The 275,124-nt window shown below is 32.7% G+C and overlaps 15 protein-coding genes across 23 annotated transcripts; 12 read left to right on the top strand and 3 right to left on the bottom strand.

Annotated features, from left to right (window-relative positions):
- The first annotated feature begins 20,911 nt into the window (after nt 1-20,911).
- On the top strand, nt 20,912-26,664 carry LOC134683720 (putative uncharacterized protein DDB_G0286901). The gene is made up of 2 exons (XM_063543036.1): nt 20,912-21,135; nt 25,491-26,664. The coding sequence occupies exons 1-2, from the start codon at nt 21,072-21,074 to the stop codon at nt 26,267-26,269; spliced, it is 843 nt and encodes a 280-aa protein (XP_063399106.1). The 5' UTR covers nt 20,912-21,071; the 3' UTR covers nt 26,270-26,664.
- Nucleotides 26,665-34,705: 8,041 nt separating this feature from the next.
- Nucleotides 34,706-69,805, top strand: LOC134685340 (uncharacterized). Of its 3 annotated transcripts, none has more exons than XM_063545027.1 (21): nt 34,706-34,834; nt 37,471-37,691; nt 37,946-38,035; nt 38,866-39,181; nt 39,554-39,779; nt 40,546-40,639; nt 41,366-41,443; nt 42,460-42,608; nt 44,179-44,222; nt 44,854-44,959; nt 45,608-45,769; nt 46,893-47,037; nt 47,682-47,801; nt 48,459-48,510; nt 50,913-51,059; nt 51,761-51,886; nt 57,525-57,986; nt 63,343-63,459; nt 64,377-64,718; nt 68,078-68,140; nt 69,573-69,805. In XM_063545027.1, exons 1-21 carry the CDS (start codon nt 34,759-34,761, stop codon nt 69,671-69,673), a joined length of 3,237 nt encoding a protein of 1,078 aa, XP_063401097.1. In that variant the 5' UTR covers nt 34,706-34,758; the 3' UTR covers nt 69,674-69,805. The 3 variants fall into 3 exon arrangements, with proteins under 3 accessions (XP_063401097.1, XP_063401096.1, XP_063401098.1); XM_063545026.1 differs by having other exon boundaries at nt 64,377-64,766; XM_063545028.1 differs by lacking the exon at nt 68,078-68,140.
- Nucleotides 69,806-79,020: 9,215 nt separating this feature from the next.
- Nucleotides 79,021-88,940, top strand: LOC134685338 (uncharacterized). 5 transcript variants are annotated; one of them, XM_063545021.1, is made up of 2 exons: nt 79,021-79,273; nt 87,750-88,940. In XM_063545021.1, exon 2 carries the CDS (start codon nt 87,832-87,834, stop codon nt 88,861-88,863), a length of 1,032 nt encoding a protein of 343 aa, XP_063401091.1. In that variant the 5' UTR covers nt 79,021-79,273; nt 87,750-87,831; the 3' UTR covers nt 88,864-88,940. The 5 variants fall into 5 exon arrangements, with proteins under 5 accessions (XP_063401091.1, XP_063401093.1, XP_063401092.1 ...); XM_063545023.1 differs by having other exon boundaries at nt 79,027-79,131; XM_063545022.1 differs by having other exon boundaries at nt 79,271-79,388.
- Nucleotides 83,352-86,038, top strand: LOC134683718 (uncharacterized). The gene is made up of 2 exons (XM_063543034.1): nt 83,352-84,151; nt 84,729-86,038. Exon 2 carries the CDS (start codon nt 84,788-84,790, stop codon nt 85,814-85,816), a length of 1,029 nt encoding a protein of 342 aa, XP_063399104.1. The 5' UTR covers nt 83,352-84,151; nt 84,729-84,787; the 3' UTR covers nt 85,817-86,038.
- A 6,446-nt stretch (nt 88,941-95,386) lies between the features above and the next one.
- On the bottom strand, nt 95,387-99,174 carry LOC134683717 (perlucin-like protein). Its single transcript, XM_063543032.1, has 5 exons — nt 99,072-99,174; nt 98,009-98,103; nt 96,938-97,019; nt 96,126-96,339; nt 95,387-95,485 (listed from the first exon to the last, which is right to left on the bottom strand). The coding sequence occupies exons 1-5, from the start codon at nt 99,127-99,129 to the stop codon at nt 95,449-95,451; spliced, it is 486 nt and encodes a 161-aa protein (XP_063399102.1). The 5' UTR covers nt 99,130-99,174; the 3' UTR covers nt 95,387-95,448.
- Nucleotides 99,175-99,614: 440 nt separating this feature from the next.
- LOC134685336 (uncharacterized) lies at nt 99,615-110,490 on the top strand. 2 transcript variants are annotated; one of them, XM_063545018.1, is made up of 7 exons: nt 99,615-99,741; nt 102,096-102,837; nt 103,245-103,350; nt 106,776-106,951; nt 108,527-108,679; nt 109,158-109,286; nt 110,011-110,490. In XM_063545018.1, exons 2-7 carry the CDS (start codon nt 102,113-102,115, stop codon nt 110,120-110,122), a joined length of 1,401 nt encoding a protein of 466 aa, XP_063401088.1. In that variant the 5' UTR covers nt 99,615-99,741; nt 102,096-102,112; the 3' UTR covers nt 110,123-110,490. The 2 variants fall into 2 exon arrangements, with proteins under 2 accessions (XP_063401088.1, XP_063401089.1); XM_063545019.1 differs by lacking the exon at nt 99,615-99,741 and adding an exon at nt 99,884-99,984.
- A 2,436-nt stretch (nt 110,491-112,926) lies between these two features.
- LOC134685337 (stabilizer of axonemal microtubules 3-like) lies at nt 112,927-118,511 on the bottom strand. The gene is made up of 6 exons (XM_063545020.1): nt 118,207-118,511; nt 116,933-117,121; nt 116,140-116,316; nt 115,397-115,617; nt 114,435-114,652; nt 112,927-113,796 (listed from the first exon to the last, which is right to left on the bottom strand). Exons 1-6 carry the CDS (start codon nt 118,315-118,317, stop codon nt 113,708-113,710), a joined length of 1,005 nt encoding a protein of 334 aa, XP_063401090.1. The 5' UTR covers nt 118,318-118,511; the 3' UTR covers nt 112,927-113,707.
- A 7,442-nt stretch (nt 118,512-125,953) lies between these two features.
- Nucleotides 125,954-134,757, bottom strand: LOC134685335 (putative ammonium transporter 1). The gene is made up of 11 exons (XM_063545017.1): nt 134,343-134,757; nt 132,219-132,308; nt 131,156-131,392; nt 130,678-130,775; nt 130,219-130,356; nt 129,627-129,857; nt 129,158-129,296; nt 128,239-128,333; nt 127,459-127,585; nt 126,829-126,942; nt 125,954-126,277 (listed from the first exon to the last, which is right to left on the bottom strand). Exons 1-11 carry the CDS (start codon nt 134,422-134,424, stop codon nt 126,084-126,086), a joined length of 1,545 nt encoding a protein of 514 aa, XP_063401087.1. The 5' UTR covers nt 134,425-134,757; the 3' UTR covers nt 125,954-126,083.
- A 7,559-nt stretch (nt 134,758-142,316) lies between these two features.
- Nucleotides 142,317-155,833, top strand: LOC134685334 (lysozyme-like). Of its 2 annotated transcripts, none has more exons than XM_063545015.1 (6): nt 142,317-142,483; nt 148,909-149,027; nt 150,335-150,425; nt 152,351-152,388; nt 153,601-153,712; nt 155,561-155,833. In XM_063545015.1, the coding sequence occupies exons 1-6, from the start codon at nt 142,360-142,362 to the stop codon at nt 155,764-155,766; spliced, it is 690 nt and encodes a 229-aa protein (XP_063401085.1). In that variant the 5' UTR covers nt 142,317-142,359; the 3' UTR covers nt 155,767-155,833. The 2 variants fall into 2 exon arrangements, with proteins under 2 accessions (XP_063401085.1, XP_063401084.1); XM_063545014.1 differs by lacking the exon at nt 142,317-142,483 and adding an exon at nt 147,606-147,824.
- A 6,898-nt stretch (nt 155,834-162,731) lies between these two features.
- Nucleotides 162,732-165,974, top strand: LOC134683715 (gastrotropin-like). The gene is made up of 4 exons (XM_063543030.1): nt 162,732-162,927; nt 163,710-163,885; nt 164,439-164,552; nt 165,723-165,974. The coding sequence occupies exons 1-4, from the start codon at nt 162,852-162,854 to the stop codon at nt 165,774-165,776; spliced, it is 420 nt and encodes a 139-aa protein (XP_063399100.1). The 5' UTR covers nt 162,732-162,851; the 3' UTR covers nt 165,777-165,974.
- A 10,817-nt stretch (nt 165,975-176,791) lies between these two features.
- Nucleotides 176,792-186,109, top strand: LOC134683713 (gastrotropin-like). The gene is made up of 4 exons (XM_063543029.1): nt 176,792-176,998; nt 181,115-181,290; nt 182,656-182,769; nt 185,821-186,109. The coding sequence occupies exons 1-4, from the start codon at nt 176,923-176,925 to the stop codon at nt 185,872-185,874; spliced, it is 420 nt and encodes a 139-aa protein (XP_063399099.1). The 5' UTR covers nt 176,792-176,922; the 3' UTR covers nt 185,875-186,109.
- Nucleotides 186,110-209,414: 23,305 nt separating this feature from the next.
- On the top strand, nt 209,415-220,545 carry LOC134683712 (gastrotropin-like). The gene is made up of 4 exons (XM_063543026.1): nt 209,415-209,662; nt 219,198-219,373; nt 219,678-219,791; nt 220,410-220,545. The coding sequence occupies exons 1-4, from the start codon at nt 209,587-209,589 to the stop codon at nt 220,461-220,463; spliced, it is 420 nt and encodes a 139-aa protein (XP_063399096.1). The 5' UTR covers nt 209,415-209,586; the 3' UTR covers nt 220,464-220,545.
- Nucleotides 220,546-227,635: 7,090 nt separating this feature from the next.
- Nucleotides 227,636-235,639, top strand: LOC134683711 (fatty acid-binding protein 2, liver-like). Its single transcript, XM_063543025.1, has 4 exons — nt 227,636-227,786; nt 231,488-231,663; nt 233,396-233,512; nt 234,698-235,639. The coding sequence occupies exons 1-4, from the start codon at nt 227,711-227,713 to the stop codon at nt 234,752-234,754; spliced, it is 426 nt and encodes a 141-aa protein (XP_063399095.1). The 5' UTR covers nt 227,636-227,710; the 3' UTR covers nt 234,755-235,639.
- Nucleotides 235,640-250,752: 15,113 nt separating this feature from the next.
- LOC134683710 (fatty acid-binding protein 2, liver-like) lies at nt 250,753-255,063 on the top strand. The gene is made up of 4 exons (XM_063543024.1): nt 250,753-250,903; nt 252,205-252,380; nt 253,504-253,620; nt 254,688-255,063. The coding sequence occupies exons 1-3, from the start codon at nt 250,828-250,830 to the stop codon at nt 253,570-253,572; spliced, it is 321 nt and encodes a 106-aa protein (XP_063399094.1). The 5' UTR covers nt 250,753-250,827; the 3' UTR covers nt 253,573-253,620; nt 254,688-255,063.
- Nucleotides 255,064-270,086: 15,023 nt separating this feature from the next.
- Nucleotides 270,087-274,824, top strand: LOC134683709 (fatty acid-binding protein-like). Its single transcript, XM_063543023.1, has 4 exons — nt 270,087-270,203; nt 272,211-272,389; nt 273,735-273,851; nt 274,569-274,824. Exons 1-4 carry the CDS (start codon nt 270,134-270,136, stop codon nt 274,626-274,628), a joined length of 426 nt encoding a protein of 141 aa, XP_063399093.1. The 5' UTR covers nt 270,087-270,133; the 3' UTR covers nt 274,629-274,824.
- Nucleotides 274,825-275,124: the final 300 nt, after the last annotated feature.

The raw sequence follows: 275,124 nt of genomic DNA, 5'->3' as shown, positions 1-275,124 counted from the left end.
ATTCACATTACTATAAGACGTGTCACGGTACTTTTCTATCCCAAATTCATGTATATGCTTTTGATGTTATATTTGTTATTCTCATCGGATTTTGTCTAATGCTTAGTCTGTTTCTGTGTGTGATACATTTAAATGTTGTGTCGTTGTTCTTCTCTTATATTGAATGCGTTTCCCTCAGTTTTAGTTTGTTACCCCATTTTTGTTTTTTGTCCATAGATTTACGAATTTTGAACAGCGATCAATTCCACAAGCATAATCTATGAAACACAGAAAAATGTTAAGGTCCAAGCCTTATGCCGAAGTCCGACCGTATTTTTAAATTCGTGTATTTTGTTTTTACCTTAGTTCCGTTATATAATTCGATCAAACAAAGACTTTCGTAGTTTATGGTGTTACTGTACAAGATTTCATTTTACTTGTCTGTTATATAATGTATAAAACATAAATTTTACATGTATGTGTCAAAAGAATCCGTTATCTTAATGAGAAGACAACAATCTCAAGGCATTTCTAAATATATTTAAGACAGCATGTAATTCCCGTGACAATTTCACAACAACGTTATGGAAAACAAGCACAACATATTTAAAATCTCTCGTAACATAGGACTTTACTTAAATCTTGAATGGCAGAAAACGATCAAAATTTAATCCGAACTATACTAGAACTGAGAAATTTTCAATGAAATGCAGCATTTGCTCCCTCTGACAACTTCATAAGAAAGCATAGAAAATAAAACTCATATATATAAACGTCACGATATCTCAGTAGTGTAACGTGTAACCAGGCGTTTATATCTTAAACGAACGTTCCAGTAAATACTTGGATCCAAGTTGTCCACAAACAATACGCAATACCAAAAACAATAACTATCTATGATATACACAATGAACCAAAATATATACACTAGCTCCTTGCCGATACAAAGTAACAATGCACAATAAAACAATTATATATATATACAAATATAATTATAACACAGCCTGTCCTCCTAATAGAACAATCTGTCCTATATGACAGTGCGGGCTGGTACAGTATGTTACTATCAGACAGTGCGGTCTGGTACAACTTGTCCTCCTAGTAGGACAGTCTGTAACTACCAGACAGTATGGGCTGGAACAACTTGTCCTCCGAGTGGGACAGTATGCCACTAACAACTAATGTGGACTATTGCAGTCTGTCCTCCGAGTGAGACAGTCTGCTCTACCAACTTCCAATGTTAGACCAACTTGTACCCAGTACAAGTTGTCCCCAGTACAAGTTGTCCTCCTTACAATCTTACAGCTATGTAGCGTATTCTCTATTGTAAGCCAGTCTTCTTCTGTAAGAACATCGACAGAACCCGATTTGTATTCCTCACCCACTTATATACTCTAGGGCGAATTCACTATTTCCTCGATAGGGGTGTTCTCCAAATGTCCCCGATACCGAACACAATAGTACCTCTCAAACACCCCTACGCCGATAGACCCAACCACTGAATCTCGCGCCAAACGTCCAAATCTACCAAACGCTTCCTTCTACATGAAATAAGCATATACACAGCAAGATTCTTTATGTTTGTTATCTTAACAACCAATAAACATTACATAACCCACGCCTCAATCTACATGCGTCCCGCATGATTAATTTACAATACAAAATAAAATTCAACAACATATTTTTTTTTTTTTTTTTTTACACACAAACTAAAATTCACTCCATTACGTAATCAGCCATCCAGGCTGGTCGCCTTCTTTCTCGACGACCACTTTCTTCTTCTATTTCCATTCCGTCATTCTGATCTATGACATCATCAAATATATCAGCTTCACGTGGTTCTGTTACTTGGGGATTAGCAATGTCTTCATGCATTTCCCCTCTCAACACTTGCTTGTGCTTGAGTTTTATCCTATCCACATGAATGATCTGTGGGGTCCCTCGGATACCACAGTTAACCTTATAAGTAAGGTCACCAGTTTTCTCTGAAATCGTGAAAGGCCCTCTCCAAAAACTAGTCAGTTTTGGAGATTTTCCAGTTTTCCTTACAGGGAAGTAGACATATACCTGATCTCCAGATCTAAAACTTTCATATGATAATTTGAGATCATGATACCTCTTTTGTCTCCTCATTTCTCCTGGCATTCTTTGCCTAACAAAAGAATGTGCATCTTCTAACCTTTCTTTTAGTTCCCATGCCCATTTATGTTGTGGTATACCTTTAATAGATGGCGGCATTTCGTACAAGATATCCAACGGGGTTGTACTTTCCCTACCAAACATAAGACGGTTTGGAGTCTGCCCAGTTGTGTCGTGTTCGGAAGCCCTATACGCCATCATTACAAAGGGGATATACTTATCCCAATCTCTTTGATGCTCTTGGACATATGCACTAAGCATCGTCACTAATGTCTTGTTGAATCTTTCTACCATACCATCCGATTGCGGATGATATGGTGTAGTCCTGGTTTTCTTGATATCAAGTACTTTACAGACCTCTTGAAATAACCTACTTTCATATTGTCCTCCCTGGTCAGAGTGAATCCAGGACGGGACACCAAATCGAGCTATTACCTCCTCTACAATTATTTTGACAACAGTACTTGCTTCCATATTGGGCATAGGGAACGATTCTGTCCATTTAGTATAGTAGTCTGATACAACTAAGATATACCGATTGCCATTTTCAGTTTCCGGAAGTTCCCCAAGAATATCAGTAGCTAACCTTTCCATAGGACTACTTGTCTCTACTATGGCCATTGGAGCACGTTTCTTTTTCGTTGGGGTTTTCCTCATAGCACACTTGTCGCAACCAGCGACATATGCTCTAACATCAGCTTGCAAACCTGGCCAATAGTAAGACTGGCGTATTTTCTCTAAAGTCTTACGCATACCCAAGTGACCTGCATACTTTGCATCATGACAGTAGTGTAAAACTTGTTTTCTTTCAGACAAAGGAATTATAGCTTGCAATTTCACAACTTTCCGTTCATTGTCATAAAAATGTCTGAATACCAAATCATCTTGAAGTTCTAGACTATTAAACTGACTCCATAATGACCTTATAAAGAAACCTTTACCAGATACCTCATTGTATAGTGGCCTTTGACCATCTGTCAGCCACTGCTTAACAAATTTAAGGTCTGGGTCGTTTGATTGTTTATCTGTCAACGTCCAATCTGTATGGTCAGGCATCTGACTAGTTACTATTTTAACCTGACTTTCTTCAGTCTTGTGACAATCACTGCTCGTTTTTGACTGCCAGTCTAACGTATAGCCACATTGTTTACAGGGAATACGACTCAGTGCGTCAGCATTCCTGTGTTGGGTACCTGGTCTGTGTTGAATGTGCATATCATAAGCACTCAGTGTCTCAATCCATCTAGCTACTTGGCCTTCTGGATTTTTGAAATTCAACAACCACCGAAGTGAGCTATGATCCGTTCTTATCGTAAATTTTCTCCCATATAAATATGGTTTAAAATACTTCACAAAGTATACCACAGCTAGCAACTCTTTGCGAGTCACGCAATACCTACGCTCGGATTTAGACATTGAGCGACTGGCATATGCTATAACTTTTTCCTTGCCGTCTTCATGACGTTGTGATAAGACACCCCCTAATGCGACATTACTAGCATCTGTGTCTAAGATGAACTCTTTATTAAAATCAGGATGTGTTAATATTGGGGCATTTGTCAACTTTATTTTAAGTAGATCAAATGCATGCTGACAATCAGATATCCATTCAAACCTTTTGCCTTTTTCAGTCAAAACATGCAGACATTTAGCAATTGAGGCAAAGTTTTTAATGAACTTTCTATAATAGCTGCACAGACCTAAAAATGAACGAACTTCAGTAGGGTTTGTTGGAACAGGCCAATTTTGTACAACTTTAATTTTCTCGGGATCAGTGGCTATGCCATTTTCTGAAATTATATGCCCTAAATAACGAACCATGGTAACACATAAGTTACACTTTTTAGCCTTTAGCTTCAAGCCTGCTGATTTTAATCTGTCAAAAACTGTCCTTAAATTAACCAACATATCATCTAATGTCTTGCCAAAAACAATAATGTCATCTAGATATACTAGACATACCTCCCATTGGAGCCCTGCTAGAACAGTTTCCATTAAACGCTCAAACGTTTGTGCAGCACAGCACAACCCGAACGGCATTACCTTGAACTGAAACAACCCTTTTCTAGTCGCAAATGCCGTCTTATGTCTATCTTTCTCGGCCAGTTCAACTTGCCAATATCCAGAACAACAGTCTAGGGTACTAAACCAGCTGTTGCCTGCAAGATGGTCAAGTGATTCATCTATTCTAGGCAGTGGATATGCGTCTTTATTGATAGTCACGCTATTCAGTTTTCTGTAATCCACACAAAAACGGTACGTGTCATCCTTTTTCTTTACCAAAACTATACCTGCAGCCCATGGGCTGTGTGAAGGCTCAATAACCTTATTTTCCAACATTTTATCTATATTGTCATTAACAACTTTTGATAAATGAAAAGGCGTGCGGCGAGGAGGTTCTTTGAAAGGCCTAGCATTACCAGTTTCTATTTCATGTTTGACTAAACTAGTCTTACCCAGGTCTGAATCTGTTTCAGCAAACAGACTTTCATATTCCTGCACTAAACTTTTGACCTTCTGTTTTTCTGACCTTGATAGTTTGTCAGATGTTCTATTCAAAAGATCATGCAAATCTGATCTCAACCCCTTTTTATTTTGTCTGCCATTCTGAGAGGGCAAAGATTTTGCTACGTGGCTAATCTCACACATCTGTGCAATAGTTGTGCCCGGAAATATAGTCTTAGCCTCGTCCTCTACATTCATGAGTCTGACTGGTATACTGTCACTTGATTTGACCAAAGAACGTGCCGTCAAAATGTAATCTTTCCCTTTATTTTCACTAGCTTCCACTAAAACATCATTATTTGGCAATGTCTGACCTTCCGACAAGCAAACTTTCCCAGAAACTACTACCTCTGATCGAGCTGGTATCGTAACAGATTCTGTAGAAACCACCCTGAAACATCCTAATGTACCTTGAAAAATTAAAGGAACACTAATGTTATCGATGTGAAACATGTTTTCAGACACATCAACCAGACACTTGTTTTTCTTCATGAAGTCTAGCCCCAGAATGCCATCAACTTGTAGCTCAGTTACTACGGCCTCTGAAGTAAACCTTTCTGTACCAAAATCTAATTTGAAATTGCCTTTACCTCTAAGGTTTAAATAGTTTCCACATGCGGACTTAATTTGTGACTGAGTAGCATTCAGATGTGGCCTATACAAGTCAGGAATAAGATCGTACACTTTGTTAGAAACTAGAGTTAACGTAGCTCCAGTATCTACTACAAACTTGACAAATATATCTTGAATAAGTAACTCGATATACATTCCTGCATCCTCTGATGCTGAAATAACAGCGCCTTTATCTTTATTTGCCACCTTTTCTCCAGACTTCAGTGTCCTGACCGATCCGTCCGTATCAGGTCCTTTCGTATATCCTCTATTATTTTGTTTCATAACCTTATTGGGACAATTTCTTGCAAAGTGTCCTATTTCACCACAACTAAAACAAGGGCCACCCCTTTTTCTGTTGTTTTGAGTATTATAGGTCTCCCCACGTGGCTGGAACTTCTTTTGATAATTTAAATCTTTAAGCGTCATCATGTCTTTCGTTAAAGATTGTAAATTATTCTCCATTGTCTGCATCCATGTTGCCATATTCTCCATTGATACAACAGTATCCGGACTATTAGATGCCTCTGTCCGTTCGTCACTCGTAGTCTGTCGTAAGTGACCCATGCTTTTCATTGTTCTACTCTCAGCTTTGTTGTAAGCCTCAAGTTCAACTGCCAACCGTATAGTATCATTGAGACCTTTAGGACGAGACTGTTTAATTCTAAGTCTCATTTCAGAGTCTACTAATGCGTCCAAAAATTGTTCCTTGGCAAGCGTGTCTCTCAATTCTAATGGGGCAGTAGGGTATGCCAGATTAGACAGTCGTCTAACTGACTGACCTAACTCCGGTAGAGTTTCACTTGCTTTCTGGCGTCGTTCTTTGAATTGAACGCGATAAAGTTCCGTTTGACTGGATGGAGCAAAGCGTTCCTCCAGTGCAAATACTAGGTCTGTAAATATTTGCCTCTTTTCCTTTGGTAAATCACCAAGGACTGCTTGGGCCTGTCCGATCAGTGAAACGGCCAAGTATAAACCTTTTTGATGTTCAGACCACATATTAACAAGGGCGCACATCTCAAAGTGAGATAAATAATCCATCCAAGGAGTAAGACCATCATATTTTGAAGGTTTGATTTTAACGTCATTTGATCCAGAGCTTACAGGATGAGCAGTGCTTTGATTTTTTATTAATTCCTGCTTAGGACTTATATCTTGAATTTTGTCTTGCCCTATAGATTTTCTATTATTTACCTGAGGATTTGTCATGAAATGCCTATCTGGCAAAGGTAGTGTATCACCAACAGCTAATCCTACAGGTGTTGATAGAGACGGCCCTGTCGTCACTACGCCTGAATCATGTTCTTTGTTTTCCACAACTTTTGGACGTACACCCTGAACTCTAGGTGTAGAAGATATAAAACCTTGTCCATGTTGTATTGTGCTTTCGCTAAGAGACTGTATTTGTCTACTTATTTCAGCAATCTGATCGTCAATATTTGACATATTTATTACAGTACAGTGTAATCAAAAAGAAACAATTTTTATTAAATAACACACTCGTGTTACAACTCAGCCGTGACTTACAACTTTGCCTCACGGTTGATTCACTCTAATCTTTTAAGTAAACATTGATGTTAACCGACAATAAATTGAATGACGATCAATCAATCAAATAGTATTTGATAGACAACTTGAATCCCAACCGCTAGCCACCAAATATGTAACGTGTAACCAGGCGTTTATATCTTAAACGAACGTTCCAGTAAATACTTGGATCCAAGTTGTCCACAAACAATACGCAATACCAAAAACAATAACTATCTATGATATACACAATGAACCAAAATATATACACTAGCTCCTTGCCGATACAAAGTAACAATGCACAATAAAACAATTATATATATATACAAATATAATTATAACACAGCCTGTCCTCCTAATAGAACAATCTGTCCTATATGACAGTGCGGGCTGGTACAGTATGTTACTATCAGACAGTGCGGTCTGGTACAACTTGTCCTCCTAGTAGGACAGTCTGTAACTACCAGACAGTATGGGCTGGAACAACTTGTCCTCCGAGTGGGACAGTATGCCACTAACAACTAATGTGGACTATTGCAGTCTGTCCTCCGAGTGAGACAGTCTGCTCTACCAACTTCCAATGTTAGACCAACTTGTACCCAGTACAAGTTGTCCCCAGTACAAGTTGTCCTCCTTACAATCTTACAGCTATGTAGCGTATTCTCTATTGTAAGCCAGTCTTCTTCTGTAAGAACATCGACAGAACCCGATTTGTATTCCTCACCCACTTATATACTCTAGGGCGAATTCACTATTTCCTCGATAGGGGTGTTCTCCAAATGTCCCCGATACCGAACACAATAGTACCTCTCAAACACCCCTACGCCGATAGACCCAACCACTGAATCTCGCGCCAAACGTCCAAATCTACCAAACGCTTCCTTCTACATGAAATAAGCATATACACAGCAAGATTCTTTATGTTTGTTATCTTAACAACCAATAAACATTACAGTAGCATGGATATGGGCGTCAAGTTGGTTACCTATTCCCTATTCCCTATTCGTGACCTATTCGTTACCTATTCCCTATTCCCTATTCGTTACCTATTCGTTACCTATTCCCTATTCCCTATTCGTTACCTATTCGTTACCTATTCCCTATTCCCTATTCGTTGCCTATTCGTTACCTATTCCCTATTCCCTATTCGTTGCCTATTCGTTACCTATTCCCTATTCCCTATTCGTTACCTATTCGTTACCTATTCCCTATTCCCTATTCGTTACCTATTCGTTACTTATTTGATTTTTAATATCCTTCCCCCTTTTTAATTATGGCATTGAAAAGTTTAATATGGCTGCCATGGAAACGGCACAATTGTGAAAAAAAATCTGTTTTTGGTTTTTGGTGAACTGTTTGGATATGCTTCAACTCAGAATCATCATATTTTAAAACAATGTAGGTGCCCACTATATACAGGTGTTGGATGACTTTGGCGATCATTGGAACTACAATGTTGCCATGGAAACTACACCAAAATTTTCAAAATTCTCAAAATGCTCAAAACTTCATGAAACTTCACAGTAATGATGAGCAACAATGGTAGATGTGGCATTTGGAGTTGGAATTTCCAAAATAGGTCTTGTTACCATGGAAACAATGCAAAAAGGTCAAAAATTTCAAAAATAAGAATTTTGAGTAAACTGGATGAATCTTTACAGGATGGTAACTGGCATAGGCAGAGTCGGATTTTGAAGTTAGAATTTTCAAAATGGCAGCCGTAACCATGGAAACAGCAAAAATATCAAACATTTCAAAATGTTCAAACTTAATGAAACTTTGCAAAAATGTTACTAGACATCTGTAGATGCTCTCTTTCACTTTGGAATTGTCAAAATGGCTGCCGCTCACCTGGTAATAGGGGGAAGGGTGCCATCCGTTATTGCTAGCAATTACAAATCTAGTTGTTAATACTCTTACATATGGTAATAGTTCTAAATTTGTTGAGGTAAAATGATCTTTTTATGACCTATTTATATGTGTTTGTGCTCAACCGATCCTTTTACTTCATGTTCGATGCGCATTTGTTCCTTACTTGTTTTTTTTTATACGTTCTACTTTTTAACTGCTTTATGTCCGTATGTTTGAAGATGGATCTCGGTTCGACGGGATGAAATCACCGTGTTAGCACTTGCATAAAAAAGAAGATGTGCTATGATTGCCAATGAGACAACACTCCACATTAGACCAAAATGACACAGAAATTATCAACTATAGTTTACTGTACGGCCTTCAACAATGAGCATAGCCCAAACCGTGTAGTCACCTATAAAAGGCCCAGGCATGATAACCTCATACAATTCAAACAACAAAATTGACCGCCGTATTTCATATACAAAAAAAAACGGAAATATGTAACACAAAAACAAACAATAACTACTTACTTTCAGGCTTATAATACGAGTATCTTACGTTGCACCTTTTAAAACATCATTTTCAATTGTTTTGTTGTCACTGGTGGAAGATTTGGGCTCTTAGAGGTGATATAACTCTATAAGTGCATTTGTATCCGTTCCAGCGCTCGGAAAATACCCTGTTACCTATTCGTTACTTATTCGCATTTCAAAAGTTTTTTGTACGTTGCATCTTTTAGAAAAGAATTTTCAATTAAGTTCATATCTCTGGTGGTAATAATGTGTTCTTATAGATAAAATACCCCTATTAGAACATATGTACTCGTTCTAGCGCTCGGATAATACCCTGTTACTTATTCGTTCCTTATTTGCCTTTAATGCACGAGGTATACGTTGCACCTTGAAATAAATCGTTTTTTAATTGTGTTCATGTCTCTGGTGGTAACAATGTGTTCTTAGAGATGAGATGACCCTATTAGAGCGCATGAACCCGTTCCAGCGCTCGGTAAATAACTTGTTACCTATTCGTTACCTATTCGTTACCTATTCACTTATGATACTTTTGTTGTACGTTGCACCTTTGAGAACAGGATTTTCTATTAAATTCATATCTCTAGTGGTAATAATGTGTTCTTATAGATGAAATACCCCTATTACCGCGTATGTACCCGTTCCAGCGCTCAGTAAATACCCTGTTACCTATTCGTTACCTATTCGTTACCTATTCACTTATAATACGTTTCTTGTACGTTGCATCTTTTAGAAAAGAATTTTCAATTGTGTCAGTGTCTCTGGTGGTAGAAATGTGTTCTTAGAGATGAAAATACCCTATTGGCGTGCATGTACCCGTCCCAGTGCTCCGTTAATAACCTGTTACCTATTCGTTACCTATTCACTTTTAATATATTTGTTGTACGTTGCACCTTTTAGAAAGGGATTTTCAATTGTGCCCATAAGTCTGGTGGTAACAATGTGTTCTTAGAGATGAAATGACCCTATTAGCGCGCATGTACCCGTTCCAGCGCACGGTAAATACCCTGTTACCTATTCGTTACCTATTCGTAACCTATTCGTTACCTATTTACTTATAATTCATTTGTTGTACGTTGTACCTGTTAGAAAAGGAGTTTTAATTGTCTTTATGTCTCTTGTGATAACAATGTGTTCTTAGAGATGACATAACCCTATTACCGCGCATGTACCCGTTCCAGCGCTCGGTTAATACCCTGTTACCTATTCGTTACCTATTCGTAACCTATTCGTTACCTATTCACTTATAATTCATTTGTTGTACGTTGTACCTGTTAGAAAAGGATTTTTAATTGTCTTTATGTCTCTTGTGATAACAATTTGTTCTTAGAGATGACATTACCCTATTACCGCGCATGTACCCGTTCCAGCGCTCGGTTAATACCCTGTTACCTATTCACTTATAATACGTTTGTTGTACGTTGCACCTTTTAGAAAAGGATTTTTAATTGTCTCCATGTCTCTTGTGATAACAATGTGTTCTTAGAGATGAAATTATCCTATTAGCGCGCATGTACCCGTTTCAGCGCTAGGTAAATACCCTGTTACCTATTCGTTACCTTTTCGTTACCTATTCACTTATAGAACGTTTGTTGTACGCTGCACCTTTTAGCAAAGGATTTTCAATTAAATTCATATCTCTGGTGTTAAAAATGTGTTCTTAGAGATGAAAGGCCCCTATTGGCGCGTATGTACCCGTTCCAGCGCTCAGTTAATACCCTGTTTCTTATTCGTTCCTTATTTGCTTTTTATGCACGAGGTATACGTTGCACCTTAAAATAAATCGTTTTTTAATTGTGTTCATGACTCTGGTGGTAACAATGTGTTCTTAGAGATGAAATGACCCTATTAGAGCGCATGTACCCATTCCAGCGCTCGGTAAATAACCTGTTACCTATTCGTTACTAATTCGCTTTTAATACGCGGGGTATACGGTGCACCTTGAAATGAATCGTTTTTTAATTGTTTTCAAGTCTCTGGTGGTAAGAATGTGTTCTTAGAGATGACATTACCCTATTAGCGCGCATGTACCCGTTTCAGCGTTCGGTTAATGCCCTGTTACCTATTCGTTACCTATTCGTGACCTATTCACTTATAATACGTTTGTTGTACATTGCACCTTTTAGAAAAGGATTTTCAATTGTGTTCATGTCTCTGGTGGTAACAATGTGTTCTTAGAGATGAAATGACTCTATTAAAGCGCATGTATCCGTTCCAGCGCTCGGTAAATACCCTGTTACCTATTCGTTACTTATTCGCTTTTAATGCGCGGGGTATACGGTGCACCTTCAAATACATCTTTTTATAATTGTGTTTATGTCTCTAATGGTAACAATGTGTTCTTAGAGATGAAATGACCCTATAAGAGCGCATGAACCCGTTCCAGCGCTCGGTTAATACCCTGTTACCTATTCGTTACCTATTCGTTACCTATTCACTTATAATACGTGTGTTGTACGTTGCACCTTTTAGAAAAGGATTTTTAATTGTCTCCATGACTCTTGTGGTAACAATGTGTTCTTAGAGATGAAATACCCCTATTAGCGCCCATGTACCCGTTCCAGCGCTCAGTAAATACCCTGTTACCTATTCGTTACCTATTCACTTATAATACGTTTGTTGTACGTTGCACCTTTACGGACACAATTTTCAATTGTGTCCGTGGTCTGGTGGTAACAATGTGTTCTTAGAGATGACATGACCCTATTAGCCCGCATGTACCCGTTCAAGCGCTCGGTTATTACCCTGTTTCTTATTCGTTAACTATTCGTTACTTATTCGCTTTCAATATGTTTGTTGTACGTTGCACCTTTTAAAAAAGGATTTTCAATTGTGCACATGTCTCTGGTGGTAACAATGGTTTCTTAGAGATGAAATGACACTATTAGAGCAAATGTACCCGTTCCAGCGCTTGGTAAATAACCTGTTACCTATTCGTTACCTATTCGCTTTTGATGCGCGGGTTATACGGTGCACCTTCAAATACATCTTTTTATAATTGTGTTCATGTCTCTTATAGTAACAATGTGTTCTTAGAGATGAAACCCAGAGACATGAACACAATTAAAAAACGATTTATTTCAAGGTGCAACGTATACCTCGTGCATAAAAAGCAAATAAGGAACGAAAAAGAAACAGGGTATAGACTGAGCGCTGGAACGGGTACATACGCGCTAATAGGGGTATTTCATCTACAAGAACACATTATTACCACCAGAGATATGAATTTAATTGAAAATCCTTTTCTACAAGGTGCAACGTACAAAAAACGTACTATAAGTGAATAGGTAACGAATAGGTAACAGGGTATTAACCGAGCGCTGGAATGGGTACATGCAATCTTATAGGGGTAATACATCTATAAGACATTATTACCACCAGAGATATGAATTTAATTGAAAATCCTTTTCTTAAAGGTGCAACGTACAACAAACGTACTATTAGTGAATAGGTAAGGAATAGGTAACGAATAGGTAACAGGGTATTAACCGATTGCTGGAACGGGTACATGCGAGCTAATAGGGTTATTTCATCTCTAAGAACACATTGTTACCACCAGAGACTTAAAAACAATTAAAAAACGATTTATTTCAAGGTGCACCGTATACCCCGCGCATTAAAAGCGAATAAGTAACGAATAGGTAACAGGGTATTTACCGAGCGCTGGAACGGGTACATGCGCTTTAATAGAGTCATTTCATCTCTAAGAACACATTGTTACCACCAGAGACATGGGCACAATTGAAAATCCTTTTCTATAAGGTGCAATGTACAACAAACGTATTATAAGTGAATAGGTAACGAATAGGTAACGAATAGGTAACAGGGTATTAACCGAACGCTGGAACGGGTACATGCGCGCTAATAGGGTCATTTCATCTCTAAGAACACATTGTTACCACCAGAGACTTGAAAACAATTAAAAAACGATTCATTTCAAGGTGCACCGTACACCCCGCGCATTAAAAGCGAATAAGTAACGAATAGGTAACAAGTTATTTACCGAGCGCTGGAACGGGTACATGCGCTCTAATAGAGTCATTTCACCTCTAAGAACATATTGTTACTACAAGAGACATGGGCACAATTGAAAATCCTTTTCTAAAAGGTGCAACGTACAACAAACGTATTATAAGTGAAGAGGTAACGAATAGGTATCAGGGTATTTTCTGAGCGCTAGAACGGGTACATGGGCGCTTATAGGGTAATTTCATCTCTAAGAACACATTGTTACCACAAGAGACATGGAGACAATTGAAAATCCTTTTCTTAAAGGTGCAACGTACAACAAACGTACTATTAGTGAAAAGGTAACGAATAGGTAACGAATAGGTAACAGGGTATTAACCGATTGCTGGAACGGGTACATGCGAGCTAATAGGATTATTTCATCTCTAAGAACACATTGTTACCACCAGAGACTTAAAAACAATTAAAAAACGATTTATTTCAAGGTGCACCTTATACCCCGCGCATTAAAAGCGAATAAGTAACGAATAGGTAACAGGGTATTTACCGAGCGCTGGAACGGGTACATGCGCTTTAATAGAGTCATTTCATCTCTAAGAACACATTGTTACCACCAGAGACATGGGCACAATTGAAAATCCTTTTCTATAAGGTGCAATGTACAACAAACGTATTATAAGTGAATAGGTAACGAATAGGTAACAGGGTATTAACCGAACGCTGGAACGGCTACATGCGCGCTAATAGGGTCATTTCATCTCTAAGAACACATTGTTACCACCAGAGACTTGAAAACAATTAAAAAACGATTCATTTCAAGGTGCACCGTACACCCCGCGCATTAAAAGCGAATAAGTAACGAATAGGTAACAAGTTATTTACCGAGCGCTGGAACGGGTACATGCGCTCTAATAGAGTCATTTCACCTCTAAGAACATATTGTTACTACCAGAGACATGGGCACAATTGAAAATCCTTTTCTAAAAGGTGCAACGTACAACAAACGTATTATAAGTGAATAGGTAACGAATAGGTATCAGGGTATTTACTGAGCGCTAGAACAGGTACATGGGCGCTTATAGGGTAATTTCATCTCTAAGAACACATTGTTAACACAAGAGACATGGAGACAATTGAAAATCCTTTTCTTAAAGGTGCAACGTACAACAAACGTACTATTAGTGAATAGGTAACGAATAGGTAACGAATAGGTAACAGGGTATTAACCGATTGCTGGAACGGGTACATGCGAGCTAATAGGGTTATTTCATCTCTAAGAACACATTGTTACCATTAGAGACATGAACACAATTATAAAAAGATGTATTTGAAGGTGCACCGTATACCCCGCGCATCAAAAGCGAATAGGTAACGAATAGGTAACAGGTTATTTACCGAGCGCTGGAATGGGTACATGCGCTCTAATAGGGTCATTTCATCTCTAAGAACACATTGTTACCACCAGAGACATGAACACAATTAAAAAACGATTTATTTCAAGGTGCAACGTATACCTCGTGCATAAAAAGCAAATAAGGAACGAATAAGAAACAGGGTATTAACTGAGCGCTGGAACGGGTACATACGCGCCAATAGGGGTCTTTCATCTCTAAGAACACATTTTTACCACCAGAGACACGGACACAATTGAAAATTCTTTTCTAAAAGATGCAACGTACAAGAAACGTATTATAAGTGAATAGGTAACGAATAGGTAACGAATAGGTAACAGGGTATTTACTGAGCGCTGGAACGGGTACATACGCGGTAATAGGGGTATTTCATCTATAAGAACACATTATTACCACTAGAGATATGAATTTAATAGAAAATCCTTTTCTCAAAGGTGCAACGTACAACAAACGTATCATAAGTGAATAGGTAACGAATAGGTAACGAATAGGTAACAAGTTATTTACCGAGCGCTGGAACGGGTTCATGCGCTCTAATAGGGTCATTTAATCTCTAAGAACACATTGTTACCACCAAGACATGAACACAATTGAAAATCCTTTTCTAAAAGGTGCAATATACAACAAACGTATTATAAGTGAATAGGTAACGAATAGGTAACGAATAGGTAACAGGGCATTAACCGAACGCTGGAACGGGCACATGCGCGCTAATAGGGTAATGTCATCTCTAAGAACACATTCTTACCACCAGAGACTTGAAAACAATTAAAAAACGATTAATTTCAAGGTGCACCGTATACCCCGCGCATTAAAAGCGAATAAGTAACGAATAGGTAACAGGGTATTTACCGAGCGCTGGAACGGGTACATGCGCTTTAATAGAGTCATTTCATCTCTAAGAACACATTGTTACCACCAGAGACATGAACACAATTGAAAATCCTTTTGTAAAAGGTGCAATGTACAACAAACGTATTATAAGTGAATAGGTAACGAATATGTAACGAATAGGTAACAGGGCATTAACTGAACGCAGGAACGGGTACATGCGCGCTAATAGGGTAATGTCATCTCTAAGAACACATTCTTACCACCAGAGACTTGAAAACAATTAAAAAACGATTCATTTCAAGGTGCACCGTATACCCCGCGCATTAAAAGCGAATTAGTAACGAATAGGTAACAGGTTATTTACCGAGCGCTGGAATGGGTACATGCGCTCTAATAGGGTCATTTCATCTCTAAGAACACATTGTTACCACCAGAGACATGAACACAATTAAAAAACGATTTATTTCAAGGTGCAACGTATACCTCGTGCATTAAAAGCAAATAAGGAACGAATAAGTAACAGGGTATTATCCGAGCGCTAGAACGAGTACATATGTGCTAATAGGGGTATTTTATCTATAAGAACACATTATTACCACCAGAGATATCAACTTAATTGAAAATTCTTTTCTAAAAGATGCAACGTACAAAAAACTTTTGAAAAGCGAATAAGTAACGAATAGGTAACAGGGTATTTTCCGAGCGCTGGAACGGATACAAATGCACTTATAGAGTTATATCACCTCTAAGAGCCCAAATCTTCCACCAGTGACAACAAAACAATTGAAAATGATGTTTTAAAAGGTGCAACGTAAGATACTCGTATTATAAGCCTGAAATTAAGTAGTTATTGTTTGTTTTTGTGTTACATATTTCCGTTTTTTTTTTGTATATGAAATACGGCGGTCAATTTTGTTGTTTGAATTGTATGAGGTTATCATGCCTGGGCCTTTTATAGGTGACTACACGGTTTGGGCTATGCTCATTGTTGAAGGCCGTACAGTAAACTATAGTCGATAATTTCTGTGTCATTTTGGTCTAATGTGGAGTGTTGTCTCATTGGCAATCATAGCACATCTTCTTTTTTATGCAAGTGCTAACACGGTGATTTCATCCCGTCGAACCAAGATCCATCTTCAGACATACGGACATAAAGCAGTTAAAAAGTAGAACGTATAAAAAAAACAAGTAAGGAACAAATGCGCATCGAACAAGAAGTAAAAGGATCGGTTGAGCACAAACACATATAAATAGGTCATAAAAAGATCATTTTACCTCAACAAATTTAGAACTATTACCATATGTAAGAGTATTAACAACTAGATTTGTAATTGCTAGCAATAACGGATGGCACCCTTCCCCCTATTACCAGGTGAGCGGCAGCCATTTTGACAATTCCAAAGTGAAAGAGAGCATCTACAGATGTCTAGTAACATTTTTGCAAAGTTTCATTAAGTTTGAACATTTTGAAATGTTTGATATTTTTGCTGTTTCCATGGTTACGGCTGCCATTTTGAAAATTCTAACTTCAAAATCCGACTCTGCCTATGCCAGTTACCATCCTGTAAAGATTCATCCAGTTTACTCAAAATTCTTATTTTTGAAATTTTTGACCTTTTTGCATTGTTTCCATGGTAACAAGACCTATTTTGGAAATTCCAACTCCAAATGCCACATCTACCATTGTTGCTCATCATTACTGTGAAGTTTCATGAAGTTTTGAGCATTTTGAGAATTTTGAAAATTTTGGTGTAGTTTCCATGGCAACATTGTAGTTCCAATGATCGCCAAAGTCATCCAACACATGTATATAGTGGGCACCTACATTGTTTTAAAATATGATGATTCTGAGTTGAAGCATATCCAAACAGTTCACCAAAAACCAAAAACAGATTTTTTTTCACAATTGTGCCGTTTCCAGGGCAGCCATATTAAACTTTTCAATGCCATAATTAAAAAGGGGGAAGGATATTAAAAATCAAATAAGTAACGAATATGTAACGAATAGGGAATAGGGAATAGGTAACGAATAGGTAACGAATAGGGAATAGGGAATAGGTAACGAATAGGCAACGAATAGGGAATAGGGAATAGGTAACGAATAGGCAACGAATAGGGAATAGGGAATAGGTAACGAATAGGTAACGAATAGGGAATAGGGAATAGGTAACGAATAGGTAACGAATAGGGAATAGGGAATAGGTAACGAATAGGTAACGAATAGGGAATAGGGAATAGGTAACGAATAGGGAATAGGGAATAGGTAACCAACTTGACGCCCATAGCATGGATTCGAATCCCGACGAAGAAAGAACAAACAAAACATTTGGGTTGATGTTTAGACGAGTTGAATATATATAATTAACAGATCTAACATTGTTGGGTTGATGTTGAGACAAATAGTATACATATATCAACCCAACAATGTTAGATCTGTAAATTTGCTTTGGCAATTTTTTTTCCCTCGCCGGGATTCGAATCCATGCTACTGAGATATCGTGACACAAATCACCGGCACTGTTACCGGCGCGCTAGACCACACGACCACCTGGGCTGCATAAAAATGAAGCTTTCGAATGCCGGTTGTTACCTTTCCACGTCAATTTTAATCTAGCGTCGTACATCAGTACATGATATATTAGGCATGAAGATGTTATTTGTACAGTTCAGCTAAATTATCTATAGTAAAAGATCCCACAAATTAATGTAAGATACAGTCACATAAATAACTATATATATAAGTACGTCTGAACCAGTGACAACTCCACAACAGATTTATGGGGATACATGGCTGTGTACATTCCGTATATATACTCGTCTTAACATCAACCCAACAATGTTCATCCCTTACCGGGATACGAACCCATTCTACTGAGATATCGTGACACTAAATTGCCTGCACTGTAACCGACGCGAATAAATATATAGACCTGAATTTGTTGTTGTGCATTTATAGCTAGCAATGCTTTCTTTTTGTAATTTCAAAGGTTTTAAAGTGTTGTTCGTGTGCACATTTTTTCATCTTTTGTAAGAAGAGCACTGCCCTATACGAGATCTGCTTGTGTGACCGCTCTTTTAATCCACAGAAATTACAAAAGAAAGTATTTAAACAAATCATAAATATAGACTAATCAACTTATATATTCCAATTAGGATTGGTTCTTACGAAAATATACAATGTATGCGTATATCGAAAAACACGGACCTGTAGAGCTATTTAAAAAATAGTATTTTCCAAAATAGAAAAAAATAGGTATATAACAACTTCTGAACAATATAAGGAATTGTCTTAACAGTATTGAATTGACCACAATGATTATGTTTAACTTTTACCGAACTTCCTGCAACGGATAGTCTAAAAATTGACAGAACGTTTGAAATGGACTGAACTATCTATTGATCAGTCATTTAAGACCTGCTCAGATCTAAATAATAGTTTCATATTGCTACGATCTGTTTTGGGAGAAAATTATGTTATGGTCTGCTTAAAAAGCTCACATATCTTATGATAATGTATGACTATATGTTGAAATTCGATGATATGTTTTACCCTAGACTTAAAATAATCCGCCAGTAATTTGATGGAAGAGAGATTTCGTGGTTTATGGTGTTACTGTATATGTTGTCTTTGACATTGTTTGTTACATAATGTATACAACATTAATATTACATGTAGGTGTCACAGCAATCCGTTTTCTTAATGACCAGACAGCAATCTCTAGGCATTCCTAAAATAGATTAAAGACAGCATATGCTTCCCGTGACAACTTCACAACAACGTAAAATAAAATGAAAAGCATATATATCATTCGTAGCATAAGACCGAATTATACTAATTAAATGCTTCATTTTATTTTTTTATTTGCGTGTAAATGCGATGACCGAGGGAAATTTTTTATGAAGCGGAAGCACTACAAATAAAAAATGTGATTACGATAAACACTTGCACAGCCCTATAAGAATAACATTTTAATGATAGAATAGTGAAAATAAATGTTCAATCAAAATTACGGATTCTAATGAAATATACACGTAATGTTTTTTTATGGTGGTAAAAGCGTTGATCGTGTACAAATTGATCTTAGAAATGGCGAACCAACTAAACACGTGCATGTACTTTATGCGGGGTTCACACATTGCCGATTATTGCTCCCGATTGAGATCAGACAGCAATACGACACGAAAAGTGAAAAAGTCGGATTAGTATCCTCAATTATCTGGAATGTCCTATCATTGTCTGAACGCATTTGTTTTAGTTCGTAACAGATTCCTACGGATCGGGAAGGGTCCGAATAGTTCGGCAAAGCATCCCGACAGTTAGGTTCGTCCCGTAACATTCGGGGCAACTCAGCCGATTTTGTCTAGTCGGATTACAATCGTGGCTATGTCGTGACAGATTCTGCTGTATCGGATCGAATTCCGAACAATGTCTTGTGTATTCTGGACGGTTTCCTGTGGAACGGGAATGATCCGGAGTAATTTTTCATAGTTGTTTTTCTGCGGATTGAGTCCAGATTGCATCCAGATCTTGTCGATTGCGAACCGTTTTTTGCCGAAACCGTTCCGAAACAGTCCCGTTATTAATACGAAATTCGTCAATGATACCCACGTCAGAGTCCCGACAATTACAGAATACAATACGACTGAGACCAGACAAAGCCGTTTGCAATGCGATGGAGCGGACTATGATAGGATTACGTTCCGACAGTACCTGATCATCCCGAATATGCCGACAGTTTTCGAACGGATAACTTCCGTCAGAGTCGGTTCACTGTCCGGTCACTGTCTGATCTCAGTCGGATAACATTCGGTAGAGTCGGGACGCAGTCGTGACAGACTCGGTCGAATTTTACCTGGCGAAATATACAAATCGGACTAGAAGCGGATTCAGAACGGTATTATCGGGACTAATTCGCTTATAAACGGTTGAATATCGGTGCTTCCTGAATACTATCTGATTGTTGTCGTGATCAAATTATTTTTTTTACAAATTTTAATTTAAGTTTGAATTTCCATCCACGATTCACAGGATCTTGATCAGACTTTTAATAAATTTTAATCGGGAATGTTACTATCAAGAACGGTAGTAAAATCGTGAATGTGTGACCCCAGCTTTACGGGGGTATGTAAAAGAATAGGGACTAAAAAACATTAAAGTAAATTTTCATTTGAAAATATCTGGAATAATTACATGTGTGTTTTCAACGACGTGTTTATAAATGTCAACATTAAGCTCGCACATTTATGACATATTTACTGTTATAACTTGTCCCTTGTTTACTGTCACGATTACTTATTAAAAATAAGTTAATTAAAGCAAACTTATGGTTAATCTGCATGCTTTGAATTTTAAAATGCTTAACGTTTTACGTTAAGCATCTCATTATAAAAAAATGTCATAACAACACCCTTATTTTCAAAAAATCTGTTTTCCCATTACATATGTTCACATTTTAACATCATAACTATCGGTTTTTAAACATATTTAACAATTTTGCTATTTCTGGCATGCTACGTTTTCATTATTTATTGAAAACAATGAATGAAGTTATCAGCTTATATTTCACCTTTACATTGTCCTAATTTGCATATTTTGTGGTAATTAATTATTATTATCCAAATTAGAATTTTTGGAGATATTTCAAGCTGCTACGCATTCAGGCGTTTTTAATTTTCTTAAATGGACTGAACGTTAAATTTATGAATTAATATGAATAATTCTTTTGGATTGTGGATATCTTTCTTAGTTTTGATACAAATATCATGCATATATGGTGAGTAAAAATGAAAAATACAATTAAAAAAAGTTTATTAAAAAAAATATTTATATAAAACTTTAAAAACATTTTTTTTAACCGTGTGTCGCACGGCACCATGCTTTTTTGAGAATGCGACACCACAGATTTCAAGTTCCATAAATTTTTAACATTCATATATGATTTTAGATATACCGGTATTGGTCGATTCTTAATATAAAAGTTGGAATAACTGACATAACAAAATAGAGATAAACGAAATTTATATATGTCAGGAGTAATTCAAAGGCACATATGTCAATAGAGTAAAGACTTTACTTGGAGATAACACGTCATTTTGGAAAAAAGGAGTTTGAAATAACTAGAGTTGAAGATATATGTATATTTATATTTTGACAAGAGTCAAGGGAGCTTGAAAGAATACAGGGTCTGTCACCGTTGATTTCTTAAAAGTTGTAATGTGTAATTATATTGTAATTGTGGGAATTATATAAATTTGCAAGTGTAAAACACTAACATGCTTCATGTACAGTGCAATTAAAATTGAGAATGGAAATCGGGAATGTCGAGCACATGCTGCTGCTGCCAGAACAAATATCGTCAAATCATTGATTGTTTTCAATTTAGTAACGTAACACACAAACAAGATAAAGTATTGCTGGTTAAGTGCAGGAAGTTTTCCATCAATGCAAAATTTAAGAAGTACATGAACATTGTATACTTTGTAATTCCATTCGATTTTTTGTTTGAGATACATTGAACTTAAAGTTTGTAAAACAATCAATAATGCATAAAATATATAAGTAAAAGCCGTAGAAAAAATACCAAATAAAACAGAAGGAAGAGGGAAAGGATGACTGTGAGTCTCGGTTGACTGTGTGGTTATGTTTCAATTTGACCTGTTAAAACCTATGTTGGTGGCAGATCTTTCTTATCTATTCATCTTTGTTAAAGACTGTATATTGACCTCTATATGTCTTTTTTTTTTAGACTGACCTCTAAATATCTTTATTTGTCAACTGTTGTTATGGGTTGCTTTCACATTGGTGCAAATCTTACTTTACAATGGAATGTATTCATTAAAATAAAAAGTAAAATCTCAAACAATACTGAATTCCTAGTAAAATTCACAAGGAAATTCCTTAATCAAATGGCAAAATTAAAAGCTCAAACACATCAAACGAACGAATAACAACTGTAATATTCCATACTTGGTTACAACAGGCATTTTACCCTGTAAAAAATGGTAGATTACAAATGGTTTCATAGCTAGCTAAACCTGTAACTTGAATGATGGTCGCGAAATATTCCCTCACATATACAGAAACAAACAAAAAATGGCTTTCAATCTTAGATTAAAGGATTATGCACAGTCATAGTATAAACTGCAGTTTTATGTAACTTGTGAGTTGAGTTTTAAATGTATATTATACATTTCTGCAGTACATTTCCTTTAAAATACAAGATATTAGTTCAATGTTTCCTTAATGTTTTTGATGTTCTTCAACTGTATATTGAATTGAGTTTTGGACTTGCTTAGACCATGAGGATGTCGACACTTTCAGTTCATGCATAACACTATTATAGACGAATATGGCATGCTATGTTGAAACGGAATAAAGTTCTTACTTTTGTTAGATTTATTCGTAAGAAAATAATGGGTAAATATATCAAACATATTCATGTAGTAATTGCATCTTGTATTGCTTATATGTTGGAAATGCTCGCGATTGTTAGGGAAAAAATATTTAACTTCAATATGGAACAGCTAATTTACATTAACGGCCCGTAATACGTTGCGTTACACCAATCAGTCAAACAGGAGTCCTAATCTTTGACTAGATCATAAATATTTAAACGAAACTGCCAATGACACCTCTTTTCTTATTTGAGGGACAAACAAGTCTCGTTCCATGTTACCTTTAAATTCAAATCGTGGTAGAGACAACTATTATTATAAACAAACTAGTTAGATATTATCAAAATTCATTGAAATATATTTAGATTATACTAGGATACATATTTCTGTAATACATGTAATATCTGAATATTTTGTTAGTATTTCAGACTTTGTTTATAACTACATATATACTACAGGTTAGAAACACAACTTCTGACTGAAAACAAAGTAGAATATCGATTGACCTCTCACGTTTGTGTTTAATTTCTATATTTTCAATCATTTGTTCATTCCAAAGTGTAACAGTTTACTGTTATTTTGGTTAAATTTACGACAACTACACTATGCGCATTATTTGAAAAAAGGTGTCAAGATTGAAAGTCGCAACCTTAACACCTTTTTGTACATAGATATAAAAAGATGTGATATGATGAGTTCCAATGAGACAACTCTCCATCCAAATAACAATTTTTAAAACGTTGTAATGGTACCAAACCTTCTCCCTTTAGTTTTCTGAAACAATAGTATACAATCACAACATGAAAAACACACTATAAAATAACTCAATCAAATACGCAAATTAGCACACAATGAACTCCGCGCTCTATATTTAGGAAGTGGTAATCTCCCTTGCCAAAAAGTGTACATTTTGTCATTGCACTGATCAAGATCAAAAAGAGACTACTCTCATAACTAGTATACTTTCACCACATGTTGATTTACCTGTACTTCAAAATGTAAGTCAGCGACCTCGTTAGTATTTTTTTGTTGTAATATCATATGCCAAGGGCAAATTAATTACATGGAGTCACTTCTTGCTTTAATTTTTTTTAAACTACTGGTATTTTTATTTATAAAAGATTAACATATTTATATGGACATAATTATCTATGAATATTACATGATAATAAAAAAAACAATGTATAGTGCTTTTAAATTACTTCACTAGCAAACTGTGTAACTAATGATATATGTAGATAAGTACAGGAGATAGGCGCGAATAGGTCTTTCATATACAAAAGAATAGGTATGGGTGATGTGCTAGCCCAGTTTTAGTAACCCCCATTATCGTATACCATTGCAAGTCAATAAATAACAAATGCAGCCTAATTACTTTCAAATTGCCCTGACATGTTGAAAACTTTTGCTGATAATTGGGCAACTATTGTTACTTTTTCTGACATTTTATTCGGACTTCTTTTTAACTGACTTTAACTCTGTGTATTGTGGTGTGTTTGTTCATTCTTCAAGACTAGGCTAGAAGTATAGAAGAGGGTTGAGATCTCATACAAAATGACAAAATCCGTCGCATTTTTGCGCCGTTCCTCTTGGCTTTGCTAGTCTTGTGTGTTGTTTTTTTTTGTTAAATCTAGTTCATTTATATGTTATGAAGTTACAAATATACATTGACCTTCATTTTCATTACATTTGTACACATTTTGTTGAGGAGCCAGCTGAAGTTTGCCTCCAGGTTCGGGATTTTCTCGCTGTATTGAAGACCCATAGTGGCATTTGACTATTTTCTTCTCTATGTTCGGGTTGTTATCTATTTGACACATTTCCTATTTCCATTCTCAATTTGTTTCATCAGTAAAACGTTTTTGACGATTGAAGATCCTTACAGTTATTAATCTTTTGACATCCGAGTCGATACAGTTTCATATAGTATTGTATTATTTTAAAATTAAGTTATTGTTCTATATATTAACATTTGTGCATACTTTGAACGACAAAATTATTGTTATATCTACTTGTGTAACGTTGACGTTGTATATTTGTTTGCAGTTTTTGTTCTGATTGAGATTGGGACACGGTGATGACTGCTGTACCCCTATTTTTACAAATGCACCTTGTATTGCTGTTGTGTTCACGCATCGTTGTCAATATAATGAAATTTGATGCGACTGTTAAACAAGTGACAGGTTTAGAGCTATAAAACCAGGTTCGATTCACCATTTTCTACATTTAAAAAAGTCCGTACCAATTTAGGAATATGATAGTTGTTGTCCATTCGTTTGATGTGTTTTATATTTTGGTTTTGACATTTGAATGGCAACTTCCTGTTTCGTCGGAGTTCAGTACTTGTATGAATTTACTTGGGATATTTAAAGTCATACGAATTGATTGAGTCGTTAATGTTTGCTTTATTTCTTTGAAATCTTCTGACATGTTTAAGATAGTATGAAACTGGTATATTTTGCAGTAAAAACACAAATTAGTTTTATTCAAAAGCTCTGAACATAGTGCATTAAGGAAAGGAATCCATGAAAGTATATGTCAAGAGTTTTCATTTATCTAGCTAAATTACGGGTTGACCCTTTTTGTGCATTTTTTTTTTTTTTTTTTTTTTTTTTTGGTTTTATACTAGTTGGCATGCACACATTTTAATCTGGTAATTAAACTTAATTATCCTGTTAACATCTGTCTGTAGTAAACTTTATTAATTAAATTTCATCTCTCATTTTTATTGCAGGACAACCGCGGAGAGCAGATGGACTTGGATTCATACCAAGGACACCACAAAACGCAAAACGTAATGAACAGCGTTTATCTGCCATTCAAAAAATCAAATACATGAAACAAACAGCTTTATGGAACAACAACAACAATAATAATATGAATAATGGCCAGACTGGAATGAATATGTTGCAAAACAATATGAAAGCCAATTATAACATGAAGAATGGTCAGACGGGAATGAATTCTTATTACAACATGCAAAATGGTCATTCGGGAATGAATTCTAATTATAACAACATGAATAATGGACAGACAGGTATGAATTCTAATTACAACGACATGAATAATGGTCAGGCAGGAATGAATTCAAATGGTGGACAAATGAATCTAAATTACTTGAATCCAGAATATGTTGAATCCATGATGGATATGCCGGGTGGTTTGCGGATGCTGATGAATGCGAGAATGGGAAACAATGGAAACAACGGGGTAACTATTATAAACACAGAGATGGCTGAAATGGGAATGATGCAGAATGGCATGATGGGTAACAATGGCGGACGTAGAGGCAGAAGAGGACAACAGAAAATGAGGTTGCCAATGTGTCAACCTTTATCAGAATGTGCTGAAAGATTTATACCCCCTCAATGCCGGGCCTGGAGATATGATACTATGAACAGCGTGATGTGCCGCGCATGCCCAACAAATAGATGTGAAGGTGGAGCCAAGGAGTATTTCCATACGATGTACAAATACCATCCGTCAAGACTAATGTTAAAAATGTTACAGTAAATCATATATATATATATATATATACATATGTATGTATAAGAATCAGCTGTTATATTTTAAACGAACAAATAACGTATGAATCTTTCAATCAATCAGTCAGTACTCTGGTCACAACCTTCGATGAATTTTGATTTTCTTTTTTCGTTTTAATTAGTTTGCTCTAACATTTCATGTTATCGGCATCTTCAAGATCTAATCATAACGGGTCAAGTACGTCAACTGCTGTACCTCTTTACTTTTCCGCCTATATCAGAGTTAAGATACATAACCAATGAGTATATTGCATTTATAATCCATCGAGTACTTTAAACAGTTGTCCTTCGTACTAATGTCTACAAAATGAATTCATATACTTGTGAATGATTACATTTCGGAGCATATGAAGTGCCAGTGTTTCACAAGATGCTATATATGTTAGATTATTTAAATTACAAGTTTTCTTCATATTTTCGTAGTTCTTCATATATTCCGAAGAAATAAATCATCGTACAAAATAAACCTGAGAATAGTATCTTCTTTTTAGGCAACATTCTTTTTTAAAACTTGCAATATGTTGTCAATGTCATGCTATCCTCCGCTTTGATTAAGGACTTTCAAGCCCATATATAATAGATAAATAAAATTTTCATTATCTTAATCGTTGAAAACATTATGTTACAAGCATCTTTATCCTATAAATTTCCTGAACATAGTTACCTCAGCGTACTCGTCTAAGATGTAACGTTACTGTGTGTAGTCAAAAGAATGAGTTTGTTCAAGCCATTGAAATATAATAATGATACAGGATCGCGGTGTTTGTTTTCGATGTATTATTCAGTATTATATATTTACCAGCCTATGGTTTACAATAGTGTCCATCCTCATCTAGAGTTAAAGAGGTTGCTGGTAAAATGTAAAATGTCAAAGTACTGAACTCCGATTATAACTAAAAAAAGAAAGTCCCTTATCAAATGGCAAAATCAAAAGCTTAAACACATCAAACCTAGTTGAATGGCTAGCTTAACCTCTCACTTTTATGACAGTCTTATACAATTCCATACATTGACAACGATATGTGAAGAAAACAAACAGGCATATGATAGGTAAACATGCATAAGATAGGAGTACAGCAAACAACGTTGTGTTATTCTCTTAATCACAGTAAAATCAAACAGATATATATGTATTTACTATGACATAATAACATAACGACGGGATTTGAAAGTATGTATAGCCACGTCACATGCTGGAAAGAAACACAAAAACGGGGCACACAGACAAAGCACAATGCCAGAATACGGAAATAATCATACAACAAAAACACAAGTTACGAAGTACAGAGCCCCGTCATATGTACCACAGAGACACAAAAAGGCAGGTAGACAAAGCATAGTGATCCATATTATCAACAATGAAAAACAGAAATAGAAAAAAATACCATAAAACAATAACACAGTGACGGGGTGTATAATTATAAGTAGAGAGCCACGTCCAATGGATACCACCATAAGAACAGAAACTTAACGTTACGGTAATCATAAAGACAAATAAAAGAATACTGTAACACGTTATTAGTATGATAAACAACGTCAGTACCAAGCATATATACTTCAAAACCATCGTGTATTGTTTGTGAAGTTGATATTAAATATTATTCAAAAAGGTCTTGGTACCTTCCGATGAATCTTTTTAAGAAAAGGGACGATACATTCTTTGACATAGTGTAAAAGAGGGACGAAAGATACCAAAGGGACAGTCAAACTCGTAAATCTAAAACAAACTGATAACGCCATGGCTAAAAATGAAAAAGACAAACAGAAAAATAATAGTACACATGACACAACATAGAAAACTAAAGAATAAACAACACGAACCCCACCAAAAACTAGGGGTGATCTAAGGTGCTCCGGAAGGGTAAGCAGATCCTGCTCCACATGCGGCACCCGTCGTGTTGCTTATGTGATTACAACTCCGGTTAAAAGTCGTAATTCGGTAGGTCAAATTCATGAAAGGGAAGGGGATTGTAGTTACGAAGTAAGGAACATATCCGATATCATATGTAAACGGTTATTCCATAACGGTCAACCAACTCGTGATTGCGTCCGTAAAATTTACGAAGGGATGATTTTCAACTTCACCATTTGGAACTCTTGGTTTAATAGCTTCCTTGTGAGCAGTAACCCTCTATCAAGAAAATCATGATAGGGAATGCAAGCACGGGAATATCGTATCAATTGGGAGATATATAACCCGTATGCAGGTGCTGCTGGAATGTTGCTACTTAGAAATGGAAAGTTCACAATTGGAAAGCTGAATAGTCTTGTTTTACGGGGTATCCATAAAACGAAAAATCTATGGTTTTTCAACTTCACTTTATTAAGTAAATATAGGAAATAAATAACCCTGCAATAACAATAGCATATTTTTATCACATTTATCAGTATCACAGTCTTATTAAAGTCATATACTATGAACATTTATATATATAGTATACTGGCGTAATAACAATGTTACAAGATCGCATATAATATTCTATTCCATATACAATAAACTATACTGAGTATCAAGAATGCGGTGACATTCATAATATGCAAAAAGACTTGCAATTATATCTTTCTGAATGCAAATCCATGCTTTTGATTAGACGATCAAATAGTATATCTTCATAATCAACCAAGCGTATTATAAACAAGTCGAATGTATCGTACTTCATAAACAAGTGTCACTCATAAAATCTTTATCATACAAAGGTTATTATATGTTCACTATAGTATTCTATCAAGTTCGTATGCATTACTGTAATGCGTAATATCTATGTAGGTACAATATAATATAATATCACCCTTACCAGTCTGTGGAACAAGGTAATATATCTAAAATCTACAGTACAACCAGTATGTTACAGGGACAACATAATCTATGTGTCCTGAAAATAATACGCAATAGTAAATACTAGGATCAAGGAAAAAGGTGATCCCTTATATTAAATACAACATATAAAAGACTGATATAATAAAATCAAGCTATAACACAGAATAACCATATATGGCAATATGAATGCAATTGTCAATGTGACGTCATATATCCATAACTGAAAGGTCAAGGTCACTTTCAAAATCATTCGTAAATCTCACTTGATACATTCAAAAGAGAGACGAAAGATACCAAAGGGACAGTCAAACTTATAAATCTAAAACAAACTGACAACGCCATGGCTAAAAATGAAAAACAACAAACAGAGAAATAATAGTACACATGACACAACATAGAAAACTAAAGAATAAACAACACGAACCCCACCAAAAAATAAGGGTGATCTCAGGTGCTCCGGAAGGGTTAGCAGATCCTGATCCACATGTGGTTCAAAGTACAGATTCAATTCATATATTCTGAGATTAATACATCAACTGTCTTACTCCTATCATATCTAAGATCAATGGGCATACTTACCTATAAACGGGCAGAATTGAATGCCGCGCACTGCATACGCCTTTCATACACCATAAAGAACATAAAATCTACTTACCAGATATAAAGAATGTAATTTGCAATAACTACAGTTGCTCCAAAGTATGGAAACTTCAGTGAGAAATAACGAGCACTAAATATAATGTTTCTATATAAGTTTCATCACTTTATACGGTATAAATAAGAAGTATATATTAAATATATATGTCTCCAATTTTCAATAGTTAATCACCATTACTTCTTTTCCAAAATCTGAGGTGTGTCCAGAATGACCAATAAGAACTGACCATAAAGGTAAGCAAGGTGTGACAAATAATTTAATAATGAGTTTGACATGTAGATACTATTACAACTATGCTCAATGAAGAATGACTGACTAAAGTCCTATATATTTATATAGTTATATAAACAGTATATAGGAAAACAAATTTTGAGACGAGTACCTGTGGAAGGGGGTTATAGTCGTGAATTTCATAATGACCTTTAAACTTACAACATGCTTGGGAAATTGTTGGGAGCAGGTAGATTGAACGCCTTTTTTGTTTTGTTTTTAAGGAGTATGATTTTCATCTGTCTTCCCTATAATTACTTTTTGGCTTCATAAAAGACTGTAATAATAATATAAATTTATTTGCCCGAAAACATAAATCTTTACATACATGTTTTTACAATAATATAAAGAACAATTACCAATACATATACAATACTAATACTTATTCAGTTAAAATAGGATAAAACACATAATGGCGGGCCACAAAAATTAAATATCCGCCACATAAGTTACTGATGCAAAATATGCAAAAATAAAATAAAATAAATAAAATAGAAATTGTAAACAAAATAAAAAGGGAGGGAGGGTGGGTAAATTTTCGATCTGATTACTCTAAAGAATTCTAATTTAATGACTAGGAAAAGGAATTCAATTTAAAACTCAAGGTGGAGTGAGGACAAATCAAAATCAGTAAAGCGAGAATATCTAATGATCGGCAAAAGGGGAGTAACTAGAACATATTTCGCATCGTTAGACGAAACGCGCGTCTGGCGTACTAAATTATAATCCTGGTACCTTTGATAACTATTTACACCACTGGTTCGATGCCACTGCTGGTGGAGGTTTCGTGCCCGAGAGTATCACCAGCCCAGTAGCAACATTTCGGTGTTGACATGAATATCAATAATGTGGTCATTTTTACAAATTTCCTGTTTACATAATTTTGAATTTTTCGAAGTCTAAGGAGTTTCTTATCCCAGGAATATATTACCTTAGCCGTATTCGGCACAACATTTTGGAAATTTTGTGCCCTTAATGCTTTTCAACTTTGAAATTATTTGGCTTTACAGTAATTTTGATATAAGCGTCACTGATGTATCTTATGTAGACGAAACGCGCGTCTGGCGTTCAATTATAATCCTGGTACCTTTAATAACTAGCAAATACTAGATTTTTAGAAAAAAAAAACCATTAAGTATATTTTGTAGTGTTATCTCCTTTCACCTGGTGGTATTATATTTTTACCTAGTGTACGTCCAAAATCCTATATCTCACGAAAAATATAATTCAATAAGTGTCGTTGCATGTAGTGTAATGGTCCTTAGTATGCTAACATTAAGCTCTAGTGGTACATAATTGTCCTGTACGGTTAACTTCATACTTGACAAAATACAGTTGAACAAGTCTAAAGAACAGTCACTAACCTTGTTCTTTGTTGCATTACATCATGAATGCAATTCGATATATTAGAGAATATTGGGAGAGGACGTCTCTAATGTTGTTATAACTTGTGTCCAATCCTTTTTGCCTCTTTTGCAAATAAAATATGTTTAAACTAAACTAGAGAATATTAACAGGCACCAACCTGTTCTTTATTACACTTACTAACAGATTTATATAAGAGACAATGATCTCAAATATCCTTTCTCTAATTATCACATACCGTCCGTATCGTATCATGGCCATCGTCTTCGTAACATCAGCCGAAAGACAAAGAGATAGAATTCGCTCCTGCTTATATATCCCAATGATAGCCGTACTATTCTTGAATGAAATCTAAGTTAGTGATGATGACTTGATAGGGGTTTCAACAATTGGAATATATTCACATGTTAAACAGATATTAAAAAACAACCGACTCGTGGAGGCGTCCGTTGAATAGTCGAAGGGATGACTCCAACTTCATCACTAGATCTCTTGGATTGATCATAAAAAGCAGCAACCCTCCATCAAAGCAAAAGTGAAAGGAAATGCAAGCTGTGAAAGCATTTTTTTTTATTTTGGGATTTGTCTCCCTTGTATGAGGTTCTTATAACTTGTCAAGATTTTGTTAAACTTAATTTAGAGACTATTAAGCTCTTCAACGGTTGTGTAAGGTTTAGGATTTGAAAACTTTCAGCTGAAAAATGAGGGACGAAAGACACCAAAGGGACAGTCAAACTCATAAATCGATAAATAAACTGACAAAACCATGGCTAAAAATGAAAAGTACAAACAGACAAACAATAGTACACATGACACAACATAGAAAACTAAGAACAAACAACACGAACCCCACCAAAAACTTGGGGTGATCTCAGGTGCTCCGGAAGGGTACACAGTTCCTGCTCCATATGTGGCACCCGTCGTGTTGCTAATGAGGCTGAATGGATATAGCTGTTAAAGCGTTCGTAAATTTTTCGAAGGGATGAGTGTACCGTAACCACTTAGTTTGATAACTTCTCTGTAAACAATAACCCTGTATAAAGAAAATTTTGCTATGAAATGCAAGTTTTGCAATGAGGTAGATTTAAAGGTAACTGTTGTATTCTTTATTACAAAATCGATTGGTTGGATGTGTTTAAGATAATCACCAAATTTGCGTTATTGAATTAAATGTCATCATCTTTATAGTGGAACGTTAGGTTAAAAAATAATGCTAGTTTCTTATCATTTGCATACGAGGCTCCTGTAAGAAGATTTAGTATGCATCTTCTAAATGAATAGAAAAGTCAACAAAAAGCGTGTAAATTTTAATTGTTTGTTGAAAACATGTCATTTAAACGTATCAAATGTGTTGTCGATCAAGACATAAAGCATCTTGATAATGTCAGTTTCGTAGAATTTGATGTTTGAATCATTAGAGTTTTACAACATTTGATTTGTCTCTCCCTATAGTCAGATATGTGTATCTACGTTGGCCATTCTTTTTTAAGAATTAGGACCAAACAATTCAAATAATCTTTTAGTCTGGAATAGGGAATACTTGTCAAGGGTTGAAAGTCAAATGTGTCAATACTGATTGTATGTTTCCTTAAGGGCATACGATACAGTTTTGATCCTGTATTTACAAGTTCGTGAAAATTTGCATATAGGCTATTTTTTACCTGAATAGATGAAATATGTAATAAAAAATATACCTTCATGCGCTACTTTTTGGGTAAAATGAGGTCGAAAATTTGTATATTTGCTCAAAATTCAGATTTGTGGGCGTAATTTCTTTTTCAAAAGAAAGACATAACTTTTTTGTTATAAAAGATAAACACAAATTGTTTTTTGTTAAATAATCGGTAATTTCTGTATTTTATAGGTATTCTAAAAAATTATGCATGTTTTATTCAAAAATAACTCATATTTATAAAATGTTCATGAATTGAGGAAAATACGTCATTTTTTGCCACATGTTTATCAAAATTAAAAAAAATCCTCTATTTACAGTTTTATAAAATTTGGGTCACTTAATCTCCCTGCAAAATGAAACAAATTTCTGTTTTGAAAAATAGGGGTCCATGAACTCGTTTTCAAATTAAATCAGTTTGAATGATAAAAATCAGTCGAAAACTGCATCTTTTCCCGATATGTCACAGTTTGACGTCGCGAAAATAACAAATTACGTTAGCAACGTCATTACCTTTCCTGTAACTGTATCGTATGCCCTTAAGGATCGTTGATGTTGTTCAAGTATTCAGATCTGATTTACAGAGTAGGATTTTTCACAATTGATCTGGAACTTGACATTAATTGCTCATCAAGTAGATGTTCATAGTTTAGAAAGATGTTTTGTGGAGCACTGGGAAGACGTTGCAATATACCGTTGTTTGGTGGTACACGTGTATCATTTTAAAAGTACAACTAGCCATTCAAAAACCTGTTCAATTGTATGCAAATGTGAAAATTCAGAATAAGTTTTTCTCATTTGAACATAAAAATGTATGTAAAGGAAATAACTTATCGGTATCTCGTTTAATCATTGACATATGTTGCATTCGTGTGTGGTTCTTTTTTTTGTTTGTGTTGTTGTTTCGGTTGCGTTGTTGCTGCTGCTTGAGTATGAAGCATAATCTAAACATGGGAAATTTCTCTTCTTGTGACAACTACTTCAGCTGTTGCTGATGGGTTTTTTTTAATTGTATGTTGTATTACAGGGGATAGGGGTTTAAATTCTCTGTAAGCGTTTTATATCCCCTGTGCAGTTAAACTGATGGGATATATACCATATTAAACTGGAATATATTGATATAAACATTAATTAGCATTCTGATCTTCGTTTTAACACACTGTGCATATAGAGCATATTAACTTTTTTATGATCAACAAATTATTAGCATTGTACACTTGATCTTTCTATATTGGGAACCAGTATAGCATGTAATGAACTACCCTGACCTATATTACATAGCTGACGTTAAAAAGGGACTTTTGAACGCATCAGGATTTTACAACACCAAACGTCCCCCAATATTGTCATCCGGACTTGTCCTTCATATACTATGACATTGAAATAAACAGCCAAACCTTAACGACCGAACAATGGGTTGATTGATGTATTCTTTAGTACAATTGTACTTTAAAATTAAATTAATTATCAGGATATATTTTAATGTTTTTAGACCTAGGAAAATAAACCTATAAATACAGTCATTTGTAGTAGTGGGACATTCGGTGTTTTTGTGACGCGAAAGTTGTAGGTGGGCGTGTCGTAAGAACATCGTCATTCTGAATCATGACAATGATTGAAGTGTATATAAATAATATACAATAAAACATCTTTATCTTTTGTTTTAACTATACAATGGTGATTTGGGATTATTTTATTCTATCTGCAATATGTATTTTTTACTCTCTAGCTCAGGGGATAGACAACGAAGGTAAAAACTCACTTCAATTTCATTACCTATTTTCAAGTATTGTTTTGGCATGTGGTTGTGAGGTCAATAAGCTTAAGCGTGTAGTTATAATTCATTTTCTGATATATTTTTGATTCTAAATTTACGTTTTGGTTTATCTTTTGATTTAAGTCTTTCTCATTTATTTTACTTAATATTAAGTTTTTTGTATATGTTATTTGTTGTTATATGTCTCAGTAGTTAAAGCAAGGTATTATAACCAATCCATCTTTTAAATTAATTTGAAAAAGAAGATGTGGTATGTTTGCCAAAGAGACTAATCTCCACAAGAGAACAAAATGTCACAGAAATTGTCAGCTATAATTGGTCACCGTATGGCCTTCGACAGTGAGCAAAGCCCATACCGCATAGTGACAGCTATAAAAGGTTCAGAAATTATAATGTAAAACAATTCAAAAGAAAACAAACAGCTAGTGGCATAAAAGTACAGGAACATCAGAACAAACTATAACCTCATATCTGAAAAGAAATATTGGTACATAAGTTATTTTTTTGTTTTTGTCTCCTCTGTTTATTTGATTGAGTCATACATACCCTTCTTTCACATGCATTTTCAAAGAATTAATTTTACCATTGGATTGATATTTTTCACTTTAACGCAAAATTATGTAACTGAGGAGATCGATTGGCGTTTACTTTTATTTAAAAGATACATATACGTTTGTTTCTTCAATTTTAATTTTCCTAACTTATAACTGTTATGAAATTGAAGTATTGGTGCCAAAACCAAAGTTTAGATTGTTTGGTTACACTGTCATGGTCCTTTTTGTTCCAATTCTCAAAAAGTTTAATTTATTAGTCATCTGATCATAGTAGTTATCAAAGGAACAGGATTATAATTTAGTACGCCAGACGCGCGTTTCGTCTACATAATACTCTTCAGTGACGCTCATATCAAAATAAAATGTGATGTCTCGAAAGTGCCCGGTGAAGGTTATTCCAGAATGGCATGAGCATATTTAATGAAAATAACAATTCTATAATTCTGTTCGTCCAAAGCGCTATTAACCGTCATCAGAAACGTTCAACTCAAAACATCTGAAAACCAAGATGGTATAAGACCAAAACATATGACGAGCTATATACTATGACCAGAAGGGATTTAAAAATAGCAAAATTTATCTACGTCATGTTTGTCCAAAGAAGTAGGAACTTAAGTTTATATATATTTATAAGTTTTGATCAGATAACGGAAGTTGAATTCTATGCAGGAGGGTTTTTTTTTGGGGAAAAGAGGGGGGGGATATAATATATTACAAATATTTTTAGAAAAACATATGACAAAAATAAAGCATGTTTGAGCCATTATGCAGTATCTAATCAGTATTAATTCTTCATATGTACATATGTCAATAAAGTTTTTTTTGGTTAAACGTTGTCACATTAAGTCATTATAAACGTCATCAATGACAGATGATAATAGCACCTTGACTAAGACTTTACTTGCTGTGTAATACTTGTATGTCAAATATATGATAGTGTATATCAAAATAAACAACAAATATAAATATATATAGAAAAGGTCCCTTTTTTAAGGTAGATATACGGGCACAGGACTAACATTTTAGTAAAATATTTAAGACTACTACATGTAGGGGATGTTTTAGCGCAAACATTATAACCAATTTAACCATGTTTACCGCATGATTTATCCGTTCACCTGTATTTTCAATAGTCAGTTTTAACGAGAATTTTTCGGTTTTAATAAAAATGAAAACAACGCTTTATCAATGGAATACACACCTCAATCTAGACAAGATTATGATAAGGAAAATTTCTTATCACAAATTTTATAAAAAGTGTTTTCATAGGTGCAAATCACTGATAAGTCCATTACGTACGTTCTATATAAACTCATCATAGATTCCAGGATTGAAATTATGTATATGCGCCAGACGCGCGTTTCGTCTACAAAAGACTAATCAGTGAAGCTCGAATAAAAAAAGTTATCAAGGCCAAACAAAGTATAAAGTTGCAGAGCTTTAAGGTCCAATAATTCCTAAAAGTCTTGCTAAATGCAATGGGACATTAATTGATTTTTGATACTGAGTTTTGTATACGTTTGTTTGTCTGTTGATCTTTTTGATCATGGTATTTTCAGTTTAATTCAACTGACAAGTTTAAATGTCCCTTTGGTATCTTTTGCATGTCTTTTCAACGGTTTGTAACAAAGACACAAACAAATGATAAGCAACAATACAAAAACATTTTGTTTGTTTTTGTAACGAAACATCGTACAATAACATTAACAAAAGAAATAAAACATCTCTAACTATTGCTTTTTGTGTAATTTGGTATGCACATGACCTTTTTATATTCAATGTTTTTCTTGACTTATTTGAATACAATAAAGATAACAATAAACTCGTACAGATGCCAGAAATAAAATTGACAGACGTGCGCATTTCGTCAACAAAAGACTCATTAGTGACGCTCGAATAAAAAAAGTTAGAAAGGTCAAATAAAGCACGAAATGGAAAACAATATAGTTCTTCTTTTGGTGTGATTTCTTAGTTTGTCTGTTTTATTTATATTAATCTTTATATTTAATTGTGTAACAAAGTTCACTAAAATTATGTCTGTTTTAACATTTGTAGAAATGGTAGATATTGCTGCAATGGACACCAATAATACGGAACTTATCAAAGGAATGCCTGAAACATTGCGCTTTACGCTAAATACTATGACCAATAGAACACCCATTGTTCTGAATTTGAAACGTAAGAAATCGGTTAAAGAAAACAGTTTTGTGTTCGTTGTACGTCGGGATAAGAACGGAAAAATGGTACTTGTGAAGGAAAATATTCCAGTCAAACGAGTAAGTTTGCTTAAACTTGGTATGCTTGATGTCTTTAAGACGATCTATCTTTTTTAGTTATTCAAATGGCAATTTAAGATTCTTTAATTTATATTGATCCTTTACATACATTATTTAGGTACACGTATTTGTGATAATTTTGAAAAAATAGATAAATTATACATATGTTGTGTTAGTAACACTGTTTCACATTCGTCAGCTTCATACCGAACTTTTAATGATGAAACTCTACTTTACTGGTCTCTTTGTAACAGAATGTTGGACTTTATCAAGATAAGAAAACTGGTGCAGCTTTCACAGTGCAATGTGAGGGATTAGAACATGGACGTTGCAATCCAGTATTGGTAAGTTGATAAAAAAGATATTGTTAACGAAAACAAATCAATTTTCTTTTAGGTTGTCCATGCTTTTTAATATTTATACAGTACATAAAACGTCTTTTTTCTGCCCATCTGATGAGTTAAGCCTTTTTCAACTGATTTTTATAGTTCGTTCTTATGTTGTACTGTTATACCACTGTTCCAGGTTAGGGGGAGGGTTGGGATACCGCTAACATGTTTAACACATTAAAATAGCTAAAAGTATCATCACAAAATTGTACAGATTTTATTGGGGCGATTTCTGGGTACTTTTAATAAATGACATTTTGTTCAAAGAGTTCAAAAAGGGCATGGACATTCTTAAACTGATAGAGAGGTTTATTTATCCCACAAAGCAAAAAATGCTGTTATCGTGATAACCAGTTGACATTTAATGCTTAATTAGCTGCGTCGATTCGTTCGAAAAAATATTCACTCACCACTATACAGTTGTTTTACTTCAGGCATGATAGATTACCTTAGCTGTATTTGGCAAAACTTTAAGGACTTTTTAGTCCTCAATGCTCTTCAACTTCGTACTTTATTTGGCCTTTTTAAGATTTTTGGATTCGAGCGTCACTAATGAGTCTTTTGTAGACGAAACGCGCGTCTGGCGTATATACTAAATTTGGTCCTGGTATCTATGATGAGTTCATTTACTAGTATATTCAAAATCACAATTTATTGTATTGTTTTGTTCTTTTAGTTCAATTTGTTTTTTGTTCTTTTAGTCGTTTTTTTTCATATTAATTTGTTTTGTTTTGTTTTGTTTTGTTTAATTCTTTTTCTATTTTGTTATATTTCCTCATTGATAGTTTGGCAGTATACATATTGACAATGTTGAATACGATTTATCGGAGATATCGACAGCCGATATGTCATCCACTAGCCCAACTACCAGTCCAGTAGCCAGACGAAAGAGGCGAGCAAATAAAAAAGAGGACAAACATAAAGAGAAACAAGAAAAGAAACAAGCAAAGAAACTAGCAAAGAAAGAGAGAAAAGAACAAAAATGGAACGAAAAACAAACGAAAAAGGCAGAAAAAAAGCAACACAAAATGAAAAGAAGAGTATACAAACTGACAAAACGAAGAAATAACAAATGGTTTGATGACGATTTAAAAATATTTGGTAGGATTTTTTATCTTATATATACATTTATTTAAGGTTCCTTATTTACTATTTTATCACTTACTACTTAGTAAGTAATATTGTTCTTACCTATAGAACAGTAAGTACACCGTACGTACTCTTTAGTCTTTCAGAATTTGACTGATTTATCCTCAAATGATATAGGGAAAAGACTATCTAAAAACGTTAAAGATGCAAAGCCACTGCAATTTGATATACAATTAAATTCTCTTATATTTACCTGAAAAGAATAGTTAAAAGCATGCAAACACATTTCAATATAAGTCACTATGATACTTATTTTCAAAAACAACATTTGTATGATGTTGACTCTAAACATTGATGAGCTAGTGAGATCTTTTTTATTCACAGACAACTCTTTAAACAATAACAACCTCATCAAACAAGAGACCAGTAGACCACTTGGTAGAGCTATGCCATTAAGGATGACTGAAAACATCGTTGATATTTCGAAAGAAAAACTTCCGGTACTGGGACGTACAGTTGTATCTTCAAGTCGATCACGTGTAAATGTTGCAGCAGACGACACTTACAATGTAGAGCTTCTTTTAGTGATTGATCATTCCATTTATATGAGGTAAACTTGATATAGAACTAAAATTCTGGGACCAGTATTTTAAAGTAACTTTCTGAAAATACAAGCTAATATTTGATAACGACAACACTTTCTAATTTTCGTGCGTCCAAAAAGTACTTTTCAGGATTTGCCTCCATTAGTAACGCCTAAATCGAAATCTTTGAAAGCCAGGGATATGAAATTAGATACATGTATGTAAAAAATTGTAGTTATCTGCGGATTTGTCTAGTAAAATGTTTTCGTAACAAATCCTTTCAATTTATATTATTCCCCGTTATATTGCGAGGAAACTGGTGATGGCTTCACCTTTCTTGTTTGTTTTTATACACGTTTATTGATTACATCTTTTGAAATATTCGCAAATGATATAACACTTAAATTACCATCTGTTTAATGTAAGTTATTATGCAATTGGGTTCAGTATTCAACGTTCCTTTAGACTTTTTGAAGCTCAAATTGCACCCATAACTGCATAAGAAGGTCAAAGGCAAAACAATTATCATTTAAAGGAAATGGCACAACATTGGACTCGATGTCTACTGTTTTTTCTCCTCATATTTTAGCAGCATAGATTTAACTTCTTTTAATGCAGCGTGGATTTGAATCCTTTATTTGGTTTTAGCAAATAATATGCAACATGATCGGTAGAGGGAAATCGTTTAAAGGTCTTGTAAATGTTTTACAATTACTATCACTAGTTCTGTTTCGTCTCTGCTAAATTTTTGTTTTACATTGGCATAGAATTATGTTCAAACTATAATTTCAGAGAGTATAATGCGATCAACGACCCTAGTGTGTTTAATAAAGATATGGAAGCAAAATCGAGAATTCGACAATATTTTGGTCACACTGTAAATGGAGTGAGTCACTTATCTATGTTATGATATTTCAGTAGTAAAATAGAGGTAGAATAAATCAAATTGATATTCATAAGACGACGAAAAAACAGACAAACAACATTCTACAAAACACAATATATAGCACCTCAGAGATATTCAAACTGATAAATCGAAAACAAAACTCACGACACCATGTAAAAAATGAAAGACGACGGAGATACATCAACAGTCAACAACAACATAACAAACAAACAAAACAAAAAACTGAGCTCCACGATCTCAAAAACTTTGGTGATCGCAGGTACTCCGGAAGAATGAACAGGGCATACACCACAATCGTGTTATCATAACTTGATGTATATTTGCTGCAAAGTATATACGAACCATTTGCTTTTTTTTTCTAATTTATAAAACCTGAAGGTGTTTTTACTGTTTAGTTCGCTAATCCTATGATCTTGGTTTCCTAATTAGGCAAACTTGAAAGCAATGGTTCAGTTCTTGCTTACTTTCACGGTGTAACTCTTTATCTAAAAGAAACTGAGGATTCTAGTGTTTTCTGACGCATTTAAATAATTAACCTTAAAATACATAGGAAAAACCCTCTTCTTTCGCCTAAAACATTTAAGACATTTCAACCATACGACAAACATAAGTCATTAGGTTCATTTGTATGTAGTGTACATAGTGTAACGAATACATCAATGCAGTATATAAATTACCTTTTAATGACATTCATTTTCATTGTAGATGAATTTACGATATGACAACATAGAAACAAACAAGTTTCACATCAATGTGGCAGTGTCCGGATATATCATTGCTGATGTAAGAATAATTAAATGTGGTGGTGTATACGGAGGTGTTTTTTAAAAAGATAAATTTCACTTGCACACAAAGTACTTCTTGTAATTAAAAAAAAAGTCAAATTTATCAAATTACTCTGCACACACCTTTGTCTTGATGATTTACAGCCGGTTGCATTACATTAGTTTTTTCTCTCTACTGTACACCATTTGGTGTTGATGATTACTGCACAAGCCTCTTTTGCTGAGATTACAAAGACTCGAGGGCTACTTAATATATACACCGTTTGTTTAGAAGGTCAAATTGTAATTTCTATAAATCAATCAAATTAAAGTCATCACTCAAGAATTTTTACGGTCGCCATCATGAGCGGATTGGCCATTATGACAAAAGTGTGTCAGAATTCATATCTGATATTCTTCCTCAGTCATAATAACTTTCCCTTCCATCATTACCGAATTGAACAAAGAAATAACACGACGGGTGCCGTATACGGTGCCTGAAATGCGTACCCTTCCGGAGCATCTGATTTCACCGTCCCGGTTTTTAGTGGAGTTCGTGTTGTTTCTTATTTATTATATATAACTGCTGATGTAAATGTCCTTCGGTTTTGTGAGTCTTTATTTACTCCTTAGTTTTGATTGTTATTGTCTTTGTTTTATTTTGGTACCCCTGTGTTACATTGAGAGTTTTTTTTTCTGATTTTCGTTAACTTAACTAGAATGAAGACAGAATGTGTATCTGATAGTTTGAACATACAAATACCATTACTTTGCGGTCCTGGTATATCGAGCTGAACTAATGTTAATTTAGTTTCGTGTTATTATGGTGAGAAATATAAAAGTGAAAATTCATGTTATCAATATGTAATTTACAAAACCATAAGTAAAATCCATTTTGATTAGTAAATAGCTTAATGGTTAAATTTATTCAATAAAATAACTTAGAAAAACGTTTTAACCTTAAGTGTGCAACCACGAATGATCTTAAGAGAAGTTAGATTATTATTGCACTATAATTGTTTATTCTATTCACAGAAACCGGACATTGCTGTCTGGACAGCTAAACGAACAGCCGGTAATCCTAGAGATTTGGTCGACTCGGACGACGCGCTCGATCTATTACGTTCTTGGAGAATGGAGGTGTCACAGCTACCAGAGCATGACCATCTGATGTTGTTCACTGCGTATGTGTGGTCTAGTTTTACCATTAGTAAAGAAGGGTCTAGATGGGGTCTTCATTTCTATAATCAAAGTTAATTCTTTAACCTTAGTTTTCTCTGTTTTTCAATTATTATGATCTTTCTTTTATATCCCCCTTCTATTTTCTTTTTTTTTCATTTGTTTATTTTTATCTATTATAATTCTTGGCCAAGTTTTTTAGTTGTTGTTTTTAGCTCACCTGGCCCAAAGGGCAACAATCTCAAAAACAAAAGCATTTAGAGCAAATCTGACATGGTGTAAATTTGTTTATCCGGTCAAGATCTATCTGCCCTGAAATTTTCAGATGAATCGGACAACCCGTTGTTGGGTTGCTGCCCCTGAATTGGTAATTTTAAGGAAATTTTGCTGTTTTTGGTTATTATCTTGAATATTATTATAGATAGAAATAAACTGTAAACAGCAATAATGTTCAGCAAAGTAAGATTTACAAATAAGTCGTCAGTTGACCCCTTTAGGAGTTATTGCCCTTTATAGTCAATTTTTAACCATTTTTCGTAAATCTTAGTAATCTTTTACAAAAATCTTCTCCTCTGAAACAACTGGGCCAAATTAAACCAAACTTGGCCACAATCATCTGTGGGGTATCTTGTTTATAAAATGTGTGGCGTGACCCGGCAAACCAACCAAGATGGCCGCCACGGCTAAAAATAGAACATAGGGGTAAAATGCAGTTTTTGGCTTATAACTCAAAAACCAAAGCATTGAGAGCAAATCTGACATGGGGTAAAAATTGTTTATCAGGTCAAGATCTATCTGCCCTGAAATTTTCAGATGGATCGGTCAACCCGTTGTTAGGTTGCTGCCCCTGAATTGGTAATTTTAAGGAAATTTTGCCGTTTTTTGTTATTATTTTGAATATTATTATAGATAGAGATAAACTGTAAACAGCAATAATGTACAACAAAGTAAGACCTTAAAATAAGTCAACATGATCCAATTTGTCAATTGACCCCCTAAGGAGTTATTGTCCTTTATAGTCAATTTTTAACAATTTTCATAAAATTTGTAAATTTGTACTATTAACATTTTCCACTGAAACTACTGGACCAAGTTCATTATAGATAGAGATAATTGTAAGCAGCAAGAATGTTCAGTAAAGTAAGATGTACAAACACATCACCATCACCAAAACACAATTTTGTCATGAATCCATCTGCGTCCTTTGTTTAATATTCACATAGACCAAGGTGAGCGACACAGGCTCTTTAGAGCCTCTAGTTTTATGTTCCATTCCAGACCTTCGCAAATTAATATAGCGTACAATTAATGGTTTATTTTGTATTACAAATTATTATCAACTAAATTTAAAATAAATATACATTGATATTTTAGATGACAGTAAGCAACAAAATATAAAGTAGTGCGGTAATGAAATATAGCTATCAGGACATTCACAATTGCCATTGATGATTATTGTTAGTTTATCCTTTGGTGTTATCCCAATGTGCTATGTTTTTGTAAAGTATCTACCTTAACTAAAGAATGACTATCAAAATTATTTCATTAATAAATAATTACTTATTTCCATTTTAGGTATGATCTATACCGTTACAGAACCACTGACAATAAAGTTACAGGTGTGTGTTAGTTATAAATAATTGTTTTGTTTTCTTTTTTTTCTCAAAAATACCAGATATAAATAAACTCATCATAGATACCAGGACTAAAATTTGTATATACGCCAGACGCGCGTTCGTCTACAAAAGACTCATCAGTGACGCTCGAATCCAAAAAAGTTAAAAAGGCCAAAAAAGTACGAAGTTGAAGAGCTTTCAGGATCAAAATTCCTAAAAGTGTTGGCAAATACAGCTAAGGTAATCTATGCCTGTATAATGGGGCAAATCATACCAAACGAAACTTAAAAAGTTAACCCTTTCGCATTCAAAAGAGAATATACTTTTAGCTGATATATTCAAACTCATAAGTCGGAGACAAACTTACCATGGGCAAAAAAAGAAAACATTACCGAAAGCTAATCGATAATCTTCAAAACTCAATAAGAAAAGAAAACACTGCAAATGTTTTGTTGTACATTGTTTTGTAAAAGTTCCGTCATTAACGCTCCTTCTGATTGTTAATCTCGAAATGTCCATCTATTCTAATTGCAAAAATTTCTGTACGTTTTTCTTTTTCGAACATCAAATAATTATTCCATCACTTTGTCAATTAAGATCGTGCTTTCTCAAAAATAATACATTTCCATTGAAGGTCTGGCATCTTTTAGAGCTATGTGTTCCGCGAGTAGTGTCTCCATAGTGGAGGATAATGGTGTGCATGGCAGCATTAGTACTGGTACCCATGAGTTAGCACACAGGTACGGGATCTTGTTAATTTAAGATGTAGTTATAAACTAATGTTGTCATTCAATATGCAATATACTTTTTTTTTAATCTTCCGTGTACACTTGTGTCATCAAATCGAATTTTATAATTAATCGCATGTTTCAAAACACCATAATAACTCTTTTAACGAGCCTTTAAGATTCATATACAATAACAACTGATTTGGAGAGAAACGAAATACCCATTTTATTTAACTATCACACAAAGGGTAATGCGGGATGCAAATATTGTCACTTTGGTCGTCTGACCTGCAGTAAAACCATTGCAAAAGTTGGGTGTCCGCTTGGTTGTGCGGGATGTATAGTTAAACTTCACCCTACGGTCACAATAGGGACGTTAAATCCGATGTCTCGAGATGAAAGAGTGTAATGCTATCTGCATACTAAGAATCTTTGCAACACTCCTTTGAGGGTTCATGGCGGGAGGCCTTTCACAATGAAAATGTTTGTCATTAACCTAAGTTTCCTCAATTTTCTAACGTTGTCTAAATTTCTCCGACCGTAATCTCGGATGTATTTATTGTAAATTTGTTTTCTGAAAATGCATGAAATATTTTCTACTGGGCGTTTAAGCAATCATAATATTCCAATCAATAAATCAATTAAACAATCTTTTTACAGTCTCGGAGCCCGACACGACGGAAGTGGAACAAATATTTGTTCATCTAGTTCCCAATACATCATGGCCGGAACTGGAGGAGTAACAGGGAATGGAAATGAACTGAATCCATGGAAGTTTTCTCCATGTTCAATTGACGAGCTTTACTCGTTCCTCTCTGGGCTGTAAGTAAATCCATGGAAGTTTCTCCTTGTTCTATTGACGAGCTTTACTCGTTCCTCTCTGGGCTGTAAGTAAATCCATGGAAGTTTCTCCTTGTTCTATTGACGAGCTTTACTCGTTCCTCTCTGGTCTATAAGTAAATACTCAACAAAAGGGACTAACATTTCTGTGATTATGTTTCAGGTTGGTTTTTTTTCTATTATCATTAAAAATTTTATAACCTATTATCTTATTGACCGCCACATGCATATGCCTTTTCAGTCCTTTTTCCAATCGTTTATCAATACATTTAATGACAATCATTTATGTGTTTTTCAAATTATATTTGTTAGGATGACGTATCTGTGTCATGGTGCAGTCAACAGGATATTGTTTAAAAAAAATAAGTTAACTGTTTGCACATTTTTGTATATTTTTCTTTATGTAAGAATGACATAAATGTCGAAGTATCTGAAATCGAATATCTTTCAAAGTGAACATATGGCTTATGTAAGTATGAAAGAAAGAAAAAACAATAAATAGGTCACAAGTTAAAAAAAACGTAGATTGAAATAGGTAATTGTCATAAACAAACATCTGACGTAAATCTACGTCTGTTTTTCATGTACATTTGTGTCAACCTTTTTTCATGAACGATTATTGCCAGACGCTCATTTTATCTATTAAGACTACCGATGAAACTTTGTAAAATTGGAAATTCATAACTAACAATAGACAAAAGAAATAATTTATGTAATATAGGACTTGAATATATAACACACGAAATTATTCATTTTTAGAATATGCATTTCAAAATAATTACAGAAAATCGATATCAATTGGTTTGTGTTCGCTCTTAGAGATGAATCTGATTTGAAATTTGATTTGAAATTTGATAAAACATAAGCCTGTTGTCCAGTGGTTGTTGTTTGTCCAAATTGTTTCCGCTTAATGCTATTCGCTTATTATAGTAAGTAAGACTTTTCAAGCTTAGCTATATACGGTATGAACTTCGTTTATTGTTGAAACCATGCATTGACCTGTAGTTGCTTGCGTTCTTGTCTGTTTATTCTTTTAGTGGTTAGCTGTCTCTTTCAAATATAAATCATACTACATCTTCTTATTCATATAATATTTTCATTTTAGTGGACCAGGCAGTTGTTTATCCGATGAAGCACTGATTTATGATATGGACGAGTTTAATGAAGTTACTCGTAATGAAATAGGTCAGATTTATGATGCAAACGAACAATGTAGACAACGTGCTGGAAAGAACTCCTTTTATGGTTGGGTAAGTTATATTGTATGTGCATTCATACAGAAACATTCAGAGGCTAACCGCATTCCGACTCTGGGTGCGGGACTTTCTCCCTGTGTTGATGACACATTGGTGACCTTGAGTTGATCGGATTTTTGTATCTTTTACAAATTCCTAGTTTACATTCTCAATTTTATTCAGCTACAAGTTGTATTTGCAAACTGTTTTTCAAAGTTAATATTTTCGGGAATGTCGTCTAAATATCTTTATTTAAAATAAAACATTAATTGGGAATGAGTCAGTGATAAAACAAACATTCGCCATAGAAAAACTAACTGATCTTGATGCACCTACAACTTTCGACTAGGCGTCAGTAAACGCAATTTCCATGAATTACTGGTTTAAATAATTTAAAATGTAAAACATGTTTTGTGAGACCTCAACCCTCTCCTATACCTTTATCCAATATAGAATAAACCAACACACAACAATACGAACACTAAAAAGTCACTTTACAGGCATTCCGAGTTCGATCTTAGATAACGTAACAGAACAAACAGCACACATGACAATGAAGCCACAATATGTAACATCTCTATTCATATGAACTTCCAGAAATACAAATGCTAGCTATGATTGCATCTTTTATAATTTATACATTATGAACTATGTTTTAGGGTGGTGGTCTTGGGGAGTTCACAGATATTTGTACATCAATGGCGTGTAAAAGTGAAACGTCAAAGAATAGTTATCTTATATATACAGCAGCTAGAGGAACTTCTTGTGGAAATCAGAAGGTATGTTTCAACACGAGAATTGCAGAAACCATATTATTCAAATATTGCACATATTGGATATAATGATAAAATAGTATATTATACTTGTGTACATTTCCACTCTTAATTTTATTTAATTTATAGTACTACATACAAATTCTAAATACAGCTTGTTATTAAATTTTAACTTGTCTTAAGCAACACGACTTGTGCCACTTGTGGCGCAAAACAAGTGGCGCAAGAAACATTGAAGCTTTATGTAGAAGAGCACACTTGCAGATTTTAGTGGGAGGAGCGTAGACCATTTTTCTTTTCCAATGAAGTATTTTGTGACTTTACAGTGTGTTTTTTTTTTTGTTGGTTTGGGCTTTATTTGTCTTTCTATACCTTGTGCATATGGTTTAATTGTCTACTGAAATCTTCCCACTATTTACATCTTGACCTACTTTTGGTCCTTTGTTGGTTTCAACTCTTCAACGTTTTAATAAGACTTTCTGATTTTCAATATTTTGACCGATATCTCTTAATAGTATTTTATAATTGCACATCTGGTGTATTATACCGTGTACAATCTACGAACATCTTGTACAAATGTCGGATTTTTATATGAAATATTAACTTTATAGACGTTGTAAAAAGATAAATATACATCTAATTATTTATATTTTGTCTTTTTAGTGGTGTTTAAATGGTTTATGTTCAAATGACCGGGATGCTCCAGAAAAGGATGGTAATACTTTTCTCCACAATTACATATGTATATCATTTTAGCAATTATAAAAACTCATTCAACTATTTCAATCCTTACTGTCACAAAGACAACTTACGGTTATGTACATTGAATTTACATTCTCAATGTTTACATGTGCAAATTGTGTCTACATGCCGCTAACAACTTTAGAGCTAAATTGTTGAGAAAAAACGCAAAGATACATTGGTGAGATAGAAGTTTTGCAGAAAACTTTCTACGCGCGTTTTGTCTACATAAGACACATCAGTGACGCTCATATCAAAATATTTATAAAACCAATTGCAAACAAGTATAAAATTGAAGAGCATTGATGATCCAAATTCCAAAAAGTTGAAATCAGTGAAAATTCAAAGTCTCAAAAAAAAATAAAATATATACGATATTCTCCCATTTGTACATACCCTGGCAAATGGGAATTGGTGTATTATTGTTTGCCCTTAGCATGCAACGATGGACTGCTTAGCGTTATTGTACATCGGGTGTTTTATAACAAAATGTGTTTAAATGAAATTTGAAAAAAACACGAAAAACACAACGATAAAAGTAGTCATCAAAACACAATTAAAATAACATAGACAATAACTGTTGAGTGTCTTTTAGTATTAGCTGTATTTGTACGAGGCTAGGACACAAGGTGTAGGCGAGCTTTGAGTGAGCTACTACACCTGGTTCGAGCCGACTACAAATACAGATGATATTTAAAGACACTAAACAGTTATTGTCTTTATACTGTAATTAATTCTGTATATTATTTGTGTTTTGAAATGTTTTGCATTTATTTTTGATGTGAAATCCCTTGAGGCCGTGTAGTAATACGATACAGTAACCACACATTCAGCTGAAGACGAGTTCGCAAAAAAAAAATCTCAAATGGTTAACAATAATACATCGCTCTAGGTGAATAATTATCTATTTTTTAAACATAACAACTAATTTCAACAGTAGAAACAAATAACAAAATATCGTCTAATTTGAAACGAGAGTGTACGAGTTGTCCTACGCTTCAGACTCGACATTCAATAAGCATGCATGCTGAAATTGACATGGTTGTTTATGTTACACAATCATACACATCCAAGTTTTGTAATCGATAGTTGTCATCGTAGAAAAGACTGCTGTTTATGTGTGTATGTTATCAGAACATTTGTGTGATTCTTACTGCTCTAAAGAAATGTTTGAAAACAAACAGAAGGTATAAAAGTAATGGTTTATTTGCGATTGATACGTCCTTGGAATGCGACTGCAATACACATTCTGAGGTCATAAAGGTTCATACAATACTAAATCCATCACTGGACAGAGCTTTAAAGCGATATCTGTATAGTATACAGAGACAGCATAGCGATATCTGTAGGGCTGTTTCTGTATAGTAGAACTCCCAATTGCAGGATATTATATATATATCTATAGATTATCGGTGATCAACTCAACGAGATTGATTTTCTCGCTTGAGCCGGGACGACGAAAGCGAGAAAGGCAATCGAGTTGAGATAAACAATGATAAAATTTTTATCTCTATTTTACCTATGGCGACGTTGTCAATTTCAGGTCAATTTCGTTAGCAACGCCACGTGCATGCTTAGTTTCTAGCGATAATTGTCCATCTCAAGCGAGTAGCAAGATATGAAAATTTTCACAAAAAAGATCAAAGGAAAAATCCACAAAATAGCGATAAATATATATATATGTGTGCATGTTCATTGAGTGAATAGATAACATATGTTATGTTTATTTTTGGAAGCCATAAATGTATATAAGCCATTCCAAGTAAAAATGCCGTAGCGGATATGCATAAAACACTTAATATAGGAAAATCTGTCCGTTCGGAACAAATCTTAAGTAGTTTTATACATATCAGCCAAACCTTTATTGTCAAAAATGTCTACGCATGCAGGTGATTTCCCCTGAAGGATTTAATTAAATTCGTTTTTTTTAATGTGAATCACGTCGTTGTTTTGCTTCAAATTCCTTCAAGAATGCATGTACAGATTAAGTCTACATGATATTTCCGATGTAAAACTATGTAAATAAAGTTTAAATTGTAATTATCTAATAACTGTAAATATATCTCCATCGTTGACAAATATTATTTTCATGAAAAAATAACTTTTTTGGTAATTACATGCATTACGTCATATAGGAAATGAGGCACCTGAACTTTCATGTTCACCAATACTGTTTAGAAATATTGAAGTTGACGATTATCGTACTGAGATTGAGAACTCAACCAATCAAAATACGGGATTTGGTGTTACAAGCAACAAAAATAAAACCGTCACAAAATTTTCCTAAATATTATTATGTGTGTGAATGTAATCAGATCATTTATATTTCATAAATTGACAAATTGATATGTATATAAATATTGTTATTTTTTCTAGAAAAATGTGTTCACGGAGACTCACAAAAGTTATTTGATGGACAAACATGTCCACAGCTGATAAGTGATGATCCCAGTAAATGTTACGAGAAATATTACAGAGAATTCTGTTGTCAGACATGTAAAAATATTGCAAAGCCGACACGAGGTTTGTTTAAATTATGTATAAGGATCAGCAAAAAAAGATAGAAGAAAAATACTGCCTTCAAACGCTTTTCTGGTCTTAACCTTCACCAGGAACTTTCAAAGCAAAATGATTGATATGTATAATTTGATGTCAACAATTGAAACAGATGGAGAGCTATTTATGATATAAAAAAACCAAACAATAAAAGCCAAATTCAGCTACGACCACATGTGCATTATGATAGTGGAAATAAAACTTTAGTTTCTTGATTATTTCCAAATTCAATATTCAAATTAATATCTTTATACATTGACGAGAAGTTTGTTTTATGTCATGTCAGCACCACAGTACTGTATTCACTCTCATTTTTTTTTTATTGTGCACAACACACTCAATATAAATTTTTCAATTTGCATTACATTCCTTGTATCATTTTTCCATGGTTTAATTCCTTTTATTGTTAAGTCTATATCATGGCATTTGTTATTCTAATCACGATCATAACTTTCCAGTCATGAATTTTTGTGAATCGATTTTTTACTAAATTATTTTAATGAAAAATAAAACCCAAATTGAATTTTGATTCCTAACTTTGTGTGACTGGTAAATGTTTAATATAATGGTACACAGAATGAGTTTGGTAAAGGATTGTTCGTTCATGCAATTATATGGAATCACTGCATTATATTCATATCATTCATAATCACGTCTGTTGTTTTCAGGTTGTGAGTTTGGAGATAAGAATAGCTTTTGTTCGACTACAACTAAGAGGCCACATCTATGCTACAGTCAAAGGAATTCTGAGATTTGCTGTGATAGCTGTCAGGCATTAAACACCGGTTATCAAGGTACAATGTAATACGGTGTATTTTATATATTTACAAATAAAATTGAGAATGGAAATGGGGAATGTGTCAAAGAGACAACAACCCGACCAAATAAAAACCAACAGCAGAAGGTCACCAAAATTGTACACAAGAAACTAATATATAAAACCGGAAATTCGGAAAATAATCATTGTTTCCACATAATAAGTGCACGTATGGACAATAATGAATCTACCTCGTGTTAATTAGTGGAAAAAGTATGATTATTAAGTGTGTCATTTTGTCTCATTACCAGAAGAAACTGATAAATTAAAATTGAACAGAGAACTTAAATTTGTACTTCCAATTCACTATTACTTTCACGTTATGTAGCTCATCATCTTGGCCATAGACTTATGATGTATAAAAAAGAAAATGTGGTATGATTGCCAATGAGACAACTATCCACAGAAGACCAAAATGACACAAACATTATCAACTATAGGTCACCGTACGGCCTTCAAAAATTAGCAAAGCCCATACCGCATAGTCAGCTATAAAAGGCTCCGATTAGATAATGAAAATAATTCAAACGAGAAAACAAACGGCCTTATTTATGTTAAAAAAAAACCGAACGAAAAACAAATATGTAACACATAAACAAACGGCAACCACCGAATAACAGGCTCCTGACTTGGGACAGGCACATACATGAATAATGTGGCGGGGTTAAACATGTTAATGGGATCCCAACCCTCCCCTAACCTGGGACAGTGGTATAACAGTACAAGTCACATGTGAAAATCTTTAAACTTACAATATTATCAACGACCCTTGAAAACAACTTATATAATAATCTAACATTTATTATCATGCTTTAAACGCAATTGAACAAACCTTTTAACGATCGGGTGTGAGATTTATAGTACTGCAACCAGAGGTCATTTTTTACAACTTTAATGGTCCGGAAGAACACACACCTAAATTATATATCGATGGAAAGAGGAAAACGTGTACAATAAGAAAAGTTGGGTCGTAAAAATCCAGAGTGGTCACAATTTTGTGAAATTGAGGTCAAAGGTCAGAGCTAAAAATATTAATATTTCAACTACAAGGACAAAAAGGAGAAATATTCTGATATTTATTCAATAGAATGCTACAAAAACAATTCGATCATAAGCACATGCTATAAACAATGTTAAAACGACAAATTTGACTACTTATATGAAGAGCTGCCATTTCAATATGGCGTTGATTTGGAACCTTCCGATTTTTTCCATTTAAGACATAGCAAAAGAAGAAGTGACCTTGTCCTTATCACATCCATAAACTTTCATTTTGTGTATAGTGTTTAACTAAAGTATATTACAGAATTATTTTCTAAACTATAAAACACCAGTTTATCAAATTATTTCAATATTTTTTCTATCTTTGAAAAAAACAAAATTCAAGCGCTGAAACAGTGTTTTTAATTTTGCATCTTAAAGTTTGTGTATTTTGTGAAAATTAGTATCTACTTATAGATAAATACATATTGTGTATTTGCAAAGTCAAAACAGAGCAGTTATAACACAAAATATACTATAGTCACCCGAGGCGAATGCGAGGTTTATAAAAAAAAATGAGTGTAAAACAAAATCAGTTTGGTGCATGAACATTTTTTAGTGGGATTATCCTGGTAAAAAAAGTTAACTGTTACCCATTAATTTGGTTAAGGAAAAATCAAACAACGCAACGCCAATTTTCTAATGTTGTAATTCAAAATCAGTCATGATCCTTATATAACTTTTAAAAGCGTCACACAATAGCTCAAGTATTCATTAAATAGGGACATGAATAAATTTCTTAGTCATCATATGCGGATTCAGTACGCGTGTAAGCATTTATTTATTTACAAGACACTTCCCTTTTCTTATAAGAACAAGTTCGGCGCAGGACATGCAGATTTTGTTCAAAGCAAACACAGTTTTTGAGTACAAATGCTATCTGGAGCGTAAATACCGTCATGATTCTGTCAAACTCGTCAGATATAGTCTAACTTTTGCATAGGAAACACAAAAGCAATGTGAGTACAAAGTTTCGATCAATATTCGTGACCCATATTCCCTTATGCATATGCATGATATATCTGCACTGCCAATCCCAAATGCAATCGGGCGAATGTTGCTACAGAAACGATTGATTTTGTAATAGCCATACATTTTCGAATTTTTGTTAATATCTTTAGGGACATATACGGTTCAGAAGCGCCTTTGTGTTATTTTTCATCAGTTAACTAACAAAATGAACTTTTGAGCATCTATATAGGCTCCGTGTTGAAAACCGGACCGTGACCTATAAGGATTTACTTTTATAAATTGTGACTTGGATGGTGTGTTGTATCATTGCCACTCATACCACATCTTCCTATATATATTAAGAAGCTATGCGGGCATCATTTCTATAGAAATACCAAATCGGGGACATACATGTAGCTCATAAGAGCACTGGTGGCAGGGTGAAGTAGTTGTTCTTCTTTTAATGTATCCTTAATATTTTCAGACACATCTTGGTGTAATTCTGAAAGTCTTAACATAGACTTTGATTTTCCTGCAGCAGATATGGCATCCCCTATATTGAGTTCAGAGCTAAACTCTATATTTCATATCCCTTGGCCCCACTGTGTCTGAATTGTAAGGTGTCACAATATCTAGCTAGTTCTAGAGTTTGGCAGTTTGACAAGTATCAGATGCAATCTTGGGTAAAAGTGATCGGTATATGTATTAGGTCGTGCTACATGAGAAATTAAATTGAGAATGGAAATGGGGAATGTGTCAAAGAGACAACAACCCGACCAAATAAAAAACAACAGCAGAAGGTCACCAACAGGTCTTCAATGTAGCGAGAAATTCCCGCACCCGGAGGCGTCCTTCAGCTGGCCCCTAAACAAATATATACTAGTTCAGTGATAATGAACGCCATACTCATTTCCAAATTGTACACAAGAAACTAATATAAAAATAATACAAGACTAACAAAGGCCAGAGGCTCCTGACTTGGGACAGGCGCAAAAATGCGGCGGGGTTAAACATGTTTGTGAGATCTCAACCCTCCCCCTATACCTCTAACCAATGTAGAAAAATAAACGCATAACAATACGCACATTAAAATTCAGTTCAAGTGAAGTCCGAGTCTGATGTCAGAAGATGTAACCAAAGAAAATAAACAGAATGACAATAATACATAAATAACAACAGACTACTAGCAGTTAACTGACATGCCAGCTCCAGACTTCAATCAAACTGACTGAAAGATTATGATTTCATCATATGAACATCAGGCACAATCTTTCCCGTTAGGGGTTTAGTATCATACCATCATAACATATATGAGAAGAACATAACCCGTGTCATGCCAACAACTGTTTTTAGAATAAATGTCTTTAGTTCCGACGCAAAGACCTTATCAGTGACTCAATATTAACGCCAAAATATGCAATCTTTAATGACTTGACAACAGTATCGTAATTATATCCCTTCTTAATCAGTCTATTTAAAGGTTTTATAAGTTTCTGAGGTGAATACTGACACCTTTGTGCTTTATAAAGAATATTAGGCTTTTTCTTATGGAAAAACAAATCACATTACTAACAATTGTTATTAATTAACTGACAGCAAGTTCAAATTCTAATTTTTCAGTAACTGTTTTACTTAATTGCACGGGTGTTGACTACAATAAGTACTTGGTTATGCATGGATAAATGATTACTCACATTAATAAGCACAACTTAAAAGACTGTCAACATGTTTGGAGGACTCAGTGTTGTGTAGTTTTCTGGTTTTTTTTAAAGGTTTTTCTTTTACACAAAAACCCTGTTTTCATATCCAAACTACAAGGAAGAAACTGAGCGCGAGATCGTATAAAAGTGTCAGGTTGTGAGGATACATGTCGATCAGTTTGATCACACATATGGATTTCTGTTGTTTCTAATTTAAAGTTCCTAAAGTGTGACTGGGAAAACGAAATATGGTGACTTGGACTTCTCCCGACCGGCAGTAAAACGAAGTGGGACGTACGTTTGGCTGTGCGGGATGTACTAGTATCAAGTTCGCAGTCACGTCCAGTCACAATGGGGACGTTAAATACGATGCCTCGTGTAAAAGGAGTGCCACGTTCTTTGCACGTTAAAAACCCTTGCAACAACTCTTTGAGGGGTCCGTAGGTGGCCTGTTGCAATGGTAAATTATGTTCCAATCCAATATACCATCATTTTCCAGTGGCAGTCTAAATTTTCCCGACCATCATCCCGAATGACCTCTATTATGACAAAACCTACCTATTGTTTTTATTGTTAACTTGTTCTCGTCCTGAAGATCCAGAAATATTTGCCACTGGACGTTAATCAACCAACAATCAATCAATTAATCTAATTTAAAGACGCACCAAGGAAAGCAGAATATCAAGAGAAGTTGGTTTTAGCATCACCTTGTCACACACCAAATCTCTGCGAAACTTCCATAGTTCTTTTCCCCCGACCACTTGCATGCATATTAATTGCCCTGAGGCTAAACATTGACATACAATGTATTTTCAAACAATATCAACTATAGTCATTTCCGGAAAAAAACTCTTATCCGCAGGATTTGGTTAACTTTTATGAAAAGTCAAAATTTTATTGACAAAAATATAACTTATTTACAGAAAATACAGGAAAGAACTACTATATATATTCAAATCACTCAAAAATAAATTAACTTCTCCTACAAAATCTACATACTCACACCGAAACTATCAAATTGATTTTTAAGGAAAAATTAAGTGTTGGAGCTGATTGACGGATAGGAAATTTCCGTATTTGAAAAAGGTACAAATGATGTTTTTATTTTTTATTTTTTGACAAAATTGTTAGGAATTTGCACAACAAAATTTGCATGCAGTATCGCAATAATATGTTATGTCCTCTCAAATGTCACATACTATTTTTGAATCATATGTTTTCTCGTTTTCAAAGAAAAAAGCGTTAAATTTCTATCTAAAAAAACAGCCAACTTTAAGTTTGAAAGTTTTACTTGGAGATGGTATTATATTTATGTCTTCATCATTCCGATGATCCTTGATGATATGTGCATAGAAAATATTTACGAAAATAGCGGGAAATTTAACCAAAAAATATATTTTGAATTTGAAGGTAACTACCCAAAACCGTAAATTGAGGGGTACCCCCATTAAAGGGATAAAATACAAAAATGTGACCATAGAAACTTTTTACGACCCGACGAAAATTAAAATATAGATATGATTCTATCATTTAAAACAATTTGTAGCCGTGTTTTATTCCGGACCATTAAACTCGTTAACTAAGCGTCTTTTTCGATGTCAGTTGCAGTACTATTAAGGAAGGAATATGAACTGAATGAAACAAATATTTCCAAGATGTTGGAAAACAAAAAAACGTCAACCATAAAAACTAAAAGACTATAGGAGTTCAAGCTAATTTCAAGGTTAGGCTTAGGATAGGTGAGTTTAGTACACATGTATTAAATAAGTTGTGACCACTAAAGTGAAAGTTGGTCAAATTTCTGCAATTTGCAATTCATCTAACTATTATGTTCTCTAATCTCTTTTCTTTATACAAATCTCCATCCCTATTGCTAGGGGAAAAACATGAAAACCACTGAAAATCAAACATATTTGTTTTCAGGATGTGAATATGGAGATAAGGTTCACGAAGTAGTAGGAGGTACATGTTACAAATGGAGATGTTCAGGAAATCCAGACTACCAGAAGTCCTGTTGTCAAACATGTGGTATTATCCCAGACACCCCAATAGTTCCTAGAACAACACAGAAACCAAAAATTGTTCCAGCAACAACAAAACAGACTATACAACCTACTCGACCTCCACCGCCGCCCGTACAGACCAGACCGCCACCGCCACCTGTACAGACCAGACCGCCACCACCACCTGTACAGACCAGACCTCCAATAAAAACACGACCTTCACCTCCACCTCCACCTACGCAATCCGGGGAGATGTGTGTAAGAGCTGATGGCAAATTTAGAACTATGGCATGTAGTGTGGTTGCTGACTGGATTTCCGATATATGTCGGGTTTCTGTATTACAAGATGCTTGCTGCGAACCATGTGCAACTAGAACTATAGGTTAGTTTGGATATGATTATATTTCATATTTTTCGTCTTGTCCCAATCAAACAGTGATGTGATAGTTATATCTCAAATTAACATTTCTAACCATAATGAAAATAAGAAGAGATGGTATGATTGCCAATGTGATAACTATGCACAAAAGTTCAAACTAATTAGATGTATTGACTCCTTAGTAAATAGTTATGTTCACGGTGTATATTCATAACGCTTCCTTTCCGATAAAATCGGCGTTTTTGCTTCCTTTCCGAGTCAGAAAACGCACCCTTTCCGATACTGTACACAGGAAATGGTTACATCGATTGAATGGTAGTGTCCTTTTATGCCAATTTACCAATGAAATACTAATATTCTTGAAAGAATTGATAGGTGACGGAACAAAGTACATAAACAAGAACCCAAAATAAGATTTGCTAATGTCTACAATCGATTACAGAAAGCATACGGGTTTACACAACAACAGCGTCGACGAGAACAACAAGTTTATTCAAAATAAAAGTCATGAATGCAAGAGCAATTGACCGTTTAACACAATATACCATTAATTAGATTATAAAATAAATTCGGAGTTTTCATTTTGTATATATTGTAAGATTCCTAACCTTTCAATGCATGCAATAACTGAGTTTTTTTCTGAACATCGACCAAAACGCCTCCTTTCAGAGTTTGGAAACGCTTCCTTTAAGATTAAAGTTTACTAGGAAACGCATCCTTTCAGATAAATTAAAAATGTTTATACCAACGGTCAGACTGTGGATAGATGCAACTATGTCTAAACATTTTGATGTTCCGGGGCGTATTATTTAAAGTGAAAACGATAGATCTCACACAAGCATTGATCAGCATTGATTTTTCAGCTTTATGATGTTGTAAAAAATATTTTAAAATAAACATCTTAAGATTGTGGTAAAGGGCGGTACTGAACACGGAAACACGTGAAATAAAAATCGCAAAAACGTTGCACGAAAAATAAATTGGTTAAACGAAGCACGAGAAATAAAATCGTAAATATCAGGGAAAAAGTACCAGAACCGTAATTGGAGATTATGCAGCTATTATAAATGGACATGAAGACCTTGCGGTCTTCTAGCTCTTAGTGCCCCTTATACTTGATCATACTTGCATCTTATTTAAAAAAAAACAAATATTATTCATAGTGATTTGATGGACTTCATTTATACCCTACATATTGCAAAAGTAGAATGGTAACAAGATACATCACTTTCTTTTAGATAACATCAGTTACGTAAAGTATTATAACACACTGACCTTTTATCAAATGCGGTACATGCACGATAATAAATAAAGAGAAACACGAAGCACGCATATTGAGGCAAACACGAGAAAACGATAAATAAAACGTCAAAACACGAAAATACGTGAAATATATATTTTTTTTCAAATTTGAGCTCTAGTTTCAGATTTTTTAACAAAGCGTCCTTCGTTACCTTGCGCAAAAGAAGCGCTTGTTTCTCCTCTTGAAGACCTAGTATATAGTAATCTCCGTGACACCCCTCATTATTTTTCTGTAGAAGCCCTGAAATAGGCCAACCCCCCTGTTTTTAACATTTTTTTTCAAATTTTGAGATCTAGTTTCAGATTTTTGAACATAGCTATGGCCATCGATACCTTGCGCAAAAGAAGCGTCTGTTTCTTCTCTATAAGACCTTTAGTCAAAGCCCGTGACACCCCTCATTATTTTTCTCTAGAAGCCCTGGAATAGGCCGACCCAGTTTCTGCATATGTGTATGTTAGATTAATCAAAAAATGACATCAAAAGTGCTGTATTTCACAGAGTAGTACTACTTTCACATACGTTCTTAATTGAATTGGTGCATTAATTGGTAGTCCTACACCTACAAATAATCCGAATATTAAACCAAGATCTTCAAGCATGACAAAAATGTGTGGAAAGCGGACTGACTGACAGGCAGACATACGGACGGACGGACAGAGTGCAAGCCTTAAGCCCCCTTCAACTTCGTTGGTAGGGAACTAAAAATATAAAGTAACAGTATTCTGAAACACGTCTTAGAAATTCTACTTGCCTCTACTAGTCTGACTGAAATTTCGTGTATTAAATCTATGAGAATTTCTATAAAAAACAAAAACCAAGATTATTTTCCTCTCCTGTTTCTTTCTCACTTCGTGGAGTCGGATGGTTCTCATATTAAGTTTAAAATACCGATTTAAGTAGTGCTTGGCGGGAAATAATGCATAGTGGTGTCCGTTGTCCATATTTTTTACACTTCTCTGAAGCGCCTGGACCAAATGAATTTATTAAATCAATGATATAAAGGCATCAAACTTTTCAAGATGAAACACAACAATTTTAGCGTTGTTGTTGCATTTTTGTTGCTTCCCCGGCTAGCCGAAAGAACAGCTATTCCGTATATTGTATACAAGAATAATGAATACAATCTACAAGTTGTAGTAACCATTTATTGTCCTCATATAAAAAACATGGAAAGTCCGAAAGACTACATTGTGAGAATACATTTGATAATTGTAGATAAATTCAGATATGTTTTCTTTTAAAATGTCTGATACAATGTACAGTTGATCTCTCAAATGATATAGTCTCTACACTGACAAGTTTATAAATTACTTATCATGTGAGAGTGAAAAAAACCAGATATATATATATAAAATAAAATAAAATAAAATATAGGTCCACCTCTCATCCTATGTCCGAATATGAAAACTATATGAGTAAGCCTTTTTCAACTTATTTTTATAACTTCGTTCGTATGATGTATACTGTTACACGACTGTCCCAGGTTAGGGGTGATCCCGCTAAAATGTTTAACATCGCCACATTATTTATGTTTGTGCCTGTCTCAAGTCAGGAGCCTGTAATTCAGTGGTTGTTCTTTGTTTTTGTGTAACATATGTTTTTTCGTTCCTTATTTATTTTAATAATGCCGGTTTTTTCTCGTTTGAATTTTTTCTCGGGGACTTTTATATCTGACTATGCGGTATGGGCTTTGATCATTGTTGAAGGCCGTACGGTGACCTATAGTTGTTAATGTCTGTGTGACTGTCAATTTGGTCTCTTGTGGAGAGTTGTCTCATTGGCAATCATACAACATCTTCTTTTTTATATATACCTGTTGTTCAGGGAGAAAAAATATCCTATATGCAGAAGTCACCAAGGGTAGATACTATGGGTTCTAGAGTTTGCGTATTAAATACACGGCTTTTCAATGTATTAGTACTTTCACATTGTTGTATGATCTGCATAAATTTAGAAATTATAGAAATTAATTGTTATTCTGTATACAAAGTGTCCATTAGAAAGCTGTCTTCTCTTTATACCACAATCACCATTTCTAAAAATTGTGTTCTAACTGAACAAATTATTTAATAGGGGAGGGTTTGTTTTTGTCTAATTTCCCCTTTTCGTTCTTTTCTATTTTGTAGTAATAGCATCCATCTAATTCTTGTTTATAATATGCTTGGGTACCGGAATTTTTTTTCAAAGAGAACCACACAAGTCTAGTTGTGGGAAGAATTTTACTCTCATCACATTTATGATACACGAGTCACTTCTTGAGGCTTTGAAATATCCGATTTTTTAGCCTGTCTTTGTGTCTTTCGTTTCCACAATAAAACTGTCGAAAATATGGTTCCTGTAAAAAAATATATATTGTTTTATTCAGTTTAAAAACAGGGCATACCAAAAGTTGTTGTAATTACCTATTGTAATAATCCCAGCTTAGGTAAAAAAAAACGGAATGAGAAATCTTTCTTTTTTTCCTATTTTGAAACTACGATGTTTTGTACAAAGTTCAACTTTGTCCTTATTTCAAGGCCGATGGCGAATTCGGGGGTAGGGGCGAATAGGTGGTTCACCCTTGGATTGGACAATGTATCGTGTTTAGCAAAAATCGTCAATATTGTTTTAAGTCTCGCTACACTCGGCGATATTATTTTAATTCTATAGAAAAACGCCCCTTTCACTGAAATCAAGGAACTGCTCCTAATGGTAAAAATAGATTTGAACTGTGCAGTATATCTGATGTAGCTAAGGTGCATATTCAGGAAGAAAACATGATAATGAGAAATGAATATGAACCCCGCTTTGAACTAGGCCGTAATTTCAACGTGCTATCTCACAAGGTAACAGTTCGAATAATAGACATGTCAACTTACGTCAAACACATTATTCAGACCCCGGGGGTCGACTAGTCTTTTACTCTCAGAAGCGGATTCAGGGGGGGGGGGCAGGGGGCCCGGACCCCCTTTTTTAGGATTTTTTGTTTTGCTTATATAGGAAATCTCGAAGTGTGACTCGAGCGGGCCCTCTCTTAGGTCAGTTAGTAGGCCCCCACTTATGAAAACTTCTGGATCCGCCACTGACTCTTAACTAGTAAATGCCACGTGATAGGTTTCATTGATAATCTGCCCTTGTTCTTTAAATAATGCCAAAATACAAAGTTGTGCCTAACAATGTTGCTTATGTAAAAGAAAGGATATGGGAGGTGCAGTCCTCACTGAAAATATGATCATTTACGGTGACATTTTATCATGTTCAATATTAATGAAATGTTGTCTCAATGTTACAAATTCTATATCTTATACTTTTTATATCGTAAAACAATAAGCTAAAGTCGTGCTTATTTCCTAGCCTGTGCGCACAGCTACATTTTATTTGAAAATAACATTACTTTTACGTGAATCTGAAAGGAGTAGTTTCCTTAGACTCCGAAAGTAAGCGTTTCCAAAATTGACGCTGGGACTGATTTATCGGAAAGGAAGTGTTTCCTTGATTTTAAAGAAAAAAGAGTTATACGGATGTTTCAGGTTAGCGAGACAAGGTAAAACCATTTGATAAGTTAAAATATACTGAAAAGCTTGCGAATCTATATGCTGTATGCTTTTTAAAATAGTTTCTGAGCAAACAAATGTATTTTTTATCTGTCATCGTCAACGACGCTGAGATTGTGGAACTGTTTGAACTGGTTTATATTATTTTTTTAATGAAATCAACTTGGTATAAATTAAGACAAAACATTCAAATATTCCGTGAGCTATACATTTTTATTTAACTTACCTCTTGACGGCAGCATTATTCATTTTAATATCGTGATACTGTGCGATGTCGTCATCGAAACTCCGAAAGGAAGCGTTAAAGTATCGGAAAGGAAGCAAAAACGCCGATTTTATCGGAAAGGAAGCGTTATGAATATACACCGTGTATGTTGGTATTGCTTTCATTAATCTTATGCTTTGCATTGCTGTGCATAAATTTGATTATGCAGATTTCTGAATATAGACGGCAAACCATTTTTCTTTTTTTTATGAGTAAGTGAAGGCAATGATAAATGGCAATATGTCTTGTATATTTCAGCTAATGCTTGTCAGGACTCCAATACTTGTTCTAATGTGAAACCTATAAACTGCTACGATACTTTTGTCAGGGACAAATGTTGTGCCACATGTAAATCGTTTGAAACTGGAGACCAAGGTAAATATATTTTTTTTTATGAAAGGATGAAAAAAATGAACACTTACACTTATGTGTGTATAATATTTAATATACTTTTAACACTGTAATTGTTTAATCAGTCTCATTAATTGATTTACTTGGCAATAAGTTATTAGAAAATGTTTTTAATATTTACCTTTCAAACGTGCAATGCACATCCTGAATTAACGTTCATTAAGAGATCTAGATGTATAAAGTTTGAATTGCTAAATATGAATTCCTGAATGTGTCTGTAAGCTCATGTTTATGGTAACTGACAGTGCTTATTTTTTTAATCACTCCTAGTATTCATTATTGATGGGGTTCATGTTGCCTTATCTTTGGGTTTAATGCCCCACCTAGATATTAGAGGGGCATTATGCTTTCTGGTCAGTGCGTCCGTCCGTTCGTTTGTTCGTTCGTTCGTCCCTCTTCAGGTTCAAGTTTATGGTCAAGGTAGTTTTGTAATTTGTTCACGGTCCACTGAACATAGCAGATGAAAGTGCGAGTTTCAGGTTTAAGCTGTTGGTCAATGTAGTTTTTTGCTGAAGTTGAAGTCCTATCAACTTGAAACTTAGTACACATTTTGTTCCCTATGATCTTTCTAATTTTAATACCAAATTAGATTTTTTTTAAATAAATTTCACGGTCCATTGAACACGGAAAATGATACTGCTAGTGAGGCATCTGTGTACTTTGAACACATTCTTGTTCATGTTGTTTTGTACTGTTTTAGATTGTCTTTTACTTTTGTACCCTTGAGGTTGTCAGTTTTATTTTCGACTTATGAGTTTGAATGTCTCTTTGGTACCCTTCGCCTCTTTTCCAGTAAAACATCAAACCAAACACTTGTTCAATATTTAAATCTACATTTCATAATTGCTTAGCCTGGTACCTATTCTACATTCTATTTACAGGCTGTATGTATGGTGATAAATCTAGTAGCTGTACCAGATATGTGATGTTATGGCCAGACTATATATGTTCTAGACATCCAGACAAGTGCTGTAGTTCGTGTAAAAATAGATCTAGTCGAAGGTCAACAATTACTATATTGTCCAGGAGAATGGAAAACAACATTGCAAACGTCTTGGAAACTCCTCCAACCAAAACTCCATTTGTTACATCACTTGACAGTATTACTAACATTGATACTTCAGTAGCTTCAATGGATTCAATAGACCAACCTACAAGAGGTGATCAAATACCTATCAAAAAGGACAAAAAGAAGAAAGACAAAGGAAAAAAGCAAAAGAAAGGTAAAAAGAAACACGAAAAAAAGCATAAAAAAAGAAAAGATAAAAAAGGTAAAAATATAGTGTGAAAAGATGCCAAAGTTCTCCATTTTTCCGATTTAGTAGTATTTCACATAGACAGCTTATCATGCAGGCATTACAAACATATCATTTACATTATTTATAACAGTATTTTTTTATGTTTTATATAAAATAAAATCATTATGCTTTTCATGCTAGTTTTGTTTAGTGAAGCCTTGTTACTTTTTTTTTTACATTTTGTACCATGATGTAGTCGTACATTTGCATTTCCATTAAATGCTTTGCTACGCATATCATTATAAAATACCAAGAAAACTCACACCCTACATCAGCCTGGAACGAAGTCATTTATATCGTATCAATATAAAAAAATATATTTGCATTGTTTAGCTATATGGATACATAAATGTTATTTACATTGTTTTAATCTCTTAAAAACACCAAACCTTATGTACTTGGATGGTTTGAAAAATACTGACCCAATTTCATCCTGGCATATTTAAAAAAATAATGTTTTTCAATATTAACTGTAGCAGCATTATAGCAGCGCCTAAATATGGTTAATATATCCACCAGTTGATAAAATATTCCCGAGCTTATATTTCCTATCATAAGTTGAGGGTTTATGCTTAAAAGGAAGTTCTTGTTCTCAATGCTCTTCAACCCCGTGTTTTATTTGACCTTTTTAATTTTTTGGATTCGAGCGTCACTGGTGAGTCTCTTGTAGACGAAACGCGCCTCTGGCGAATATATAAAATTTAGTCCTGGTATCTATGATGAGTGTATTTACATCAAGGGTTCGAAAGGGCGAAGTCGAACAGACTCAATAGCGAGATGGTTCACTGTGTTCTGAAATGTTTGTTTCACAAAATTGATAAGGATGGATATGTTCCACTTATCGAAACTACTCCCAGTTCTTTTTTTCCTGGAATGTGACTTAGTCAAAGGAGAAGGTTCTCGAAAGCTAAACTTGGCCATGAATGGTTTCTTTTTTTTTTTATTAAGGCCAAAACATTTACAAATTTCCCAAAAATAGTTGCAATATTACCATTGAGTATGCACTATTTGTGTTGTAACGTCAGTTTGGGTCAAACTTTCAATAATTTTTAACAGTTTTTGCATAATTTACTTTGGCTGCCACCCACGATCCACATGGTGTATTTGACTATGAATTCAACATCATAATTAGCAATTTTTGATTACAGAACATTTTGGATCATAGGTTTCCACCAAGGAAGTCCTCAAGCTTTTACATCCTGAAAATCCACATAATCATCGTGTTTTGACAATATATTCAAAATGTGATGATTCTGAAAGCACGAATGAACTCTTATGCAGAGGTTAAGAAGTAATGTTTCTGAATGTATTTAAGAACTAAATTATAGTTGACATCATCCCTTCGTAAATTTTACGGACGCCATCACGAGTTGGTTGACCGTTATGGAATAACCGTTTCACAAATGATATCGGATATGTTCCTTACGTCGTAACTACAATCCCCTTACCTTTCATGAATGTGACCTACATAATTAGACTATTAACCGGATTTGTAATCACATAAGCAGCATGACGGGTGCCACATGTGGAGCAGGATCTGCTTACCCTTCCGGAGCACCTGAGATCACCCCTAGTTTTCGGTGGGGTTCGTGTTGTTTATTCTTTAGTTTTCTATGTTGTATTATGTATACTATTGTTTTTCTGTTTGTCTTTTTCATTTTTAGCGTTGTCAGATTTATGAGTTTGACTGTCCCTTTGGTATCTTTCGTCCCTCTTTTATAGATGTTTTGACATTTTATGATAAAGTTGAAATTCAAGGCCGTATTTGGCCGAAAGTAACGAACAACCTGGAATGATAGCCACGACTTATGAGGAGTAATTTATACTGGCTTATTGGGGTCTGCTTCTAATTCACAGCATAGTCTCATTTTATTAACGTCTCATTCCTTTCAACTCTTATTTGCTGTGGTCAAGTGTTGCATATCTCTGCACAGAAGACGAATGATACAAATAGTAGCCATATAATTCAATCTGAAATAATGTCAAGGTCAATTGTCGATGAATTTATGGTATAAATACCTGCTTGTTATAACTATACTCTAACCTCAATTCTGATACACTTAACAAGTGTAAAGTGAGCAAAAACTATTAACAATGCATTTGCAAAGCAAAAAACTATTTACTATAAATCATTTTAAACAACAGTTTTAGTTTGTGTTTATTTAATCTACGGTATCTGTCAAAATGAAAATTGACAGATGCAAATATAATTTAAAGAGTTCTGTTTATATTGGTTGAAGGTTGATACGGTTTATTATATTGGAAAATCCATTGGCTGTATTATAGGGAATGAAACATGGCAAAAGCCGTATCATATGCCGTATCATCACGAGAAACCAATATCAGCCTGAAGGCCTTTAGGCCCGAGGGATAATATTGGTCGAGGGTGATACGGCATGTGATACGGATTTTGTCATGTTTTATACTTTTTATCATATATTTCAACAGTCGAGTATATATATGAACTGCTTTCTGATCCCAAGCACATGAATTACCATCAGTTCTTCCTTTGTCTTGTTTTAAAAGGTTTAATCGAACTGCTCAATTACTCATCCGAAGCACCTGGGATACCTTACAATTTGCGTACTGTTGTTTTAAAAATATATTGTTTATTAATTTGTTTGTGTGTTTTGTATAGTATTTCATTGAATTATTTTTTTATAGTTGTATTTCGTGTGTCAGAAATATGAAAACTCGACGTTTGTGACGTCACATTCCAAACAATGCCATTAATCAATAAATTGCGTCACGCCCGGATGACCGTTGATTTAGGACCCATTTTGAGGGGATAGACATTATGAAGAAGCTTGCATAAAATAGAACGGAGTAGATGTAAAAAAAAGTAGGGGTGTGATAAAAGAGGGACGAAAGATACCAAAGGGACAGTCAAACTTATAAATCCAAAACAAACTGACAACGCCATGGCTAAAAATGAAAAAGACAAACAGAAAAACAATAGTACACGTGACACAACATAAAAAACTAAAGAATAAACAACACGAACCCCACCAAAAACTAGGAAAAATTTCAGGTGCTCCGGAAAGGTGTGCGATAAAGGGTGTGATAAAGGGTGTGAGACAGGGTGCGCATTTAAGTTGCGCGATATGGATTAAACAGCGGGCTATTAATCAAATATCCAAAACTACTGTATGTACTACTAAATGTATGATAAATACATATATCTTACCTTTTTTTACTACATTTACGAAGAAAATGATAAATATGATTTACATTATTGTCATATCATAAAGACTATTTGTTATAATGATAATATTTTTATACAGAGAAAGAAATTGACAATTTCAAAGACAAGCATCATAAGAAGAAAGGAAAAGGGAAAGGAAAAGGTAAAGGTAGATATAGAAAACATTGGCATAGAAAAGGCGGGAAATGGAGACGCCACTATCATGGTTGATGTGATATTAGTGTTTAGTGTGGACGATCACAAAATAACAATGTCATTGAAAAGTGATGATATTAACGTTTGATAGTTACTACTGCTAGTTGTGTGTTGCATGGGGATATTGGTTGTATACTAATGTAGATTATTTTAGTATTCTTAAAACGTGTGCCATAAATAAAAAACGTATTAATTGTTTTGTTTGTTCCATTATAATATGACCCAGTGCATGTCTTTCTCTCTTTAGTTGTCCTATGTTCTTTAACATTTTAATTATTGTTTTATGCTCTAGTCATTGTTATGTCAAACCTGCAATTTGTATGTTATTGGTCTAGGTCTCTTTCGCGAAAAAGATAACCATTGTTTCAACAGAAATGCTGATTAAATACACAAAATTGCAATAAAACACACAAAAAGCACTGTTATAACGCGAAACAACACACAGAAGTACTAATAAAACACACAGAAGTACTGATCAAATAAAAAATAGAAGGTACTGATAAAACACTGAATTGCTTTTAAAACAAATAGCAGAGGAACTGATTAAACACAAAAATCCGAATTAATCTAAAGTGTAACACTTTTAAATTTCAATATGTATATATTAATCAATCCATACATTTATGTATAAAAAATTGCACGTTTTAAATAAGTCTATAATATAAACAATTTTACAACTATTTACTCAGATCTAAACACAAATACTCTGTACCTAAAGGATTATGAGTATTTCGATTAGCTTGGGCAATATTGGTTAGTTCTTCGATATAAAAGAGGGGCGAAAGATACCAAAGGGACAGTAAAACTCATAAATCTAAAATAAACTGACAACGCCATGGCTAAAAATGAAAAAGACAAACAGAAAAACAATAAAACACACGAAACAACATAGAAAACTAAAGAATAAACAACACAAACCCCACCAAAAACTAGGGGTGATATCAGGTGCTCCGAAAGGGTAAGCAGATCTTGCTCCACATGTGGCACCCATCGTGTAGCTTATGTGATTACAAATCCGGTAAATATTCTAATTCGGTAGGTCACATTCATTAAAGATAAGGGGATTGTAGTTACGACGTGAGGAACATATCCGATATCATTTGTGAAACGGTTATTCCATAACGGTCAAGAATCCATATAAATCTCCCTATTCTCAACGCAGCTCAAGTGAAATTAGTCTCTAACATTATGTATTTAATTATCAGCTGCAAAGATGATTTAACTTTGTTGTGAGTCCAGACTTTAAACGTTACTTTTTGCAAATTTTATTCTGCTGAGTGTTTTGCATATATAATTGGTTTTTTTTTAAACTGTTTCATTTTTGGCCTGTTCAGAGTAAAATAAGGCTTTATAACTTAATTGTCATTTCTTTTTTGCAGATACTAAAAAGTCAATTGTGTGGCATATAAAAGTGTTCAGAAGACCCAGAGTTCAACGCATATATTTAAACCCAAAACCTTTTATTTTTAGACTTATCTGAAATTACAAATTGTACTTTGCTTATAATATTTCTTAACTTGGATTTAAATGATAAATATTAACGTTTTGTTTATACAGCATATTGAATCACTTTTTCGAAACGATCATATCCATTAAATTTTGCAGAATGGTATTCAGCCCTAAACCCTTCAGTGTTTTCATGTTTTCTTAAGATAGGTTGACTTGTCAATTTAATGCACCATGCATGTTGTCTATGATTTTATGCCCCACCTACGATATAAGAGGGGCATTATGTTTTCTGGTATGTGCGTCCGTTCGTCCGTCTGTCTGTCTGTTCGTCCGTCTATCCCGCTTCAGGTTAAAGTTTTTGGTCAAGGTAGTTTTTGATGAAGTTGAAATCCAATCAATTTGAAACTTAGTACACATGTTCCCTATGATATTATCTTTCTAATGTTAATGCCTAATTATATTTTTTATCCAATTTCACGGTCCATTGAACATGGAAAAAGATAGTGCGAGTGGGGCATCCGTGTACTTTGGACACATTCTTGTTTAACGTGTGTTGCTATTTTGCTGTCTTTATTGATTTAACTTCACATTTTTCCATTATGAAAAACAAGTCGTCAAGGTATATGTATATTTCTACACATTGACAATCATCACTATCATAAAAATATCAAGATGATGTATGATTGCCTATGAGATAACTATCCGCTAAAACAGTTCAAATGAGGTGGAAGAAAGAATTTATAGTCATCATGATCAGTTATGCAGTCATTAACTTGAAAAGCCCATTACGTATAGTTGGATATAAAATGCCACGACATGAAACAATATGAAAAAATACAATTAAGAAACTAGCGGCCTAATGTATCCAAAAACCATTTACAAAAAGAAAATATGATAGACATGAACCAACGACAACTACAGTCTCCTGACTTGGGTCATGCACATACAGAACTTGGCGGGGATTAAACATATGTAAAGGTGCCAAACCTTCATTAGAGTTCGGTATTTCCACTACAGTTTATAACAGGACTGTGATATTACTCCTTTCTATATTGGAGTTCACAACGTGTTTACACGACATTTAACGATTCTTGTTATATTAATGTTATACCAAACTGTGATGCACAATTAACAACATAAATAGTACTATTTGTTCTGCACCAGATACGCATTTCGAAAATAAATGTTTTCAGTGATGCTCTAGGACAAATCATTTGAAAACCGAAAGCATATTTACAAGATGAAGAGCTATACTATAAACCAAATATGACAATAAGTATAGTCAAAGAAGTGTTCTGTCCATCATTTTCCATAAATGACCTAACATATATTTTATTTATTTTTCGTGCTAGTCTATCCTTTTTTAACGATCAATGCTTGACCTACGTTAGTTTATTCTTTCCCGAGCATTTTGTTCTATATATATCGAATGATTCCGCATAACAGGCCTTACCCCCTATGGATTTTACTAACACTCTATGAATACGTAGAGGGTCAGTAGCGAACCATATAACTTATATTAAGGTTAATAGGCTTTGTGCAATTGACAAAAAAGGGTATCGACGGTATTTAACAATAGTTTTCAATGTAATTTTGATCTACTGATAAAAACAATCATCATTTTTATAAATTTCTTGTTTACAAAAGTATGATTTTTTCTAAATACGAAGGATTTTCCTATCTCATGTATAGATTACCTTACCCGTATTTAGCGCAACTTTTTGGAATTTTGGTTCTCTATGCTCTTCGACTTTGTACTTGTTTGGCTTTATAATCATTTGATCTGTGATCTGAAAGTCACGGATGAGTATTATGTAGACGAAACGCACGTCTGGCATAAAAAGTTATAAGCCTGGTACATTTGATCACTATTTTCACCACTGGGTCGATACCACTACTGCTGGACGTTTCGTCCCCGAGGACAGCACCAGTTCAGAAGTCATGGTAGTCAGCACTTCGGTGTTGACATGAATATCAATTATATGGTCATCTTTATTAATTTAATGTTTACAAAAGTATGATTATTTTTTAAATAAATTAGATTTTATTATCCCAGGCATAAATTACCTTAGCCGTATTGGGCACAACTTTTTTTTTAGTTTTGGGTTCTCAATGATCTTGATTTGTTTCCGTGTTTGGCTTTATATTCATTTTTATCTGAGCGTCACTAATGAGTCTTATGTAGACGAAACGCGCGTCTGGAGTATAAGTTACGAGCCTGGTACCTTTGATAACTAAATAAACCAATGAAATCAATATTTTAAATATTCTTTAAATGACAATGCTGAATGTATATACTTTTAGAATAAGTTTTTTTAAAGGATTGAAAAGTTTACACGGATCTTTTCTGAATTCCCGGGCTCAGTTAACAACATCACCGTAAAATTTCGGATGTGCTATATAAAATAAAGTGCAGTCAACTTACAAACCACATCTTTGTATCTATGGAAGAATTTAATAGTAAAGATGTTAAGAAATTACTGGTAATAAAAAAATGACGGGTAATAAAATCCCTTACTTAATCATTTATCAATAGCAAATAGTTTATTACTCTAAATGAAATCCAAAACGTCACAAAAGACACGGACGTATCGAAAAGTAAAATTACGAATACAGAATTCCGGGAGGAAATCAAAAGCACAAAAACTTCAAACGAATGGCGAACGAGAACAAAATGTTATTGTCGGGTCTCTGCAATAAATTTGAAAACACTACCATTGATAATACGGTGATAATTTGTCATGACTTTTTGTAGTGTAATTGAAAGTTATAAATGTCATAAAAGTTAGGAGGTAAGAACAATTTCAAATTATCATGTCAATGACCTCATCTGTCAAGCTTTAATTTATGATATAATATTTACTTGAAACAGCTACTTTGCAAGAACTTAAACTCGATAAAGCATGTTTAAGTCTTAATAAAACGCTTGGAAATTGAACAATTTTGAAATGACAACAAATTATGCAATCGTGAAGGTTATTGTTAAACACTGCATTACTAAAAGCGCTGTGCAGTTCCGTATTTATATCTTGGGAAATAGTTTTATTCCAGCAGTTGATTATTATTTGGTTGATGTAATTTAGTATAGAATTGACCTCTAACTTTATAAAAAAAAATAGTTCTTGAAAAAATGAAATATAGAGATAAAATCTTGCCCTAATCAATCTTTAAATTGCAACATAATATGTTCTTGTTTCATTTGACACATTAACGTCCATGGTAAATGTAAATCCAGCAAATCACTATGGACACATGCAACTTGTGAAGTGAATAAATAAGGAAATGTGATATGATTGCCGCTAAGACAACTATCTGCCAACGTTCATATCAAGTGGGTGTTATCAATTATATGCAATTATCGCAAGGCCTTCACAAAGGAAAAAAAACATATCGTATAGTCGAAAATTAATTTCATAATTTATAACATAACAATATACAAAAAACAAATATGACAGACAACGACAACCACTAAACTGTAGAAAACTGACTAGGGAAAGGCATTTGAATAATGTTGCCGAGTTAAACATGTGTTTGAGAGCTACTTCCACCCATCACCCTCAATCTTGGACAGTGGTGTAACTGCACAGCATATATATATATATGAACAAGCTGAAAATATCAGTTGAAAAAAGCTTAACTCGTCACATTGACAAAACGCAGAAAACATCAAACAAAAAGTACAGACCGGACGTTGCAGTGTGTTTAATAATCCATTATCTCTAACAACACAAAAGACATCTAGTACAGATCTGAAAGAAAAATCGATCAGTACACATCCAACATCGAATTGATCTGGTGTAAAGACGTCGTTAACAGTCAAGAAAAACATGACCTTGTGCAATATCGAAATATAGGTGTCGACAGATTTTAGTATAATAATAATGTTTAAGTGAAATTAATTTAATGATAACAAAATCAATATTTATACCAAAAATACAAAATTGAAAGATTACATCCTTTGGAATAAGTTTATTTAAAGGATTGATTAGTTTACCCAGCTCGTGTCTGAATTTCTGTGCTCAGTTAACAACATTGTCGAAAAATTCAGGATGTGCTATGCCGTTTGAAATAAGTTTTCTACAGGTTCAAATAGACAAACTTGAAAACCAAATCTTTGTGTTAATAGAGGAATTTAGTAAAGGTTTTAAGTAATGTATGGTAACGAAATTCCTGATTTAATTATTTTCTATTAGACATGTTCACCATAAGCCGATACCGAAACCGAAACCGAAACCGCTACCGATACCGAAACCAAAACCAAAAATAGTAGTGAGGAAGATTATAAATGTTTATAATGTTAATTTACTCAATGGTATTGGTTGAGCTTTGAATACACTAGATGGAGTTTTACTTCAAATGAATGAATTATTCGTAATACTAAGGATTTTCTTAATCCACGCATAGTTTACTTTTATCTGGTATAACTTTTTGGAATTTTTGGTCATCAATGCTCTTCAACTTTATAGTTGTTTGCCTTTCTTACTATTTTAATCTGAGCGTCGCTGGTGAGTCTTATGAAGACGAGACGCGGGTCTGGGAGTATATAATTATAATCATGGTACATTTGAAAAACTGTGTACTTCAATTCATCAATGCACATGAATGTATCAAAAAAGAAAACTTTTTAACCATTTTTTAATACAGTAATGTAAGGATTATACAACTTTAGATGTTGATGCAAATCATTTATGATGTATATAAATTATGAAGCAGGTGTAGCCGTAGGGAAACAGCTACACATAATTCTACAATAGGTACAATATCGTTCCGACCATGTTTATAAGGAGAACCTAATATTTTATAAATTTTCATTCGTCTGATGAAATGTTCTACTCTTCTTGCACGAATCATTTCATTGAACATTTGTGTTGATCGCGGATTTTTGCATTTTAATTGTGTAGCTGCCTTTTAGTATATGCTGTTGCAATATGATGTTCAGATGGATATATGGTATCGGAGAGTAAATAACAATCATGGGGAAACGAAAATATCTTGTGTGCACCGATTGCATCCATCAATGTGTCAGTCATTGCGTCATTGTTATGACATAGGAAACCAGATATGATGTATGTTATTTTCTTTCCTTTGTCTTTGACTTGCGTAGGAATACAGTATGTATGACAATGTCTACTATAAAATAATGCCTGTTATGCTGTTATAGTTGGTCGATTTATTCTTTGGAGGGAGCCATCAATATATCCAAATACCTATCCCAATTCTGGCCAATTCTCCTTTAGCTGAAGGCCATGTTATCATTTAATATATGAATGCTTGATGAAAGATTTGATGAATGGCTTTGTGAACTAAAGTTTTTCTAACACCAAATATCAGCACCATTTGTTCAAATGTAGGGTAACATCTTACCTAAATCAAAACCATTTAAGTTTATTTTACTAGCTTATACGTACCGCTCCTTTAGTCCTCTGTTTTATTCTTTTAATTTTTATGTTGTTTTTTTTAAATTTATATCTAAATCCTAATTATTTATAACTTGCGTTAGTTCAGTTAATATTTTATACTCGTTGTATTTCAGTTCGCTGTTTTGATAGATTCATGTAAATTGTTGAATTGAAGTAATACGCCATCTAGTGTATTCAAATTTCACACAATAAAATGGAGTAACAGGGTTGAATTATGTAAACATTATAAACATTTACCCCTAGTTTGGTGGGGTTCCTAATATTTTTGCTTTAGTTTTCTATGTTGTGACATGTTATGTCTGTTTGTCCTTTTCATTTTTCGCCATGGCGATGTCAGTTTATTTTCGATTTATGAGTTTGACTGTCCATCTGGTACCTTTCGTCCCGCTTTTATCATTTACCTCACTACGATTTTTGGTTTCTGTATCGGTTTCGGTTTCGGTATCGGCTTATGGTGAACATGTCTATTAAAACTAATATTAGTTGACTGGGTTGGTATATCAGCCTACAAAGATCCGCGCATTGGGTGGATTCTTACAACATGTCTTGAAGACCTAGAATTTGCTGATGACATTTGAACACTACCCTATTGCTTCTGATATGTACAACATCAGACCAAAAGTCTTGAAACAGTAGCAAAACAAACAGGTCATTACATCAACGCACAGAAAACTAAATTAATGAGGTTAAATACAAACCAGCAAGATTATCTTAATATCGACGACTCTACTGTTGAAGGTGTACAACAATTCACTTAATTTGGGCGTATTGTCTGTACATCAGGAGGCACAGACGAAGACATATCGGCGAGAAAAAAGAAAGCACAACAGGTATTTTCCATGATTAAACCTGTTTGGATGAGTACTGCTTTAAGAAGAAGTACAAAGTTAAGGATATTTACCACGAATGCCAAATCTGTACTCTTATACTGATCAGAATCCTAGAAAGAAACAGCTGCATCTATCAAATCAATCCAAACTTTTGTCAATAAATGTTTATGAAACATCCCCAACATCAGATGGCCAAACAAAATATCCAACAATGACTTATGGAGAAGAACCAAACGACATGCAGTCAACAACTCAGATAATAAGAACAAGAAAGTGTAATTGCATCGGGCATACCCTAAAAAAAAATAGACACAAACATCACCAAGCGAGTCCTTGAATGGAACCTCCAAGGACATCGCAAAAGGAGGAGTAAAAAAAAAACACCTGGCACAGCAAAATGGATGACCTGGAAAGAAACAAAACGAACAGCCATTGACAGGAAGGAATGGAGAGAAACTAAAGTCCTATGTCCCCCTTTTAATGAAGTGGATTAAGTCAAGTAGGTCATAAATACATAGGTTATGCTCATTTAAATCTACAAAACTACAGACACAAGCATAGTAAACGAGTTGGGATATATAAATACCGTATTAGACATAACATAGATATAAGAAGAGATGGTATGAATGCCAATGAGAGAACTCTCCATCGAAGTCACAACTTATAAAAGTAAACCATTATAGGTCAAAGTGCGTTTTGTTTGTAATGTTTAAAGTTATGAATGTGCTAAAAGTTAATAGCACGTACAGTTTCTAAGTTTCCTGTCAGTGACCTCATCTGTCAAGCTTTAATTTATGAGATGGTATTTATTTGTAAACAGCTGCTTTTCAACGACTTATAATACACTTAACCGATTTATGGCCGAATAAAACACGTTGAAATTGAACAATTGAGACATGACAATAAATTATGCAATAGTCAATGTGTTTTTTTAAAGTATTGCATTACTAAAAGTGATGTGTACATGTGTATGTTTATTATGGAAATAGTTTTATTCATATATTGGATAAATATTTTGTAGATAGTATAAGTATAGATTTAGCTCTAACTTAAAAAGAATCTAGAAAAAAATAAATTACAGAATTAAATGTAATTTTCAACAATAAATTTTAGAATTACAATACATTTTTTAATGTGTGCCCATTGTCGTTCCTGGTAAAGGTCAATCAAGAAAATCGCTTAGATACTGCAATGCATGAAATTTATAAAGTATCAAAATAAGAAGATGTGGAATTATTGCCATTGAAACAACTATAAGCAAAAGTTCAAATCAAGTGAGTGTAAGCAACTATGGTCAACTTTTGCAAGGCCTTCAAGAATAAGAAAACTCCATTTCCTATAGTCGGCTTTAAAATGTCCCAACCTAAAAAATATGAAACAATTTAATTGAGAAAACTAACGGCCTAATGTATAAAGAATCAATATGCGATAAACAAAACTGACGGACAACTAGAACTGCAGGATCCTGCCTTAGGACAGGCACATAAAGAATTTGGCGGATTTGAAAATGTTTGTGAGCACTCTGCACTCCCTAACCTTCATGTAACATAAGACAGTGGTGTAAAAGCACAACAAAAGAACAAACTATAAGAATTAGTTGAAATAGGCTTAACTAATCAGATCAATACAAAGCAGAAAACATGTAGATAAAAAAAACGGACGTGACAGGGAACTATCCATCCCTCATCCCTAACGACAACAAAACAGACACAAAGAACAAATTTAAAAGTACTTGCAGTTGCAGACAGCTATTTCAAAGCAAATAATGACTTAGAAAAATAAAGAAAAATCAGACTAAACTATGATAATAATCAATCATTACACATCCAGCATCCAATGCGTTTAGTGTTAAAAGACGTCACTAGCAGTCAGGGAAAACATGACTCTATGCAACGCCAACATATAGCTATCGACAGATCACAATAATTTTTAGCAGGATTTTAATTACCGACAACAAAATCAATATGTATACTACATAAAATTAATTGCAATCATGTTGAATTGATAAACTTGTAGACGTTCAGTCAAAGGATCGTATCTTAAATTCCGTGCTCGATTATCAACATCATCGTAAATAATAATTAGGATGAGATCTTCCATTTGTAATCCTTTTTCTACAAGTAGTACATGCAGTAACACCCAAAGTTTCAGACCAAATCTTTGTATCTATGGAAGAGTTTAGTAAAAGTTCAAAGTAACGTGTGGTAGATATTTGATAATTTACCAATAATACATAGATTACACTCATTGCAATTAAAAACGTCACAACAGACACGGGCATAGCACACGCATTGTCATAAAAAAAAAACCGTAGTGACCAAAACATCACTTTATAGAATAAAAACTTTAGTTTTGAGTATCTGTTAGAGCATGTGAAAACACTACCCATGACAAGAAGGTTGCAATTTCCAATGACGTTTTGTAGTATATCTGAAAGTTATAAATGTGCTACAAATTAAGGAAGCACTTCGAGTTCCAAAGTGTCCTGTCAAGGACCTTATCTGTCAAGCTTTAATGCAGGATATGGTATTTACTTGTAAATAGCTACTTGTCAAGAACTTAAAATACACCTAATCCGACTTTTTGTTATGTACCTTTCGTCTCTATATTGATGTTGATCAGGTGGCACAAAAGCGCATAAGTGGCACAATGAAAAATATCCTCTGAAATTAGTTAAGTTTAGGCTTAGAATTTTCTTATTCTTATTTTATTTTATATAGACATTTACATATATCTATCTTAAAGCTGTTTTAACTATCGGTAAACTATTATTAAGGTTTAAATGTTCATAAATAAGCAATTATCGTGATAAATTACCCTTATATGAAAAATCTTTTTAAATCACTAAATTAGCGTGGTCGTAACTGTCTGAATACATTATTTTGTTTTATGTTTATGGAATCACAGTTACCTGAAAACAAATAGCAATACAGAATACACTACATGTATCTAACAAAGCCAATTATTGCGTACGGTCAGCATATTACCACCTTGTATATACATATACATAATTAAGTTTGTATTTAATAATACGTTATACAATACAATAAATAATTGATTTACTGTGAGAGAGATATTATTTGGTTTTACCTGGTTACCATAGTAACATTCTCTTTTTATTTATTAAACAAGAGGATTTCTTATTAATTGACTAATATATAATACCAAGGGTTTGTATAGTAAGGTACTTAGTAAGGTACTTACTATATAAATCCTTGATATCATCGAGTTTCGTGGAGGTTTGTACATACTACTTTGATTACCATTTTTGATATAATCAGACTAAATTTTAAAATGGTCAGACGGGACTAATGTATTAAAAGGATTGGCTATTGTGTATTAGTAATACCGCTATTGTGACAATACATGTACATCCAACAGGTAGGTCGTAAGCTTACTCTTTTGTATTTTAATTCGTCTCTAGCCAGAAGCTTTATATATGTTTTCCTATAGTATCCACTGAGAGTGTCCAGGAACATTTATATCGTATTATCAGGTTTGTTCTTATGCCAAATAATAACACCTATTTCTTTTATTGTTAAATCTAATTTTAATAATATTTTTAATACATGTGAATTTAGAGAATTATAAAACGTGGATTAATAAGGAATGAAAAAGATCAATGTAGGATGAAAAAACTTAAATCAAATAGTTTGGGGTGTGGAAAAATATTGCTGCAAGTTTTGTTTGTCCAAAATCGATTTTATATCTATCCATATTGGTCAATTTTTTCCTAAATTAAGTTAAGAGAGGGTGAGGGGGTCAGTGACAAAACTATATGAATTAAGTTTTCCATCCTATATTGAACTTTTGAGGTCGTCCCTAAAGCATCTACAATTGTAAATATTTGTTTAAATGATGTCTTGTTTAATCGGTCATTGTAATAAACGCACTTGATAAGGGTGCTACTTGAATAATGGCACCCATGTTAAAGTAAAGTAACACAAGAAATCAAAAGCATATGCAGTGGCGGATCCAGGGGAAGGGTTCAGGGGGTTGGTACCCCCTTTTTGTTGGACGATCAATACATTTGAATTGGGACATATAGTTGGACCCCCCTTTTTTCAAATGGCTGGATCCGCCACTGTTATGCACTTTTTTTATTAGTCTTTTTTTAATCCCGGGTATGCTGTGGGAATTTCGGTTCAAGTCTGCATCTTACAAGTTAGTCTTCGGTTACAATATCTTTTGCTCCGTTTGTATTCTATGATTTCCCGTGTTTTACATAACTCGTCTTGAAGTGTTCAATACTACATTGGAACTACGGCTTCCTCATAAAACGAGGTCTGTAAACATTTTTAAGAAAATTTTATAAAATCATGTAATGACTATTATAAAAAAAAAATGGTCTAGATAGTATCTAGTACCTTTATATGTTTTGTATTTATGAAAAATTGCAAGACACCGTACAGTTATTTTTAAAAGATTTTAACGAAGTGATTGTGGAAATAATGTACAAAATCAAACGAATAACAGACTGCTAACAATTATATGTAATATGTAAAAGCATCTTCTTTATCACACATATATCGATTGACCGTCATAGATCTTGACCGGGATCCTCGATGTCAAAGTATTAGGTCAATTGCAGTATTAATTATTTAGTTCATTTATAACTGTGTTTTATTTAATTAGTGATTTTTACCCTTTGATATAAGATTTATTGTCTTTTTGTGTATGTAAAAAAACCAAATAACTAACAAAATGATGGCTGCGAAAATATGTCAGTGAAAATGTACCGTACTGAATGATGAGAGTGAGAACACTGAATGATGCGAGTGAGGACACTAAAGTGAACGATTAACGATTTGTCCATTTATCGCTTCAAGTTTTATTACTCCATGTATTCATATAAAGAGTCGTTTTTAATGTTGGTTTTTTTTTAAAATATTTTTACGTTAATGGAATATAAGCCTTAAATTTATTCTAATTTACATATCAATTTACAAGCACCGAGAAGATGTTTGAATCGGAATATATGTCAACTTATAAGTATGACTTGTGTTGTAAATTAGAATATACAGTATCAATACAAAAGGAGTTGCAAAATAGTCAAGAATATGACAGCTGTTTTCGATTTGTTTCGTTGGCTGGTAAACCCTCAAGTTTGGTTTTGTCATTATTATAAATGTCATCCCGATCTGAATTTAAACATATCTTCTAAATGTAGTTTATACACTTTCCTTTTAAGAAGACTTCCATTTAATTTGAATTGGACGAGTGAAGATGAAAGACTTCACACTGTGACGCTCATAAAATATTACAAATGATCTCGACAGACAGAGATTAGTAAATGAAGTTACATTGTATAAACTCGAAATGAACTTCCTTTTTATATTGATGATTCACCAAGACCATTTTCTTTTATTCATAATCATATTAACTATTAAAGGCATCACAGCATGTGGCGTGTCAAGTTAAAAATTCAAAGCTGATAATTGGTTTATTTTTAGTTTAATAAGCAGCATATACCATATTAATGAATCAAAATTAAAGACGCACAAGACTAACAAAGGCTACAACTCAATCAAACTATTGCAGTCTATAAATCCTGTCTGGCTTACTGATTCGTTTAAATGTTGTTTGACTTTTATAATATTATTCTATCACTTTTTTTATGTACTGCGTCAGCTTTTTTAATGCTTTGCTCACTAAAAGTGTCTCCTTTAACTGGAATAAATTACTGCTACATTTATTTCTTAGACTAATATAATAGGGATTTTAGAGGAACTGGACGATACTAGATACTAACATGAGCTTGTAGGGCAACACTCTTAAATTTTGAAAACGAAAATAAACAAAAATCAGTCCTTGGCTGAATTCCGTGAAAATTTAACATTCAACTGTTATAAAATCTAAGACGTCCTAAAACATGAATGCAACAAGATTGCCATTTTGCAGAATGCCTCTCTAGTTTATATCTTTATTTTGCATTTAATGTAATGAGTATAATATATTTTTGAGAGATGAAACTTAAAGAAAACATTGAATTGAATTTGAAAGTGTTTTCCAATGACAGCCAATGAATATAATGGTTCGTGTGATCAAACAAATACAATAGCTAAAACGTGAACGGATTATGTTCTCCTTACCGACTTAATCTTTGTCGATACAAATTCTTTTATTTTCGAAGTGATAACTTAGCAGCATGAAAAACTTTTAAATGGAAATAAGGTATAACATGCCACTTTGAACTGGAAGGGATCAGAGTAAGTAAGACCAGATATTGTGGCAATTTTTCCTATAGTAAGTGATAACAAAAAAAATGTACTTTACATGTACACTAATTTAAATTATTATCTACAAGCTACATGTACATGTATATCATATTTGGGATTATTATTTGTACTTACCAACTGATTTACAATTTTGATTGAAAATTAATAAAAATGAATATTTTGTTATCCATTTGGTAACTCTTGAAAAGCAGCATTGCGATTGGAATAAAAGACGATTAATTAAGGTAAACGTATACCTATTCATAACCACAGAACAATATATAAATGGATCCACATAACATTCCTTTTTCTTCACTTTTCTTCAACAATTTTTGGTTAGACGGGTATCGTTTTTATGTTTTTCTCATTAAATAAGCTACTGCTAATAAAAAAAAATGCTGATACATAAAATGCCTCGAGCGCAATAAATGTGTTCAAGTGCACGTCACATTTTCGAAATGCTTTAGCTGTACCATGTTTACATATTTCATTATCTAAATACTTGTAAGTTTTAAGATGTTATTTTAATTCGACCTATAAACTTAATTTAAATGTCATATCAGAGGAAAGTATGAGAATGTCGCGATTGATTTACACCTAAGGCGAAATTTATGGATTATTTCATCTTCATTTATTTATTCAATTTACTACGGACTATGGCATAAAAAGTAAGTTTTTACTCATTTTTCACAGGTGATTTATTTCGCCATACAGAAAATCGAAGCTCTAAAATCTAGAACAACCATGTCTGAGAAATTTTGTAGAATCCTTAAAAAGAGTGTAGATTTATTCGTTTTTTTTTAACTAGCATACAATGTAAAACATTAAGCTAGCACTAGTATTTTCGGTATCTTCAGATGCGGGTTAGTGAAGATTTGATACCTTGTAAAGTAGAAACTAGATATAGTAAACTTGGAAAGACTTTTCTAATAGAGAAGAAAATGATTTTTTTGAAATAGAATGCTTCTCCATGGCTGTGTTTGAGGATCTGTATGGTGGTCCTGCATTGCTGTTTTCTTTATGTTTTAGGCCATTTTTTCGATTCTTTATAGTTTTTGCCCATTATTGAAGCACCTCGGTGTTCTCTATTCATATTTTCTTCCATATTTATCTATTCTTTGAGCCCCTATCCACACCCTCGTGTATGTTAGCCTCTTTATATCTTTTGAGGTTTGTCAGCTATTGGGTTGCTTTTTCATGGGCGTATTTTAAAAATTTCTTTTCATGAGTATGTCAGAAAAAAGCTCTTGTTTACGTCCAATAGCAAATGTCCAATCTTTAGACAAGGACGGCGACAAGTTAAAAGAATGTCTCAAAAGATCTTGAATAGTAGACGGACGGATTACTTTTTTGCCATAAAAAAACCCCAACAAGTTATAAAATTGAGAAAGGAAATGGTGAATATGTCAAAGCGACAACCACCCGACCATAGAGCAGACAACAGCCGAAGGCAACCTATGGGTCTTCAATGTAGCGAGAATTCCGGCACCCGTAGGTGTCCTTTAGCTGGCCCCTAAAAATATGCATAATAGTACAGTGATAATGGACGTAAAGTTAGAGCATTTTGCCGGTTAGGTCATACAATTAACTTGTCAAAATATAATTTGCTAGTGAAATTACTACTGAAAAAGGTTCTTCCTAATATACCTTTTTGATTTAGCCTCTCCGATCGGACTCTGTAACATATGAAGAACAAACTTTTACGAAAATATGTGACAATACCCAAAATGAACGGTCATAAATACAAATATTAAATGGCTTTATAAATTTTAAACTAGATGTACTAGTAAATATTTTGTTGAAAATTGTCCTATTTTAATAGATTGATTAAAATCATGAGGCAATAAAAATAGATAACAAATGATAATCACTTTTGACTTTATTTCGACAATTATAAAATCATCATTTAATCGGCAATCAAATACTTGAAATGATTGTCCAGCGAAGTCATGACACATTCGTGAACAATAAACAACAGCTCGCAAAGGACGCTCGGTGAAGTGGAAGGTGGTCAGATAAGTACAGAAGAACTCAACTTACAGTAAGTTGTAATATAATAATCTTAATTTAAATGTGTTTGCAAATGAAACTTCAAAGACATATGAACGAGAAAAATATATATATATATGTAAGTCAAAATAACTTCACAATTAGATTTTTATTCAAAAGTATTTTTTTTAAAGAAAAGCATATATTTATAGCTACAAATCTCCAACCAAAGCAAGGTTGACACGTAAAAAGTATCAGAGGACGACATAGAACCATTATTCGAAAATAAACTGACAGCACTTCAAAATGAAAATAAGACAAAAGAACAGAAAGTAAACCAACACACAAAAATATATTTGTTGCACAAAAGGGCAAAGACTGAAATGATTTTTTTTGGGGGGAAAAAAGAAAGTATAATACAAAAATAAGAAGATGTGGTATGATTTCATATGAGACCTCACTCCACAAAAGACAAAACGACACAGAAATTAACAACTATAGGTCAACAAACGGCCTTCAACAATGAGCAAAACCCAACAGTTGTTTTTTATGAACACATGAAAACTTGATTTTGTACAAAAATTACACAAATAATGATTGCTAATTCGGTAAGCTTTTGTCTTTTTCAGAATATTGACTTGCCTGTTTGATGGGTGCTTTCACTAATAACATATAATTGAATAATAGTATGAGACATCACACTCGTATAATTTTACCATGCCTCGTTTTCATTGTGATATTCGTGATGCACCATGTCACTGTTTTGGTACAATATGAATATAAAAGGGCAACAAAATACCGATGTCCGTATAATATGTGTTCAAAGTCTACTCAGATTAAAAAATTACGAAAGAATGAAGTAAAAGTTGCTGCCAAATCAAACAGATCGGTCAAAACACATCCGAACGAACATTTTCTAACGTTGTTCACGACCTTTGATCCCAAAATGGAGAAGTTCGTTGTTTATAATAACACTTTACATAACTGGAAATTGCTGAAACCCGATGATGTAAAACTGGTCTTCTTCTCTGATGACGACAAACTACGGTCACATGTTAAAAGTATCGGATGGGATGTCACTTCAAGCATACCACTTAAAGCATGCAATGGGACGCCCGTTTTGAAAGAAATGTTTCTAAAAATTAAATCAATGTTTAAAAGCAAATTTTATGCATATGCTAATGCAGATATTTTATTTGATCGTGGATTACTAAATACTTTACATTATTTATCAAAGTTTCATAAATTATATTATCATCCTTTATTAATTAGTGGGAAACGAATGGACTTTCACATTGACAGATTAAATACAGAGCGAATTAGCGGATATGAAGAGATCAAAAACCTTATAATACAAAGTTCAATGTCGTATGGTTTTGCAGAGGATTATTTCATTGTAAATAGTCAGTTTCCATGGAAAATAGTCAGTGACGTAGTGATAGGGCGATCAATGGTGGATAATTACATCGTTTATATGGCCAGAAAAAATGGAAATATAAATGTAATCGATTCATCAGCAACAATCGGTGCTCTACACCAAAAGACTGACCACAGAATAAAAATTAAAATGGGCAATTGTAACAGGAAAATTATTGGATCCAAATTTTCCCGCCATATGATTTCTAGGGGAAATATTGAATGTGCTCCATGGGAAACAAGAAATCTGAATAACGAAATTGCATTCATTAAACGTGGAATGTTCACAACTGTATGCTGATATTATGTAGATATGTTCTCTTGTTTGTACTATACAAGAACATTCAAAAAGTTATTGAGTACAGACTAATTGAACTGACCACGGTAATCTGCTGCTCCTCTGAGTTTTACGATACTACTTATTGGCAGCTAATCTAAACAAAGTAAACTGTAATTTTCTCAGGTGGTAGAAGAGAGCGCACTTTATTACTTTTAATATTTAAGTATATATAATGATGTGTCAATGGTCATCTAAACATGTGATGTAAACCAATAAACGTGTAAGGTAAACTATTGTTGTGCGTTTGTTTTTCTACATTGGCTAGAGGTAAAGGGGTAGGGTTGAGATTTCACAAACATGTTTAACCCCGCCGCATGTTTGCGCCTGTCCCAAGTCAAGAGTCTCTGGCCTTTGTTAGTCTGGTATGATTTTGAATTTTAGTTTCTTGTGTATAATTCGGAGTTTAGTATGACGTCCATTATCACTGAACTAATATACATACTTTGTTTAGGGGCCAGCTGAAGGACACCTCCGGGTGCGGGAGTTTCTCGCTACATTGAAGACCCATTGATGGCCTATGCTGTTGTCTGCTCCATGGTCGGGTTATTGTCGCTTTGACACATTACCCATTTCCATTCTCAATTTTATGTTATTATATGTATTGTGCCGACATAGCCTAGGCGTTAAAGTTGTAACCATTTTAATTGGAACTTGTTCACTGATTCCTATTAGAACTAAAAAAAACACAGATGTGCGTTTCCTATTACGGTACCCTCTCTATTTTTTAGCTCAAAAATAGCCTATCCCGCTAAAGTTTTTTGTGTCATTTTTCAATAAGTACTGTTAACGACAGAATGACCCTCCCATAGACTCAATGTAAAATAAAATAAAAATCCATAACTGCCTACCTTATTTTTTAAAGATATAGGAAACACACATGTTATTTTCTTTTAGCCTTAAATAGTATGTATATAAGAGACAATTTAGTTATGATAATTTTAAACGATGTTTGATTTCTTAAATCCCAGAAGCAGATAACACTGGTTAATTGTTTTAAATCGATGAATCATGAATGTTAATTTAACATAATACATGTACTTAACGAAAGTTTAGTGCAGAAAGTGTGTTTGGTTCTCTGTTGGTTAAATCAAGGTCCTGAATGTGTGTTTTGTTTTCTGTTCGTTAAATCATGGTCCTAAATGTTTGTTTTGTTTTCTGTTGGTTAAATCATGGTCCTGGATGTGTGTTTTGTTTTCTGTTGGTTAAAGCATGGTCCTGTATGTGTGTATGGTTTTCTATGGGTTGAATTTGGACCGGAATACGTTTTAACGCAAGGAAGTAATGTATTTTTGATAGTCTGTTGACATGGCTTATCTATAATACTAAAATAACGAGATCCAACTTGTCAGCCGTCATAAGTTAAAAACGAAAAATCACATAAGTTAAAAAGACGATTCTAATATGACGTCCGTAATGCGCTTTGTAAACAAAGACAAAGCCATGTTCTAATAAGTACAAAATATGTTTTACACATGCGCCCACATTTACTGTTTATATTCTCCTTATTTTCATTGTTATTCAATTAAATATATTCATTTTATTAAACAAACATATATTTTACCAGTTTTTAGTTTTTAAACTTATTAAATGTGAGAATGTTATGCAGTGCACAGGGAGGAAACATGAGTAGTCATTATATTTGACCATAGTTTATACTTCACTAACGCTCAGTGTAAAATATCGGTAAATATAATGCCTACCCATGTTAAAATGAGCATAAAGCATGACATGGAAGAATAATGTCTTGAAGTAAATCATTGAACATGTTATACGTTGGTGATTGTGACTATTCTAGTTCATTCCACCAACTCACTCCAAACATTTTTTTTTATTTTCAGACCTTTGAAGTATAATTGACTCGATCTTGGAGGATGTCTTTTTTTTTTCTTTGCAGGTTTTTCACGAAGAACAACAACTGATAAAATACATACATACCAAATCAAAAAGAGAATAAAGGGGACTAATGCAACAGTTAAATGAAAATGAAAAATCTGTTCGGATTTTTTTGTGTGTTCTACCCAACACTTTTCGTTCTGATGATAACACAGTTGCACGTGGCCCCAACCAATGTGAACCACGTCTCCATATTAGGGAGACAAAAACGCAGCCATTTCTATTTCTCTATCAAACAAACATTGAATATTTCGAAAGTGGAGACATTGATGATACAAGATAATTCCACCCAGTCTCGGTTTAATTCCGAAGAGCATTTCCTAACACTCTTCACGTCTTTCAATTCTACCATGGAGAAGTTTTACATTTACAACAATACCATACATAACTGGTTACAGATGAAACCGAAAGTAGTACTTATATTTTTCTCTGATAACTCGAAACTTAGGAAATATGTTAGCAGTATTGGATGGGACTTAACGCTTAGTGTTGGATTAAAATCATGTAATGGAACCCCAGTTTTAAAAGATATGTTTTTGACGGCACAACAATTAGTTAATAGCAAACTGTACGCTTATGCAAATGCAGATATACTATTCAATCGAGGATTTTTATCCACTTTGGAAGGAGTTGTAAACAATACTACTATTTATAGAAACCCGATACTTCTTTCTGGTAAACGTAGTGATTTATTACTGAATGTTCACAAAATAACGAATATACGTGGAGAAAAAGAAGTTGAAAGAGCATTTAAGAAAAGCCATATATCATATGGGTATGCAGAAGATTATTTTGTCGTAAACCGTAAATTTCCCTGGAAAATATATCCTAATTTAGCAATAGGCCGAGAAATGGTGGATAATTATTTAGCGTTCGTAGCTAGAAAAAACAAAGTAACAACGATAGACGCCTCAGGAACAGTCGGGGCTTTGCATCAAAAAACAAAAAGTAGAGTGAAAAAACCTTCCAACTGTAACAAGAAAATTTTAGGTACGCTCTATTCAAGACGTAAAATTGCAAGGGGCAATGTTGAATGTTTCTCATTCGAAACACGGTTTGATTTTGATAGTAAGGTTTTCCTAATGAAAAGAGGGCAATACACAACAGTTTGTTAACATGTATCATGTGTTTTCATATTTTTTGTTTGTACTTAACCATCTTATCATTGTACATCACGAAATTATTAGTTATATTGTTTGTTTTATTTTTATTTTATTTATTTTATTTTGCTGAACTACAAGATGGCTGAATACAGAAAGTCTGAAAAAACCCAAACAAAACAACAAAATCGTTTTTAACAGTATGAAAATAAGGTATATGTAATGTGGTATGATGACCAACGAGACAGCTACAGCTATTCACCAGCGATCAAAAGACAGAGATATCTGAATCTATGGATGTCGTAGTACAGCTTACAGCATTGAGCAAAACTTGTTGCCGTAAAAGCCCAAACATTATTAATTTGAAACGTTTCAAAAGAGAAACCAAACTGTCTGATTCATTAATAAACAAAATCACAATATGTCATATTGAAACCAACAACAAACACCGATTGAAAGGCTACTGCCTTCCGACAGGCATATAAAGAATACTGAAGGACTAAATAATCATGATTTTGAGCCCCCAATCACAATCTGTTAAAGAGTAAACGCGATTTATACATGTTGGTTTTACATATCATACTGTCAATCATAATATATTGGCCTTTAGATATTGTGTTGCTTGATGTGATGTTCGGATGCTGTATCGTTGGCGTTTTTCTAATATGTCAATTTACTTTTGTCCATAATTCACAAAGGAATTTGCCCTTGCAATAACTCTTTGAGGGGTCCTTAGGTAAAGTGTTGCAAGGTAAAATTTCTGTCCCTATCCAGTATACCCTCATTTCGTGTGGAAGTCTTAATTTCTCCGATCCTAATCCCGCACTCAGAATTGTAAGTATTGTTAATTTCAGTGTTCTCGTCCTAAATATGCATGTAATATTTGCAACTGGACGTACATGAACAAACCAACTACAACGAAGAAATTTACGATCTACGTTTTGCGTTAGTACTATAAAAATAAGGAGATGTGGTATAACTATCCACTAAAAATCAAATGAAGTTGATCTGGGAACAGTATATTTGATATCAGTGTATACGTTCGTTAGTGGATATATACTAAAATATAAAGATATAGAACAAATGTCATAATAAAAACTAACAGAAGACAGCTCTCTCACAAGCAAAAAACCAATAGCTGTAAAATATACACTACACTCACGGCTACACATTTTATAGTTTACATATAAAAAAGTAAAACAACAAAAATATCAAACTCCGACGAAAATTCAAAATGGAAACCAGTCCCTAATCAAATGGCAAAATCAAAAGCTCAGTCACATCAAACGAATGGATAACAACTGTAATATTCTTGACTTAAAGAGATTTTCATATGTAGAAATTGGTGGAATAAACCTGGTTTTACAACTAGCTTAATATCTCACTTGTATGACAACGATGTACGAACAAAACTAACGGACATAAAAATAGGTAAAAATGTCAAAAATGGTGTAAAAGAAGTCAACATTGTGTTAATCTTAATCAATATAAATATAAAAAGGCATATAGCACAAACGGAAGACAAGAACACAAAAATGTGACACAGCACAATGACGGGATGTATAAGTACCGAACCAGGTCAAATGGAGTTTACTAAACATTTAAAGTAAAACTTTAAAAAGACAAGTGAAAGAATACTGTTACACGTTAATTAGGTGATAAATAACGTCAGTATTTAAAATCTACTTTAAAACCATCGTGTATTATTTGTGAAGTTGATTCAAAATATTTATCAACAAGGTCTTGGTGTCTTCCGATGTTTTTTTTTTTAAAAATGACGAGACGTTCTTTGACATACATGTACCCCTGGTTCATCAAATTTCTACTCGGACACTGTTGACGTTTTACATAGTAAAAGGAGCAGCTGAGCTCTTGAATACCGAATGAATTGGGGAAATGTATATCCCATATGCAGGTGAAGATTGGGGATTGACAATTTTAAAATTGAAATTAAGTTGTCTCGTTAAATGGAACCCAAATCAGAAAAGTTTGGATTGTTAATGGACAGACTATCATTAATATATCTGAATGTGACATTAAATGATCTGGCTTTTGTGAATTAAGAAAGTGTGGACGTATGATTGCCATTGGACAATTCTCCACTCGAGACCAAATAATCTAGAATATATTTTATAGCTCATCGTACGGTCTTTCAACCTTGAAAAAAATGCTTATCACATAGCAAGCTATAAAAGGTTCTGGCATGCGAAATATAAAACAATTCAAATAAGAAAATAAAATGACATTATTTAAGACATTGAAGACCTGTTAGTGACCTTCTGATGTTCAGGCGCGGATCCATGCAGAAAGGGGGGGGGGGGGGTCCGGGGGGGTTGGAACCCCCTGTTTTTGGACGATCAATGCATTTGAATGGGGGCATGTAATTGAACCCCCCCCCCTTTGTCCTGGGTTAGGAACCCCCCTTTTTAAAATGGCTGGATCCGCCCCTGGATGTTGTCAGTTCTATGGTCGGTTTGTTGTCTCTTTGGCACATTCCCCATTTCCATTCTCAATTTTAAACGAAAAACAAATATGATACATGGTACTAAATAACAACCATCCTGACTATAGACAGACACACATATATAATGCAATAGGTCTAAAAAGGTTTTCAGGTGGTTAAACATACATGAACTTTCGAGTTTGCATCGCAATTTCTTATTGCGAAAATTAAGGTGTGTATATCGACTGATAAAATAAAGCCAGTATGGGACGTTTTATTGTTTCATATATTTTATTTTGATGAAACTCATAAGTCAGCATTCATCCTTCAGTTTTTTCTTCTTTTAATAGAACTGAAAAAATATAAAAAGAAATATGTATATACATCATGATTTATAGCATCTTATGGGTATTAATGTACATCATGCATGGTAAGCATATATCTAAATTGTTCCTTGACTGTTTGATGACAAATTTTATAATAAAATTGAGAATGGAAATGGGGAATGTGTCAAAGAGACAACAACCCGACCATAGAAAAAACAACAGCAGAAGGTTACCAACAGGTCTTCAATGTAACGAGAAATTCCCGCACCCGGAGGATCGAGGATTTTTATCCACTTTGGAAGGAGTTGTAAACAATACTACTATTTATAGAAACCCGATACTTCTTTCTGGTAAACGTAGTGATTTATTACTGAATGTTCACAAAATAACGAATATACGTGGAGAAAAAGAAGTTGAAAGAGCATTTAAGAAAAGCCATATATCATATGGGTATGCAGAAGATTATTTTGTCGTAAACCGTAAATTTCCCTGGAAAATATATCCTAATTTAGCAATAGGCCGAGAAATGGTGGATAATTATTTAGCGTTCGTAGCTAGAAAAAACAAAGTTACAACGATAGACGCCGCAGGAACAGTCGGGGCTTTGCATCAAAAAACAAAAAGTAGAGTGAAAAAACCGTCCAACTGTAACAAGAAAATTTTAGGTACGCTCTATTCAAGACGTAAAATTGCAAGGGGCAATGTTTAATGTTTCTCATTCGAAACACGGTTTGATTTTGATAGTAAGGTTTTCCTAATGAAAAGAGGGCAATACACAACAGTTTGTTAACATGTATCATGTGTTTTCATATTTTTTGTTTGTACTTAACCATCTTATCATTGTACATCACGAAATTATTAGTTATATTGTTTGTTTTATTTTTATTTTATTTATTTTATTTTGCTGAACTACAAGATGGCTGAATACAGAAAGTATGAAAAACACAAAACAAAACAACAAAATCGTTTTTAACAGTATGAAAATAAGGTACATGTAATGTCTTTGATGACCAATGAGACAGCTACTAACAGCTATTCACCAGCGATCAAAAGACAGGGATATCTGAATCTATGGATGTCGTAGTACAACTTTCAGCATTGAGCAAATCTTGTTGCCGTAAAACCCTAAACATTATTAATTTGAAACGTTTCAAAAGAGAAACCAAACTGTCTGATTCGTTGATAAACAAAATCCCAATATATCATATTGCAACCAACAACAAACACCGATTGAAAGACTACCGCCTTCCGACATGCATATAAAGAATACTGAAGGATTAAATAATCATGATTTTGAACCCCCAATCACAATCTGTTAAAGAGTAAACGCGATTTATACATGTTGGTTTTACATATCATAATGTCAATCATAATATATTGGCCTTTAGATATTGTGTTGCTTGGTGTGATGTTCGGATGTTGTATCGTTGGCGTTTTTCTAATATGTCATATTACTTTTGTCCATAATTCACGAAGGAATTTGCCCTTGCAATAACTCTTTAAGGGGTCCTTAGGTAACGTGTTGCAAGGTAAAATTTCTGTCCCTATCCAGTATACCCTCATTTCGTGTGGAAGTCTTAATTTCTCCGATCCTAATCCCGCACTCAGAATTGTAAGTATTGTTAATTTCAGTGTTCTCGTCCTAAATATGCTTGAAATATTTGCAACTGGACGTACATGAACCAACCAACTACAACTACAACGAAGAAATTTACGATCTATGTTTTGCGTTAGTACTATAAAAATAAGGAGATGTGGTACAACTATCCACAAAAAAATCAAAAGAAGTTGATCTGAGAACAGTATATTTGACATCATCGTATACGTTCGTTAGTTAGTGCATATATACTAAAATATAAAGATATATAACAAATGTCATAATAAAAACTAACATATGACAGCTCTCCCACAAGCAATAAAAAAAACAATAACTGTAAAATATACACTACACACACGGCGACACATTCTATATATAAAAAAGGTAAAACAACAAAGAATATCAAACTCCAAGGAAAATTCAAAATGGAAACCAGTCCCTAATCAAATGGCAAAATCAAAAGCTCAGTCACATCAAACGAATGGATAACAACTGTAATATTCCTGACTTACAGATATTTGCATATGTAAAAATTGGTGGAATATACCTGGTTTTACAACTAGCTTAATATCTCACTTGTATGACAACGATGTACGAACAAACAAACAGACATAAAAATAGGTAAAAATGTCAAAAATGGTGAAACAGAAGTCAACATTGTGTTAATCTTAATCGATATAAGGGCAAACAATTATGTCAAAAAGAAAAACAAAAAGGCATATAGCACAAACGGAAGACAAGAACACAAAAAGGCATATAGCACAAACGGAAGACAAGAACACAAAAATGTGACACAGCACAATGACGGGATGTATAAGTACCGAACCAGGTCAAATGGAGTTTTTTCTCGCTAAATTGAAGACCTGCATGTTGGTGACCTTCTGCTGTTGTTTTTTCTATTGTCGGGTTGTTGTCTCGTTGACACATTTCCATTCTCAATTTTATTTACCATAAATATACTAAACATTTAAAGTAATACTTTATAAAGACAAGTAAAAGAATACTGTTACACACTATTTAGATGATAAACAACCTCAGTGTTTAAAATCAATACTTTAAAACCATCGTGTATTATTTGTGAAGTTGATACAAAATATTTATCAACAAGGTCTTGGTATCTTCCGATGATTTTTTTTTTAGAAAAATGACGAGACGTTCTTTGACATACACCTGGTTCATCAAATTTCTACTCGGACACTGTTGACGTTTTACAAAGTAAAAGAAGCAGCTGCAAGCTCTTGAATACCGAATGAATTGGGGAAATGTATATCCCATATGCAGGTGAAGATTGGGGATTGACAATTTTAAAATTGAAATTAAGTTGTCTCGTTAAATGGAACCCAAATCAGAAAAGTTTGGATTGTTAATGGACAGAATATCATTAATATATCTAAATGTGACATTAAATGATCTGGCTTTTGTGAATTAAGAAAGTGTGGTATGATTGCCATTGGACAATTCTCCACCAATCTAATTAAAATATTGATCTCTGATTACGTTATACTGCAGAGATCAATATTTTAATTAGATTGCAGTATAACGTAATCAGAGATCAATATTTTAATTAGATTGATTCTCCACTCGAGACCAAATAATCTATAATATATATTATAACTCATCGTACGGCCTTTCAACCTTGAAAAAAATCCTTATTACATAGCAAGCTATAAAAGGTTCTGGCATGCGAAATATATAAAACAATTCAAATAAGAAAATAAAATGACATTATTTAAGACATTGAAGACCTGTTAGTGACCTTCTGATGTTCAGGCACGGATCCAGAGGGGGGGGGGGGGGGGGGTCCGGGGGTTTGAACCCCCTTTTTGGACGATCAATGTATTTGAATGGGGACATGTAGTTGAATCCCCTCCTTTGTCCTTGGTTAGGAACCCCCTTTTTAAAATGGCTGGATCCGCCCCTGGATGTTGTCAGTTCTATGATCGGTTTGTTGTCTCTTTGGCACATTCCCCATTTCCATTCTCAATTTTAAACGAAAAACAAATATAATACATGGTACTAAATAACAACCATCCTGACTATAGACAGACACACATATATAATGCAATAGGTCTAAAAAGGTTTTCAGGTGGTTAAACATACATGAACTTTCGAGTTTGCATCGCAATTTCTTATTGCGAAAATTAAGGTGTGTATATCGACTGATAAAATAAAGCCAGTATGGGACGTTTTATTGTTTCATATATTTTATTTTGATGAAACTCATAAGTCAGCATTCATCCTTCAGTTTTTTCTTCTTTACTGCGTACAGAACTGAAAAAGTATAAACAGAAATATGTATATATATATACATCATGATTTATAGCATCTTAGATTATTAATGTACATCATGCATGGTTAGCATATATCTCAATTGTTCCTTGACTGTTTGATGACAAATTTTATAATAAAATTGAGAATGGAAATGGGGAATGTGTCAAAGAGACAACAACCCGACCATAGAAAAAACAACAGCAGAAGGTTACCAACAGGTCTTCAATGTAACGAGAAATTCCCGCACCCGGAGGCGTCCTTCAGCTGGCCCCTAAACAAATATATACTAGTTCAGTGATAATAAACGCCATACTAATTTCCAAATTGTACACACGAAACTAAAATTAAAATAATACAAGAATTCAAGACTAAAAAAGACCAGAGGCTCCTGACTTGGGACAGGCGCAAAAATACGGCGGGGTTAAACATGTTTATGAGATCTCAACCCTCCCCCTATACCTCTAGCAAATGTAGAAAAGTAAACGCATAACAATACGCACATTTAAAGTTCAATTCAAGAGAAGTCGAATTATGATGTCAGAAGATGTAAACATTGAAGAAAACAAAATGTGTTTAATTTCGAGAATAACGTACGGCTGTGTAAACTGTAAATTGCTGATTACGAAGAAAAGAAAATTACCGTTGACAAATGAACATGAATTTGTTATGGCATCCAGAATCGTGCCAGTTGAATCCGTGGTAATTGTACCAGACTAAACAATTTCCCCCCTTTCCTTCATTTGGTTGTCCGGGGTACCAGTATGTATAAGACATCTGTTCTAAATCTTCAATCCAGACCCAGTGTCCTTCTGCAAACATGTCCGTGGCACCAATCCATACGTTGTTAGCAGAAACTTTACAACACATGGAAATAATTTAAAGTGATTTTAATCCAATTCAAATTCAGATCTATCGTAACTTGCGTCAAATTATGAGGATAACGAAATCATAGATCTATATTTTAATGAGATTGAACTGATTTTACAAACTTTCAAGTCCTTTGATGACAAACCCAAACCTGATATTATAAGACCCTTACTATATCATAGTAATGAATTAAACAAATAAAAATAGACGAAAACAACCTTTTCTAAAGTCTAACGGTAAAAAATACCAGTTAAATACATAGTTACTTGGGGACAGGATATATATGTTTGTCCTCCCCCTTTTTTCTCTGTCCCCGAATATATATATATATCTATCATGGTTGAATTTGGTTGATTTGTGACGTAATTTGTGTACATTGCCCTACAACACTTTACTAACTATCATGTTTCTTTTTAAATGAAACGTGTGTTTAATTCTCAAAATGCTTATGACCCTATATCTAAAAGAGGATAGAAATCGAAGTACAAATATTTCAGACAATTTTGCGAGAAACTTTTAATAATGATAATAATAATACATATTCTACTCTAGTTCTATCCGTCTACTATTTGAGTATATGCATACCTCTTGTCATGGACTTGATAAACCTCATTTCTTTTTCCTTAGAAACTGTTGCTAGGAATCCGCCAATCGATCTACATACACTCTAAAAAAATAACATTTGTCATTAATATTGTGAATAAGAGTTATCTAATTAAAATTAGTTTTCCGCAGTTGCTCCTCGTTGTCGTCGCACGACATGTATACAACGAGGAGCAAGTGCGGAGAACTTATTTTATTAAATTTGAAGAAGAGAAGCAAGTTACTATTTCAGTACGTCAGTCGTCAATATACTATATAGATCTAATTGTCCTGATTTTCTTGTTAGTTTAAATTAACTTATTCCTGTGTGTGTGTTTCTTATTTCACAGGCACCAAGTGCACTATATAACACCCCCTTTTCATTAAATATGTCACCTATATTTTCAAATTAGCGTATTATGTTTATTATATTTACCTACTGATTTTACTCGTATTGAGCAGACTATCTGTACATGAAAAAATAAGGATAATAACACGGTAGGTATATATAATAACTGTGTATATCAAACTCAAGCGTCTATATCACGTCTATTAGAAAGGAAGTCTGTTTGTTTACATTTTTGTTCATGTTCACTCGAAAAAAGTGGTCACACTCCTAAAAGCCCGATCAAATCACTCGAAAAACCACGATCCTAGCCGGACACTATACCTATCGTGATTAAGCCAAATCCTATACTTGCTACAATTCCCTTTTTGTTATTTCTTTCTTACTTATTTATATGTTTTAAACTGATAACTGCCAGCCTACTGATTGCCCTCCTGCAGATGTCAGTATTATGGTAATCTTCTTGTTAGCAGTAAACTTATGATTATTAAAGGGGCAACATAAAAGGAGGGGACATGAATCAAGTCCAGCCAAATCCGAAAATAACTGAAAATAGGAAGTGGTTCACATCATTTGGTTAATCCTATATATGTTTGGTTAGTTATTCAGGCACCATTCCGAATCTCAAGTAAATATAGTTCGTGATTATATGCATTTATTGATGACATACATGGTTAAATATCTGAAAACCGGCAATAATTGGACTCTTGATTAAAGAAAGGACCAACCTGAGCGTCCATCCATGTCATTGGCTCTTCGACGAACATGTATTGCTTGTTCTGAAACTTCACCCACATATGGTGTCCAGTTATGCCTGAATTTCCTGTTTTAAAATATAAACTTATGCATGGAAATTGTATGCTGTGGTATATTTTTTAAATTTCTGTTTAATATGTAGCACATGCAGTTTTGATAAATTGCTTATCAATAGTTTTACTTGTTGGTGCTTAACGTCCATGTGCATATATTTTATGCAAATTAAGCACAAACACAATTTAGTTTAGGTTCGGAAAAGAATGGAATTTAAAAACCATTCTGGTCATATTTTTTTTTAAGTACTACCGTTAGTAATAGTTGATCGAGAGGCAACAGGTTATATAATTATTGAAATTCAGTTGAAAATGACGTGCCGTTATTTATATATATATATGAGTACGAACAGTTGAATTACCTATAGTCCTTTAGATTCTGTTCACAGTTTTAAGTTATCAGAAGATGATATTAGACAAAAACTGCTTGTTATTGCTATCTTCGATTTTTAGGCATATTGGCAAGTATGCAGGCGGGGTCATCGGACACATTTCTTACACTAGAAATAAAAATTGTGACCAAGTTTGCTTCAATTTGTCCTAAAGCAGTTTTTAAAGGCCTGGGAGGATTTTTGTAAAACAAAAATACAAAAATTATAAAATAGGGTAAAAAAATCACTAAAAAGGGCAATAACTCATTAAGGCGTCAATTGACAATTTTAATCTTGTTGATGCATTTGTAGCTTTTACTTTGCTGAACATTATAACTGATTTCAGTTTATCTCAATCTATAATTATATTATAATATATATAATATATAGTAAACAAAAACTGCAAAACTTCATTAAAACTACCATTTCAGGTGCATCAACCTACCGACGGGTTGACTGATTCGTCTGAAAATTACAGGTCAGTTAGATTTTAACCTGTTGTTAGATTTGCTCTGTTTGTCGCTTCTTGGTATACATAATATAGTCTATCTGTATTTGTGTAGTAGAATGTTCAATTGCAGGATTAAAATAAAAGAACTATATGTACATACCCAATACAAAAATACAGATCAAAGGAACAATTTTCATCCATAAAGAGTTTCCCATCATTGCAGAGGAAAGCGTTCAGTGAAAATTTCGATCATAGAAATTATCTGATTTTACACAAGTAACAGTTGTTGCCTTATTGATTGTCAGAAACATTAAAATGGAAGATGATAAGGTCAATGGTAACTTGTACCTGCGGTTCGTTTTACACTGAACTGTTTTAAATCTTGACTTTTGTTTATCTATTTTAAATGTTTATACATTTATTTCGATAAAATTCCAATATCTGCCATATCGTCTAATGTTGTTCACTTCGGAAATAAAGAAAGTCGGTATATATTTTGCCTCGCCTTCGACAAGACGCAAATCGCAGAAAGCGATCCAGACACAGGTGGCGACAGGCTGACATCGTTGACTATGATATGTATATAGCGGCTTTATATTTCGGATGGAAGAAACCCTGAATGCTTCAAACCTACTATTAAAGTGATATAAGATAAATTCTCGTTTAATTTTTTCGATGTGGACATTGTGGCTTTAATTTTTAGATGTACGCCTCGAGTACAGGAGGAAGATACAGAAAAGGAGAAGATTGACCGTAGATATACTTGTTGCTTTCTCCTATACATACTAGACTCCCAATTATTTCACCACATAATCAAATCGCTGTCATTTGTAAGTAATAAAAGTAAATGAGTGCCTTAAATCTGCTTTTTGTATATAACATTTCACACTTTAAATGCAGGTACTTCACTTGTATCCGTGATTTTTTGTACTAGTTGACCCCCCCTTTTTATAATCTGCATATAATCTGTGACCGGAACAAGTGCCAGTGGCAGTGGGTATGCTGGATGCTTGGAAGATACCTTCAAAATTAAAACATATAAAATAGCCTTTCAAGATAAGGACTACAACAAGGTATGACTTTTCAATTGGATTTGTTTAAATAAATCAAGGCAATAGTGTTAATTGTATAGGCTAGCTAAACTTCTTGAGAGTAAACCAGGAACATATATATAGATATACCATTCCCAGAGTAAGCTAATAACAAAAATAACACAATTAAAGTATTAAAATTATGAAATGATGATGTCTAAAAACCAGCTGATGTAGTACATGTATGTACAAAACCTGTAAACCACTTGTATTGTAAGGAAGGGGGTTAGTGACGACACCTCCCGGGATGTCCAGTGGCCAGTACTTCATTCCTATTCGACCATTGGGATACCTGATATCAGATTATGATTTATGATATCAGATTATGGCTGAACAACAGACAATAAATCAAATGAAACTATATTTATTCATAAATGTACAATAATTGCATGTTAGTCGGATATAAACAGGAGTCTGAAAACTTTCTTAATTGAAGTTCAAAAATAGAGTAGTATTTCCAATGAAAAGTGTAAAATGAAAATAAAGTGTTCCCAGAGTTAGTCTTAAAAGTAAGTTAATTAGCTTTGCATTGTGTTTTTTAAGGTAGAGTGGGTTGCTCATTTTCGCCACATCTTTCCATGTTTTCTACAGTTTATGTTTTTTAAGTATACTGATATTTCTATATGAAGATAACTTCAAAAGCAAAATATTCTTAAGCTTCAAAACGTGTTTGTTTGAAAATAATCATCTGAAAAGTTAGATTAAAGGGTGTTTGAAATTGCCTGATGTTTTGTCAATGGGGGACACATATTCGCCGTTTTTATATATCTATTTAAACCCAAATTACAGCAGCTTTAAACAATATTTTTCAAATCAACTTCATTATAGATGGCAAAAGCAGACATTAAAAAGGTGTACAGAACTGAAATTTAGAGCAATCAGTAAAAGATTTACTAAAAAATACTTCTTTGAAATCGTGATTTTCATTTAGGAAATTGTCGGAAAATTGTTGACCGTTTTTTTATTCCTTTGTGGTAAGTGCCGCAATTTTGTCATAGTTAAAAAAATAACCATAAAAAATTATTTGTTATAAAAATCTAAGTCACCAGCATATTTCTTCCATTTCAGCCATCTTTTGTAGTATTTACACTTCAAAATAGTAAAACGGCGAAATTGTGTCCCCGGCGAATATGCGCACCCCACTCTAGTAAAACTTGCTCCAAAAAGGGGTGATTAACTCTGGCAAATTGCACCAAAGTGGTGGCTAACTCTTAACTCAAGTGAACTGATATAGTCCGACGAGTATTTGGAGGTCGGTGTAAGGCCATCTCCGACTGAATTCCAAATAAAATTCTAAACTTGTCATTAAACAGGGTAACTTTAACAGAAAAGTACGTACTGAAGAAAAGTTGAACAAATGAATATTCCTCAAACATTATAAAAACATCAAAAGTTATATACTAAAACTGTAAAATTAACAATCCTTACTTTTATCTTCATATGTTTAAATAAAATTTAACTTAAAATAAACATTTAAATACTAAATAATTAATCTGTCCAAATTAAGGGGAATTAATCTAGGCATATCAAGGCACATCTATTACAGTATAACAAAGTCTCTTAGAATAAAGTACAGAAGGTCAATTGCTTATGAGCATGATAAGCAACACTCCCATTCTGCATGTTCTGGTTTCTGTAATCAAGATTTACTACAAAAAAAGGTTTGAAGCTTTTATAAATGACATGTATGAAGGAACAGGATTATTTGTGGGAAAATGGAAAAAATATATTATATAATGTTTATGTACCTGTATATAAAATTTATTTTGCAATATTGTTTTTAATACACATGTATATGGATGAAAGTGGTATAAAATAAAAATAAAAATTTATTCATTTATAATTTCATCATATTTTCAATTTTGTTAAGTCAGCCTGGAGCCTGTAATTCAGTGGTTGTCATTTGTTTATATGTGTTACTTATTTGGTTTTTGCTCATTTTTATACATAAACATGATAAATAAGGCTGTAAGTTTTGTTGTGAGTACAAATTTTTCAACATGTTCAACAGTTGATTGTTGTCAAAAACTGATGCCTGTGTATATGTGACTCATAAAAAACACTGTATTGGTATTATTTTCTTTCTAATTTAGCTTATGGATGATGAAAGATGGAAGTCATGGAAGTAAAGGATAAAACTAGATATTTTATTGCCAAGTGTGCAAATATAAAATCACTACAGACTTGTATTAACAATAGCAGATGGGCCTGTAGAGACAGAGTTAACTCCCATATTCAGCCTAAAGAAATATTGTCATCAGCATTTCTAACTTCAAATGTTATAATAATATTCAGTGTTAATAATTGCCATGGTTGGCATGGATATGTAGAGATGCAGTCTGAACCAAAGATGGATGCAAATAGTGATAAAGAATTTGATGAGGAGAAATCAGATGATGTCACTGACGATAAAGAAATGCTAAATACTGATAATTCTAAAAAGGATGATGACCATGATGACCCATCACCATGGTTTTACTTCAATTTGAAATGGATGACCGAATATTCATCTCAATTTGGAGAACAATGTCTTCCATTCCAAAAAACAGCAAGCTTTTACTGTATCGACAAAACACCTCTAAATAAAGCCAGGAATTGGCATGAAATTGATAAGGAAACTGGCCAAGAACTTTGTAAACAAATGGAGGAATATTATAAAAAGTTAAGAATAAAACAGGAAGAAAAAGTAAAACTACATGAAAGCAGACTCCCACCACCCTTCATGAAACCTGCAAGTAATATTGAAAACTTTATGGAAAATTGGTCACAGTTGGTTAAGAAGGTTGAGAATGAATTAGGAACAGTTTTATTGGCATGTCCCTTTGGAAGTCAGAGGTAAATTTTCAGACATTTGATTCAAGCTACATGTAATCATGCTAATTGGATAAAATATTTAATAAATAATTCATGGCACTGGCCATGTAAGGGGATATGACCATTATGACTGTTTTTTACCAGGCAGTGATCTTCCGAAAGTGTAAATAGACTAAAGCAAGGCATGTCTGTTCAAATTGATACCTGACCCAAAAAAAGAAACCTATCCACATAGACTTAAAGAACACAAAACATAAAATGAAAACAAATATGATATGTTAAACTTTTTTTTCAGACAAAAAATCTTTCTACTCCATTGTACTCTGGTCAAAATTTGTTGTCCATTAGGGGTTTTGATAATTATTATCATTTTTATATTGATTCTACATGATGAAACCATACAATCATGACAATGTTATACTTTGAAGGTACAACTTAGATACACAGAAAAGTGATATGGACATGTTTGTTATATACCAAGCTGATACAAAGTCATTACTGGGGTTTGATAAACAACCTCCTCAAACTGTTAAGGTACTGATGAATAGTAGTGTCAACTATTGCAGCATTGTGTCATAAATTCTTTAGTTAAGTTACAACTTCTTTACTGTATAAAATACATTTTAAAAACACTGATTGTACTGGATTCATTTTTAGTATACTAGATTAAAAAAAAAAGGCTTTTCCTTTAATGGTTATAGATATCTTATCAGAAGATATAAACAGCTAAACAGTAACCTATAGTTGCTAACTACTACGAGTCTAAGACAATAGATCTCTTGTGGATATTTTTCACATAGACAATTATACTATAAAATCGAGAATATATATCTTCGTTTTTGTTGTTAAAATTTTATACCATCTTGAAACATTAAAATAGAACCTCTAATATGTTAATCCTTAATTTTAAAAGCAGAATTTAAACATATATAATACATGTTCATGAGATGCAAGTACTGAAAATGCTAAATGTTAGTATGCTTAACATGGCTTTCATTTTTAAGCTAAGAAAATATTTTGGCATCATATTTTTTTACTGTACAGGGATGTCAATGTAATAATAAATAACTCAAAAATATTCAAACTGAAGATATCTGTACAATGTTAATGATGTACAGTATGCATCACTTTTCTATTTATTAGCGAACAATGTTACTTGTTAAGGGGGCTGGCGGGTCAAAGTCAAATTTTTTATTTAGTATAGGATTTTGCTTTATTTTTCTATAAATGAACATCACTTACTTACTGACTTAGTCCTTGCTATGCCTAGTGGCACATAGGGCAAGGAATATAAATGAACATTATCTTATACTTAATAGAAAAATGAAACAAAAAAATGGGGTCACCGTCCATTTACGCTCACAATCTGCATTCGAAAAAAAAGGCATACATTTTTGTTTATGCCTTTTTTTACTGTTGAACTAATCATGCTAATAGGAGAAATAGTGGTAATATCGAAATAAAAAAAGAACTAAATCATAGAAATCGCTTAAATTTTACAATTATTTAGTTCATGTACAGCTTATTTTGAAAACAACAACAAAAAATATAAGTCACAGATGAGTTAAAAAAGATATTTCAATTGTAATGCCAAAAAATGGCATTTTTGCACCAAAGGGAGATAATTTGGAGATTTTTCAATGATATCTACATTTTAAAAGTCATCTTAGGCCAACACAAATTGATCTTTATACGACCGCAAAAATCAAAAAAAATTTGGTCGTTTATTGGTTCATGACGTTGGTGTTGTCGTCGTCTGTAGACATTAGGTTTTCACACTCTAACTTTAGTAAATGTAAATAGAAATCTATAAAATTTAAACACAAGGTTTATGACCATAAAAGGAAGTTTGGGATTGTTTTGGATGTTTTGGTCCCAACAGTTTAGGAATAAGTGGACAAAAAGGGCCCAAATAAGCTTTTTTCTTGGTTTTCGCACAATAACTTTAGTATAAGTAAACAGAAATCTATGAAATTTGAACATAAGGTCTATGACCACAAAAGGAAGGTTGGGATTGATTTTGGGAGTTAAAGTCCCAATAGTTTAGGAATAAGGGGCCAAAAGCAGGTCCCAAAATAAGCATTTTTCTTGGAGTTTGCACAATAACTTTACTATAAGTTAATAGAAATCTATGAAATTTTAACACAAGGTTTATGTCAGACCACAATAAGCACAATAAGAAGGTTTGGATTGATTTTGGGAGTTTTGGTCCCAACGAATTAGGGGCCAAAAGGGGCCAAAATTAAACTTTGTTTGATTTCATCAAAAATTGAACTATTGTGGTTCTTTGATACACCGAATCTAACTGTGTATTTAGATTCCTAATTTTTGGTCCTGTTTACAAATGGGTCTACATTAAGGTCCAAAGGGTCCAAAATTTGATTTTAACAAAAATTTAATTCTTGGGGTTCTTTGATATGATGAATCTAACAATGTATTTAGATTTTGGATATTGGAATACCACAAAGGGATGGTGAGAGTTGTCTTTTGGGAGTTATGGCTCAAACCATTAAGGAATTTGGTGCAAAAAGGCGGGGGGGGGGGGAAGAGTTTCCAGGTTAATGGACAATTACTTACGTACAAAACATAATTTAAAAGCAGTGTAAGATTGGTTATTGAAACTCATTTAAATATCTCACCTAAACTGCTCTTAAATAATTTTGTATATTGGAAATTTGCCAAAATCTTTATTATTAATAAATTCCATAGGAAATTTGCCAAAAACTTTAGTTTAATGAACTTCATTGGAAATTTGCCAATATAAAATGTTGCATTGGAGTTATCTTTCTCTGTCCAGAATAGTAGTTAAATCAACTTAAATCATGACTGTATGACATTTTATATGTAATGATGTACATTGTATTTAAATGAGTAGTTATTGTTGAAAACTCTATTAAAAATTTGAATTGAGATCATTTTTGAAATAAGAGAAAGGGGGAGGTGAAAAAAATTTGTTGGGGTTCAATTTTTCTTATTTCAGATTTCAGAAATGAAAAAGAAAATTTCTTCAAATATTAAAGGATTAATATTCAACAGCATAGTGAATTGCTCAAAAGCAAAAAACATATTTTTAAGTTCATTAGACCACATTCATTCTGTGTCAGAAACCTATGCTGTGTCAACTATTTAATTGCAATCCAAATTCAGAGCTGTATCCAGTTCGAATGTTGTGTCCATACTAGCCCCAACCATTCAGTGTTCGACCTCTGTGGTCGTATAAAGCTGTGCCCTGAGGAGCATCTGGTTTGGAATTATTTTTTTACCATATTATAAAGTAACAACTGCTAAAGGTTATTAATAAAATTTGTAATGAAAAATAAATGTTTAATTTTTTTCTGAAAATCTTATACCAGTGAGCCTCCTTAAAGTCATAAGAAATCTCAAATTAGAAAAAATTATGCACATTTAACTAAATGGATAGTTTTCATTATACAACTTATGTACATATGCTTTTTTCTGAGGAAAGTTCTTTAATTTGTCCACATTTAGAAAAAGTTTACTTATTTTTAATTGCTTGCTTCCAGGAAGCATTTATTTATTCGCCAACATTTTTTCCGTATGCAAAGTGACCAGAGCGTAAACCTCCTCTTAAAAATCCAGTGATCGCAATATGCATGAATCTGTCATTAAAATAAACAATTATCTGATTTGATTGTACATGTTAAACACGTGCTCAAAACCCATGCTTTTTGTTATGTGTTAACTATAATATGACAATCGGTAAACTTCAGCTTCAAAACACAGCATTTAATGAGCAGCCGTATTTGTTAAATCATAACAGACAGAGAGAAAAAAAATTGACGATTTTACGATATATTTGCATAAAAAATGATAAAATCATGCACAGAGGACTAAGTTTATGATATATACATGCATTGGTACAAAAATTGGATAAACATTATTTTTCACCAATCACTGGTTTCATATGACTTTAATATTTTTTATTTATTCTTTTACAGAGTAGTGAGAGAGAGGCTTTAGACTATACAGTACATGAAGTTTACAGATATGGAGAGTTACTATTAGCAGGAGACCATAGATGTGTAGAGACTTTATTTTTACAAGAATCATCATACATAGCTTCTTCTGACTCATTCAAACAACTTTTATCCAAAAGGAATTTATTTTTAAACAGGTATGTATGCAACAGTTTCTTAGTTCCAGGGAGATATATTGACAATAAAACATTGAGTGTGCCATAAAAACATCTTGAAAATTAGTTCTTGAATGATTTCTTAAATGTGTAGATTTTCAAATCTATGGTTTGGTCTCACTGCCAAAGGATTTTAGAGCCTTCAAATTATACTTCATATATCCTTATAAAAATAAGGGGTAGAAGTATGATTGCCTACATATGGACAAGAACCAAATGACGGTATTTATACTGCACTCGTTCTATTTGAGCAATCAAAATGCGTTTACCATATATTGTTATGTCATATACAGTTACCGACCTAATATCACTTTCCTCATGAATATTTAAATAGAAATTGCTGAAATTATAATTAATTATTCATACAACCTATTCAACCTGTTCTTGTTTCAAATGTATACAATGACTCAAACTTATTTCTTTTGCAATTTTTAGAAAAAACCTTATTTCACTTGTTAATATTTTTGTTTTGCAAACTATGAATCATTATGTTTTATGCTTATTGTTGATATTTTAGTTTCTTAAACAAATTTGTTCACCATAGATTGTGGGTTTCAACGGGTAAATTAAATGTACATTTCATTGTGTTACAATATATTTCTCGACCAGCATGATATGATGCCCTTTCTTAAAAGGGGGAGTTTCCCCATATTAAAATCAAATAATAACATTAACACATTCTAGACAACAATTGAAAATGTTTTTTTTTTTTAGATTTTATAATAAAGACAATAATAGTGCATTGACTTGATATATCAACGATATAAGGATTCGGCCCAAAACGGAAAAATAGCAAAGCCTCGACTTTCCCCGTTTCTAAGCCTCATCCTTATATCGATGATATGTCAAGTCAATGCACTATTATTGTCTATGTATTCATCTATAAGTAAATTAACAGCCTTCAACAAAGACATACCCAAATATTACCCATACAGTTAAGTATGCTATAAAAGACCCTGACACAACAATAGGTGAAATTATCCCAACGAGTAATCCAACAGCCTGATTGAAAGTAACAAAAAAGAAATTTTGTGACATTGGAGAGTTTTTCAAGAATGACAATTTTAATGCAATTCTATATTACAAAATTCTTAGAGCTGGAAAGAAATGACAACAAATGTTACATACATGTATATAGGATTTTGCAATTATTTCTAAATAAAATCAAACAAAAAATATTTAACATGTTAAATGTAATGTACATGTAACAAGAAGATATCTCTGTAAAAAAGGATTTAAAAAAGGGATGTGGTTATGTTGCAAATGAGACATGTAAACAACCAATGATCACCATACATCATTCAACAAAACACAAAACCTGTACCATTTTGTATACTATAGTAGGCCTTCATTTTAGGCTGTTGTAGTTTATCAGCAGTTCATAATGCCTATATTATGTATATTGTTCAATGATTGTACAATTAATTTTATAGAAATTGTTTTCACTGATGTAAAGATTTATAAAGTCGATGTATGATGCTTTTTATTTGCATATCTATTTCACTTTGTTTTTGATATATGTATAACAAATTGTTTCTATTGGACTTTTTGTTTCAGTTTATGTCTAGATAAATATTTAAGAGATGCTTTAGGAAATAAAGGACTAAAATTGTTTGAGAAATGGACTAAAGATAAACCATATGATCTTCAGATGACAGAAAGAGAATCAAAATTGGGATACATAATTATTCGTCTCTTACAGAATGCAAAGTATGTATACAGCTTCATTTCATTGTAGACATCATTCTTTTACAATTTAAATTTAAAACCGCTTTTATTCTTAAAATACGGTAAGTCCCCTTATACAAAACCTCCTATAATGGTCGCCTCCTTTAAACCAAACATTTCTTGTCAGGTCACTGTCTTGGCAAGCTATAGTGATACCTATAGTCATTTTGAACCTGAATTCAAAGGTCATCTTTATTAAGAGGCAAGTTTCCTATATTTCCAAGGTTACCTAAATGTAGGTTAGAAGATTCAGTTGCCTTCATTATCGCTTCTGTATTAATTTTTTTAAATACCTGTTTAAATTATTTTTAAAATTGAGTTTTCAAAAAAGGTAATCTTCAGAATATCTGGATTTGTAAAGAAATAGTGTTGTTTGGGGGTTTGTAGTAATTGTATTATACATGCATATGTAACTTGCCTGATGAAGATCTGAAATACTTTCCTATCTTATTATTTTTAGGAATGTTGTTGACAAAGAAGATCTTCAAGTGTTCAGACTTAAGGAATCTCCAGAGAGGAATCTATTAATGTCACTGAAGTCAATGGAAAATAAACCACAAATACAATTTGTTCTGGATGAAATTAATAGGTAATTTTATTTTAAGTAATTAAAGTTGGTACCAAACACCTCACCCAAAAATTAATTTGGATGGTTTAATTTTCTTAAAACTTAAGACAAAATGTTTCCTTTGTCCCTTTGACAAAAATATAAAAATTTCAAAAAGCTTGAACCGCACACTTTATTGGAAAACTTTCATTGGATATATAGCATTTTGACAAACACTAATTTTGATAATTAATAAGCTAAATATTTCATAAAAAAAATAGTGTGAATAAAATGTTTAGCTGATTTTTACAGAGTTGCCTCCCTGTAGTGTTATGTACTACTTGAAAGTACTTTTTTTTAAGAGTTAAGAAAACAATCACAATGTGTTTTCTTTGGCAACAGAATATGGTATTAACCAACTATTTTCTTCTAGAGATTATTTTCATGACTCTTGCAAGTAGAAAAATAAATGAAATTTAAATCTTTAACAATATATAACTATTAGGACTTCTCTTCATAAAAGTATCAATAAAATTGGCCAAACTATGAACATAAATTGCCTGGAAGTCAAATGATAAGGTCTATACACAAAAGACAGTATCTGCTAAATACTTTGTGTATTAAACTTTTGGGCAGAAACCTATTTTCAGCCCATTACATTGATTTTAAAATTAAATCATTAGAAGTCCTTTACAATTTTAATTGTTGAACTTTTTATGCCCTACATACAATATAGGATTAACCAGTTGCAAATTTCTCTTTCAAGGTTAAAGAATTACATAGATGAAAATAAAGACAATGTTCCTGAAGCATCAGAAGATTTAAAGTTGTTTATGAATGATTGGATATTGACTCTTAGAAAAAAGAGATTTATATGAATGTACTGTAACATGTTTGATGAAAGAAAAAGTTGTGATATAGATTTGTGATAGGAATTCTTATCATGGGGTCATCCATAATTCTCTCTCATATATTTAATAATATATTAAGTGAAAAATATTACTGTAGTTGAAAGTTGCTGCCATTGATTGTAGATTTGAGTCAAAAATAAAGTTATACTTATATATATACTTGCCAACAAATTAATGCTTTAAAACTGAAAATTATTCCATTACTTTGACAATTGAAATTTCGATTATATGGCAATAAAACTACTATTTTAGAATTGCTTTTGTATTATATTTGTTTAAATGTATTAAACAAACCTTGGTTTCACCATGTTTTTGTGAAGACTCACTCACTCCTTTTTTAGCTCACCTGGCCCAAAGGGCCAAGTGAGCTTTTCTCATCACTTTGCGTCCGTCGTCCGTCGTCGTCCTGCGTTAACTTTTACAAAAATCCTCTCCTCTGAAACTACTGGGCCAAATTCAACCAAACTTGGCCACAATCATCATTGGGGTATCTAGTTTAAAATTGTGTCCGGTGACCCCGCCAACCAACCAAGATGGCCGCCATGGCTAAAAATAGAACATAGGGGTAAAATACAGTTTTTGACTTATAACTCAAAGACCAAAGCATTTAGAGCAAATCTGACATGGGGTAAAATTGTTTATCAGGTTAAGATGTATCTGCCCTGAAATTTTCAGATGAATCTGACATTCCGTTGTTAGGTTGCTGCCCCTGAATTGGTAATTTTAAGGAAATTTTGTTGTTTTTGATTATTATCTTGAATATTATTATAGATAGAGATAAACTGTAAACAGCAATAATGTTCAGCAAAGTAAGATCTACAAATAAGTCACATGACCAAAATGGTCAATTGACCACTTAAGGAGTTATTGCCCTTTTTAGTCAATTTTTAACCATTTTTCGTAAATCTTAAGTAATCTTTTAAAAAAATCTTCTCCTCTGAAACTACTGGGTCAAATTAATTGAAACTTGGCCACAATCATCATTGGGGTATCTAGTTTAAAAATTGTGTCCTGTGACCCGGCCAACCAACCAAGATGGCTGCCACGTCTAAAAATAGAACATAAGGGTAAAATGCAGTTTTTGGCTTATAACTCAAAAACCAAAGCATTAAGAGCAAATTTGACAGGAAGTAAAATTGTTGATCAGGTCAAGATCTATCTGCCCTGGAATTTTCAGATGAATTGGATCATTGGTTGTTAGGTTGCTGCCCCTGAATTGGTAATTTTGAGGAAATTTTGCTGTTTTTTTGTTATTATCTTGAATATTATTATAGATAGGTATAAACTGTAAACAGCAATAATGTACAGCAAAGTAAAAACTAAAAATAAGTCAACATGACCAAATAGTCAATTGACCCCCTAAGGAGTTATTGCCCTTCATAGTCAATTTTTAATAATTTTCACAAAATTTGTAAATTTTCACTAACATTTTCCACAGAAACTACTGTTATAGATAGAGATAATTGTAAGCAGCAAAAATGTTTAGTAAAGTAAGATCTACAAACACATCACCATCACCAAAACACAATTTTGTCATGAATCCATCTGTGTACAATGTTTAATACTAACATAGACCAAGGTGAGCGACACAGGCTCTTTAGAGCCTCTAGTTAGGATATGTTAATTGTTGATTTGATATTGAATAATGGCAGATAAAAAAGGTGGTATTTTTTAAAGATTTTGCTTCCTTTTTTTAGCAGCAGTCATACTTATTTGTTGATTTCACAGACCTTTTCTTTTTTAAAATAAGAGTATATGTTGTTATTTATGCTCAATATTGTCCTGAATGTACATGAAATTTATTGTGTATGCTGTTGTTGAGATTGTATAAAGTAATCTCCCATTTGATTTTGAAAATTTTCTAGAGTTATTGAACTTTTAATCATTAAATTTAAGATGTTGTAGACTAATTCAAATGTATAGATCATATACTAAATACTTCTTTTCGATTTTCATAATGGATAAAAGTGACTCATGTTTGATAAAAATCCAATTTGTCAAACCAGAGCAATGGGATTTTAACTGTCAGATTTAAGGTTTTTTGGGTTCACCTCAGCAGAAAATGTATTCTCAGGACATTTATTGGTTTCATTTTAAAATCTTTCAGACATATGCTGTTTAGATTATTTTTTCTTAATTTTCTGTTTACATCACTGTTTTTTTTTTTTAAATATTTGAGTTTTGGTTCCAGTGTCATAACATGCATAATAAATCATATCCATACCTGTCAACTGTCACTATTTGCGGGGGATTTCCGCCATGGAAGCTCACAGATGGGAATTTTGAAAGAGCAATTTTTTCTACAATTTTTAACAAAACAGTTAATCTTACAATGGCTTTAGGCTTTTAAAAGTATGAAGAGGCGAAAAAAAAAAACAACATAAAAATACATTTGAAGGACCCCTTGAAGGTTTCTTTAGACTATAAGAGCCATCTTGCACGCAACACCCCCATGGGCATTATGAAAAGTTGGCAGGTATGCATATCAACGGCTCACACTAAAAAATTGATATATTCTAAAATTTCAAGATAGCCTATTAGCATCCTTCTTTTGTTAAATTATTTGTTCAGCGGCAATATATCTTCTTCTGTGCATTGAAAAATACAGGTACACTGTACAGGTTGCATTAAATTCCAGCAATGGTCAAAAGGGAATAAAATAAATATCTACCATAAGTAAATAACCACACACTAGGACTTCTAGCATGTCTAGTGAACCAAATATCTCTGTTCATTTTACATTTTATTATACTAATGACCAACAAAATCAATAATATTTTATTTTTCTTTATTTCTTCACAAATATTTTAATTTGTTTCGAGTTAAAAACAGTTTATACAATGATACAAGAAGTAAAACATGAAATGACAAAGACAGATAAATAAACTGTCTTTCTATAGAATTATCTAAAAACTTCACAACACATCAGCTGAAATAAGGCAATATGTTGCTCTAAAATGTGATATTGATAGAATTAAAACTGTTCAAAATATGATGTAAAAAATACAAGTTTCTGTAAGATGTTTATAAAACAATGAAATTAAAAGACAACAATATATATATATAAAATTCTTAAAAAGCAAATATATCACAGGATGCTTGCTTGAAAAAAATAAACAAACTAGAAAGTGTTCAAGATAGTCTTGCTTAATAGTAAACTAAATTTAGAGTTGTTAACACGATTAAACCGTAGATTGTTTTCTGATTCATATACATGATTATACATGCCAAAATAAACTATAATTTGGTTGCCATAGCCTAACAAAAACTGAAAACTAAAAATATAAATACTGATAAAAAAGATTCTTGATTTACTTTCTTTCAATCTGTTTTCGTTATTTTATGATTAATTTGTATAATAGTTGATTAGTTCAATGGCCACTTAGGCTATGGCAAACATTTTCTTTTTTTTCAAATATAGCCTGATATACACATTGATTGCACTTAATGATTTAATCAGGTCATTTTAATCCATGATTGAAATTAATCATGATTTGACTTTTTCAAACAAATCAAATCTTTAGTATAACTGTTTATTGTCAATTGGCTTCTTTACACAGTAATGGGATTTCCACTGCCAACATTTTGGTATTCTGTGTTGTACATTTTGGGTGCTGTCATCACAGATTTAGTTCCTGGTGCTATAAATAGAAAAATTTCATTTGAAAAAAAATATTCAGGACAGAAATATTTTCAATGCTGTTTATTATGACACCAACCAGGACATGATAAATGGAGTACTCTTATTTACTTTCACACTAAAAAAAAATTCAAAATCAAGTACAGATCTATATAACAAAATAAGTTGAATGCTTTGTAACATGATGCTGTTAAATTTTTGTTTATAATACAGGAATTCATAGATACCAGGTACAAAAATATGTACTCCATAACAACCTTTTTAACTTTTCAAAACTATGAAGACATATAATAAAGACATTGAATGCAAATGTATTACACTGAATCAATTACTTGTTCAAAATTATAAAATCTTTAGACTATCATCAAAGCATTTATAACCCTATTGTACAGGTTAACTGCTTAATATCCTGCAAATATTACATCAGTTTATATTTCAACAGGATGTCGGTACTTCTTCAAATGTCAGAGCCATTCATAAACTTCATGAACAGAACATATTCAAGTTAAACTGATTGATAGAAAGTTTGTGTTTTATTGATATATTCCTCTTTCACTCAGTGCTCGGCTATTTCATGGTGGCCAGATTTTATTGAGAATGATAAAAAACATGCAATTTCAATAATGTAATAAAACTTACGTGGTAGGACCCATGGAGTATCAACAGGACAATAGAAGTTTTCTTTAGCTTTAACATCTGTTGGTTGGATAAAAGATTCTGTGTACAGTGATTTAAGACCTCCATGTGGCACAGGCAGTAAAGATTTAGGCTGGCGAGGTATTTTTGTCCTTGATTTGAACCATGTGGGATCAATCATAGGTAACTGTTCTCTACGTACATTATCCTTTGGTACTGGACTGAAATATGATGTAAATTTATAAATAAAACATAACATTATAAATTATATTATTACATTGGTTGCAATGAATTACATTGATTTCCCAGTTAGATAAAAAAAACAATAATTTTACATGTGAAATAAACGTGATTATTTCACTCTCTGACGTCATACAACAATAAGGTGTTGCAAAGACATTGAGAACTGCGGATCAAAACAAATTGTGAATGCGTAGAAAAAATATATAGTTCCTTACATGTTTTACATTAATTTCTTTAAAAAAAGCCATTTGCCAATGTAATAAAAAGAATAACAAATTAAAGAATTCAAATATCGAAAATATTCAACTCGTGACAGAACAACACTGATAATTAACTCATGCGGGTAGTGCATTTGTGAATTAATGTGTTGTTCGGTCACTCGTTGAATATTTTTCTCTATTTGAATACTTCGATTAGTTATTCTATAAATAATGATTGAAGAAATTTTCAATAAGGAATTGAAGAGTTGTCTCCCATGTGACCTACAAATCAATTATCTCTAAATGCATTGTGCAAGATACCAGTAATAGGATGTGCAAGATAGATAATCCAAAAATGCAAATTAACTTTTAAAGGAAGGACAGAATGACAGTCATTGGTAATAATAAAAGACTCAGTTCCTGGTTAATATTTAAGGAAGCATTATAAATAAACTGCTTAAGCATTGTTAATGACGCCTGTTATATACCGCTGCGAGTTTAATCTACCTTCAGATATCTTACTTGTTTTTATTTCCATGTCCCCATGCTTTTGGATACTCCTCACAGTCCCAGTAAGTTGCTACATCTTTCTTGGGATATTTTTTCAATTCATCTGGTTTAAATGATCTGTGGTCTTTTTGTGTTGTTGTGAGGTAAGGGTCCATTAGTGTTAGCACACCCTGGTCCCTCACATAGAATGGTTTGGCCTGGATTTTTGGATTCTGGGTTGATCCTTGACCATACTATTGGTAAAAGAATATATTTTAATTTAAAAGGAGATATCATGTAAATTGGATCAACATTCAAAGCTAGTACATGTTTCATCTTATAGTAAAACTTGATAATGGTTTAAGTATAAATACATGCTTATTTGTATATCATATGTATATGTATGTCGATGTCCTTTGTCTGTATTACTCTGTAGTTTAGATTTTTAAAAGCACAAATCATGTTCACTCAAAGATTGCCACTGGACTTTGCATTTTTAACTTGTCACTGGACTTCAAACATCCATCATCCTTATTTTTGAAGGTTCATATACTTTTTAAACTTAAACATTTACCACTCTCATCATAAAATTAAGGAAAAAGCATTGTGCAACTAAACAGTTAGTATACTATTTTCTGCTTTTTGTTCAGGTTGTCTCTTTATTTGAAACTTTTACGTTTCAGTTCTTGAATGTATTTGCAATTCATATTTTCCTCTTATAAAAATGTATGAACATCTATTTTCATTCTCATATATAATTGTAAGTCAGAATTTACCTTCGAAGGTCCTTCCACATGGTGATCCCACTGATTGTATGTCTGTGGGATGTTTAGACCAGCTGCATCATCAAAATGGTATTTTTGTCTTACTCCTGCTTTATTTCTATATTCCTCTTTAGTCTCGGACATCTGATTGCCAGCAGACAGAGGTTTCCTCCAACCTCCTTTATCCAACTAAAATGACAAAGTCAGTTTAATCAACAACAGAAAGTAAATAAAATGTAACAAAATGTATGTGGACTTTCAAATATAGGGTACATGATTCCATTGTGTTATAGTCTCATTGATGAATCTTCAACATTGTATCTTGTTGATTACAATCTGTATGATTGTAATCAACATCAAAAATATTTAAACGTCCCAAGTATATTTCAGTTAAAATTTTAACACTGACAATTTATACCAATATTTGTTGTTTCTAAACATAGCTTCATATGCATACCTCAGAATATTGTGTTATATTGACTGAGAGGCCTCAGATACATGTAGAATAATAGGTACATGTAGTTGTCTAGATGTTCCACATGATATAGGCAGTATCAAAATCGAAACTACCTATTATTCTGTTTATCAGTAATTATGACGTCACACAATGTATTGTCTAATATTTTCAGTGATATAGCCAGTACGTTGAAGTCGTTGATACTCAAAAATATTAGGCAGTAAGATCAAAGGAAAAATATATATGAATTACCGATAAATGTATGTCCCAACATAACATGTTTTCTTGGATATACATACATAAAGTTCTATCCTTCAATACTAATAATCCTAGCCCAAAAGACTTTACCTTTTCTGCTAAATCTTTAATATAGTTGACTTTCCAATGACCTGGAGCTTTAGTATGGACAGTATTATGAAATGGTCCATATGGATATTTGTTATTATGAGCTTTTCCAGTGGTGGTCTCAAAATGTTGATCTCGAGTAACTTCATCCTGTTTGGCAAGTGGAGGAGGAAGTGGTTCTCTTATTAATGTCTGAAATTAAAAAAGAATTTTAATGAAGTAAATTATAATATTTTAAAATAGCATAAAGATATCTTTTCAACAAACAGCAATAAGGTGTATGCTAATGAATGCTTCCTAAATACACCTCACTGTAATTTTGTTAATGATCATGAAAATACATGCATGTTTAATTTTAAATGTATTAAACTGTACGTGTGCATGATTATAAAAAAAGTATGAGACACATTTGAAAATAGTGGGGTGCACAGGCTGTTCTTATAATATAACACTGATCCAAAGTCAGTACACACATGTATTGATATCTGAAGTAGATCAGTTTGTAATTTATATGTTTTCATTTCATATTGCCAAAAAACTTATTTAGAGGATTTTCCAATGAGTGCTCAAGTTTCAAGCTCTCAATATGAATTGTCGACTTATACATTTTTATACAAAATGTACCAATTGATTTATTTAAAGGGATTTTTTTAAAACAAGATGAATTTCTGATTTCAGTTTTATGAATGAACTGCGTAGCTACATTGACCATGTCACATGAAGATTGTTAGTGACGTCAGCAGTTTTTTTGCAGAAAGCTAAGCTTTAATTAGAAGAGTATGCATATTACATGTAGTTCTCGTCTCGAATGTGCGTCATACAATGTACATAGTTGCCACCTGATCGATCAAGTAATAACATCCTTTTACATTTTATAAATAGGCCACAATATAAACACTTATTCTCTGTATAAACAACATCAATATGAAACAGCTGACAGATAATTGAGATAAGATAATGCATGCTGATTCTGTAGTAGAGGCATTGAAGACCGCATTACAGGACCACTGCCCATACGGCATGAGAACGGCTCAGCTTTCTTCACCGTGTAAAAAAGCCTATTTAGAGTTCTACATGCCCAATATAGATTATAATTTTAGGGAACCAACCCAATATTCATTTTTACAAACTCTAACCTAAACCTAGGTTATATTTTTGGATCCCCTGGACTCAACTTAATGAGGGGCCAAACAACAACCAATCAATCTCTTCCATGTCAGTTCAAAATTTTATATATTCAACAATACTCTTGAGTATTAATTATGGTGACAGTATACCTGGAATTCTGAATCAGGGAAATAATAACCAGGTCTGTGATGATGTCCGACACCAGTCGAGGTTTGTTGCCAATCTTGACGAGGCTCATATTTAATCTCCTTAAAACTCATATTTATGTTGGATTATGGCAATAAAACAGATCGTTTAACAGTTTTAACTTCGTAAACAGACTATTATAATGTTTGTTTGATGTCTTTAGTCGTCCATTTATCGTTGTTATTCCCTTTAATTGTTTGAGATTCCTTCCGTTCTTCTCTACTGTGTACCTGTCGCCATGTGAACCAAAAGGAAGTGAGTATGGTTAAAGCAAGGGACAATACTCGTGGCGAATTAACTTTTACGCGGGAAATTATTTGAAAATGAGTTTGGACAATAGGAAATTGTTTTATTAAATTAGTTCAATAGGAGATTGTTTTATTAAATTAGTTTTCATAAACTATATTAAAAAAAAGATGATTTGTTTCTGAAAAATATACAACTTTTATTTCCGATCCAACTTGCGAACCTATAATTTTCAAGGATTTGTCACGGTACTGTATCTAGAAAATTTCCGACTGTCATTGAACAGTGTTCAGCCTCGGCCAACTCAGTCATGGCAGTATATTAAAAAAAAAAAAGCCTTTCGTCAAGAAAGGCTCATTAAGAGTCATTATAGAAGCTTTAAAATTAACAAAGTGAAAAAGACAAAATAAATCTAGATTTAAATTCCTTGCCTTTAAGATTGATTTATTATGAACAGGCAAATATGTTTAAAAATTAGTTCAAAAGCTAAACAAAAATATTTCCTTATAAAAATGTGTTCATACCAAAACGAAACCAAATACGGAAATATGAATAGAAAAAGACTATGATAGACAGAATGTATTAGAGAAAAGTGATTTCCGAGAATCTGGATAATAAAACGAAATAGTTAATGCAACCTGGCTTAACATTATTACAGACGAAAGTAAAATAATACATTAGCAGTTTCAGCATATAAGCGTTATGTTCAAAGGACGCTTCAAAAAATCGAAGTATACAAAAATACAACATCTAGTAAGACCATCATACAAAACAACAATTGAAATTGTCAATTGACTTCTTGTAATGGTCCTTCAAGTTAAAAACGATTTTTTACCTGATTTTGGCGTTAAAGAAGATTTCCGCAAATACATTAATTTGAGAGACTGAAAACTTTGAACAGCATAATTGATAACCATAACAAGAACTACAAATGATTATGTTGATAAATTGACTTATATGAGTGATTATCTTCAATATTGACGATTTTTGACAAATTTTGGTGTTTTAACTTATTTCTTAGAAACTAAACTAGAATGTGACAAACTTTAATAAGAACAAGTAGGCATCATATTATCTCCTTGATCAGAAAAAAGCGATAATCATTACAAGACTTCGAAGCAGTTATATCCTGACGGTCGTCTTACACTTACTCCAAATGGAGTTGAAGTCACTATTAGTTGGAAGTTGTTGGCATTGAGTGACTATCCTTGCCCAGTTTTCATATTTTAGGCTGTTATCATTGAAACTGGCATAGATTTTAATGGCAAACATGTTAGACAAGTTGCGATTTACAAATTTTTTTCGTTTGAATGATATAATTTGTCAGTTGACTTCTTATAGAAGACTATATATTAATTGCCTAGCTATTTGCCAGCTCCTTGTACATGCATAAAACATTTCAGTGTTTTCAGTCACATTTTTAAAAAATTGTGATGCCTCTTTTAATTTTAAAATTTCTGGATCCGCAACTAAAATCTTCGATGGACCCCTCATTGTAAGTTATATAAAAAGAACGACCAGTTGGAAGAGCACACAATGGTCATCAGAAGGACAAGGTCAACACAACTAAAACACCAGCCGACTCTCATGAATGATGATTTCTTAAAAACATACATAGAATACAAAGTAAATTTAAACAGCAGACAGAAATTAAACTATTAAAAAATAAATCCCGATGGTCAATATCACAAGACTTGTTTTAACTACAAAAGTGGTTATACATGGATAACAATTTGCAGCCGATGGTTTCCTCCGCTCTATAAGGTTCTTTCGGTTTGAAAAAAATATAATATTCCCCTGGGATTTATAACAAATCAGTGAATCGTCAGAATAGATTGTTGTTCTTCTCAATTGATAAACTCAAAGAAAACACAGTTTTTCTACAAAAAAAAAGTATAATTATGCTTCCTGCATAATAATACTTTCAAACATCTGCCTTTCGTATGTATGTAGTTAAATACATTATGATTATTTTGCTTTTATCCATTCAACATGCGGTTAGTAGAACTAACAGGAAAGGCTACAGTCGGATCGGGGTCGAAATTGTGTCATTCTGTGGATTACACATTCAAGATTCATCAGAGTTAAAAATACATTGATCTAATCGGAATTTTACTGCATGGGACTGACAAAATACCTCGACTTATTTGAAACTTCGAAACAACACGATTCCACTACAGCTTCATTTTTTCTCCAGAGCTGAATTCATATTTGAACCAAAGATTTGTATAATAAAGACTAACAGCTATGGAAACCCTTGTTTGAACAAAGGAAAAGGAAAAAGAAACAGAATTAATTGAAAGAGCGCGTATACACTTGAATGTTTCGCCTGTTGTAGTATATATATATATATATTTAAAGACTTATTTGGACTATGCAAACGGGACCAAAGACGATGCAAATATATCTGACGGAAAATTTAGACCATATATAAGGTAAATGGATTGTCATCTCTTCTTCCTGCGTATACTAAGTGGCAATTGGGCTTTGAGCTAGTATCCCTAGTAACTGTGGGTAATGTTAGGTAGGCACTTTTTGCATTTTGCATTTTGTCTTTTTTTTTTTTTTTTTTTTTTTGTGATTACATATAAACCGATCGAATGAGCCTATGGAACCCGTTCCAACTAATTTTGGCCAGTTTTTTTAAAGTCGTATTGTTACATCATTGTCCCAAGTTAGGCATTTTTAGCGTTTCAAAATTGTTTACCTCCGCTGCAGTCTGCATGTTCAGTGCTATCAAAATCCAGGAGCTTGTTTTCCTTTGGTGGTTTGTTTGTTGTTTGTCTGTTATTTTTGTTTCTAAATTATAGTTTTTTTTCATTAATCAGGCTGTTGTTTTCCTTTTGAATTGTGTTTTATTAAATTTATTCATCTAGGGGCTTTTTACATTTGACAATTTTTAGTACCAGATTTGCCAATTGATGAAAGTCGTATGGATACTAAAAATTTCTTTAATGTCTTTATCCTTTGATAGTTGTTATTGGCCATCATACCACATCTAATTTTTTTTAATTTTTTTATTCTTTATACATATTGTATAGGGTAAATTGTGAGTATATATACTGAAAGTTTTGTTTTTGGTGGTGTTTTGTTTTTGGTGGTGTTTTATAGGAAAGGCGGTCTTTTATATGCGGAATTTCGGAATTTCGTGTGACATCCATTGCCGCTGAACAAGTATATATTTTAGTTTCAACTAGCTGAAGCTTAAACAAATAAAGCATAGAAAAAAATGTTCCAACAAATAAAACAAAGACTGTATAAGGCAAATAAAAATAATAGATGTGTTATGACAACAAGAGTGCACACGCTGAAATGTCTCGCCTTCTTAACTAATCATTGATATTATGTTGATAGTCTTAAATATAAAGCTTTGTTACAACTGTCACATAAAATCAACATTAACAAAGATAACTAAACATTGATTGGTGTACCATGAAAATGAGGTCAAGGTCAAATGAACCATGCCAGGCAGACATGTACAGCTAAGGGTGTAATCAACAGTTTTTTCTATGACGTCATATTTTGAGGGACCATGCATATGTGACCCTTACTGGTGGACTGATTAGTAAAGATACTTGTATAAAACTAGATGTCACTGGAATAAGAATGTTCTCTAGTTTATAATGAAATAAAAATAATGTGTACTTTTAATATATTATAAACATTTCCTCCAATGAACATGGGGAGGGGGGGTATTATTTTTACATAAAAAACTTGAAATCAGGTCATGTGCACACCCATGAAGACATGATCCATGCACATTTTTCATAATCAAAACTGTATGAATTTTGTAGGTGTTTACCTGGCCTTTCAAAAACATTTTGTTTCAGGGTACGGTCTCCTGCTCCGAAAAGAGCTACAATGGCTGCAAATAAGTTTTCAATTTTCACTGCTGAAAAAAACAGGCTGTTTACAGTGTTGTCTTCTCTCGAATATGTATATTTAATATAATTTTTAAATTATTTCAATCATTCAACCTGGTTTAATTGAAAGCTAAATAACTAATTTTTACAATCAAATACCAAAAACATGATACTTTTTCACCAAGTAAGTAAATAAACAGGAGTTTCCCTCCATGGTTATTTCTAGTCGGGGAATAACGTTTTTTTTTTATACGAAACTGTTTATATCACCCAAACAATTCTTCAATACAACAAATATAGTGTTGACCTATTGTTTATAAATTAAGAAAAAAAGACCAAACACAAATACTTAGTACTTAGGCAGCAACCATTTGATTTTCTGGGGGGCTATGTTTTTTTGTTTTTTTCTGGACAAATTTCTGCGCCGAAAAACAATCTCTTTTCTTCCCGACAAGTCGAAAACATTTTTTTCTTTCAATTTTAGCATGACATATAGTGCAAGCTGAGGATGAAACAAACAATTTTTTTTCTCAGAATGAAAAACAAATTATTTTTTTCTCCAAAAACTGGAAACCAACTTTTTTTTCCAAAAAAAAAACATAGCCCCCCCTGCCCCCCAGGAAATCAAATGGTTGCTGCCTTAACACTTAGCAATGAACCATGAAAATGAGGTCAAGATCAAATAAAAGCTGCGCGACTGACATGTAGATCATAAAATATTTCCATACACCAAATATAGTTGACCTATTGCATATAGTATTAGAAAAATAGACCAAAACTGAAAAAACTAAACTATAACCACTGGACCATGAAAATGAGGTCCATGTCAGATGACACATGTAAGCTAGACATGTACACCTTACAATCATTACATACACCAAATATAGTTGACCTATTGCATAGATATCGTGACACCAAATCGCCTGCACTGCAGCCGTCCCGCTAGACCACACGACCACCTGGGCTCTCAAAAAAAGAGCTTTCGGTGGGCATATGTTACCTTTCCACGTCAGTTTTAATCTAGCGGCGTACTACAGTACATGATATATAAGGCATGAAGATGTTATTGTTACAGATCAGCTAAATTATCTATAGTAAAGGATCATGTACACAGCCATGTATCACCATCATTGATGGCGATCCGATGGATACATCTGTTGTAGGGTTGTCACTGACTCAGACGTACTTATGAATATAATTATTTTCTGTGACTGTATCTTACATTAATTTGTAGGATCCTTTACTATAGATAATTTAGCTGATCTGTAACAATAACATCTTCATGCCTTATATATCATGTACTGTAGTACGCCGCTAGATTAAAACTGACGTGGAAAGGTAACATATGCCCACCGAAAGCTCTTTTTTTGAGAGCCCAGGTGGTCGTGTGGTCTAGCGGGACGGCTGCAGTGCAGGCGATTTGGTGTCACGATATCACAGTAGCATGGGTTCGAATCCCGGCGAGGGAAGAACCAAAAATTTGCGAAAGCAAACATTGTTGGGTTGATGTTTAGACGAGTTGTATATACATTATGTACACAGCCATGTATCACCATCATTGATGGCGATCCGATGGATACATCTGTTGTAGGGTTGTCACTGACTCAGACGTACTTATATATATATATATATATATATAGTATTAGAAATACAGACATGAAAACACAAAACCTTAACTATAACCACTGAACCATGAAAATGAGGTCAAGGTCAGATGACACCTGCCAGTTGGTCATGTACACCTTACAGTCCTTCTATACACCGAATATACTAGACTAATTGCTTACAGTATCTGAGATATGGACTTGACCACCAAAACTTTACCTTGTTCACTGATCCATGAAATGAGGTTGAGGTCAAGTGAAAACTGTCTGACCGGCATGAGGACCTTGCAAGCTACGCACATACCAAATAAAGGTATATTATTACTTATAATAATTTAGAGAGAATTTAACATTACAAAAAAATCAACTTTTGTTCAAGTGGTCACTGAACCATGAAATAAGGTCAAGGACATTGGACAATTGACTGACGGAAAGTTCGTAACATGAGGCATCTATATACAAAGTATGAAGCATCCAGGCCTTCCACCTTCTAAAATATAAAGCTTTTAAGAAGTTGGTTAACGCCGCCGCCGGATCACTATCCCAATGTCGAGCTTTCTGCAACAAAAGTTACAGGCTCGACAAATAGGGTACATGTAGGTAGGTAAATGCAATGTTATTTTATTTAACAAACATCCTTAACCTGGTAACTACTAGGGAAGTTAGTCTGACTTTTACAGTCCTTGTTCCAAAGAGGCATAACAAGTGTTAGGGTAGACACTAAAAAATAGGGTAGGTATAGAGTTAGTTGAAACACATATTTTTTTGGCCTAAAGGACCCAAATCCAGGCACTTCTATATGCTGTTGACATAAATATCACATATTTACAAATACAAACTCCGGAGATCATAAAAACTGACCGCCACGAAATAGCCTAAATGCGGTGCTTAAAAGTGACGTTAAAATTCAAACAAATAAAAAAAAAAAAAAATCGGAGATCATATTTTGACATATGTGCATTAGATCGAGATAAATAATAAATTTTGAATACTTTTGTTAACCTTGGGACTCGACCGAAATTTCGACTCATCCAATTTCGACTCAACAGGAGTCGAAATACAAACATTTATATGGAACAAAGTTCGGGACCACGTGAAAACTTCGACTCATCCCAAATTTCGAGTCAACCGAGTTTGAGTCAACGAGGGTTAACTGTTTTTTTTTTATACAAATAGATCGAACTAAGATATTTAGTATTGAAATGAAGAAATATATAATACATTAATTATCCATTTTATTGAACATATTAACATTTTGCAGCACTTGTACATTAATCTTAGACTACATTAATATATTTCACAGCTTTGCAGTGAATTTATATTATAAAAATAAATATTGCATTTTATCCATCACCAAATAGATATAATTAAGAAATAATTCATGGGGGCTTGAATATATCGTGATTTTACCACGGGTTGGCCCTTTATGACAAATATTTTACCCTGAGCGATAGCGAGGGGTAAAATATCGGCATAAAGGGACAACCCGTGGTAAAATCTAGATAATTATATTCAAGCCCCCATGAATTATTTCGATTCTAATAGGACAAATACGGCATTTTTTTTGGATCGAAGCGCTCTAGGTGATGGCATTATTTGCCGTTCCAATATATAAACGCACTATTAAATTGACGTAAAATAACGGAGCAAACTGAATAAATGATGATACTTAAACTATTTATAATAACATATTTAGATAATTTTAGATGAATCTAATTATTATTGTACTTATATGTCTCATATATATACAAAAACGGCTAATATAACTCATTTTAGCATCATTTATTAACGTTTCCTTGTTGTGATGATTTTCCGTTTCACAAGCGTGTATTTTCCCGTAAATTGCTTATAGTCTGACGTCATTGTTCTATGACGTCGAGTCGCTCATTCATTAAAAAACATATGACGTGGGGGTACAATGGGAACAGCCCATGAAATATATTCATATTTTACCACGGGTGTGTACTCAAAGCGTTTGAAGGACGTCATGTTAGAATGGTCTGTAACCTGTGTCTGGTCTTGAGTCATCATTCCATAAAGTACAATTAGCAATCGTCACTACTCGGCCGATTCCGTACCGGAGTCACCCGATGATTGCCGATTGGTACAATTAGCTTTCATATTTTTTTACATTCTATTCGGATCAGCATTAGACGGTGTTGTTCCGTTACTTATTGTTAGTACTGTACGGTGTCCATTTGAAGGAGTTCCATTCCTAATTCTTACAGCCTCAGAAGTTTCCGGTGATTCATAAACACCTTTATCTTGAAATTCGCTCTCAATTGTGAATGACTCGTTTTTATATGCCATTTTTGAGTATCCTGAAAAAGATTGTAAATTTGAAACTGTTAAAAAAAACAATATCCCAAGAAAACAACAAAGCATACCTTACCAATTTAAACATCGATTTGGTTTGAATAGATATAATTTATTCACCTGTTTAAAATATCATACTAAATGCAATCAGACATTAAGAAAAGTTGATTTTATTCTAGTGATTTGAGTTATATATGATTAAAGAAAAAAAAATAACGATTACTTGTTGCAAGTGCCAGTTCAAATTTCAAGCCACTTAACACATCATACCTTTTAGATTTATTAAATGTTAATTTGTTTCATGTCTTAATTTTTTAGAAATATTTGCCACTGGACGTAAAATAAACAACAACAACCCATCCATCAATAAATCCCTTTCAGTATGAAGCTATATTTACGATCTTCAACTTTATTTAATGTTGTGCCTTCAGCTTTTTCTTAATTTATCTGTTATCTTACCAATAACATATATTTAGCACCTAATTATTAAGGTTCTAGGAATGATATTCTGGCAAACAAAGTTCTGAACTTTTTGCAAGAAAAACAAGCTGATTACCTTGAGTTACAACCATAGTTTGTGTTTCTAAGATTTGTATTAACTTCTCTATGTGTCCATGTCCATAGGCCTCCACAGGATAGGCAGGCTCATTATGTTTCGGAATATCTAAACCTAAATACAGGAAATATACATATGTTAATCATCTGGTCTATTTAGAAACCAAAACAGGTGGGTAATGGGGGTTATTTTTACAGTGGATGGGAGGGGGGATCCAGGGGTTCCGGGGTTGAAACATCGCTTTATTGACAATCAATGCTACTGAATGGGGACAATGCTACTGAATGGGGACATATAGTTGGAACTCCCCTTTTATCCTGGGTTGGAACCACTCTTTTAAAATGGTTGGATCCACCTCTGCTTTTAGATGAATGAAAGATTGTTTGATAAATAAAAAAGTTTGACTAGAACATTATGGCATGTGCATGACTATACCATATAACGTAATCAATTACATAAAAGCCGCTATTTTGGTAGTCACAAGACATGTACCTATCTTAAGTCTGACTACAAGAAAATTGAAAATAAAAAGAACACCAATGAAGACATCAAGTATTTATATGTAAAATTAAATGAATATTGGTATTATTCAGCTTAATACAAATAAAATATTAAGAAAACGATACTCACCTTTATCTTCAATTTCCCGAGATACTCTAAGCACTCCGAAACATTTAAGGATACCAAATATCAACAGGGAAGATAAAGCTGACCAGCTTATAATAGCAGCTAATCCAACAAATTGCCATCCAAGTTTCTGTAAAATATTATAAATACTTTTTTTTTACTAGAATATTATTAAATAATCAAGATGGCAATGACAAGTCAAGAAACGTAAAGATATATTGATAGTAAATAGTGTATTTAAACATTACTTCATTCAAAGGAGAAGTGGAAAACCATCGTCGCAGAATACATAGCTTAAAATCAATTTATGCGACATATCACCAAATTTCGCTAAATCGGAAATTTGATGTTTTATAACTTGTTTTTACACTCGTGGTTTTTTCTTTTGGATATTGTAATGTCTGTTTATCTTCAACTTCTAGTTTTCATTTGTCCTTATAGTATCTTCTCCCTCATTTATTAAATACATTAATGTTGCATCCTTCCAGATTAACTGTTAAGTAAGCGGTCATTATATAGCTGTCAATCAAAATTATGGAAGGATACTGGAGACGAACTTTGTATATAAAACAAATTAATCTAGAAGTTATCTATATAATATTAAAAAAAGCCGATGTGTATGATTGCCAATGAGACAACTCTCCACCAAAGTTCAAATGAAGTGGATGTCAACGACTTTCAACAATGAGAACACTTCATCGCGTATATTTACTTTTGAGCTGTTTAGGATACATGACGATAAATACATATGAAACAATGCAACTGATAATTATATTTACTTACCAGACCAGACTTTTTGTCCCAGTTAAACAGTATGCCGTCATCTTTATCCAGGAAAGCAATCATGATTACACCGGTAATACCTCCTCCAAAATGTACTGAAAGAAATAAAAGTTTGTTTTAGGCAATCGTTTAATAAAACACTCTGACTGTTCTGAAAATGGTCTACTATCATTCTATAAAACCGTACTGTTATATATTACTTTCCACGTACAACTGCGCATGTAGTTTAATATACATTTATGTTTGTTTTCGCAAGATTAAAACCTAACCCAACAGTCACTGGAAAGGTTGAGACTTATAACGAAAGATTAAAACCTAACTTAACAGTCACTGGAAAGGTTGAGACTTATAACGAAAGATTAAAACCTAACCCAACAGTCACTGGAAAGGTTGAGACTTATAACGAAAGATTAAAACCTAACACAACAGTCACTGGAAAGGTTGAGACTTATAACGAAAGATTAAAACCTAACACAACAGTCACTGGAAAGGTTGAGACTTATAACGAAAGATTTAAACCTAACCCAACAGTCACTGGAAAGGTTGAGACTTATAACGAAAGATTAAAACCTAACACATAAGTCACTGGAAAGGTTGAGACTTATAACGAAAGTTTTAAACCTACCCCACCAGTCACTGGAAAGGTTGAGACTTATAACGAAAGATTAAAACCTAACACAACAGTCACTGGAAAGGTTGAGACTTATAACGAAAGATTAAAACCTAACCCAACAGTCACTGGAAGGTTGAGACTTATAACGAATAATGTATCCCTGTAATCACATGAATCGGGAAATTCTATCAATTATAAGGTATAAGTATATATATGAATGTCACAACCCCTTAACTTTTTTTCATTCGAAAGATGTTGCACTAGAAAAAACATGATAGTGACCACTTCGTCACATCTCCATCCTACCTGCAACTGCGTCTAAAGGATCGTCGATGTTAAGTTTTTTCATGACTGTAGACCATAATGTATAAGCCATAGCTGCAAACAAGCCAAGCACAGCAGCACTCCAAGGATGCATCTGGTTACACCCAGCACAGGCAGCAACCTAAGTAGAAAGAGAACAATCCAATAACGCAAATTTTACTTTATATTGTTATAATGAATTATAAACGAAATTTCGTTAATTGACGAAGTTAATATATTGCGGTTCTCAGTCGTTAGTGTCCTCGTAAATGACATCTGAACCAATCGATATCGAACCAACCAGTATAGTCAAAATGACTTCTGGACCAATCAATATCAGGAAAATTAAAAGGTTCCAACGTTGCAGCAACACTTTGAACTAAGGCCACTGCACTCGTGTTCGCAGTGATTTTTCTGCCGAAAAAAAATTCCGTCGGAATAATTTTGTTGTTGAAAAGTATGAAAATATTACCATTCCCGTTAAAGCTCCATTGATGGTGACAAGTAAACTCCATGTATTTCCAAATATATGTAATCTGTTTATGATAAGCGAACCGGAAGCAGCAAAGGAAGCAGATATTATTGTATTGACAACCGAAACAGCTACTGCAGCGCCATCTCCCTCAGAACTAATTGTCAGCTGTGATCCTCCATTGAAAGCCAAGAATCCAAAGAATAAAACAAAACCTCCAAGAGCAGCAATCTACAAACATGACAAATGTGTTAAAGAATATGTGCAACATGACCATCAGCCTTTACAAATCAAATGAAAGAATTAAAACAAGATATGCATTTTTAAAAGTGTATACTGTATACATAAAAAAAGAAAATAAACTTCTGCTTTTTTTATTCAAATATATGATTTTTTTATTACACAGCATTATACAAATCATATTGGTATCCAGTAAGATTTTTTTTACAGTTATTGAAATTAAGGATTTCGTATATAAATCCTTGTTGAAATCAACTCAATGATTTGTTTTTGCGACCATTTGAAATCCGATATTAATGAAACATATTTTTTTTTACAGTGGATAATTTGTTTAAAAGCATTGATTACATACCGGCACGGAATGTCCTCGCAGAGTTCCGACAACATTAGAACCTTTCTGGAATCGACCAATTCTTGGTCCTAAAAGTGCAGCGCCAATAAAAGCACAAACACCACCCAGAACATGAACAACGCCACTGCCTGCAAAATCCTGAATATAAAGATAGACATAAGATTAGCACAGTATATTTATGAGGGTCTGGATGGGATAGAGAATAATGGACCTAATCTATAAAAAATTGTCTGCAAGCATTTATCTCCATAGGACATTCCAAAGGGTCATCACTGTTATTTGACTGTACGTTATTGATCATACATTGTAGGTGGGATATGTTTTAAACAAAAATATAGGGAATTACTATACCAAAGTTGACGCATGCTGAATGAACGATTCGTTTGGATTTAAGAAGATTTTTTTCTACAATGTGTATCAATTCTTCCAATAAGTATGGATTAGATTATTTTAAAATACCTGATAAGCAATTTGTCCAATGTCTCCACCATAGTCGTACCCGTCTGCCAACCATCCATTTCCCCATGCCCAATGTGTAACGACTGGGTAAATAAAGCCTAAAAATGTAGTATGAAAATATGAAAAGGTTTCAACAGTTTGAAAGTCCATAAGCTTAATAATCTCTTTGGTTGTGATAAAACAATCGGTGATATTAGTTACTTTGTATCAAGTCTTTGTAATGATATTATCATTTATTTTAATATAAGTGTATTTTGTTCATGGACAATATATTTTGGATCAATGTAAAATTCTATAATTGTTTTAATCAGTTTTAGTTAATTCGGACCATATTTGAAAGGCCTCATTATTACTTTCATGATCAGACACATATAACGCCAATAGTATAGGTCTCTCGTTTGATTGAAAAAAATCTGTAGATAAAAGTCGGAGACTTGGTTTATGTACATATAAGTATTTATAACTTTTAATGAATTACCAGTGATAACGAAACTGTAGGCAAAATAAGCTATAAATTCGCATCTCTCTGCTACAGCCCCCGAGACAATGGTAGCCGCCGTTGCAGCGAATGTGAACTGAAAGAAAAAGCTTGCATACTGGTCCATCGGCATATCATATGATGCAAAATATGTGGCACCAATAAATTTCTGTGCCGTCCCACCATCGCCATAGGCAAACGCATAGCCAAATATCCAGTAGGCAATACCAGAAACAACTGAAATAGTCAAAAGTATTTATTTACTTAATACTCACAAAATACTACACATACATTAGAACTTACGGTTCAAGGTAAGAGTTGGAAAGGGATGCAACAAATGTCAAATGTGTGTGTGTAAGGGGTACGTGTGTGTGAGTATGGTTCCGAAGAAGAAACAATAAACATACAAGACAAAATTGTCACATGAGAAAATTCAGAAAAGGAAAAACCGGTTTCAGCATCAGTGCCAATGAGACAACTCTCCAAGAGTTTATTAAATCAAGTTTAAACATGGTAAATAAAATTGAGATCGAATGAAAACGGGGAATGTGTCAAAGAGACATCAACCCGCCCAAAGAGCATAACACAGCAAGCCGAATAAATTGAGATCGAATGGAAACGGGGAATGTGTCAAAGAGACAACAACCCGCCCAAAGAGCATAAAACAGCTAGCCGAGGGCAACCAATGGGTATTCAATACAGCGTGAAAATCCAGCACCCGTGGCGTGCTTCATCTTGCCCCTGAACAAAACTGTATACTATTTTAGTGATAATTGACGGCCTAAACTCCAAAATATATATAAATGAACGAAAATTTAAAAAAAATCATACAAGACTAACAAAGGAAAGATGATCCTAACTTAAGACAGGCGCAAAAATGCAGCGGGGTGAAACATGAGATCTCAACCCTCTACCGATACCTCTAGCCAATGTAGAATAATCAAACACGCAACAATACGAACAGTTAAACTCAATTCAAAAGAAGTCCGAGTCAGCTGTCAAAATAGGTAACAAAAAAAAACAAAACAAAATAACAATGAAACATTTATTAAAGTTTACTTACAAGAGTCCATAACATTCTTAATCAAAATATTTGTAACATTTTTACTCCGTACTGCTCCCGCTTCAAGGAATGCAAATCCACATTGCATAACTGAAAATAGAAGAAAGTAAGAGCAATTTTTATTGAAAACAATAACGCCTCTAATATGGCACAGAGTGATCTTAGTTTCGTTCAAACAACCAGTAGCCGCTGAACTGTCATGACTTCAGACTAGGATGCCTTTATCCTTTTCGTTATTAATGTCCTTATTTACTTGGTGTTTCAAAAGTTCATAATTAAAGAACTTCATGAAATGAAGCATTTTTCGGAGGCAAAATGAGACAAATTGATAAAAATAAAAAGTTGAAACAATCTAGCGTCTTCATAGATTCCTTAAGGTGTAATACCACCATTGATTTTCCTGTTTGTTAAATTTGCACTTTTCAAAAAATTGTGCAGAATTTATCTTTGTTTCAAATAAAGAATAACTTGGCATGAGTAAAGTTTTATCCTGTCCAGTTCAACAGAAAAAGTTTCACATAACATTTCATTGCATATAAGAAAATAACCATCATTGGAAGTTAACCAATCAAATTTATCCACTTATTCTATCTGTGTACAAGGTTAAGGCACCATATAACCTCAAGATTACAAAATTTTCTATAGAAATCACAAATAAAAAATAATGGTGTTTTGAAATACCCAAGACATATGTTTATGACACAGAAATAGTTTTACTGCAATAAAATGAAGGATTAATTACCTACAACGGTCAAATTCAAGGGAATATTTTTTTAGACCTACTTTCGTATGCAACCGGATGTTACGTACCATGATTTGGTGGTATTACACCTTAAGTTAACTGTCATATAATATACATGTATAGTTCTAACAATGATGCATGTCAGCTGTAATTCGCGATCGTGTATGCTCCTTTTTATTCAAGAACAGTATCTCCATACAAAGGAGTAAAAACACAGACCGGTCAGCATTAAAACGGAAGAATGTCTATCATTCAAAGCATTGTCTACCCTATTTTCTGAGGTGGCCGTACCCCACGGTTGCCTGGAGTACAGAAGTATGGTCTTCCGTTCCGCAGTAAAGCCTTGGTGGGATGCAGAAGTACATGTAGTGCTCAATGCCTGGTCGAAATCGGAACATGAAGTTAGACGTCTCGTGTAGAGAAATTGACTAATGCTGTCTGAAAGAACCTTTCAAACAACTCTGAAGGGTTCGTACATTTTGTCCATTTGCAACATACCCTAACTTTTCAGAGGCAGTCCACATATGTCCCCTTTCATCTAGGTGGACCTTAACCAAAATTACCGATTTGTTTACGACCGTAAAAAAATGCGGGCGTATTATGGTATACTATAATGTCCAGTGTCCGTCTGTCCGGGGTAAACATGTCGCACCGTAACTTTAGAACATCTTATTCAAATTTCATGAAACTTAACATAGTTGTATCTTATGATGGTCAAACGATCTGTATACTTTTTGGTGAAAATAAGGTTTAAACTTTTTGAGTTACAGGACTAAAACAAGGGTGTGTTTTTTTCACATGTCGCACCGTATCTCAAAAAACGATTTAAGATTATTGCTTAAAACTTTTCACACTTCTTAGATATATTAATCTACAGATCTGCATACTTTTTGATAATGATTCAAAATTTTATTTAAGAGTAATTGAGTTTTTAGTAAAAAAAAAAAAAGGGGGGGGGTCACATGTCGCACCGTTTCTTAGAAACTGTTTATGATTATTGTATAAAACTTCACACGGACGACGGGCGTATCATGCGCTCGTGCCACAGCTGTTTATTTAAGTGGCGGTTTACATTTCCCATCTTTTATCTAGGTGGGCCCCCATCTGCTGAACCTATTCAGAAGAGGGGATTAAAAAATCACGCTATGTATATCTTTATTTTGCCGTAAAAATAAACCAAGTTCTAAGCAGTGTAACTGATGACAAGCTGTAGCTATATTTTACTTTTCAACCTAAGTAACTGAATTATAAATTTGCATGATCGTTTATATATTGATACTAAGTAACTGTTATTATGGATTTATCAGTGAAAAACAAATTAATTTGTTTTTATATATATATACACCTATAACTATTTAAATTAGTTTGTAAAATTTACTTACATATAATGCACATGCCCATGATTACTAGAAAGAATTGGTCAATATTCGTTTTGATAATTTGAAGATCCATGATGGTAGACATTTTCCTCAGACTCTATAAAATAGGTGAATTCCGTGATCGAAAAATGTTCACTTTTTCGCATGTAGTATTGCCCTCGAGTATGTCCGTCTTTTGAAGAGTCAGTTGTCGCAACCAAATGTCACAAATAGAAACTTGGTGTATCTTGTGACTGGGTAATTTTTGGCTTAGCTGGAACCACACACACACAATAATAATACGACTATAATAGTCTGCATGGACTCTGACTCTGAGATTAACTCTTGCAACAATCGACTACTCTAGTTAGCGCGATGTATAAATTTGATAAGTTCAGCATGTAATACAATTGTACAGAGTTGAATTACTCAGAGTAAAACTAGATCCAATCTGCTATGTCGAAACAGATTATATAACGAACCAAAAATACTTGAATAACTTGACAATTATGTCTCTAAATGAGTGACATATCTAATTAACGGGTAACAGAAAATATAGCACATAGATAATAATTAACAATACAGACTTATTTATGGGATTAAACATGATAAATTGAATTAAAGGTCGCTAATTGAGAAAAAATAATTAAAACATGAAATAAGATTAGCTTAATCTTCTAAACTTGACTTAAACTTTTCACATAAAATTCCTTAGTGAAATATTGCAAATATAACAAACACAGTGATTTTACAAAATCTTTTACAAAATGTCAAACTGAGACTTTAAATTTATTGAAAAAATAAAGAATTTATAGGTCGTTACGGTTCTATAGTTTCAAACAACTATAGAAGTTACAAGTTGTGATCATGCTTCCAACATGCATGCATAAGTCAGAGTTTGTGTATAATGCGTGTTAAATAGAAAAATATCTTATGGAAAACTACCACAGCAGTGAAATGCAGAATAGCTACATTAAAACTTTTGCTCACTTTTTCGTGTATCATACTGTTAATATACAGGGACAAAAACAACAATGATTGTTCCGTGACAAGTTGTAATGTTGTACAAATTATAATTTGTACAGATTTTTTGTACAAGTTATCAGTGTTTTATGACATGCTGAACACAAATGGATTCATGATGCAAGTATACAGTCTTTTGCTAGGCATATTTCTATCATATTTTCACAACTTCATAATACAGTCTTATACTGACTATTGATACAAAAACATTATAAGAACACACACAGATTTTGTATGGAGATGAATATGGTATAAGGAAAAAAATAAAATTAGAATTTAAACCATTCATGTATCCTCATTTCCAGTTTGACGACAAGGAGAATACGTTGAAGTATAATATTTTGAAGTTAAAACATTACAATGGTAAATTTTACAAGATACACCTGTATCACCTGTTGAATGAAGGTAGGTGTCAAAAACTTATAACTTGTACAAAAACCCTGTGCAAATTATAATTTGTACAAACTTACATCTCGTACACAACATCTATATATAACAAATTACATGTATAAATGATAATTGGAAACATTTTTTAAATAAAAAGAACACACCGATGACTGCAAGATGTAGTATTATAGCTAGAGATCATCAAGTTTTGAGTACGGGTGGGAAAACATGGTGTACGCTATAAAAACGCATGTGTACTATGCGTGGCAAGAAACATGGGTATTACTCATGTGACACACCTGTGACACATTCGTCACAGATTTAGGTACACAATATGTTTTGAGTAGAACGAACTTTCTTCTGTACTGGCAGATAAAGGATATATACAGTCCGCCAAAAGTTAAGCACCACCTGTTTTCAATGCACAGATTTTTTTTCAAATTTAAAAAATCAATTATTCCACGAAAAAAATAAAACAATCATATAGCAATTTTGCTAATGTATACCATAAACAAACCAGAAATGTAATTTTAGTCACTTATGAAGGTTCTATGCATGTACAATTTCCGTTCATAGAAATAGTGTAAATTACTGAATTCAGAAACAGAATTTAAGTTTCACTTTGATTTTATTTTCTTACAAAAAATGATCACCCAATATTATTAAAACTTTCTACACTTAAGCTTTGGTATGTTTGGCAATTTTAATTACAACATTTGAGTCAATAGCATGCATAACAACCCCACTTCCGGTAGAGTTTCAAAACACGATGTTTCATTCTCGGTATAAGCATTATACAACAAATACCACTTTTAAATCGACAAAATAATGTGAAGGTGGATCTCTGTGATTGAGATTTCCGCCAATGGCATCTCAGACATGTTTGATAGGGTTTATGTATGGGGACATGGAAGGCTAAAAAATAGTGAAAATGGCTTGTTGCTCTTTGGACTCAGTTAAAATCCTTGCTCTGTGTGTTCTAGCGTTGTCGTCCATGTACAAGAGTCTTGGCAATGTAGACACAAGTGGGGGATTATTAAAATGAGGGACTACAATGTTTTAAGGCTCCAAATCTCTGTTTGTCTGTCCGTTTATGCTACCCTGCAGAAAATGCATACCTAGCTTATAACGGTATAAGAAGCAACCCCGTACTGGAACACTACCAGCACTGAATGCAGTCCTTGTGCAAACATTGTTTTTGGTCATAGGCCGTTTTGTTTCCCCGCGAAATTCGTATTTTGGCGTCTACTGGCAGTAAAAGAAACTGACTACCATCTGAACAATGAGTGTTTTGTCAGCTTCTTATGTTCAAGCATAGATAGTCATTATCCCATTAAAACCTGACGGTGGAGTGCCTTCCTGTAAGTACAGGTCTCTATACACCAAGACTTGCTCTTCAGTTGCCTCTGAGAAGTCGACTGACCAATGTACGAACACTTATACGACCACCTGGAGAAACTGTGTATTTGTAAACGCGCAGATGACATTTGATAGGAGGTTGCTTGACTGCTTTATCGGAGTTCAATCTTTTTGGTCGTAATTGATTTTCTTAGTGTATGTTGAATGTAAATCATAACACCAAACATTAATATTTTTTTCGCAATAGTTAAAAAAATATTGCCAGTTATATTTCGGTGGTGCTTAACTTTTGGCGGACTGTATATAATGCTGTCGGACATTGGATCATAGAGATCAGTTTCATTACATGACTAGCAGATAAATGGTGAGTTTGTGCCAAGCTTATGTATATCAGCTCTTGTTAGGCCGACACAGTGCTAGTGATACATCCTTTACATCCTATGGTATTTAAAGAATCTTCTTCGCCGCAGGATGGACAGATGTATTTTTGTTCCTGACACTGTACTCTCACGGTTATTTTTCTAGATTTTGGGCCATGTTCATTTTTAATTGATGGTTATTACATTTCAATCGCAAAGTCAATATTAAGCAATTTAAAAATATGTCTATTTAACGATCACACAAGATAATGTTTGTCTCTAATATTTAATAAACTGTGCATTTGTATTCAGATATTGCAGATCAAATTTATTCGTTCATTGTGTAATCATACGTTTTTTTGATTGAGTTAAGTCTGCCAATTGATATTTTATCGTATGTTTTTCTATGTTGTGATGTTATGCTATTGTTTCAGAAAAAGGGAGAAGGTTTGGATCCATTAAAACGTTTAATCCCGCTGCAAATGTTTGCACCTGTCCTAAGTCAGGAATCCGAGGGGCTGTGTCAATGAAAGTATCCTAGGATATGTCCTAAGATAGGTCTTAGGACATTATTTAGGATGGTCTTAGGACGTGTCTGAGACATGTCTTAGGATGTAAAACAAAGCTGTCTTAGGACTGTCCTAACTACGATGGTCCTAGGACCATCCTAACACATTTATTTAATTGAAAATATATGTAGAGATTTGTATGACAAAGATTGAATTGTATTTTAGAACCTATATGTAAAGAGAGGGAGTATGATTGACTCTAATATAGAAAACAATTAACGCAAAATAAAAGTTAAAGTTTTTACGGAATACTAATAATAATTCTTTATTCCGTAAGCAAATATACAGCTCATAGGATTAAATACATACACAAATTATACAGTTTACATAAACATAAACATATACAGCATTAATATATAGCGGAGTTTGGCATATAATTTACATTGGTAATAAAGGTACAAAACAAAAATCAAGTATTACGAATTTTCTCTGCCTCGTACAGATATTTACCCAGATTATTTAATTCTTTAATATTTCTTACAGATAGTAATTGAACTAATTTGAAGGTAGATGGGTTTCTGTAATAATATATCTTAATATATTTACTTCTGACATTTACATATTTATCACACTCTAATATAAAATGATATTCGTCTTCGATGACTTTCTTATTACACATATTACAAACACGCTCATTTCTGGAAATATTAAAGTATCTTCCAGTTTCTACATTAAGTGAATGTGAATTTATTCTATATTTAGTTACATATGACTGATATAAACTGTTCAATGGTCGATTCAAATAAAATTGCAAAGTATGTCCATCATGTATATATTGATATAAATAACATTTTGAAGTGTTTTCAAAAAATGACAAGGCTTCGGCTATATATTTATCAACAATTCTTTTTTTAAATTCATGCAAAAATAATTGACTATTTCCAACACTTTGTGCTAACCATATATCATTAAATCCATACCTGTTTAGTATGTCATTCGGTTTAACAAAACTAGATTCGTACATATCTTCATAAATACTATTCAATATACAATTATTAGATTCTAATAGCTTCAACCAATAACGTACCATTCTTACATATCTATTAACATACAATGGTAAACGCCCAAGTTCAAAATACACCATATGGTTCACAGTCGTTTTTCTCACTTTCAAAATTCTTTTTAAATAATACAAATGAAGCGTTTCTATATCAGCTCCCTTATGGAAACCCCATATTTCACAACCATAATTCACAATACTTGTTACATATGTATCAAAAAGGGACATCAAAGTCTCAGTGTTATAACAATCATCATAAATCTTACTCAATAAACAAAATGTAGCCTTTCTACCCTGTTCAGATAGTGTTTTCTGTGTTACAGTAAAAGTACCGTTATAGTTTAATAACAAACCAAGATATACAAACTGATCACACATTTCTATCATTTTACCATTCAAATACCATTTTTCGTTCTCTTTCAGTACACCTTTGTTACGAAAAACAACTATTTTGGTTTTTCTTAAATTAATATCAAGACCATTCTTGTATGAACTATCATATACAGTGAATATCATTTTTTTGTAAATCAGAAATACTTTCGCTGAAGAGAACTGTATCATCAGCATACATAAAAAGATAAAGATTTAACAATTTTACTTCATATGGTTCTATTCCTTGTTTAATTAACTCAATTTCTATGTCATTTAAATATAAATACGTTATTAAATATGATAAAAGATATAAATGAATTTAATACGAAAACAAAAGTAAATGTTTACAAAACTTTGTGATATTCGTGCTGCAATTTTAGTACATAAACTAGTTTTGTCCTTATGTCCACTCGATTTCGTTACATATATCGAATCGGGATTAGGTAAAAAAAAAGAAGTTATAAACTTTTCCCCATATTTGAATTATTTAAAATATGTTGCTTATGATGATAGTATTGTTCTGGCTCCAAAAAAGGCAGCACGAAATAATTTAATATAATACAATTAAATCTTTAACAAACATTTAACATTTTTTTTTATTAATTTTATCTTATGATAGTTTAATATTGTATTAGTATTTTTAGTATTGAGTTTATGCCATATTTATTGTTTTTATTACGTTTTAGGACGATGTAACCTTTAGGACTGTCCTAAGACACCTATTTGTATATCCTAACTTTAGGACCAAATTTAGGACATATCTTATTTTAGGAGACGTTCGTTAACCCGACTTAGGACTAAGACGTGTCCTAAGACCATCCTAAGACATGTCTCAGTCCTAGGACAGCTTCGTTGACACGGCCCCTGATGTACAGTAGCTGTCGTTTGTTTATGTAATATATACGTGTTTCTCGTTTCTCGTTTTGTTTATATAGATAAGACCGTTGGTTTTCCCGTTTGAATGGTTTTACACTAGTAATTTTGGGGCCCTTTATAGCTTGTTGTTCGGTGTGAGCCAAGGCTCCGTGTTGAAGACCGTACTTTAACCTATAATGGAAAAAGTAAAATCACAAAAATACCGAACTCAGAGGAAAATCTATTTCGAAAGTCCATAATCACATGGCAAAATCTCAAAAAAAAAAAAAAAAAAAAAAAACGCATCAAAAACGAATGGACAAGAACTGTCATATTCCTGACTTGGTACAGGCATTTTCAAATGTAGAAAATGGTGGATTAAACCTGGTTCTATAGCGCTAACCCTCTCACTTTAATAACAGTCTCATCAAATTCCGCTATATTTACATGATGCGTTAAATAAACAGTCACAATTAATAAAATAGTCAAAATATGGGTACATCAGTCATCATCGCATAACAATTTAACAGGACACAAAAACATCTACTATATACGAACACATGGATTGATTTGAGTGTCTGACGTCAGAAAAATTATATACGTCACATAAATTTGTCGTTCAATGTGCATACAATAGTTATCAAAAGTAATATTATAGGATTATAAACAATTTTAAAATTTACATAGGCAATGAACGCATACAGGGTTAAAAAATCAAAAGTATGTAAGAATTATTACAGAAATAGACCGAGATTCAAACTAGTCCAAAAGTTATACATAGAATTTATGAGAATCCAAAACTTTTAAGAGGGAACAATTTAACAGGACACAAAAACCTATCTACGAACACATGGATTGATTTGAGTGTCTGACGTCAGAAAAATTATATACGTCACATAAATTTGTCGTTCAATGTGCATACAAACAATTTAAAAATTTACATAGGCAATGTACGCATACAGGGTTAAATAATCAAAATTATGTAGGTTTACTTTTTAAATTGTTATTTGGATGGAGAGTTGTCTCATTGGCACTCACACCACATCTTCCTATATCTATGTAAGTTAAAAAAAAATAAGCACATAAAAAGATAAAATGCAATATATAAAAGGATAAAAGTCTTTCTTTAAACGCTCCTCAGAATTTAACAAATTCATTCATCCACACATGCGCATTCGCTACCTTTACAATAATGCAGCGCAAAAATTCTAGTTAGAAACTATATGATTATCACTTCATGCGCAGAGAATAGCTAACTGTTATCAATCATTGCAAAAATAAACATATTTTGATTTAAGCACATGTGCTTTCAGTAAACAAATAGACGTGTTAACGAGTAACCTTTATTAATAATACGTAATAGTCACATATACACGATTGTATTACAGTAAGATTGTTATCTGGTTCAATGTTATTATGTAATTGAACTAAAGTCAGGTCATAACTTGAGTTGATATACAATTTAGTATGTACAAATTCAACACCAGTCAGTATATTCAAGCTAAGTTAGTCATGATTGTTTATGTAAACGATACATGACATGTACAATATAACACTACCATTGGTTTGGAAAATGAAACTTTAGTAACACTTTAAAAAGTTCGATGCATTTGAAGCATTTTTCTGGACTTAGATTCATCAGGAACGCTCATAGCAAACAAAAGTATGAAGAACACGTTTTAGATTTTGCATATATCATGTATATATGGGAAAGCTTTACATGTACTATGCGCTATGGACATTGAAAGTGAAGAATGTCAAAGAAAGTGATGTTCTTTTGTCTTTGATTTTTCCAAGATCGTGTAGGGTTTTTATAGATGAATCAATTATACACCATTTTTCTTCTTTTAGATTATCTTGACATAACCAGACTTAAAATTGAAGTGATTTGAAATATCATCTTAGTCTTTTTTCAATTAATATTCAGTACTATAACATATTTTTTTTGAAAAGCAAATTTAAAATTCTTTGACATTGTTTATGCCAGTTTATGCCAGTTTATGCCAGTTCATGACTTTAAAAGAAAACACTAGATAAGGTTTGTCACGTTATTGTCATGAGACCGCTATAAAGACAGTTTATCAGACAGATAGTTCATTAAAACAAAGGACAGCAAAATGGTCGGATATTTTCTGATATTAAGCGTAATCGTAGCCACTGCTAGAGCCAACATCTCTGGTCAAATTGCAACAGGATCATGTGTCTGTGTTACTGGTAGCACCGTTAATGCACGACATACAGGTAGTACATTAACTTGATTTAAACGATAAAAGGTGTACGTTTAACACAGTATATAATAGATTGATTGATTGATTGGTGTTTAATGCCTCTTTCAGGACTATTGTGTTATTTTGTGGTGGTCAGTTTTTATAAGTGTCAGGCCCGGAATGCCCGGAGAGAACCACCTGCCCTCGGTAGTTATTAAAATTGACAATCTTTTTCAATTGAGATTTGAGTCGAACACACTAGTGAAGTGCCTTGGTGTTAACAGGCTCATCACTAAAGAGGAACAGTAGCATCTCCATTTCGTTCATAAACATTTTGAATGACAGAAGTATATTCTCATTTCACCTTAATAGCTGTCAAAATGAGAGAGAGCCAAAATATGTCTGAAATATCTGCCCCTGGGTGATAAACATAGTGAAATCATTCAATTATTTATAGCTTCTTAGTTAGACAAGTCAATTTTAAAGGCGGACAGTTTAGAACAAGGATTCTGTCGCTATCAATAATTTGTCTTCTTCTTTTTCAAAATTTAACCTTATTATGTAAGGAGAAAATCTTGATTCAGAATAGTATGTTTCGAGGGAAGAAGAAAGGGGGGAGGGGGGGAGAGGGAGGGTATGGGGTGCAAGGATGAAAAATATTGTCCTTCCTTTCTATTTTTACTCCATTCGGTTTCATTTCATATAGTTCATCCTTTAATTTTTTTTTACAGAAAAATGTCATTTTGCCTTTTTTTTGGGTATTTTTCAAATTTCATACAAACCCAAGCCACCCCCCCCCCCCCCCCCTCCCCCATATCAAATGGTAGTTCCCTAAATGTAATGCTTTGAACTTCCCGTTGAAACTAATTTTTTTCCGCAATTTGTAGAAAATATTCAAATTTGGAGACCGTTTTCGATTTATGCTTTATACGCTTTCGCGTATGGTCAGTCAATGTTCTGCTCACAGTGGGATTAAACGTTTTAATGGATCCAAACCTTCTCCCTTTTTCTGAAACAATAGCATAACATCACAGCATAGAAAAACACACGATAAAATATCAATTGTCAGACTTTACTCAATCAAAAAACGTAATAAAACAAATTACATGTATAAATAATAATTCGGAACATTTTTTAAATAAAAAGAACACACCGATGACTGCAAGATGTAGTATTTAAAAAGAAGAATTATAGAGATCATCAAGTTTTGAGTACGGGTGGGAAAACATGGTTAATTTTGTACGTTATTAAAACGCATGTGACGATGTGTACCACGCATAATTCCCATGCGTGGCAAGAAACATGGGTATTACGCATGTGACACATCTGTGACACATTTGTCACAGATTTAGGTACACAATATGTTTTGATAAGAAAGAACTTTCTTCTGTACTGGCACATAAAGGATATATAGTGCTGTCGGACATTGGATCATAGAGATCAGTTTCATTACATGACAAGCAGATAAATGGTGAGTTTGTGCCAAGCTTATGTATATCAGCTCTTGTTAGGCCGACACAGTGCTAGTGATACATCCTTTACATCCTATGGTATTTAAAGAATCTTCTTCGCCGCAGGATGGACAGATGTATTTTTGTTCCTGACATTGTACTCTGTTATTTTCTAGATTTTGGGCCATGTTCATTTTTAATTGATGGTTATTACATTTCAATCGCAAAGTCAATATTTAAGCAATTTAAAAATATGTCTATTTAACGATTACACAAGATAATGTTTGTCTCTAATATTTAATTAACTGTGCATTTGTATTCAGATATTGCAGATCAAATTTATTCGTTCATTGTGTAATCATACGTTTTTTGATTGAGTTAAGTCTGCCAATTGATATTTTATCGTATGTTTTTCTATGTTGTGATGTTATGCTATTGTTTCAGAAAAAGGGAGAAGGTTTGGATCCATTAAAACGTTTAATCCCGCTGCAAATGTTTGCACCATTCCTAAGTCAGGAATCCGAGGGGCCGTGTCAATGAAAGTATCCTAGGATATGTCCTAAGATAAGACCGTTGGTTTTCCCGTTTGAATGGTTTTACACTAGTAATTTTGGGGCCCTTTATAGCTTGTTGTTCGGTGTGAGCCAAGGCTCCGTGTTGAAGGCCGTACTTTAACCTTTAATGGAAAAAGTAAAATCACAAAAATACCGAACTCAGAGGAAAATCAATTTCGAAAGTCCATAATCACATGGCAAAATAAAAAAAAAAAAAAAAAAAAAAAAACCCATCAAAAACGAATGGACATTATTTAGGATGGTCTTAGGACGTGTCTTAGACATGTCTTAGGATGTAAAACAAAGGTGTCTTAGGACTGTCCTAACTACGATGGTCCTAGGACCATCCTAACACATTTATTTAATACACCTTATCGCTATTTATCCGCCATTGCTGAATTTCACACAGGTTCCCGTAAAATGTTGACGTCATAAAACAAAATATCTGACGCCACAATGGAAAAGTGATTGTTGTTGACGTCAAAAGTTCAAGCGGCAGGGTCAGCCGGGAATAGCGATAAGGTGTATTGAAAATATATGTAGAGATTTGTATGACAAAGATTGAATTGTATTTTAGAACCTATATGTAAAGAGAGGGAGTATGATTGACTCTAATATAGAAAACAATTAACGCAAAATAAAAGTTAAAGCTTTTACGGAATACTAATAAATACGTTATTAAATATGATAAAAGATATAAATGAATTTAATACGAAAACAAAAGTAAATGTTTACAAAACTTTGTGATATTCGTGCTGCAATTTTAGTACATAAACTAGTTTTGTCCTTGTGTCCACTCGATTTCATTACATATATCGAATCGGGATCAGGTAAAAAAAAGAAGTTATAAACTTTTCCCCATATTTGAATTATTTAAAATATGTTGCTTATGATGATAGTATTGTTCAGGCTCCAAAATAAAGGCAGCACGAAATTGAGTTTATGCCATATTTATTGTTTTATTACGTTTTAGGACGATGTAACCTTTAGGACTGTCCTAAGACACCTATTTGTATATCCTAACTTTAGGACCAAATTTAGGACATATCTTATTTTAGGAGACGTTCGTTAACCCGACTTAGGACTAAGACGTGTCCTAAGACCATCCTAAGACATGTCTTAGTCCTAGGACAGCTTCGTTGACACGGCCCCTGATGTACAGTAGCTGTCGTTTGTTTATGTAATATATACGTGTTTCTTGTTTCTCGTTTTGTTTATATAGATAAGACCGTTGGTTTTCCCGTTTGGATGGTTTTACACTAGTAATTTTGGGGCCCTTTATAGCTTGTTGTTCGGTGTGAGCCAAGGCTCCGTGTTGAAGGCCGTACTTTAACCTATAATGGAAAAAGTAAAATCACAAAAATACCGAACTCAGAGGAAAATCAATTTCGAAAGTCCATAATCACATGGCAAAATCAAAAAAAAAAAAAAAAAAAAAAACGCATCAAAAACGAATGGACAAGAACTGTCATATTCCTGACTTGGTACAGGCATTTTCAAATATAGAAAATGGTGGATTAACCTGGTTCTATAGCGATAACCCTCTCACTTTAATAACAGTCTCATCAAATTCCGCTATATTTACATGATGCGTTAAATAAACAGTCAAAATTAATAAAATAGTCAAAATATGGGTACATCAGTCATCATCGTATAACAATTTAACAGGACACAAAAACATCTACTATATACGAACACATGGATTGATTTGAGTGTCTGACGTCAGAAAAATTATATACGTCACATAAATTTGTCGTTCAATGTGCATACAATAGTTATCAAAAGTACCAGGATTATAAACAATTTTAAAATTTACATAGGCAATGAACGCATACAGGGTTAAAAAATCAAAAGTATGTAAGAATTATTACAGAAATAGACCGAGATTCAAACTAGTCCAAAAGTTATACAAATGAGAATCCAAAACTTTTAAGAGGGAACAATTTAACAGGACACAAAAACCTATCTACGAACACATGGATTGATTTGAGTGTCTGACGTCAGAAAAATTATATACGTCACATAAATTTGTCGTTCAATGTGCATACAAACAATTTAAAAATTTACATAGGCAATGTAGGCATACAGGGTTAAAAAATCAAAATTATGTAGGTTTACTTTTTAAATTGTTATTTGGATGGAGAGTTGTCTCATTGGCACTCACACCACATCTTCCTATATCTATGTAAGTTAAAAAAAATAAGCACATAAAAAGATAAAATGCAATATATAAAAGGATAAAAGTCTTTCTTTAAACGCTCCTCAGAATTTAACAAATTCATTCATCCACACATGCGCATTCGCTACCTTTACAATAATGCAGCGCAAAAATTCTAGTTAGAAACTATATGATTATCACTTCATGCGCAGAGAATAGCTAACTGTTATCAAATCATTGCAAACATAAACATATTTTGATTTAAGCACATGTGCTTTCAGTAAACAAATAGACGTGTTAACGAGTATCCTTTATTAATAATACGTTATAGTCACATATACACGATTGTATTACAGTAAGATTGTTATCTGGTTCAATGTTATTATGTAATTGACAATTACATAATAACATTGAACCAGTTGAACTAAAGTCAGGTCATAACTTGAGTTGATATACAATTTAGTATGTACAAATTCAACACCAGTCAGTATATTCAAGCTAAGTTAGTCATGATTGTTTATGTAAACGATACATGACATGTACAATATAACACTACCATTGGTTTGGAAAATGAAACTTTAGTAACACTTTAAAAAGTTCGATGCATTTGAAGCATTTTTCTGGACTTATATTCATCAGGAACGCTCATAGCAAACAAAAGTATGAAGAACACGTTTTAGATTTTGCATATATCATGTATATATGGGAAAGCTTTACATGTACTATGTGCTATGGACATTGAAAGTGAAGAATGTCAAAGAAAGGGATGTTCTTTTGTCTTTGATTTTTCCAAGATCGTGTAGGGTTTTTAATAGATGAATCAATACATCATTTTTCTTCTTTTATATTATCTTGACATAACCAGACTTAAAACTGAAGTGATTTGAAATCATCTTTAGTCTTTTTTCAATTATTATTCAGTACTATAACATATTTTTTTTGAAAAGCAAATTTAAAGTTCTTTGACATTGTTTATGACGGTTCATGACTTTAAAAGAAAACACTAGATAAGGTTTGTCACGTTATCATGAGACCGATATAAAGACAGTTTATCAGAAAGATAGTTCATTAGAACAAAGGACAGCAAAATGGTCGGATTTTATCTGATATTAAGCGTAATCGTAGCCACTGCTAGAGCCAACATCTCTGGTCAAATTGCAACAGGATCATGTGTCTGTGTTACTGGTAGCACCGTTAATGCACGACATACAGGTAGTACATTAACTTGATTTAAACGATAAAAGGTGTACGTTTAACACAGTATATACTCTCTAAACGAGATTGATTGATTGATTGGTGTTTAATGCCACTTTCAGGACTATTGTGCTATTTTGTTGTGGTCAGTTTTTAAAAGTGGCAGGCCCGGAGTGCCCGGAGAGAACCACCTGCCTTCGGTAGTTAAATTGACAATCTTTTTCAATAGAGGTTTGAGTCGAACACACTGGTGAAGTGCCTCGTTGTTAACAGGCTTATCACTAAAGAGGAACATTAGCATCTCCATTTCGTTCGTAAACATTTTGAATGACAGAAGTATATTCTCATTTCGCCTTAATAGTCGTCAAAATGAGAGGGAGCCAAAATATGTCTGAAATATCTGCCCCTGGAGGATAAACATAGTGAAATCATTCAATTATTTATAGCTTCCTAGTTTCCTAAATACTGTGCTCAAGCGACAGACAAGTCAATTTTAAAGGCGGACAGTTTAGAACAAGGATTCTGTCGCTATCAATAATTTTTCTTATTATTAGATAAGGAGAAAATCTGGATTCAGAATATTATGTTTCGAGGGAGGAAGCAGGGGGGAGGGAAGAGGAGGGGATGGGGTGCAAAGAAGAAAAATGTTGTCCTTCCTTTCTATTTTAACTCCATTTGGTCCTGCCTTTTTTGTTAAGTTCATGACTTTTTTTTACATAAATTGTCATATTATCTTTTTTGGGGTATTTTTCAAATTTCATATAAACCCCAGCCCCCCTAATATCAAATGATAGCTCCCTAAATGTAATGCTTTGAACTTCCCATTGAAACAATTTAAAAAAAAAAACGCCAATTTGTAGAAAATATTCTTTGGAGACCGTTATCGATGTATGCCTTATACGCTTTCGCGTATGCTCAGTCGATGTTCTGCGCGCGAAATGTAAAAACTATTTGATTCAAACACTGGCCCAATTCCACCGCGATTTCGCGGGCATCTTCTTGTTGTTTTTAATAGAAATGAAAAGATTATTAAAAAACGTAATTAGCTTGATTTTTTTTATATATTTAACGATATCAAGTGCTATGCTTGAAATTTTTTCAGCCAGTATACATGGTAATATAGTAGGAACGGTACATTCTGGTGAATGTTATAAATACAATGGTCACATGCACACAGCAGACGGATACACGTGGTATCAACTTCAACACGTACATGGACAGGTATGGCACCTATGAATAAAATTAAATATATATATTTATAGAATGCTTTCTAAAGAGCAAAAGGTAGAATCACAAAACTACGAGGAAAATTCATAACAGAAAGTCCCTAAGCAAATGGCAAAATCAAAAGCTCTAACACATCAAACCAATGGACAACAACTGTAATATTCCTTATCTGGTACATATATTCACACATGTAGAAAAAGGTGTATTAAACCTGGTTTTATAGCTAGCTAAACCTCTCACTTGTATGACAGTCGAAATTCCATTATAACGACAATGATGTATGAACAACACAAACAAATATAATAGGTAAACATGTCAAAACTAAGGGTACAGCAGTCAAAGTGGTGTTATAATCACTATACAACAAACAATTATGTAACACAAGAAGCACAAATAGGCATGTAGACAAAGCACATTAGCAAAAACGAAAGACAAGATTACAAATATTTACCATTGTTCAATAACATCATGATGGGATGTACAAATCTATAAGTAAACAGCCACGTCATATGTAACAAAGAAACACAAAAAAGCAAATAGACAAAGCATATAAGCAAAATTTAAAAGACAAGAATATACAAATACATATAGAACAAAAACACAACGCAACACATTTCACTCAAACGACCTCCGTACCCAATAATATGTGGAATATTTTGTATAAACGTATAACTGACAATACCTGACTGAAGGAAAATCAATTATATATTTCCTGTAAAAGTACAAGTTCTTATCAGATAAATTTCCGTTTCTCTGACAGTTGTCAAGGTAGTCAATATACATGTACATGTGTACCTTATATGTAGATAAGTAAAACATTGATTCATTTGAATGTCCCTTTAAAATCTTTCGCTTCTCATTTCCGGTGTAAATAAAGAGGGGGGGGGGGGTAATCTTCTTATTCTCGCGAGTCTTGATGTTTGGAATTTACTTGTACATTGTTTAAGATGACAACTAAACAGCGAAAAGGAATAAGACAATGCTATTTTTTTGCTAGCAGTGTAGATTTGTTAACACCAACCCATTACTGAAATATGTAGGAATCTACAGTAGTTTTGATTTTAAGATCCAGATATTTTTAGATAAGTCAATATTATAGTTTCTTTGTCGGAATGACCGTATGGTGACCTGTAGTTGCTGACTGATTTGTCATTTAGGCTCTGGTGCATAGTTGTCTCATTAGCAATCATACAAAATCTACGGATTTTTTTAAAGATCTATAATATATATATATATGTTTTTACATGGAAAGTTATCCAATTAAGAAAATTTTTTTTATATGGAATTAACGTTTTATATAGCTAGCGTATGTCGCAGGAAGTTTACTGCAGACATCAACGGCATCCCATTGCAGTGCTAGTGTGTCAACACACAGTGGAACTTTTGCAGCAGGTATAATTTTATTAAAGAACACAATCATTTGTACTATTAAACGAGAAGACCTCATTTTGTGTGTCGCTTCTGATATTCCTGGGGGGGGGGGGATTTTGAAAATAAATAACTGAGCCTTGATAATCACAAAAATAAATGGTTTGTTCTGTGGTAGTTTGAAAATAAATTACCTCACTTGCAGTGTATTAAAAAAAGATAACTCAGCAAGTCTAATCGAAAGTATGAGATGACACCAGATTCTTCATAAATTCATCTTTTTCCCCAAACGAAATCGGGAAACACTTCCCATTTTTTTTTATAATAAAAGTATAAATATTATTTAGATATACTTGAAATGTCTGAAAATTGGTTTTACTAACTTGAGGTATATTGTCTTAGGAAACCTGACCTCACTTTTATTTCAACAGGGCCGTAACTACATGTACTACTTTGAGGAAAATAATGCCTCATGTAGGAAATTTCAAAACCAAACGCTTGTCTTCATATCAAATTGTGTTCAAGCCGAGTGCATTGCAAGAAGCAAGTTCTGTTTTCCCCGTCAGACGTAGCCCTTATTTTTCGGGATAAATGTTTCTTATTAATTTGTCTATTGTTCATTGATTGCCCTCCTGTATTCTGTTGGTGTTGCATTCCTTTTGTAATCTATTAATTTTGTTATGAACTTGATCACGAGTTGAAAAAAACCAGCAGCCACATACTCAACTTTGTGAATTCCAATTTTGCTTCATCATGCAACCAGACTCAAGCTAGCGAACAATAAACCAGCGAACAATAAGATGAATCAAGCTAGCGACCAATAAGCCAGCGAACAATAAGAAAACGCGCCAACATGATCATGCCTAAAAACCGAAGGGTCATCATGCACATTGGTCTTTTGATGTTGTCCCTAATAACTTAAGTTTCTTACACTGAATTTGTACATTTTCTTTGAGACCAAATATTGTAAAAAAAATTATTAGATTGAAACTTGCATTTTCAGATTATGAAAGGGTCTTCGGAACACTCAGAAAGCATGAATTTGCATTATTTGTTCCATAGCTTCATGGGCCTTCAGTGGCTGCAAAACCCTTCAAACAAATATTTGCCTCGCTCCGCTCGGCGAAATATGTTTGCCAATACTTTTAAAAGAGGCTAGTTACTACCAAACTTTAATTCCATGTATGTATGCTATACATGAATATGCAGCTGGTAATATAAAAGATTCATTTCTGCACAGGATGATGATCAATTCTGATTAATTATGATTAAAATGTACATAATGACTTGATCATAAATGTATTATTTATAATAAACAAATAATTTAAAAATTGTATGTTTTTAAATATCATAAATATATTTGTGAAAATGAATAGAAAATGAAAAATATTGCTTCAATAGAGCAGAAAATGAATAATCTGTCCTCTTAGTTTACAAAAATAAATAACCGATCTAAAACAAATCCTCCTGCTTTTTCAACTGAATTTTTTTTTTCTTATTCCCATAGCTTAGCACAAACGATCACAAACGTACTTTTAATCTTATTGTTATCACTATAAGTTGATATTATCTATGAACTTTTAAAACAATTCTTACAGACTCTGGATCAGAATACAATAATTTCAGAATTAGAACATACTCACCCATTCTCGTCCAAAGGAACGTACTCATTTAACCTTGTATGTTTCCATAGTAAATTGCTTTTCATGCATTATAAAATGCTAAATATAAAGATTGACGACTTTTCATAGCAGAGTAATTGTGGACTCGGGGTTTAAATAATGCATAAACCACACCAATTGTAACCTAACTTTTTATATACACAAATGTAGACCAGTAATAATACTGTTTACAATATATATTCATTGACATTGTCAATAAACTAGGCAGATTTTATTAGATCTATGGATTATTGCTCCATAAATCTGTTCTTTTGTTTCTTATTTCAGGAGTAGTTTCCGACAAGTGTATGCAGTGTATTTGTGATGTAAGTATGAAATATATAGTATGAGAATTAAAATATGTCAGAGTTATTGGCCTTTGAACATGACTTTGGTGATGTCATGTTACATTTATTTCAGTTTTGAAAACAAGAAAACTAAAAATCAATTTCTTTTACTAAAACATATTTTGCTGGTTTTCATATTCATAAAAAGTTTTGTAAATAATTTGGTTACATTAAACAATATGTTTAGTTTTAACGATACGCTTTTCACATATATTGAAGACACACTGTTTTTTGTGATACAAAAATAATTCCATCGCATCTTGGTCCTCAATGCTCTTCAACTTCGTACTTTATTTGGCATTTTAAAACTTTTTTTGGATTCGAGCGTCACTGATGAGTCTTTTGTAGACGAAACACGCGTCTGGCGTATATACACAATTTAGTCCTGGTATCTATGATGATTTTATTTATCTAATACCAAAACTATAACATTTGATTCGCACAGTCGTTCATCCTCTATGTAAATTGTTCAATAAATATTTTTATTATATTTTCACTGTTTATCATCACCACTGGCTATATGTACCCTTGGTCTTGTTTTCTGCTGATGGGTTGAGAAAAACAACACTACTTAGATATATTTAAAGAAGATGAGGTATGAGTACCAATGAGATTACTCTTTATCCAAGTCACAATTTGTAAAACACACAATTATAGCTACAAATATACATGTACCTATCAAATGGTATAGATGTACATTAATGTAGTTTTCTTAAATAATGAACAGAAAACAAGGTCAATGATACCTTTATCCGGTGGGGATAATACACAACAAGTTTGATAGCATCGTTAGTTTACATCATAATTTTCTTTTCGTTTTTTTTATAAATAGATACAACGTGTCAAGTAAAAAAACGTTCACAGGCTGCATTTTTTATTTCAAATATCCCCCCACAAATGAAGTTGAATAATACTAAATACCCCCCCCCCCCCCCCATCATAAAAAACAACAAAAAAGAACCCGTTTTCTTTATTGATAAACTGAAATGTATCAGTTAGTTCTTAAATTTATCTACTCTGTTATAAATATTTAACCTGAAGTGTGTCAAATTTGAAATTTTATATTTACGGGTGACAATGTATACACGCATGTTCAAATCGCGCAATCTTAATGCTATATACTATTTAGGCTGATTTGTATACAGTATCGCTTTAACAAATGTATGTATATTTGTCGAAATACTTTTTTAGTTGGAATCCGGTTGCAGACCACTGGATTGCAAATGGGACGTAAATTCGAATTCTTGTGGATACATGCAAATAAAACAGGTTTACTGGGAGGACTGTGGAAAACCAGGTGGAAGTAAGTTACATTTGTCTCGCCCGCTATAATCTGGAAAGGTAATTACATTGAGGATTCAAGCTTTTCAACAAATATAAATATATAAGTTAATTTGTGAAGATAAAACTGAAACATCAATTGATGTTAGAAAATGGATGCGTATTTTACAAATTAATGAGAAGCTGAGTATTAACCAGCTATATGTTTTAGAAGAAAATAAAGTTAAAAATATAAACATGTAGATGGAAACTTTTACGATTCATAAAACCAACAATTGTATAAAGCGAAACATAAGAATGACAGTATATGTAATGTATGTAAGAAGATTATAACCACCTTATTTTATTTTTTGTCGATTTTTAGGAAATTTTTGGAAAAGAATTTATGAGTTAATGATAAAATCAAAATTAAATTTTAGAGTATCATTAAAGCAATCTTTGGATTTTAAATTTTTGACAAAAATTATTTTGGTCTGAATTATTTCCTAACAATTTTAGGTTTTTCTAAATACAAATCATATTATGTATCTAATCAGAAAATGACAAAGGTAAATGTTTATCAAATTTTTGTTCAAGAATGCATAAAAAGATACAACGAAAACAGAACAAGATACCCGCCATCTTTTACTAAAGTCACTAAAAAGAAGTTTAGACGATTGATAGAATAAAACATAATGTTGCACAATTGTATTTCAAGAAATTTATACATATATTCTAGCAGCTGATTGCTAACCTGGGCATTGCCAATCAGTTGAATATAACAGGATACATCAAGAAAAGCTGGGTTTCTTGGTGTAACAATGTAACAAGCATATTTGATGAATAAATATATAATGTTGCTAAAAAAATAAAACAATAAAAAGAACAATTCTACTCGCAATAAAGATGAAATTGATACGGAATATTTATAAACAAAGTCTTGGTATGTTTATATAACTTTTACAAAAACTACAGACGTTCTTTGACATAACATTGGATCATCAATGGAATGATTGTATGGCTGAATTCATCTGACCTTGACTTCGTTTTAATGGTTTAAAGTGATTTTGTTTGTTTTTATATATAGTAGCAATAGGTTAACTCTAGTCTGTATTTGATGTATGGAATGAATGCCAGACAGACTGCAAGATATACATGTCTGCCTGGCATAGGTCTAACATCTGAATTTCATCTCTCTTGGATACCATGAACTATATGTCAACTACATTTGGTTCATGAATTTTGGTATGTTTAACCTAATGTCTGAAATGGTTTATCTGACCTTGACCTCATTTTCATAGTTTATTGCATGGTCAATTGTCATTTTTTATAAGTAAGTCTATTTCTCATATACTATATGCTTAAGGCTAAATAAAGTTGGTGTATAGTTTTAATGTAAGGTGCACATGTCTGTCTGTCAGGATATGACCATGACATCATTTTTATCAATTTCTGTTTATTGTACTTTGTTTTTGTGAAACTTAATGCAGTGGAACTTTTATATAACAGACTTTCAACATAAATTAAATCATGATAAGTAAATCAGTTGTGAAGTAAGACGAACATGTGTCCATGTGACACAACTGGAGCCCCACTTGCATATAATGTTATAAAGAGACGTAGATAGAGAATTGTAAAAAATGGCCCTCCCAAATCGAACTTCATTCGTCTTTTACGGTGATAAGAATTGTGTACCAAAATATTCATTAGATTTGGTTGAGGCAAACAAAAGTTAGTGAACGGAAACTAATTGTAGGATGGACATTCGGACAGACAAGGGTAACATTTAATGCCCCTTCGCCTTAGCGAGGTATAAACAGTAAAAAATAGTCGTTTGTTATTAAATACCTTAACGAACATCTAATCTTAACTAATTTTTTATTCCAAACAGGTTTAGAAGCATGCTCCAAAGATAAACATTGTGCTTCTCAGTGTGTCCAAAAATATATGTCTAGGTACATCAATCATTATGGATGCGCACATAACTGTGAGAGTTATGCCAGAATGCACAATGGAGGACCAGCAGGGTGCAAACACACTAACACTCTGGGTTACTGGTCCCATATTCAGAGTAAGGGATGCAGCGCAAACAGTTAAACTTAATTTTCCACAAATAAAGTAATTTGATTTGAATGGTGTTTGAATAAACTAATGTCAATAACAACGTTTCGAGTTTTATGTACTTTTTTTCCTTTGATATTTTTGTTTGTCAATTTTCAAGAACCGTCTGATCGGGTCACATTACTTTGGAGCTTATTTATTCAAATATTAAATTATTCCTTTGCATCACGTTGCAAAGGTATGAGTCTCATTCGATATAAAGGTGTTGTGGTTCTTGACGGCCCTTCTCATATAGGTATAAATGACTTACACACAATAAATGTCTTTGTAAGAGCACGACTAATGGCACTTTTTTGGAATTTTGGGTCCTCAATGCTCTTCCACTTTGTATTTGTTTGGCTTTTTAACTATTTTGATTTGAGCGTCACTGATGAGTCCTATGTAGACGAAACGCGCGTCTGGCGTATAAAATTATAATCCTGGTACTTTTGATAACATACACATATCTAGAGTTGACATATCACATGCGATATGTATAAATAGGTGAGGGTCAAATTTGTAATAAGCATTCTCGAATCGAATTTGACGTATTCTGATATATAATTGAAAAAGCAAGATATGGCAACCACTAGAAGCTTCAAATAGCATTCCAGGTAATTATTTAGTTTGTACATCCGATGTAATCGCAATGTGCTAACTTAGTTATAAGATGTGGTCATCCCTGAACCCTGAACCACCTGATAGCAAAACATAATGCTTAAGAGGTGTCTGTTTGATTGTAATGGTTTGGGATACCGCAGTCATGTTTGTTGGGAAAGGGACGTTTCAAACGAGCCACTTTCTATATGTCCCTGCCCAAATTTATGTCTTGCGGTTATTAAAATTATATCGTTTATGACCCTTTTATTACAACTTGTAGTGCTGTGCATGTTGGTGCTATTCTCGAAGCAGAAGCTTGGTATCCTTTTGGAACATCCAGAGCTGGTCTCTTTTTTAACGGCATCACGTCTCAAAATCATTCCTGTAGAGAGATGAATGTACTGTTACTAGTCTATTCTGTCTTCATGTCTTCTTTTTTTTTGGGGGGGGAGGGGGGAGGGGATATCTGTTGTTGGTATTTATTTGAACTTTTGGGTTTTGACTGCCACCTTGATATCTTCTTGTATTTACTGAAATAATCTAAAGCACGTTGTGACTGTGTTGTTGTTTGTCTCGTTTTTCAAATGAATTTAATATTTTCGCATAAAAATGAAACAAACGTTCACTAAGGCTCTTGTGTGCCTTCAATCAATTCATTATATGATATTAGGATTCAGCGTATACAGATGACGTATCTTCCAAATAATTGACTTCTTTTGTATTTTTGCCTGATCTTTAATGTATGCAATGTTCCAACTTATTGGTTCAAGTTTTATACTGTACAACAACAAGATCTAGATATAATGTTGGTATGAAACTTTCGCTCTATCGATATACAAAAAAAAAATAATGTCGAAAATGTCTTTTTGGATTAAGCGAAAGCAACAAAAAGTAAAATCACAAAAATACTGAACTGCGAGGAAAATTCAAAGCAGGAAGTCCCTTATCAAGTTTCCAAATCAAATGAAAAACATAAAACGAATAAAAAACAACTGTCATATTCCTGACTTGGTACAGGCTTTTTGAAATGTAGAAAATGGTAGATTGAACCTGGTTTATAGCGCTAAACCTCTCACTTGTATGATAGTCGCACCTAACTTAATTATATTTACAACGATACCGGAACAAAACAGACATAACTGGTAAAATTGTCAAAACAGGGTTACAGAAGTCATCACTGTGTCACAATCTCAATGAGAACAAAAACAACCAAATATATAACAAAGAAGCACAAAAAGCATATATCAAATTTAACAACCATAGTCATTGCTAAGAGCGACCTTAGCCTTTAATATAAATTTAACAGAGCTAAATCTGGTAATGGCAATTATTATAAATAATTCAATAACTTGATATTAGTTTGCTCCTTTTTTCTTTTAAATTATTTAAACATATTTTAGAGGATCATTTGAATCATTGAATGAACTTTCAATTTTACTTCATGTGTCATCTACATCATCTTTACCGGGAAATATATAACTGAAAAGGATTTACTAGTAGTAGTAAACAATCATTCACAAGAGTACATTTTAACCGTAAAAGACATGTCTAATTTCATTTTGCATACATTAATTCTTGAAAATTATTTTGATATTCAAATTGAAGATACCACAATTTGAACTGCACCAGATATGAATTGCAGCAATTAATGTATCATTTGTGAAGCGCAATGCTAAAATATTTTGAAACCAAATGCTAATAGAAATGTTGAAGAGAAAACAACTCAAAGTATTAAAGACTATGGAATATCATCCACAATAACCGATTATTTTGAAATATCACATATTATGCTCAAATAATAATCATGCTCAAGCCACCTTATAACACACAAAAAGAAATAAAAAAAAAGAAAAAAACATGGTAACTAATCTAATTTATCTTGCTAGTTCCATTTTCCTTGAACACATTGTAGTATAATAACTTCTCAATATAGATCCATCAATGCGGAAGGTGCTTAATCATAATATTTTACCGAGATTTTCGTGAAGTGAAGTCATGTTATGATAAATATTTGTGCTTTTTACAAAATATGCACTCACCAAAAACTAAAACTTTAATTCTATAACGGATGTTTCTATTAACAAACCATTTTGCTATTGTTTACAAATACCCAGATTTGAAAATTATATTTAGCTGTTACTGTGTACTCAGTTCAAAAATGATTTCAATAAAAATTTCCAAAATCATATTTTTGAATGGAAAATTTTCATTTTTTGTCGCTTCTAAGCTTAGTATTCTCTTACACTTTTGACCTCAAAATAGTAACGAAAACAAACATGTTTATCACAAAAACAAACGACTTAACTAGAAAAGTAGACGATCTATGACTAATCAAATATAAAATAAGTGATTATTTCCTAATCTTATTTATCAATGAATATTGACCGGTTAAAGTCATCCTATAAACGAATTTGTCAAGACTAAGTATTTTTGATATTTTAAAACAAACTTTAAGTAGAAAACTCTTGATAATAAGATAGTCTAGACATATCTTTATAAATAGATATCTTTATCAGTACATATTAAAACCTCTTGCGATTTTAGCCTTGATTTTTTTTACTAGCACTCGGCAATTTACATGTACATGTATCTCGAGTATATGATAACAGTTGTATGAATTTGCAGATGTCCCCAGAGATTGACATATATGGAAAATGATTCACAGCATATGACACAAACTATGATCTAGTCAATATGAAGTGAAACAGATCTAACAACTCAATTATACTTTAAGCGGACGTAACTCTGACCGTCTAAAGGGCATACGATACAGTTTTGATCCTGTATTTACAAGTTGATGAAAATTTGCATATAGGCTATGTTTCACCTGATTAAATCAAATATGTAATTAAAAATATACCTGTGCTACTTTTTTGAGTTTTTGAAAAAAATTGTATATTTGCTCAAAATTCAGATTTCTGGACGAATTTTCTTTTTCAAAAGAAAGACAGAACTTTTTTTATTTTAAAAGATAAACACTAATTGTTTTTTTTTTTCTATTCAGAAATAACTCATATTTATCAAATGTCCATGAATTGAGGGAAAAACGTTATTTTTTGCTGCCTTTTTATCAAAATTTAAAAAAATCCACTCTTTACAGTTTTATAAATTTTGGGTCACATAATTTCCTTGCAAAATGAAACAAATTGCCGTTTTAAAAAAGAGGGGTCCATTAACTCGTTTTCAAGATAAATTAGTTTTAATGATAAAAATCAGTTGAAAACTGCATCTTTTCCCGATAAGCCATAGTTTTACGTCGCGAAAATAACAATTTACGTTAACAACGTTATTACTTCCTCTGTAACTGTATCGTATGCCCTTAATAGTTTTAACAATTTAATAAATCAAATCGCTATATCTAGAACAGCTTACATAATCTTAGGTTGTGAACTAATGAAAAATTAAAGAAAAAATTATATGATTTAAGTTTTTCTATTGTGAACCTTCAATTATTTTGGAGCAATATAAATGCAGCATTTGTAAATTAAGTGTATAATTATATCTCCCTGTTGATATGATATCCTAGAGCTTGTTTATTTAACATGATTTTCATTATAAATAGTCCCAGCTTCTAAGTGAGTCATTTAACCAACTTCTTTCTTTTTGTAATACTGAAGTTATCTCTTCAATAATTGTGAGAGGTTTACCTAGCTTACTCCATCATTTTCTACATAAGAAAATGTCTGTACCAGGTAAGGAATAAGACAGTTGTTATCTATTCGTAAGTTGTGTTTGAACTTTTAATTTTGCCATGTGATTGGGGACTCTCCTTTTTGAATTTGCCTCAAAGTTCTGTGTCTTTGTGATTTTAATTTTTACAGCCGCAATCATAATTTGGTTGACCCTATCGTGGTAACAAGAACCTTGTCCCATTTAAATCAGCATACTTATTCTTCTGGCACACTTGAGATCACCGTCGATGTTCGGTGGATTAATTGTTTCTCAGTCTGTAATGTTTTGAAGCACTTTGTTTGAACTATCCTTTAGTTTTTTTCGGCAACGATGTTGTCAGTTTTTTTTAATGACATACGTTTTTTGATAATCCCTTATCATTTGAATGGTGTTTATCATGTTTATATTGAGGCATATTGGAAACAATGAAATCTCTGTTGTATTTGATATCATGAAACAGGCATATCTTTAACGATTTTGACCTCGCTTGGTCTGTAATTGATAATTGTCAATCGATAATCCTTCATATTTATACAGACAGGAACACATGTTAAGTAAAATATTTGAAACAAATCCTACGTACAGATTTTATCTTAACGTTGATATATTGTTGTAATGTTAGACACTTCAGTAAAGTATCAAGTGTATCAATCTATTATAACATAACTAATTAAATAGGGAAGTTTGATATATAACTAAGTCGTGATAGTAACTTAAACGAATGATAACATGCTAACATTTGATCAACGTAATTATCAGGAAAAGATAAACATACTCATATCTGACAAATTAAAGCTAGGATTCAAAGAAGAGGGAGATGAGAGAACCTTGTATTTTGTAAAATGATAATTACATGTTTATTTTGAGTAACCTTGGGATCAAGCGGTTTTTGGGAATTAATACAAATGGTCTGAAAAATGCTCGATACATTGCATTTTTTTGTTAGTTAACAATCTTGTCGATAAATGTCGTGTTTTGCTCAGTCAGAAAATTATCATCACAGAAAAGTTCGTAACACACAAAATTATTGACTTAACTAAAACTGTGGATATTGGTATGTAAAGCACAATCAATGATTAAAAACCGTTTGATTTGTTTTACATGTTTAAAATCCACATAGACGGAAGCTTGTGATTTTTTGTTAAACAAACATGGTTATTGCAGTGTAATAACTCTCTTGAGATTGTCGGTCGTCTTCTTCAAGCTAATTGTAAACATATAAATATGTTATCTTCTTTAGCTGTACCAAGCCAGGAACAAAACATTTGTTACCAAATAGTTTGTTTCTATGTATGTTGGCGTTTGTTTTGGTTGCAAATCAGTGTTTTTGTCACTCCGTTGTTTTCCTCTTGTAGTTTTTGTGTTACCCTCGGTTTGAGTTTGTAACCAAATCATATTTCATTAATCGATTTATTACTTTTGAACAGCGGTATACTGGTCGAAGATATCGTCCATAGTCCCAAGTGTGAACAGAGTTTTAATTTGCATTGTTTTATATGCACTTTCCCAATTTGTTTCTTAATATTTAATGCATCAAATATTAAGCAATGGGATGGCAATACATGTTAACAAAAGAAGACCCTGAATCTTGGTTACAAACGGTAAAAACATAGTACGTCTGAAGCTGTCAAACTGAATTTAATACCCTCTTTACACAGAATTGTCAATATTTAAGAGCTAGTAAATGCAGAAGGTTCTATAAGTGATATTATTTGTCACAATAGTACTGCACTACAATGTACACATCTTTTTGAGATAGAGCAGGTACGATTTAAAAAAAAAATTCTATTGTATTGTCTAAAATAAATGCATTTGGAAATAAATCAGGCTTACTACTGTAACTTGTATAAATCAGATATGTACTGTGGGGCGATATCTTTTTGCGCCAAAAAGTAAGTCATTTGCGCAATAAATTAATTGCACCAATATTTCTTTTGCGCCACCTAATTTTTTAAACTATAGCTATCATTTGCATCATTTGTGTTTTGTTTTTATTTATATATATGACAACCAAATGATTGACTTCCCTCTTCCTTTATCCGGATTTGGGACCGGCAGTTCTTGTAACTCTCACCAAGTGGGGAAAACATTTTCTCGTAACAAGCTCCTGATTTTGACGGCAACAGACAAAATACTAAGGGAATATAATGTTCATATAAAGCCGTGTAAAGTATAAAATTGTTTGAAATAGTTTGACAAAAATTTATAATTATCATCAGCAAAAAAAATCCTGTGACATTGTACACAGAAATTTTAAATTAGCTTCGGATCCTAATAAAATTATCCCGCTTTGCGCATCGTTACACAATACTTATGATATAGGTAAAACATGTACAGGTACGCTATAGGTAAAAAACATTTTTTACAGGTAAATGTGGCGCAATTTCATTTCATTTATTGGCGCAATTAATACCATCAAAATAAAAGATAGTGGCGCAATTAATACCTTTTTAAAAATGCAATTGACGCAAATTGATTCTGCCCTACTGCGGATGAAAGTTGAAAAACTGAACATGGCAGAAGTATTAATAAAACTTTTTCAATTCACAAATCTTACACACTGGATTCGCTGTCTAGTCAATAAACTGTACGATGATTCATTTTTATCAACTTGTACCGTTATTTTCTAAAAATAAAAAAACCCCAACAAAATAAGGTGGACAGGTGAAACTTAAAACTTTGTCAATAACTGGGACGATGATTCACTGTTTGCCAATATTAATGTTGAAACTGTAGGCGTTATTTTATTGAAAAGCTGCATTCGATTTGTGGAGTTTGATTTTAAAGCACGTTTTTATTTCAAATTGAAAATGGCTCAATTCATTGGAAAATGGAAAGGTGACGGTACCTCATACAAAAATTATGATACATTCGCTAAGGAATCAGGTAAGTGGATGTTATAAGTAGTAGCAAATGAAATATTTCTATATCATTTCATGTCACAGAACAAAAATATTTTGATATGAGCGTCACTGACGAGTCTTATGTGGACGAAACGCGCGTTTGCCGTACTAAATTATAATCCTGGTACCTTTGATAACTATATTAACATAATCATTGAAGTATTTATAACATAATAGTTGATCGGAAATGATTGAGTCAATTTCAAATATTCTTTATATAAAAGTGACATTATCATAACAATTCAAAATTTGATTCCAACACATTATACCAACTAACGTGTGTTTCTGTCATATTATAGCAATGATGACAAATGTGGCTTTGTTGAAATATGAATTTACGGTTCTCTTGGATACTTCGATAATGAAACATCATGTCTAAGATTTGAAAAAAACAAAGATGATCAAAAGGACGCACTACATTTGTCAACAATTTTAAGTGTATAAATCATTTAAGTCTTTACTGACCATATGTCTCTATTCATTAAGAATATTTTCAGATTCCTAAATGTAAAAGGTGAAAAAAATGCCTGCTTTAAAATAAGGTCTATCGATTTACTTATATTTTTTGTATTTTCCTATGAAAATCCTTAGGTTCTGTGGTAGGAAACATACAATTACCGCAAAACTAATATGAACTTATTTAGAAAATAAACAAATAGTTATACACTTGTGGTAGTAAAATGTCTATGTAATAAGAATGTGTCATGGAAGTTTGATCCATCTACACATGTTATGAGTTTGTTGATGTGTTAAATACTATTTTAGGTCTTACTGATGAACTGATTGAAAAGTTTAGAAATGCAAAGAATACTGTCGAATTCAAACGTGACGGGGAGTATTGGGTTTTGGATACATGTAGCGATGTTACACCAAACAAATCTTATAAATTCAAGCCTTTAGAGGAGGTTGTTACAACTGGTCCAATGGGAAAAGGTGTTAAGGTAAAATATACTAACCTAGCTGTTCAAATGTAGAAGATTTCATTAGAAGTCTCTTGCTGCTTGCATAGATTACAATTGTATGGTGATTTAAAAAATAATCATGCTGTTTTGCAAACTATGTTATAGTGTTGAAATAGCCTTTCTGCTGTATTACACTTAATGTATTCTTATAATTAAACTAGTTTTTTTTTTAAAAGTATAAAACATGTCGATTAACTACCAAACTGGGTTTTCTATAAAATAAGATCATTAAGTTTCTTGAACGTATTACTATACTGTTTCATTGTTGTCAAATTAGTGATATTGAACCTGACCCAATCAGAAAAGAACTGATTTAACTATTTTCCTATCATAACGAAGAAAGTTTTGACAATGATGACAATGACCGTCTGTCTATAACAAACAGCTTGTTAGACCAAGACTGTTGGAAATTAAAAAAAACCCAAACCGGTCCTTTTAACCAGGGCTTTTATTGATTCAATATTATTTTCGTAAAATGCAAACTGAAAAATTGTCAAATGATTTTTTTTTAATTGAAACACAATATTTTCAGTTTACAGTAACCATTGATTCTGACAGTAAAATGACAATGAAAGAACAAAGTGAATTGATGGGATGGAAATCAATTACAGTTGTAAGGGAAATAAAGGGAGATAAAATGATTGCAGTAAGTATATTCCAATATAGTAGATATTATTGGTGTTCGGTTGAACAATATAACACAAAACAATACAAACGATCAAACAAAGTATTCGAAAAAATGGTTACTTGACAAGATTTTGATTACATCTTTCATGAAGTTTGGTTAGACTGCTCCCAATGCAATATTCTGGCATTCTAACTATGAGAGGCATGTTGTGGATTGTGAAATGGCATATTGAATACTTATAATACATGATAAATAATAAAGACTGGTTAATCTAAACCTACCTATATATATATTTCAATTGTTTTCAACACGCTTCGAAATATTGCACCATGCGGATAATAGATGCTCAACTCGAAGAAAATCGCAATCTTTTAGTGAAAAATAATCAAGAGGCTCATAAAACAATTGGGTTTACTATGTTTAATTGAATAAAATCATGTCCGGTGAACAGCCAATACTTTTGTAAACTATTTTGTTTCGAATTTTCAACAGGGAAACGTTATTTGTTCATTGTAAAGTAATAGCTCTTTTTGATTGAAAAATTAATGTGCTTGTGTTTGATGTGTAAATTACAAAAACAAAAAGTGGAATGGATATTTGATAAACTAAGAACAATCCACTTCATTCCAAAGGATTGACTTTCATCAATTTCAAAAGTTTTGTCACTCCGAAAAAGCCTCTCTACGAATAAAAAAAAAGTGGTATAATTGCCAACGAGACAGCTGTCCACAAGAGACAAACAATAACAGACATTGGCAAATATAGGTCACCGTACGGCCTTAACAATGAGCAAAGCCTATACCGCATAGTCAGCTATAAAAGGCCCCGAAATGACAATGTAAAATGATTCAAACGAGATAACTAAAACGCTCGACTCTTTTTGTAATAAAAATAGATGAAATCATTTCTCGCTACGAACCATTGTGCAAGTTGGAGAAACTATACTGACCGAACCCGACAGCAATGGTAAAAAGTAAAAGAGTAATAGTCAGAAATTGTTAAAAGCCATTTAGTTCAGTGTCGTATTTTAACATTATTGCAAACAATTTAAAAGAATACAATTTACTGGAATCAAAATTACACATTTCTATATATCAGATATGAATTTTAATATTATGCCAAAATTCTGCTCTTCTGCACTATTATTACACATAACAAATTAAGCATGTGATTATGTTTCTTTTGTAGACAATGCTTCTTGAGAGTGGAACTGAAATGACAGCTGAGATGACAAGATGTTGACAGAACATTAATGTTTATGAATGTCTCTGATCTTTGTGTAATTATAGACGTGACTATTCAAGTGATGGCTGTGTTCTTCAATCCGGTTGAATATCAATATAGTCGCGTACAATATTGTAATCTATCCATTTGAACATTACGAAACACAGAAATCAATAAGATAGCTAGTAAATGAATAAAAAATGAACCTAAACAGTTTATGGGATTTTTTTTGTATTGCTCCTTCATTTTCTTGAAACAAACCGGTTGATAAAAAGTTCTAGGGTGAGTGCCCCAAATAAACATATTATATAACATTATAAAATATTATTTAGCTATGAAGACAAGACAGTTGATAATTACATATAGTAAACATAAACAAAAATATTCTAAACCTAGGAAGAAAGTGAAATATCTGATAGTTATTAAAGAAACCAAATTTTTAATCAAGGAACATGTTTTCCTGAGACACATGGTTAGGTGCTGAACAGTAAGATCTATTTTGTTTTACGTCCACTGGATCTATACAGCTCCTCGTACACTATCAAAGTCGTGCAATCAACCCAGTAGTTATCGGACAGGTATTAGCATGATTCAGATTTAAGTGATAAATGTGGTGTGTAAATTTCAAGTTGATAAATTATGTAAATTTGAGTAGAATTATTCATGTTGGGTTTGTTTTTATTTTTCTACCTTTCAAGATTAATAACTTCGTGCATACCTGATGAAATGTTATATTAAACACAATTGAGTGAACAAGAAAAATTCATATGTTTTTTTTCTATGCTTATTTCCTTCTAAAATGCCAAAACAAAAAATACCAACAATAGTGATAATGACTATAAACACGGGGGATATACAAACTTGACAAATGCAATCCTCACAGAAAGTTTGTTTTCGAAAAGATATTTCCAATTGAATGATAGGCTAGGTGAAATAAATAAGAATGCCATTTGGCGTGTTCCAATCATATTGTGCGATTACCAGGCGTAAATAACATATGTTTAAGGAGCAACCTTAATCATATATGCACAAAATGAAGTGCAGCACTAAATTACAAAAAAGGCAAGAGACTAAGAACAAAAAAGGAAAAGCCAAAATCGTCAAAGTAAAAACATTGCCTTAAGAAATTGCAAACTTGGCTCCCTTTGAAAACTGAACTCTAAGAAAAATATAATGATATCAGCTTGCCGACTTTGAATCATAATTTTATAATGCAACATTACTGAGCCGCCTGCATATTGAAAAAATATCTCACCGTTATAACGAATTTCTAAAGATTACTTTAGAGATCGCGATTTCTGGGATTTCGGGTTGCTACTGTCTCGTACGGAGAGTTGTCTCATTGTCATTCATACCACGACTTATCTTTTTATACATTAAAGGGCACTTTTAAAGCAAATGTTTTATTCGTAAAACTGAAATTATTCTTTTTAAAATGTGTCTACCTCATACTAATTAGCTTGACCGTAAAGGAATATCTGTGTATCAAATGACTATGACTATCCTGAGGTCTTTGTCCCTATTAATACTCCAAATGAGATTGTGTACTTGTAATAAGAAACGCGACGAATGACACTTAGAATATGTTCATCCCTTCCAGTACACATAAACCCACCCAATGACTTAGGTAGGGTAAGTGCTACTCGGTCTTTATTATTCCAAGTGATATTACAGGCGGCTGTTTATTTTTTCATTATTTCCAATTTTTTGCCACGACTATTTGTGGTTCTTGCTGACTTGCGGATTTAATGAACTATTATTGTCCTCTATCATTTGGCTAATTCCAATAACGATCTATACCGCAAACGAGGAAACCGTTGAATTTGACATCATTAAACACACATATAACTGTAATTGTTCGCACCTTTGAGTTAGTTTGATTTTTGATGAATTGGTAAATAATAATTGGCAATTTTAACACATCTTCTCATGTTTATTTTTATGTGGAAAGGTAAACTTACTGTTTTAAATATTTGTTATAATTGATATGTTGATGTTAAAAAAACAGTTCATGCGTTCTGATTTATTAAATAAAGGCAACAGAAGTATACTGCTGTTCGAAAGTATTCGGGTTAAAAACTAAAACTGAGGTAAACACATCACTTATAGGAGAAACACAACGAAAACAGAAACAATGAAGTGCAACAAAATAAAAACGAAAATGCAACACACACAGAAACGAACGTTAAGATAACAACTGCCATTTTCCTAAATTGGTACAGGTCATTTTAATAAAAAAAAAGGTGAATTGAACCCGGTTCTAGGGCTAGGCAGACCTCACGCTTGAATGAAAACGTAAAAAATATAATTATACTAAAATGACAGACTACACGACAGGAATACAGCACAAACAAAACTCAAGAAAATCCAGGACAGTGAACAAAGATGATCAAGCTATGTTTGAAATATCTTTTGTTCATACTAGTATCGCTGTAACTATAATCATTATGGAATTTGATGCGACAGTCATACAAGTCATACATAGCTATAAAACCAGGCTTAATCCACCAATTTGAACATACGAAACGTCTGTACCGAGTCAGGAATATGACAGTTTTTATTCATTCGTGATATGTTTGGGGTTTTTGTTTTTCTAATCGACATTTAAAAAAATAAACTCTCTTTAATAACAAATAGTTTATTGTTTAAAAGATATTGTAAAAACAGTTTCATAATGAAAACGTATGTTTTTAAATGTAACTCCTGGAATTTATCTTAAATGTTATAAGTTCATCGGATACTTCCTGACTATAGTAACAGATTTTTTTTTACTTTTAAATATATTTTTTTTATAACATAATAACATCATAGCTTCAAACATGTTCGTATTTAAAACGATTCAAAAATGCCCTCTGCAACACATTTATTATTTTTATTAAATGTTAAAAAACAATTATTTTAGGTGACATCAATTCATTATTACCCTATACAATCGATACCTTTATTGATTTGTCCATTGTTGCCGATAACTGTTCAATCAGCTGATTATTGTTTTTCTATCAAAATCATTACGAATTCAAGGTTAACTTCCATCCCGAAATTTTGTGTTTTCTTGTATTTCATTTTTGCCAATGGGCTTTGTCTTTATGCCTTTAAGTGCTTCTTTGTTACATAGCTTTTTGTTTTTATAATGATAAATATCATAACACAATGTTGACTGATGTACGCCTATTTTTGACGCTTTTGCCTATTATGAAATTTGTTTTGTTCACACTTAGTTGTAAATATAATTGAATTTGACAATCATACATAGCTTTAAAACCAAGTTTAATCGATCATTTTCTACATTTGAAATGCCTGTACTTTTGTCATTTGCTTAGGGACTTCCCGTTTGAATTTTCCTCGGAGTTCAGTATTTCAGTTACTTTTTTCCACTATTGTCTGATCTAAGAGAAAGTCTGTGGAACCCGAAAATAGTATACATTTTGTACAAGATGGACGATGTTGAACCGTTATTTTTGTTTCAGCCCATAAAGACTATTTTAATCTTTTCACAAAATTCGAAAATGTCAGCAGAGACCCTCATTGTTACATACTAAAAAGACACAAGCATAATATTTCTTTTCACTGATAAAAGTTATGAAAACATTTGCAGAGATTTGCCCTACTGAAATATAAAGTTCTTAACATACAATGACCGGTTGATTGGAAAAATAATATTTGGGAATTATTGATATATTTGTCAAAGTTTGTAGTTGTTTAATTAGTCCGATGAATACATAAAAGTATAACAACTAATTACAGAAGAAAATAAAACCCAACATGATCAATTGCAATTGACGCCTTGAAATACTCAATACAAGGTCGTGTCAATAAACGTTACGATGATTCAGTGTTGTTGGCATCTGTCGCTTTTTTTTTAATTAGTCAGTAAAAAAATCATTGCAGATAAGTTCAAAAATATACAACAAAAAGCTATCGATCAAATACTTGAAATGTGAAAAAAATTGAAGCCTTTAAATACTTTGTAAAAATTTGGTCAATAATTGGGACGATATTTCATTGTTTGCGGACATTATTTGTATAAACTATCGGCGTTGTTTACTAGAAAAACTTTAACTTTATATACAGAGATTCATTCGATTTGTGGAGTGTGATTAAAGAGCACGATAATTTTTTGCTAAGTTAGCTAAGGTATCAGGCAAGTTTCTTAAAACACTCGTAGCAAATAAAATAATTAGATTTTTCAATGAACAATAAAAAAAAATGAAATAAATATAGCATATCATTCTTTCAATATAACATAACAATTATCACAAACTGTTTTGCAAGCATGAAAAATTTTGCTACACATCACAAATTAGCTTAAAATGCAATTAAAACTCAAAATGATTTAACATATATCTATACATGTGTCAATTAATAAATGTTCAATTTTTATTTTATGATCTTTTTGGTTCTTTATACTGTATTTGTGTCGTTCCTTTTCTGCTTCTGGTATTAATACGAGAAATATTTGTACGAAATCGTTATTATATTCGGTATTACATTTTGCTACATACCTGAAAAATTAATAATCTTTTAAAGGTACATGTTAAAATTAAGCAAAACAAAAAAATTTAAATCTCACAAAAAAGCACCAAAATAAATGCTTTTTTACCAAAAAAATGAGCTATTGAAATCATTTCAAGGCTAGACATATACATTTTTTTTTATCATTGATATTAAATCATTTCAAGAAAGGCATGAAGTCCTTAAAGTCAAACGCAATAACGTCTTCAAAGCATTGTTTATAAGTAAGATGCATTCGTTATACATTCGTTACCCTTCAAAAATATATTTTCATTTATATCTATTTTCAAATAAGGGTTCTTTCAACTGTCTCAAAACTATTAATTGTTGTCCTATTTAGACCACGTCAACTATTGGTTGTTTAATTTCTATATACGACGAATGTTTCTGTTAAGTTAGTTTTGAGAGTTAGATTATGCTTAATATGTGTTTCATACAATTCAAGGCATTCCTGATGAATTGGTCGAAAAGTTAAGAAATGCAAAGAATACTGTTGAATTCTAGCGTGAATTAAAGGAGAGTATTGGATTTGCGATGTCAGCAGCGATGTCATTCCATGCAAATGTTATAAATGTTAACCTTCAGAGGAAGAAGTCACTACCGGTCCAATGGGAAAAGGTCTAAAGGTATATAGAATACACTGCAAGCTATAAAACAAATTCATTATAGTAAGTACAATGTATGGTGATTCTAGTTATAATTGAACTATTAATGTAAATGTACTTCACATTGTTGAAATTATAATTCGGCATAATTTGTTTTGTACACATGGTCTCTTGGAGCACACAATTTCGACGACATCGGCTGTGTGTTCAACAACCAATGACAATGTATACTAGACGATTTGAAACAAACGATATGCATGCATGCGAGCGACGATCACTGTTGCATGTACAAAAACGATGTCCGGGCATGCAAGCGACAATAACTGTTGCGTGTGCAACAAAACGATGTTCGTCCATGCCAGCGACAATGACTGTTGCGTGTACAACAAAACGATGTTCGTCTATGCGAGCGACAATAACTGTTGTGTGTACAACAAACGATGTTTGTCTATGCGAGCGACGATGACTGGTGCGTGTACAACAAAACGATGTTCGTCTATGCGAGCGAAAATAACTGTTGCGTGTACAACAAAACGATGTTCGTCCATGCCAGCGACAATGACTGTTGCGTGTACAACAAAACGATGTTCGTCTATGCGAGCGACAATAACTGTTGTGTGTACAACAAACGATGTTTGTCTATGGGAGCGACGATGACTGGTGCGTGTACAACAAAACGATGTTCGTCTATGCGAGCGACAATAACTGTTGCGTGTACAACAAAACGATGTTCGTATATGCTAGCGACGATGACTGTTGTGTGTACAACAAACGATGTTCGTCTATGCGAGCGACGATGACTGGTGCGTGTCCCTCAAACGATGTTCTTCCATCGAGCGATAATGACTGTTGCGTGTACAACAAACAATGTTCGTCTATGCGAGCGACGATGACTGGTGCGTGTACAACAAACGATGTTCGTCCATGCGGGAGACCATACCTGTTGTATGTACAACACAGAATTTCCATGTATATGGCAATGAATGGTTTGTGAACGATAATGTTCATGTATTCAACAATGACTGTTGGGTTTACAACAAACAATGTATATGTAATATCTATGTATACGATAACGACTGTTTTGTGTTCACCATATGATATAAATGTACTCGACAATTACAGTTGGGTGTTCAAAACACAATGTCAATGTGTACGATTTGACATGTATACGACAATGAATTGTATGTGTTTAACAATCAATGTCAATATATACATCAATGACTGTAGTATGTACAACAAACATTTACCATTTGTATGACTATGATGGTTGGTGCTGTAGGACCAGGATCAATGCACCATGTTTCACATTTAAAAATGCCTATGCCAGGTCAGGAATGTGACAGTTGGTGTCCATTCGTTTAATGTGTTTTGTCATTTGATTATGAAATTGATTGAAGACTTTCCGATTTGAATGCTCCTTGGAGTTCAGTATTCTTGTGATTTTGCTTTTTACAACAAAGTTCAACAATATCAATGTTTATGATAATTAAAAACTGTTGTTTATACAAGAACAAAATGTATCCAGTTATTGTCTCTTTCTCTCTACTTTGAATTTTTAAAAGCAGATAAACAGACAAACCAAAGCGATACATCTTCACGTATATTGTATTCTAGTTTCCTTAATGAGGGTCCTTAATGTTGCCGGCGGTTACTTTTGACGACACTGTTCACTTTAATGTTCTCTTATCAGTCCGCTTTTGAAACATGATGACTTTTGACGTTTGGGAGGCAAGTGAAAACGTTGAGATGTAGAACGAAACAATATTCATGCACGAAACCGAGGGATGATTCTATTTGTACTTACCGGATTCATGCGATCATCTAGGTAATTTTTTAAAAAGTAATGGAATCTCAGCTAATTTACTGATTAATAACTTTTCCATTTCTTAGATAAAAGTTTACTCTTTGAGATCCTGAAACCATCCTTATTCTGTGTCATAAATCTGAATATTATGACTGAAATGAGTTGTTTTGTATACGTCACTGGAACAGAAACCCGAAATAACGAAATTGATAAGACATCTCGAGTTTATGCATGTATTTAATACCATCAAAATCAGTGTCTATACTGATATGTGTTAAAACATCATTGTTAATAATAGTAGTGTGTGCAATTAATACTATTCCTATTAGAATTACGCACATTTCAATTTAAAAAAAAATCAACATATATAATTAATGACAAATAAAATATATTTTGCTGATATTTCAAAATTTTAATAAAAGATGTTTGTATCATTACAAGAAAAAATATTATGTGCAAACATTGTTCAAAGGCATTCAGACTATTGTCATAATCCAACCTTCTTACAATAATACGTTATGTAAAGAAAAAAAAATATGCATGTACATACAATATAATTTTCTGACAGATGTTGTTGATATATTAAGCAACATTATGGTGTTTCGTGATAAACCAAACCATAAACCATTTTTTAAACAATAACTCTGATTCTTTTTTATACAATGGTTCTTGACAATGGAACTAAAATGACAGGTGAGATGACAAGATGCTGAGATAAAAGCTATATTTATGAGCATCTCTGATATTGTGACTATTCTTCTGATATATGTTTATTTCAATACTGTTAAATGTCAACCTGTTTCTAACGTAGTTGTTCGTTCAGATTTTTGTTATCTATGTATCTGCACGATAAGAAATTCAAAAATAGATCAAATATGTCGTAAGTGAATAAACAAATGATCTAAAATAAAAAAAAAAAAAAACAGTATCATTATTCTGTAATTCGTTTTGAGTTGAGATTATAACGAGATTGTTTACTTCTTGCAACAATAATGCAAGGCATGATACCTAAGCGGAAATTCTGTTAACGTTTGTTGTACATGGTGTATAAATACTGAGGTCGGAACTTTGGTGTTAAATTCGATGCTTCGTAAGACCGAGTGTCGGACTGTGTTGTACGTTTCAAAACCCTTGAAATAATTATCTGAAGGGTACATTGTTGACATGTTTTGGAAATTCTCCGCATAACAACGTAGTCAAGACAACAAAGAACAGAAAACAAATTAAACACAAAGAAAGAACAAAGACAATAACGAAGGAACGAAGAGACTTACAACTTAAAATTATTAAATGTTATACATTTAGTTAAAAATAAACAGGGACATATATATTTTTCTTGTTTCTGTCCCTTAACGCTAACCTTGATATATGTGCATATTCAATAAAGGAAATTCTATGATAGTGTAGACGAGAATATTATTCATGACACAATTTGTTTTTGCTTATCTGTTTAGTTTTTTTCTATTTACTTTAAAAAAAAAATTTGCTCAAATAAAAAAAGAGGATAAAAAAAGTTCTAAATATGTAAGGGACTAAAAAATTACTCTTAATGCTTTGAGAGCCTTCTACATTTTTGTACTTTTATCTGCAAAATGTGACTTGATAGCAGATATTGCTTTGATGACCTAGTTCTTTTTGTTGTTAAAAAGCGTGTATATAACTATTATAATTTTTATCATATAAAGGCAAGACCCCAAACAAATCATTAAATTCTTCATTGATAAAAAAGGACAATTACTCCGGGGAGATGTCGGACGATTTCCTCTGTTCTATCTTAAATGTAGATCTGGTTTTGCTGATCTTTCATGCTTACATAAATTCTATCTATCTATTATAAATGATTAGAAAGATATAAAGCAAATTGCAAACAAAAAGGGTTAAAATCATCATCTAAGGGAATCACTCTAATAAGGAATCAGCTGACTATTTTGACCATCATGACTTATTTGTTAAACTTTTTTGCAATTTAATGTTTCTCTGTATCTTTTAAACATAGTTTTGCAAGCTATTAAGCCAAAATGAAAAAAGTGGTAAAATTTGTCATTTAAGGCCAAGGCAAAAATTTCTTTAAGAAGTCGTCTGACAAATTTGACAAACATAAACAAATGGTCGGTAAGAATGCGGGATCATTGGACACTAGATGCCCCGATAACTCTTGTGGCAATGTTGATTTGATTAAGCCAAGTATATTTAGAGAAGAATTTTGTAAAAATTAACGGACGACGACAACAGACGACGGACGATTGACGCCAATAAACAAATCATAGATACCAGGATTTAAATTTGGTATTTACGCCAGACGCACTTTTCGTCTTCAAAAGACTCATCTTCTTACAAAAATATAGTGCCTATAATATAACAAAGACATAAAATTAAGACACATGTTATTTCTTTATATGAATTAAGTACAAGCCGATTTCAGTTTCTGTTGAAGTTTCCTAAATATAGGTAAAACAAGCAAAAATATTAGCAAAAACAAGTATAATGGTCGGAAACACACAAAACGAATGAGTTCAGGCCTACAAACATTGATAACGCGAAAATCTACAAAAGACTAATCGTTATAATACTACATCATCTATGTATAGACGCTTATATCAGATAACACCCACATCTTTCCTTGAGGTTCTTTGTTATTAAAGTGGAATCCTATCGAGAACTGTTCGTAGTGAACAGGTTAATTGTCTACGGAACTAGGATTACTTAGTACGCCGTCCTGTTATCATTCATTTACCATAACTTTATTACAGAATGTCGTTAAATGTCATCAGTCATCATATATTATGATACGGTGCACATTCCCTAATTGAAATTATTGATCGGCTGTTTGATAGTTTTGATGAATTAATATGATCCTTTAAATAATGCAATGCGCCACATTTATGGTATGAATTTCTTAATGAATGTGGGAATCTTTAATTTTGTTTCTACTTAATGATACCATAAGACATTCTGTGGAAAAAAAGAGGAAATTTGTTCAATCAAATATAACAAATGTGAAAATGTCAAGATTTATTTGTTTGTTTTACAAATATCAATATATAAGTTGGCAAAACAGCTCAGTCTCTACTCTAAGAGATTCAAATTAGTTTTTGTTTAATAGCATATTGTAAAGAAGCTTTTTCCGCCGTATTTTAATAATACCTCAACACAATTTTCTATAAAAGACTAAGCAACACAAAACCAACAAACACTGGGGATGATCTCATGTGATCCGGAAGGGTTAGCAGATCCTGCTACATATGTGGCACCCGTCGTGTTGCTTATGTTATTACAAATCCGGTAAATAGTCTAATTCGATAGGTTACATTCGTGAAAAGGGAAGGGTATTGTAGTTACGACATAAGGAACATATTCGATATCATCTGTGCAACGGTAATTTCCATACGGTCAACCAACTCGTGATGCCTCATATCTTGACTTACATCCTTACATCTAGAAATTGACAATAAGGGTCGGTTGAAAATAAAAATTAACGAAAGGATGAGTTCAACTTCACTATTTGGAGCTCTTGGTGTTTTTTTTAGCAGCACTTCTTTTTTAAGGAAATCATGATAGAAAATACAAGCCCGGGAAAATCTTATCAATTGGGATATACACATGTAAAATCAGTATGCAGGCGCTGCTGAAATGATGCTACATAGAAATGGAAAGTTTACAATTTAAATGCTGAAATCATCTCTTTTGCCAACAACACGATTAGAGAGCAGAAAACAGCCAAAAACCGCCAATCATATTATTTTTCAATCCTTATTTGGTACAATAATTAGGTTAGTTTTCACGTTTGAATTGCTTTACAATAATTATTTAGCGGCCTTTAACAGCTGACTATGCGGTATTGGTAGTGTACATTGGTTAAGACAGTACGATGACCTATAACTGTTAATTTGGATGAGAAGTGTTACGATGATTTAAGCATAAAAACACTCTAAAAATATTAACTTTAAGAAATTAACAAGACAATAATACCGTGTATCTATCATTAAAATGCAATACACAGGCTTCTGAATGAAAATAAGTTAATTAATGACAGAGTAATGGAGGAAAGCAAACATAAGTAGCAGACAAGATCAATAACTATGGAATATCATAACATCCAATCAGCTAAATATTTACATTCAATAATGAGTTACATTTCTATATACTTCAAGAATATTGGTTGCAGTGGATATAACAAACAGAAAACAGGTTTTAATATCATTATAATTCGCAACATCCTAACTTTTCGTTTGATCGAATAATAATGACTCAGTTCATAGGAAAATGGACAGGAGACGGAGATTCATACACAAATTATGAAGAATTTGCCAAAGCATCAGGTAAGATTTTTTTTTTATATAGTATCTATAATATTTTTATATATTTGGTAGACTTTGCATATAAAACAATGCATTCTCTCTTGTATGATAAATTCATCATATATACCTGGATTGAAATTTTGTATTTGCCCTTGACGAGCATTTCGTCTACAAAAGACTCATCAATGACGTTCGAATCTATTTATATATATATATTTATAAATAGGCTGATACAAGAACTGGAATACTGCGTTTAATGAATCAAATTACTTTTACAGCAATGGCAATACTGATTAAACCCCTACCATATTTTAATGTGTCTATCATAAGTCAGGAGCATGTAATTGAATGATTGTTGGTCAGGATTGTCTGTCATAAGTATTTATTTTTATTTTTTTTAGAAATAAGGCCGATGTTTTTGTTTTATTTACTTGTTTCATGTCTAGGCCTTTCATATACAACTAAATAGTATCGGTCTTTCCTATGTTGAAGGTCTTACGGTAACCTTTTAAATTAGTTGTTTTCATCCATATATCATTTGGACTTTGATGGTTTTCCTTATTCGTGTGTTTTTCTGTTCTATTTATTCTCCCATTTTAATGTTATATTTAAGGTGGTAACACTACAGGGAAATAACTCTGTAAAATCAGCAGAACGTTGTAACATGTGTAATGACGTCTTGTTGTTAAGGGAATATTAAGCTTCTCAGTGATCAAAATAAGTATTTGTCGAACTGCTCTATAACCAGTGTAATTTTTCTGATTATAATAAACGGTTGGTTCAAATTTTAAGAAAACTAAACGAGCCAAATTAATTTTAGTTCAGGTGTAATAGGTACCACCTTAACATTGTCATAAAAGTGAGAGGTTTTGAATGCCACGAAACCAGGTTCAACCAACCATTTTTTTCTTAAAATGTCCTGTATCAAGTCAGGAAAATGTAGACGAAACGCGCGTCTGGTGTATCTAATTACAATCCTGTACCAAATAGGAAAATTGCCATTGTTATATGAGTGTGATGTAGACGAAACGCGCGTCTGGCGTATTAAATTATATTCCTGGTACCTTTGATAACTAATTATATTATAGTTCGTTTCTGTGTGTGTTACATGTTACACGTGTCAATGTTGTGTTTTGTCATAGTTCTCCTCTTATATTTGATGTGTTTCCCTGAGTTTTAGTTTGTAACCCGGATTTGTCCTTTTCTCAGTCGATTTAATCATTTTCAACAGCGGTATACTACTGTTGCCTTTATGTATATCGTTGGTTATCAAATTACATCACTTTATCTTTATAGCATACGGAACTATCAATACATCTTCGACATTTTAGTTCAAGCTTTATTCCATTCAGACACTTGATACAATAAATGTCTTTAATTGAAATTGAATACGTACGTTATATCATAGCATTTTATGCACATCATTATCGTTTATCATCCGCAGGATACTAGCATATAGTTTTTTTTACTGGTCAGAAAAGGCAAACTAACCAAACAGCTCGCAATATGCTGTGCCAGATTTGCACTTCATTTCGTAATTTCATATTTGTAACATCAATCAAAAAAATAAATTAACAACAACTATAAATAAAACAAAACATTGCACTCAAATGAAAGTTCAACGTCTGGATTGAATGGAGGTAATTGCATTTTAATGATTTACGTATTTAAAATTAAAATTCTGCAAAGCACTGATGACTAAAAGTCTTGTTTAATTTGAATCGGAATGTATTTAGTCATTCGACAATTAACAGCGTCAAACCAGACACTCTTTTTTCTTTTTTTCTTTCTTTTTTTATAAACCAGAAATTTCAAGTAAATTACAGTCTTGTCAAATGTATTTCAACAAATCTCATTTTAAGATGATAAAAAAAAAAAAAATATCGTTATTTTCAGATTGTAATCGATATGTGATTTTTATACTTTTTTAAACCGTTTTCCTACAAGAAGCAAATATTCCAAAGAGACAATCAAACGCAATTGTCGAGAAAGAAATGGCAATGCCAGGGTAAACGAAAAACGACCATAGAGACAAACAACAGTACAAAACACACACTATGGCAAACTAGACGAACCCCACCAAAATCATAGTGTGATCTCACCTGGTGCCCAGGAAAAGTAACCAGATTCGAAATATACATACATACCTACCTAGTCCGTAGTATACCCGAAGGCACACACACGGACTAGATCTTTCCTGTGCTCTCTTTTCTATTTTGACCCAGCTGATTTCATGTTCTTTCATTTCAGATTCAACGGTTTTCTCCAAGTTGTTTTGGGGCGTCCTTTCTTTTCCCTCGGGTGTCAATCTTGGGGCGACTTTGGTCAAAGTCTCCGTTGCTCTTCTAAAAAAAATAGCCAATTTATTTCCATTTTATTTTGCTTCAATAAAGTCTCCATGTTGTTAGAACCTGTTGTTTCATGGAGGTCTTTGTTGGTGATCTAACGCGGCAAGAATATCCTTAAGATCTTTCTAAGACAAAAGTTGTGAAAACTGGAGAGCTTGTTAGTGTCTTTTTCTGTCATAATCTAGCATTCTGTCCCATAAAGCACACTGCTAGTACACAACTGTTATAAAGTCTAATTCTGGTGTTCTTACTGATGTTGCTTGACTTCCAGATGTGACTTATTTTAAAATGCATTTCTTGCTTTTCCTATTCTGGCTCTGTGTCTTTGTCTGCTCCTCCTTCAGATGTTACTATGCTGCCAAAGTAGGTGAAAGATAAAGTGCAATCAAGGGGTGTCCCATTTAAATCTGTTATGTTGGTATTCAATCCAATCGTACTTGCATTCTTTTGTAACTAAGTTGTTTTGTCTTGCATGTGTGTTACTAGATGTGTTACTAGATGTGACAATAAGGGCAGATCATCTGTATAGTCCAGAATTTCTAGGTAGTTAAATATAGTCCACCGGATGCCTGTGTTGTTACTGCTGATGGTGTATTCTTTCGTTTACTGGATTGTACTCAATTAGTGATTTAGATGCTGATTTGTTGATGATAATGGCAACTCTTCCCTGGTGTGTGTCATCTTTTCTACCAGAGTATATGGTTGTATCTCCTGTATTTGTCAATTGTTTTCAAAACCCTGTCCATAGTCATTCACTTATACCTAGAATGTGCATCTTGTTTTCTTTATTTCTCTTAACACGTGGGCTTGTTTTTCCGTCTCGTACATGGTATGGACATTCAAAATGATCCGAAATGTAGTAATTGATTATTTTCCTGGCAGAATAAATTGTACATGCACATTTTAGATCTAAATATACAGTATAAGCAGTTTTTAATTCATATACATTTTGTTTTAAATGACCTTCAAATACGTTAATTTAAAATATTTGCTGTGTTGTAGTAAACATCGCTATTTTAGACTCTTAAAATAATATATTCTCAGAAACATGCCTCGAACAATAATCTCCTTTGCTCTTCTGACGTCTGACTTTACTCTGGTCACGTCAGCATTCGTTTTTGCAAGAACGTTTACAACACATAAAATGGGCAGAAAAATAGCGATAAGTCATATTGAAACACCTAAATTATTTCGTTGTGTTTATAAAAAAAAATCAACCAAATTAGCAATGTCCTGTTTCAATCCAGCCAGCTTCGTCATGCCCTTACTTTTAGAGAAATTCGTTATAGTGTGACCATGATTGATTCAGTATTTAATGTGGTACACGTTGGTATCTTTGTCCATTTCTTAGCTGTGTCAAACAAAGCTATAATGTACCAAAAATAAGAAAGCTAAATGTTAAATCTCAATTAATTGTACATAACGTTCAGGAAGTGGTGAAAGTTTGTTTACATTCTGGACCTTTCAAATTAGTATTTTAAGAATAATTAGCATTTTAAATCAATAGAACATGACAACCAATAAATTCCATCGGCATCACAAAATTTTACTATTTAAGCCTTTTGCCGTTAAGAGATAGTGAAACGAGACATTAAATGAAAAAGAAGGTTTTTATTAAACAATCGAAGCAGAAATTATTTCTTTTGCCTTTCATAAAATTGTTACATCTGTTGTTATCAATCATATACTAATGAAGCAGAAAAACTGGATATTTTCCAGATTATAGATATTCAAAGATACTTAGTTTCTACGTCGACTTAAACATTACATGTACACAGCATCGTTACAGGTGTCACTGAAGACCTGATTGAAAAATTCAGAAATGCTAAGAGCACATTGGAATTTAAACAAGACGGAGAATACTGGATGTGTGACGCATCTAGTGACGTAACACCAAGCAAATGTTATAAATTCAAGTCTGGTGAAGAAGTGTCTACTACAGGACCTTTTGGGAAAGGTCTTAAGGTATATACATTATAACGAAAATATTCGTGTTTAGACAAATAATGTCGTATTATAATATATTGATATCGCTTTAGAACGATATTTTCCTTCGTTATTACTGACTGATTATTTCCTTTCTCAGCACAGTAGAGTGATATTTATAGATTATTGTTGGTTATCTCAACGAGATTGATTTTTCTGCATGAGCCGGTACAGAGAAAGTGAGAAAAACAATTGAAATCCGATGACCGATGATAATCTGTTTATCGCTATTTTACCTATGACAACGTTGTTAATTTCATAGACAACAAACACGTGCGGCCTTTGTTTCTAGCGAGAATTTTTCATAGCACCCGTCTCCGCTGAGAACAAAAGTTATCAGTTATTAAGGTCAAAGGAAATTTTCTTAAAATAGCGATAAAAAAAATCATTACTACCAACTAAGGGTGCGTCTAAGGTTAATAGCGATAAAAAGATTATCATTGGTCATCTCAGCTCGATTGTTTTTATCACTTTTGCCTTACCGGCTCAAGCGAGAAAACAAATCTCGTTGAGATGACCAACGATAATTTTTTTAAGTAACGTCATAATTTCTCGCTTCTCATATTTTAGATTTGCTCTCAATTTGACTCATTATGATTGAGAGTTTACTTTATTGTTTACACACATATTATTAAATTCCTGTATGTTTCCCTCTTGTGTATTTTGATTATTCTTATAGTTACATTTTAAATGTTTCATTCACGATTTCCCTTATTCCCGTAATTTACTTTTATTCATATGCTATGGTATCATGTTACGCCAATGCAGTCATATTTATTCACTCGTAATGAATTTATTGGCACCAAATTTTATTACTCAAAGTAACTTAATATTAAAGGCATCCCAATGGTATAAGATAACACTATAAACATAAATAATTGAAAATATGTTACCACATTCGAAACCAATATGATAATTCATATTCTAAACTGGCTTTATCGAGGGAGACGTGCACTTAAGATGAAAAGAGAAAAATTGTTAAACTTAAGAAAAAGAGTAAAACCCAAATGCTACATAAAAACATTGGAAATTAACATGACATTCTCAAAGAATTATAAAATATCACATTTCTGTACAATGGATTCATGTTTAAATGATTGTATTACACAAGCCATACTTGCGCATCAATTCAGTGTAACAAGATAATAAAAAATTTGTACACGAATTATATATTTTTTTCGATTTCACTTAAAATTTTGCAAATGAAAACATAACAAGAAGAATCTCACAAAACATATTGCCCTCTCTCATTTACAATCCTTTTACAATCCTTTACAGAAAATGCATTCAAATGTAAAATGTAAAAAAAATGAAATTAATGTTTAACACGTTTCTTTTGTTTAGTTTACAATAACCATTGATTCTGACAGTAAAATGACAATGAAAGAACAAAGCGAACTAATGGGATGGAAAACAGTCAAAGTTGTGAGGGAAATAAAGGGAGATAAACTTATCACCGTAAGTATCGTTTTAATTATTAGTTAGGTGTAAGAAGATGTGGTATAATTATGTGCCAGAGAGACAACTCTCCATCCGTGTGACAATTTTTAAAAGTAAACCATTATAGGTCAAAATACGGTTTTCAACACGGAGCCTTTGCTCACACCGGTCAGCAAGTAAATAACAGCTCGCAAATAACTAGTGTTAAACCTTTCAAACGGGTAAACATGTATTCAAGGTTAAGATTTATGTCAGGTAACGGTCTATTGTACTTTGTTTTGTTTTATGAAATATACGTATACAAATGTTAATATGCAAATACTTGAATAGTTGGACAAATTTATAACACTGAACCTGCAAATGACCAATCGGACACTGGTTAGAACCATAACTTTCTGACTATCAACTTGTTATTTTAAACAATCGGACACTGGTTAGAACCATAACTTCTGACTATCAACTTGTTATTTTGAACAATCGGACACTGGTTAGAACCATAACTTTCTGACTATCAACTTGTTATTTTAAACAATCGGACACTGGTTAGAACCATAACTTTCTGACTATCAACTTGTTATTTTAAACAATCGGACACTGGTTAGAACCATAACTTTCTGACTATCAACTTGTTATTTTAAACAATCGGACACTGGTTAGAATCATAACTTCTGACTATCAACTTGTTATTTTAAACAATCGGACGCTGGTTAGAACCATAACTTTCTGACTATTAACTTGTTATTTTAAACAATCGGACGCTGGTTAGAACCATAACTTTCTGACTATCAACTTGTTATTTTGAACAATCGGACACTGGTTAGAACCATAACTTTCTGACTATCAACTTGTTATTTTAAACAATCGGACGCTGGTTAGAACCATAACTTTCTGACTATTAACATGTTATTTTAAACAATCGGACGCTGGTTAGAACCATAACTTTCTGACTATCAACTTGTTATTTTGAACAATCGGACACTGGTTAGAACCATAACTTTCTGACTATCAACTTGTTATTTTAAACAATCGGACGCTGGTTAGAACCATAACTTTCTGACTATCAACTTGTTATTTTAAACAATCGGACGCTGGTTAGAACCATAACTTTCTGACTATCAACTTGTTATTTTAAACAATCGGACGATGGTTAAAACCATAACTTTCTGACTATCAACTTGTTATTTTAAACAATCGGACACTGGTAAGAACCATAACTTTCTGACTATCAACTTGTTATTTTAAACAATCGGACACTGGTTAGAACCATAACTTCTGACTATCAACTTGTTATTTTGAACAATCGGACACTGGTTAGAACCATTACTTTCTGACTATCAACTTGTTATTTTAAACAATCGGACACTGGTTAGAACCATAACGTTCTGACTATTAACTTGTTATTTTAAACAATCGGACACTGGTTAGAACCATAACTTCTGACTATCAACTTGTTATTTTGAACAATCGGACACTGGTTAGAACCATAACTTTCTGACTATCAACTTGTTATTTTAAACAATCGGACGCTGGTTAGAACCATAACTTTCTGACTATCAACTTGTTATTTTAAACAATCGGACGCTGGTTAGAACCATAACTTTCTGCCTATCAACTTGTTATTTTGAACAATCGGACACTGGTTCAGTGGTTAGGACCATAACTTTCTGACCATCAACTTGTTATTTTAAAAAATCGGACGCTGGTTAGAACCATAACTTTCTGACTATCAACTTGTTATTTTAAACAATCGGACACTGGTTAGAACCATAACTTCTGACTATTAACTTGTTATTTTAAACAATCGGACGCTGGTTAAAACCATAACTTTCTGACTATCAACTTGTTTTTTTAAACAATCGGACACTGGTTAGAACTATAACTTTCTGACTATCAACTTGTTATTTTTAAACAATCGGACGCTTGTTAAAAAATAACTTTCTGACTATCAACTTGTTATTTTGAACAATCGGACACTAGTTAGAACTATAACTTTCTGACTATCAACTTGTTATTTTAAACAATCGGACGCTGGTAAAAAACATAACTTTCTGACAATCTACTTGTTATTTTAAACAATCGAACGCTGGTTAAAACCATAACTTTCTGACTATCTACTTGTTATTTTAAACAATCGGACGCTGGTTAAAACCATAACTTTCTGACTATCAACTTGTTATTTTAAACAATCGGACGCTGGTTAAAACCATAACTTTCTGACTATCAACTTGTTATTTTAAACAATCGGACGCTGGTTAAAACCATAACTTTCTGACTATCAACTTGTTATTTTAAACAATCGGACGCTGGTTAAAACCATAACTTTCTGACTATCAACTTGTTATTTTAAACAATCGGAACTGGTTAGAACTATAACTTTCTGACTATCAACTTGTTATTTTAAACAATCGGACGCTGGTTAAAACCATAACTTCATGACTATCAACTTGTTATTTTAAACAATCGGACGCTGGTTAAAACCATAACTTTCTGACTATCAACTTGTTATTTTAAACAATCGGACGCTGGTTAAAACCACAACTTTCTGACTATCAACTTGTTATTTTAAACAATCGGACGCTGGTTAAAACCATAACTTTCTGACTATCAACTTGTTATTTTAAACAATCGGACACTGGTTAGAACTATAACTTTCTGACTATCAACTTGTTATTTTAAACAATCGTTAACCTTGAACATTTTACTTATGATATAGCTAACATAAATCTTAATTTAAAATATGTGACTGCATCTTCTTTTTTATGCCTTTTTAGCTTTTTTGGATTCGAGCGGCACTGATGAGTCTTTTGTAAACGAAACGCGCGTCTGGCAAAATACAAAATTTAATCCTGGTTTTCATGATGAGTTTATTTATTATTAACTATCTTAAATAAAGGCAACAGTAGTATATCGCTGTTCAAAACTCATAAATCCATGGACAAAAAACAAAATCGGGGTATTAAACTAAAACTGAGGGAAACGTTTAGCAGCAGGAAAGGGTAATATTTTGGTATTTATTGATTAATTAATATTAATATAAAAAAAATATGTGGAAACTTTCATTTCTTTTAGACTATGGAACTTGAGAATGGTATACAGATGACAGCTGAGATGACGAAATGTTAAAATGACATTTTTGATGTGTAAAACTTCCACTAATGTTTGATTACATTGATTTTAACAGTTCTGTTCAAACTGTCTTCGAGGTTGTGCATTGAAAATTCAAGTCATTTGAAAAATCATACAGCTGTCTTAACTGTGCCTTGCAGTTTTTCTTTGTTTTTAAATATTTAATGTTAGATATTAATCTAAAAATAAAAAGATCTATACACAAGTATTGAGATAGTCTAGGATGATCATACACTTTTTTTCTGTTTCTTTTGTATACGCTTATTATATAAAAGTTAGTTGAGTAAACGTCAAAGAAATAGAAAAACAACGACAAAGAATAACAGAAAACCACTTTCCAATATACTAGTATATCTTAGTTATCATGTACGATATACTATTCGTACCTGTACGACCTAATTCGTCTGGCGGATGAAAACGATGGATGGACTGACGGCTGTTTAACGTCCAGTGATAAAATTACATGCATTTTCAGAACGAGAACGTGTTAATGTGGTATAAATAAACACCCGACTTTCTGTTAGACCAACACGATCAGTTGTATTTTTAACGTTCTACGTTGTAGTTCACAAGATATTATACAATTACTGTCTTTTGATGAGGTAAATATGCGGTTTTATTGACTTTTGAAAAACTGATATTCACTGAGGCCGAGAGAAATTAATGTAATGGAAAATATTTACCAAAACTAATTGTACATCAAACGTGTTTTACCAAAATTATAAACGTAAAAGCAAGAGACGTTTTGCGCGGTGAATATCCTTTTTCCGCAGGTGAATATGCTTATTTATTCAAAATCCCATTCATATAGAAAAACCTACTAATATTTTATCAAAATGGAATAATAGTTCGTATGGCAGGCCGGTTTTATATTTATTCTAATTTGAAGATATCTTATTTATTTAACAAGATATCTTATTAAGTATTAAGATATCTTTAATTTTTATAAGATATCTTATTTAATTTGAAAGTAAATAAGATATCTCTATTAGTTTATAAGATATCTCTATTAGTTTACAAGATATCTCTATTAGTTTATAAGATATATCTATAAGTTAATAAGATATCTCTATTAATTAATAGATATATCTTATAAACTAATAGAGATATCTTATTAATTAATAGAGATATCTTATAAACTAATAGATATATCTTATTAATTTATGGAGCTATCTTATTAAGTAAATAAGATATCTCTATTATTAACTATATAAAAGATATCTTATATAGTTAATAAGATATCTTATAAATTAATAGAGATATCTTATATTTTAAATAAGATATCTTATATATTTAATAAAATATCTTTATAAACATTTTAATAAGACATCTTATTTAATATATAAGATATCTTATTTAATATATAAGATATCTTATTTAATAAATCAGATATCTCAATTAATATATGAGATATCTCATTTTGTTATTAAGATATCTCAATTAGTTTATAAGATATCTTATTTAACTAAATAAGATATCTCGAAATTGAATAAATATAATAACGGCGTGCCATAAGTTCGCATGAAGCCATGTTATCCTACCGGAAACATAACTCTGACTTTGAGACGACCAGATTGAGTCATTAGATTCTACATTTTGCGTGCCTATTAGAGAACAAGAAAACATCTTTTTTTCACAAACGGAAGCTTAATTTTCATGAAAGCTAGTTAATGCAAATATGTTGGCATGTGCTGAGTTAATGCATGTACGATAGCTATGACGTTACGCACGGTATTGGTGCCACTTAAGCGTTACACGACGTTCCTAATAAAATAACGATTTTGACATTGTTCCACGGAAAGTTTCAATCGTTGATCTTATATTCTACTCATGAGAAATGCCACTTAAAGTACAGAGATTTTCGAAGTTGCTTCTTTTAATTTTTTTAATTTTTTCATGCCGGTGCAAATACAAAATTCCATTGAATTTGAACAAAATTTTAATTACAGGAACAATTTTTAATTTTTGCGAAGAATTAAAGATACAACAAAAAACAAAACAACAATTAATTTTGAAGTCTTGTTAAATGATTGAAATATACATGTATATATAAAAAAAGATGTGGTATGATTGCCAATGAGACAACTCTGTACAAGAGACTAAAATGACACAGAAATCAACAATTATAGGTCTTCAAAAGCAAAGCCCATATCTCATAGTCTGCCATAAAAGGCCCCGAAATGACAGCGTAAACCAATTAAGACCAAGAATACTAACTGCCTAATTTTTTTGGTCTGAGGAGGATAATAAAGAAGATCTCACTTTTGTTTGCATTTCCTTTTTCGATGTATCTTGCTTTTATAAGGTGGGGGTGTGGTCATTAGTAAGTTTTCTCTTTGTTATAGCTCCGGGGCCTTAATTGTCTTTATGGAGTATCCAAGTTAAATATTTCGACATCTTATATCCTTGTAACAATGCAGATTTACATTTTAATGCATATTAAACGAGAACTTTATTTTATAATAAAGATCAGACCATTTCATGAAATCATGTTATGCCAAATATGCAAGAAAAGTCGTATACAGATTAACGTTAAAACGTGAACGTCAAATTACGGTTACGGGGACATTTCATTGGACATCTTAGATCGTTTCGGATTTTCTACCTGCAACTTAAACAAAAGTACATATCATATCATTTTAAAGGAAATTAAATGTATTTTCCATTCATATCAGCTAACAGGTGATAAAAATTTGAGATAAAGTAGAATTTCGGTTGATAAAAAGCCTCTGAATTATTCTTTGTGTTATTTTGTCCATCGGGACATTTTATTGGACACGGGAAAAATGACGATGTTTTTAAAATAAGACCGCAGTTACATAATGATGACTTCAGATAGCTTCTTCGGAACATGTATAATTTTTCTGATATTATTAAAATCCATTTTCATATGTTATATATTATGAAATTGAAGACAGAAAGTTTTTTTACGGGTTGAGCAGTAAATCGGGACATTTTTCTCTCTTTTTTATTTAAACTTTTCTGACGATCTTCCTACTCTTATAGTTGAAAACGTCTATTACTTCATTTCACTTTAAATGTATACAATATAGTTGTAAAATTTTAAACCATTCTAGTTACTAATGAATCCGCACTGGGATTTCAAAGACGCACATAAAACAAAATTGTAACAGCGGGACACCCTTAAAATGACGTTATAGGCATCGAAATGAGCATTTTTTTCATAAAAAAAATAGACAAAGCACAAATTCATCCATGTTATTGATTTCTATGGTTTATTTCCTTTCGAATGATATGCTTAACATGGCTATTTATTGTATAGGATAAGCGCTTGAATTTGAATAACCCGCCATCTAACCCATATTTCCAAAGTGACACCAATATCGTGCGCAACGTCTATACAATAGTGGTAAATTCAAAAGTAAATATACATCATCAGGGACCGCCTATTTGGGAGAGAACTTTCTGTTTAAAACTGAAGTTCTGTGCTTATCTGGTTGGTAGATTATGTTTGTTATCACAATAACTTCTGATAGACTGATCAACACTAGAGTAAAAATAAATAAATGCTGAATGTACTATTTGTTTTTACTACAGTATTGAAAAGTAATGTAGGTCAGTAATTGAATTAATTTCGAATCTACAGTGTTTGTAAACAAGGCCATGTGAATGTCCGAAATTGCCGCATGACCCCATGTTTTTATTGTTGCAAAAGATTTGTACTTTCATGAATGATATATGAACGATTCCTAGGTAAACAGGTATACATTTATTTCGAGACATAGATTAACCTTAAAGTCAATAGGCGATTTATTACTGAATTTTTATTCAAAAGAAAGGACGAAGCAAAACTAGAGGCTCTTAAGAACCTGCAGTGTCGCTCACCTTGATCTATGTGCATATTAAACAATGGACACAGATAGATTCATGACAAAATTGTGTTTTAATGATGGTGATGTGTTTTAAGTTCTAACTTTACTGAATATTCTTGCTACTTACAATTATCTCTATCTATAATGAACTTTGCGCATTAGTAACTACGGAAGCCTGGAGCTGCCTTGTATTATTGTTTATAACTAAACCATATATGATAATCATCGCGATAATGTTTTGAATATTGCAATACGACGCCTTATTTATCGCAATATTTCGCTATATTTAACAACAAGGCACTTTATTTAGTGCAATGTTTTTTTATATTTAACAGTAAGAAGACTTAATTATCGCAAGAATTTGCTTTATGTAATAAGACGACTTATTTATCGCAATAGTTTTGCTATATCTAACAACAAGGCACCATATTTAGAGCAATGCATTGCTATATTTGAAAAGAAGAAGCCTTGCTTATCGTTATTATTTGCTATAAATAACAAGACGCCTTATTTATCGCAATATTTCGCTATATCTAACAACAAGACAACTTAGTTATCGCAATGATTTGATCTAGACACCTTATATATCGCCATACTAACAAGACGACTTAGTTATCGCAAGATTTTGATTTTAATATATATTCCCACACTTCAGACTGTCTATCAACTCCTGTGTACATTAACCTCAATTTCAAATATAGAGATACTGTCTTCTATGACATGCGATGTTCAGTACTTCAATACTTTGAATAAAATCTTTCATTGTATATCATGGATCTATATGCAAGTATACAACGTATACCAGACATTTCTTAGATTGATTTTTTTTCCTGAACAGGCATGACATATTTTTGACTGGGGGTTAAATTTTGAAACAAACAGTCAATCAAATTACACTTTTGTTAATAAAGAGGAAAACCATTTTAAATTTATTCATTTGTTAGGTTGGAAGATAGGAGATTTCATATATGGTTGCCTTGTGAGAGCTGAAAAATAGACATAATAAACTAGAGGCTCTCAAGAGCCTGTGTCGCTCACCTTGGTCTATGTGCATATTAAACAATGGACACAGATAAATGCATGACAAAATTGTTTGTTTGGTGATGGTGATGTATTTGTAGATCTTACTTTATTGAACATTTGTGTGCTACAATTATCTCTATCTATAATGAACTTGGCCCAGTAATAACATTGGAAGATATTTTGTAAAAATTTACAAAAAAATATGAAAATTGATAAAAATTGACTATAAAGAGCAGAAAGATCTTCACCTGATAAACAATTTAACTCTCTGGTTTCAGAGATATAAGCCAAAATATACATTTTACCCCTATGCTCTATTTTTATCCATGGCGACCATCTTGGTTGTTTGGCTGGGTCATTGGACACATTTTTTAAACAAGATACCCTTTTGATGATTGTGACCTAGTTTGGTTAAATTTGGCCTAGTAGTTTCAGAGGAGAAGATTTTTGTAAAAGTTTTCGGATGACGGACGACACCAAGTGATAAGAAAAGCTCACTTGGCCCTGTGGGCCAGGTGAGCTAAAAAGGAAGAGGCGGAAGACATTTGTCTCCCAAGAACTGCTTGCAGCGAAAAGAACTAAAGAACGAAAAAAATATCAAGAATTCAAGAATTAAATTATTGGTTCCGCATGAATGCACACGGGTTTTAAGGGGATTATGAGAGGTGACCTTAGGTGACACCCTTCGCTCAAAAACAAGATAAAAGTCTATGGGGGCGCTAGAAGTACATGTTTGCCTAAACCACCAGGCTATTCTACTAACACATTTATGCAGTCTGTATATATGGTGTCTGTGGTTATAAGATGTTGTCTGTGGTTGTTAGATGTAGTCTATATATATGCATGTTGTCTGTGGTTGTAATATGTAGTCTTCATATATATATAATGATGTCTGTGACAGTTAGTTAAAGTCTGTATATATATATGACGTCTGCGGTTGTTAGATTTAGTCTTTACATGGTATCTGTTGTTGTTAGATGTAGTCTTTACATTTGTATATGGTGTCTGTGATTGTTAGATTTAGTTTTTATATGGTGTCTGTTTTATTTAGATAAAGTCTGTATAGATATGGTGTCTGCGGTTAGATTTAGTTTTTATATGATGTCTGTGGTTGTTAGATGTAGTTTTTACATGGTATACATCTATTGTTGTTATATGTAGCCTATAAATGGCGTCTGTGGTAGTTAGATAAAGTCTGTATTGATATGGTGTCTGTGGTATGTAGATAAAGTCTATATATATATATATATATTGTGTATGTAGATATAGGAAGATTTGGTGTGAGTGCCAATGAGACAACTCTCCATCCAACTGTGGTTGTTAAATGTAGTCTAATTATGGTATCTGTTGTTGTTAGATGTGGTCTATATATGGTGTCTGTGGTAGTTGGATACAGTTTTTATATGGTGTCTGTGGTAGTAAGAAGTCTGTGTATATATGGTGTATGTGGTTGTTAAATGTAGTCTTTATATGGTATCTGTGGTAGGCAGATGTAGTTTGTATATATATGGTGCATGTGGTAGTTAGATACAGTCTTTATATGGTATATGTGGTAGTTAAAAGTCTGTGTATATATGGTGTCTGTGGTTGTTAAATGTAGTCTTTATATGGTATCTGTGGTAGGTAGATGTAGTCTTTATATGGTATCTGTGGTAGTTAAATGTAGTCTTTATATGGTGTCTGTGGTTGTTAAATGTAGTCTTTATATGATGTCTGTGGTAGGTAGATGTAGTCTATATATGGTGTCTGTGGTAGTAAGATAAAGTCTGTATATATAAGGTGTCTCTGTTTGTTAGTTACAGTCTGTATATGGTGCTTTTGGTTATTAGATGAAGTCTGTATATGGTGTCTGTGGTGTTAGATACGGTCTGTATAGGGTGTATGTGGTTGTTAGGCATAGTCTCACTCTGTATTTGGTTTCTTGGGTTGCAAGATGCATTCCGTAAATGATGTATGTGGTTGTTAGATAATGTCTACGTATAACAAAAACAAGTAGAACATGTGGTATGATTGCCAATGACACAGTCAAACTCTCGAGGGGGACCAAAACAATGAAGTGTTACAACTTTGAAATCGTATAAGGGGAAAAGAGGAGGGTAAACGTAATAGCAAATGTATGTTTTCAATTATTTAGTGACAAGGATTGAGTTTTAAAGGTATGCAAAGGAAAGTTATTGCTTTTCAAATGTTTATTATTTACAATCAAGTCTATACGATATGGCAGCGAACACAATCATGATCATGATGTGATTTAAACCCGCTCTGAAACTAAGCAACACTGATCTTTATTGTAACTTGATACTCCGAAAGGTTTTCGTGCAGAAGGACACAGGTCACCATACCAAGTCCCATTAACTAGTACGATTGGGCTGACCAGTATTTTTCCTTTTGAACAATTACTTGCTGTGAATCGAATGTTTATCCATAGTACGAACATATAATATGACAATTGCATGTCTTTTGCTGGACTTCTGATGCACGTAGTTTTACATTTATGTCAAGGTAGCACTGTACCAGTTAAAAAAACATTAATTAAAATTGAACCACAAAATGTTTCATCATCCTCTATTCCTATTTTTCAAATACATCAACCTAACTGTTTGTGTTATACGCGTTCAAATGTATCTTTCATAGCTTTTATTTTCAAAAGTTAAAAGAGTGAAATATAATTCCTGTTTTGTGTATCCATGGGAACATTTTGCATTAATTTACGTATTAAATTGCAAAAAGAAGGGTGAAAATGTCACACATTCCCCCAAAATTTGAATCAAACTAGAAGTTTAATGCCTTTGAGTGATACCTTTTCAGAAACTATTGACAATAATCTACCCAATGATCAAATAAAAAATGAGTGTCTCTCGCCCCAATTTTGTCGCAAAATTAATCACAAAGTTCGTGCAACAAAAAGTTGTAAAAAATATTACAATAATTGACAAACCATTGCCTGGTTTGGATATGCAAAGACAGACTTTCATTCAGAAAACAGCCATATTTCATACATTAAATACTCTTGATGCTCACTATGAAGGCCTTTTCAATCATCTTAATCATCAGCTATCCAAAAAAGAATCTTATTGAACACTACCTCTTATATTTGAAAAGTGACCAAAATGCGAATCTACACACCGAACTGTTGAGTGCTACCTAAATCATAGTTGTGGTTTAAATAGGAAGAACTAATGTACATGAATGTCGTGTATTTTCAGTACTCATTATATCACTGTATTGATCATGAGTTCTTTCTGTAAATGTATTAGTAAAGTGCGTTGCTTTAAGCTTATAATTAGTCCATTATTATGCAAATGTATTTTTTTCTAAACAAAATTTGACAAACTCAGTGGCAGATCCAGAAATTTTTATGAATGGGGGCCAAATGAATGCCTAAGTGGGGGCCCGCTCCGGTCATAATTCATTCATTTTCTGTATAAGCAAATAAAATTTCTCCCAAAAATAGTTCATGCATGTAGGTTCTCAGATACTATCAGATACCATCTCGTAAATTTAAACCATATCATTCTGAAAAGCACCTAATGTGTTACTCTCCTCCTTTTTTTTGTTTTAACTGACATTTAATTTCAAGTATTTTATAAGAATCGTTTGGTAATGCATGTCATTAGCGTCTCCTACGTGACAGTCTTTAACAGTATAACTTACTATTAGAAACAAAAACACACTAATACATTTTAGGGTTTGGTACAGGTAAAATTGAGAAAGGAATGGGGAATGTGTCAAAGCGTTAACAACCCGACCATAGAGCAGACACCAGCCGAAGGCCATCAATTGGTCTTCAATGTAGCGAGAAACTCCCACACCTGTAGGCGTCCTTCAGCTGGCCCCTTAAAAAATATGTATACTAGTACAGTGATAATGGACGTCATACTAAACTCCAAATTATACACAAGAAACTAAAATTTAAAATCATACACGACTAAGAAAGGCCAAAGGTAGAGTGTCGCTTTGCTACAGTTGAACATAGAACAGTTTAATGCTGAATAAAGGAGAGAACTCTTTTTTTCAGAAAACATAGGTAAACATTCAAACAATCTATCCACTCTGAATTGTGTCCACACTTGTTTCCCTAGTAAAACTTGCCATGTTTTCTTTAATAAGTCTATAGACGGCTGCTTGAAGACGTAATATGCAGGTTGAAAAAACATAAATAGTTAAAACGGCTTAAACAGACAAATCTATGTAACATTATAGCAACATTAGGTAATATGACTCTAGGCATTTCATTTGCCAGGTTATTTCTATACCAGCTTTTATATACTGTGTATTAAACTACAATAACAGGCCCTAGATACCTTGGAATCGAAAGTGGATAATGGCAAAATCTAACGATTTGTTAGACTACATACAACCAAAGTATGTTTTATTGTGCAGTAGCATAAAAGAATTGACACGAATATTCACCATTACAATGTTAAGGAAACATTTCAATAATTGGTCTTGCACTGATCTACCAACAGACATAAAACAACATAGATTCAAAGACGTTGAATTAACGAGGGATAAATCGTACTTAAGAAAAATGAAAACCCACTCAAATCACAAATGAACATTATATATCTTAAATTGATGCTATAAAGGTTTCTTAATTTTTGTTACGTTCGAAAGATGTGTTTTTCAATACTGCAGTAACCAATCGGCATTGTAATGAGAAACAAACGTGTTTCTCTTCTTCTCGACTTGTTCATGCATTTACCTGTTTACATTAGCTTCTAAAGACGAATGAAAAGCAGCTATACAGATATTTGTATCTCACTTAATAAGTCAAAGTTTGGTGACTATGTTGCGTTGAACGCATTGATCCCATCGATCAGGAAATAAATGGATAAAACATATATACAATCAAGTCTGTCTTATATCATAACTTACATCTTTAATTGACAATGAGGGTCGGTTAAAAACAAATCTGTTGATTTTTACTGGTTTTTTATATGTTCAGCATTGTTAAATGACGTGTATTGTATCAAATCATATAAATACCCCGAAAAATACCAAGGGTTTAGACTCAAAGAAAACAAGCAAGATTTCCCCAGTATTTTTGTTGAATACTAGTAGGTGCAATTTTGGTACTCGGTGCAATTTGGGTACTGTGACGTTATATACCTTCCAAATATCGTGGTTTATGTGAAACCATGCCCCCTTTTATACTCAGTGACGTGAGCGACAGACATACTATTATCATACATTGTGTTTCTCTTTAATTTAGCTACACTGTGTCCAGTTCATTACGAATGAAACGGATTGGTTGAGTTGACAGCAAATAAGATTTGATTGTACTTAATATTTTGTTAATGTATGTTAAACTCGATGGTCATTTTTATGGAAAAGTGTTTGGTTTGTGTAACAGATATGAAAAATGACTGAAAGATACTCAGCTACATCATGAAGGAATAGACCAATATGGCATATTTAAATGTGTCGAACTGTTATCAATTTAATGATGACTCGGGCATAGGAAAGACTTGTTAAAAGAAACAGTAAGCATTTATTCTTTACTATTTATATAATACTAAATACAACAGAACATTTTTATTCAATATTTACATCGATTCTGACAAAAAAGAAGCATAATCAACGAAAAACAAGAAAATTAGTATGTACACATTATGCACTCCAATGTTGTTCTTTGCATCAACAGATCAAACATCTTATGCGCGTATATATTCGGGTCCATATATTCGACAACATGGTGACATAACAGATAATTATCATGAATAATAAATGTAAAATCTGTAAATGTCTATCGATTTAACAAATGTTGTGATATTACGCCTGATAATAAGTTGAACAATTCTTTGGCCTGTGTTGGAGTTTCAATGACATCGAATTCTCCGATATCTAAAAACGTGAGAGTATTTATTAATTGTCTAAATTCTTCTTTAGTGCCTCTAGGTAGAACAGCATCCGTGTATATATCAGTTAAGTAATTCAATACAACTATGTCGCACGGCAATTCATAAGAGCAGTCATATTTATCGTAAATAAAAGGTTGGTAGTACATAACGTCAGGTATACCATGTGGACATTCAACATTTCTTTGAGATCTTATTCTGTGTGAATTCCATGATTGTAGAAACATGTCTAAATGTCTCTGAATAAGCGGTAGGAAACAAAACCGTATGCATTCAAGATGCACAGGGTCGGCATTGTTAAGTATACCTTCATCTACCATATCTTTAAACAAATTCCTCCAAAATGTTGTGAAATTTCGCATCAGAAAACTCCATAGCATTTCGATCTTTTGGTTGGCCGTTGATCTTCCTATTGAAACACTTCTATGTCCTGCCATGCTATCAGTATGAAATGATCTCAAAGCTATTTGAATACGTTCAACTATAACATTTTCAGTTCCTGCATCCATGCGTATTACCCTTGGAACCCTTTTGCTTGTCTTCAAATACTCAAGAAAATGTCCTGCAACTATACGGGGATTTTTATTTGAACTTGTAGCTTTCAGCCAAAGTATCTTTCTTGAAAAACCGTCGATTCCACCATGGACAGATATTCCAAACGGCTTTAACTTATCATATCCATCGACGTGGATGCAAAAGCTCGGTCCGTTACTTGTGTATCGTCTTCTTGTAAGCCTATGTCTTTGTCTCCTTAAAACGCCGTCTCCGTCAATAGCTTTCAAAACTAGCCTAACCGTGTGTTGTGAAGCTCTTACGCCTAGGCAGCGAAGTACATTCCATAAAGATCGATAACCTATATTGGTATATCCTGCATTTCTTAACTGTAAAATTTTTGTAACAATATCAGCAATAGCACTTTCAACTCCTCTTTTTTGCAATCTCAAACGTTTCTTAATTCTATAAAATGATCTTTCGCTCAGCATTATATGATGTATGTTTAGTAAAAACCCGATTACTTCTTTTGTTGTAAATGAAAAACTTGTATAGTATACAACTAGTTCGTCTAATGGTGCATCTATGTCTGGATATGGAATAGCACTGGCCTTGCAGAACAGGAGAAGAGCAAGTACCATCTGAAACATAAAAGTGTACAACTTAGAACATTAGACTGTTATTTTATTGCATTTGTTCCACTGAAATGGTCTTATCCGATGTATAATAAACTTGGGGAAGATGTTCAGATAGCTTTAAAGATTGGATCAAAATGAATGTATGCAAAGATATTTATCAGTAGATAACTGTATTATATTTTAAGCTGCGACGGCAGCAATTCGCGATTGGATGGTCGCAAATAAACTTTACTGGCAACGCGTTGGCAGAGCCAGTAAACGGGTATTTGCGATCTTCAAATCACCAATTGATGCCGTGGAGCTTAAAATAAATATTGTTATCTTCATTCTTATGAAACTGAGAGAAAACTCAAATCATAAATTTAAAATCTGCCATGCATCGTATGCGCTTGTGTGTACATTATCATAACATCAATTGTCAATTGATGCCATGAAAATTAATGACGTTATCCTATCAAATGGAACTAAAATACTGAACTCCGATGAAAATTCAAGACGGAAAGTCCCTTATCAAATGGCAAAATCAAATGACAAAACACATCAAACGGATGGACAACGACTGCCATATTCCTGACTTGGTACAGGCATTTTCAAATGAAGAAAATGTAGGATTGAACCTGGTTTTATAGCGCTAAACCTCTCACTTGTATGACAGTCGTATCAAATTCCATTATATATAAAACGATGTACATGTATGAACAAAACAGACATATTAGGTCAAATAGTCACAATATGGGTATAGCAGTCATACTTGTGTCACAATCTCAAAACAAACAAATATTTAACAAAAAGTCACCTATCAAATTAAAAACCCGCAAAGGGTTGCTAGCGAACTCGTACGAGCTTTCTAAACACTGTTTTTTTCTTCAATGCCAATTTTATAGGTCTAATTTTGAGGTCAATGTTGGAGTATGTGTATGAATGTTGAAATATTCAAATGACTTAAGGTTAATTTTGTTCTACCAAACAGATCATATTGAAATTCTATCACGATGTTAATGTTGATTAAAGAAAGGTTTGTGTGGAAAATTTGGATTGTACTTTCAACCGTTTCTTAATCACAGTTACCTTGTTGACCAGACTAACATCCGCCCCTTTTTATTTTTGCTTATTTCTAACTTCCTCTGTGGTATTTTTTTTTACATAAAAGTAATAAATAAAAACATTTTAAATTAAAACAGGGAAAGTCATGAGCAATACAAATCTATTTCAAATAATTCATGCTCTTAGTAGTTCAAATGTAAAGAAACTGTATTTTTGCTCATTTTGATATGCATGCAAGGTGTAAAAACTAAAGTTAATTATTTTCCTTTCTTCCTTTCAGGCTGAATCGGAACCAAACAGTTTATTTAATCTATTTCCCTTTGGATCAGAAAGCACTACTCAAAATATTTTTTTGATGCCACATGTAAAATTGTATATGATTTGATATGGTTAACCATATATGCCAGTTATAAACAGGTCGGGAACTCTAGATTTTCTGACGTGAAAATATAATTTTGCATAGTAAAATGTAGTAACTTCCAAAAACAGAAGGCTGATATGGCCTTAAAATACTGACCAATCGACTCAATGAACTACAATGCATTGTAGGCTACTTCGAGTTTACTATAACTCGGAAACACGTTGAATAAGTAGGAAAACTGTCCACTATTATAGTTTCTCGGACTCTCATAATAGATGGTGTTGTTCTGTGAATATGTCTAATGTAAAATACATAACATAATATTCAATTTGCATGTTCAGATTAAAATAAGAATTGTTTACTGGCTTCACGATTCTATTTTCCTTTTCGCCTTGTAAAAGAAGTTGAACTGTTTTTTATACGCCTGTCAAAATTTTGACGGACCTATTATGGTATATAATTGTCGTCTGTCCGTCCGTTTTGTTCAGTGGTTTAGGTTGATCTTGCAGTTGCGAATAAGAAATGAATACGCGTTGATAAGGGATGGCAAAGTCCATGTTTTGCTATGGCAAACCCCAAAAAATATATATTTCAATCAATATATGAAATAAAGGTGCACAGAGGCATTATATTATAAAGAATTTGTGAAAGTTTTATTAAGTTTTGTTCAATGGACAAGGATGATCTCGGAGTTGCAGATAAAAGATTGGTACCTCCTGCATGGCTACCATAACGGACGTAAAGACGGACGGGGGTAACGATTACTATATCATGACCCCCACGTTTCAAGTGGGTGGTATAAAAAGAACAAACAGTAGCTATTATGTTGATACCATGAAATATTTACTTACCAAAAGCATTGTTCAGAATGAGGGGTAGCTTCCTTTGAATATAGGTCCACTGAGTCTTCTCTAGTAAAATGAAGAAATTATTAAACAAATGATTCATACGGGAGAAAATGGTCTGGTTGATCGGGTGTTGCTCATAACGAAAATGGCCGCTGAATGGCTGCTCACGCTACATATGTAAATTGAAATGTGCTATCGCCATAATTATGATGACTTAGCTTTAAATTCCGAAATTTAAAGCGAAAAAATTTGTAAATCGCGTTAAATAAGTGGTACTGTTTTTACACAATAAAATCATCGCAATAACAAAGACGTCTTGTTGTTAGATATAACAAAAAATTGCCATAAATAAGGCGACTTGTGGTATATATATAGCAAATATTGCGATAATTAAGTCTTCTTAGTGTTAAAATTAACAAATCATTGCGCTAAATAAAGTGCTTTGTTGTTAGATACAGCGAATTATTGCGATAAATAAGGCGTCATTTTGCAATATACAAAACATTATCGCAATAATTATCAAATATGGTTTAGTTATAAACAATTACACAAGGCAGCTCCAGGCTTCCGTAAGTAACAGAGAAAAATATTTTGTAAACATTTACCAAACTAATGAAAATTGTTAAACATTTACTATAAAAGGCAATAACTTCTTAAGGGGTAAAGTGACCATTTTGATCATGTTGACTTATTTGTAGATCTTACTTAGCTGAACATTATTGCTGTTTACAATTTATCTCTAACTATAATAATATTCAAGATAATAACCAAAAAAGGCAAAATTTCTTTAAAAATTACCAATTGGGGGCAGCAACCCAACAACTAATTGTCCAATTCATCTGAAAATTTCAGGGCAGATAGATATTGACCTAATAAACAATTTAACCCCCGTGTCAGATTTGCTCTAAATGCTTTGGTTTCAGAGTACTGTATAAGTCAAAATCTACATTTTAACCCTATGTTCTATTTTTAGCCATGGCGGCCATCTTGGTTGGTTGGCCGGGTCACACCACACATTTTTAAAACTAGATACCCCAATGATGATTGTGGTTAAGTTTGGATTAATTTGGCCCAGTAGATTCAGAGGAGAAGATTTTTGTAAAAGATTACGATTTACGAAAAATAGTTAAAAATTGACTATAAAGGGCAATAACTCCTAAAGTGGTCAACTGATCATTTCGGTTTGTGACTTATTTGTAAATATAACTTTGCTGAACATTATTGCTGTTTACAGTTTATCTCTATCTATACTAATATTCAAGATAATAACCAAAAACAGGTTGACCGATTCATCTAAATATTTCATGGAGGATAGGTCTTGACCTGATAAACATTTTTACCCTGTCAGATTTGCTCTAAATGCTTTGATTTTTGAGTTATAAGCCAAAATCTGCATTTTACCCCAATGTTCTATTTTTAGCCGTGGCGGCCATCCTGGTTGGTTGGCCGGGTCACACAATTTTAAAACTAGATACCCCAATGATGATTGTGGCCAAGTTTGGTTCAATTTGGCCCAGTAGTTTCAGAGAAGAAGACTTTTGTAAAAGCTAACGACGACGGACGACGGACGACGGACGCCAAGGGATGAGAAAAGCTCACTTGGCCCTTTAGGCCAGGTGAGCTAAAAAGGAGGATTACAGGAAATTGATAAGAAATCGAATGGTGTATATTTTGTTTAAATAGATCTACACTGTATTACTATTTGGACGGCCCAAGACATGATCTTCAGTTTTCTATTCAATGTATTTATTGCACCAAGGATTTGTATAGTACATCTATAGTATACTATAAAAATCCTTGATTGCACTGTGATGTCACACGTTCAAAAAGAAGAGGTCAGCGCAATCACATTGACTAACGAAACAAAAAAACAAAGAAAGCTATAAAAGAAAAAGTGAGGAGTAAATGTAAAGTTCAGAACAAAATGATAAATACCACTTTGAATATATTTTTGCAAGTGATTACATGCTCTTTCTCCTGTATCTTCTTTATTCTTTAGCTATAGAAAAGAGTAACTCAACGGGTGCGATATGCTGAGAACGATCTGATCACCCTTTCCGGATCTTCCGAAATTTCCCATGTTGTTTTCTGGGGGGATTTGTGCTGCTCACTCTTAATTTTGCCATGTACATGTATAGTTTTTTTTATCCAGCCTATTTTCGTGTTTACAATAAATTTTAAGCCTGGTTCTAATGCAATAGTAACGTTTTTTTTTTTTTTAAAGAAACCGTTCTTGACAAATGAAGAATACAAACATTTTCCACCCTTTTGATGCCGAATTGCCAAATTGAGAGTCTGCTAATGCCCTCGTTATGTGTTTATATTACGGTTTATGTGTGGTATATATCGTGTGTATCAATATCTTATGTAGTTTATACCAGAGTGATGCCTGTACAGTTTACTATCATAACGACTGTGGAATTTAAATGATGAAAAACTGCAAGGGCTTGTGTAAGATAAATACTTATCTAAAGAAATACCCAGATAAAAGCACGTAATATAGTTCAAAATAAAAATGACATTGACAACACAAAATACGGAAGATGATAAACATCATATTGAATTTTCATGCAGCGTCATTGACTTTAGATTGATTATTTGTTGGACAACTGCCAGTTTAAACAGTTCAGTTATATGCATACATGTATTTGTTTTATTATAAACATGCACAATTATTAGTCCTGAATCAGGTACATGAAGGTACAGGTAGTATTAAATGAACGAACGTACGGTTTGATATATTAACATGTAAAACAAAACCAGTTCAATACGAGGCGAAGTAAATGTATGATGAAATAAAACATGATAACAAGCAGAGAAGAAAGATAAATCTACACACATTGAACGCGTCAGCACTCTGTACATGTACATTAAATAATACTGTAAATCAACGAGTGTAAGTGTGTTTTTAGGGTAGTAATATAAAATAATTATCATTCTGGTAAAAGCTGGTTCAACGTATTATAAAGTATATACACACAATGGCCAAATTTAAAGGAAAATGGATAGAAGATAAAAATTCCTACACTAATTATAAAGAATTTTGTAAAACATGGGGTACGATTAAATTTATTCTGTACTGGCAGATTAAATACAGTCATGTTAGTACTACCAAAAACATCTGCAATTGTACACATCTGGTATACAACGATAGGAGTTATACAATAATATGAAATGTGGTGTAAATTCCATTTAGGGACGACATCAAAAGTTCAATGTAGGATGAAAAACTTAATTCAGATAGTTTTTTTACTGACCTCCCTACCCCCCTCTTAACTTAATTTGGGAAAAATTGATTGACCCAAATGGATATATGTAAAATCGATATAGGAGAAGCAAAACTTGCAGCAAGTTTAACCCCCACCCCCAAACTATTTGAATTAAGTTTTTTGTATCCTTCATTGATCTTTTGATGTCGTCCCTAATTTGTTAAAGATCAATCTAGCGCTATAAAATTTACACGATGACTTTGTGTTCAACTACCATGGTATTGATATTTTATACTGTTACAATGTAAATTATACCACAATTGCACCGAAAATTCCCTGCTTACTTCACGAGACTACTTATACCATAGCAAACTATCATGGTATAATTAAGTTATACCATGGGTTATTTTTAGCAACTATGCTTTTTAAAGTAAAAGTTTAAGTAAAATCAATAAAAAGTTAAACAAGCACAAGCTGTAGATTTTCTAAATACGTCAGGTTCACCGGAGGATTTGACGGAAACATATAAAGATGCAACATCAGTTTTGGAATACCAAGAAGATGGGGTTATCTGGACCATGGAGATATCTATCACTGGTTTACCAACATAGTCTTTTAAATTCCAGTCGGGAATAGAAGTCGAGACGACAGGCTTATTTAATGATAAGATTAGGGTATTGAAATGAAGTCAATTTGTTAAGACGTCTAGAGCTTTTCGAACTCGTAAATTTCTCATCAACTTAGTACTTTATCTTGCCTTTTTTTATTGAGCACCACTGACGAGTCTGGCGTACACAGTTGCAGTTTTGATGTCTTTGCTGATTTTATGAGACAATATTACAGTCGAAACAGGATAAGAACATGAACAAACTTCATTTCAATTATTATTTAAAGAGACTGTTTAAAAAATGTTTTAAAAAGTCATTAATAAGTTATTACTTGAAAGTTCCCCCCCTGACCCCATTAAAATTTTATCAAAGTTCTGAAGTACTGAACATCGGATGACCGCAAGTTCTTGTATATGGCCAAAAGCACTTGTCACAGAAAAATAATCACACCTCTTTACCTAAAACTGAGGTACATGAACAGAAATTTCTTTTTCCTGAGACTAGTTCGTGCGTGGATAATGAATAATGACACAAAATTTAACCTCACCGTAATAACTATTATATATATTATTGTAGTTATACAAATCCGAATATAAACTGGTTTGCTGTTATATATTATATTTAGATAACAGTTACATGTACAGGTATATATAATTTTCATCGATTTGAATATCATAATATTCTACTTTTGTAATACTAGTGCATGGTGGACACTCTTCTGTAAAATAAGATTTTTCGAAACGATTGGATATGAGAAGGTATCATATTTTCCAGCAAAAATATCAATCTTCCATCATTTTTTTTTGTCCATGCAGAGTTGTTGGGATATTCTTCCGCATGCTTTGAAACAATTTTCGGTACGTGTGCATAGATACCATAAATGATTTTTTTACTTATATATTTACATCTAACGACAAAACATTTTCATTTTATTAATAAATAAAAAATAAATAAATAAATAATCTTTATTTCAAGAGGATGATCCCATTAGTTAAAACTAATCTTCCTGAGAGTCCTCAAAATAATAATAACATAGTTATAAGTACAAACAGTATTATAAAGTTATATTATACACAATATACAATTGTATTGAAATAATAATGAAAAGGCATATTAATTTGCACAATTGATGAACAATTTGTAACATTTTGTTTTAAAAGATACAAGTGTATCACTCATTTTGATTTCATTTGGTAAACTGTTACATATTTGAGAACCTGAATATGTAAATGTTTTCTTTAAAAAAAATGTTTTTGGTTTTGGAAGATTTAATAGTTTTTCATCAGCTGAACGTAAGTTATAGTTTTGATTATCAGTAAAATGAAAATTTTCTTCTAAATAGTTAGGAACCATGCCATTAACTGATTTAAATACAAGTATTGCCTTTTGGTATTGAATTCGTTTTTCCACATTTAACCAGTGTAGATTTTTAAACAATAAACTGGATGATGTCATTATGTCAGCTTCTACTATAACCCTAGCAGATTTCTTTAATAACTTATTAAGTTTATTTATTCCGCTTTCACAACAACTTCCCCATATATTGCAACAATAATCAAATAATGGCAGAATATAAGCATTAAAATAGATAATACTTATATGCATAGGTAAATATTTTCTTATCTTTTGTAATAAATTGATTCTATTTGATATAATAGTAATTGACATTTTATCTATTTGCTGATTCCAATTTAAGTTTTTGTCAATATATAAACCAAGTAGTTTTTCACAATCTACATTTTCTATTTGTTCATTTGAAATATTTATATCTAAACTGTTTCCAGTTAAACAAAGCCTTTGTTTTGAACCAATAATCATTGATTTACACTTTTTGGCATTTAATTTCATTCAATTTTGCAAACACCAGTTTTCAATAACATGAATATCATTTTGAAGGTTAGAAGCTAACTGAATTACATCATTACCTCTACAATGTAATGTAGAATCATCTGCATATCTATTAATGAATGTTCTATATTAAGTGGTAAATCATTGATATATAAAATAAATAACAGAGGGCCCAGGATGAACTCGAATATATGTTCTAAACAAAAATATGTTCATCAGTATTCATTGAAGAGATGTATTTATAACAAACTATACGGAATGCCACTTTGCACTCGTTAATATCCGCGTAGTTATCAAGTTTATAGATCGGTTAAAAACCCAAAACGAATATTACTTAATGAAATTCTAGGCGAAAGCAATACACCGAAATACCCTCACTGTCATCCGCTGTAAAAATAAAATAAATTTAAACAAATAAACATACAAAACACCCACTGAAGTACAAAGTAAGACTTCATTTTCTTAGAATATAATATCCCTTTCAACACGTTTGTTTTGTAGTTTATTGCTACGTTCGAATCAGATAACAAATTGGTAGTTGTCGAGCATATATGAAAAGATGGGTTATAAGCAATGTATTGTTACTCGAGAAGTTAAAGGCGATATAATGTTAACAGTAATACATATGATTAAATGTGTTAAATCCTTATGTTGTACTGTTATACCACTGTCCTGGGTTATGGGGAGGGTTCGTATCCCGCTAACATGTTTAACCCCGCTACATTATGTATGTATGTGCCTGTCCCAAATCAGGAGCCTGTAATTCAGTGGTTGTCGTTTGTTTATGTGTTAAATGTTTGTTTTTCGTTCATTTATTAGTATAAATATAAGGCTGTTAGTTTTTTCCGTTTGAATTGTTTGAAATTGTCATTTCGGGGCCTTTTATAGCTGACTAGGCGGTATGGGATTTGCTCATTGTTGAAGATTGTACATTGATCAATAATTGTTCATTTCTGTGTCATGTTGGTCTCTTGTGGACAGTTGTTTCATTGGCAATTATACCACATCTTCTTTCTTATAATTCCGTTTATTATATATATATATCTTTATTCTCATCACCAAATACATAGGTACAGAGAAGACATGCATGTATAATACAATATATTAACTACATAAACATAAATATACAATATATACAACAACAGCAAAGACAAAAAGAACTTATTCAGGAGGACACACTCGCTTGTTTATAATTCGTATAAACTTACATAAATTTATGAGATCTGTCCTATTTGTAGACGACATAATTTCAGTAAATACAATAATGTTTGGCCTTACACTAAAATTTCGATTTATAAATTTATTTCTCTCTTCTCTAAAGTGTGAACAATTAATAATGTAATGAAATTCATCTCCAATATCTAGCTTACATAAATTACACTTTCTATTTTCCCTTTCTATATTGTACCATCTTCCAAGTTCGACTGGAAGTTTATGGTTGCATATTCTAAAGAATTAATTAAAGAACTACTTTTATCCGCACCATAACAAACAATGTATGCTCAATATCAAATTGAAATGAACTTTTTCTGTCATCATATTTTGGATCGTTCATGCTTCGACTTATTTAATCGCTCCGTATAATAAACATTTTTGAAAGCTTAACAATGTAGAAATAGCACTTTCAAAATTGGTAAAATATTTAAAAAAAAAAAAAAAAATATTTGCTTTTTAAATACCAGGCAGTTATAAATAAACCAAGTCATCATAGTTGTATTCATTTTTAAAAAGTCACAATGGAGATTTTTACTTTATTGTTGATGTCAGCGTATGAATATGTTTATATTATATTGACATACACCTGAGCTACATGAGGTTTCTTTAGACCTAATATTGTTTTACTGTTGAGCTAGTATGTGGTGTGACAATGACTTCAGACTCGTATGTGGTGTGACAATGACTTCAGAGTTTAAAAGGGATTGAACTCGCAATGAAATCATGTTAGTTTTATTGTAATAAAAAAAGTGGACAATCATTGCTGTGCTGAGCATCGATTTAAACTGCAAATCTGTCCATCGCGGAAGCAGAAATATGTCTGATTTATATTCCCCCCCCTCTTGATAAATAAATTAAACGATTGCCGAAGTTTCTTCTGTACCTTATTTTTTATGATTATTTCAATAAAATCTTACATGTATGTAACTGTGCCCCCAATTTAGTTTTCAACCAATGAAAATGTGTTCTTTTAGTCGATATTTTTCACTGATACTATATATTTTGAGTTAAAATAGAAATATGTGAATTCGATGGTTATTGCCCCATGTGCCCGTGAAACACCTTATAAGTATGAAAAATCTACAAAGGCTGAGTTTACAATTAAACGTGTGGGCTTCAGCATTAAGCAAAACAAATACACCACAAAGTAAGTAATTATGTTAAACCCTTCTCTGTAGTTAATATATCCTACATAAAATATAATTGGAAGAACTAGCTTAAAACATATTTTATATTTTATTCTTACTAAATATATACTCTTCGATCGTGGTCCAAGGACACAGTTGTCGTTTTTTGGTTTTCGTTCCTAGTGTTTTATTAAAACAGTGTATAAATATAACTTGCATATTTTATTTGATACACTTTCCCAATTTATTTCTTGATATTAAATGCATGAAATATTAAGTAGGGGGATGTTATTACATGTTAAAAAAAAGGGTGCTGAATCTTTATTTAAGTATTGATTTGGTCAAGTTCAAAACGGTCAAATTTTATCACGTCTGAAGCTGTCAAACTGAATCTTACAACCCCTTAACACAGAATTGTCAATATTTTGAGTTAGAGCTGGTAGAAGTTTCTATAATTTTGATATTATTTGTCTCACTGGTAGTACACTATACTGTAAAAATCCTTTTGAGAAAGAGCAGGTGCGATTTTTTTAATTTGAATTTATTATCTAAAAGAAATGCATTACGAAATAAGTGTTTTCTCGGGCCTCGTGCTTTGATTACTGGAGGATAGCTGTATACACCGTTTCCTTATCGTAACATGTGATATTTGTTCGTTAAGAATTATTATTATTATTATTATTAGAGTGGAGTTTTCCTCAATTATACAGCAACCCGATTACACCATGAAGTTAAAGGACATTCAGAGGAGAACATTCATTTTTTTACATAAATAAGGCCGTTAGTTTTCTCGATTGAATTGTTTTACATTGTCTTATCGGGGCCTTTTATAGCTGACTATATGCGGTATGGGCTTTGCTCATTGTTGAAGCCGTACGGTGACCTATAATTGTTAATGTTTGTGTCATTTTGGTCTTTTGTGGATAGTTATCTCATTGGCAATCATACCACATCTTCTTTTTATAATATCTGTAATTTGTTGATTCCACAAGCATCTGAATGCTTCAACGCTGATATGAATCTTTGCATTAAAGAACTGTTATTTTTTTGTGTCTCTTCTGGAGAGTTGTCTCATTGGCAATCATACATCTTCTTTTTTATATCAACAAAAAACCGGTGATACCAATAGGTTCTACTGCATCATGCTATTGGCCTCATCTAGACTTTTAAATAGATCACATTCAAAATGTATATCTAAGTTTCTTAATTTACGAAAAATTGTTTTCATTACATGATTTAGAGGTGTGTCAGACCAGCTTCGACCAATAATGAATACGCACTTTAATTTTTATTTTTATCCATCGAATTGTTTTCATGCCAGCAGAAATATAAAAAAAATGCAGACATACTAGTACTTGTCAGTATTTTACATATATCTTATACTCTTGGGTATTGATAAATACAAGTCTTAGTCACTTAAAGGTTTAACATATGTGTGTAGTAAAGACGAGGTTATTATGATAGGTAATTTTAACCAGACAAGAAAGATATATTTAAATTCACATTAAGTGCGTTAACACTCAATATTTACATTAAATCTACGTTTTATTGCTGACTGTTGTAGAATTTACGGCTGGGCAATCATATTTAAACTATCATAAAATGGCTCAATTTATAGGAAAATGGATTGAAGATGGAAACTCAATAACGAATTATGATGAATTTTGTAGAGGAATGGGTAAGAATTTCATATATTTTGATCAGCTAAATTATTCCCATCGTTGAAACTTCCCACTGTTTACGTTAGGCAGTGAATCTCGTCCCGTCTGAAGTCCTTATGCGTTAATCATGAGGTAATCTTGTATGAATCCGAACCATTTTTTCATGTAACAAATTTATTTTATGCCCCACGATGGAAGAGGGGCATAATGTTTGCTGGTCTGTGCATCCGTTTGTGCGTTCGTTTGTTAGATTTTTGGTCAAAGTTTTGACTTTTGACCCAAATTTTAAGGTTCACTGAACTTAGAAAATGAAATTGCGAGTTTCAGGTAAAAGTTTTTGGTTAAGGTTGTTTTTGATGAAGTTATAAATAAAAGTTCAATGTTAAAACTTAGTACACATGTTCCTTATGGTATGATCTTTCTAATTTTAATACCAAATTAGAGTTTTTAGTATGGACAATGATAGTGCAATCTGTGTTCTTTGTACACATTATTGTTGTTATCTAATTCAATTTGGTAAATTATAACATGTATAACTTACGACTTGTTTTTGCTTTTTATATAAATGAACTACTATAGCTGACTATATGCGGTATGGGCTTTGTTCATTGTTGAAGACCGTACGGTGACTTATAATTGTTAATGTTTGTGTCATTTTGGTCTTTTGTAGATAGTTGTCTCATTGGCAATCATACCACATCTTCTTTTTATATACTAGTATCATGCATGTCATTTCTATTGTCTGCAAGTATTTTATAAATATCTAAAGCCCCAGTTCCACTAGACCACGATCGCACCACGCCCATCGCGATCTAAATTAAATTCAGATCGTGGTGAGTTCGCGGTATGAGTGGCATGAAAATATAAACTTTCTTTCTTCACGATGCTAAGCATTACGCTTCTACAATGATCCCGCTACGATCCCACGTTCTCACCACGATTATTATGCAACATCAATACGCATATCAAGATCTTTCAACGCTCATCCCGTTCTCACTACGACCATACCACGATGTATGCGATTGCAACACGATCTTACTACGCTTCTTTTACGATTATAGCACGCTCGTCGTACGCTCATACCGCAATCTTACTACGCTCTCAGCAATAACGTCAACATCGAGTTCCAAATAAATGCTGTTTCATTCCTTCTATTTCTCATTAATAAGTAGATTTTACGGAAACAAAACAGTCATGTTACCAAAATCTACGTAAGGGTATGCATAGAGGTAGAGGCAGCGGCAGATTTGATAGTAACAAATCATATGTCGGACCGACCGTTCAAACCTCAATCACAACTTATTACAGGTCCATCAAGATAAAATGACGATGCTTTAGTAAACGATAGAAGGGATGACACAGATGTTTCAAGAATGACTGAGTTAAAGAGAAAAAGGACAAGAGGTCCAAATTACATACAGACAAACAGGCTAGAATCGCGCGTTCGCGCTGTCGCTACGATAGATCAGCGACCTTTGCTATCTCACAACGACCTGACTGCGCTCTCATATAGTTGCGCTTCTACTACGATCTGATTTCGCAACGACCGCACCGCGATAGTTTTGAACATGTTCAAAGATGTCCAAGCTCATCACGATCGTGAAGACCTCATCACGACCGTACTACAGTACTGTGATCTGCCCGATACAATCATAGTACGATCGTGGCCTAGTGGGACTGCGGTATTTTCGGTAAAAAAATAAAAAAGGTCAATATTGTTTTATTTTAATTTATTTGTCAAATTTAGTAATAGAAAAATGCTTACAAAACATGTCGTCATGTCATACCGCAGTCGCACTAGGCCACGATCGCACTACGATATTTCGACCATAGTACGATTCTATCACGCCCTTGGCGTCCTCATCACGCTCTACTTATGACCGACCTGACTACGTTCATACTACAAAAGCCTCAAAAGCTATATTTTGTATTAGAAAACTGTTATTTCTGAAAATATCAATGTATTACCTCACTTAAAGCTTTTTGATGCTTGTGTTAAACCTATACTTCTTTATTGTAGCAAAGTTTGGTCTCTGTATAGGATAAAAGATATTACAAATCTAGAGTCAAAATATTGGTCATTGGCTACCATCAAAGTCCAAATTAAATTTGCAAAAACTTTAATTGGAGTAAATAAATCAGCTGTCAATTTAGCAGTACTAGCTGAACTTGGTATGTATCCAGTTTTTATAGAAGCTTTAAAACTGTCAATTGGCTTCTGGTTGCATGTCATAAAATCTGATAACAATTGTTTACTAAAAGATGTATATTGTTCCAACTTGCAATTAACCAATGGATTTGCTAAAAAGATTGAACAGTTACTTGCTACACTAAATTTTTTACATGTTTGGAAAAATCATGATACTATTTCAAAAAAGCGTTTATTATATGCAACTCATACCAAACTTAATGATAGATATCTTATTTATTGGAAAGAAAATACATTTTGTGATAATAAATTTAAATCAGTACATGGTAATAAGCTGAGAACATATAGACAGCTAAGAAAATTATAAATTGGAAACCTATTTATTGTTAAATATAGACAGAAAAGTAATAGGCCATTTTGCTAAAATTCGTATTAGTAATAGTGTTCTTAGAATTGAACAAGGGCGTCACACTAAAACCCCTGTAGAAGAAAGAATTTGTCCTTTGTGTCTCTTAGAAGTAGAAGATGAATTTCATTTCACTTTAAAATGTACAAAACTAAATATAATTAGAGACCAACTGTTTTCCAGAATTAGTGAAATAGTTCCCTCTTTTTTCAATATGACTAATGAAGCAAGATTTAAATTTTGTATACATGTGTTGGGACTGATATAATTAGAATTATTGTTAAATTTATAAACGACATGTACATTTCTAGAAATGCTCTATTAAGCACTAAATAACTTTGTGGTACCACCTCCGCATATAATGTTTATAAATTTGGTATGATATATATATGTTTGTATGTTTGTGTATAACAAATTTGTATTGTCTTTGTCTTGGTATCAATCCTGTGATTTTGGATTTTAAACCAATAAAAATCACTTACTTACTTACTTACTTACTTACTTACTACGACCATCATTCTCATTGTCATTTTCACATAAAATATATAAAAAAAAACTTCCTAGATTTTGTTTGTCTGTATGTAATTTTCCATATGCTCTAACGGCTTAACCATGCTTCTCGTTTTTATAAGGATAGACTGTTGGCTTTCCCATATACATAGTTTTACACCTGTAATTTTTTGGGACCTTCATAGCTTGCTGTTCGGTGTGAGCCAAGGCTCCGTGCTGAAAGACGTACCTTGGCCTATAATGTATAAAAAAAGAAGATGTGTATGATTGCCAATAAGACAACACTATTAACAAGAGACCAATATGACACAGACATTAACAACTAAAGGTCACCGTACGGCCTTCAACAATGAGCAAAGCCCATACAGCATAGTCAGCTATAAAAGGCCCCGATATGACAATGTAAAACAATTCAAACAAGAATAATAATGGTTTACTTTTATAAATTTTTACTGATGGAGAGTTGTCTCATTGGCACTCATACCACATCTTCCTATATCTATTGACATCTCTGCTATCGTTCACTAAAATATCGTCATTTGAGCTTTATGGACCAGTAATTATAGGCTGTAATTTAGGTTCGATTGGTCGGTCCGACATCTTTGCTTGATCAGGATTCGTTTCTTTACTGCCTCCGCCTCTTACATCAACCCCTACTACCACGCCCACGTGTTCCAGCAGATTTTGGTGTCATGACTGTATTGTTTCCGAGGAATCTACGTATCTATTGTCAGATTTTCGAAATCCTCTGGTTTTATCCGTCTGAATGCCTTACAAAATTATTCCCATTGACCCCCATTTTTCTTTTAATAAATCTTTTACATGTAAAAGTATGAGCAATCTGTAAAGGTCGTTTATACGTTTAGCACTTAAACTTGTCAATGATTGAACTATGAAAAATCAAGAGAGAACATTTCCCTGCCAAAATTTCAATGACTAATATCTGGAAAACAAGCATATTAATTTGACCTAATATAATGTTTTGCCTCTTTTGGTACCTTTCTAAATCCCCTATCAATATATACTAGTGTCATGAAAAGCTTGTAACTTTGAAACTGAGCATCAGAAATAGAAGGAATGGAACTGTATAGATATGAAACACAATGTTGACGTAATGACTGAGAATGCGGTATGAACGTCGTATAAACGTGGTAAGAACGTGCTATAATCGCTGTGGAAGCGTGGTAAGATCGTGCTGCAATCGGATAACTCGTGATATGGTCGTACTGAGAACATGAAGATCGTAGAAAGATCTTGATATTAAGCGTAGTGAAGTCGCAGAGTAAGCGCGGTGAGAACGTGGTATTATCGTAGCGGGATCGTTGTAGAAGCGTAATTATGACGTAGTAGCATCGTGAAAGCAACGAAAATTATCATATTCATGCCGCTTATACAGCGATCCCACCACGATCTGAATATAATTTAGATAGCGGTGAGCGTTTTGCGATCGTTTTCTAGTGGGACTGGGGATGAATCAAATTCATCAGTGCCCTTACTAGCTACTTGCTTATAATATACACACAGCACGTTTTGAATCCGGTATTTTTTTTTTATAATATTCTAGGAAGTGAATAACATAACTGATTTAGATTACTTTCTGACAAGTGTACTCACGACTATTTCAAATCTTATCTTAGTGAGGTTCGTGCTGCTCATTATTTAGGTGTCTTTGTAGTTTTCTGTGAACATTTTTTATGCCATATGATATCGATGTTGTCAGTTTATCTTTCTGTGGTTCGTGCTGATCATTGTTAAGTTCTCTATGTAGTGTTTATAGACCTGTTGGTATTTTGTTTGATGTTATATGGTGTTGTAAGTTTATCTTTGTGTGTTTCGTGCTGATCATTGTTAAGTTCTCTATATAGTGTTTGTGGACTTTTGTTTGATGCTATTCGATGTTGTCAGTTTATCTTTGTGTGGTTCGTGCTGTCATGTTAAGTTCTCCTCTATATAGCTATGTAGTGTCTATGGACATGTTGGTATTTTGTTTGATGTTATATGGTGTTGTTAGTTTATCTTTGTGTGGTTCGTGCTGATCATTGTTAAGTTCTCTATATAGACGTGTTTGTGGACTTTTGTTTGATGCTATTTGGTGTTGTTAGTTTATCTTTGTGTGGTTCGTGCTGATCATTGTTAAGTTCTCTATATAGTGTTTGTGGACTTTTGTTTGATGCTATTTGGTGTTGTCAGTTTATCTTTGTGTGTTTCGTGCGGATCATTGTTAAGTTCTCTATATAGTGTTTGTGGACTTTTGTTTGATGTTATATGGTGTTGTTAGTGTATCTTTGTGTGTTTCGTGCTGATCATTGTTAAGTTCTCTATATAGTGTTTGCTGACTTTTGTTTGATGCTATTTGGTGTTGTCAGTTTATCTTTGTGTGTTTCGTGCTGATCATTGTTAAGTTCTCTATATAGTGTTTGCTGATTTTTGTTTGATGCTATTTGGTGTTGTCAGTTTATCTTTGTGTGTTTCGTGCTGATCATTGTTAAGTTCTCTATATAGTGTTTGTTGACTTTTGTTTGATGCTATTTGGTGTTGTTAGTTTATCTTTGTGTGGTTCGTGCTGATCATTGTTAAGTTCTCTATATAGTGTTTGTTGACTTTTGTTTGATGCTATTTGGTGTTGTCAGTTTATCTTTGTGTGTTTCGTGCTGATCATTGTTAAGTTCTCTATATAGTGTTTGTGGACTTTTGTTTGATGCTATTTGGTGTTGTCAGTTTGTCTTTGTGTGTTTCGTGCTGATCATTGTTAAGTTCTCTATATAGTGTTTGTGGACTTTTGTTTGATGCTATTTGGTGTTGTCAGTTTGTCTTGATGTGTTTCGTGCTGATCATTGTTAAGTTCTCTATATAGTGTTTGTGAACTTTTGTTTGATGCTATTTGGTGTTGTCAGTTTATCTTTGTGTGTTTCGTGCTGATCATTGTTAAGTTCTCTATATAGACAATAGTGTTTGTTGACTTTTGTTTGATGCTATTTGGTGTTGTCAGTTTATCTTTGTGTGTTTCGTGCTGATCATTGTTAAGTTCTCTATATAGTGTTTGTGGACTTTTGTTTGATGCTATTTGGTGTTGTCAGTTTGTCTTGATGTGTTTCGTGCTGATCATTGTTAAGTTCTCTATATAGTGTTTGTGGACTTTTGTTTGATGCTATTTGGTGTTGTCAGTTTATCTTTGTGTGTTTCGTGCTGATCATTGTTAAGTTCTCTATATAGTGTTTGTTGACTTTTGTTTGATGCTATTTGGTGTTGTCAGTTTATCTTTGTGTGTTTCGTGCTGATCATTGTTAAGTTCTCTATATAGTGTTTGTGGACTTTTGTTTGATGTTATTTGGTGTTGTAAGTTTTTCTTTGTGTGGTTCGTGCTGATCATTGTTAAGTTCTCTATATAGTGTTTGTGGACTTTTGTTTGATGTTATATGGTGTTGTCAGTTTATCTTTGTGTGTTTCGTGCTGATCATTGTTAAGTTCTCTATATAGTGTTTGTTGACTTTTGTTTGATGTTATATGGTGTTGTCAGTTTATCTTTGTGTGGTTCGTGCTGATCATTGTTAAGTTCTCTATATAGTGTTTGTGGACTTTTGTTTGATGTTATATGGTGTTGTCAGTTTATCTTTGTGTGGTTCGTGCTGATCATTGTTAAGTTCTCTATTTAGTGTTTGTGGACTTTTGTTTGATGTTATATGGTGTTGTCAGTTTATCTTTGTGTGGTTCGTGCTGATCATTGTTAAGTTCTCTATATAGTGTTTGTGGACTTTTGTTTGATGTTATATGGTGTTGTCAGTTTATCTTTGTGTGGTTCGTGCTGATCATTGTTAAGTTCTCTATATAGTGTTTGTTGACTTTTGTTTGATGCTATTTGGTGTTGTCAGTTTATCTTTGTGTGGTTCGTGCTGATCATTGTTAAGTTCTCTATATAGTGTTTGTGGACTTTTGTTTGATGTTATATGGTGTTGTCAGTTTATCTTTGTGTGGTTCGTGCTGATCATTGTTAAGTTCTCTATTTAGTGTTTGTGGACTTTTGTTTGATGTTATATGGTGTTGTCAGTTTATCTTTGTGTGGTTCGTGCTGATCATTGTTAAGTTCTCTATATAGTGTTTGTGGACTTTTGTTTGATGTTATATGGTGTTGTCAGTTTATCTTTGTGTGGTTCGTGCTGTCATGTTAAGTTCTCCTCTATATAGCTATGTAGTGTCTGTGGACCTGTTGGTATTTTGTTTGATGTTATATGTTGTTGTCAGTTTATCGTTATATTACTTTTGATATCTGCAACCTACTGTACATTGCTTGTATAATAAATGCAATAAAATTAATCAATATGCAGTCGTCTTTTCTCTCTGAAGATATAATTTCCGTTGAAGTCTTTGATAGAATAAATTATATGGATCATATTTATTCATTCTTTTATAAGCTAGGAGTTTTATACACACACTTGTCTGGATAACTAATCCAAATGATCTGTTTGAAATGAACTTGCTTAAATAACTTAAGGATGTCTGCTTGTCATGTTTTTGAATTTTTGTCAGATTTTCGGAATCCTCTGGTTTTATCCATTTGAATGCCTTAAAAAAAATTCCCCATGAACCCTAATTTTTCTTTCTATAAATCTTTTACATGTATAATTATAAGTCATTTGTAAAAGTCTTATAAAATTTTATTTATTTTTTGATAGTATTTGAGAATTTTGACTGGTCAATGATGAAGCTATGAAAAATCAAGAGAGAATATTTTCCCGCCAAAATTCAAATGGCTAATATCTCGAAAACAAGCACATTGACCCCCATATTTTTTTTGCTTTTTAGATTCCTCAATTTATTCCCTATCAATAAATACTAGTTTTATGAAATGTTATTTATTTTGAAACTGAGCAGCAAACATCCTTAAAAGGGTATTGATAAATCAGGTGCTGAAACTCATCTTCAACATTTTTTAGCCAGTCGAATAATCATAATTCATATTGAGACTTCCTATATCTCTATAAGCGTACCTCTTATTACAGATTATGTTTGACAAATATTAAATAAAAATGAAACTTAAAAAAAGGACTGAAGAGATCCTTTTGAACTTTGACATCTGTAATTTTCTTTTTTTGACCTGTGTGTTCATCTTGCTATACCCAATGCTCAGAAGTCTGTTTTACAAAAAAAAAAATACGACTAAGATCTAAGATGGATCGCAAGTCATGAACAATTCAGTATACTTCAGATCAATCTTAGTCGTTTTTTTGGTGAAAATTGTCTCTAGTACATTTCGAAATGTGTATGGTTTGCCAATAAATGTTCATAGGTATCGGACGTAAATTAACGAACTCAAACCTTGCATTTATACAAAAAATATATTTGATGGAAACCAACTTTAATTCTAAGATAACTTTGACGTCGTTCACACTTATATACAAAAACAGACATTCATAAGACAATTGTATACCTCACTCTCGATTAAAATTTTGACGTATTTAAAAAACAAGGATCAAAGACGAGATATGTTATAATGGTCATCTCTTCTCATCTGTATATATAATGCTGCCAATTTCAATTAAACTACCGTAAAGCGCGGTATTTTTCGCGATTTTCATTGAATGGGGTATACGAAATATTTTGGCGGTTATTATTTTGGCGGATTCAACATTTTTAACATTACCTTTGCATGTACACTTTTAAATTGGTGAATTTGTTTTGGCGATTTTGTTCTATCCGCGAAAATAAGCGAAAATTTACACCCCGCGAAAATATCCCGCTATACGGTATGTCATGAGATTTCATTAAACCTGTCATAGGATCATTGATGTTTTTGATATTTTTTTACGCGACTGTATACATTGCAAACAGTAGTTGATATTTTATTCACAATATATAATGTATTTTTATTTTCTTGTTCAAGTAAGTGGTCATCCTGTTTGTAGCTATACTATTACTTTTTTTATTGTTTGTTATAGCTATAGTTTACAACACATGCAAAAAATAGAGGAGGCGGATGGATTGTTCAGACGAAAATGTGTTTGACCCAACCACATTTTTGTAGCTATACAAAGTCAATCTCCACCAACAAGTGTTGTGTCTTTTTTTGTTGGTCTGATTTTGTTAATAAATTAAGGAGTCAGATATAGGTCGTGGTGAATGTGGTCTGTTGTATTGTCTTTTGGGGATTTCTATTTTCCTTTAATGTATTACTACATCACAACAGTGAAGCTAGCGGAATACCATAGTTTATTTTTATCATTATTTGTCTACATTGAAAATGACACATAGAAGTTTATATAAAAGATATGTAATTTGAAACGTTTTAGGTTCTCATATACCCTTCATACATCCATGAGGGTAAGATGAAATACAGAATACGAAATAAACTAATGACAATTGAGACGGATTTATATAAGTTTTTCTTCTTTCCGAATCCCTGTATTTATATTGTATTATTAAATTTCGCGCACTTTTTGAAATAAAATATTGTTTAAACTAAACTTATGAAATATAAAACTTCGACATGTAGGTATAGCTGATGATATGATAGACCAACACAGAGGCTCAACATCAGTTTTGGAATATGAACAAGACGGAGATAACTGGACATTAAAGATGTCATACAGTGGTTTACCAACCAAAATATTCAAATTCCAACCTGGGAAAGAATTGGAGACGATAGGTTACTATGACGATGTGATGAAGGTAGGACAAGAAAACAATATGTTTGATTGTTAATGACTTTATAATGACAGTGAAAACAGGGATTTAGTAATAGAAAAAAATGTATATCCTTTTTTGCATGTTTAAGGATAAACCATATTAAATATCAAGTTTAACAAAAACAATCATTCTTAATTATACGCATAATAAAAGTTACAAGTCTTTTTAGAGGAATATTTTTGAAAATACGTGTTCGTCCTGAATATGCAAGACATATATATTTGCCATTTAAAATAAGCAACCAACTATCAATCAATCAAGTTTTTTTTTAATTATTGTCTTGTAGCTTATGGTAACATTTGAATCAGACAGCAAATGTGTGGTCGTTGAGAAATGTGAAATGATGGATTATAAGCCATTTACAACCACTCGAGAAATTAAAGGCGATTTGATGTTAACAGTGAGTACATATCTTTATTCTTTTTTCAAACCGTTATTATATAAAACTGAGAATGGAAGCGGGATATTTGTCAAAGAGACAACACACAGCCTAAGGCCACCAATGGGTCTTCAACACAACGGGAAAATTCTGCACCCTGATGTATACTAGTCCTATAGTAATGTGTATAATGACTTTGATGGTGCACAATCAATAACTATAGAATAGAACACAACAATGAAAGAACAACTAAACCATTCAGTTAAAAAAAAAAGTACATAGAGGAAACCTGAAGTCTTGAGAGAACATGATTTATGTCTTAGTGGTAATTGGTTTATCCCTCATAGAACATATATTGCATTCGCAAGCTCGTGCAATATAAAATTCTACTCGGGACAATATTCTCCAATATTCATGCAATAACCCTTTTAATATTTGAAAGTAAAAAATGGTTTAAACTAAGATTTTGTCATTGATGACATCATGATTTTTTAAGATTTATTGCACTAGTGCAATGTTGGAATTTATTGCATGCTAACTTTTGGTTACTTTCTGTTGGAAATATTATATTGTTATGCAATAAATGATGTTATAACCCATAACCAATTTTCTCTTCCATTTGTTTTTGCATTTTTGTAGACTGTTGAACTTGAAAGTGGTGTAAAAATGACTTCAGAGTTTAAAAGAGGGTGATATGGCTGTGGAATGTTCATATTACAGTATTCGAATAGAGACAAACACCAACTGTTACAACTAGCCTGGTATCCCGGTCCGATATCTACATGTAGCTGCGCGTCGTAAAGGGACGACCATTTGATATTCTGGGGGGGGGGGGGGGGGGCAGGAGGATTTGTTTTTGATCGGTTATTTATTTTTGTAAACTGAGAGGACAGATTATTCGTTTTCTGCACTATTGAAGCAAGATTTTTCATTTTCATTAAAGCAAGGGACTGATTATTCATTTTCACAACTATATTTATGATATTCGAAAAACATACAATTTTTAAAATATTTGTTAATTATGAATAATACATGTTGTATAGTCCAGTTATTGTGTACCATTTAATCAAAATTAATCATTATCCCCTTCAGAAATTTTAAAGATTCAAAATTTTATTCATAACCTCAGACACATACTTGTGTACAAGAGGACAATATATACAAACATATTAAGACAATACATTGCGAGACAGGACAAACGTAACAGAAATACATAGTATATCAAAAAGACAATTGGTATAATAAGATTAAGTATTTTATACTTTTCTTCATGAAATGAACTATTTAAATTCCCAACCAATATACATGTATTGCATACATACATAGTATTAAAGTTTGGTTTTACCTAGCCTCTTGCAAAAGTATTGTCAAATTAAAATATATGCCGAGCGGAGCGAGGCAAATATTTTTTAAGGGTTTTGGAACCGCAGGGGCCCAAGAAGCTATAGACCTGCTGAGTTATTCATTTTCGATACATTGCAAGTCAGGAAATTTAATTTCAAACTACCAAAGAACAAACCATTTATTTTTGTGATTATCAAGGCTGAGTTATTTATTTTCAAAATCCTCCTCCCCCAGAATATCAAATGGTCGTCTCCTAAGACAAGATTAACCAGGACCCCAGGCTAATGTTTCAATATATACCTGTACTGTACCACATAACAACGATCTGAACTGGAAATTATTGTTGTTCGAAGATTTTCTTCCAAATTATTTTAACTAATTTTATTATATTATAACACAATTCATTTCCTTGACGATTTCCGTCTGTAAAACAAATTTTACTTTCTAATGTTATAGAACGTAACTACATTTGTACATGGCCGTTTGACGGGATGATAATATAAAGGTTGAAGGTGTAAGCTATCACACAAACTGACGACATAAGAAAACATAACAGCTGCTCTACTTGATTGAATGCCAAATGTATTATACTGCTTTAGAATAGAGAATGTAAAGGTGCATCGTTTAATTTTAATTAATGGTTTTCTATCCTATCACAATTTTATAGTATTTATCGTTCTGATAAAAATAGCAGTTATGAATACTGGGAATCAAATAGGTTGAGTTTTATTGTTCAGTTTTTTTTGGGAATATAAATGTAGAGATAGAGTTGGGGCCCATTTCTTAATGCATGTAAAGCAAGGCTTTTGTTAGCTTGCTTGCTGTTTGTTTGTATATTGAACAATTATAATTGGGATGAGGTCTACTCAAATTTCAGTATACTGAATATATACATGTTTAACTATATTGTTTTAATATGTCAATCTTATTCACAAAGCTTTGGTTAACATAAATACAAACAAAGTAAGCAATCCAACCAAAGTTTTACTCTACAGACATTTAAAAATTAAGCTATAAGAACTTAATAACGAAAGTAAGCGTAGATTTCATCCGCTACGCGTATGTAAATAAAGGCAACAGTAGTATACCGATGTTCAAAACTCATAAATCGATAGACAAAAACAAATCCGGGTCATAAACCAAAACCGAGGGAAACGCATTTTAAAAATACAGGAAAATGACGACACAACATTAAACTGTAACACACACAGAAACGAACTAAGCATTAGACAAAATCCGATGCGAATAACAAATATAACATCAAAACTAAATACATGAATTTGGGAAAGAAAAGTACCGTGACACGTCTTATAATAATGTGAATTCCCACTCAAATATAAAAGAAAACACACGACACAAAAGAAACACAACATTGAAATGTAACACACACAGACACGAACTATAATGTAGCAATGATCATATTCCTGACTTGGTATACAGGATATTTTTTTAAAGAAAAAAATGGTGGGTTGAACCTGGTTTTGTGGCATACCAAACCTCCCTCTTTTATGGCAATGTGAAATATAACATTAAAATGAAAAAAAAACCAACATTACAAGACTACAATACAAAAAAAACCCACACGAATAATAGCTATCAAAAGGTAACAGGTTTAAAATTTAATACGCCAGAAGTGCATTTTGTCCACACAAGAGTTACTGGTAATGCTCAGATACAAAAGTTTGTATGCCGAAACAAGTACAAAGTTGAACAGCACCGAGGACCAAAAGTTAAAAAACGGCCAGGGTTTTCTGTTAGGTACCGGAACATCCCTATTATTTAGAATAATTTATACTTTGGCAAACAATAAATTTTATAAAATGACTATATAAAAAATATAAATGATAAAACTGAAGTATTTTACTAATTACAGGAAACAACCGAAATACATTACATCACCCGACAAAATCCAACACAGAAAACAGACACATCCAATTTAGTCAAAACCTCAACGCCAAGTGACGTCATATTCAAAATTGTAAAAAATGACAAAAAAAGACGTCACATTTAAATTTGAAAAACAGAACATCAAAAATAAAAACTTTCGTCACATTTGAATGAATAAAAATTTCTGTCAAAGAAACGATAGAAATAGGATTGATTTAATATTGTATTTGTACTAAATACTGATGTTACATTTAATAACAATAAAAATTGCCATATTGAGGTGGCAATTAGGCAATTACCTATATTCTATGTCCTGTTAGTTCAGAATCAAACTGTAACCGTAATGCATCGTACAAATTACGTTGAAGCAAATCAAATCTAATAAATGAAGGCGGTGATTAATATTCTTTAACATACTTGAATATAGCCATAAAGACGTCAAGACATTTGACATAATCCGATGAAAATTACAAATATAACATTAAAACTAAATACATGAATTGGGGATAGACAAGTACAGAAACACGCCTTATAGCAATGCGAATTCACACTCAGCAAAACAGCCACGACCGCGCCACGATTGTTTTGAACATGTTCACAGTTGGCCACGCTCTTCGCGACCTTGAAGACCTCACCACGTCTGTGATACGATCTTACTGCGATCTACACGATCATACTACGATCATCAAAATCATTTTTTTTTTCACAGATCGTAGTGCGATCGTGACCTAGTGGGACTGCAGTATTAGATTGACGATATCGTGCTGAATGACTGCATAGTAAATAAAATATATATTAAAACAAAACGTGAAATAGTTCTGAAGCGGGGAAACATAACGTCCTCTATGCTACATGTGATGAAAACACAAAGCATAAACTACGAGTGTGGGAATTCTCGCTACATTGAGGACCCATTGGTGGCCTTCGGCTGTTGTCTGCTCTATGGTCGGGTTGTTGTCGCTTTGACACATTCCCCATTTCCTTCGTCAATTTTATAATTTCAATTGAAAACAATTTTAAAAAATGAACACGAACCGACGTTTTGAGAAAAGAAAAAACATAAATGGATTTTTTAAAGTCAGACATGATAAATATTGCAAGACTTCTAAGCGATAGCAAACAAAAACAATCATGAAAGTCAAACAGCCATATTAACAATTCAGTTTCATATTACACAGAGAGTTAATGGTAGTTTTTGTCCAATAGTTGTTTAACTATAAACATTTACTCAATCATTCAAATATATTTCTAATTTTGTAATGATCATAGACGCTTCGTTTTTTTCATAAAGTTTTGACATGAATCTCCAATCGACAAGGACCTGTTCAAGGATATTTAAAAATAAATTTTATGAATGGAAACGTTTACGATGAAATATGAGTAATCAAACAACCATACTGTCAATAGATATCCTAATCTCCTAAACGATAAAATAATACCCGAACAGACACCCACAGACAGATAATTTAATCTCAAGGATAAATCTATTGAATTTGTTCAAATATAAGTTTGATTACACATTTCTTGACCTCACTTGTACTGGTAAATAAGAAATAGCTGGATAAAAATAACATAACGAAAACACTGTTTTTATGATATGTTGCTGTTGTCTAAATACTGACTGTTCTGCGGGGTTCATACATTGCCGATTATTGCTCCCGTTTGAGATCAGACAGCGATAAGACACGAAAAGCGAAAAAGTCGGATTTCTATCCTCAATTATCTGGAATGTCCTATCATTGTCTGAACGCAGTCGTTTAAGTTTGTTACTAATTCCTACGGGTCGGTAATGGTTCGGATATTTCGGCGAAGCACCCCGACAGTAAAGTGCGTCCCGTAATATTTGGGGAAAATCAGGCGATTTTGTCTAGTCGGATTACAAACGTGACTATATCGAGACAGATTCTTTTGTATCGGATCAAAATCGTAACAATGTTCTGTGTTTCCTGGACGGTGTCCGGTGGAACGGGAATGATCTGGAGGAATTTTTCGTTGCTGGTTTTCTGCCATTTGAGTCCAGATTGAATCCAGGTCTTGTCGATTGAACCGTCTTTGTCGAAACCGTTCCGGAACAGTCCCGTTATTAATACGAAATTCGTCAATGGTACCCACGTCACAGTTCCGACAATTACACAATAAAATACGACTGCGACCCGATAAAGCCGTTTGCAATACGATAGAGCGGACCGTTATAGGATTATGTTCCGACAGTATATGATCATCCCGAGTATACCGGCAGTTTTCGAACGGATAATTTCCAACGTCAGCGTTGGTTCACTGTCTGGTCACTGTCTGATCTCTGCGGGATTTCATTCGGTAGAATTAGGACGCAGTCGTGATAGACTCCGTCGAATTTTACCATGCGAAAGATACAAATAGGATTAGAAGCGGATTGAGAACGGGATAGTCGGGACAAATTCGCTTGGAAACGGTTGAATATCGACTTTTCCTGAACTATATCTGATTTTTGCCGTGATTAAATTTTTTAAGACTCATTAGTGACGCTCAGATTAAAAACGTTATAAAGTCTAATAAGTATAAAGTTGAAGAGCATCAATACAAGTCACAATTTGTATAAGTCAACTGTGATTCTTGGTCAAAGTCCGATCTTTAACGCGGAGCTTTGACTCAACAAACGACAACCACTGAACATCAGGTTCCTGACTTTGAACAGATGCAAACATATGCAGCAGATTGAAACGTTTTGATAGGTATTAACATTCACCCTTACCTGAAACAATAGTGTAACATCTGTCTATTTAAAGTTTGACATATGATATAGGTATGTGTCTGTTCTACTAGAACACCATGTGTTGACCAATTTGGATAAATGTTTTGTATTTGTTCTGTTGCTTATTCATAGACATGGAAGCATACTTTTGCTATTTATAGATAGACGCGCATGCATACATATAGTCAGATATATTTTTCCGACTTTCAATCCTAGCAAGTAAAGTCCATTTAACCTTAGTTAACCTTAGTTATAAAGAATCATTAATTCCTTTTCTGTTTCGAATGAAAGTATTTCATCATGTTATAAATGGAAAGTTTTGATAGAGATGACCTGACGCCGATCTGAATTTTTCTGTCATTTCAACAATGATTACAATCTTAAGGACAAACACAAACTCCATACATAAACCATTCAATCTAGAACGTAAACCAATAGGATTTGTTCAAATATTGGTTTGGCTAGACATTTCTTGTGCTAGCTCGCTTTTCCATATTTGATATGCTTTGTGAAAAACAACGCAACGAATACTAAGTCTTGTTATTTAAAATTTCAAAGTATTAAAATCTGGTAGATTTTTTTGTTTCATAATCATTTACCCAATATATCTTGCATATCTGATTACTTCTTTTTTTTTTAAATGAACACCTTTTAAGCTTCCATTTTATGTGGTGTTTTCTCTCTTTTTAATTTATATTGTCCTCATAGTAATATCGTTACATATATATATATCCCTAGGCCTTTCAACATGAATTGACCAGAAAAACATATAAAAAAAAACACAGTATGTACCAAGTTTTGTTGATAAACAAGAAATTTCTTGGTATTCCTCTAAAACGGAATGTTGTACAACACAATTATTTTCATTTACCTGTCTATAAATGTTTTTCAAAGTTTAAGTTTTACTAAATATTATTCAACATTTCACAGCGGTTTTATACTTTGACCTTAGTTTAGACCTTTCTATTTACTTGTCTATTTATGTGGTTTATACAAAGCTACTTTTGCATAGGTACTATTTCTGTAACAAAAATCTTTTTTGTTACTTTAAAATTATTGTAATGATTAGGTACCTGTATTTTACAGTAATTGATTAGTACTTGAAATTTAAGTACTACAGATTTTTGGTTGCACGGTTACATTTTCAGCATTTTGAAAGTAATGAGGTTCAAACATGGAACACATTGTTGGTATAAGTAAATTTCCAGTACTACAGATTTTAAGTACAGAAAAAGTACCTATGCAAAAGTAGCTGTGTAAGGCAGCAACCACTTGATTGTTTGGAGAAAAAAATAATTTGTTTTTGACCCTGAGAAAAAAAATTGTTTATTTCACCCTCAGCTGCAACTATATGTAATGCTAACATTAAAAGAAAAAAATGGTTTTCGACTTGTCGCCAAAAAAATATATTGTTAAATCCATAGCCCCCCCCCCCCCCCCCCCCCAAAAAAAAATCAAATGGATGCTGTCTAAGTGTATCTCGTTTCTTGTTTTTATATATACAAGACCGTTGGTTTTTCCGTTTGAATGGTTTTAAACTATTTTGGGGCCCTTTAGAGCTTGCTGTTTGGTGTGAACCAATGCTCTGTGGTAAAGGCTGTACCTTGACCTATAATGGTTTACTTATTGGCACTCATACAAAATATTCCTATATCTATATAAATATGTTATGATGGAATTCAGAATGTTCATGTAAAATATCCTGTTAGGAATGAATATACTTTTATTTTGTCTTTTACGTTACTATTAATTATGAATTATAATTGATTTTTATATATAGTTGCATGAAAAATTGTAACAAACATATGACATAAAATTGAATCTTGACCTTTGTACATGCACATATTTGAGTTGCAAAGGAGATTATAGATATCAAGTACGATTAGTTATAACCTTTATCTAGCCTGCACATGACACAAAATGCAAAACTTTGAACGGACAACACTGATATAATTTACCAAAAAATCAACTAAACAAAATGGCTCAATTCATAGGAAAATGGCAGGGTGTCGAAGGTTCAATGAAAAATTATGAAGCATTTGGTAAAGCGATCGGTAAGTTCTTTATCCAATCAAATGATAGAACGTCTGGCTGGTTTATGTTTACAAAAGTATATTTATTTCAAAATATAAAGGATTTTCATATTCTAGGCAAAAAGTAAAATCACAAAAACAATGAAATTCAAAACGGAAAGTCCCTAATCAAATGGCAAAATCAAATGATAAAAAACATCAAACGAATGGACAACACCAGTTATATTCCTGACTTGGTACAGGCATTTCCTTATGAAGAACATGGTCGATTGAACCTGGTTTTATAGCGCTAAACCTATCACTTGTACGACAGTCGCATCAATTTCCATTATATTGACAATGATGTGTGAACCAAATCTCACCGATATGTGTACAAAAACAATACGGACCCTACCAAACACTAGGAACGATTTCATGTACTCAAGAAGAGGAATCAGATCCTGCTCCACATCGTGTTGCTCATTTTGTTACAAAGCCGGTAAATAGTTTTATTCGGTAGGTCACATTCGTGAAAAGGGAAGGGGATTGAACTTCCGAAATAAGGAACATATCCGATATCATCTGTGATCATCTGTATAACGAATATTCCATAACGTTCCATCAAATCGTGATGACGTCCGTACAAAGTGTATTACAACTTCACCATTTGGATCTCTTGGTTGAAAAATGAAAAGGTAACAATTGGGAACCTGAAATCATCTCTTTTGTCGTAAAGTTTTTGTTTTAAACCGACCCACATAGTCAATTTCTAGATACAAGTCCTAATCAAACGGTAAAATCATAAGCTCAAACACATCAAACGAATTGATAGCAGCTGTCATATTCCTGACTTGGTACAGGCATTTCCTAACGTAGAAAATGATGTATTGAACCTGGTTTGATAGTGCTAAACCACTTACTTGTATGACAGTCGCATCAAACTCCATTGTATTTACAACGATGCGCGAACAAAACAGACGTAATCGGTAGAATTGTCAAAATAGGGATTCAGCAGTTATCGTTGTGTCCAAATCTCAATTAGATCAAAAGCAAACAAACACCCAACAAAGAAACACAAAGAGCATTTATCAAATCTAACAACCACATTCATTGATGAGAGTCGTGTGTTTGGCGTCAGAATATTAACCTCAATATAGAATAATTATGTCAAAAAATTTTCAATTTTCAAAATTATAATTTCACGTGGGGAATGGTGATATGCAGGTTTGAAAATTAAAAGATTTGTTAATAAAATTGAGAATGGAAATGGGGAATGTGTCAAAGAGACAACAACCCGACCAAATAAAAAAACAACAGCAGAAGGTCACCAACAGGTCTTCAATGTAGCGAGAAATTCCCGCACCCGGAGGCGTCCTTCAGCTGGCCCCTACAAAAATATATACTAGTTCGTGATAATAAACGCCATACTAATTTCCAAATTGTACACAAGAAAATAAAATTAAAATAATACAAGACTAACAAAGGCCAGAGGCTCCTGACTTGGGACAGGCGCAAAAATGCGGCGGGGTTAAACATGTTTGTGAGATCTCAACCCTCCCCCTATACCTCTAACCAATGTAGAAAAGTAAACGCATAACAATACGCACATTAAAATGGTTCAATGGAAGACGTTCTTTGATATTCCCCTGGTTGGTCAACATTCTTTAACAAAGTCTGAGTAGGAGGTGCAAGCTATTAAATATCGAATAAGTTGTGGAAATGTATATCCCATATGCAGGTGAAGTTGGTTTATTGCTACTAAGGTGCATATATTACCTTAACCGTATTTGGCACAACGTGTTGGAATTTTTGGTCCCCAATGCTCTTCAAACGTGAACCTTTTTGGTTTTATGATATTGAAATAAAAGTCACTGATGAGTCTTATGTAGACGAAACGCGTGTCTGGCGTATTAAATTATAAGCCTGGTACCTTTGCTTATCACATGTTCCCCATTTTACTTTAAATCATTAGAAGATATGTTTCTTTGGATTGCTTTTTGATATACAGATTCATTCCTCTATTGGTTATTATGCACCCTTCATCGTTCAGTCATTATTGGTATTTTATTTTCATTTATATTATTCGACGTATCAGACACTCAAACACGTTATTATTACTATATTTATAATTAAAACTGATCTAAGACATTTTGTGTTGCCAACATGGTACATTTTCTATGTGTCGTCTTGAAATAGAAAATAAGATTATTGTCAGACTCTGGAGACTACTCGTGAAAATGGGAAACAAACAAATAGGTGTGATTTTTAATCTATCAAATTATAATAGTTAAATGCACAAAAGATTTAAACATTTAAGGACTCCGAAGAGCGTCAATTTTTAAGCCATATACTTATACACTATGTTCTTGTGTCAAATAATGAATTTCTTGCAATATTGATTTGTACTAAAAATAGTTATTTTGACTTCGTTTTTATGAACTTAGATTCAAAATTGCATCTTATAGTGACTGGGAACCCTGTTTTTCTTTCCGAGAAAAACTAAACAGACAAAATCATAATTCTCTTGTTTTATATCACAAAATTAGATTTTAGTATATATGGTTTGAAAAACTAACCATAGACTGTAAGATAACCTTTATACAGACCTGTGTTTGCCTAACTGAAAACTAATTACATGAACCCACTATCCAATACTTTTACATCAACAAATTCAACATTCAAAAAAGGGCTGCAAATATGTCTTAATAAAATACGCCTTTCCACAAATGCAAATGAGATTGGAAGGCTAAAGAACGATGATAATGTTAACAACAATGTTTTTCAACATACTCAATTTAAATAAAGGCAACAGTAGTATATCACTGTTTAGAGTTTAAAAGTTGATGGAGAAAACCAAATCCGGGTCACAAACTCAAACTGAGGGAAACGTATCAAATATAGGAAAGCAACGACACAACAAAAACACAATACCAAAATGTAACACACAAAGAAACGAACTATAATGTAACAATGGTCATTTTCCTGACTTGGTACAGGGCATTTACTAATTTAAAAATTAATCAATGTCAGTGATAAACAAACAGCAAAGAAAAAAAGCTCTTAATATTGGCAATACTAACAACAACCACAAAAAAACCTCAAAAGTGCGATATACGAGCAGCAATGACAAAACCTCTTAATTTGCAATACTAACAACAACCATAAAAAACTATTAAGAAAGAGATACACAAACAGCAATGTCAAAAACCCTTAAAATTAGCAATACCTACAACAACAATACTATCCTGCTAGTCGGTGTAAAACATAAATCTGAAACCGATCGACCGAACATGAAAAACGCTGTTGTTATAATATTAGATACAATAGAGTTTTTAGTTTTAAATATATTTATTCATAATGGATAGGAAAACAAGTTATTGCAACTTATGTGTTAATCCCTTTCCACTTTGCGGGTGCTGCCTCGAGGCGGAATTAAGCCAGTTTGTTTTCGAAATCTTCATAAGTGTCTATTACGTACAAGAGATTTAGCTCTCCCTTAACACGGGTCAGTCATTTATCGGCCCCTTCCGACGGACTTTCTTCGTTTCTCAAGACCATACCCGCTAATTGTGTCGAAATTTCAGTCGCTGAAGACTTTTCCCCGTTCCCGCAATCTTTGTGTTAGCAGTCCGATGGGATTACTACAACAATACGACTCTCGATTGAAATATTTTGTAACTATCAAAGTGTTAAAAGTAATCGTCAATCAAATATTATTGTATCTGTTTTGATTGAAATTGTAGGCCTTCCTGCTGAAGTACTAGCAAAGTTTAAAGACTCTACCTGGTCTATTAATTTCAGTAAAGATGGCGACACGTGGTCAGCTGAGAACATTTCTTCTACTTCACCGACAAAGACGTTTAGTTACCAAGAGGGGAAGGAACTAGTTACAACAAATTTGATTGGTAGAGGTCTCAAGGTACAACATAAAGCTTTTTTAAGAGTTTATCATATAAACTTTTAGTGTTGCTTTTGATACCTACATGTATTAGACCCTATATCCATTCCGCAAATTACAGTATACTTAACCAAGAAATCACATTAATGACACGACAATAATTTTGTTTTAATCTAATGCTATTGATATCGTTTCAATAATGCAAATGTCAACGAATTGCCTCGTAAAATGGCTCCATATAACTTAGTTATCATACAGAGTTTCAATCAAAACAAAGACAAATATAAGTAAATACTGTTTTCCCATAAAAAATACTATTTGTTTACGGTTCAAGATTAGTATCATACAAAACTAGTATGTAGTTACAACAAGAGATTTCTGATTTTATTGATTGGTGTATTAGCTGTGCTGCTGAAATTTGTAATTGGAGTCAATAATTGTTTTGTGAAATGAAAGGAATCTGATGTACAGTAGTTGTCGTTTGTTTATGTAGTATTATACGTGTTTCTCGTTTCTCGTTTTGTTTATATAGATTAGACCGTTGGTTTTCCCGTTTGAATGGTTTTACACTAGTAATTTGGGGCCCTTTATAGCTTGTTGTTCGGTGTGAGCCAAGGCTCCGTGTTGAAGGCCGTACTTTAACCTATAATGGTTTACTTTTTAAATTGTTATTTGGATGGAGAGTTGTCTCATTGGCCCTCACACCACATCTTCCTATATCTTTTTACACATAACGAATGTCTATCATAATACATATAACAAAGGGCAACAACTATTTCCACAAGTAAAAAGTTTTAGATAATTTTAACCTTTGACTTTTGTGTGTATGTTGCTGTGTATGTAATGACGTTTGGTCATTGGCGGTAACCCCATATATATAATTTTTTTTTATGTGTATAGATAAAAAAAAATATACTATCAAAATGATATTTGATGTCAGCACAATATAAGTAGAAGAGTCGGCTTGACTGGTATCAACCCTATGGACATAACGTTCTCCACTAGTGGTTCCGATCAAGTGCTTCAAAAACTCTTCAATATATCAACCCTATGGACATAACGTTCTCCACTAGTGGTATCGGTCCAGTGCTTTAAAGCACATACATATATCAACCCTATGGACATAACGTTCTCCACTATTGGTATCGTTCCATTGCTTCTAAATTACATACATATATCAACCCTATGGACATAACGTTCTCCACTAGTGGTTCCGATCCAGTGCTTCAAAAACTCTTGAATATATCAACCCTATGGACATGACGTCCTCCACTAGTGGTATCGATCAAGTGCTTCAAAACACGTCAATATATCAACCCTAGGGACACAAAGTCCTCCACTAGTGGTATTGGTCCAGTGCTTCTAAAACACATAAATATATCAAGCCTATGGCTTCTATTCAACATCACCTATTTCATTTACACGTGTATAGGTCGCAGTATTTATAAACAATTTAGAAAACCAAATAAATTGCAAAGAAATTTAATAAAGACTATATATGCTTTGGAAATAACTAGTAAAAAATTTCACAGTTATATATGTCAATGAATTTAAATGATATGCTCACTAATGTTGTTGTTTTATTCATTAAAGGTAACTTATTCGCCTCTTCAAAATTTTCTCCAGCAAAATAAAGACAATTTATATGATATTTAGTCGAATTGATTTAAAGAACGAGTATTTTCAAAAATATTAAGCACGTCAGAGTGATTTTTTGTACATTTTGTAACACAAATATTATTTGATATTTTAGTTAACAGCTACGTTTGATTCTGATTGTAAACAAACTGTAATGGAACAGACTGAAATGGATAACGGTTGGAAAAACATCAAATTAGTCCGAGAAATAACGGGTGACAAGATGAAAATGGTTAGTATATACAAGCAGTTTTATTTTATTCATATGGATTAATTAAATAAACCTTAGCAGAGCTGACAATTTTGGATAACCCCGACTCACGTAAAAAGTTAGCAAACGTACCAGGATTATAATTTGTTAAGCCAGACGCGCGTTTCATCTACATAAGACTCATCAGGGACGCTCGAATCCAAAAAGTCTGTATAAAGGTTATCACTCATATAAATATTTATAAAACCAACTATTTTATTGTACCTAACTATCATTAACATTCAATTTGTCGAGGCTATTCACCGGCTTTGCCAATGTGGATGTAAATATCCGTATTAATCCATGCCACGTGTTTTGTTTTTAAGCCAATAGATTTATTCAATTACACTATGATTTATACTAGTAGCATTTATATTAAATCAAAAGAATATAAGTAGAGATATGACTTCTCAAAGTCCACCATTTAACTGTGGTTATATCAATTATACTATCACTTGGGTAGCCAGTATAAATGCATGATAGTTCTTCACAAAATTTCGAAATAAACCAAATGAACATCATTTAAAGATAGAAAGATTAGACGTGTTCTAATAAATTTGACAATGAATAAGTTAGTTATTGCTTGACGAGTCTCGAATTGTGCGTGTTTTTCAGGTAGACAGTTCAGAAGATTTTAAGTATCTATTAATGCATTCATAAAAAGGATATCAATTATTATATGATGGTAGTTGAAATAGAACCAATATAATTTAAAGTTATAAAAAGTGTCATAATTTCATAAGTGATACAAAAACTTTGCCACTGCAGGTCTATCAAACGAATTGAATCAGACCGATAGATATATAAACAGAATATTAGTATTGAACGCAGACGAATTAAGCTTTTTAAAGACGTTGATAAACTAAAATTAAATATGTTGACATGACGTGATGCCTATCACATTAATCGACATCAACTAACACAAATTTGCTTACTCGACAAATGATTCCAATTACATGTAGACTGCTGGTTTTCTTTCCAATGAAAACGGATGCAGTTTCAATATTTCCGTTTCAATAATCGGAAGAATGAACCACGACACCCTGTTCTTGAAGTTGAAATTAACGTAAAGAATTTGTCTTATTTGAAACCCGTATATATCTAATCATATCAAATACCTTTAAGCGCTGCATTTTAGAATATAATCATATCCTACCTATTTTGTAGACATTTACTGAGCTTGAAAGTGGAGTGGCAATGACTCGGGAATACACAAGATGTTGATTGGCTGAAATTTTATAACAGCTACGGATGATTTTTAATTAAATAATTTTATCAGTACAGACAAATACGTTCATATATTACGTTCATGTTTCATATACGTTAAAAAAAATCGGATGATGTATTATTAACGTGAATACGTCTACTTCTCTACATGATGAGCAGAAAACAACTGGTAAACTTCAACATCAATGAAAATTATGTACTTCATTTAAAATCAAAGTTAAAAATCTTTTTATGGAAAACGATGCAATCAAAATATGATTTAATAGGGCAAAAATTGAGTTTAATAATGTTTTCAGAGGCAGTTAACAATATGAGAACATGCTTAGAACTTATAGGCTTTTTAAAAGCAGATTTTGCTGAAAATATTACCTTTTGCAGGGACCATTTAAATATGGAAATTACTTAACAAAATCCCGTGTCAGTAAGCACGATTTGGAGATTGAGAAGGGGAGGATACAAAAATCTGACATTGTCAGAACGTATCTGTAAATTATGTGGTACTCAGGTTGGGGACGAAATTCATGTTTTTCTACAGTGCCGTAAACATTGAAATATTCGTCTTAACTTTTTTTAATAAAACAGAACAACGGGTTAAAATGTTTAGTAGTTTAGATGTTAAATAACAATTTATTTGGCTTATGTCTTCTGAAGATATTTTCATACACCAGAAACTCGTAGAATTATTGGAAAATGTATCGTCTCAATGAAGTGTAATTGAATGATAAATAGTAATAGTAATATAGTAATGCTATATGACATCACTTTCTTTACCTAGTTAAATTATTAACAAAACCAACTACTATGCTTGTTGTATTCTCCTGCTTGTCTCAATGAATATATAACAATTTCGTCTTAATCATATTAAATCACCTGTTATCGTTAGTAGGAAATTAATGTTGATTGTCCTGCTCCTTGTAGGCGGTGTGATATCAATTTTGTTTGTTTGTTTATAAAAAAGAAGATATGGTATGATTACCAACGAGACAACTCCCCATAAGAGACCATCATGACACAGAAATAAACAACTAGAGGTCACCGAATTTTCTATATAAAGACAATGATTATGTAGATTTTTGATGACCGCCAACTGCGGAGAGAGAAGAAAAAGCTTACAAATAGATGTTTTATTTTATTAAACAAGTCATTTCTTATAAATAAAGGCCGAAACACATTTTACGAACGGCTACGCAAGATGAAAGTATTGTTCATCTTAACAAAAACAACATTTTTCAGTGTCATTGATAGGTTAAAAAAAAATAATTCCAAACTTAAGTAGTCTGTTAATGTAGTCAAAATATGTCCGATCTGCCTATATTTGGACATCAAAAGTCAACACGATCGTATTTATGTCAATTCGTCAACCTAAAAAATCTTGTTCGGCACTAAAGATGTTATTTCAATTACTCAGTGGTCAGAGAATCATTTGAAAATGAAAGGTATACCATTTAAGAGTCAGCTGCTGAATAACGTATGACTTTAAAGCAACTCGTTACAATGATAGCGGTTAATAAGTTGCTATATCCTAGACTTTGGTTTCATCGAACAAGATTTGATAAAACAAATAAAATAACTGTTTTACAGTTTAGTCGTCCCATACAGTGATAAATAGCTTAGTTTTCCTATTTTTAACAACATACAAACTTTTCAGAAAAAGAATCTACCTTTAATTTCTTATTTTTGTCATGTTATAGCCCGTAACGCCTAAAAAAGTGAAAAACAAAACAAAACATCGTTTACCTTATCAGCCGAATATCTCACCAATAAGTTCAAAGTATAATAAAATTATTGATTTTTACAGAACTGCACATATTATTGTCATCATTATCACCATAATAAACGTGTCTATTTCGTGACGTGCCATAGGTATAGGAAGATGTGGTGTGAGTGCCAATGAGACACTTCTCCATCCAAATAACAATTCAAAAACGTAAACCATTATAAGTCAATGTACGGCCTTCAACACGGAGTCTTGGCTCACAACGAACAACAAGCTATAAAGGGCCCCAAAAGTACTAGTGTAAAACCATTCAAACGGGGAAACCAACGTTAGTTTAAAGAAGTACCATCACTGTTTTCCCTATAAACTTTTCTTTAAATGTCACTTTTCAAAAATCTGCAGAAGGTATCTTTGTTGCATATAAAAAAATTAATACTTGGCATTAGTAAAGTATTATCATGTGCAGTACTACAGACACAATCCTATATAAATGCATACAAGATAATAATCATCACTGGAAGTTAAACGATCAAATTTTTGCCCCTTTGTTCCTGTTAAAAATCTTTCGTAACCGTGTAACCTCCAGTTTCCAATTTGTTTTATACAAACACAAAATAAAAAAAGAATGATGCTTTGCAATACCGACAATTTATGATGATGACTAAGATTTTGTTTTTGCAATTGAAATACAGGGTTGACAACCTACAACTGTCTAATTCAAAAGAATATTTTTTGTACACGAAAAAACTGTATTGTGTACTAAATAATCGTCTTTGTAAAACATGTATCACTATACAATTGTACAACACTATCACATTATTAGATAATGAACTATATGAAAAATTCTAATATTAAATATATAAATACACGTTCGTCTTAAATAAACGTTCTACCTTAAAATTACGACAAGAAATTACGAATCTTTTCACCATTCAGTCAGACATCTAAAGAATATTCTACTTTTTTTTTTAAATATGTATTAGAAAGTTCTTCCTGAAATTTAAAATCCTTTAATTGGACTATTGATGTAATACCAATTTTTGATAGAGCACTTATAGGACATTGTACTTTCTTGTAGAACACATATTCCCCAAATTCATGTATTTAGTTTTGATGTTATATTTGTTATTTGCATCGAATTTTGTCTAATGCTTAGTTCGTTTCTGTGTGTGTTACATTTTAATGTTGTGTCGTCATTTTCTTGTATTTAATGCGTTGTCCTCGGTTTTGGTTACTGATCTGGATTTGTTTTTGTCTATCGATTTATGAGTTTTGGACATCGGTATTCTACTGTTGCCTTTAATTAGAACGTTCACCTAACAATGATTATTAAGGCTAACCTAATATCCCAACAGAGGTATACTATATAAAAGAATAACTACTTTCACCCAAACATATTGAACGACCACAATTGGGTAAACATGCGATTTTCTTTTGAGGATTTTATCAAATTGGCTAATTCTTAGGAAAATGGAAATCAGTATCTATGTCCAATATGGAAGGGATAGGAAAGTTGTTAAAGAGACAACAACGCTACCAAAGAGCAGAAAACAACCCATAGCCGCCAACCTATATCTTAAAAATATCCATACTTGACATTCATAGTTCAACATTTGCATTCATGGTCAAACAGTTGGAAAAAGACGGCTTGTATCGGTAACAGTAGTCTATGCAAAAGGAATATAAAACAATTTTCGTTTTACTTCATGTTTAGCCACCAGGAATACGTAAGATAAACCAAGTTTTTGTGCAATTTGTGTTGCTAATCGTTAGCTTTCTGTGAAGTATTTTGTAGGATGTCTTTTGTTGAATTTGTTTCGTTTTGTCGTTTTTTGAAGTACCCTTGTCAGTTTCTCAGAAAGTTTGACTTTGCATATCAGGTTTACTCCCGTCTCTCCTCTCTGAATGCCATACTCGTCTCCCTTCTACAAGCACGCACTAGTCTTCTCTCTTCAAGGCCACACTAGTTAATGATATGTACGGCCACACAGATAACCCCTCTAAGGTCGCATTCATGGCCCATATATCAGGCAAAAAAAACCACCATCTACTCATTGAATTGTTCTCTCAACTTTATTCAGAAAACATATGTTTAATAAGATTATTGTATGCTGAAATAAATATTGTGCGTCAGCGCATTAAGCAAACGATATGGTTTGGGAAAACGATATTTTTTATAAATCATTTCAAACATATTAAAACCCTGGTTTGATATTTGTCACGTTAAATGGAATTATATTAATTAGTCAAATGAGTTTTTGAATTTGTAATGATCTCTGACACTAAGATATTTTTTCTAAAGTGTTGACACAAATCACAAACCGACAAGGAGGTGTTGAAGGATATCACAAAAAAGTTTCATGAATGGAATTTTGTAACGTTGAGAAATGGGTAATCATACAAAAATGCTTACAACAAATACCTCCATCACTTTGACATCTAGTTTTTTTCTGAAGTAACTCGTTAAATTTGTCCACATTTTAAAGAAATTAACTTTTTTAATTGCTTGCTTCCAGAAAGCAAAATCGCCGACATTTTTTTTCGTATGAAAGTGACCTTAGCGTGACCCTCTCTTAAAATCCGGTGATCGCAATACGCATGGATCAGTCATTGAAATTAATCATTATCTGATTGTATTGTTATAAAAGTGCTTAATATCCATGCCTCTTTGTTGATTGTTTATTATGAGGGGACTTTCGATTAACCACGGCTCCAAAACACTGCAATTGATAAGCTGCCATAATCATTAGAGACAGACACAAGAGAATAAAAACGACAATTATACAATATGTATGCGTACGAAATGATAAACTCGTACATAGAAGACGTAGATTATGATATATACGTATACATGCATTGGTTTAAGAATTTGATAAACATTATTTTTCACCAGTCACTCGTTTTATATGACTTTAACGATTATATTAAGCATGAACAGACACCCGTCAGACAAATGTTTTAATCTCAAGGGCATTACTTTATATATATACTTCATAGGAAAATGGCAGTCTGGCAAAGGTGCAATGTCAAATTTTGAAGCATTTGGTAAAGCTACGGGTAAGTCTTTATTCAAATGCAAAGTGTGCAAAGGTTAAATCGTCTTGCTGTTTTGTGTTTTGTTTGTAAAAAACATTATCAACATGTTCTTCACTTTCACTTTAAATTTATCACCACAATTCGTATGTTTTATATCACAAACTAAGATGTTAATCTATATGGTTTGAATAACTAGCTGTAAATTGCAACATTCGTCTTACAATATTTTGAGACATTGTTTATGACATTAACGCTGTATATGTATATGTATATGTAAAATTGATAATGAAAATTGGGAATTTGTCAAAGAGACAACAACCCGACCATATAACAGACAATAGCAGAAGGTCACCAATAGGTCTTCAATGCAGAGAGAAATTTTCGCAACCGGAGGCGTCCTTCAGCTTGCCCCTAAATAAATAGATATACTAGTTCAGTGATAATGAACGCCATACCAAACTCCAAATAATACACAAGAAACTAAAGTTAAAAATAATACAAGACTAACAAAGGCCAGAGGCTTCTGACTTGGGACAGGCGCAACAATGCGGCGGGGTGAAACAGGTTTGTGAGATCCCAAACATCCCCCTATACCTCTAGCCAATGTAGAAAAGTTAACGCATATACATACGCACATCTAAATTCAGTTCAAGAGACGTCCGAGTCTGATGTCAGAAGATGTAACAAAAGAAACTAAACAAAAAAACAATAAAACATAAATAACAATAGACTACTAGCAGTTAACTGACATGCCAGCTCCGGACTTCAATACTTCGCACTGATATGTCTTTATCATAATAATATCAGGCACAATCCTTCCGGTTATTGGTTTAGTATAATACCATAATAATATATATGAGAGGAACACAACCCGCGTCATGCCAAAAACTTGTTTTTAAATAAATGTGTTTAATTTTTGTCATAAATTCGAACTCATAGCAATACAAAAATAGGTCCACAATAAGTGGTGCACAGTCTGTCCCCGTAGGAACTCCGATAACCTGCCGATTTACGAATTCTCAAAAGCGAACATAAATGTTATCTAGTAAAATATAATGATTATTGCTACTAAAAAATTACCCTTAAGACTTTGAACATATACATTGACATACATTCTGACTTTTCAAATGCTCATTTAGTTAGGTGTGTGATTTTTTTTATTAATAAGATTTAATCATTAAGCATTAAATCAATTTAATAAATTAAGATTATCGTCTGCTAAACTAGAGTTATCTTTTCTTTAATTTTGAAGGACTTGAGCGTCTTTTATTTACCTACATAATTTCGTAAGCGGTTTTCCCGCTTTTATTTGGTATAAAATTGCATGCTTTTCGTGATTTGTTCATTGCATGATTTCAACCGAAGGAACACAAAACCCACCCTATCCCACCCTTGAGAATATTTTCTGCTCTCTGTTGTATATTTTCAGATATCGTTAAAGAAGCGTCATGGATTGGACAGAATATGATCTGAATATATTGATTTACTGAATGGCTGAATTTATAACAGTTGGCGTCTGGTAGCCCAGTTGCCATTTGGAGAAAACATATGATGGTTGCCCTTCTATGTTTTTATCTTGGACATTAATGAGACATTGTCGATGAATGCAAATTCATAGGCCGGTTGATATATAGTTGAACTGTCCTAATAAATCCATGACAAAAAATTGCCAAAATTCAAACTTACTATTTGTTGTTTTTTATTATGATTATTATTTAGTTTGTCTTACAATTTATCTTCAATTGTATAACGAAGGTAATCTAGAGTCATTGGAAATATTACGAGTGATTTCAATGGATTTGGGTTATCTTTTATCTGGTATATCGAATTCCTGAATTTATATCTGATGGTTTCTTTCGAATATTTAATAATACAAATGTGAGGCAATGTGGTATATAGGGAGGAAAATCAAATCACTAAAATAAGCATGCAATTTATCAAGTACTTCCAACGAGTTTTTGACACTCTAAAAGTAATTAATTCCACTATTTTCAAACGTATTATTTGAACAATTTATCATTCTAATTTTGTTTAGTTTCTTTTGATACCTATTTTCTGACCTCTGACTTGGTTTGAAACCAGTTATACTGTGCGTATTGTTGTGTTGTGTGTTTGTTTTTTTCTAAATTAGCTAGAGGTATTGGGGGAAGGTTGATATATATAAAAAAACACGTTTAATCCCGCCGTATTTCTGCGCCTGTACCAAGTCAGGAGCCTCTGGCTTTTGTTAGTCTTGTATGATTTTGACGTTTAACATGATGTCTACATGTAAAAATATATTTGTACCAATGATTAGATTTAGTATATGTTTTGACTAGTTTGTGATATCGAAAACCCTGTTGTAATAATTTTTCAGTAATGCACACATTTCTATCTCTAAATTCTTATACGTTGTTACATACATGAGCGAATCTTACAAGCTGAGATATATAAACATAATAAGATGGTTATTAACTATGGTATTGAGATTCCCGTTAATGTTAAAGATATCAAGATCGAGCAAAAGGAAGTGTTTGCTATTAACTTTATTAAGAATAATTTCAACAGGATACATTTCTTAAGTATACACACCAATATATTCATCCGAATACCTCATAGTATCATATGTTGTTTCGATTGGTCTATTAGACATACATTGTAACCCATAACAATACAGAAACAGGTCCGCAATAATTGGGGCACAGGTTGTTCTCATTGAAATTCCGATGATTTGACAATGTGGGGAATCTCCAAAGCGAACAAAAATGATATCTAATAAAAATTCCAGGGCAGATATAGTAAAGTTTTGATTTATATAAAACCCCGGCGTAACTATCAAATTATTAATAATATGAAAAGTAAAATCTTTAATCAAATATTGTATATGGATGAATGAAGTAAGGTATAGTGTCAATGGGAGAACTGTCTCTTTAAGTCCAAATATTTAAAAGTAAACCATTATAGGTCAAAGTACGGTCTTCAACACGGATCCTTGCCTCATCCCGAACAACAATCTATAAAGGGCCCCAACAATTGCTAGTGTTAAACCATTCAAACGGAAAAACCAACGGTTACATTTATAAATAGTACAAAAAAACGAGAAACAATTATGAAACCTCATCAACAAACGACAACTACTGAACATGAGATTACTTACTTACCTTTGGTGCAAACAATTGCAGTATCTATGTTTTCTCTTATCAAAATTAAGGCCTTTCTGCTGAAATAATTGAAAAGTTTGGAGACGCCACCTGGACTGCCACGTTCGGTAAAGATGGAGACACGTGGTCAGTTGAATACGGTTCAGCTGTTTCACCGAAACGGACGTACAGTTACCAAGACGGAAAGGAACTGATTACAACAAATATGTTGGGAAAAGGTCTTAAGGTACAAATATGTTCAAGTTAGTGCATACAAATAAAATGTATATCAACAGGTATATCTTAAAGCAATGTTTACATCTATGCGCCAATAAATCAACCCGTTTATTGGTTGCCACGTGCGCCTGCCTGGCAATTTTTTTCATCAAAATGGTGAGTTGCCCATTTACAATTTTTCCCTTTACAAGCGTCTAAATTGCTTTTGGTCTCTTGATAATGTTTGTACAAATGAAAATATATATACATTTAAAAACAAAAAGCAACGAGAAAATTAACGATTTTTCATATTGTAATCGTTAATCCTATTAAAGTGTTGCTTTTCATCCCTATTATACTATATATCTATTCTACAATCAACAGTAGACTTAATCAAGAAAGGACAAACAATTTTCTATTCATATCGTTTCGAATGCAAGTTTGCTTCATAAGGCTTATTTACCATACGCAATTTCAATTAAGCTAACATTGATGTATGTTCTAGCTCAACTGCTGAAGCTTGAAACTTAGGACAAATAGATGGTTTGTTAACCAAACATTTTAACATTACAAATATATATTATGACACAATAACTATAGACAATTGTTCCAGAGGTAGAAAATAAATCTGTTTTAGATAATTGTTATATTTGCCTTTCGTGTGTGTTTACTGTGCATGTAGTGATTTGTGTCAAGAGTGGTTACCCAATGTTCTTTTATTAATAAAAACAAATTACTTATTGAATTTTATGCTATGTCAACCCAATATGAGTAGTAGAATTATTTACTTGACTGGTATTAGCACTCTGGACATGACGTCCTCCAGCAGAGGTATCGGCGTATTTGTTGTGAAAAAAATATTAATATATTATGCCTATGTTTCAACAGCACCTATTTCATATACGCATATGAAGATCTCAGTATTCAGAAACAATATGAAAAATATAAAGGAGTAAGTCCGGTAAGGGCCGATTTTGACCTCAATTTTCAAGTTAATCTGACGAAATATTTTAGACACTTTTTAAACACTTATGTGTCTATTTCAATTGATTCAATTAAATTTTGTGAAAGATTTTAACTGATGAAGTCATTAAAAACGCTCCGATTCAAGCTGAAATATGAAAAATCTATCAAATTTGCCAAAAATCGTCACTTTTCAGATGGTTTTTGTCAAAAATGAAAGTGGCCGCATCCGTGTTCATCCTCAACCTTTAAATATATTATGTATTATCATCAAATTCAACTTACATTTCAATATTATGAATGAACACGAATGCGGCCACTTTCATTTTCGACAGAAACCGTCTAAAATTAAACTAAAATGCTAAAATTGTGAAGATTTCAGTAATTTAGCAGGACTTTATGATGCTAGTATCCGATATATGTGCATTGTATTGTCAATAAGAACCCATATTTATGTAGCAGAATCATTCTACTTTCCAATAAATATCTTAACGATAACATTATCATAATTTTGTAAAACATCTATATTTTGGGGCCAAAAAGGGGTTTTACTGAACCTACTCCTTTAGAGATATAATGCATTCAAAACTTAGGTTGTAAAAAAATCATTTAGCTCAATGGAAATAACTAGTAATAATTGTCACAATTTGTTTTAATTATTTTTATTGGCCAGCTCACTAATCTCCTTTTTGTTCGTTGAAATTTATCTCATTGCAATCATACCTAAGATCAATATCTTAACATTATTATCAGTGAACTGGAGACAGTTCATATAATGTTAAGATCTAGACCCAGTAATTCAATGAGCAAGTATTTCAAAAAATATTTAACATATTTGCTTGAATTTTTTTCCTTCTCTAACCCAAACAATAAATGAATTTTTAGTTAACAGCTTCGTTTGATTCGGATACTAAAATGACAATTATGGAACAGATTGAAGACGAAAATGGCTGGAAAAGCCGGAAAGTAGTCCGAGAAATAAAGGGTGACAAGATGATATCTGTAAGTACATGTATGTAGAAGCCGTTACATTACAGAGGTTTTAGTTGGTTGCTGTATTTCATTTATTATACTTCCATAAATCAGTTCATGGGAGATTTGTCTGAATTATATCATATTTTGTCATTTTCAGCTGGCTTTACAATATGTGTAGTGCTCATTAATGAATGATGTGACATATGTCTATGGTTGGGATCTATAGTCGCTTACACCGACATCATTTGCTAGATATTAGTCTCATAGGCACATGTCCTTTTTTGGTCACAGTATAAACAGTTTGACAATATTCTAAATAATTCAACATTTTATTACTATTACTCAAAGCAATTTGAATGTTTATCTCTTGTATTATGTAATTTGATTCATTAATATGTCGCATAATTGATCTAGCATTTTGATAGCTGGTAGTTCACTTTAAACCAATGATAAGTGCCTTCTAAAAGATTTGAGATGTGAATGTTATATTCCTATTTAAGCCTTTTTGTAACTGAGAAGAAGGTTTGGGATAAAATTACGGTACCCTTAGATTTGAGTCATGTTAAATACGAATTTTGAGTATTGAATTGATATACAAATCGACATGCGTCAATGTATTCACTTCAACACCTCTCTTGTTTCCATGTACTCAGTTGTATTTAAATACCATTAGTGAAAATGTTTAAATACAAATATATATACTCTAACTCTAATTAAGATACCCTATTCAACTACCTCTACAAGTCTGGAATTTACATGTTTTATATGAAGACAGTTCAGAAGATTTTTAGTGTTCATATATGCATCAATTAAACAACTTTAAATTATGATATATTATAATTGATATTAAACTGATATAAATCAAATGTTATAAAAAAGAAGATGTGGTATGATTGCCAATGAGACAACTATCCACAAAAGACCAAAATGACACAAACATTAACAACTATAGGTGACCGTACTGCCTTCAACAATGGTGAAAGCCCATACCGCATAGTCAGCTATACTATCAACATTATTTCCTAATTTCATTAGAGCGACTAAAACTTTGTCGCTGCAGATACAACAAACATTCTGAATCGGTCCAAATTAAATGAAAATTGTGGGCATGGCAGGATTTATATTAACGTAATAGGCATCAACTGACACACGTTTGCTTACAGGAGAATTTATTCTCATTTCATGTACACTAGTGTGTGTTCTAATTAATGCATACAGTTATAACTTTTTTTAATGTTTTCCATTTCAATTTTCCCAGGAATGAACATCGACCCCTGTGCTCAAAGTAAACGAAAAAATTACTAGAATTGAGAGACTTCGACGTTTTAACGAATTGAAGACATATAGTTCAACAAAATTCAAAGGTTCGATAAATAGATACGCTTTAACGACTTCAAAATTGTTTGTCAGCAGAGAGATTGCCAATGTATACTGACTAGGAGCTTCCTTTATTTTTCGAAAAACGTCAATACAGATAGATTTATATTTGAATCATATCAAAAACCCGTATAGAATGAACAAAATGTTTTTAAAAAATGTTAAGAAATAATCATCCTAAAAACCATACAGAATTTTATCTTAATAAAAAAATGTTCAAAAATATTGAACCCTTTATAATTATATTCTATTATATTATTATGTTGAACTTATTTTGTCGACAGTTCAGGAACTTGAAAGTGGAGTAACAATGACACAAGAATTCAAAAGATGCTGATGTATGAAACATTGTAACAGTTACAGGTCAACTATAATTTAAACTAATACGTCAATCTAGTACGCTGATGTTACAACATTTGAAATAATATTTTCAGAGAACTAAGCGGCTAGATTATTTGAAATTGAAAGGAATTTGATTTAAGAGTCGGCTGCTGAATATCGTATCAGTATGACTTTAAAGGAAACATACGTTGTTTGAATGAAAGCGATTTACATGTTGTTATATGCTAGACATTGGTTACATAGCTTGACATTTTAATAAAATAAATAAAACAACTGTTTTACAGTTAAGTCGTCCCATTCAGTGATAGGGATATCAGTTTCTTCACTTTAACAGAAAAACTCTATTTGAAAATTCTCTTTTTATAATCGTCTGTAACGAAAACAAAACCCAGAAAAAAGATGAAAGAGGCTCGAGGGTACATAAAATTCAGCAAAAAATTAAACATTTGATTTTCCATTACAAATTTTATCCATTACATTATTAGTTTTTACTCAATGATCTGGTACAAAAGTTGAACATACAAATTGATTTGGTTTGGACCCAGATGACTTTTAAATTTTTTATATCATTGAAAAAGCTGCAAATTATCTCCCTTTGGTACCAACATGCCATTTTTGGCATTAGAATTGAAAAATCGTTTTAAGTTCATCGGTGACCTATATTTTTTTATCATTGTTTTCAAATAAACTGTACATGAACAAAATAATTAAATAATTGTAAAATTTAAGCTATTTCTGTAATTTAGTTTTTTTTTTTAATTTCGAAATTACCTCTATTTCTTCTATTATTTCAACAGAAAAAAAGGACATTAACAACAATGAATGCTTCATTCGGAGGCATACTGTGAGCTTAAATAAACGGTGACCCCATTTTTTTAATTTAATTTTATTTTAGGTTACTTTTTTATCCTGTGCAGTACTACTGACATCATTTCACCGTGTAACGTCTAGTTTTCAAAAATGTATACATACCATAAGACCATTTCCCCATACCATAAGACTATTTAATCATATTGTAAGACCATTTCGTTATACAATAAGACCATTTTTACCGTATTATAAGACCATTTCATCATACCATAAGACCATTTCATCATACCATAAGACCATTTCATCATACCGTAAAACCATTTCATCATACCACAAGACCATTTAACCAGACCATTATACCATCTCATCATACCATAAGACCATTTCATCATACCAAAAGATCTTTTAACCATACCATTTTACCATTTCATCATACCATAAGACCATTTCATCATACTATAAGACCATTTCATCATACCATAAGACCATTTCATCATACCGTAAAACCATTTCATCATACCAAAAGACCATTTAACCATACCAATATACCATTTCATCATACCACAAGACCATTTAACCATACCATTATACCATTTCATCATACCATAAGACCATTTCATCATACCATAAGACCATTTCATCATACCGTAAAACCATTTCATCATACCACAAGACCGTTTAACCATACCATTATACCATTTCATCATACCACAAGACCATTTAACCATACCATTATACCATTTCATCATTCCATAAGACCATTTCATCATACCATAAGACCATTTCATCATACCGTAAAACCATTTCATCATACCACAAGATCATTTAACCATACCATTATACCATTTCATCATACCATAAGACCATTTAATCATACCACAAGACCTTTTAATCATACCATTATATCATTTCATCATACCATAAGACCATTTAACCATACCATAAGACCATTTCATCATACCACAAGACCATTTAACCATACCATTATACCATTTCATCATACCATAAGACCATTTCATCATACCATTAGACCATTTCATCATACCATAAGACCATTTCATCTTACCATAAGACTATTTCATCATACCATCATACTATTTCATCATGCCATAAGACTATTTCATCATACCATAAGACTATTTCATCATACCATCAGACTATTTCATCATACCATAAGATTATTTCATCATACCATAAGACCATTTCATCATACCATAATACCATAGCACCATACATTAAGGCCATCTCATGATACCATAAGACTATTTCATCATGCCATAAGACCATTTCACCATACCATAAGATCATTTACTCATATTATAAGACCATTTCATCATACCATAAGACCATTTCATCATACCATAAGACCATTTAACCATACCATTATACCATATCATTTAACCTTAAGGCCATCTCATCATACCATAAGACAAATCTATAAATAGCGCTGAACATCCCCCTCCCGCGATATTCATCAACGACTTCGATTGTAATAATAAAAAAGTGCCGCAAAGGAAATCGTTTTGCGGACCTTAGGGAATCACATTCAAGATTGATAAATTTATCGACTTTAATGTGGTATTCACCCTCAGCGATGCGGAGTTTGAATATTGTAGCGGCTGTAAAGGCCTACGTAGATTTATGACTATTGAACGTGTAGCTAACCTAGATGCTACGTAGATATCAATAGCAGGTAGGCTAGCTACTCGTGTAGTAGACAAAAATCTATGTAGCACTACGTAGCACTTTTTAGCTGCTACGATATAGAACGCAACCTAGGTATCAACACGATCGGCAACACATACAGATTGGTACCTTAAAAAAACTAAAAGACTAAATAACATACAAGCCTTAAACAAAACGATGGCCTATATTCGATTCGCCAAATCATGAAGGCAACCTGTTTTTTTTAAATTTTGTACTTAAAGCATGTGTTTGCAAATCATGTTGACGTGTATGGTGAAAATACGTTACCCGTATCACGTACAAACTTTCCTCGTGGGCATTACAATTTAGATGTCTTTTGAATATCATTATTAACTTTGAGCTGAAAGCCAGATCGGCATATGTTTAAAATGACATTATTGTTTAAATCATAATTAAACCTGTGAAATGAGGTTAACAAATCAATGCTGATCATAAATGTTGATAAATATGTAATTGAAATATCCGAGGCAAACCAATGCAACGAAAAAACTATGTTTGAGTTGAAAAACTGTTTTCATGAGATTGATGTTGTCTAATTACTTAACAGTAATAGATACGTTGCATATTTTTTTCTCAACGATCATACTTATCAAAGCATCGATGATCATAGTGCAATGTGTAAAAATGTACTTGTACTTCATTTTAGAAATTAAGAAAAGGCAATGAATCGGGAAAAAAACCAGTATTAATTCCCTATATTTATTAGTCAATTTCTTCTTTCAAAAAGGATATTTTGAATAATGAAAAAATATTAAATAGGTGCAACTTTTTGGGACTATGAATGTTATTTTTTCATAAGAAAAAAGTATCATTATATGCAATTATACCATAACTAAAAGCACTTGTTTTAACTGCCGAAAACTATTTTTATCTTGGTTAAACTGTCAATAAGTAGTATATGGTGCGCTGAGTGACAAATATATGCAACAAACTTAATGTTCTTAAGAGTAGTGAACTGATCAAATATGCCAAAACATATTGCTTGTAAGTGTCATTATTCACCTCAAATTAACGAAACTGTACAGCCGGACCTTCGCATATATATTTCAGCAACCTTTTTTAACTCACTGATGTTATAGGGACAGCATTATTTCATGGAGCAACTGTTCTGTTGCTTATTCATAGACCTGAAATCATAACTTTTTTTATTTTATCGATACACATGCATGCATACATAATAAGAAATCTTTTCCAGACTTTCAATTCTAGCCAGGAAAGTGCATCTATTGTTTACCCTGAATAACATCGATTTATTTATTCCTTTCCTATTTCGAATGATAGTATTTCACCATTTTATGAATGGAAAATTTTTATAGCGATGACCTGACATGCCACGCAGATCGGGATTCTTCTGTCATCTCAACAATGATTACAAGGACAAGCAAACACTCCATATACAAACAATTTAATCTAGAACGTTAACCGATAGGTTCTGTTCAAATATTGGTTTGGCTAGACATTTCCTGTGCTAGCTTACCCTTCAATACAATACAATACTTTTAAACAACTTTTTAGCTTTCCCTTTTTTTTTATTGTATTACTACCTGCATGTTTTGTCAAAAACGTTATTTAATTACATTGAAGAATTGATTTTCATATACAATTAAATAAAAAATTGGAAACAATGACATGACTTGAACCTCATGACATTTGACCTTTGTGCATGTAAATATTTGAGTTGCATTGGAGATTATAGGTATATCAGGTACGATTAGTAATTACCTTTATCTAACCTGCAAACCACACAAAATACAAAACTTTTGAACAGTCAACATTGATATAATATACAAACATTCAACTATATCAAAATGGCTCAATTCATAGGAAAATGGCAGGCTGGCAAAGGTTCAATGTCCAATTTTGAAGCATTTGGTAAAGCTATGGGTAAGTTATTTATTCAAATTCAAATGATAAAACGTCTGGCTGTTTTATTTGTGAAATTTTGTATCAAAATATTCTTCCCTTTATCACCAGAACTCTCATGTTGTATATCACAAAATAAGATGCTTATCTATGTGATTTGAATGATAACTGTAAATTGCAAGATATCGCTTAGAACTTTGCTAGAAATTGTTATATGTTTCATCATATGAGCTGTATTTGCTTACGGAATATAATTATTATACAGAACACATATGTATATATATTGAAAACTGTCATCTATCCATTACTGAACTGTCTACAGATTCCCCAAATCAAACAAGGGCTGTGAAAATCTGTAAATGAAATGTTAAAACGATCACTGTTCTTTATGCTTTAAAAAGTGTTCAACCATTTACACACTTTACGTTTTCTAACTTTAAAATAAAACAAATTCTCAAACAGTTCAACATATACAATTGATAAGTAGGAGATAGAAAGAAAGCAAAAATATCTCCTAATTAAAACGATATTCCCGGGCTTGTATTCCCTATCATAATTTCCTTGATAGTGGGTTGCTGCTCAAAAGGAAGCTATTAAACCAAGAGTTCAAAATTGTGAAGTTGAAATCATCCCGTCGTAATTTTAACTAACAACATAAACAACACGACAGGTGCCCCATGTTGAGCATGGTCTGTTTATCCTTCCGGGGCACCTGAGATGAACTCCTGTTTTTGGAGGAGTTCGAGTCGCGAAGTCTTTAATTTCCCATTTTATGTTTAATTTGTCTATTTGTCTTTTTCTTTTTGAGCCATGGCGTTGTCAATCTATTTTCGTTCTATGAGTTTTACTTTTCCTTTTTTTATCCTGACCCCTCCCCTATGGAATTGAAGCAAACTCTTCAGAAATTACACATTCATGTAAATCATATGGAGACATTTGTCACATTTTGAACTCGGGCATAACTATCAAAGTTTAGTAGTATGGAAAGTCAAATCATCAATCACATAGTGTATAAAGAAAGAAGAAGATGTCGTATGAGTTCAAATTAGACAACTCTTCATTAAAGTAACAATTCATTAATGAAAAACATTACAGGTTAAGTACGTCTTCAACACTGAGCATTGGCTCCCACCAAACAGCAAGCAATAAAGGTTTCCACGAATTACTAGTGTAAAACCATGCAACCATCGTTCTAACCTTAATAAAAACAAGAAACGTGCAACACTTATGAACTACATCAACAAACGACAACTACTGAACTTCAGAATCCAACTTGGGACAGGTGTAATAATTGAAGAATCTGTTTTTAAATTGAAATTTAGGCCTTCCTGCTGAAATACTTGAAAAGTTTGGAGACTCCACCTGGACTGCTACGTTCAGTAAAGATGGAGACACGTGGTCAGTTGAATTCGGTTCATCTGTTTCTCCGACAAGGACGTACAGTTACCAAGAAGGAAAGGAACTAGTAACAACAAATATGTTTGGAAAAGGTCTTAAGGTATAAATATGTTCAAGTTGGCAAAACTTAATAAGAAAAAACTAAATGCATACATACAATTTATATTAACAGGTATATGTGAAGGGAATCTTTCGCGTTCTAGGATATGTTCCAAAAAATGAATAAGTGAGCTGCTTATCAATTGCCACCTGGCTAGTTTCTAAAAAAAATTCATCAATGTTGTGAGTTGCCCATTACAATTTTTCTCTAGTGTTAATGAATTCTAATACAAAGCGTCAAAACCGTCTTGGATTTCTTGATATTATTTGTGGAAATGAAAATAAAACTAAGTTACCATACAGAATTTCTATCAAAACAAAGGCAAATGTTAGTAAAGACTGTTTGTTTTTATCATGGTTCAAGATTACATTGATTTATGTTCTAGCTCTGCTGCTGAAGCATGTAACTTAGGACAAATAAATGATTTCTGAACTGATACAGTTCAAACGGACAAGAGGTAGAAAAACAATCTGTTTTAAATAATTGCCATTCGTTTGTGTTTTGCTGTGCATGTAGTGATTTTGTGTCAAGGTAGTTACCCAATATCCTTTGGTTTTCTATTTGTACAAATAAAAACAGATTACTAAATGAATTATATTCCATGTCAAAATAATATGAGTAGAAGAGTCGACTTCTTGACTTGTATCAACCCTATGGACATGACATCCTCCACAAGTGGTATCGGCTTATATATTGTGAAAAAAACCCATTAATATATCACGCCGAAGGTTCGTTTTCAACAGCACCTATTTCATATACGCATATATAGATCTCATTATTTAGAAACAGTAAAAACAAATATAAATTATGAAGAATATTTCAGACAAAATTTATAGAAGGTTGTAACAAATCCATTTAGCTTGGGAAATACCTAGTAATAATTGTAACAATTTCTTTCAATTATTTGAATTGTATGCTTACTAATACTAGTTTTGTTCGTTGAAATTTATCTTATCTGCAATAATACAAAAGCTCAATGTTTTCACATTATTATCAATAAACGTTAGACAGAGCATTTGATATTTAGACCTAGTACTCCAAAGAGAGAGTATTTTCCATAAATATTTAACACGTTTGCTTCCATTTTTACATTCTCTAACCCAAACATTATGTTATATTTTAGTTAACAGCTACGTTTGATTCGGACACTAAAATGACAGTAATGGAACAGACTGAAGGCGAAAATGGTTGAAAAAGCCTGAAAGCAGTCCGAGAAATAAAGGGAGACAAGATGATATCTGTAAGTATGCACAAGCTATTGCATTTCGGTGGTGTAAGTTTGTTGCTGTTTTTTGTTGATTGTACAGCCATAAATAAGGCCATGGAAGATTTTTTCAATTATTTCTTGTTGTCATGTTTTGGCGTATTCAGCTTACTTTACAATATGTATATTTGTCATCGTTCAATGTTGTGTGGGGACAGAAACATATGTCTCTGGTTTGAAAGAGTGGCAAAAACATTGACGCTGCAGATGTAACAAACATACTGAATCAGCTTCAATTCTATGATCAGAATATTAGTATTTAATTGAAACAGAAACAGAATGGATATATATATTTATGTTTTGGTTTTTCAAAGACGTCGGTAAACTCAAATTCAATTTGTTGGTATGACACGATGTTTTTCAACGTAATAGGCATGAACCAAAACAAGTCTTTTATAAACTTCCTGTTTACAAAACTTTATTTTTTTTCGAAAAACTAAGGATGTTCTTATTCCAGGCACAGATTACCTTAGCCGTATTTGGCACAATTTTTTGGGAATTTTTTATCCTCAATTCTCTTCGTCACTGATGAGTCTTATGTAGTAAGGTACATTTGATAACTATTCTTATCGGCCAATTTATTTTCATTTCATGTAGACTAATGCATATTCTTATCAATCAATACAGTTATAGTTTCAATGACTACCATTTCCTTTATCTGAGGAGTGAAACACGATTCCTTGTGTTTAAAGTAAAATAAAAAAAAACAGACTAGAATTTGAAGACTTTGATGTTTTTACAAATTGACGACATGTATTTTAACAAAAATCACTGGTTCGAGAATTAGACACCCTTGGTAGACTCTTCGATTCCAAAATTGTTTGTCAGCAGCTATTTTTATTTTCAAAAACTTCAGTAAAGATAGCTAATATTTTAATTATATTAAAAATCTTTATAGAAAGATTCAAATAAAATAAAAAGACGCATATAATTAATCATACTATAACTCGTACAGAATTTTATCTAAATAAAAAATGTTCAACAAACCTTGAACCTTTTAGAATTGTACTCTTTAATATAGTTATGTTCAACCTATTTTGTAGACTGTTCAGGAACTTGAAAGTGGAGTATCGATGACCCAAGAATTCACAAGATGTTGATTGATGAAATTTTGTTAAAGCTACGGATAAACAATTATTGAAATTAACAATACAGATCTAGGCAAATACTTACATGTAGAACGTGCATGTTATAACATTTGACACAACAATTTCCTAGATGTGATTTCAATTACTAACTAGTAACTAGATAATTTGAAATTGAAAGGAATGTCATTTAAGAGTCGGCTGCTGAATTACGTATCAGTATGACTTTAAAGCAAACATACGTCTTTGAATGATAGCGATCGATATGTTGTTAATATATCCTAGACAATGGTTACACTGCACGCAATTTAAATAAAATACATTAGCAACTGTTTTACAGTTTAGTCTCTTTTTTTATGACATCCCAGCTCCATTATTCTAACAGGGGTGATCTGAACGGGATAACCCCCTTCCAGATCACCCCCGTTTGAGTTTCTTTGTTATGCATGCTTTCCTTTGTTCTATAATATTGTGGCGGGAATGTAAAGTCCCCTATAAAACTTATAATTAGATATATAATTATACGGAAAAGACTATCTATCAAAATTCAAGTAGAAACCATTAAGTGTATATACTCGGAATCGAACTCAAGACCTTTAGCACATCAAGCAACGACACATACCAGGACGACTGGATACGAACTATCAGTAATTAAACATACTTAAAGGAAGCCAGATATTTTTGTAAGTGGGGCTAGTTGGCAGACTCTTATTCAGTGGGGGTTTCAATTCTGTTCGTTAATAAGTGAGTTGTTAGACTGATTTCAATTCGATTTTACACTTTTTCAAAAGTGAGGCGAGTCGGTAAACAAGAGTGGGGCGATTTTTTTATAAAGTGGCAATATATTGTGGACCGATTGGCTAGTGGGGCGAGTTGACATTGTTTGAAATCTACTCATCGTGTTTCGGGGTAATGCAGGTTATAAATCATATAGTAATATATAAAGTATATTATAATGGTTGTGTGGCGTTCTAAACGAGATTTTATGAATTGTAAATGATTTTTCGTCTAATCTCAAACAGCTGGGATGAAAAATAGCCTCCGGCCATCGGGGTGATCTTACACTGACACACAAAGTCCGAGTGCGATAACTATTAATGATCGTTTGTAACACAAAAAAAACAAACAGAAAAAAGCTAAATATGGCTTTTGTTATCAGCCGATTATCTTCCAAATAAGTTCAAAATAAAATAGAATAAATATTATAGTCATCATTGTCACCATAATTAACGGGTCTATTTCGTGACGATGAGCTGTGTTTGTTAAAAGTAAAACTATCACTGTTTTCCCATATTAGTTTTCTTAAAATCGCATTTTTGCAAACATTTGCAAAATTTATCTTTGTATATAAAGAAAAACTTGGCATGAGTAACGTTTTATCATGTGCAGTACTACAGCCAACATTTCACATAATATTTCATAGCATATAAGAACTGTAGGTTAACCGATTAAATTTTTACCCCTTAATTCCTGTTTCAATCTTCAGTAATTGTGTAACCTCTAGTTTTCAAATTATTTTTGTACCAACACAAAATAAAAAAGAATGGTGCTTTTAAGACTCAGATTCTATTTCTGCGATGAAATACAGGGTTGACATTCTACAATTGTCAAATTTAAAGGATTTTCTTAAAAACTGTTTATGTTATAAATAATTGTATTTATAAAACACATATCACTATACAAATATAAAAAAACTTTAATTTCTACTCTCTTGCAAAAACAATATTAAAATATTAATGTATGCTTTTTAAATATTTTTCTTGATTTGTCTGTTCCTTTAACAAGTGTCCAAAATTTCAATTCCTTCTCACTGAAATGATGGTCTTAATTGTTTCACACCTGTTTTATCTGCATTGATTGTTTTATAGTAATTTTAATTAAGAAAAAGACATTTAATTCAATAAACATAATTGAAATCGGTAACAGTAATTGAGTAGGAATATTGAATAGTGTTTCTTTTATTAATTTTTAGCCTTCAGACGTACCTAAAAACAAACCAATTCTGTGTAGGGTTTGTGTTGCTTATCGTTTGTTCTATGTAATGTATTTTGTAGGGTGTTTCTTTTCTGTATCTGTTTTCGTTTTTGGAAAATACTTTGTCAGCTTCTCTACGACTTCAAAGTTTGAATTACAGGTTTACTCTCGTCTTCCCTCTATAAGACGCACCTATCTACCCTTTACCAGGCCAAATATTATTTTTATTATCATTGAATCTTTCTCTTTACTTAATTCACACAAATAATTGTTCACGTTATTGTACGTTGAAATACACAGAATATCGAACAAAATTAATGATATATGAGAACCAGATTATTTTTTAAGGATATTTCAAAATTAATTTTACATCTAATGAATAGGACACAACCACAATCTTGTTGATGATTGTTTGATATTCAACTTTGAATAATTATATGTTTTTAATATTATAATATATAGAAAAAGAGTGAAATGCCATTCTTATGTGTCAGTGCATTGAACAAACGACATGATCGATTAAATTGAAAAGTGTTTTTATATCATTTGAAACATATTAAAGTCCTGGTTTAATATTGACCCTGTGCGTTAAAAAGCATTCAATAAATCAGACAACTATAATAATTGATTTTGTACTGATCCTTGAGACTTACGGGTTTTTTCCGTAAAGTTTTGACATGAATCATCAATCGACAAGGACATATTGAAATATTTCCAAAAATAAATTGTTATGAATGTTTTTTTTTAACGATGCGATGTGACTAATCTTACAACCATGCTGACGGCAAATATCTACGTCAGCTAAACGATAATATGAAACATGAATATACACCCCACAGACAAATACTTTAATCTCGAGGGTACATCTATTGAATTCGTTCAAATATTGAATTGAACATATCCCGACCTCACTTTTAAATATAGAAATATCTGGGTCAAAACAACAGAACCAAAAAACTGTTTGGGTTGAAAAACTGTATACATGTTTCTTTTGATTGATTGACGCATATTTTTATTTATTTATTATAAAGACGCGTGCAAAGTATGATATCTTTTTCAGACATTCCATCCTAGCCCGTAAATATGAAAAAGAAGATGTGGCATGAGTGCCAATGAGACAGCTCTCCACAAGAGACCAAATGACACAGAAATTAGCACCTACATTTATAGGTCATCATACGACCTTCAACAACGAGCAAAGACCATACCGAAAAGTCAGCTATAAAAGCCCCAAAATGACAAAATTTGTAAAACAATTCAAACAGGAAAACTAACGACCTAATGTATGTACAATAAATGAACGAAATACAAATCTATTACACATCAACAAACGATAGTTATTGAATAACAGGCTGGTGACTTGGAACAGTAACATACATACATAATGTGGCGGGGTTAAACTTGTTAGTGGGATCCAGGCCCTCGCCCTAAACTAAAACAACAGTATTACATAAGAACGAGCTATAAAAATCAGTAAGGTCAATGTATTATTAATTCTGGATAGCATATAAGTATTTATTGATTTTCTGTTTCGAATTAAAGTATTTTCATCATTTTATGAATGTAAAGTTTTGATAGCGATGGTCTGGCATGCCATGCCGATCGGTATTTTTCTGTCATATCAACAATGACTGCAAGGACAATCCAATAAAATTGAGAATGGAAATGGGGAATGTGTCAAAGAGACAACAACCCGACCAAAATAAAAAAATACAACAGCAGAAGGTCACCAACAGGTCTTCAATGTAGCGAGAAATTCCCGCACCCGGAGGCGTCCTTCAGCTGGCCCCTAAACAAATATATACTAGTTCAGTGATAATGAACGCCATACTAATTTCCAAATTGTACACAAGAAACTAAAATTTAAATAATACAAGACTAACAAAGGCCAGAGGCTCCTGACTTGGGACAGGCGCAAAAATGCGGCGGGGTTAAACATGTTTGTGAGATCTCAACCCTCCCCCTATACCTCTAACCAGTGTAGAAAAGTAAAAGCATAACAATACGCACATTAAAATTCAGTTCAAGAGAAGTCCGAGTCTGATGTCAGAAGATGTAACCAAAGAAAATAAACAAAATGACAATAATACATAAATAACAACAGACTACTAGCAGTTAACTGACATGCCAGCTCCAGACTTCAATTAAACTGACTGAAAGATTATGATTTCATCATATGAACATCAGGCACAATCCTTCCCGTAAGGGGTTTAGTATCATAGCATCATAACATATATGAGAAGAACATAACCCGTGTCATGCCAACAACTGTTTTTAGAATAAATGTGTTTAGTTCCGACGCAAAGACCTTATCAGTGACTCAATATTAACTCCAAAATATGCAATCTTTAATGACTAGACAACAGTATCGTAATTATATCCCTTCTTAATAAGTCTATTCAAAGGTTTTGTAAGTTTACAACACTCTATATACAAACCATTTAATCTAGAACATAGGCTAATAGTAATGAAATTAACGGTACCAATTTTCTTGCACCAGATGCGCATTTCGACAATACATGTCTCTTCAGTGATGCTCGTGTCCAAAATATTTGAAATCCAAAGCTTATATAAAAGATGAAGAGCTTTAATCCAAAAGGTCTAAAAAGTATAGCCAAATACGTGAAAGTAATCAGAGCTTTGCATGAGGGAGATACATTCCTTAATTTATAATAATTTCTAATAATTTGTAACAGCATATTTTAATAACACAAAAAATCCGTATTTTCATGCTACTGGGCTGGTGATACCATCGAGGACTAATAGGTTTTGTTTAAATATTGGTTTGGCTAAACATTTCTTGTGCTAGCATGCCCTTCCATATTTTATTTAATTTGATAATAGTACAACATCAAAATCTGGAAGACTTTTTCGTGTTATTTACCTAATATCTCTTATATATCACTAAAACGATATGTTATAATGTGGTCCATAATGTTCTTGCAAAATATGTCATTTTTGGAATGAATTTACTTTTGTTTTGACAATTACGTTACTTTAATTATATTGAATTATTGATTTTCAAATATAATTAAATAAAAAAAATGGAAAAAAAGACATGACTTGAACACCATGAGATTAAACCTTTGAGCATGTAAATATTTGATTCGCATAAGAAATTATAGATAAACCAGGTAAGATTAGTGAGGTCGTTGTAACCTATATCTAACCTGCAAACCACACAAAGTCCAAAACTTTTGAACAGTCAACATAAATATATACTGAGCCGAAAAAAGTTTAGCAACACTCTTTTTATAATTTTTTTTAACAGTCGTACTTTTTTCCTGCTGATTGATTTCGCGCCATTTCAGCTTTGCACGGGTAAATTATGTTTTATATTCTGTATATGCAGTTTTTAAACCATACTAAAAACTTCCTTTTCACTAACGTTCTGAAACACACCATTGGTAAGAAAAACACAAACACCTTTGAAAAAATTGAATAGGAAGTCAACCAGCCCTCCCGAAAATGACAGTCAGAAAGGTCTTGAAATGGTTGATGCCAGAATGAGGGCTGCTGACATCATGGCTCGATTTAATGTGCAAAAGGCAACAGTTTAGAGACTAACAAACAGATATCGACAAATTACAACTGCACAGGACAGGTCTATATCTCGTAGACAAAAAAAAACTATCGTTAAGGGAGGAGCGCATCCTTCGCTTTAAATCAACACGTGACAAGTTTTTTTCGGGCCAAAAAGTAGTGGCATGGCTGGGAAATTGATTTTGAGAAACACTATTCTCATTTACGCATTTTGAACCTCCCGCGCTTCATACAAAGAAAACCCTAATGAATGTGAGTGATAAACATTCATGTTGCTTATGACATATCATAAATCAATTTTTTTATTATTAAAATTTTATGTTGGTTATGATTCTGTAATAAAATAAAATTTCACATTTGTGTTGCTAATTTTTTTTTGGCTCAGTATAATATACAAACATTCAACTATATCAAAACGGCTCAATTCATAGGAAAATGGCAGGCTGGCAAAGGTTCAATGTCAAATTTTGAAGCATTTGGTAAAGCTATGGGTAAGTTATTTATTGAAATTCAAATGATATAACGTCTGGCTGTTTTATTTGTGAATTTTTTTATCAACATGATTTTCCCTTTCACTATATCACCAGAACTCGCATGTTGTTTATCACAAAATAAGATGCTAATCTATAAAGATTTGAATAACAAACTGCAAATTGCAAGATGCCTCCTATAATTGTTTATGACATTAAAGCTGTATATGTATATTTAAACTGTATACATTGTGTATCTCTTTCATCCTATGAACTGTATTTTCCTTAAGGATTAAAGTATTAATATTATACAGAACTTAATTAACTGAAAACTTATTAAACATCTATTCATTACTCTACCGACTACTCATTTAGCAAGATTACACAAAGGCTGCAAAACTATATTAATATAATGTGCTTTCGACCAATTAATGCAAATGAGATTAGAAAACTTAAGCTTTTTTAATTAATAAGACCACTGTTCCTTAAGTTTACACCGTTAAATTACGTGTCCTATCTTTAAAATAAAATATCGTCTACGTAAATTTAGCAGTGACGAATCCATAAGGGGAAAAGGGGATGTTGTGTTCTGGTGGTTCGACGAGTAATGCATTTGAATGGGGACATATAGTTGGAAGCACCCCTTTTTATCCTGGGTTGGGAATCCCCTCCCATTTTAAAATAACTTGGTCCGTCCACGGAGACGTATTTACACTTGTATGCAAATTATTCCACCATTCCATGAATTTTAAAAAGTTTCCTTACAATTTGATATCACAATTTATTAGTTTGACGTCACAATTAAATGAGATTGTTGCTTGACGTCAGACGGAGCATATTAAATGTCATTCAGAGAAAAATTTCAGCTAAATATCAAAAGTATAAATACGTTTAATATGCAGTATGGTAAAAAACGGAAAGCCAGAAAACTAAATAACACATGCAATGGGAAACTATATACATTGCTAATACTAATGGCAACCACGACAAAACCCTGAAGATTGGCAATACTAATAACAACCATCAAAATTATCAATAGAAGAGATACACAATCACCAAACGGCTGGCATTACTAATAACAACCACAAAAAACGGACAGAAATCTAGTATTCATCTGCCACACCCTTCAAATAGTTCAATCATCAGTACATGCAGTAAGGAGACTAGCTTGGTACGAAAAAAAAAGTAAATAAACGTTTAGCACTTACGGAAATATATTCTACCGGAGTATAAGATTATGGTCATTATTCAATTGCTTAGTTACCATGACAGGTTGTATGAGCCAATAGTTATCCAAAATACCAAGCTTATAATTCAATTTTTCAGACACGCGGTTCGTCCACATCAGACTCATTAGTGACGCTCAAATCATAAAGAGATAAAAAAAAAAAAAAAAAAACAAGAACAAAATTGAAGAGCATTCAGGACCCAAAATTCCTAAGAGTTGTGTCAAATACGATTATCTATGCCTGGGCTTTGTTCTTTGTTGTAGGCCTTACAGTGACCTATAAATGTTAATAGCTATGTCATTTGTTCTTTTGTGGAGAGTTGTCTCATTGGCAATCATATCACATCTTTATATTTTATATATAGTCTGCGATCCAGTATGGAGAAACAATCTGGTAACGATCGATCATACTGCAAAAACGCTGTAGTTATAATAAGATATTACAGTATAACCGTGTCTGAGTACTACAATGGTAGTACAATTGGTGCACAAAGAGAGTTTATGGAGTCGACATAGTTATCAAATGTACCAGGATTATAATTTAGTACGCCAGACGCGCGTTCGTCTACATAAGACTCATAAGTGACGCTCATATCAACATATTTATAAAGCCAAACAAGTACAAAGTTGAAAAGAATTGAGAATCCAAAATTGCCAAAAGTTGTGAAACATACTCCTCAGAATCTACGTATTTCTGAATTATATAAACTATACGGAGACGATTAAAGCATTTTGTAAATAAAGCATAACTAATTAATACTGACGGAGGTCAAATCTTCAGTCACATACTGTATCTGTTTCATGATATCATTTAAAGCCTTCTTGATGAAATAACTGAAAAGTTTCGAGACTCTTCTTGGACTGCTACGATCAGTGAAGATGGAGACACGTGGTCGGTTGAAAACGAATCTTTGTTTCCCCGAAAAGGACATATAGTTACCAAGAAGGGAAGGAACTAGTTACAACAAATATGTTTGGAAAAGGTCTTAATTAAAATAAATTTGTTCTATATGTATTATCGTAGAACAAAATGCATACAAGTACTTTTGATTTTTGAACTCTGTATGCGTACATTGCCTATGAAAAAAAAATTTTAAAATTGTTTGTATGCACATTGAACAACAAATTTATGTGACGTATATAATTTTTCTAACGTCAGACACTCAAATCAATCCATGTGTTCTTAGACAGTAGATGTTATTGTGTCCTACTAAATTGTTCCCTTTAAAAAGTTTTGGATTCTCATATATTCTATGTATAATTTGTGGACTAGTTTGAATCTCGGTCTATTTCTGTAATTTATTCTTACATACTTTTGATTTTTTAACCCTGTATGCGTACATTGCCTATGAAAATTTTAAAATTGTTTGTATGCACATTGAACGACAAATTTATGTGACGTATATAATTTTTCTGACGTCGGACACTCAAGTAGATCCATGTGTTCGTGGATAGGTTTTTGTGTCCTGTTAAATTGTTCCTTTTAAAAGTTTTGGATTCTCATAAATTCTATGTATAACTTTTGGACTAGTTCGATTTCTGTAATTTATTCTTACATACTTTTGATTTTTTAACCCTGTCTGCGCTCATTGCCTATGTAAAATTTAAAATTGTTTATAATCCAGGTACTTTTGATAACTATTGTATGCACATTGAACGACAAATTTATGTGACGTATATAATTTTTCTGACGTCAGACACTCAAATCAATCCATGTGTTCGTAGATAGTAGATGTTGTTGTGTCCTGTTAAATTGTTATACGATGATGACTGATGTTCCCATATTTTGACTATTTTATTGATTGTGACTGTTTATTTAACGCATCATGTAAATGTAACGGAATTTGATGAGACTGTTATTAAAGTGAGAGGGTTAGCGCTATAGAACCAGGTTTAATCCACCATTTTCTACATTTGAAAATGCATGTACCAAGTCAGGAATATGACAGTTCTTGTCCATTCGTTTTTGATGCGTTTTGTTTTTTGATTTTGCCATGTGATTATGGACTTTCCAAATTGATTTTCCTCTGAGTTCAGTATTTTTGTGATTTTACTTTTTGTGAGGAACTTGTAACTTAGTTGTTGTTGTTTGTTTATTGTTTCACATCTGTTATGCTCATATTATGGACAACTATGTACAACTAGGTAGACACGATCAGTTTAAGATAATTCTAACCTTTGCCCTTTGTGTGTTTTTTGCAGTTTATTTGCTGATTTTGCGTTATTGGTGATACCCCATATCTTTTGTTTTTCTATTTGTATAAATATAAAATAACTTTTTGAATAATATTCCATGTAAGCATAATATGAGTAGTAAAGTCGACTACTTGAATGGTATTAACCCAATGAACATGATGTCATACAACAGTGGTATCGGCCCAGTTGTTATGAAAACCCATCAGTATGTATAATAAGCTGATGATTTCTCATCAACAGCACCTATTTCATATACGCATATATTAAAAGGCTCAGTATTAAGAAACAATCATACCACCAAAGAAATTGCAAAGAATATTTAAGACCAAGCCTACAAAAGTTGTATCAAATATGGCAAATCCATTCACTAGAAACAATTGTCACAAGGTTTTTTCAATTAATTTGAATGACATGCTCAGTAATATCAGGTTTGTTCAATGAAAATTGTACTATTTACAATCAAAACAAATCTCCATTTTCCCCATTATAACCAACCAAAAATGTTACAGTAGACAGATCATATAATGTTTAGACACATTGATTAAAGCCCCAGTGAGTCACACTGTCACGTTTCCAGCGCTACGTTTTACAACGTGTTGAAAGCGTAGCGAAACGGGAATATACGTAACGAAGTGTATCGAGACATAGTGATCCTTTGTTCAAAACGGGACCTGCCCCGTATGTTTTGAAAATTCAACAACAAACGTAGCGAAAATTGAAACGAAGTAGACACCTAGTAAATACGTATCAAAGCTTAGCGGTACGTAACAAAACATGGTAACTACGTATCGAAACGTATCAATGCGTCGTGGGAACGTGGGTCTACATGTACTTATACGGTTTTTTTTTAATTCAAAACGTAGTTGAAACGTAGCATTTTAAAACGTAGTAAAACGTGACAGTGTGACTGGGTTTTTAAAGAGTATTTTCAAGAACGATTAGCACTTTTGTTTATTTTTCACAATTCTATAACCAAACCATACATGGAACTTGATATTTCAGCTAACAGCCACGTTTGATTTCGATATAAAAATGACTGTAATTGAACAGACTGGAGGCGAAAAACAGTTCGACAAGATTAAATATATGATTTAATAGTACTAAAAGTAATTTGAAAGTTAATCTTTTGTATCCTTTAATGTTGATATACTACCAGCGGGCTAGCATAATTGATAAGTAATTTACTTCAAACCAATATCAATGATAAGTGCTGTCTTAAAATTGTGATGTGAGAATTTTATGTTCAGGCGAAAATTCTTCTTTTACTTGGGATTAAGAGTGAGAATGAAATCGCGGTTCCGTTAGATTTTATATAAAACATATTTCAGTTATAAATTAATATTCAAAACTTCTTTGTTTGAACAGCGGTATACTACTGTTGCTAGTCTAGAATTGTACATGTATATGTTTTTCATGTAGATAGTACAGAATAGTTATAGTGCCTATCGGTGCATCAATTCCAAAATTATAAATATGAAGCAATTATTTTTTTAAATAAAACCAACATGATTCAAAGATAATATTTGAATTTCATAATTTCATAGAGTGATCAAAACTTGTACACTGCAGATGTAACAAAAAATGAATCAACTCAAATTATATGAACAAAATACTAGTATTAAACCGAAACAAAAAGAAAAGAAACTTATATTTTCGCTTTTACGAAGGCGTCAATCAACATATAAGCCATCAACCGGACAATTTAGCCTATCTACGTGTAGACTAATCTGTTCATACCAATGAACACATATACTGTTTCAATGTCTTCTGTTTTCAAGTTTTAAACACGACACCTGTGCTCAAAGATTAAAAAAAAAAGACAGGAACTTGAAGACTCCGACGGTTTTACGAACTGAAGGCACATAATTCAACAAAATTCACAGGTTTGATAAAAAGACAGGTTTGAAAGACTCTAGAAACCCGAATGTTTTTGTCAGCAGAGGGATATTCAAGACATTCACATGCATAGCTGCTATTATATTCGAAAATTTAAATAAAGATAGATAAATATTTATTAATCATAAAATATGCGTATAGAATCAATAATAATTAAAAAAAAAACCAGTATATCGTCGCCGATGGGCTTCTAAATTGTTGTATATGACTTTTGTTGGCTAAAAATACTTGTTGACACCAATGGTCTGGGCGGAAGGAAATCTTTAATAATACAAAATAGCACACAGTTAGACCAATCAAAATGTGTGAAATAAGACATATTATAAAATTGCCAATAACAGTTGTTTGTAAATTTTGCTTCCAAAATGGTGTATGAAAACTTGAAAATCGTTGGAGAATGGCTTTGGGAAAAAATAATAGTACATTTCTTTATTTCTGTGAAAATAATTTAAGTTCTTGGATAATATAGAAAGGTCAAAGTTTTTATTTCATTGCTATTTACAAAAATGTACAAGTTCACATACGACATTGTGGAAGCATGCATGTTGCCAAATTTTCAAAGCCTGAATGGAGAGATTACAACATTTTTGAAGTCTAGCGACGATATATAATTAATAGTATTAAGGTGTGAACAAAAAATACAGGGATTTCTTTTTCTGTTAAATAGTAGATATTACAATTTTGTTATATCCTGGAAACTGGTTACGTTGTACAAAAAGTATTTCTTAAATTTGCACTTTTCAAAAAAAATGTGCAGAATTTATCTTTGTTTGAAATAAAAAAATAAAAGTTTTATCCTGTCCAGTACTATAGAAAAAATTATCACATAACATTTCAATGCATATAAACAAATAACCATCATTGGAAGTGACGTTTTTTCTGACGTTTTTTCTGACATCTGGCGTACAAAATTATAGTCCTGGTGCCTTTGATGGCTATTTCCATTGTAAAACTGGTCATTTCAAGCATTTCTGTCAAGTTTTGTCATATTCAATTCAAAAGTTTGAAAAAAATCTAGTATAATGAAAGACAACATCTACAGCTGTTCGAGCAAAATTTCTTCGACAAATTCAAACCAAGCCGAATCAAGATAGATTATAGTGTGTACCAATAAATGAACAAATATTAAAAAGTACATTCTAAATATGTGCGCACGGTCAACGCTTTAACAACCCTATGAAGTTACAAAAAGAAGCTTTCCATAATTATAATCATATTTTTTAATAATGCAAAGACGAATTTTATTAAAAAAAATCATTCAATTCACTTGTGCACTTTATTGTGGGACCTTGTGTTATCATAAAGGATACGTTTTATTGTGCAATGCAATTGCTTGAGTATAACACGTGATATACAGTTAGCCAATCAGAATAACGTATTATTATGAAACATCTAATGTAATTATTTGCATATGAAAACCTTAAATTTTGTAGATTTTTCATCAAACTTGATTGTTAAAGATCAAGCAACGCATTATTTGATTGTGAAAGCGTGACCAGACTTACTATTCTAATCAGAAAAAAATATGTATTTTACCAATTGCTATACTTGCAACTGTTGGAGGTTTGTAACTATTTCGATAGGAACAAACATTTATTTAGCTTTCATTTTTACAGTTCAAGAGTGTTGAACTTTTATTTTCCTAACATCAAATACTGCAAGTGTGGAATATTGCCTTCATTATATCCTCTCCTTCGTAAACCCATTTTTTTCATGTTCAATAGGTAAACTCTAAGTGGGAAACCATGTGATTGTTTAATGTCTGGTGCACACAAGCAAAAGAAATTACATTTAAGCCGAATTGAATTCGACTCGATTTATTCCCCCTCCCCATATACCGCTACAAAAAGGGGAATGCATAAATTAAAAACAGCATAACTCGATCTAAAACTACAAATGCAATTGAGTTGAAAATGTACTTGGCCTCACAGACACTTGTGTTAGAAAAATTATCTATATACATGTACGTTAGATTAAGGTATCCGTTATATTTTTTTCTGAGAAAAGTGCCTGTGCTTGATCTTTTTTAAGCACTACGACATTGTGCATTGTTTTTAAACAAATCAATTGATCAGTGTTCGATTCAAGAGGAAACATTCTTGCTGCTTTCAATATAATAGGAACGTTTTGGCAATTTACAAAGTTAAACAATGGGATCCAAAGTTTTTCGTGAATGGACGAGAAGGTCGATTTTGCTATTATGCAATCGGCAACAAATGTACACCTTGTATATCTATAGCACCGTTAAGGGTTTAAAGATCGAATACAAGATATACACAATTACTTACAGAATTCTTTTTTAACAACAAACACGTGTCAAGAATTTGAAATAAATTTTCAAAGATGCGAAACCTACATTTTTATGCAAAATCGGCTGAATTGGTAGCAGAGAAAGATTTAGCGGGATGACAGATGGCCATAGGTCCCCTTTTTATATATGTATTTACATTACAAAAAACATTTATTAATTTGAAAAAAGTGGTTATTAATTTATACCATAGAAAAGTATAAAAGTAGCTAAGAAAGCGAGATTTTGATTGGATAAAACAGTTAATTAAGCATAAGCTAAAACCATTTTAGCATAAGCTAAAACCATTTTAGCATAAGCTAAAACCATTTTAGCATAAGATAAAAACCATTTTAGCATAAGATAAAATCATTTACGCATAAGCTAAAATCATTTTAGCATAAGCTAAACTCATTTTAGCAAAAGCTAAATTCATTTTACCATAAGCTTAATTTAAGGATGATTGGGGAATAGAAATATGGTCACTTGGTAGTTCTCATATGTAGTTATGCAAAAAAACAACATTCATTTCCGTTTTCTGTTCTGTAATAGAAGATACAATTTGGTGAAATGCAACTAGAAATTAACAAATAAGGGGAGATAACTCTGCAATTTGCTATCATTCTAACCAATTTTCTAACCAAGTTATTTGATATTACCCGACACACACAAACAAAAGACCAATAATTTTTAACTTGTTGATGGTTAGTATTAAAAAGCATGATTCGCTCGGTGGGTTTTTTTCTGATCATGTTTTGATTTTAACCTAAATTGGCTGATTTTTCCAAAGACTGGCACTTAAAGCCAATAAAGTCATTTTTTTTCTGAAAGAACGTGCGATATCATATAAGAAAAATTGATTGTCAAAACATAACAAATAATCAAGTTAAAAAGTTAACGTTTTCAATCTTTATCATGCTTATAGCTTGCTGTTTGGTTTGAGCCAAGGCTCCGTGTTAAAGGCCATTTTTATTTATATTCAAATTACAAAGATAATTCCTGATACGTATTTCTAATTATTTTTTTTTAGGCGTTGAGAACCTCTGTTGACCTCACAGTTTAAATGTGTATAATAAGTACGTCTTGAGCAGTGGGCAAACGAACGTTCACATAATTTGTCCCAGTCAATGAATGGTCGTAGCTACACTGATATGAATTTCATTCTATTTGTTGATTGACTAAAATGTTTTTCATTCGATTCATGACAAAAGCCAACAAAAAATTCTTTCTTGTACATGTTACCTATTTTAAATGTTGAAATTATATATGAATGGGGGTAATTTTACAAGTAAAAAATAGAACAAATCGCCATTGACGATTGTTTATAATACATAGATAAACGTTCTACTTAAAAAAATGTTATACTTAAAAATTATGTTTATTGACTTTTCTATTTCACAATAGTAAACTGAGATGTATTACAGTATTAGTTCAATCAATCTTAAACTAAGTCAGACAGTTAAAGGACATTCTACTTTCTTGCAGAATATGTATGAGAAAGTTCTACTTAAAAATGATTTCACCAAATAATCCAATTTATTGACTTTTCTATTTCTTAATAATATAGAATGCGGTACATTTAAGCACAATCTAACATTTAATATGTAATACCCATCTTTGATTGGACATTTAAAGTATTTTTTTAGGTTGTTTTTTGTTCTGTAACTAGAACGTTCAACTTTAAAAAATGATGACCTGCTAACCTAATATCCCAACAGAGGTAGCTATATAAAGAGAAACTACTATATAACCCACGCGTATTTAACGACCACAAAAGTTTAACATCCGATCTTTTAGCGTGTTCATCAATATGGCTCAATTTTTAGGAAAATGGAAATCAGTATCTATGTCCAATATGGAAGGTATAGGAAAAGCTTTAGGTAAGTCAGGATTTTAATGTTTGATATATATATTAATTTTGGGCATGTTCCTTTGATAACTATTTACACCCCTGGGTGGATTCTACTGCATAAGGACGTTTCGCCTACGAAAGTATCACCAGCCTATAGGTAATAGTCAGCACTTCGATGTTGACATGAATATCAATTATATCATTTTTTATTTTTTTATGAATTTACTGTTTGCAAACGTATGAATTATTCGAAATACTAATGATTTTCTTATCCCAGCCATAGATTAACCTTAGTCGTATTTGGAAGAACGTTTTGGAAATCTTGGTCCTCAATACCCTTTAATTTTATAATTGTTTGGCTTTTGAACTATTTTGATCTGAGCGTCACTAATGAGTTTTATGTAGACGAAACGTCCTTCTGGCGTATCCAATTATAAGCCTTGTACCTTTGATAGCTATATTCATTGAAAATGGAATTTATATGTCATTTAAATATTTCATATACATGTTCCTTGCAATGACGTGATCTTTTTAACTTATATGTATAACAAAGTATATTCAATTTAGCAAAGCATTTTAAATTAGGAAACGGGTTTCATACAAAGCTTTTCATTCCATGTTTTACAGACAATTTCCCAATTTTTCCAATATAATTGCTGTTCTGATTAATTTGACTTTGTCAAATCCGTGTAGGTGGGGTTTTTTTTAAACTCAATACCGCATGTTCGTTCGAGTCATACATCCCTTTATGAACAAGAACGCTACATATAAGAACTTTTTTTGGAATTGGTATTATACGTCATGCTCTCGTCATACTCTTCATCTTTACTTCACCTTTTTTGTTGTTGTTGAACAAAAGATATTTCAATAAAAATACCCCTTATCATGGTAGAGTGATTCTTTTGAACATTAAATTTACTTAACCTCGTTTTTAAAGGTTTAATATTTTGAAGTGGTAGAGAATCTTATTTTTTTCACTCTTTTATATCTAAATTATAACTCGTCAGATTGTAATCTTAGTGTATCATTAAATCAAACTTTACTTTAATTTTCGTAATGGTCACGCCAATCTAACAATCATAGCACAGAAATGAAGTGGTTGGCCCGAAACCACTTTTTCCGTTTCTCAGACTTTGTAAAAAGATCCAGTTTCTGAGCAAAATTTTGATGAATCAAGGTTATGTTAAAGAACATCGTCATTCTTCTACATCCTACGGAAGATAATAAGACCTCGTTGATAAATATTTCGTATCAACTTCACATTTTATATACAATGGTGTTGAGTATAATTTCTAGATACTGACGTTGATTATCATCTTGATGTTATAGTGTTCGTTAGCTCGTACATTATAACCATTGCTGTTTAGTCATGTGTTTGTTAAAGTGTTTTGACGTCGCTCGGTATTTATAATCCCGTCATGGTGTTATTGTGCTACGGTAAATTTTTGTATTCCTGTATTTCAATTTTGTTAAATTAATGTGCTTTGTCTATATTCTTGTTGCTTTTCTTTGTTGACATATTTGTTTGTTTTTATAGTCATTTAGATATCAGCCTAATGATGACTCCTGAGCCTTCTATTTTACATTGTTTCCTATTATGTCTTTTTGTTTTGTTTACACATTGTTGTCAATATAATAAATTTTACGGGACTGTCAAGCACGTGGGAGGTTTAGATATTTTTGTTATTTTACATGCTACCAGGATAAACAGTCTAGTCCAATACATTCAAATTTTATTGAAACTATATATTTCATTTTCAGAAAATATAATGTATAAGTACAGGTAAACGGCTTAACACTTACAGACAATTATAAGTGTGAACACAATCGAAGTAAATTGAACACAAAAGAAGGTGTGTAAATTGATGTATTATTTCCCCCTTCAGTGTGACGATTTCAAAGTTGCATTTTGCAATACATGGTACAACAAGAGCCACCTTATAACTGGTGGATACTTCACTTTTAAGTTATTCATACAGTTATATTCATTTTCATTTATTATATTTATGACATAAAATATGTATTACACTTTAAGGCTATTCAGATGAAATGATTAAAATGGCAAGTGCATCCACCTGGACATTTGAATTCACCAAAGATGGAGATAGGTGGACAGTGTCGAATGAATCTAACAACACACCCAAATCAACAAATACTTACGAAAAAGAAGGAAAAGAATTGGTTACAAAAGGCCCATCTGGAAAATGTATGAAGGTAGTATCAATTTAAGTATATGGTAATGATATATTACATTTCTATCCAAGCTTATTAAGTGCAAATGATATCTACAAATGGTTTTTTTTCTGTAATATAGTCCATCTTCAGTTAAACAAGAGCATTTGTTTGTCGATTCTACATGTATGGGAGCCTCATAATTGATTTCAGACCATGTGCAACCATAATCTACGAATTTTATGTCATATATGCATCATGGAGGTGAAATGCAAAACACGTTGCCGACCCGTTGGGAAACAAATCTGAATTTGGGTTGGTTGACAGGTCCTTATTTGATATGTCAGGAATTCAGATTTGATTTTGTTCAAGTCTAATGTTTTCTCGTTTAAATGTTATGATTTTGGTTATGCTTATAATTCGATATGAAAGTTCAACTTATATTGATTAATAAATCCATATTGCCTTAACTATTTGTCTTTCACACAAGTACAAGTATAGTCTTTAAAAGTAGGAGTATTTACTAGAATCACGTAGCGTGTCATTGTACATGACACTGAAAAACTTCTTAGTAAGGCAAACTCGTTAAACTATTTCAACGTTCATATTAATAGATTTTAGATTTATTTTTACTTAAACTTTGAACTTTATCTGATTTATATAATCGTGAATTAATTATAAAACAACTCTACACAAGAAACTAATTGCCACATAATTTAACAGTTATAGATCACAGTACGGCATTTAAAAAGAAGCAACGCCAATACTGCGAAGTTAGCTGTAAAAGGTCCCGAAATTACCAATGTAAAACAATACAAACGAAACAACTAACGGCCATATTAATGTAAAACCAACTGTACGAAAATCAAATATATAACACAGCAACAAATGACAGCAACTGAATTAGAGGCTACTTTGGTCAGGCACATACATACACACGGTAGAAGAATACAACATGTTAGCAAGAACCCCCCACCATCCCCCCACCAAACCTGAAACAGTGGTGTAATAGTACAACACAAGAACGAACTCGTCAGATCGATACAAATATATATATATATATATAGTCAAATCATAGAATGAACGTAACCGGGTACTTGTACATTCCAAATCAAATTGTTTGCAGTCGTGTTCATGCGAAGTTATTTTAAAATGTACATCACTACAAATTTTTAAACGCACTTGTACTTTTCCATGTCTCGACAAATCCTTTTAAGTAAATAACAAAAATAATAATATGTTTGATTTGTGCAAAGAACTTGAAAAAAACTTAAACCAGTGATGGGATTACAAAAAAATGCGACGTAGTTTACTTTTTTATAGAAAACCTACATTTGTCTATTTGTCACTTTGAAAATTCATCTGTTAGTTGCTTCTTGTGTTTTAGCTTATCATCAAATTTGACTCGGATACCAAAATGACTGTAATGGAAAAATGGGAACAAGCAACTGGATGGAAAGATGTGAAACTCGTACGAACGATTGAAGGCAATACAATGACAGCAGTGAGTATAAAATAAAAGAATATAATATGGCAAAACTAAGTCATTTGATGAACGGCATTTATTCTTGATTGAAAGTTGTCTCATTTGCACTCCTACCACATTTTCTCAAAACAAATGACAAAAATATAAAATATAAGACATAAGTGGATTTGTTTTTAATGATGGTATTTATGATGAGTGCAGCATTGCCTATGTTAAAAACTGCACTGAACAATATGATAATTATTAAAATTAATGGTAAAAATCATGATTTTGAAGTTGCTAACCTAACACAAATAATACCTCTATTTTGATATTTTGCATCTGTTAACATAATTAACAAACAATAAGTCAAGTTTCAGTTATGCATTGCACATTTTTTTCATCAAATAAAAGACGAACTATCGTTATTTTGCATTTAATATACAAACTCGTAAAAGGTGCAGGCAGGAGTAATAAAGATTTTTCTTAACTTTGAATTAAGTGGGAAAATATTCCCCAAAAAAAGGTGACATGTATCAAATTCAATTGCTCTCTTTTGTGTGGATTTCACCGTTTGTAGTAGTCTTTTAAATTTAACATCTTGAAATTCTTTACTTCTCTATTAGAGCTCAAACAAAACAAAAAAATGAACATCAATTGCAGGATCTGTCTTGATTTAAGATTTCGGTGCATTTTATGCCATACAAAAATACGATTGAAATATATTGATATATAATTAGCTGGTTTCCATTTAAGGTTTTGGAAGATTTGGAAAGTGGTGAAAAGATGACCCAAGTTTTCGAGAGATGCACATAGATTGAGTAAACAAAATAGTGGAGTGGTAATAAGCGTCATAAATAGATCCTGTTTGAATATTTACTATTGTATATTGTAATGCTAACTGAATATGGTTGTAATAAAATGCGATGTAGAAAAAGCAACATAGGAAGGACTTCAACGAATCTCAAGCCACCACATTTTAAGAATTTCACATTTAAATCTGATATTAAAACAAAAAGATTGTTTTTGAGGCAGCATTGTAATAAACCCTTTTCTATCATAATGTTGTTTGTTTAATTTTTTATTAGCATTTTTTTCGATAAAAGATGGGCAAAAAATACCAGATGCACAGTCAAACTCATAGGTTGAAAATAAACTGACAACGCCATGGCTAAAAATAAAAATACAAACAGACAAAGAAAGTACAGAAGACACAACATAGAAAAGCAAGGACTAAGCAACACGAACCCCACCAAAAACTAGGGATGATCTCAGGTGTTCCGGAAGGGTAAGCAGATCCTGCTTCACATCT

This window comes from Mytilus trossulus, chromosome 9 (genome assembly GCF_036588685.1).
Source record: "Mytilus trossulus isolate FHL-02 chromosome 9, PNRI_Mtr1.1.1.hap1, whole genome shotgun sequence".
In the NCBI taxonomy this organism is placed as follows: Eukaryota; Metazoa; Mollusca; class Bivalvia; order Mytilida; family Mytilidae; genus Mytilus; species Mytilus trossulus.
This window is presented reverse-complemented; position numbering and strand designations above follow the sequence as displayed.

Coding starts and splice junctions, on each gene's coding strand:
- LOC134683712 (XM_063543026.1), top strand. CDS start 209,587: ATGGCTCAATTTATAGGAAAATGGATTGAAGATGGAAACTCAATAACG. Junction 209,663..219,197: donor TGAATTTTGTAGAGGAATGG/GTAAGAATTTCA, acceptor TTCGACATGTAG/GTATAGCTGATGATATGATA. Junction 219,374..219,677: donor ACTATGACGATGTGATGAAG/GTAGGACAAGAA, acceptor ATTGTCTTGTAG/CTTATGGTAACATTTGAATC.
- LOC134683711 (XM_063543025.1), top strand. CDS start 227,711: ATGGCTCAATTCATAGGAAAATGGCAGGGTGTCGAAGGTTCAATGAAA. Junction 227,787..231,487: donor AGCATTTGGTAAAGCGATCG/GTAAGTTCTTTA, acceptor TTGAAATTGTAG/GCCTTCCTGCTGAAGTACTA. Junction 233,513..234,697: donor CGGGTGACAAGATGAAAATG/GTTAGTATATAC, acceptor CCTATTTTGTAG/ACATTTACTGAGCTTGAAAG.
- LOC134683713 (XM_063543029.1), top strand. CDS start 176,923: ATGACTCAGTTCATAGGAAAATGGACAGGAGACGGAGATTCATACACA. Junction 176,999..181,114: donor AGAATTTGCCAAAGCATCAG/GTAAGATTTTTT, acceptor GCATCGTTACAG/GTGTCACTGAAGACCTGATT. Junction 182,770..185,820: donor AGGGAGATAAACTTATCACC/GTAAGTATCGTT, acceptor CATTTCTTTTAG/ACTATGGAACTTGAGAATGG.
- LOC134683718 (XM_063543034.1), top strand. CDS start 84,788: ATGAGACATCACACTCGTATAATTTTACCATGCCTCGTTTTCATTGTG.
- LOC134685337 (XM_063545020.1), bottom strand. CDS start 118,317: ATGAGTTTTAAGGAGATTAAATATGAGCCTCGTCAAGATTGGCAACAA. Junction 115,618..116,139: donor ATGTGGAAGGACCTTCGAAG/GTAAATTCTGAC, acceptor TTTTACCAATAG/TATGGTCAAGGATCAACCCA. Junction 114,653..115,396: donor GGACATGGAAATAAAAACAA/GTAAGATATCTG, acceptor ATCATATTTCAG/TCCAGTACCAAAGGATAATG.
- LOC134683720 (XM_063543036.1), top strand. CDS start 21,072: ATGAATAATTCTTTTGGATTGTGGATATCTTTCTTAGTTTTGATACAA. Junction 21,136..25,490: donor ACAAATATCATGCATATATG/GTGAGTAAAAAT, acceptor TTTTTATTGCAG/GACAACCGCGGAGAGCAGAT.
- LOC134683715 (XM_063543030.1), top strand. CDS start 162,852: ATGGCTCAATTCATTGGAAAATGGAAAGGTGACGGTACCTCATACAAA. Junction 162,928..163,709: donor TACATTCGCTAAGGAATCAG/GTAAGTGGATGT, acceptor ATACTATTTTAG/GTCTTACTGATGAACTGATT. Junction 163,886..164,438: donor CAATGGGAAAAGGTGTTAAG/GTAAAATATACT, acceptor CAATATTTTCAG/TTTACAGTAACCATTGATTC.
- LOC134685338 (XM_063545021.1), top strand. CDS start 87,832: ATGAAAATGAAAAATCTGTTCGGATTTTTTTGTGTGTTCTACCCAACA.
- LOC134683710 (XM_063543024.1), top strand. CDS start 250,828: ATGGCTCAATTCATAGGAAAATGGCAGGCTGGCAAAGGTTCAATGTCC. Junction 250,904..252,204: donor AGCATTTGGTAAAGCTATGG/GTAAGTTATTTA, acceptor ATTGAAATTTAG/GCCTTCCTGCTGAAATACTT. Junction 252,381..253,503: donor TGTTTGGAAAAGGTCTTAAG/GTATAAATATGT, acceptor GTTATATTTTAG/TTAACAGCTACGTTTGATTC.
- LOC134685334 (XM_063545015.1), top strand. CDS start 142,360: ATGGTCGGATATTTTCTGATATTAAGCGTAATCGTAGCCACTGCTAGA. Junction 142,484..148,908: donor CGTTAATGCACGACATACAG/GTAGTACATTAA, acceptor AAATTTTTTCAG/CCAGTATACATGGTAATATA. Junction 153,713..155,560: donor CTGTGGAAAACCAGGTGGAA/GTAAGTTACATT, acceptor TATTCCAAACAG/GTTTAGAAGCATGCTCCAAA.
- LOC134685336 (XM_063545018.1), top strand. CDS start 102,113: ATGGAAGTCATGGAAGTAAAGGATAAAACTAGATATTTTATTGCCAAG. Junction 106,952..108,526: donor AGGAATTTATTTTTAAACAG/GTATGTATGCAA, acceptor TTTTTGTTTCAG/TTTATGTCTAGATAAATATT. Junction 109,287..110,010: donor GTTCTGGATGAAATTAATAG/GTAATTTTATTT, acceptor TTCTCTTTCAAG/GTTAAAGAATTACATAGATG.
- LOC134683717 (XM_063543032.1), bottom strand. CDS start 99,129: ATGATGGGAAACTCTTTATGGATGAAAATTGTTCCTTTGATCTGTATT. Junction 98,104..99,071: donor GATCTGTATTTTTGTATTGG/GTATGTACATAT, acceptor ATTTTAAAACAG/GAAATTCAGGCATAACTGGA. Junction 95,486..96,125: donor TTCATGTTCATTTGTCAACG/GTAATTTTCTTT, acceptor ATACTTTTTCAG/TTCTGTACGCAGTAAAGAAG.
- LOC134685340 (XM_063545026.1), top strand. CDS start 34,759: ATGGTGATTTGGGATTATTTTATTCTATCTGCAATATGTATTTTTTAC. Junction 45,770..46,892: donor TACTCGTTCCTCTCTGGGCT/GTAAGTAAATCC, acceptor TTTTCATTTTAG/TGGACCAGGCAGTTGTTTAT. Junction 68,141..69,572: donor AGGAAAAGGGAAAGGAAAAG/GTAAAGGTAGAT, acceptor TCTTTTTTGCAG/ATACTAAAAAGTCAATTGTG.
- LOC134685335 (XM_063545017.1), bottom strand. CDS start 134,424: ATGTCTACCATCATGGATCTTCAAATTATCAAAACGAATATTGACCAA. Junction 130,357..130,677: donor TTGGACAAATTGCTTATCAG/GTATTTTAAAAT, acceptor CTTTATATTCAG/GATTTTGCAGGCAGTGGCGT. Junction 128,334..129,157: donor TCCTTTAGACGCAGTTGCAG/GTAGGATGGAGA, acceptor TATTTCTTTCAG/TACATTTTGGAGGAGGTATT.
- LOC134683709 (XM_063543023.1), top strand. CDS start 270,134: ATGGCTCAATTTTTAGGAAAATGGAAATCAGTATCTATGTCCAATATG. Junction 270,204..272,210: donor AGGTATAGGAAAAGCTTTAG/GTAAGTCAGGAT, acceptor TTACACTTTAAG/GCTATTCAGATGAAATGATT. Junction 273,852..274,568: donor AAGGCAATACAATGACAGCA/GTGAGTATAAAA, acceptor TTTCCATTTAAG/GTTTTGGAAGATTTGGAAAG.